Genomic DNA, 273,734 nt, shown 5'->3' with positions numbered 1-273,734 from the left:
TTAGATGATCCATATCTAAAGCCTTCTGTAGGGGTGCCTGGGTGGCGCATTTGGTTAAGCATTTGGCTTCAGCTCAGGTCATGATCTTGGGGTCCTGGGATTGAGCCCCACATCAGGCTCCACACTCAGCGGGGAGTCTGTGTCTCCCTCTGCCTCTGCCTCTCCCCCCCACTAGTGCTCTCTCTCTCTAATAAATAAATAAAAATCTTTAAAATCAATCAATCAATCCCTCTGTAGATGGGCACTATTTGAGGACCGAGCAAGAAGGCTATCATGCCGCACAGGCTGTTACAACCCTCTTAGATTTCCTTGGACCCAACCGTCTCTGAGAGGCCAGTTCTCCACAAGAGTTTGATAGTCCTTTGCTAAACAAATTTCTATATGCTGTGATACATGATTCACTTGAAATTACATGTTCTGATGTAAATGATACTTGTTTTCTTAACTACAAATTCATCAAATAGAATATAGAAAGTGAATTTTTGTTATTGAAGTCCCCAAGTTTCAAAATAAAAGAGCTGGGCTTCAAGTATCTGAATGGTATGGTATGTTTTTTCCTCTAAGTTTTCGGTTTCAGACCGAAGCAGGCAGGATTACAAACAAGACAAGGAATACAGTGACTTTGTACTGCCTCAGCTTACCTAAGTTCAAACTAACTTTCCCATAATTTCTTTCCCTGCATGATTCTGAGTCACAGTGGGCCACAGGAGAAACAGGAGTGTGTTTCAGAAGGCTTATGTGAAGCTGTTGTCATTTTTCTCATGCTGGAAGTCAGTAGAGGGTGCCAGGTACTGTGGTAGTGAGCACATGTTGTTGCTGATGTCCTAGCTTACCCAGTAGTAAATGGTAATACCCAGTTCCTAGTTCCTTATGCACATACCATATCCCTTCCTTCAGCTTTTCCTAATTCTGGGACAGGTGTGTGAGTAGTCCAACAATGAAGGGCACCACCTTCTACCGTAGGTCACCCAACATCATGGTTTGTCCTTGTGGTTTCTAGTTTCTCCTTATGGAATCCAGTTCTCTTCCCTCCTTCATACCCAGCTCCCCTGATTGCCAGCCTGCACGACATCAGGCTCTTTACAACAGCCTTCTCAAGCAGCTACCATAATCGTCTAAGTTCTAATGTCTACAATAAACTCCTTATTCTATTATTGATAGTGATTCTGCTTCTCAAATCTAATACTGCCTGATACAAGGATTCGGTGCCCTTATGAAATAAACATCTTCTAAACAGAAACATAAAATGATGTTTGTAGCATTTATTATTTACTATGTGGCAGACATTTTGCTAATTATGCCTTATCTTGCTTAATCTTTACCACAATAATATTCTACAGGTGAAGAAATTGAGCTCAAAGAGGTTAATAATTTTGCTGAAGGGCACACTGCTAGAATATGAAAAGCCAGGAAATCAAGAGTTTTTGCTCAGGGGTACCTGGCTGGCTCAGACAGAAGAGCATGTGACTCTTGATCTCTGGGTCATAAGTTTGAGCCCTATGTTGGGTGTAGAGATTACTTAAATAAATAAATAATTAATTAATAAACTTAAAAAAAAAGAGTTTTTGCTCATAACCATTGTGGCTTCCTGCCACCCCCAAAAGCATAAATTTGGCACAGCAATGAATTCAATACATAGAAAGGTAAATTTTTACCCTATACACATTTTGACTTTATTCCTTTTTGTTTGAAAGGGATCTCAATATGCCTCCCCAAAATATGCCACTTTGGCATAAGGATTATTTTTTTTTAAGATTTTATTTATTTATTTGAGAGAGAGAGAGAGAGAGAGCAAGCATGAGCTCGGGAAGGGACAGAGGGAGAAGGAGAAGCAGATTCCCAGCTGAGCAGGGAGCCCCACATAGGGCTCCATCCCAGGACCCTGGGACCATGACCTGAGCCAAAGGCAGATGCCTAACCAACTGAGCCACCTGGGTGCCCCAGGCATAAGGATTATTTTTGTGCTGAAGACATTAAGAATCACATCCCCACCCCAACCACCACCACCAGAGAAACAAGAGTGCCTCTTATTGTCCAAGCCAAGGAACCATCACCAGGATGAGTTTGCATAAACAAAACCTTATTAAAATAGCCTTATCTTCCATTAGGTTTACCTTCCCACTATATATTGTCCTTTGAAGCCCAAACTCCCCTTCTTTTGTTAAAGAGTATATAAGCTCTGCTTCTCTGAGTTTCACTTCTTTTCTGTGAACCCCTATACAAAAAAATGAGTGTCTTTTCTCCTGCTGTTATTTAATTTGCATATGCCCAGGTATTAAACCTAATAAGGTAGAGCTTTTTTCCTCCCCATGTCTATTAAAAAAATATTTTCCAAATAGATAAACCATCTGAAGAATTTCCTTTGATTAAAAACACAGTACAGAAACGTTGTCTTCTTAGTCAAAACTTGCAAGACTTCAGTTCAATCACAGTTTAAAGTGTTAACTTGTACTCTAAAAAAAATCACCTATCAAATATCTACTATGTGAGGTAAAATTCTTAGTTGTGGGAGGCAACACAAACTATAAGTTTTTGTAAAAGTCACAAAAGGTCAAACTGTTGCATCACACATCCTCAAAGAAAAGAGTCAGAGCATGCTGAAACATGCTATGTTCTGTTTATATCAACGTTTTCCTCCTTCTTAAAGTAATGTGCTCATTAGACAATGAGGAAAATACTGAAAAATAAAATAAAATATTAATAGCCTATTACCCAAAGATAACTATCATGAATACATTTTTTTTCCTCCCATGATTTCTTTTCTATGCATAGTGGGTTTTTTTTTAAATAATAGGTTTACATGTTAAAATGCAATCTTTGGGGTGCCTGTTGGCTCAGTAGGTAGAGTGTGTGATTTTGAGCCCCACATTGGGTATAGGGAATTACTTAAAAATAAAATCTTTAGGGCCACCTGGGCGACTCAGTTGGTTAAGCATCAGCCTTACGCTCAGTTCATGATCCCAGTGTCCTGGGATTGAGTCCCGCAATGGGCTCCCTACTCAGTGGGGATTCTGCTTCTTCCTCTTCCTCTGCTCTTCCTCCCCACTTGTGCTGTCTCTTACACACACTCTCTCTCTCAAATAAATAAAATCTTTAAAAAAGAGATTAAAAAAAATTAAAAAAAATAAAATCATCAAAATAAAATATAATCTTCACAAAATAATTTTAATGATTGAATATTTTTTGAAGGAAAAAATATCATAGTTTGCTAAATCATTTCTCTAGTGAACACAGAGTTCATGGAAACATTCTGTTTTCTTTGCTTATACTTCCTTTTTATTGACACGATAACATTTTTGTGTTTCTCAATTAAGGGATGTTTAAAATACAAAAGTAATAAAATACAAAAATAATAAAGAAATGCAAAAATTCAATTTCCTACTTGCATCCCCAGAAGTAAAACCACTGTCCAATTTTCTTTTGTATATTCCTTTCAGAGCCTTGTCTGTGAATATACAATTATATTGAAAGGCAAAATTCTTAGATAAATCTGTTAGTACATGCAAAGCTTTTTTTTTTCTTTCTTTCTTTCTTTCTTTCTTTCTTTCTTTCTTTCTTTCTTTCTTTTCTTTTTTTAAACTTATTTGAGAGAGAGCACAAGCGTGGAGGCAGAGGGGTGGAGGGAGAAGCAGACTCCCTGCTGAGCGGGAAGCCCAACACAGGGCTGGATCCCAGAACCCTGGGATCATGACCTAGCCTGAAGGCAGACGCTTAACCGACTGAGCCACCCAGGCGCCCCTGCACATGCCAAGCTTTTACTGAATTGTGAAGGAACCGGCAGGTAAGAAAAGAGCTGGTTTGAGAAGCTTTTGAAGAACAGAGTCTTATTTATATGGTCAGAGGAGAAAGCAATTCCAAATAAGATTGCAAAATTGGTCATAAAAGTGGTTAATTTTTCAGAGCAATAAAGGCCTATCACATTTGGGGTTAACATCTCTACCGGGTAGTAAGTATCCTAAGAACTTATAGGTTTACATGTTAACTTCTAAACTTGAGCAGTTGTCTTTCTGCACCTTCATCAAATGTTGATAATTGTCAAATATATAGTGTCATTTCCCAAGAGTATCACTTTAGTGTAGGCAGAGTTGGGGGGGATCTCCAGAAAAAAAAAGCTGAGACATAGCTTTCTTGCCATAAAAAAGGTCATTTTAGAGCCTGGCCATCTTGTGATCTCTGCTTGATCAGCACTGCTTGTCCACAGCACATTTCTTGCAGATCTTCCTGGGATATGTTGAAATGGCAGAAGAATAGACCTCAGTAGTTAATGATTTTAAGAGAACAAAAGAATGTAAGAACAAACAGCCACTATCAGGCCAGGAGATAGCCTAATCATATCAGAGACAATAAATCAGTAGTAAAACTCCCAGTGCTGGTTCAAAAGTAAAGATTGACCTTATGCACATTCTTGAGTTATCTTTGCAGGATTTAAACCCCTTTGAGCACTCAAATACCAGACCTGCGGGAGCCAGAGATTCTGACCCTTGCTGGCCCTCATAACTTCGATCAACTAAGATCTAAACTCTGTCACCTTAAGATGGCTTTTGCCCCAATTCCATGCTAAACTCCCCCCTTGCACAAGCCCTTTCATGAATATATATGCATCCTTAGTTTAAAACTTCCCTAGATTTGTTCATTTGGGAAATAGCCCCGGTGTTCTCCTTACTTGTTGGAAGTAAAACCCTTCCTTTTCCTATTCTTTGGCGTGGTTATATTTTTTTGGCTCAACACCCAGCAAGAGGTGAACCCAGTTTCAGGTAAGGTGGGGGCAAGCAGACTTAGCGTGTATTAAAAAAAACAACTAATTATCATATTACCTCTTTCCAAGTTTGAGATAAATTTCCTTTAAATATATATAAAATGCATATACAATGCATATTTAAGGTACACCCACACGCACGGGCACACACCACTCCCTGTCACTTCAGAATTATAAAGGTATTCTAAAAAATTTTTTCTGACAACCTTATATCTTTATCTTTAGATTTTTTAAGTCTCCCCCATCCCAAATATTTGTTATTATTATCATTATTATGACTATTATTTTAAGTTTCATTGATTTAAGTAATCTCCACACCCAACATGGGGCTCAAACTCTCCACCCTAAGATCAAGAGTCACATGCTCTTCCCACTGAGCCAGACAGGCGCCCCTCAAAATATTTATTATTTTTGATGTGATGTATGAATCTCTCTTCTTTTCATCAGAACAGACAACCGAATAGTTCATTTTCCCCACTGATTTGAGAAGAAACTTTAGGTAACCATACAATATAAATATATGTCCGTAATATAACTACATAGTATAAATATATGTCCTTAAGATAACTACACAATATAAACATATGTCCCTGACTGTTTCTGAACTTCCTTCCCTTTCAGTGGTCAATTTGTTTATAACTGCTTCAATATGACAATGTTTTAATAACTTTATATTTTGATATCTAGTAAAGAATGTCCCCTATGTTTATTCTTCTATTAAAAATATTTATGTGAACCTGCCCTCCAGACGTCCTTTTTTATTAATAAATTATATTCTTTTCAATTGATAGAAGTGGAATTTTGGAGTTGTTGGGTATGTTTAATGTCAAACTGTTTCTCAAAGAAGTTGTCCCAGTTTACATTCCCAACAAAGGGCACAAACGTTCCCATTGCTCACTTTCTCACCAAGATGTGGTTTTATCAACCTTCTTAAACTCACTCATTTTGGTGGGTATATAGACTAGACACAACTTATTATGCTTTTACTGATTATTATGGGGATTAGTACCTTACCTATTTGTCATTTGGAATTTCTGTTTTATGTCATGCCTATCTAAGACTTCAGTGTATTTGGGGAGGAGAGGTTTGACTTTTCTTTGTTTTCATTACAGTTTTAAGTTTACAATTTTGATCCACCTGTAATTAATTTTGGTGTATGGTAAGTTGTAGGAGTTCAACTATCGCTTTCCAGTTGGTTAGTTACTTGTCATAAATACTACTTACTGAATAATTCATTCCAGATTGTTGATAATTATAGAATCAGTGGAATGCATAGATAAATTAGAGGGGAACTTTCTTGTGCTTTTGTTTTTTGTTTTTTTTACATTGAGTCCTCTAATCCAGGAACACAGTATGTTTCTCCATTTATCCAAGTGTTCTTTTATGCCTTTTTATACAGTCTAATAATTTTCTTTCTAGATAGTCTAATTTCTCTTACTGTTATAAAGATCTTTGCATTATGTTTTCTAATTTTTTTTCTATACGCTTTAAAAATTGTGGTAAAATATATATAATATAAAATTTACCACTTTAACCTTTTTTGTTTTCTTCTAAAGACTTATGTATTTCAGACAGAGAGAGAGAGAGAGAGAGAGAGAGAGAGTGGGGGGAGGGGCAGAGGGAAAGAATCTTCAAGCAGACTCCCTGCTGAGTGGGGAGCTCAACTCCAGGCTCCATCTCACGATCCATGAGATCATGACCTGAGCCAAAACCAAGAGTTGGATGCCTAACCGAATGAGCCATCCAGGTGTCCCTCATTTTAACCATTTTTAAGTATATAATTCAGTGGCATTAAGTGCATTCACAAAGTTATACAGCCATCACACTATCCTCCAATTTATTCCTATGTTTATCTTACTTGTGGCTACTTACCGAAGTCTATCCATTCTGAGAGCTCCTGGTGGACAACCTTAATTGCAAAAACAATGGTAACTAAAAGTTTGAAAGCATTCATTATATTTTTCGTGAATTAATTTTTAGCAGAGATTCCCTAAGACTAGATGAAGGCAGTGGAAGATCTGGTTACTTTAGGAACCTACTAGTTTAATCAAAAAATAATGAGTGATTCAGGGACACCTGGGTGGCTCAGTTGGTTAAGTGTTCAACTCTTGGTTTTGGCTCAAGCCATGATCTCAGGGTTGTGAGACTGAGTCCCATGTCGGGCTCTGTGCTTGTAGTCGGCTGGAAATTCTCTCCTCCTCCTCCCTCTTCCTCTGCTTCCCACACCCACCACCACCAACCTCCCTCATCCCCTGCCACTTGCACTCTGTCTCTCTCTAAAATAAATAAATAAAATCTTAAAAAAAGAGAGAAAAGAAATTCCTAAGAAAGAAAGAAAGAAAGAAAGAAAGAAAGAAAGAAAGAAAGAAAGAAAGAAAAAGTGATTCAGTAATTATGATTGGGTAAAGGCTGTGACAAGGCCAGACACATACTCTTCCCCTTTGCCTGAACCTGCTTTCTACCTCACCAACTTCCCATTCTTTGTCTCCTGATTTTCAGCTAAGATTAGAACTATTTGTCTCCTTGAAACTAGCCAACTAGAGAGAAAAATATTTGCTCCAATAACTGGCTGAGACTTCCCCTGCTTACAAAACAACTTCCACTGTAAATCACCCGAACTGTAGCTTATTTACCCCTGCCTATAAAAGTCTAAGGCAATACCACCCTACTGAGATACTCTGATCTGAATAAAATCAATCTTCTTACTGTATGGCTTTTGTCTTTGACCACTGCAAATGAATAGCATGTATGTCCTACCAGGAAAAGTCACACTTAACCAAGATAAAGTCATTTTTTTCTTAAAAACTTTATTTTCCATACCCATTCATTATTTTGCAAGATGTAGGAAGCAAAGTATATATTTACCAGAGCCACTATAAATGATTTCTCTTCCTCATACGTCCTAACAAACCCAGATCATGTGAGGTGCATAAGGAATTGAAAAATTGACTTTAGTACTCCTGGGAAATATTAATTACATCCTTAGGAATTCATCCAGAGAGATCATCTTATCCAGAATCATTAAAAGGTAGCTAAACTCTTTGTTTAGCTGAGTTTGCTCTCTCACCTATTAGCTATTGAACTAAGAGACAGGGGTTGGGGTGTGTAATGAGGCATCTCATAAACTACACACCATTAGTTTATGAATCAGAAGATCTGAATTATAGTTCCAATCCTGGTACTTTCTAACTTTAGCAAGTAATTTAACCTTTAAGCATTTGATTTTTTTCTTTAAAAAGTCAAGGTGTTGAACTAGGTTGCTTCTAGATCTCTTTGCATCCTTAAACTATAGAATTATACAATTAGCCCGTAACTGGCAGAGCACTTTTTTCAAGGAAACCTAGACTCCAGGCTTTACTCTTTCACATCTGTTAGGTCACTGAGTATGACTTTTCATTTCTAGGCTACTTGCCTACTCCTTTTTTGTTCTCTTTTCTCTCCCCCCTCCTTCCTTTCTCACTCCTTCCTTCTTCTTTGCCTCTTTCTTTCCTCCCTCCATTCCTTAATTCCCTTTCTTTTCTTCTCTTTTCCTTTTTTCTCCTTTCTTTCACCATCATGAGAAAATTCATTATCTCACATAATGGGAAGACCAGATGTAGAATATTCTGTCTTTTAACCTAATACAACAAGTATAAAAATTTTTGAGACTCTTTTGGGAAAAGGAAAACTTGATCTTTATTACCCTCAGGATGGCTTCAGTATGGCTTGGGGATTTAGGCAACTTTGGGGACTACCCTAGGGTAAACACAGTAATAATGGTTACTTCTGTCCGCTAAGTTTAGAAGTAGCCATTTAAATAAAGCTGCCACCTGAGTCCTCAGTCTTCTAATCCTCTGGGATTTATTAAGTTCAGTTGTTAAGGACTCTTTTTACAAGACAAGTCTCTATGCTTAACCACCTTACTTTACTAAGATCCCACCAGAGAACTTCACTGTTTCCAATCCACTGAATTAATAACAAACAAACAAAAAGTGGAGTTATTAAAAAATATATGATAGAAATTTTTGCTACCCTAGAGAATTAGTTTTGTGAACAAGTTAAGTTCTATCAAATTTGGATCCTCATTTACCTCTTCTCAAATCTCTTCCCATATCCAACTTGTCCTTGGTTAACATCAAACCTTACTAACTCTTACCCCAATAGATAGCCTGCAGTCTTTAATCCTGTTCCAATCCAGGATTCACACTGCCAACTCACATACCTCACATACACTGTAATATGTGCTGTGGGAGAAAAAAAAAAATGATATAACCCTGACCTCATGGAGCTTGGAATTTTAGGGGAAGCAAAATATATAGATATGAGGCTATTATAAATCAGTATAAAGAGTTGTTTTGAAAATGAAAATTAATGATAAAAAATGGAAAATTCCCATCATATGCCATGAGTTCTGAAAGATTTTAAACTGAAAGGATAGGCACATAAAGACAGGGGAATTTGACAAACTATAGATTTTTACATTTGAAGAATCTCCAAATTAAAAGACAAACTAAAAAAAAAATTTAAATAACATGACAAAAGCTTAATATCCTTAATATAAAAAACTGAGTATTAGAAAGTTTTTAGGCTCCTCAAAGAAAGATTCACAGTTCTACAGCCATGATAACGAGCAACTCTTAATCAATTTGCTTTTGTGAAAATGCCTTTGAAAGCCAATCAGAGACAATGCAATATTGCTGAAAGCCAGCTGGTCAGCAAGGTGTTGGGGAGGAAAATTTTTTTCTCTATCCTTCAAGATTCATCTGGCTGGTCCAAGAATTAAATTAACATGAGACAGATTAACAGAATAATAATAATAATAATAATATTAATAATAATAAAAGCTTAATTAGGTACACATGGAGGCCCAATGATAAAAGTGAGACCCAAAGAAATGACCAAGACAGGCAGTTTTTTTATGCTTTGGACAAAGAAACAGAAATCTGTGAGGAATTGATAGGACAAAGAAAACTGTGACCTTTAATTAATAAGGAATTCTAAAGAGAATTTGGGCTGAAATAGTAAATTAGTAGAAGTAACAAGGTTCACCTATATAGGCTTCTTCAACCCTGAATTCTCATCTCTGGTGATAACAATACTTCTCTCAGTCTCTAGGTAAAGTTGCGGGTGCCCTTCACATGGCAGAATTATTTCCTGCATTCAGGAAGACAAAGGGTCAAGATGCCCTTTTTTGCACTGGCTGCTTTTCAAGTAATTCAAAATAATCATTATGCCATTGTGGCATATTTTGGGATAGTCTGCCCTGGGCCCCCACAAAGGCTTATCAGAATAACCCACTCTCTGCTTTGTAACTAGCAGAAATCACATTTCTAAGGCTGATGTAAACCCACTTTTGCCTCTATAATCAATACAACCACTAGAAAAATGCTTCCCAAGAACCTCATAAGACAAGGAGTTTGCTTTCTTCAAGGATACTGTGCCTGATCATACAATTTTCCCTTACTTAAGTAAGTAGCAAGATCCCGTTTCTCTTTAGTTACAGATATTGAGTGGTAATCCCCTCCTTTGATGGAGCTAGGTATAAACTATGCAAAAATGCCATTAAATGTGCAAAGGATATGAGACAATAATTCATAAAGGAGGAAATCCAAATCCCCCCCAATTCAACTTTACAGATAATCTATTATACTTCCCCCCCCAAAAGATTAATGCTGGTAAGGGTTTACTGAAATAAATAAACTTATTTATTTATTTTTTAAGTAATTTCTCAAACTCATGACTCCCAAGATCAAGAGTTGGATGCTCTACTGACTGAGTCAGCCAGGTGCCCCTGAAATAAATTTAATGCCTTGAAAATCTTTATTTTACCCTAACTCAGGAGTCTTATTTTTATCCCCCACTCTTCCAGAGAGAGAAAGAGAGAAAGGGAAAAAGAAAGGGAGAGGAAGAGGATAGGAGGAGACAAGGAAAAAGGTGGAAGAAGGGGGGAATGGGGGAACAGAAGGAGAGGAAGAAGAAGAAAGTGAAGAAGAGAAAAGAAGATGCTTTACGAACAAATCTTTGCTGTGATAATAGAAAATATAAGAGATACCCCCGTGTTTTGATGCTCAAATTATATAATCATAAGGAGGAGTGAGCCATGGATAGTCTTATATCCTTACCTTTTTAAAAAAGATTTATTTATTTATTTATTTATTTATTTATTTATTTATTTATTTGAAAGAGAGAGAGAGAGAAAGGGAGAGCGAGCAGAGGGGAGGGGAAGAGGGAGAGAGAGAATCCCAAGCACACTCCATGCTGAGCATGGAGCCTGACACAGGGCTCGATCCCTTGGCCCTGAGATCATGACCTGAGCTGAAATCAAGAGTCCAATGCTTAACTGACTGAACCACCCAGGTATCCCTTATATCCTTATCTTGATCACTGCTAGAACCAGGTCTTGTTTATTTCTAATAATGCTATTTGTATTGGACTTTATTGTTCTCATTTTGATATAGCTATGCTGGTTTTCTTTTTGCCTATACACCTTTTCCATCTATTCACTTCTATTCTTTTCTATTACCATTTACTTTCAACCTTTCAAAAGCCTTGCATGCAGCCTATAAATGAATTTTTACAATCGAATCTTCTTCTTTTAACTACTAAGGCATCAAGTTCATTTACCTTTACTTTATGAAATTAGTTTCATAAAAATCTACCATCTTAGTTTCTGCTTTTACTTCCTATTCTTTTTTGCCTCCTTTGGATTAATTTTATTATTTTTTCTACTAGTTTGGAAGTTATGCATCCTATTTGGTTTTGGTATGCGGTTTTTGTTTTTGTTTTTTGCTAGTGGTTACCCTATATGTTGCCATGTGATCATTTAAATTACAATGTCTGAAGTTAATAAATATCCTTATCACCTCCAGAAGATGAATGTGACATATAATATTATTATGGATTTTTTCTGAGTGGCTCAGTTGTTTAAGCATCTGCCTTTGGCTCAGGTCATGACCCTAGGGTCTTGGGATCGAGCCCCACATAGGGCTCCTTGCTCAGCAGGGAGCCTGCTTCTCCCTCTCCCTCTGCCCCCCATTCATGCTTTCTCTCTCTCTCTCAAATAAATAAATAAAATCTTTAAAAAAATATTACAGATGGCAAATGCAGGATGCAGGTAAGTAATAGAAATATATGAACTTAAAAAGCTTGTATTCAAAAAATAAAAGCAGAAAAATCAGTAAGTAAACATCTACAATAAATCAATGTAGGGGAGAAAAGTTTTCCTTGATCCTTGCAGGGTCCCCAGTTAGGTCTGAAAATTAAACAAAGACAGATTAGCAGAAGAAAAGCATATAAATTTATTTAATATATCTTTTTGTGTGACACTGAAAGCTCCATAAGGAATGAAGACCCAAAGAAACAGTTAGACCTGAGCATTTTAAGCTAGGTTTGATGAAAAGTGTGCAGTCCTTTAGAAATATGACAGTAAATCGGGAGAAACATAAGAAGGCTTGTTTGTTTAGATTCTTCTCCCTGTTCCTTTGTCCTTGGAGATAAGGACTCTCCTTTCCTTCAGCAGAGGGACGGCATCTCTCATATGATGGTTTTATGACTTGTTTCAGGGGAAGAAGACAGAGGAAAGGTCCAAGTGAACTTCCTGCTTCTGTTTACTCAAACCCCTTCATTTAAAAATTTTTAATATGCCAAGGTGTCATATTTAGGGGTAGCATGTCCTGAACCCCATAATCACAAAAAACAGCAAAAATAAATCCAACTTAAAAGCAACAGTTATTTTAAAAGAATACACAAATCTGGCAAGAATGATAAAAAGCAAGACAGAAGTGTGAAAACAGACTTTACCAGAGTCGTTATATGAATGGCAAATAAAAACATCATTTAGTCATTGGGGAAATTCAAATTAAAACCATGAAATACCACTTCACACCCACCTGAGTGACTCAAATTAAAAAGACTAACAATACCAGGTGTTGGGGAGAATGTGGAGCATTTGGAACTTTAATTCATTACTGGTAAAAATAATAAAAAATGGTACAAGTTTGTTAGTTTGTTAGTTTCTTTTTTTAATGTTGTATTTAAATTCCACTTACTTAACATACAGTGTAAGATGAGTTTCAGGTGTACAATATAGTGATTGTTTCCATGCAACACCTGGTACATAACAAGCACCCTCCTTAATCCCCATCACCAATATCACCCATCCTGCCACCCAGCTCCCTTGTGGTAACAATCAAATTGTTCTCTACCATTAAGAGATGTCTGTTTCTTGGTTTGCCCCCCTCCTTTTTTCCCCCTTTGCGCATTTGTTTTGTTTCTTAAATTTCAAAAATGAGTGAAATCATATGTTATTTGTCTTTCTCTGACTGACTTATTTACTTAGCATAATACTCTCTAGCTCTATCCATGTTATTGCAAATGACAAGATCTCATTCTTTTTTATGGTTGAGTAGTATTACATTATATATATATGTGTGTGTGTGTGTGTGTGTATATATATATAAAATATACACAATATACACACACACATATGTATACCACCTCTTCTTTATCTTCATCAGTCAGTGGACATTGGGCTGTTTCCTTAATTAGGCTGTTGTGATAATGCTGCTATAAACATCGGGGGACATATATCATTTTGAATTAGTGTTTTTGTATCTTTTGGGTAAATTCCTAGTAATGCAATTGCTAGGTCATAGAGTAGTTCTATTTTTAACTTTTTGAGGAACCTCCACACTGTTTTCCAGAGTGGCAGTACCAGTTTGCATTCCCACCAACAGTGCAAGAGGGTTCCCCTTTCTCAGTTTGGTTATTTCTTTCTTTCTCTCTCTCTTTTTCTTTTCTTCTTTTTGGTAGTTTTTTATTAAGTGAACATATACTTACCACATGATCCAACAATTTAACTCTCAGATATTTACCCAAAAGAAATGAAAACATCCAAACAAACATACATGTCTTTGTGAAAACACAGACTTGTATACAACTGTTCATTGTAGTTTTATTCATAATATCCAAAACCTGGAAACGACCAACTGATAAATGGATAAACTGGAGTACAATACTACTCACCAACAAAAATGAATGAACAATACATATCACGACATATATGAATCTCAAAAGTATTATGCTGCATACAGAGTCAGACAAAAAAGACTATACTATATGATTCCACTTACATAAAATTCCAGAAAAGGCAAGCTATACAGTGACAGAAAACAGATCCACAGTTGCTGGAGACCAGAGTCAGACAGACTGACTGCAGGGGCGCTTTGCTAGCTCAGTCAGTAGAGTATGTGACTCTTGATCTCGGGATTGTGAGTTTAAGCCCCATATTGTGTGTAGAGATTACTTAAAAATAAAATCTTAAAAAAAAAAAAAGACAGACTGATTGCAAAGGGACATGATGAATATTTTGGGGGTAATAAAAATGTCCTTTCCTATCCAACTGTAACCAAAGCAATGTGAGTTCACTTCTTGGTGAGTGACAGATAGAAACTACACAAGGTTGAGCTGTTGCACAAATTAACTTTATTTGCACCAAATAAGGAGAGCACAGGGAGTAACTTCCAAAGCTGTGACTCTTCTAGCAAGGGTGGATAACCCTTTTATTTAGGGTTAGGATAAAAATTTAAAAAGGGGATCATTGTCATCATATGTAGAGGTAGGCATAAAGTCATATGTGGGCCTTAAGGAAACATGCCTAGACATACATTGTATGTTATGCAAATAAGGCTTGTACTCTTGAGGGTAAACTTTAGTATTATAATGAGGTAAAGGTAATTGTGAGTCGTTCTAGAGGTCACTCCATGGTCCATCTATGCCGGTGCAGGTCAGAGGTTATGCTCAAACTGGTCTGGGTAGTCTGAGCCACTGGAGGTCTTGTCAGGGCAGTTGCTATTGCTTGAGAGGTGCTATTGCTTTCCATTGCCTGAATTAAGAGATAAGCTGGGGCACCTGGCTGACTCAGTCAGTAGAGCATGTGGCTCTTTATCTCGGGGTTGTGAGTTCGAGCCCCATGTTGGGTGTGGAGATTACTAAAAAGGGGGGGGGTAATTTAAGGAAAAATTTGGGACAAAGATTGGTGATTACAAGTAGGTGTGATGTGGGGAACAAAGGCAAAAGAAAAAAGTTAAATTTCCTTACAACTCACAGCCCATTGACAAGTCCTTGAGACAGGCAGAGTGACATTTAACTGCCTATACTTTGCTAAGGGTAAAAGAAAATCTCACCTTAATATTATCCTGACGTCCAGGATCCTGTAAGTCTCCTTTAATATATATAAATTCCTTTGGAGACTTCCTTATCTCTAAGCCCCCAAGATATATGTTAGCAATCATCCACCAAGCACGTGGCCCATGATATACATCTGAAGGGTCTGATGACTAGGGTTTTACTAGACTTTTTCCTAACAATAGCTAGCCCTTCAAAGTCCTGGAAATCTTGCTTCCAAATTCCTTAGAGACTTTCACTATCTCTGACCTCTTCCTAGCTTTAAAGTACATAATCAGCAAGTCCTCACGACCCCAGTGCAGCTCTTTCTGCCATTGGGTCCTCTCCCAGTGCTTTAATAAAACCACCTTTTTGCACTAAAGACATCTCAAGACTTCTTTCTTGACTGTTTGCTCCTGAACCCCAACATTTTCACATGAGGTGGGCAGTAAAGCTCAGGTCTTGGGGTCTAGCTGGTGACACAATGATAGGATAATCTACCGCACTGGTTCTCAATTTTCAAGTTACAACCCGTTGGTCAATTCATAAAACCACATGGTAGGTTTTCACCAGAACTATTAAAAAATGAAGTGGAATGAAATGGGCTAGAATATAACAGATAAGAGTAGAATATGTAATGTCAGAGTGTACTGCAAGATTACCTTGCAGTTATCTTGTGAAACTTTTGTTTCAATTACATTTAAGTCTATGTCTGTATTGTGTGGTAATAAAAAATTGAACTTTAATGTGGTTTCAAACAAAGTTAAAAAACATTGACTAAAAGACAAAACAAAACCCCCACACTGACTTAGGGGGTTAATGTGGGAAGGGGTCTTGGCAACACTGATCCTAGAAAGAACAAGAACATACTGAAGATATGATCCATCCATATTTCACAGAAGAAACAGTAACAGGGGTAAAGTCAAACAATGAGAGGAAAAGTTCAGATGAAGCATAAAACTGCAAAATCATTAGCAATCATTGGTGTCCTATGCTGGGGTTGCTTAAACCATAGGGAGACTTCATAAATGATGATCCAAACCAGGTTACCACTGAGAGTGAAAGCAGAAGCCAGGACAACAGGTATGAACTGGGATCTTGCCAGGCAATTGAGGATAAAACTGCATACTCAGCTATTTTAAACTATGAAGAATGAGTGTCAAAACTGATCCTCTAACTACAATGTTTCCTCATCACCAGTGAACTATGAAGGGCTTTCTGAGTATCTGCCTTCATTACCACAGCCTTGCCTGACTCTGTCTGCCTCCACTAAACCTATCCTTGTTACAATCGGGATGAATCATCTAGTTTAGGTTCTAAACTACAAATCTGATTGTGCCAGTGTGATATTGTGATTTATAAAAGAAATATATATATATATATATTCTCTGTCTACTGTTCTGGCAAAACCTTTATAATTTTCAATGTAAGAGTTTTAGGGGCATCTTTTCTTTACAATATTGATTTTTGTTCCCAGTTCCAGAAATAGCTCCAGGGCAATGATGGGTGTCTTTTGTTATTTATGTAATAAGCCCCTTTCAGCCACATTTGAGTTTATGTTAATAAGGAGACTTTTGGAATGCATCTAAGGATGGGGCTAGTTGCCAGGGGAATAAACCATGTGATTAGAGGGCTGGAACTTTCAGTCTCTCCTCACTACCCCCCATCTCGGGGGTGGGGAGAGGAGCTGAAGGTCATATCCATCACCAATGGCCAATGATTTAACCAGGCATGCCTGTGTAATGAATCCTGAACTGCTGGGATATGTAGAGGTGCTGAGAGAGGGGCACTCCTAGAGAAGACACAGGAGCTCTGCATACTTTCCCCCCTTTCCCACATACCTTGCCCTAAGTAGCTCTTCATCTGGCTGTTTCTCTGTATCCTTGAATGCCTTTGAAATAAACTGGTAATCTATAAACGTTAAAGAACAGAAATTCAACTGAGCAAATTTGAGTATCTGATTGGCTTTACTTGATTCATGAATTGGACAGCAGCCCTTCTAACAAATAGATAGGCTTTTTGAGGAATTGTACCAAACAAAAGGTTTTTATAGGCAAAAGGAGAGTGGGACAAGGAAGTTATTAGCAAAAGAAAAGACAGGTTGTTTCAGGCCAGGCCATCTCCTTTTGGGGGGAAGGGAATACAGGAGACTTATTATGGAGATTATCTCACAAGTGCTGATCAGGAAATTTCAGAGCCACCCTTTAAATGTCACATTTCTGGGAGCTAAACCTTGGTTTGCTGTGGTGGGGGCAAGTGATCCCATTTTGGTCCCACTGTTTCTTTACCAACATAAGTTACCTGTTTTCCTGAGTTCTGTGAGCTGCTCTAAGCAAATTAATTGGAGTATGGGGTGAACCTCCAATTTATAGCCTGTTATAAGCAGCACAGGTTGACAACCTGGGTTTGAGATTAGAGTATGGGACTTATGGGACTGAGTCCTTAACCTGTGGGACCTGATGCTATCTCCAGGTGGATATTGTCAGAATTGAGTCAGGGGAGCCTGGGTGGCTCAGTTGGTTAAGCATCCAACTCTTGATTCCAGCTCAGGTCATGATCTCAGGATGGTGAGATCAAGCCCATCGTAGGGCTCCCTTCTGGGAGCAGAGCAGCTTCACATCATCTCTCTCCTTCTGCCCCTCCCCACTGCCTGCACCAGCGCAGGTGCGCACCCGCTTTCTCTCTCTCTCACATAAATAAATCTATCCTTTTTTTAAAAAAAAGAATTGAGTTAAATTGTAGGACACCCAGCGGGTGTCCCAGAATTGTATGATGTGTGAAAAATGTCTGGTGTCTGGTGTCTCCAGTGTTGTGAAGTCGAGTGCTCTGAGTACTCAGATTAGTGTGGGTAATATAAATGAAGACAGTAGTTTTCCTTTACAACACGATGGAGCTTAAACCTTTTCATCACAAACAGGATTCAATTCATGTTTTGAAGATTTGAAGTTCCACAGCACCGTTTACAAAGGAAGGCTCTTCATAAACTTGTGAGCCTCTCAGGTAGCTGATACTCTTTTGGAACATTCTTCCAACTTTTTGGAACTCCAAAAATTCATTTTACCCATCCTCCAAAATTCATTTTAGCTTCTCTTCTCCTGGAAGCCTTCCTCAGAGTCCCATGATAGGCTAAGGGCAGAGGTGCCTGAAATTCTTCCTAGTGGAGCTTTAGCATGGCAGTCTGTCTGGATGGGTTGAATGCCTGGAGGATTTATTTTGAAATACCATTTGCAAAAGATGGATACCTTGGGAAGGGGGAAAATATCCCCTGTCCCCAACCAATTCCTTCTAGCCCACTTGGTTCCTGTGGCTGGTCTAATAATTAAATTAATACAAGACATATTAACAGGTGAGGATCCTGCTTTTCTTTTTCTCCAAATTTTTATTTAAATTCGAGTTAGTTAATATATAGTGTAATATTGGTTTCAGGAGTAGAATGTAGTGATTCCTCATTTACATATAACACCCAGTGCTCATCACAACAGTGTCTTCCTAAATACCCACCACCCATCTAGCCCATCCCCCACCCACCTCCTTGCACCAACCTGCAGTTTGTTCTGTATCCACAAAGAGTCTCTTATGGTTTGCTTCCCTCTTTTCTTTTCTCCTTCCCATATGTTCATCTGTTTTGTTTCCTAAATTCCACATATATGTAAAATCATATGGTATTTGTCCTTCTCTGATTTATTTCACTTAGTATAATACACTCTAGTTCCATCCTTGTTGCAAATGGCAAGATTCCATTCTTTTTGATGGCTGAGTACTATTCCACTCTGTGTATATGTGTGTGTGTGTGTGTGTGTGTACACTACACCTTCTTTATCCATTCATCAATGGGCATTTGGGCCCTTTCCACAGGTTTGCTATTGTTAATAATGCTGCTGTAAACAGTATGGTGCCCCCTCAATTCAGTATTTTTGTATCCTTTGGTTAAATACATAATAGAGCAATTGCTGAGTCATAGGGTAGCTTTTTTGTCATTTTTTGAGGAATCTCCATAGTGTTTTCAGAGTGGCTGCACCAGTTTGCATTCCCACCAAGAGCGTAAGAGGTTTCCCCTTTCTCTGCATCCTTGCCAACATCTCTTGTTTCCTGTGTTAATTTTAGCCATTCTGACAGGTGTGAAGTGATATCTCATCGAGGTTTTGATTTGTATTTCCCTGATGATGAGTGATACTGAGCATCTTTTTATGTGGCTTTTAGCCATCTGGATGTCTTCTTTGGAAAAATGTCTATTCATGTATTCTACCCATTTCTTAACTGAATTATTTGTTTTTTGGGTGTTGAGTTTGATAAGTTCTTTATAGATTTTGGATACTAAACTTTTATCAGATATGTCATTTGCAAATATCTTTTCCATTCTAAAGGTTGCCTTTTAGTTTTGTTGATTGTTTCCTTTGCTGTGCAGAAGTGCTTTATCTTTTTTTTTTTTTTTTAAGATTTATTTATTTGAGAGAGTGAGAGAATGTGAGCATGAGAGCAGGAGAACAGGAGAGCTCGAGAACACAAGCAGGGGAGGGCAGAGGGACAAGCAGACTCCTTACTGAGTGGGAAGCCCTGATGCACGGCTCCATCCCAGGACCCTGAGATCATGACCTGAGCTGAAGTCAGACACTTAACTGACTGAGTCACTCAGGTGCCCCAGAAGATTTTTTCTTGATGTAGTTCCAATAGTTCCTGTTTGCTTTTGTTTCCCTTGCCTCCAGGGATGTGCCTAGTAAGAAGTTGCTACAGATGAGGCCAAATGGATTGCTGCCTGTGTTCTCTAGGATTCTGCTGCTTTCCTGTCTCACATTTAGGTTTTTCATCCATTTTGAATTTGTTTTCGTTTGTGGTGTAAGAAACTGGTCCAGTTTCATTTTTCTGCATATTGCTGTCCAGTTTTCCCCACACCATTTCTTGAAGATACTGTCTTTTTTCCATCAGATATTTGTTCCTGCTTTGTAAAATATTAGTTGACCATAGAGTTGTAGGTCCATTCTGGGTTTTCTATTCTGTTCCATTGATCTATGTGTCTGTTTTTGTGCCAATACTGTACTTTGTATTACAGCTTTAAGTCTGGAATTGTGATGCTTCCAGCTTTGCTTTTCTTTTTCAATATTGCTTTGGCTACTCAGGGTCTTTTTGTGGTTCTATACAAATTTTAGAATTGTTTGTTTGACCTCTGTGAAAAGCGCTGGTGGTATTTTGATAAGGATTGCATTAAATGTGTAGATGGATTTGGGTAGTATAGACATTTTATAATATTTGTTCTTCTGATCCATGAGCATGAATGTTTTCCCATTTCTTTGTGTCCTCTTCAATTTCTTTCATAAGTGTTCTAGTTTTCAGAGTACAGATCTTTTACCTCTTGTTAGGTTTATCCTAGGTAGATTGTGGTTTTTGGTGCAACTGTAAATGGGATCGATTCCTTGATTTCTCTTTCTGTTGCTTTGTTATTTGTGTACAGAAATGCAACAGATTTCTGTACACTGATTTTCTATCCTGTGACTTTGCTGAATTTGTATATCAGTTCCAGGAATATTTTGGTGGAGTCTTTCAAGTTTTCTACCTACAGTATCATGTCATCTGGGAATAGTGAAAAGTTTGACTTCTACCTTGACGATTTGGATGCCTTTATTTCCTTTCATTGTCTGATTGCTGAGGCTAGGACTTCTGGTACTATCTTAAATAACAATGGTGAGAGTAAACATCCCTGTCTTGTTCCTGACCTTAGAGGAAAAGCTCTCAGCTTTTCCCCATTGAGGATGATCTTAGTTGTGGGTAATTCATTTATGACCTTTATGATGTTGAGGTGTGCTCCCTCTATCCCTGTTTTCTTGAGGATTTTTATCGAGAATGAAACTTCTTGAGGGTTTTTATAAAGAATGAAACTTCAAGTTTCATAGTGTTGTGGTCTGAAAATATGCATGGTATGATCTCAATCTTTTTGTACTTTTTGAGGGCTGATTTGTGACCCAGTATGTGATCTATTCTAGAGAATGTTCCATGTGCACTCAAAAAGAATGTGTATTCTGCTGCCTTAGGATGAAATGTTCTGAATATATCTATTAAGTCCATCTTGTCCAGTATGTCATTCAAAGCAGTTGTTTTCTTATTGATTTTCTGCTTAGATGATCTATCCATTGCTGTAAGTGGGATGTTAAAGTCCCCTTCTATTATCGTATTACTATCAGTGAGTTTCTTTATGTTTATTTTAATTGATTTAGATGTTGGCTGTACTTTGTCAAATGCTTTTTCTGCATCTATTGAGAGGACGACATGGTTATCTTTTATTTTATTAATGTGGTGTACCATCACATTGATTGATTTGCAAATATTTGAGCCATCTGTGCAGCGCAGGAATAAATCCCACTTGATTGTGGCAAATGATTCTTTAATATACTGTTGGATTTGATTTGCTAGTATCTTGTGAATTTCTTTGCATTCATGTTCATCAGGGATACTGGCCTGTTATTCTTCCTTCTAGTGGGGTCTTTGTCTGGTTTTGGAATCAAGGTAATGCTGGCCTGTAGAATGAGTTTGGAAGTTTTCCTTCCATTTCTATTTTTTTGGAACAGTTTGAGAAGAATAGGTATCAACTCTTCTTTAAATGTCTGGTAGAATTCCCCCTGGGAAGCCATCTGGCCTTGGACTTTTGTTTATTGGGAGATTTTTGATTATTGATTTAATTTCTTTGCTGGTTATCAGATTTTTGATTACTGATTAAATTTCTTTGCTGGTTATCTTTTTCTTCCTTTTCAGTTTTGGTAGTTTATGTTCCTAGGAATTTTTCCATTTCTTCCAGATTGCCCAGTTTGTTGGCATGTAATTTTTCATAATATTCTCTTATAATTGTATTTCCGTGGTGTTGGTTGTGATCTTTCCTTTTTTATTCATAATTTTATTTATTTGGGTCCTTTTTTTTTTCTTTTTGATAAGTCTGGCTAGGGGTTTATCAATTTTGTTAATTCTTTCAAAGAGCCAGCTCCTAGTTTCATTGATCTGTTCTGTTTTTTGTTTGTATGTTTCTATATTATTTATTTCTGCTCTAATCTTTATTTCCCTTCTTCTGCTGACTTTAGGTCTTATTTTCTGTCCCTTCAGGTGTAAGTTTAGGTTGTATATGTGAGACTTTTCTTCCTTCTTGAGGGAGGCCTGTATTGCTATATACTTCCCTCTTATGCCCACTTTTGCTGTATCCCAAAGGTTTTGGACCATCATGTCTATTTCATTTGCTTCCATGCCTTTTTTCATTCCTTCTTTAATTTTCTGGTAACCCATTCATTCTGTAGCAGGATGTTCTTTAACCTCTATGTATTTATGGTCTTTCCAAACTTTTTCTTGTGGTTGACTTCAAGTTTCATAGTGTCGTGGTCTGAAAATATGCATGGTATGATCTCAATCTTTTTGTACTTTTTGAGGGCTGATTTGTGACCCAGTATGTGATCTATTCTAGAGAATGTTCCATGTGCACTCAAAAAGAATGTGTATTCTGCTGCCTTAGGATGAAATGTTCTGACTATATCTATTAAGCCCATCTTGTCCAGTATGTCATTCAAAGCCGTTGTTTTCTTATTGATTTTCTGCTTAGATGATCTGTCCATTGCTGTAAGTGGGGTGTTAAAGTCCCCTTCTATTATTGTATTACTATCAGTGAGTTTCTTTATGTTTATTTTAATTGATTTAGATGTTGGGGTCCTCCCAGGTTGGGGGCATAAATATTTACAATTGTTAGATCTTCTTGATGGATAGATCACTTAATTATGATATAATATCCTTCTTCATCTCTTGTTACAGTTTTTGGTTTAAAATCTAGTTTGTCTGGGGCACCTGGCTGGCTCAGTCAGTTAAGTGTCTGCTTTCAGCTCAGGTCATGATCCCAGGGTCCTGGGATCAAGCCCCGCATCAGGCTCCCTGCTCTGTAGGGAGCCTGCTTCTCCCTTTCCCTGCTTCCTGCTCCCCCTGCTTGTGTTCTCTCTCTCTGTGTCATATAAATAAAATCTTTTAAAAAATTAAAAAATTAAAAAAAAATCTAGTTTGTCTGATTTAAGTATGGCTACTTCAGCTTTCTTTTGGCATTCCTTAACATGATACATGGTTCTCCAACCCCTCACTTTCAATCTGCAGATGTCTTTAGTTCTAAAATGAACCTCTTATAGGCAGCATATAGATGGGTCTTGTTTTTTTTTTTTTTATCCATTCAGATACCCTAGGTGTGTTTTTTGTTTTTGTTTTGTAAAAAAGAGTGAGAGTGTGAAGAGGGAGTAGAGGCAGAAGGAGAAGGAGAGAGAGAATATCAAGCTGGCTCTACACTCAGTGCAGAGTCCAATGTGGGGCTCGATCTCACGACTCCAAGATCATAGCCTGAGCCAAAATCAAGAGTCAGATGCTTAACTGACTACACTACCCAGGTGCCCCCCCATGTGTTTTGATTGGAGCATTTTCCATTTACATTCAGGTGATTATTGATAGATATGAATTTAGTGCCATTGTATTACCTGTAAAGTTGGTGTTTCTCATGATGTTCTCTGCTACTTTCTAGTCTTTATTGCTTTTGGTCTTTTTCCCCCTACTCAGAGTCCCCTTTAATATTTCTTGCACGCTGGTTTAGTGGTCATGAACTCCTTTAGTTTTTGTTTGTCCAGGAAACTCTTTTTCTCTCCTATTCTGAATGACAGCCTTGCTGGATAGAATATTCTTGGCTGCAGATTTTTCCCATTCAGCATGTTGAATATATCATGGCATTCTCTTCTGGCCTACAAAGTTTCTGTGGACAGACCTGCTGCAAACCTAATCTGCTTCCCTTGTAGATTTTTTTCCCTTGCTGCTTTCAGTATTCTTTCCTTGCCTGTGTATGTTGTGAATTTGATTATGTTATGTCTTAGTGTTGGCCTGCTTTTGTTGGATTTAATGGGAGTTCTCTGTCCTTGGATTTCAAAATCTGTTTCCTTCCCCCAATTAGGGAACTTTTCAGCTATAATTTGCTCAAATAAACCTTCTGCTCCTTTTTCTTTCTTTTTTTTTTTTAAAGATTTATTTATTTATTTGACAGAGATAGAGACAGTCAGCGAGAGAGGGAACACAAGCAGGGCGAGTGGGAGAGGAAGAAGCAGGCTCATAGCCGAGGAGCCTGATGTGGGGCTCGATCCCATAACACCGGGATCACGCCCTGAGCTGAAGGCAGACGCTTAACCGCTGTGCCACCCAGGCGCCCCTCTGCTCCTTTTTCTTTCTCTTCTTCTGGGACTTCTATAACTGTTATTACACTTTAAGGAGTCATCGAGTTTCCTAAGCCTACATTCATGAGAGGATCCCCTTTCTAAATATTCATCCTAACCCTAAATAAAAGGAAACCATCCACCCTTGCTTGTAGAGTTGCAGCTTTGGAAGTTATGTCTTGTGAGCTCCTTATTTGCTGCAAATAAAGTTTACTTTCTGCAACAACTCGACCTGGTGTAGTTTCTGTTAGTCATTAAGGTGTGAACTCATGTTGGTTCAGTCACACTATGATGATGCACACTCAAGTTGTGTTCTCCACAAAGTCAGCTTTATTCAATCATAAAGCAGGTTCAGAACTCCAAATTCACTGGCATTTCATTATGCATTTAACTTGGCTTCATACACATCACACTAAGGGAAACACAATCAAAATCACACAGCAGACAAGATACGACAAGGGGCAGGATGTTAAGGAACCAAACAGAATGAAGTCAGTCTGAGTACACAGTTGAGGTGAAGCCTCTGTCCAGTCCAGGTCAGCTTCAGGCATGTACTGCTTATTATGTTCTAGCAGTGGAGGGTTCTGTAATGTTTAGAGATCAACTGGGCATAGCCTTCAGCAGCAGTTGCCTTTCAAATTCGGTCAGAGATGGAGGAGTCAGTGTCTGGAGAGCCTGACAGTTTGATGCAGTAGTTCTCCCTTTTCAAAGGAGTTTAATCAGTGCTAGGCCTTTGCAGGCCCTTTCCGGTTCTAGTGATTATCAGCTCCTGGTTTTTCCAGGTTCAAGTGGCCTTACTGATTATCAGTCCTTTGTACTGGTGGTCTGTGCTGGTTTCGGTGATAGTTGGTCTTAGCTTCAACACCATCAGCTGTTTACATCACTACTTGACATGAGTGACTCCATCTTGCTCTCTTCATATTCCCCTTAGGAGGGCAACCTTGCCTAAACAATGCATTTCTTGCTAATAAATTCCTTTCTTCTTTTTTTATGCCTTCTCTCTGCCTTTAAAAACCTTCCTTTGCTTAGCTCAGTGGATTTCCCTTCTACTTGTTAGATTGGAGGCTGCCAGATTCATGAGTCATTTAATAAAGCCAATTGGATCTTCTAATTTACTTAGTTGAATTTTGTTTTTTTTATTTTTTAAAAGTTTTTATTTATTCGTTCAATTAAGTAATCTCTGCACACAATATGGGGCTCAAATTCATGACCCTCTTCCGACTGATCCAGCCAGGCACCCTGAATTTTGTTTTTTAATTGAAGGAACAGTGAGTGTGAGATTTCTGAAATGGAGCAATCTTGATATTAAGGAACAAATTTAAATTCTGTAAGAAAATGGAAGACATCCAAATGTCATTTTCCATTTGATACTGCTTTGGAATGCAGAATGAAATGAAACAGATGTAAAATGAAATCATAGAATGCTGATGTGTTTATCCTGCGTGAAGTTTTAACTCATCACCAGGCATCCTCTTCTCCACACACACACCCCAGCTGTACTACTTAGCTGAAAAGCACTGCTCTGATGTTCCCAATACAGACAGACCCACTCCCTCACCCACTACCCCACACATTGATTCACCCCCTCAACTTCAAAATCAATTTATTGAAATCTCACTCTAAAATAGTATTCAATAACAGTTGCTAAAAACAAAATAGAAATGACCCTAGTTACCCTACTGTAGAATCTTACAGTTAAGTCAGCTAAAATACAAAGTAATCCACCATGAAAGAAGAACATTGATGGAACCAACGAGGTAAGTATTCATGTAATGCACACATGGTGACTCAAGCATATAAGTACGAAAATATGAAATGACTGTCAGTTTAATATTCTAAAACCTGTCTATGTTAATATGTAATATTTTGTTAATCATCTAATTGAGTTATGTCCTAAAGAGTCACATAATGCAATGGCAATATAAATTGACAAAAGACAGTGTATATCAATAAAGATAGCTTCAAAGTTAGCTTCCATTAACATTAACATTAATTATTTATATCAAAGGTTATATTAGTTAAGGTGGCTCTTCGGAGAGGTTAGTAGAGATTAGGGCTCTGACAAATTACTCTTTTTTAAAGCTCATTGGCAATCACTGGTTATATGAAGAAAATCTGCTTTCTACTGAGACTGGGAATTCTTTAAGCACAGGAACGTTTTCTGTCTTACACTTCTTTGTTTCTCCAACAGATATCCAATAAATATTGACCTAAGTAACTCTTTGTGGGGGAATAGCAGTAGAGTAGCACAGCATCCAGGCAGAGGGAAAATGATCAGTGTTGTATTCTGAAGGATGTTTAGAGAACGAGTCAGCTGCTATAGAAATCCTGGGGAGAGAGGCTAACATGAGAGAGGTCCAAATCAGTGAGAGGTTTAGCAATCTGTCCTAAAAAACAACAGAATAACTAGGCATCCTAGATTTGTATAGGGTCTCTATAATGAGATTACCCAACCTTATAATTGGATTAAACTGTCACTTTCCTGGGACTACTTTAAGGAATAATTTAGGGAACTGCCTTTTGAAACGCCCTTATTTCTTTATTAATATTAGGCCATACCTCCTAGCCTGCTTCTTTTTTACTGACTAGATAATGGATTAACAAATTACCTGCAACCTATTTTTGTATAACCTGTGGGCTAAGAGTGGCTTTTTAAATGGTTGGAAAAAAATCAAAAGAATAATAATATTTAATGACCCATGAAAATTATATGAAAGTCACTTTTTAGTGTCCATAAATGGTTTTATTTGAACATAGCCATGCTCATTCATTTATGTATTATCTGTGGCTGCTTTTATGCTACAATGGCAGAGTTGAGTACTTGCAACAGACACTATATAGCCTACAGAGCTGCAAACATTTATTTTCTAGTTCTTTAAGAAAAAAAAATTTGCCAACCAGATTAACTCGTCCATAGAAAAGTCAGTGTGAGGGTGGTAGCTCAGCCAGGTAAACGGTGTAAAAACTAAATTTACAAGTTTTCTTTGGTGCTCTTGCAGTGAGGAGGCTTTAAGTAACACTATTGGTGTTTAGTTCCCTTTAACAAAACTTCTCTGTTTCAGCCTCATACCAGTAAACATATGATCATTTATCTTCTTTTATTCTAATTGTGATTTGGCTTCAAGGTAGGTCAGTCTTTAGAGACAACATTCACATCATAAGGTTCCTAACTATAGTATTTCCCCTCTCTGCCACAGTGATTTTTACCTTATAAGTTAATGATTGGGCCCTTGATTGTGATTGGCTTCCTGGATAACTTGAAGGCTAGAAGAAAATGTGCTCCTCATATCGAATTGAGCATTCTGAACTCAATGTAATTATAAATTAATATATTGACTTTCAAGCTTTTCAAGGCCATTTCAATAGCCTACTTAACACTGGTTCATTTTCTTCTTCTTCTATTTATTTATTTATTTATTTATTTATTTATTTATTTATTTATTTATTTTTGAGAGAGAGAGAATGAGTGGGGGGAGGGGCAGAGGGAGAAGCAGACTCCCCATTGAGCAGGGAGCCTGATGCAGGACTCGATCCCAGGATGCTGGGATCATAACCTGAGCTGAAGGCAGATATTTACCAACTGAGCCACCCAGGTGCCCAAAACTGGTTCATTTTCAAGATATGGACTCATTCTTGGTGAATTCAGGGCAGTACCTAGAGCATACCAGGCTCCTAAGAAATTATATTGATTATTACTAAAGACTTACTTCTGGAGGAGACAATGGATTGATAAGATTTTTCAAAAAATTTTTCAAAAAATTGCATTCTGGTTTATACACTACATTGAGAGTCTATTTAGTATGAATCAGTTCCCTTAAGCTTGCTTGTTCCTGAATGCTCAAAGAAACTTGAGGTCTTGGTCCTGCAAAGGAAAGGATTAGAATCTGGAAATAATTTGTCTGAGCATTATTATTCATTTATCCAATGCTCATTGAATATCTACCAAGTACAAATCACTGCACTGGCCTCTGGGGTTCAAAATATGGATAAGACATAATCTCTGCCCTCAGGGAGCTCATGACACTTAAACAAACTAAGTTATAAATACAAAGATATAGATAGGTATGAATAGGACTTATGACAAGGACATATGAGGAGCGCCTTAACCTAATCAATGGAGACTTCAGAGAAATAATGCCGGGGCTGAGCCTTAAGAAATGGATAATGAATCTGAGAAAATAAAGACTCCTAGGAGTAGAGGAGGTGAAGGCATGAACAAGATAGAGACCAAAGAACATTATAATTTGTGGAGGAATGTATATGTAGTGTGGTACACTGGGGTGATGAGCATGAGCCAGATTAAGGTTTCACCTTTAACATTTTTAGGATAATGCTGGGGAGTCACTGAAACTACACTAACATTTATTGAGCATGGCACTGTTTTATATTCCTTAAGTCACTTTAATGTCTTCAGTGACACAGTACATAGACACCATTATTATCCCCATTTGTCAGATGCAAAAACTAAATCTCAGAGTGGTTAATTGTTCCAAGACCAGGGAGCAACACATGGCAGAAAAAGGATTTGAACCAAAGTCTTTCTAACCCCTGAGGCCATGTTCAATAGAAGCACTGTGGAATAATGCCATATATTTTGAAGGAAAGTCATTCAGATAACTGTCACTAATTCTTTCTGCCTTGATTTTCAAGTTAGACCTTGAAGAGTCATTGTCAACCCTCTGTCCCCTTGAAAATAGCACACAAAACCCTTTTCATTTGAATCGAATCTACTTGAGGAAACATATATGGAAGTAACATGAATGCTAAATATGGGCAAATTATGTTTTACAAAATTTGTTTCCATCCTGCCCTTTATTTATTTTTATTTTTTTAAAGATTTTATTTATTTATTTGACAGAGATAGAGACAGCCAGCGAGAGAGGGAACACAAGCAGGGGGAGTGGGAGAGGAAGAAGCAGGCTCATAGTGGAGGAGCCTGATGTGGGGCTCGATCGTACAACGCCGGGATCACACCCTGAGCCAAAGGCAGACGCTTAACCGCTGTGCCACCCAGGTGCCCTGCATCCTGCCCTTTAAAGATAATTTCAAAGATGGTAAATATCCCATCTAGCTTTTGCATTTCACTTACTCTTTCATCAAGCCCTATCCAAAAGGATTCCACTCTTAAATAGTCAAGGTTTGAAGACTTCAAAATAGAAAGGAAATTAAACATTAGTGTTTTAAGTGACTTCAAGGCGTCAATCTTCAATGCAAAGGACTGGGTAACTCCAAGTTTACTGGCTCGTAAATTCCTCTTTTAGGATTCTGTCTAGGAGAATATTTATTTAAAGTACATTAGACACTCGAAATTTTTAGATTAACATTCCTGGTGTGACAAAATTCATCATAAATGTCATTTTAACAATTTGCAATTCTTCTGGGTCACAATTTGGGATTTTAAGAGAGCAGGCTGGTCTCAAAGTCCAGAGTTAACCCTGAGATCAAAAGCTGAACTTCAGGAAGTTAACGTCTACATCTTTTTCTAATATCATATCAGGATAAATAACGCAGGACTCTTGCATGTCCTAGGATATCCTAATGGACACTTAGAAGCTTGACTATCTGTGGAAGATCACCAAATGGCAAGAATATGGTCTCCCAGGACAAATAACAAAATATATATTTGTTACTATTCTTGCTGTTCTTTAACTTGTATAAAAATCTCTTATAGGGGCACCTGGGTGGCACAGCGGTTAAGCGTCTGCCTTCGGCTCAGGGCATGATCCCGGCGTTATGGGATCGAGTCCCACATCAGGCTCCTCCGCTATGAGCCTGCTTCTTCCTCTCCCACTCCCCTGCTGTGTTCCCTCTCTCGCTGGCTGTCTCTATCTCTGTCGAATAAATAAATAAAATCTTAAAAAAAAAATCTCTTATAGCTTTCAACATTGGGGTGCATATGTGGAAGGAGCTGAGATGTCCTTCAACAGATGAATGGATAAAGAAGACGTGGTCCATATATACAATGGAATATTACTCAGCCATCAGAAAGGATGAATACCCACCATTTGCATCAACATGGATGGAACTGGAGGAGATTATGCTAAGCGAAATAAGTCAAGCAAAGAAAGACAATTATCATATGGTTTCACTTATTTGTGGAACATAAGGAATAGCATGGAGGACATTAGGAGAAGGAAAGGAAAAATGAAGGGGGGAAATCAAAGGGGGAGACAAACCATAAGAGACTATGGACTCCAGGAAACAAACTGAGGGTTTTAGATGGGAGGGGAGTGGGGGGGATGGGCTACCCCGGTGATGGGTATTAATGGGGGTATGTATTGCATGGAGAACTGGGTGTTATATGCAAACAATGAATCATGGAACACTATATAAAAAACTTATGATGTACTGAATGGTGACTAAAATAACATAATAAAATTGAAAAAAAATCTCTTACAGCTTTCATATAACAGAATTGCAGGCCTCAGATGGAAGCACATTTTTCTAGGTAGAATGGAAACCAAAGAATAAAGAATGTATTCTCCCAGACTACCTTAAATTGTAGGTTCCTTGCTAAACTTGAACCTAATTAACTCTTAAGCCATCTACCTTGGATAACTAGAAACAGAACATTTGCTTTACCTCGCACATTATATTTTTGTTCCTTTATAACCCATTAACTTTCTGTTAACTACCAGAAAGTGGAAGGAGGTGAGCTGTCTCAATTTCTGACTGACCTTTGTAGGGGAGGAGAAATTTTTTCTCTATCCTTCTAGATTCTTTTGTCTGGTCTATTAATTAAATTAACATAACACTGATTAACAGGAGAAAAACAAATTTAATTGTGTATTATGGGGCCCCATAAGAATTTGAGACTCACAGATAGGCATTTGAGGTTTATATGTCATCTTGAGCTAAGAAGAAGGGGGTCAGGGTCTGAGACTTCAAAAGGGAGGAAGACAATTCACAGGAAGATGGGAAAACCAAATGTTTGGTAAACAAATGTTTGCCATGCCATGCAGACAATGGTCACAGAGAGGAATCTGATCTCTAGACCCTGACAAACTTCTCCTCAGTTTACCACACCTAGCCCATATTCTTTAGAGTTATCTCTGGTGATAGTTCTCTTCCTGGACCATGCTCTCTATCTAAATTCTTTAAGGCAGTTAAGGGGGAGATAAAAGCCCGAGTCTTTTGGGCCTTGATTGATTTCAGCTCAAAGTAATCAACATGCCAAAGTGGTACATTTTGAAGACCCCCTTACCTTCTAGTTGCCAGCAAATGCAGTGTTCTCTTTTCTCACCTATGTTCTGGGGGTCTTACTCTAAGATCCTGGACAAAGTGTTTATCATTGTATGTTGGCTATTAAGATCAAGGAGAGGTTTGCCTAAACTGGAATTGAGGGTATTGCAGAAGATAATGTAATATGTGCATAGACTCATCGAGAAAAATATTTGTAAATGTTTCCAAATCTGAGTCAGATTTGAGATTGGGTACAGTCCCCTCCCATGATGCCAGTGGGACTTATACTTTCAATAAAAATATTCCAATATTCTCCAGTTTCTATCTTATTCAGATCTTAGATAGTAGTTATGAAAACCAACATATTTCTCTGTCTCTGTGTTAAATAATTCTGGAAGAAATCATTTTTTCCCTGCTTTTGTGTTATGAATACTAGGATCAAGCAAAAATAACTCAGCTACTCTCTTCAAGAAATACTTATTCATAGAAAATAAAACCATGAACCAACTAACGTAGCTTATTCATCAAGCTTACTAGTCAGTACTTACTCAAGTACTCAAGGCTTCTCATCTGGTGCTTCTAAACAATTCAAAACTCTAATGGGGTACATTTTGTTTAATCCCCCTCAACTCCCTGCTTTGTCAGACCCACCATAAAATCACTCTGCCTTGGCCTAAAACCTTTTAAATGTTGTCTCCTGACTTTTCCCTTTCAAGATGCTATTAAGATTCTGTCAATGTGGGGCGCCTGGGTGGCACAGCAGTTAAGCGCCTGCCTTCGGCTCAGGGCATGATCCTGCCACTATGGGATCAAGCCCCACATCAGGTTCCTCTGCTATGAGCCTGCTTCTTCCTCTCCCACTCCCCCTGCTTGTGTTCTCTCTCTCGCTGGCTGTCTCTATCTCTGTCGAATACATAAATAAAATCTTTAAAAAAAAAGATTCTGTCAATGTGCTCTTTCCTTATTGCAATAAGCCTAATAAACTTAGTTTTGCTTGATCAATGGGGCTTTTAGCTGGTCTTTAAGGAAGTAGATTACAAATTAAGGAGGAAAGTCCTGATTTTATCAAGGTAATTTGCCTATACCTCCCTCATTCCCTCCCAAAGAAAACACTCTCCCGGTCCTTCTCTCCTGATTTTCATGTTAATCATGCCCCTGACTTTCTTTATAACTTTTACAACTTACTTTTTTTTTTTTTAAATCTCTCAACACATACAGAAGGAAAAAAACTTTTAATGGGAATTACGCCATAAAGTAATTGGAGTTGGTTCCCAGCTCCCCCGAGTTCCCAGCAAGCTAACTGCAGATTCACGTGGTCATTTCATTACTCTGGCAATAACAAGACCCCAAATCCTGTGCAATTCAATTTTGGGGTACCATTTGTCATACATTAAGAAAGAATGTACTGTGTAGTTTTTAGGTGTGAAATGATGAGTACAGCAAGAACAAAAACTATCCAGATAAGAAAAATGCTATATTACCCCTGTTCAGTGAAAGCTCACAAGGTAGAACTGAGCATCTTCTGACAGTTTCTAAGAGCCTCATCTGAAGACAGGGTCCCAAAAAACATACACAGGCTTGTAGTGTGTAAGCCAAGGAATGGATATCCATCAGGAATATGGTCACGGAGTGGGGAATGTTCTGTATTTTCTATTTCTGCTAACTGTGGCCTACATTTTAACTCTCAGGAGTAGATCAAAGCAGAACTCTTCTGTGAGGAAAAATGACGATTCTCAGATGATCCAGGTAGCAAGGGAGAAGGGCTAAGCTATACAAACAAACCAAGTGTGGACAAGATCATGAGCTCAGGTTTAACATGGCAGTAGGCATCTTGGGGATGACATTCTTAGCATGTCTGTGTCTACAGTTATATCTCCCCCAATCTGGATCAGTTGCCTTCTACACTTGGTGCCTGCTCTTTATTTGTGATTTCCTTTCACTGTCATGTCAGGTATTCCCTTTGCCTCTCTCCCATTTTCTATATTTCATACCTTATTCTTTCTTAGTTTTCTCATTTTGGTGGCACATATCCTCCAGTAGTTTCTTAAGGAAGGGTATATGGAGAGCATTTTTATAATCTTGGAAAGATTTTCCTTTTTTTAAAAGTCTTTGCAAGTTTTTATGTATTTATATGAAGCAATTGTTTCATAATTTGGTTGAATAGAGAGGGCTCTGTTTCAAATAAATTGTCCTTCAGAATTTTTAAGGCACTGCTGTACTGTCTTCTAGCATCTCAATGATGGGGCTCCAGACACACAACCTCAACATATGGTACCTTGGCATACTGCATATGTTAATTTGGAGCTTGAGAAAACAGCCGAAGCAGGAAGGTCACTCTGACCTTCCCACTGTACCCCCTTCTTCCCTCAAAGGAGGAGATAAATCTTCAATGTGAAAGATACCCTCCCTGTACCAGGAGGAAGGGATATGTTCTAATATCCAGAGACAGGGAATTTAAGGCCCAGAAACCTGTATAAACAAACCTTATTAGCTACTTACCCTTTACTACCCATAACCCAAATACTTTTGTCTTGTCAATTCCTCACAAATTTATTGTCCCATTGTCTAAAAGGTATAAAAGCTTTCTCCTCTGGTCACTTCTTCTGGCCTTCATTCTCTTGTGAAGGCTCTTACGTACATGTAAAAATTCTATAAATTTTGTATGCCTTTCTCCTGTTAATCTGTCTTTGTCAGTTTAATATTCAAACCCAGCCAGGAACCCTAACAGGGTTAAAAAAAGTTTTTTCTTTCCCTACACCACATTGCTGCTGAGAAGCCCAAAGCAATTATGATTCCTGTTTCTCCTTTTCCCCCCTATCTCCTCCTGTCCTTTTTTTTGGAAGACTAAGAATCTTATCTTTTGTTCTAAATGTTTAAAATTTCACAATTATATGCTTTGGTGTAGGGCAATTTTAATCTGTTAAAATGGGCTCTTTCAATTTGGAAATTCGTGTCCTTCAGGTCTGGAAATTTTCCTTGAATTATTTCATTTTGATTTCTTCCCCTCTGTTTTTTCTTTCCTGGAAATTCCATTATTTGGCTGCTGAAATTCATAGACTGCTTTAATTTTCTTACCTTTTTCCTCCTATTTCATATCCCCTTGTGTTTTTGCTGTTCTTTCTATGTGATTTTTTTCAATTTTATATGTCAATTCTTTATTAAGTTTTCACTTCTTATCATACTTTTAACTTCCAAAAGTGTCTCTTTGTTCTATGAATGTTCCTCTTTTTAAAAATACTGTCTTGTTCTTGTTTTAAGAATAAAATACCTTCTCTTACCTCTCTCAGGACTGAGAAATGGAAAACTACTGAAACCACAACTTGAAAAACAAAAGAAAAAAGCACAGAAACCACAATTTGCAAGACAGACAATTTCAGCAACAGCTCATGTGTTCAGGAAAGATAAAACCACAGACTCTTTCACAATCGCCTTGCCTAGCCTATCAAAGCAGTCAGAGACTCAAGTCTTTTGCAAATTCTAACCAATTCTTTCCTGTCATAGCCCTACCCTTCCTTCCTGCCCCTCCCCCATCTTTGCTAACTTCCGCCTAAAACCATCCTTTGACTAACTCCTCCCCAACAAAACTTTATAAAACTCAAGTGCCAAAGCTTCTCAGAGTCCATTTGACTGATTTCATTTGGCCAGTGTCTCCCCTGTCTGGCACATTTCTAATAAACTATGCTTGGTATTTATTGTTGTAATCATAATAGAATTCTTTGGTGATCTCTTCTGGGAAGCTTTGAACAGAAATAATTAACATTTTCTTTCTCCTACATATTCTGTTCCCTCAACAGGTGCGTTTTCTGTTTGCTTGGTTTTTATCTTTCATGATAGAGGTTTTCTTTAGAATTCTGGTAATCTTTAGCTTTCTGCTCATGACTGAGAGCAAAAGACTAAAGAGTTGATTGGAAGTTCTGAGTACATGGAGAGCTCTTGTATACTTTGAGTTTACTCTAGGGCCATTCTTTTTGTTGGGTAATCCCAAATGTCAGTTTCTCTTTCTTCTCTCTTGGGTTGCACATAGAAAAAGTGTGTCAATATCCTCCCTAGAGGGTAAAGATACAGCTGCCATAGTTTGGGCATTGAATAGTTAATAAGTACTGTGGAGCAGAAGATAGAGTCTTAGCATGCACAATGCATGTGATTATGTTGCCAGGGAGGAAGACCTCCTTCTGCCCTATGGTCCTTCTAGCTGGACTTAGAATCAAATTGACACGGGACCGATTAACAGGAGAAAATAAAATGTACATATAGGGAATCCACACAGACATCAAATTCCAAAGATAATGCGGCAAAACATGAAGCTTATATAAGCTACGGAGAGAAGTAGGTTCAGAGGATACAAAGGGGAGGGAGTCCATTAGCAGGAAGGTGAAAGGAGATGTTTGTGCAGATAAGTTCCTTAGGTAAAGGGAAATCTCTGTTAATAGCTCTCTTCCTTGTATAGGCTCTTCTTTCCAATGTAGATTTAAGCAGTTGAGAGCGAGGCAGAGAGCTTTTCCTGCATCTGCTGGGTTTGGATTACTTTTAACTTGAAATCATCTTTACGCCAAAGTGGCCCAGCTTGGGGACAGCCTGCCTTTGGCCCCTATAATGCAAACCTCCATTTTCGCATGGTACCAATCACCTCAATTTTAGCTACTATTCTCCAGTACAGAGACACAGTTTTATCCTCTCCAGAGATTCCCAGCCTCTACTGGAGTCATGGAGAAGTAGTCATCCAATACCATGGATTTAGGGAGAGAAAAGAGGGAGGGGATCTGAGTCTGTGGGTGTTTCTGCAATATAGTAATGTCTATTTTCATTTTTTCCCTCTGTTGCCAGAGATTCTCAGTTCTTCTAAGTTATTTTGAATCAGTTTGCTTCCCAGCTTCCAAAGGTTTATTGTTGTTCTTATCCCCTTATCTCAGTGCTTTCATGCCTTTTAAAATAATACCACTATTGTAGTTTTAGAGAAGAAATAAAGTCAGATTGGTATATGCTATGTACCACTTTAACCCAGAATGCATCAGCCATGTGGCCTTACACTGGCATTTCACCAGAAGCACATCTGTATGGTCAATAGTTCATAAAGGCTCATTCACTAATAGCCAAAATGTTTTGGGAACATTTAGACATATCATAAGATTAATCAGTGAAATGATTTGACTACTTAACATTGAAATATTTTCATATGCAAAATTAAATCAATGAATTGTTTAGGAAGTGGATGCAGCAGCCTCTCTTTCAAAATTTTCCCTTTTTGCATTTTGTGAATCACAAATCAAAGTGGTATAGTTTAAGAATGTACTGGATATGAGGTTGGGGAAGATAGGAAGAGAGAGGGAGGAGAAAGAGAAAAAGGAAAAAGAAGAGAGGGAGAGAGAAAGAATTCTGTCTGTAGAGGGTTTAGAAGAGAAAAGATATTCCCTCTATCATTCTAGGTTCAATAGTTGGATCTATGAAATAAACTGACATCAGGGAGATTACCAGGAGAAAAGATACACAACTTTATTAATTTTTAATGTTACATGCACAGGGGAATTACAGGGGGGAAAAAGAATGAATACTTTAAAAAGCAGTGAGATATAAGAGCTTACATACAGTCTTTTTCTTTTTTTTCAATATACATAGTCACTAGGTGAAGGGGAGGGAGGATTAGACTTCTGAGGGGAGAGTAAATGATATTTAGGAAAGAGAAATGGGCCCTTAGAAGAATAGATGGGAGATATGATAGTTTGTGATAGTTTTCTAGTTTCTCCTGTGATAAGAACCAATTTTCTCTGGTTGATGAAACTCCAGAGGAAGAGATCGGTGATAATTGAGTTCCTTTTGGAGGATCTGTCTATAGATAGATAAAGGGAATTCAAAGAAAATCTCATCCTACATTTGCTATTTTTCAAGTAACTTTAGCTCAAAATAATAATACTTAATAATATGCCAAAAAGGCATATGTTAGGGTGCTATACTCTGCTACCCTTCAAGGGCAAACTGGCCTGTCTGCAAGCTTCTCATGCTGTCCTGGAAGGTCATCCATTCTATGGTCTGTTCCTTAGTTTACAAATTAAAATGGTGGAGGAGGAGTTAAGATGGTGGAATAGTAGGGGGACCCTAAAGTTGCCTCATCCCTCAAACACAGCTAGATAAATATCAAATCATTCTGAACACCCAAGAAATTGATCTGAGGACTGAGAGAACAAACTGCACAACTACAGGGAGAAAAGAGGCCACATTGTGGAAGGTGGGAGGTGCAGAGACATGATTTGGAGGAGAAGAATATCGGGTGCTGAGGAGGGGAGGGAGCCCTGATCACAGAGAGAGGAAAGAGAGAGAGAAAGAGAAAGCAGTGCACAGGGGGTTGCACAAGAAAAACACTTCCCCCAAACCATTGACTAGGAAAACTAAAAAGGCTGTTTACTGTGAGTTTTTACAAGCAGTGGAGCTCAAAAATGGAAATTTTAGAAGCCCACCGACTGGCAGGTATGGAGGCTGGCGGGTATAGTGGTGCTCCTATGGAGAAGGAGGGCAGAGGCCTGGAAGTGGAAGTGTGGTCTGAAGATTCCCCGGGGTCACACTGTGAGAGATAGTTCCCCTTCTTGGAGTGCATCTGGTAGGTGACCCAACCTCTCAGGGGACAAAAGAGCCGGTGGGTGCCATCGTGCTACCCCATTCATTAGCATAGGGGCAGAGACACCTGCTGAGGGCAGCTAACCTAGACACTGGCTTTTTGCTGTACTTTACTCTAAACTCTAAGCCCCTGCATGCTTATGCAACTGCTCTTCTGGGACATACCAGCACCAGCCACAGCATGGGGAGTCCCTTCCCGAGAGGATCAGCACAGGTTCATGCTGTGCTTGGTCCTTAAAATTTTGGCATTTTGAAACTCAGCTGGTGTGCCTGAGAGAAAACCCAGGAGCACTACACCACTGGGTGGGCAGATGGCCTGGACACAGACAGGGAGAAGGAGGGATGTATGGGACACACAACAGGAGATTGTTTGCTCCTCTTTGAGGACTTGCTGGACATTGAGGGGTGAGAACTCCCCTATCCTGGGATGAGAGGTGGGTTGATGCCATTTTTAACCCCCACCTATCAGTACAGAGGGACTTCAGTGAGTAGCAGTGTCCACAGTGGAGGCTTGAGGTGCTTACACCAAGCCCCACCCCCTGCACTGTGCAGGGGCTTATTTACTAGAACAATTATGCCTGAGAGTCAGAGCAGCAACAGGCCCCTCCCCAGACCAGTACAATCTCCCCTCATACCAAGTCTACTAAACATACAATGCTGCAAATCTTCAGCTCTAGTGGAAATAGGATCAGGCTTATTTTATTTTTTATTTTTATTTTTTTTAAGATTTTATTTATTCATTTGACAGAGATAGAGACAGCCAGCGAGAGAGGGAACACAAGCAGGGGGAGTGGGAGAGGAAGAAGCAGGCTCATAGCAGAGGAGCCCGATGTGGGGCTTGATCCCATAACGCCGGGATCATGCCCTGAGCTGAAGGCAGATGCTTAACCGCTGTGCCACCCAGGCGCCCCGTGAATCAGGCTTATTTTAACAAGCAGACCAAAGAGAGACTAATTATAACTTGCCACACACTGGGCAAGGAAAAAACACTACCCACCACAGGTAAGGAGGAACTCTGCATAGGGCTTACTGAGGGAAAGAGCACAGTACACACAGCATACACCAGAAACACTTCCTGAAGTGATAGGCACTGGACAGTATATGACCTCTTCTTAATAAAGCCATTCATTTCAGGATCAGGAAACATAACAGGCTTTCCCAACATAGAGAAGAAGACGGAAATCTAAACAAAAATGCCAAGACGGAGGAATTCATACCAAAAGAAGGAATAAGAAAAGGTCATGGCCAGGGATCTAATTGAAACAGATATAAGTAATATGCCTGAACCAGAATTTAAAAGAACAATCATAAGGATACCAGCTGGGCTTGAGAAAAGCATAGAAGACACCAGGGAGTCCCTCACTGAAGACATAAAATACTAAAACTAGTTAGGCTGAAATAAAAAATTCTATAACTGAGATGTGAAACCAACTGGATGTAATGACCATAAGGATGGAAGAACCAGAAGAATGAATAAGTGATATAGAATATAAAATGATCGAAAATAATGAAGCTGAAAAGAAGAGAGAAAGAAAAATATTGGATCACGAGAGTAGACTTAGGGAACTCAGTGACTCCATAAAGCATAATAACATTCATATCATAGGAGTCCCAGAAGAAGAGAGAGAAAAGGGGGCAGAAGGTTTTTTGAGCAAATTACAGCTGAAAAATTTCCTAATCTGGAGAAGGAAACAGACATCCAAGTCCAGGAGACACAGAGAACTCCCATCAAATACAATAAAAGCAGGCCAACACCAAGACATATCTTGGTAAAATTTGTGAAATACAAAGATAAGGAAAATCCTGAGAGCAGCAAGGGAAAAGAAATCCAAATTTACAAGGGTAGACAGATAAGGGTTGGTAGCAGACTTATCCACAGACACTTGGCAGGCCAGAAGAGAGTGCCATGATATATTCAAAGTGCTGAATGGGGAAAATCTGCAGCTAAGAATACTTTATCCAGCAAGGCTGTCATTCAGAATAGAAGGAGAGAAAAAGAGTTTCCCAGACAAAAACTAAAGGAGTTCATGACCACTAAACCAGCCCTGCAAGAAATATTAAAGGCGACTCATTGAGTGGGAAAGAAAGACCCAAAGCATCAAAGACTAGAAAGAAATAGAGAAAATCTCCAGAAACAAGAACCTTACAGGTAATACAATGGCACTAAATTCATCTAACAATAATCATTCTGAATATAAATGGACTAAATGCTCTAATCAAAGACATGGGTTATCAGAATGGATAAAAAAACAAGAGACTCACATTAGACCTGCCTACAAGAGACTCACTTTAGACCTGAAGACACCTACAGACTGCAAGTGAGAGAATGGAGAACCATTTTTCATCCCAATGGACATCAAAAGAAAGCTACAGGAGACATATCAGTCATACTTATAGCCATAGTATCAGACAAACTAGATTTTAAACCAAAGACTGTAACAAGAGATGAAGGGTACTATGTCATAATAAAGGGGACTATCAACAAGAAGATCTAACAACTGCAAATATTTTGTAAAATATTTTATATATTTATGTATTTATTTATTATTTATTATTTTTTATTTATTTTAGAGAGAGAGCGCGAGCAAGCGGGGAAAGGGGCAGAGGGAGAGACTCTCAAGCAGACTCCCTGCTAAGCAAGAGAGTGAGATGCAGGGCTTTATTTCACAACCCTGAGACCATGACCTGAGCTGAAACTAAGAATCAGATGCTTAACCAACTAAGCCATCTAGGTGCCCCTTAACTGTAAATATTTATGCCCCCAACTTGGGAGCAGTTAAATATATAAATCAATTAATAACAACCATGAAGAAACTCACTGATAACAGTACAATAATAGTAGGGGACTTCAACACCCCACTTACAGCAATGGACAGATCATCTAAGGAGACAATCAACAAGGAAACAATGGGTTTGAATGACACACTGGACCAATGGACTTAAAAGATACATTCAGAACATTTCATACTAAAGCAACAGAATACACATCCTTTTCAAGTGCACGTGTGACACTCTCCAGAATAGATCACATGCTGGGCCACAAATCAGGCCTCAACAAGTACAAAAAGATTGAGGTCATACCATGCATATTTTCAGACCACAACTCTATGAAACTTGAAGTCAACCACAAGAAAATATTTGGAAAGACCACAAATACATGGAGGTTAAAGAACATCCTACTAAACAGTGAATGGGTTACCAGGAAATTAAGGAAGAAATTAAAAAATACATGGAAACAAAGAAAAATGAAAACATGACAGTCCAAAACCTTTGGGATGCAGCAAAAGTGGGCATAAGAGGGAAGTATATAGGAATACAGGCCTACTTCAAGAAACAAGAACAATTTCAAATAAATAACCAAATCTTACAACTAAAGAAGTTGTAACAAGAACAACAAATGAAGCCCAAAGGCAGCAGAAGAGGGAAAATAATAAAGCTTAGAGTAGAAATAAATGAGTACTTTTATGCTAGGTTTGATTGAAGAATGAATAATGGAGGAACATGATATGTTGTGGAGGAATATGATAGGTTAAGGAGTATGAGGTAACTGCAATAAACTGGGGGACACTTAGCAAGTCCTGCTTGTTAGCATTCTTCTTGGTGTCCTTTTGCCTTTGAAGATAGAATGCTCCTTTCCCCTGGGTGTAGGGAGGGCACTTCTCACATGAGGACTTTATGACCTGTTTCCGGGAAAAAGGGTAAGGGAAGAAGGAGGTCAGAGTGACTTTCTTCCTTCCGCTGTTTTTCAAACTCCTTAAGCTTAAAATATTCAATATGCCAAATTGCCATATTTTGGGATAGCATGTCCTAAACCTCATCAGTATAAACGTATGGTGACTAATATAACGAAATAAAAATTATTTTTTTAAAATGTGGTTATAGCATTCACTTTTAAAAATTGCCTTTTTCTTAATGATATTTTAGACATTTAAATATGATTTGAATACTAATCTTTTACAAGTTACCTGTGTAGCATATGTCTTCTTTCAATTTATGGCTTGTCTTTTCTATTTTTTTTTAAGTGACACAGTGCACAGAAGTTTTTCATTTTTTTTTTAAAGATTTTATTTATTTATTTGACAGAGAGAGAGACAGCCAGGGAGAGAGGAAACACAAGCAGAGGGAGTGGGAGAGGAAGAAGCAGGCTCTCAGCAGAGGAGCCTGACGTGGGGCTTGATCCCAGAGCTCTGGGATCACGCCCTGAGCCAAAGGCAGACTCTGCTTAACAACTGCACCACCCAGGTGCCCCAGAAGTTTTTCATATTAATACAGGTTTCCATTTAATATGTAAAAGTCGACGATGGATGTTCCAACTTGCCAGGTGGCTCTAGTCCTTATAGTCATTCAGGAATACAGGTTTCTTCCAATTTGAGTCTAAGCCATTTCCTAGGACTTTGTTTCATTTTTTGGTTGAAGTGAGATTGCAACTACAGTCATATTTCCACTAGGAGGGAAAGAAAGTGGAGTGGGCTCACATGCTCTGGTAAGGGAAGGACATGGCATTTCTACTTTCTGCTCTTCAGTTGGGGAGAACTTATTCAAATAACCACATCTAACTACAAAAGAGGGAAAACCATACTCTCTGGCTAGGTGGCCAGATGCCTTCTTCCTCTTGGAAAAAGGGGAGAAAGATTTTATTTATTTACTTGTTCACTTATTTATTTACTTACTTAGGTACGTGCTTATATATGTATTTTTAAATAGGCTCCCTTCCCAATGTAGGGCTCGAATTTATGACCCTGAGACCAAGAGCTTCATGCTCCACTGAGCCAGCCAAGCAACTCCTATTTTTTTTTAAGGGGGAAAAGATTTTAAATGTCCATTTGACGGATTTACCACAGGGAACTTTCCCTCTTTTTCTATTATTTGGAAGAATTTGTATGTTACAATGATCTCTTCCTTAAAGGTTTAATATAATTCACAACCAAAATCTTAAGGGTCTAATTTTTTTCATAGGAATATTTTTAAATTCACAACTGGAAGTACTTTACTGGTGATAGAACTATTTAGGCTTTTTATTTCTTCTTAAGTCTTGCTAAGTTACATTTTTCAAAAAAAAATGTGAACTTCTGATCTAAATTTTCAAATGTATTGCCATAAATTTATTTGTGTAATTACTATTTATGCATTATTTAAATATTTGCTGAATCTGCTATTACATTTCCCTTTTTCTGATCCTAATATTAATTATGTGTGGCCTTCCTCTCTCTCTCTCTCTCTTTTTTTTTTATCTCAACAGAAGTTTGTTTTATTAGTCTTTTCAATAACCAACTTTCAGCTCTGTAGCTCCTTCTTATTGTATCTTTGCTTTCCAGTTTCTCATTTTCTGCTCTTTCCTTTTAAACTTTCTTCTTTTGTTTATTCAATTTTTCTTTTGTCTATCTCTTAAGCTTATTAATTTCCACCCTTTCTTATTTCCTAATATAAACATTTGAAACTAAAAAATTTTCTGTATATGCTGCTTCAGATGCATTCCACAAGTATTGATATTTGGTATTGTGATTATCACTCAGTTTAGGATTTCTTAAATTTCTATAATGATTTCTGCTTGGTTGCATGGGTTATTTAACATTACATTTTTAAATTAACAAATAAAATGTATGTTACCTTTTTATTAATTTTTAATTTAATTGCATTATAGTCAGAGGGTGTGGCCAGTAGAATATTCTGAGTATCAAGCATTGTTACCCTCCCTTCTTATTCTATCACCTTTTCCTTGAAAGAAATCTGTCCTTCTTAACTTTCTTTTCCTTTAGGAGAAGTTCCAGGAGGTTCCTGTCTTCTCCTTAACACCTGGCCACTAGCTCAACTGCCATACAACATTTGCTTGAATCCTGGAGTGAGTGGAACATAGGCTCAAACACCAACTAATGCCACATATATAGTTTTTAGCCCACTATATGGTGAATTGCTTGTAATACTAGTAGATAGCATTTATTGAAGGGTCACCATGTGCTGGGCATAGTACTAAAAATCTTACAAAAATTATCTTATTTAATTATCCCAACAACACCATTATTAACCTCCATTTTGCAGACAAGAAAACTGAGACACCAAAAAATTGAATAACTTTTGTTGTCATGCAGTTTCAAGTGGTAACATCAAGAGAAGAATCCAGTGTTTGTTGGATCCTAGAGCCTATGCTATGTAAGCACTCAAATGACATTTGTTGAACAAAGAATTCCCTCTTTCAGTAGTTTCCGGCCAAAATGAAGTTTATTACCACTGGGTCATGCATTCACATAATATTCTTTAGTGTCATTTTACATAAAACACTTGTAGGGTGCCTGGGTGGCTCAGTCAGTTAAGCATCTGACTCCTGATTTTGGTTCAGGTCATTATCTCAGGTTCATGGGATTGAGCCCCAGGCTGGGCTCCATGCTCAGTCGGGAGTCTGCTCACGATTTTCTCTCTACCTCTCCCTTTGCCCCTCCACCCTGCTTTCTCTAAAATAAATTTAAAAATAAAAAATCTTAGAACAAAACACTCAACACTTGTCAAACACACTTAGAAAGTTGGAATTTCTTCCTTTTGAACTATTTCAAGTCATCTATGAGGCAACAATATGAAGAATTACAAGACAGCTGCTACCTATCGTTTAATATCAGCTGTTTTGGAGTTACATGTTTTTTTGACAAACCAGTAGACACCCTCTAACCACATCCTTCTTCAAAATGATCCCTGTTAGTGCTGTTAAAGCTCAGGAAATTGCAAATTTTCTAAATTGCTTAAGATAATTCGCAATCTTCCTCAAAAGTTACTTTTTGTCATTTCTTGTCCCATAACTTGTCTTTTTCCTTATTATATATGTCATTTCCATAATTACATATATATTTTACAATTTTTATTGCATATATATGTTCCTATGTATAAAATTCAAAAATAAGAAAAAACTAAATACATGTAATAGAGAATACTTTACTACTCATTTTTAAAAGTTTGTGGGTTTTTTCTTTTTTTGGTGATTTAATGACAACAAGCAATGTTTGAAATTATCTTTTGATTTTAATTATTTACTGTTTCTATCATAAAATGAAAAACTTATAATACGTGTTAGTTAAAATAATAGCACTATAATGATTAATCATCTACATTTTTTATTGTGATAAAAATACATAATACAAAATTTATCATTTTAGCCATTTTTAAGTGCAAAATTCGTGGCATTAAGTACATTCTCAGTGCTGTACAACCATTACCACTACCCATCTCCAGAACTTTTTCATCATCACAAACAGAAACTGTATTCATTAAACAATAGTTCCTCATTCTCCCCTGCCCTAGCCCTTGGTAACCTCTATTCTACTTTCTATCTCTATGAATTTGCCTATTGTAGGTGACTCATATAAGTGGAATCAGACAATATTTATCTTTCTGTGTCTGGTTTATTTCACTTTGCATAATATTTTCAAGGTTTATCTGCATTGTAGCATGGATTAGAATTACATACCTGTTTAAGACCAAATAATATTCCCTGGATATATATCACATTTTATCTGTTCATTTACTGATGGATATTTAGGTTATTTTCACCTCTTAGATAATGTGAATAATGCTTCCATGAACATTGGTGTACAAGTATCTGAGTAATTGCTTTCAATTCTCTTGGTTGTATACCTAGGAGTGGAATTGCTGGATCACATGGCAATTCTATGTTTAATTCTTTGAGAACCACTGAACTGTTCCCACAGCATTAAATCATTTTATATTCCCACCAGCAATGCACAAGTGTTTCAATTTCTCTTCATCTTTGCCAATACTTGTTATTTTCTGCTTTGTTTTGTGTGGTAATATCTATCCCAGTGGGTGTGATGTGGTATCTCATTGTGGTTTAATTGCCTATATTTAGAGTATCATCTGAGAGGCAAGGGAACTGAAATTAGGAGAAACAAATACAGTTAGTAGGTGGTGAAGGAGAAACTAGAGTCAGGGTCTCCTAACTTGAACCAGGGCTTTTTCTTCTTCATAATCTTGCTTTATTGTATCATTATGATATTTTCTATTTGGCTCTTTATATATTTTGTCCAAGTTACATTTGGAGATGAAACAGGGTAGTGTCCATGTAGTATTTGGTCTAATTGTAGGAGACTATTGTTCTTGCAGGCCAACACAATCAAATATCAGGAATTTTGTATGGTTCAACTTAATAGTGAAACATGCTTCTTTGGAGCCTGGGTGGCTCAGCTGCTTAAACATCCAACTCTTGATTTCAGCTCAGATGGTGGTCTCAAGATCACAAAAGCATGGAGCCTGTTAGAGATTCTCTCTCCCTTGCCCTCTTCCCCACCCCCTAACTTGCACATGGTCTCTCTTTCTCTCTCTAAAAAAAGAGAAAAAGAAAGAAAGAAAGAAACATGCTCCTTTTATCAAGAATATATTGGGGGGGGCGCCTGGGTGGCTCAGTCGTTAAGCATCTGCCTTTGGCTCAGGGCATTATCCCAGGGTCCTGGGATTGAGCCCCATATCAGGCTCCATGATCGCTGGGATCCCACTTCTTCCTCTCCCACTCCCCCTGCTTGTGTTCCCTCTCTTGCTGGCTGTCTCTCTCTCTCTCTCTCTCTGTTAAATAAATAAATAAATAAATAAATGAAATCTTTTTAAAAAATAGAGTGTATTGGGGGAAAAGTAACATTTCAGATGTCTACAAATAAACTGAAAGAAAAGTTGCTTGATGGACAGAATTTGGAGGGTGAAGGAACAGACTTTCTGTATATGTAGAATAGTTTATAGTTCTTTAAAATTTGGATTGCATTAGCATTCTATCCATGTATATTTAAAAATATGTTCAATGTATTTCCTTCTAATTTTAGAGACCCTTAAATTTGATTGTATCTTAAGGCATATAAATGTCTTTTAGGTTGAATTTTAAAGACCATTAAGCTTAATGTAAGACAGAATCACTTTTTTCTCAGAACCATCCAATTTTTATTCATATTTAAATGATATATGGGAAAAGATGGGTTGTCGTGTAGCAGGTTAGCAATTAATTCTTTTTTCTTACTGGAAAAAACTTCTGGGAAAGACAGAAGGGAGGAGATCCGATCTAATTTTCTTGTGAACATTCTAATGAATAGATCTCCTGGCAAAGAAGCTAATGGTACTTGCTAGTCGAAGAGTCCTTATGTATGGAATGCTTTTAGCAGAATGTATCTAGTTGTCCAGGACTGCTATGGTAACCAAGAAAAAAGCTTCCTGTAAAATGTCATGTAAACTATGCAACTATCTAGTATAAAATGGATGTTTTGTGACAAATTTTTCTTCATGTGACCCACACACATTGCTTAGAAACTTCACATGTTAATCTTGGCCAGAGCTGTATTGTTGGTCCCAGATCTGTGCCTACTTTACCTGTGCCTCATGATTACTTTTATCCTTGAAATTATAGTAAAGCTTGATATTAGGTAAGTTTATTGTTTGATGAATTTAATTTGACAGTCTAATCCTTTGTGTTATCCCAATATGTGAATTTTGGATATCTCCCATAGCTTTTCTGATTCATAGCCACATCATATATAAGATACATCCAAATGAATACATACAATGGATCTTGGCTCTTTTTAACAGCTGCATAGCATTCCATTGTGCATAGGTCATAATTTACATTAACTTATTTGCCCAGCCTCCTAGTGGAGAATATTTAGATTGTTTGCACTCTTTTTGCTTTTATAAATAACACTGCAATAAAGATCTTTGTTGACAGATCAACTTGCATAGTTGGGAACAGATGAGTAGGGTAAATTCTTAGAAGTAGAATTTCTGGGTCAAAGGTCAGGTGCATTTTCAATTTTACCAGCTATTGCCAATTTGTTCCCTATAGAAGTTATAAATTTATACTCCCATCAACTACATGGGATAGTGTCTATTTCTCTATACCCTCGCCTCATGTCTTCCAAACCAACAGGTAAAACTTTTTATATAATTTTAAGTTTGATTTACTTTTTTCATACAGGTACAATTAAGCATCACATAAATATATCTTTTCAGAAATTTAATATCTCGGGGCGCCTGGGTGGCACAGCGGTTGGGCGTCTGCCTTCGGCTCAGGGCGTGATCCCAGCGTTATGGGATCGAGCCCCACATCAGGTTCCTCCACTATGAGCCTGCTTCTTCCTCTCCCACTCCCCCTGCTTGTGTTCCCTCTCTCGCTGGCTATCTCTATCTCTGTCGAATAAATAAATAAAATCTTAAAAAAAATAGTTTAAAAAAAAAAAGAAATTTAATATCTCATTTTAGGCCTTGGACCCGGATTGGTAGTTTGGTCACAGGGTGAAACCCAGGTGTCACTACATTAAAGATGCCCTTCTTCACAGATGTGCTATGTCTGTAATTCTCCACAAAACCCCCAGTTTCGGTTCATGTATTAATCTCCTGTTAAAATAAACTCCCTATAAAGCACTGATAACTATCAGTCTTTGGATCTTAGTAGGAAAGAAGACTGCAGGGATGGGGTTAGCTAGAAGGGAACAGTACTGCTTATGGCAAATGAGGTACTGAGAAGGAAACTTACTCATTATAAATGCTTTCAACCAAGTGGCAGTAGGAAGGATATAGGGAATAATGAGAGGAAGTTTTAGAAGCAGTAGAGAATCATATATTACTGAAGAAGAAAGTGGCATCCCACACTTTTAAAAGAGACAGTAGAATGGTTGAAATATTTAAATACAAAATGACTTTTGAACAGTTAATAGAGTTGACTATAGAATGTAGTAGGAAGCCAAACTAGATATTTTATAGGAAGACATATAGAACCTAGACTGAAGATTATGTACAGGGAGATAAAGCTTTTTAAATCTAAATGTAGGTAATCAACATCATCATCATCACCATAATTTTCACATAGATAGTTGTTTCACCATTGCCCTGCTGTTCTCAGTCGAGGTCCTTCCAAAACAACAGGGTAATTGAGGAATCAAAAGCACTCTTCATAATGGTGTGGTAATAGTGAAGAGAAACCAAGAAAAGATGATGAATCTTCTCAGGACTAGAAAGAACATGGAATAGTCACCACTCTTGGGCCCAAAAAGCCAAGGAGGGGAGTGGTTTTTAGAACCTAAAGAAAGTACCTCAAGCTGGAAGATAGGAGCCATAGCCTTCAGATAGGGATGCAGCAACCAGCAGGGAGGGAGCCAGAGAAGAAATACTTCAAATTTACTTTCCTCATGCTTGCTAATCTCATTACCACCATCACCTCACCCCCAAGGGTTGAATCCAAATGGAAACTATGTTAGACAGAATTATGACTCTCCAAATCCACTTTCTAATCCCTGGAACCTATGAATATTTCACTTAACATGGCAAGAGACTTTACAGATGTGATAAAGAATCTTGAGATGGGAATACCTGAGCGGGCCCGATACAATTGTAAAGGTCCTGTGAGTGAAAGAGGAAGAAGTGAAAATGAAAGTAGAATCAGAGAGAGGGATTTGAAGATGCAGTTTTGCTGACTATGAAGATGGAGGAAGAGGCCATAAACTAAGGAATGCAGATGGGCTGCAGAAGCTGGAAAAGGCAAAGAAACAGATTCTCCTCTAGAGCCTCCAGAAGGAATGCAGCCAGTCTAATACCTTGATTTTAGCCCAGTGAAACTCATTTCAGACTTCTGATTTCCAAAAGTGTAAGATAACACATGTGTGCTGTTTTAATTCACTAAGTTTGTCATAATTTTTTATGGCAGCCATAGCAGACTAATACAGAAACAAGGGCAAGGAAGCCTGTTGATGCAGTCCATAATGATCCAATCCCATGGACACACAGCAGGGTGGAAAGGGAAAGGAACTTAACCCATGGGCAAATAGAAACCACACAGCACTACCCTTTTTACTCCTCACCATGCATTCTGTCCTTGGACAAAATGAGAAACTTGTTCCTCAAAACAAGAGACACATGGGTGGCTCAGTCGGTTAATGTCAAACTCTTGGTGTCAGCTCAGGTCATAATCTGAGGGTCATGAGATTGAGCCCCGTGATGGGCTCCACACTCAGTGGGGAGTCTGCTTGAGATTCTCTCTCTCTCCCTCTCCCTCTGTCCTTCCTCCCACTCTCTCTCTCTAAAATAAATAAATTAAAAAATCTTTTAGGTTGGGGCGCCTGGGTGGCACAGCGGTTAAGTGTCTGCCTTCGGCTCAGGGCGTGATCCTGGCATTATGGGATCGAGCCCCACATCAGGCTCCTCCGCTATGAGCCTGCTTCTTCCTCTCCCACTCCCCCTGCTTGTGTTCCCTCTCTCGCTGGCTGTCTCTATCTCTGTCGAATAAATAAATAAAATCTTTAAAAAAAAAATCTTTTAGGAATCCCCCCAAAACCAAGAGACACAAAATCCCATCAATCACCATATTATCATGAGATGATGTCACTTCACTCATACTTTCAACCTGAAACCAAAAACATTAGCAATTTCTAGAGCTCTTTATATAAGTTTGGGGAAAACAAAGAAGGAAGGAAAGTCATCAACAGAAAATGTGTTTACTAATTTCTCAACTGTTATATTTACTTATAAAGTTATGTTGATAATTATGTCTTCTTCTACCACCTATTCCATAATCGTTTTACCTCAGCTATTGGGTGTTTATGCATAGTAATGAAAAAGGTTACTTCCACTTTATCCCATTGGCTCCCAGATTTATATACAACAGTTGTAGAAGAGGTGGACCTGAATTGCCACAAATAATTAGATTGTCAAAAGAGACTCACATGAATCATAGACCTTACCAACACCAAACTTTGCCAATGATCCAATTGATACATATATAGAATATAGATACAAATGTAGCATTTATTCCTGGAGTGGTACATCTTCCTAATTTCCCCTTTCTCCCATCCTGGAATGCATTCTGTTTTGGAGTAATAGATGAGCACTTAAACAGTGTATTCTCAGAGAAAGTCATTTGGTAGATAGAAAGGTTTGCATGACTAATTCTCTTTACCTAGTCAGTCATGTACACCCATCTATATCAAGACAGACAGGTATAGCGTTAAAAAGCCATTTTTAGGTAATGAATTCACTATATATTTCCACTAGCAAATGTCATTAGCAGGTTTACAAGGAAGGATGGTTAATGTCAACCATTTCCTCCCATGTCCTTGGTAGGCATGAAATGAGTCACAGCCTTGGTGTTAACTCTTTTCTTCTCAGAAACATTTATTAGTTACTGGCTGAAGGCATAAACTGCATACTGTAGGATGGTGTGCTAACCTCACAAGGCATCCTGGGCCCCTGGATGGTTCAGTCAGTTAAACATCTGACTTTTGGTTTTTGCTCAGGTTGAGATCTCAGGGTCATCAGATTGAGCCCCACATCAGCCTTATGCTCAGCAGGGAGCTGCTTGAGATTTTCTCTCTCTCCCTCTGCCCCTCCCCCCTGCTTATGAGCTGTCTCTGTCAATATCAATAAATAAAACTATATATGGAGGGGGAAAAGAGAGACCATTAGTCCATTAGTAAATGGACCAAATAGTCCATTAGTAAAATGGTGAATGTTTATTCCTATCCCTGACAAATGAAGGCAAGTTACTTTTGATTATCTTTGCTAAAAGGAACTGGAAAGAGAGAGAGGAGGATTATGTACTAGGTATTAGCTCATACCAATTTCCAGAGGCTATGTTGATTCGCTCCGTAAATATACCACACCCAGGATCATAGCTGTAATTGCCATCACTCTCTGATTAAATTTCCAGTAAAATTAAATAGTCATTTTCTAAAATAGATGTGCATTTTACACCAGCAAAGAATTAAGTGGGGTTGTGGTAGAAATCACCACTTTGCATCTTTCAAGTGTCTGTTGGTAATACGAATCTTTAGAATTTTCCCAAGGAAGCAGAATAAGTTTTGGAACACTATCTTAGTCGCTTCTACTTGAACCTTTTTACTGTAATGGCCCTCACTCTATCAACCAAAGAACAGTTACTAAATATTCCTTTTCCAACATACATTCTGCGAGTAGGGAAGTAACTATAGAATGGCTCCATCATGGCATTGGACCCACTGTGAAACTGACTCTGGTCAAGATTCTGTCTGTCACCTGGCCTCATAAGGTCCAACTCTGATTGGTGGACTTGGTGGATTTTGTTTGTTTGCTTTTGTTTTGTTTTGCTTTATCTTACTTTGCTTATTTTGTGTCTCTGAGGATTAGCTTCAGTTCAAATCCAATATCAAATAACCCCAAAAGAGATTTACCTTTTTCCAGTTTATTCGCACTGGTAAGTGGCTCCACTTGTCCTTGGGTAAAGTTTTACTAAAGATTCACAAAACACAAACTGTGATCACATTGCAGAGTCCCGTAGGGCTCCAAGTCTGTGAACTAGTTTAGTTCTGCAAACTGGATGAGAGGTTGTGAATCCCCATTACAGTGACTTAAGTTAGGTTTTTGCTTACTAGACCTAGAATCACTGTCTGAATGTCCCAAGAAGCATGTTGGTAGGCTGCCCTTATATTTAATTCCTAAGGTCTTGTGACCAATTATACTTGTCACATATCCCTATAGTCATACACTCTTTATTGCTTTAGCTCTGTGTATTATTCTGGTAACTGTGCTCACTTTGTTATTGAAGCCTAAGCATTTCCATGCCTCCTCCACTTCTGGATCTTTTCATTCCATTTAAGATGAGGATACTCTATTCCTTGGCAATATCCTTCACTGACATCTCCAGCTGGCTAAGAACAGCCACAAAAGAGCTTTATGAGGATGTTCGCGTCACCCTTACTAAAGCATTCTGTAATGTATTGATATAGGGATTGTCCTCCAGGTTTGCCCAGGGAGGCATGTGGTTTACAGTGGCAAAGCAAATAAATCATATTAGATTCATGCCATCATTCTTGTTTCTCTGAGCCCTTAGACCTCTTTCTCTACACTATGCTAGGGAAGTTGATGGGCAATGAATTGGACCCAAGATTCAATTAGCCAACTTAGGAGAACATCTGTGCTTCTTCTAAGTGCTGAGTCAACATATTAAATTCTAATTGATAGGGGGGTGCACCTAACTGGTAACTTCAGCCCAATCAAATCTTGCATTCATCACCACCGGCCTCACATCTTTGGAATCTAATCCTATACTTGTTCCCCAGATTCTTGCCAATAAAATTGCTGAAATTATTCCCCCCACCTTTTTTTAAATATATAGGCTATTTCCTTCTGGGTAAGTCTTGTATTTCTTTCCCTGTCTGAATTATCATTATGGGTTGAACTGTGTCTTCACAAAATGTCATGTGTTAAGTTCCTAAGCCTTGCTGCCTCAGCATATGACCTTATTTGGAGATCAGGTCTTTATAGAGGTAATCAAGTCGCAAAAGGAGGTCATTAAGGTGGCCCCTAATCCAATATGACTGGTGTCCTTTTAAAAAGGGAACATGCAAACAGGGAGAACACTAAGTGAACATGAAGACAGGGATCGGGGTGATATTTCTATAAGGCAAGTGATGCCAAAGATTACCAGAAAACCCCCCAAAGCTAGGTGAGAGCCATAGAACTGATTCTCTCTCACAGTCCTCAGAAGGAACCAACTCTGGCAATACTTTGATTTTGAACTTCTAGCCTCTAGAACTGTGAGACAATAAACTTTATTATTTATGTACCCAGTTTGTGGTACTTTGTATAGTAACCCTAGCAAACTAAGACATTTGTATTGGATCTAATTCTCTTGGGGGACTAGGAAGAATGAAGGATGGTAGAGGGAATTCAGAGAATTGTTGTAATCTTGGGAGGCCACTGCCCAAGGTATAGTCATTAAAATAATTTCATACAGGGGAAGATTGGTTTCTTCAAACAGCTAAGAGGGATCTGCCCCATGTTAGGGAAAAAGGTTGGGTGTGAGTGGGGGTGGGTATTCAGGATTTTAAAGTTCTTGACCTCATTCACCTCTGCCAAAATGAGCCTATCTTCTGTCTTAAGGTCTACCTCTTATCCACAGGTGACTTTTCTTTTATGAAAGAGATCATGACAGAGTAGAATGTCAGTTTTATTGTAACTCTGCAACCATTAAGTTTGGCCCTTGTGCTTGATTTTTAGCAACACTGACTCTGCAATGGAGGCTTTCTAATCTTTCACTCAGTTTCTGAATCAAGTATCCAGAGCCTATAATTTGTCTTTTACCCTTTCTAGGGCCATCAGAAATCACCAAAAAGCCTAACACCTTTATACTTTCTATTGTCACAACAGCAATTAAATGCCACAGTGATTTGATCCCCTAATGCCTTCAACGTGTGCATCCTCCCATGCTACTATTGACAATTTGAGTAATTGTGATGCCACTACATTCTGTGGATTATCAATGTTTCACTTTCCTTCAGCAAGGGGTTTAGTCATTGCTCCTCAAAAATGTTAGCAATCGGATCCGAGAATCCCATTTGAAGGAATGTTTCCTGGAACCACTTTTGGTACCAGTTACTGTATCAATCAAATTCTGGTAGTAAACACTGCACATTCAAATAGAAACACTGTACAGAGTTTAAGAAAAATACAGGTCAATTGATTTTTGACAAGAGTGCTAAGACAATTCAATGGGGGAAAAATAGTGTTTTCAGCAAATGGTGCTAGAACAATTCAATCTACATGCAAAATAATTATGTTTGGACCCCTACTTCCTCTTTCCTCTTTCAGCACCCCATTTCCTTCATACAAAAATTGATGGAAAATGGATCAAAGACCTTAGGTCTTTGTAAGAGCTAAAACTCTTAGAAGTAAACTTAAGCATAAATTTTCCTAACTTTGAGTTAGGCAATGGATTTTTACATATACTACTAAAAGTGCAAGCAATAAAAGAAATTTTGCTTCATAAAAATTAAAAGTTGTGTGCTTTAGGAGCTCCCCTCGACTTGCTAGATGGGATGCTGCCCAATAGATGAATCACTTAATAAAACCAACTAGATCTCCCCTTCCCCCAAATTCTTTTTTCTTCAAAAGACTTATACAGAAAGTGAAAAGACAACCCACAGAATATAAGAAAACACTTGCAAACCATATCCAGGGACTAATATTCAGGGCGTATAAAAAACTCTTACAACTCAATAATAAAAAAATAAATGGCTCATTTAAGAATGGATAAAGAATCTGAATAGACATTTCTCCAAAGAAATACATAAAGGACAAATATGCATATGAATATCATTGATGATGAATGTCATTAACCATCAGGGGAATATAAATCAAAACCACAATGAGATGCCACTTCTTGCTCATTGTGACAGCTATAATGAAAAGGATAGATGAGTGTGGTGAAGATGCAGACAAAACTGACACTCAGATACATTGCTGTTGAGAATATAAAATGGTACATCTTCTTTGGATAATAGCCTGGCAGTTCCTCAAAATGTTAAACAAAGTTACCACAGGACCACACAATTGCATTGCTAGGATATATACTTTCATTCCTATAGATATATACCTAAAAGAAATGGAAGACAGATGGAAACATCCCCACAAAAACTTGTACCAAATGTTCATAGCAGTCTTATTCATTATAACCAAAAAGTAGAAACAATCCAACATGTGCACATGTACTCATTGGCAAAGTCCTAACTCTTGCTGTTCACTTGCCCTTTATTTGGTATTGATAAGGTTTCCCTTGCATATTCATTTATCCACCTAAGACATCCTAGTTCTTCACCATAAAATTAGAATGACTATAAACATCCACACCTGTTGAACACTGGATTGCCCTCAGATTATGTGTTTGTTTGGGCGGGATGGGATGGGGGTGGACTTTCCCTATCCTTTGTGGTTTTCATGATGGAGGGCCCTCTTCTGCATCTTTCCTTCTCCCAGCACTCCACTTCCTTTCACTTCTCCATGCAATCAACCTGCTCTTCTCTCTCCTTCTCCCTATTCCCGTCTACAATTCCATCTAGTCTGTATGAAGTAAAGAATTGGTTTTAAGAATTAAATGGCTTTGCACATATGCATCTTCATCTTTTCAACTCCTGCTTAAGTTAGCAAATTTTTGTATTCCTCTTCCTGTGACACTGTGGCCTTAAGAAGAGGTAAAAGTAGCTATTAAGATATCATTAAGATAGTAGGGTGATACACATTGAAAATAAACAAATTCATATGATATTTCACCATGCCACATCACAATAAAAAACACCTTTCCTAAGACCCTTGTAAGTCATCACTCTGTAGGGCCCAGATATGTTGGAGAAGCAGGAGACCCTTCTGACTTAAAGAATCTTCAAATCAGTAAGTATTTATTGAGGATTCTTGCTGTGCCATGTACCATGCCAAGTGCTAGGGGAAATTGGTTAAACACAAAACTCACACAGTTCCTGCTTTTGAGGAGCATATTTTTGTTAACTTCATGGGATGGGGTCAGTGTGGATACCATATCTAGCCTTTTGCTGAGAAAACTTTTACATATATTGGAGAAATGACCCTTTACTCCTATTCTAATACAATCTCCAACTCCCTTTTAATTCCAAGCCTTCTTCATTACAATCCACATCCCAGAAGCAAAATTTAGACTCAAGAGTAGATAAGGCACAGTACAGGCCTAGATATAAAATGGGAGGCCTATCAAAGATACCAATTTATTCACATTTCATACCTCAGACGGGAGGAAAAGGGTTTCTCTCATTAAGAAATTCCTTTGAAGATTAATGAGGAAAGAATGTAGAATATATAAGACAACATTCTCAATTCTAACAGTTCTTAACCTAGAAGAGTAACCTAGAAGAGACCCAAAGTATTAATCATCATGATGGTCTCTAGCTAGAGCAGCAAAAAAATAATAATAATAATTTTTTTAGGAAGAAAAAAATGTTAATGTTCTTCTATCCCGATATATTTATAATCTTGCAGGAAAAAAACTTCTTATACAAGAGACAACACCTCTAATCCAGAGGACATAGAAGAAGAAAAAGATTCATGTTTGACTACATAAAAATTAAAACAGCACAGTTAAACACACAATTAAAATGTTAAAAACACTTCTGTTATATATGTGTGGGGGGAGGGAGAGAAAGCTCTTACAAATAATAAAAAAGCAATTTAATAGAAAAATTGGTGGAGGATGTGAACGTATTATTAACAGAAAAATAAATATTAATGGTATATAAACAAATAAGATGATTCTCAACTGCATTCGTAATTAAGCAAATGCAAATTAATACAGCAAAATACCATTTTAACTTAGATGGACAAATTCATGGTGCTAGAGAATTTATTGGAAAATAGACATACTTAATGGAACTATAAATCTTTGAAGATTTTTTGGTGGGCAAATATTGGAAACATATTTCAAAATTGAAAGCTCAATATTCTTTGCATCGGCCATGACCTGTTTGCTCTATTTCCTACCCTTCTGCTCAGCTCTGTCTCACAGAGGCTGATCCCTGCAAACTACACTCCCCAGGCTCTTTTGCCCACTAGTTTCCAGATGGGTTCAGTTAATGGGAAGTACCAGCAGGAGATAGAAGAGCCAAAGAATAGAAGAAGCCAGTATATTTATTTTCCCCTTCTGCTTCCAGGGCATCTGAGTCATCTGACTCATGTATGACCCAGTTCCTACCAGGCAGGACATCCTTTCAGCTATGGTTCCAGTTCCTAAAAGTACTTTCAGCTCCAGCCTCTGGTCATATTACCATCTCCTTGTCTCTCCAGCCCCTAGTGGCTTTATGCTGTTACTGATCTTTGAGTGGCCTATTTGTCCCTTCAGGCTCCCTTCTACCTCTCTGAAACTGGCTTCTCAAATTGAATTCCCTCTATTAAATGTAACCTGGAGTGGGATTTTAAAATTTTGTTTGTTTTTGTTCTTTGTTTTTAAAGTATACTCTGATATACTCTTTGACTCAGTACTTGTAGTAATTTTCCCTACATTCTTAGATATGTGAGCACCTGTATGCAAAAACTTCAGTACAAGGATACTCAGTGAAGCATTGTTTTTAAAGGCAAGAGCACAAATATAAGCTAGATATTCACTGATGGGTAATTCATACAATGGAATACTGTACAGCTACTTAAAGGTATGACGTAGATTTATAAATGTGTTGATGTGGAAAGACAGCCAAGTTATTAAGAGAAAATAGCATGATGCAGAACAGTATGTGTAGTACAAGGTTAAAAAAAATACATATCCACGTATATACTCTTTAAAATCATGGCTGAAGGACAGTTCTCTAGAGACAGACTGCCTGGGATTACATCTCAGTTCCACAACTTGATAACTGTGTGAACTTGGGCAATTTCCTTGAGCTTTCTCGTCCTTACCCATCCCTGTTTCTTTATCTGTAAAATGGAGGTAATAATTCTCATATTTTTTGTGTTAAATGAACTAATGCAAGAATTGGAAAACTATAGTCCATAGGCCAAATCTGGCTGTTGCTTGTTTTTATAAATAAAGTTTTATTAGAACATAGTTACACTTGTTAGTTTATATACGCTCTATAACTGGTGTCCTTGGGGGTGGGGGGAGAGCTAAGATGGTGGCATAGTAGGAAGACCCTAGGCTTGCCTCCTCCCTTGAACACAGCTAGATAACTATACCATTCTGAATACCAAAGAAATCAATTTGAGGATTGACAGAAGAAACTGCACAGCTGAAAGGAGAGAAGAGGCCACACTGAGGAAGGTAGGAAGTACAGAGACATGGTTTGGGAGAGAAATGGATCATGGGTGCTCCTGAGGGGAGGAAACCCTGGTCACAGAGAGGGTAGAGTGCACAGGGATACACACAAGGAGATCACTTCCCCAAAGCCACTGGTTGAGAGAACAAAAGGGGCTTTTTGCAAACAGCAGGGCTCAAAAGACTTAGAGGTCCACGGACTTGGCTGGGATAGAGACCTGAGGGCGCTGCCCTACTCCTGGAGAGAAGACATGCAAGCAACCCCAGGGCAGGTGACATGATCTGAGGATCACGTAGGGCTCATGGGTGGGAGTGGGGGGAGACTGTTCCCTCTACATGCAGTGCAACCGTAAGAGGTGGCATTGACTCTCCAGGGACAAGGGAGCCGGTGGGCACCATTTCACTGCCCTGTCCCTCAGCATTGGCACAGAAACACCTCCTGAGGGCAGCTAACTCTGATACTGGCTGGTTAGCCTGCTTCGTTCCAAATCCCAAGCCCCTGTGCTCTCGTGTGACTGCATTTCTGGGTCAAACTTGCATTGGTTTGGCCCAGTAAGACCTTCACACGGAAGACCAGTGTGAGTGCCCACCACACCAGGTTCCTAGAGTTTGGAGTCAGCAGGCTTGGCTGTGATAGAGCCCAAAATGCACTGCACTACTACAGGCAGGCAAGCAACCTGGAGATGGACAGTGTGAAAACAGCAATCTGAAAAATGCTTAGTATGCACAAGGGGAAATTGTCTGCTCTTTGGGAGGGCTTGCCTGAGAGCATCAAGCATGGACTCCCATCTATGGAGACAAACGACTTGGCTGGTACCATTTCCCTCCCCCACCCTTCATCATAAACCAACTTCAGTAAACAGCATAGGGCCAACACTGGCTACCTAACCTGCTTATACCAGGTCCCGCCCCACCCCCCACTCCACCCCTGCACTCTGCTGGTACCGCTTTTCTCCAGCAAGTGTGTCTTAGAACCAGTGCAGACCTCTTAAACAGAAGACGAGCACAAACCCACCCACACACACACACACACACAATGTCTACTGACCACAGAGATCTGCAAAGCTTCATTTCTAGTGGAAATAGCATCAGGTCTCATTTAACAAATAGACCAGAGCACACCTAGTTAAACCTTGCCACCTCTGGACAAGGTCCAAACACTCCTCACTAAGGCAAGGAGAGCCTCTGCAGATGACTGACCTGAGGGATAGAGCAGTCAAAACATAGTAGCAGAGTATACATAGAACACACCAGAGACTCCTGAAGTACCAGATCCTGGACATTATACAACCACTTCTTCATAAAGCCATTACACTCAGGAACAGGAAACATAACAGGATTTTCCAACACAGAGAAGAAGACACAGACCTAGACAAAATGCCAAGACAGAGCAATTTATCCCAAAAGAAAGAGCAAGAAAAGATCACAGCCAGAGATCTAATTGAAACAGATATTAGCAATATGCCTGATGGAGAATTTAAAGCACAGTCACATGGATACTTCCTGGCCTCGAGAAAAGCATGGAAGACATCAGGAAGACCCTTACCATAGAGATCAAAGAGCTAAAAAAACAATCAGGCAGAAATGAAAAATGCAGTAACTGAGATTCAAAATTGTCTGGATGTAATGACCACAAGGACGGAAGAAGCAGAGAAATGAATAAATAATGATAAATAAATAATATAGAAGATAAAATAATGAAAAATAATGAAGCTGAACAAAAAGAGAGAAAGAAGAACTATGGATCATGAGAATAGGTTTAGGGAACTCAGTGACTCCATCAAACATAACATAGGATCCCAGAAGAAGAAGAGAGAGAAAAGGGGGAAGATGGTTTATTTGAGGAAAGACAGCTGAAAACTTCCCTAATCTGGGGAAGGAAACAGATATCCATATCCAGGAGGCACAGAGAACTCCATTCAAAACCAACAAAAACAGGCCAACATCAAGACATATTTTGGCTAATACAGTGTAGCAAAATACACTGCTAAAGAAAAAAAATCCTAAAAGCAGCAAGACAAAGGAAGTCCCTAACTTACAAGGGAAGTCCCTAACTTACAAGGAGACCCAGATCTCCCCACAGAAACTTGACAAGCCAGGAGGGAGTGGCATGATATATTAAACGTTCTGAATGGGAAAAATATGCAGCCAAGAATACTCTATCCAGCAAGGCTGTCATTCAGAATAGAAGGAGATAAAGCGTTTCCCAGACAAACAAAAACTAAAGAAGTCCATGACCACTAAATAAGCCCTATAAGAAATATTAAATATTAAAGGGACTCTCTGAGTGGGAAGGAAAGACCAAAAGCTATGAAGACTAAAAGGAACAGAGAAAATCTCCAGAAACAATGACAAAACAAGTAATAAAATGGTACTAAATAAATATCAATAATTATTCTGAATGCAAATGGACTAAATGCTCCAATCAAAAGACACAGTGTATCAAAATGGATAAAAAAATAATAAGACCCATCAATATACTGCCTACAACACATTCATTTTAGATCTAAAGCTACCTGCAGATTGAAAGTAAGGAGATGGAGAAACATTTATCATGCTAATGGACATCAAAAGAAAGCCAGACTAGCAATACTTATATCAGACAAACTAGATTTTAAACCAAAAACTGTAACAAGAGATGAGGAAGGGCACTATATTGAAATAAAGGGGTCTCTCTAACAAGAAGATCTAACAATTGTAAATATGTATGCATCCAAATTGGGAGCACCCAAATATATAAAACAATTAAAAACAAGCATAAAGGAACTCACTGATATTAATACAATAATAACAGGGGACTTTTAATACCCCACTTACAGCAATGAACAGATCATATGAGCAGAAAATAAACAAGGAAATAACGGCTTTGAATGACACATTGGACCAGACGGACTTAAGAGATATATTCAGAACATTTCATACTAAAGGAGCAGAATACACATTCTTTTCAAGTGCACATGGGACATTCTCCAGAATCATCACATACTAGGTCACAAATCAGGCCTCAACAAGTACAAAAAGACTGAGATCATACCATGCATAGTTTCTGACCACAATGTTATGAAACTTGAAGTCAACCGCAAGAAAAAATTTGGGAAGACAACAAATACATGGAGGGTAAAAGAACGTGCTACTGAAGGGGTGCCTGGGTGGCTCAGGCAGTTAAGCATCTGCCCTTGGCTCAGGTCATGATCTCCAGGTCCTAGGATTGAGCCCTGCAGAGAGCCTGCTTCTCCTTCTGCTCCTCTCCCCTGCTTGTACTTAATTTCTCTCTCTCTCTCAAAAAAATCAATAAAATCTTAAAAAAAAAAAGAACATGCTACTAAAGAATGAATATATCCACTGGAAAATTAAAGAAGAATAAAAAAATACATGGAAATAAATGAAAATGAAAACATGATGGTCCAAAACTTTTGGGATGCAGCAAAAGTGGTCATAAGAGGGAACTATATAGCAATACAGGCCTAACCTCAAGAGGCAAGAACAATCTCAAATACACAACTTAATCTTACACCTAAAGAAGCTAGAACAAGAGCAACAAATCATGCCTAAAGCCAGCAGAAGAGGAGAAATAGTAAAGATTAGAGCAGAAATAAATGATATAGAAACAAAAAAGCAGAACAGATCAAAAAAACCAGAAGTTGGTTCTTTGAAAAAAATTAATAATATTGATGAACCCCTACCTGGACTTATCAAAAAGAAAAGAGAAAGGAAATATTTGTACTCTGAAAACCATAAAACACTTATGAAAGAAATTGAAGAGGACACAAAGAAATGGAAAAACATACTATGCTCATGGATTGGAAGAACAAAAATTGTTAAAATATCTATACTACCCAAATCCATCTACACAATTAATATGATCCCTATCAAAATAACACCAGCATTTTTAACAGAACTCAAACAGTCCCAAAATTTGTATGGAACCACAAAAGACCCCAAGTAGGCAAAGCAATCTTGAAAAAGAAAGGCAAAGCTGGAGGTATCACAATTCCAGACTTCAAGTTATATTACAAAACTGTAGTGATCAAGACAGTATGGTACTAGTACAAAAGTGGGCACATAGATCAATAGAACAGAATAGAAAACCTAGAAGTGAACTCATAACTATATGGTCAACTAATCTTTGACAAAGCAGGAAAGAATACCCATGGAAAAAAATAGTCTCTTCAACAATGATATTGGGAAAATTGGGCTGCAATATGCAGAAGAATGAAACTGGACCACTTTCTTATACCATACACAAAAAGAAATTCAAAATGGATGAAAGACCTAAATATGAGACAGGAAACCATCAAAATCATAGAGGAGAACACAGGCAGTAACCTCTTTGACTTTGGCAATAGCAACTTCTTATTAGATATGACTCCTGAGGCAAGGGAAACAAAAGCAAAAATAAACTATTGGGAGTACATTAAGATAAAAAGCTTCTGCATAGTGTAGGAAACAATCAACAAATCTAAAGGCATCCTTTGGGATGGGAGAAGATATTTGCAAATGACATATCTGATAAAGGGTTAGTATCCAAAATCTATAAAGAGCTTATCAAACTCTACACCCAAAAAACAAATAATCCAGTTAAGAAATGGGCATAAGACATGAATAGACATTTTTCCAAAGAGGACATCCAGATGGCTAAGAGCCACATGAAATGATGCTCAACATCACTCATCATCTGGGACATACCAATCAAAACTACAATGAGATTCACCTCACACCAGTCAGAATAGCTAAAATTAACAACACAAGAAACAAAAGGTGCTGGTGAGGATGCAGAGAAAGAGGGATCCTTTTGCACTGTTGGTGGGAATGGAAACTGGTGCAGCCATTATAGACAACAGTATGGAGGTTCCTCAAAAAGTTAAAAATAGAACTACCCTATAATCCAGCATTGCACTACTAGGTATTTACCCAAAGGATACAAAAGTACTGATTCAAAGGAATACATGCACCCCAATGTTTATAGCAACATCATCAACAATAGTCAAATTATGTAAAGAGCCCAAGTGTCCATGGACTGATGAACTAGGATAGAAGATGTATAAATACAATGGAATTAGTAAGTCATTAGACAAAAGTCATTAGAAAGAATGCAATCTTGTAATTTACAATGACGGGGATGGAGCTAGAGAGTATTATCCTAAGCAAAATAAGTGAGTCAGAGAAAGACAAATACCATATGATTTCACTAATATGTAGAACTTAAGAAACAAAACAGATGAACAGGTGAAAAAAAAAAAAGGCAAACCAGAAAACAGATTTTTAACTATAAAGAACAAACTGAGGGTTACTGGAGGAGAGGTAGGTGGGGGGATGGGTTAAACGGGTGGTGGGGATAAAGGAGGCACTTGTGATGAACACTGGGTGTTGTATATAAGTGATGAATCACTAAATTGTACACTTGAATTACACTGTATGTTAAAAACTAGAATATAAATAAAAACTTGACAATGATAAACATCTATCTATAGATAGATATCCTCTATAACTGCTTTAGTTGTACAACAAAAGAGTGGAGGAGCTGCAATAGAGACCATATGGTCCAAAAAGCCTAAAACGCTTATTGTCCGGCCTTCACAGAAAAGTTTTCCTGAGCCCTGAATCAAATTATAGCTCAGCTGTAAAATGGGCATGATAATAACTGCCTTATATTAATATGAGAGTTGAATGAAATAATGTGTCTAGACAGCAACCAGCTAGTAGATATTGTCAGTGTTAAAGAATTTACAATTACAGTGGACTCTGACAAATGCATGGGTTAGGAGCACTGCCCCACATCTACACAGTCAAAAATCCACATATAACTTTTAACTCACCAAAAACTTAACTACTAATAGCCTACTGTTGACCAGAAACCTTACCAATAACATAAGTCAGTAAACACATATTTTGTATATTATATCTATTATATACTGTATTCTATTATATACTGTATTCTACTGTGTTATTCTGGGTCAACTGTAATGTTCTTTCATATCAAGATAGGGAGGACTGTTGGAGTCTCTGGGCTTCAGCATGCGATAAACACTAAAGTGTAGATGTTTTCATATAAGTAGTTGTGAAAGATACAAAGCTATTAGGGACACACAGCGGCCCCTTTGGGAGGGTCTGCCATATCCAGAGCTACATTTGACGGCTGGTTCATGGGAGGCACAGAAAACATGAATCAGCAGTTTTCCACAGCAACTCATCAAGAGTTTTCTCTTTTCCCCATTTTTTTGGACAGGATACTTACTTATAAGCTCTGTAGATGCTCCTTAGAAGAATGCTACAAATTATGGGAAAAGAGCCTTGCCTGGAAATCATGCTAAAATCTGTAGCTATTTTAGTTATGTATTGCTAGATAATAAACTATTCCAAACTACTCATGGTTCTGTAGTTTAAACTCCAGGCAGGGTTTGACTACATGGTTCCTCTGCTCCATGTGGCAACAGCCATGGTCACTCACTAGGCTGATTTCAGCTATGGGCTTGGCTAGGCTGGAAGGCCCAAGATGTCAGTCACATTTCTAATGCCTCAGTGCTCCTCCACCTGGCCTTTCTCTCTCCCTTCAGTAGTCTTGCCTGAACTTCTTTACACTGAGGCGATTTAGGGTAGGCCCCCCAAAATGTGCCACTTTGACATGTGGACTATTTTGAGCTGAAGGCAGTGCAGATGCTGTGGGCTCAAGATAAACTTTTGCCCCTCCCTTAACTACACAGAAGAACCTAAATTGGGGTCTTTCCCAGAATAAGGGTTATTGCCAGAGATAAATATTATCTGAGTGACCCACCTTTATAGCAGGGCAAACATCTAATTACCAAGCATCTGCTCTTCTTATTGCCCTGTGAATTGCATTCCTCCCCTTTGAAGTCCCAGACCCCTACTCCCTTCTGCTTAGTTCAGGATGACATATATAACTCCTTTTGCCTGTCTTTGGAATTTCCATGTCTGTGTGGATTCCCTGTATCAAGGAAGTTAAATCTGATTTTCTCCTGGCAATCTGTCTCATGTCAATTTGATTTACAGTCCAGCTAGAGAGACCTTGAAGGGGACAGGAAATTCTTCCTCTTCAACAACATCATGGAATCTAGCTTCTTGAAACAAAAATGGAAACTTCCAGACTCCTGAAAAGCTAAGCCTAGAACTGGCATAGCATCACTTTGTTGAAAGGAAAACTTTTCTTTTACCAACTTAGGTCTATTCATTGAGAACCTGGAAATTAATTGACAATGGACAGACTAACAGGGAGGAAAAAAAAACCCCACCAAATTTTATTCACATGCATGGACGAATGTCCAAAAGAAGAGACTCACTGAACAGTCAGGGATAAAGGTTTATATATTAACAGGAGAATGAGGAGGGGGTGTAGATATAGGACTTCTATGAGAAAGAAATAGGAGAGCAAATGGAAAGTATTACAACTTGTAATCACATTTCTTTATGCAATTTCTCATCCTGGAAGTCTCTGTATTAAGTCAGATAAGGGAAGCTCAGAGAAGTCTTTTTGCATCTGCTGTGTATCTCAAATATCTTCATTTTAAAACAATCTTTATACCATCTTGGTGGGTTGCAGGTCCCTTTAACTTGCACCTCATTCTACTAGTCAAGACAAGTTATAGGTCAGACCAGATGCACAAAAAGGAAATAATCTCAACCTCTTTTTTTTTTCTCTTAAGTAGGCTCCACGCCCAGCATGAAGCCCAACACAGGGTTTGAACTTGTGACCCTGATATGAAGATTTAGACATTTAACTGACTGAGCCACCCAGGCACCCCAATAATCACCTCTTAATGGCCGGAGCAGCACATGTATGGAAGGAAGGAAGAATTAATGATGGTCATGTTTAAGGACTATGTGCCACAGAGCTGAAGCTAAAGGACTTGAAAGGACAGTCCTGTCTAGGCTGTCCTAACTGTGGCTCCAGGGACCATTTTCTGCATTAGACAGAAAAAGGAAGCTCTCAAGAAAGTAAAATGACTGCTTCCTGAGTCCCTCAAGTGCCACTGAACCATCGCCCCACCAGCTACTCTAGATATATCATAAAGAAGCCAAGACTCTCAAAAACCCCAAATCAGAAGTCTCACCTCTTGCTCTTGTTAATGAATCAGGTTATTACTGAATGCGGACTGTTACGATGATGAAGGCAGGAAGAAACAGAACTGGAGAAGATCCAAGAATAATGGGCAGAGATTCATCAGAAAAATCTTTTTGAAAGTGTAATAGCTATGTGCCATCCTATTTAAACTGTATTATTCACTTCTACTATAAAAAACTTGAAAACACGTGAGGATACATTGAATTGTTTAGAGGCAAGTAGTTTGTGAGACAGGTTGAATTCACAAGATGTGTTCATGAACATTGTATTCATGAACATTGAATATACATGGGATATATGAAGCAATAAAAAACTGTGATACATTAAATACATACAAGAAAAACAAGTGCTCAGTGTTTATGAAGTCATAGCTGGACAGTCAGCAATCCCTCTTGCTCAACTATAGACCACAACAGTTAAAACCAGAAATAGACAAGACCACTTAACTCATGCTCAAACTAAAACCCATTGTTCTTATTTCTTATCGTACTTTCTTGAGGGATTGATGAAGATGTTTTACAGTGACCGGAACATTCCAACCACCAGGCCAGAAAAGCCCTGATAGCAAACACAATGCCTAGAAGACCACACCCCACACTTCCCCTTCCCTGCCCATGATCACATGCTGAGCACACACAAACCCCCACCCATGATCACGTGCTCCCTGCCTGCTCTCTTGCACGCACTACCCCACTCCTGCAACCTCTCCTCATAGAGCTTCAGGTGTTTATCTTGCAGACAGAGAAGTCAGCTGGTAAGCCTAGAGCTTGCCACCTCCCCAGGCTGCCACTCCCTGAAATAAATTTCTCCCTTTCTCTTTTCCAAACCCTGTTCTCTTAAGTTATTGGCTTCTCTTGTAAAGAGTTTATCCAAGTATGTTGGCAAACCCAGCTGGGAGCTTCACTTTCCATTTGTCCAGCCCCTCAGTATTCCCTGGAATGGAGCAGCAGGTTGTGGCAGCGTGCCAGTTTCCTAACTTAGCGGCTCTGGTAGATCGGTAACAGAGCCATCGCTATGCAGATAAAAAGCATGGTTGTTCAGCAGGCTAACTGGCAAGTTACAGCTGTGGCTAGGTATACTTACCTCTGGGTCTCTCTGATACGGAAAGTGTGTGTCATTGGACCCAGATACCTTTCCTGTAATTGAACCCTCTTGCCCAAACTTCAAGTCTGGTTCCTGAAACCATGTGAGTAGCAGGGAAGGCTGCTGCGGCAGAAAGAGAGGCAGAACATATGAACATCATGTATCTCAGGATTCAGGTGATAAGGCCATTGTATCCCACTTGCACCCTATCTTTTTCATTTTTATTTTTCACTCAAACCCTATCTTAATTGTGTTAATCTCACTCCACCTCTTTCCCCTTACCACTTGCTTGCTTCAGATTTATTCACTAAACCATGTGATTTGGGTACCTTAAATTGACTGTGAGCCTTTCTGTACCATAGGCTCGGAGTTACCTTGTTGGGTAGTATCCTTGGCAATTGTAACAGTTAATTTCTCACAGAAAAGAAAGTTTCTTAAGTTCAGATTGAGATGTTGAGTTTCTGTTTCTATGATATTAACATTACTAATAATTTTTTTAAAGATTATGGTAATCAGTCTGTTTTTTAATTTATCCTGGGACCCTAAGGGCCCAGGGTTTTATGAAGAAGAGTCCTTGTAAGTTCTACACTACGTGTAAACAAAGAGCAGTGAGTGTTCCCTTGAAGAATTTATTTCTGGGGACAACCCTTTTCATTTCTCTTCTACTATTTCCTTTTTTCTTTGTTAAACCTCTCAAGAGCAGTATAAAATATTGTTCTCTTTCTCCCCACCCACTTGCCCCATAACCTACTGCGGTCTAGCCTTCCCACTCACTTGCCACTGAAATTCATCAGTTGAATGTCCCAATGACATTATAATGAACAAATCCAAAAGTTTGTTCTCATTTCTTACTTTGTCCTCATGTGTCATTTGACACTATTAATCACTCCCTACTTGACACATTATCTCTTCCTGGCTTTCCTGGTACGCCAAACCCTGGTTTTCACACTTCAACCCCTTTTACTCCACTCTCTGGGATATATTTTCAAAATCCTTCTTCTGTATCTCCTTGGGTGGTATAGGGGATCAAAATATGTCACTCCCAAATATGCCACTTTGGCATCAGAATTATTGTAACCTGAAGAAAATTGAGAAACATCAGATACCAAAAAAGTTCTCTGCCCCTTCACTTGCCTAAAAACACATGGATTTTTTTCAAAAAATTTTTGAAAGTTTTATTTATTTATTTATTATTTATTTATTTTTTAAGTAAGCTCTATGCCCAGCATAGGGCTTGAACTCACAGCCCTGATATCAAGAGTCACATGTTCTACGGACTGAGCCAGGCAGGCACCCCTAAGTTTTTATTTAAATTCCAGTTAGTTAACATACAGTGTAGTATTAATTTCAGGTCTACAATACAGTGATTCAACACATCCATGCAACACTGGCTGCTCATCACAAGTGCACTCCTTAATCTTCATTACCTATTTTAACCCATCTCCCACCCCTCTCCTCTTTAGTGACCATCAGTTTGTTCTCTATGGGGTCTCTATGGGGTTTGTTCTCTAAGAGTCTGTTTTCTGGTTTGCCTCTCTCTCTCTTCTTTGCCCCCCCGCCCTTTGCTTATTTGTTCTGTTTCATAAATTCCACATATGAGTGAAATCATATGATATTTGTCTTTTTCTGACTGACTCATTTCACTTAGCACTGTATTCTCTAGCTCCATGTTGTTGCAAATGGCAAGATTTCATTCTTTTTTATGGCATAGTAATATTCCATTGTGTATATATACCACCTCTTTTTTACCCATTCATCAGTTGATTGACACTTGGGCTGTTTCTATAATTTGGCTATTGTAGATAATGCTGCTGTAAACATCAGGGTGCATGTATCCTTTTGAATTAGTATTTTTGTGTTCTTTGGGTAAACACATAGCAGTGCAATTGCTGGATCATAGGGTAGCTCTACTTTTAACTTTTTGAGGAACCTCGTTACAGTTTTCCAGAGTGGCTACACCTGTTTGCATTCCCACCAACAGTGCAAGAGGCTCCCCTTTCTCCACATCCTTGCCAACACCTATTGTTTCTTGTGTTGTTGGTTTTAGCCATTCTGACAGGTATGAGGTGATAACTCATTGCAGTTTTGCTTTGCATTTACCTGATGGTAAATGATGTTGAGCATCTTTTCATGTGTCTGTTGGCCATCTGTATGTCTTCTTTGGAAAAATTTCTATTCAAGTCTTCTGCCCATTTTTAATTGGATTATTCATTTTTGAGGTGTTGAATTTTATAAGGTCTTTATATATTTTGGACTAGCCCTTTATCAGATTGAAATATCTTCTCCCATTCCATAGGCTAGCTTTTGGTTTCATTGTCTCCTTTGCCCTGTAGAAGCTTTTTATTCTGATGTAGTCCCAATAGTTTATTTTTTATTTCATTTCCCTTGCCTCAGGAGACATATCTAGAAAGAAGTTGTTACAGCCGATGTCAAAGAAGTTACTGACTGTGTTCTCTTCTAGGATTTTTCCATTGGATATTTTTTCCTACTTTGCTGAAGATTGATTGACCATATAATTATGGGTTCATTTTTGGGTTTTCTATTCTGTTCTATTGACCTATGTGTCTATTTTTGTGCCAGTACCATACCACATCACTATATTACAGCTTTGTAATATAACTTGAAGTCCAGAATTGTGATCCCTCCAGCTTTGTTTTCTTTTTCAAGGTTGCTTTGACTGTTCAGGGTCTTTTGTGGTTCCATACAAATTTTAGGGTGGTTTGCTCCAGCTCTGAAAACACACTTAGACTCTTAATCACCAGAGAATCTTATTAGCCCAGAGATGGCACTGAGAGGAATCTACATATCAACTTTACTAAAATAACCCTTATCTTCCATTATTTTCCCTTACATATTTCCTTTCCCATAATTTGCCACACTTGGAAGCCTAAAACCCTTCTTGTTTTCTTGTCATTTCCCTGCAAATTTATTGTTCTTTGTTAAGATGTTACGTAAGTCCAAATTCTCTAACTACCCCTTTGAATTACTCACCGCCTCCAGTTTCTTTTGTGTGTATACACACTGCATGTGTTAAGAAACTCTCTTGTTTCTTTCTTGTTAATCTGTCTTTTATCAGTCGAATCTGTAGGGCACCAGGCAGAAAACTTTGGAGGGTAGAGGAAAAGTTTATTTTCCTCTCCTGTAATGCCTTTTCTTGTTCCTCCTTGGCATCCCTTCCAGCTCTATTCCATTGGTCCCAGAGAATAAGTGAACAGAAGTAGGCCTAGCAGCTTGGGCACTAGAGATCAGAGGGCTCTTGGTAAATGGTTTCTGTTTTCTGGCAGCAAATGCACCTCAGTGTATGTGGAGTGATATGAGACATTTTGCAAAAACGTAGTACCAAGTGCTCTTTGCAACAGACTTGGTACACTACCACCCTTTAAGCAAAATGCTCCCAGAGATTGGAGTATTTAAGAGAGGTCAGGGTTGTGGTAGCTTGGTTAATAAAGCACATTCTGTGTCTTGGAGGGGCTTGACAATCTTATATAAAGGAGAAGCTGACAATAGAATCAGAGATCGTTAAAAAAAAAAGACTCAGAGATCATAACCTGAGAGCAGAAATTTGAGTGCTGGAATACCACAAGGTTTTATTATTGCTACCAGCTGCTCCTGGTGAATGGCCAAAACAACATGCCAGGGACCTGTCTCTCACCGTGACCTTGAGAGTGTGTGTGTGTGTGTGTGTGTGGCCAATCTATGTGGGGTTCCAAGTCAGCTGCCTTAAAAAACACAAAATCAAAGAGAGCAAAACCGCAAATAATCTGTCATCCTGGTGGCTGGAGCGGACTAATGAGAAGTGATGCAAGAGTCATAAAGTCTAAATCACATCCCCACTACGTGTAGATCTATATTGTTAATGTTAAAGATTTTACTTATCTCATTAATTGCAAGAGAAAAACCAAGAAAGATGTTATAACCTATTCAAAGAAGTCAAAGAAGAACTAATTAATGTGGAATAAAGAAATGCTGAAATCAACGTGCAAATGAAAGCAAAACTGGCTTGGGGTGGGGCAAGTGGGTTGTCCTCCATTTGAACAGACATCATTTGCATATCCATGGGCAAGAATTATTTTGCGTTGTTTTCAATGCTTTGATGTATCAATCAATTATTTTGAATTGCTAACAAACTTACAGAGGTGTATAATAGCTCTCTTAGGCTCAGAATCAGATAACCAAAGAAAGTGTACTGTAGACAATAGGGTTTTCCACTGAAGCAAATTTTTCCCTAAATGCAAAGGCTTGGAAGGATACACGGCCAACATCTTTGCCCAGTCAAAGTTAGGGAAGTGCTCTGTGTTTTCTTTTAGACAGTTGTGTAAAATGGGGCTCTTAAAAAAATGTATTCATGTAATGTTTGTTCTAAAAAAAGGGAAACATTTAAAAGTTGATTTGAATTGAGTGCTGCACAATTACACACAGTTCTATAGTCAGTGACTGAGTTTGAATGCCAGATTCACCACTTAACAGCTGTTTAATCTTGAATAAGGTGCTTAGCCTCTGTAAGTCAGTTTCTTAGACTACAAAAAGGAATAATATTAATACCACTCTTTATAGAATTATTGTGAAAATTAAATGAGAAAATGTATGTAAGGCACTTAGCACTATGGCACATAGTAAACATTCATGATATTGCCTGTTATTATTATTATTAATTGCTGTGAAACTGAAGTAACATGGAAAGGCAAGACCTGAAGAAGGATATTGTGAGGCCAAAAACTATGAGTCACTCTCTGAGTAACATCTTCAGAAGGGCCTTATTTCAGACAATGTAAAGTTCAAATATATGTTAGTAACTTTGGGAAAAGTTATACCTGGAAGAGTTTGAAGTGTCTTGTGTTAGCCAGGTCATAGAATTATAGAAATTGAGAGCTGGAAGTAGTCTTAGTCCAGTTTTTTTCTTTGCAGCCTAGGAAACTATCATGGACATATTCGTTGCTTTGATGTCACAGAAAACTGTAAAGGACTGTAATGGGAGGCTCTGAGAAATGAATGAGAATAAGCTATTCCAAAATATGCCAAAATATGTAGTATTTCAAACTGAAGGCAATTAAGAATTAACAGATGGAGAAAGAAGTCTTCTTAGAGATTCCCTTATCTGATTAAAAGTAGAAACTTCTGAAAAATGACAGCCATAAATCTCCTTTCCAGGGGAGTTCTATGACCATGAAGATGGACAGTTGGCACTGAGACGAGTCTACACAAACAAATCTTACTAAAATAATCGTTATTTTCCATTAGTTTCCCCACATATTTACCTTCTCTAAAAGCCTCCCTTCCTTTATCTAGTACTTTCTACAATTTATTGCCCTTTGTTAAAATGGTGTATATGCTTTCAAGCCTAACTACCTTTTCAAGTTTCACTTCTTTTCTGTGAACTCCCATGCATGCAAAATTGAAAATATTACTATCAATAAGAATTTATATGCTTTTCTTTCTGTTCTCTGTCTTTTGCCAATTTAATTTGTAGACTGCGGGTACAGAACTTAAGAGGGTAGAGGAAAGTTCTTCTTCCTCCTCAGAAATAACTGTCAGGAAGATCAGGTGCCACAATAATCCCAAAGGCCTAGGAACGGGAAAGCTATCTGACTTGAAAAAACCTGAGCTGCCAAGGTCCCTGTTTACCTCTCAACTACCTCACCCAACACTTCACTCTGATAATCCATTTCCTATCTCTCTTCCCTTCTCCTTCCTCTTTGAACAAATTGAAAATCAACCAAATTTAATGAGTTTCTAACAGAGACACTATGTTTTTATGAACATTTACTTCTTTGTCTTCTGATATGCAGCACAAATAGAATCCCTCCTTCAAAACCAAGCCAGGAAATAAAAACAAACTGGATTTAACCAATTTTGAACATATTTGGGGAAAAATTTTTCCTCTACTGACTTAGGTCTTATAGCCAGGGACCTGCAAATTAATTGACAATAGACAGATTAACAGAAGAAAACACATTTTATTCACACACATGTAGGAGCATTCAGATGAAGAGTTTCCCTGAATAGCTAGAGATAAGTGCTTATATACCAATTTAATAGGGGAATGGGAGGAGGGAGAAAGGGCTTCCATGGGAAGAGCAAATGGGCTTTTAGGGAAACAAATGGAAGGTATGACAGTCTGTGATAATGTTTGTTTATGCAATTTCTCATCCCAGTGTGAGTATAGTCAGTCTTCTCCCTAGGAGTGAGGCTCTCTCAGAGAGGAATTTATGGCAGCTTCACTCTCTGCCTATTAGTCAGATAAGGGAACTCTGAAAAGGCTTCTTTCTGCATCTGCTATATCTCAAATGTCTTCAGCTTAATCTTCATACCAACTCTGGGAATCTGAGTAAGTCTCTAGAGAGAACTGTCCGATGCAAAGGTAAAGAAAGTCACTTCAAAGGAAATTCTAGAAATTTAATAACTATCCATATACATATAAAATTTTAGGTAATCACATTAAAGCTTATTTTTTAGAAAATAATATTGAAAAATATAGTGATAATTATACTGTAAGTTTCTATGAAAAAGGCTAATGAACTGTGAATATTAAAGTCAAGAGTTTAAGGAACACAGAGCACATGTAATAATGACTTCTGTACAATTGAATTTCCTATTTATCAGGGAACAAAACATTTACTATCATTCAATTTGTCACCTGTGATCCCTAGAATATGGAAACAATGAGCACCTTGATATGCTGGGGATATGTTAGAAGTACCAATGTTTTGTGAGATAGTTGAGTATTTCATTTTTCCTCCATTGTGGCCACCGTAATGTTTAGAGCTACACTTTCTACTCCTGTATTTTGTGAGTTTGTTCTGTATCTCGGTACCATAACATTTTTCAGTCTTAGCTACTGGGCAATCTGATTATTTGGTTGTGTATAGTAGAACACCACCAACCTATGCTCAAAATATGATATTTTTATTTGGCAATCAACTGTCCCAAAACTCAGTGATTTAGGTTAAGCTTGTGGCTTCATTGAGGCATATCTTCTGTCCTAACTTGCCCTAAACTCTCAAAGTCCCAGTGACTTTCCCAGGATTCTTTTTAGTAGATCCACATCTATGCATTCACTCAACAAATAGGAGTTAAGTATTTATTATTTGCTAAGCATGTTCCAGACTTCTGGAAATACAAAAAAGAATATAACTTATATGGGTTTTCATGAATCTCAGCTAAGTAAAGAAGAAAGACATGTAATTATTGAAATATAATGTCATACATGTTATAATATAAATGAGCACAACAGAAGCTTCCTTAAATGACCTCTTTTTAACCTACTCAATGGATTAACCAATGCTCATGGTTCCTTTAGCAAGACTAAAAGAAGACTTCAACTACCTTCATTTGCACCTCAGTCTGTACTTTCTAATTCATTAAGTTCTTCTTTCCAGTTCTCTCTTAACTCAGGCAAAAAAACAAAACTACTCCTCAAGCAGTAACAACTGCCCCAAGCCAGCAATGCCTCCTGTGGTTGACAGCAACAGGCAACAATCAACCTGACCTTTACTGCCCACCTGCATGTAACCCACCTACCTTTGTCTCACATTTTCCTTATATAAACCTAGAAGTATTTTCAGCATTTTGGAGACAGTTTTTGAGACATTAGTCCACTATCTTCCTGGTGTTGGCCTCACTGAAATAAATTTCTTCTTTTACCACCACCACTCTCCGCCTTTGGATTTTGTCAGTGGTGAGTAGCTGAACCTGGTCTGTTTGGGACCCCTGGAGCCAGGTGCTTTTGTACCCCTTCATCCCCGTTACAAGACATGGTTGATAGTCGTAGCAATTTGAACAGTTTCAACCAGTGGACTCATGTCTATAAATACAATCACTTCTGCTTTTATACAGTCATATTGCATTCTTACTAATAATCAGACACGCAAGAAGAATAAAAAAGGAAACTTGCTCAACTTCTACTTATTATAGAGGTATAGTAATTAAAGCAATATGTGCTATAGGAGTGGGAGAAGTTCGATGTATGAAAGTGAAGCATGGTGGATCGGTGGGGGGAAAGAGGGATTATTCAATAAATTCAGCTGGAAAAATAATTATCCATATAAAAAAAAAAGAAATTGGATCCCTAACTCACACCATGATAAAAATCAATCACAGAGAGATTAAGGACTTGAAAATCAAAAGTAAAAAATTTAAACTTTTAGTAGCAAATATGGATAAATATGTTTCTGGCTTTTGGCTAGTGAAGGAATTCTTAAGACACAGAAAGTACTAAACCTAGAGGATATGAAAAGTCTGCCCATATAAAATCAAGAATGTGTACTCACCAAAAACACCTTAAAGAAAATGAAAAGTCAAGACACAAACTTGAAGAAGATATATTCATTACATATAACTGATTAAAGGATTAATATCAAGATTATAAAAAGAACAACTATAAATGAATGGGAGAAGAACCAAGCCACTGGAAATAAAATGGACAAAGATCATGAACAGGTTTACACTTAAAGAAATACTAAGTTCAATAAAAATGAAGAGATATTCCATTTCAACAGTAATGAGGGCCACAATCAAGACCATAATGACATGCCATTTTCTACCCATCTGATTGGCGAACATAATGTCAAGTATTGGAGAAGATGTGGGTCAACATATGTCTCACACATCAGTGGAAAGCATATAAATCAATATAGGCATTTTTGTGAGAAGTAACTCTACTACCAGCTATATACCTAAGAGAAACTAGTTTATGTACACCACAACCCAAATATAGGAATGCTTGCTTTATGACTACTTGTAACAGTAAAAACAAAAACACAAAACACCTAAATGCTCTTCAACAAGAGAGTGAATGTGTATAAAATATTATGTAGTGGTGAAAATGAATAAGTGAACTTGCACACATCAATATGGAAGAATCCAAATAATGTTACACTTGAATGAAAAAGCTGAGACTGATAATACGACAGATAATGTGATATACATTTGATAAAATTCAGAAATTATTTAAGTTAACAGCATATCTTGGGCACACATGTATGTGTTGAAAAAACAACTTTAAACAATAAAGTAATACAATTAGATGAATGAACGGAATGTAGGATACTGTACAAGATAGTATCTTGTATACTCAAAGGATTAAACTAAATACTGCAGGGAGTAGGAAGTCATTAAAAGATAAGCAGAGGATAAACATTTTCAAATTTGCATTTAAAAATATGCCAATCTGGTGGCTGTATGAAAGATCATTTACAACTATACAGACAAAAACCTCACTGGTTAAAATATAGGCATACCTCAGAAATATTGCAGCTTTAGTTTCAGACCACCTCAATAAAGTGAATATCACAATAAAGTGATCCAAATGAATTTTTTGGTTTCCTAATGCATATAAAATTATGTTTACATTATGCTGTAGTCTATTAAGTGTACAATAGCATTATGTCTAAAAAAAATGTACATACCTTAGGTATGAGCCTGGGTGGCTTAGTCAGTTAAGTGTCTGTCTTCAGCTCAGGTCATGATCCTGGGGTCCTGGGATGGAGCTCTGCATCGGGCTCCTTGTTCAGTGGGGAGCCTGCTTCTCCCTCTCCCTCTAACGCTCCCTGGTTTGTGCTTTCTCTCACTCTCTCTCCAGCTCTCTATCAAATAAATAAATAAAATCTTTTTTAAAATGTACATATCTTAAATAAAAAAATACTTTATTGCTAAAAAAAATATGCTCAACTAATGCTACTTATTACTAAATTTAGCCTTAAGTATTTTACAGTTTTTGTCAACTATTGTGACTAGACTATTTTCCCATTTTAATTTATAGATGCTTATTTCTAGAATTGTGAAAACATTGACTTTATACCTTTTGTATATTTATCTTGAATGCAACTACCATATTAATACTCTCATTGATTCTAGTAGGCTTTTTGTTTGTTCGCTTTTTACCAGAGTCTTTGGTCTTTCCAGAAATAAATCTTATAATCAGCCAAAAGGGATCATTTTATCTTTTCTTTTCCAGCATATATGCCAGGTTTTTTTTTTTTTTTTTTTTTTACTTTTAAAAAATTTTACTGAATTTATTAGGAGATTTAAGATAATAATACAAATTATAGTGATAGATGGCATCCCTATTTAGTTCCAAATTTTGATATTTCACCATTTAAAATAGGAAAAAATGGACATAATTTAAAGGAAAAAGATCAGTCAACTGCATTATATTACAATTTAAAAACTCTGTTCATCAAAAGACCCCACAAAGAAAATGAAAATTCAAACGACAAACTGGAAGAAGATAATTGGTACACATATATAATCCTGACAAAGATCAGGAGGATTAGAACCAGAATATGTAAATAACTTTTACAAATAAATAAGAAATACAAAACAACTCATAAGAAAAATGGGGGAAAGGTATGAGGCAGGTTTTGACTTCAAGCGACAATTAATTGCGGAGATATATGGGGAAAGCCAGTGAAAGATAAGGGTTATCTTATTTTGGTAAGGTTTGTTTCTGTAACCTCATCTTGGTGCCGGCTCTCCATCTCCATTGAGAAGAGTTACTTTCTTCTTCCTGGCACCAGAGAAGGGGGACACTTTCACAAAGGGAAATTGATGCCATGCTTTTAGGCAGTAAAGGGGAGGGCAGAGAACTATTCCTACATCTGTTGATTTTCAATTGCCTTTAGCTCAAAATATCTCTTATGCCAAAGTGGCATATTTTGGGGTAGCATATCCTGAACATCTTTGAAGGCATATACAGACATGTCAGGAATTAACAGCCAATGAGAAAAGGAAAATAATCACAATTTCACTAGTAGTCTGAGCAGAGTAAATTAAAACCATAAAATGATATAATTTTGTACCCACCATATTGCCAAAAACAAAACAAAACAAAACAAATTAAGTATCGCCAAGGATGTGGAGCAATAGGCAATCTTACACACTGCTGATGGTAGTCTGAACTGGTGTGTTCCCTTTGGAAATCAATTAGCCATTATCTGGAAAAGCTGCAAGGAATGAGCCTTATGACTCAGCAATTCTATTTCCTGAGCATGTTCCCTGGAGAAACTCTTGCATGTGGGCACAAGAAGGCTGTAAGAATGTTCATAGTTGGATTGCTTATAATGGTAAAACACTGGAAACTGCCCAGATGTGTTCAAATAGAATGAAAAATGAAGTATGATATGATAATATAACATATTGATATTATTGAAAATAAACTATAGCTACATAAGTTAAAACAATCTATACATTTCATAGACATAATGTTAAGTGAAAAAAAAAGCTGCCAAAAAATACATATAGTATCGATTCCACTTAAGTTAAAATGCAAAAATAAAACTACATGTTTTAAGAATACATGCATATTTGGTTAACTATGAAGAAAATCAAGAGAATGAGGAAAACCAAAATCAGGATGGAAATACTTTTAGGCAAAATGTGATGTGATCAGGAAGGAGTTCACTTTGTATTTCTTAAAACTGAGTATTTTTAAAAGTGAGTGGTGAGTACATTGGTGTTCATTTGACTGTTAATTCTCTAGAATATTGCCTCTTAAATTCAGCTGCACATTGGGATCACCAACGGAGCTTTTAAAAAAACTCTAATACCAGGGTGCCTGGGTGGCTCAATTAAGTGTCCAACTTTTTTTTTTAGGATTATTTATTTATTTATTTATTTATTTTAGAGACAGAGAGCACGGTGTGGGAGAGGAGCAGAGGAAGAGAGAATCTCAAGCAGACTCCCCACTGAATGGGGACCCCACTGTGGGGCTTAATCTCACAATCCTGAGATCATGACCTGAAAATCAAGAATCAGATGCTCCACCAACTGAGCCACTTAGGAGCCCCACACATCTGACTCTTGATTTCGGCTCAGGTCATGATCTCAGGGTTGTAAGATCCACCCCATGCTGGGTGTGGAGTCTGCTTGGGATTCTCTCTCTCCCTCTGCCCCTCCCCCCTTCTAAAATAAGTAAGTAGATAGGTAAATAAATAAATAAAGATAGGTTAATAAATAAAAGATACCAATACCTAGTTCCCACCCCAGAGATTCTTATTTAAGTGGTATGGGATCTGGCAAATACTATCCTATGTTTTTCTTATGTTTATCTTATGTTTTTCTTAAAATGTGTCACTGAAGATAATTGGCCTCATTCCTGATTTTTTTTAAAATTTATTTTGAAGCAATTTTAGGTACCACGAAGCTAAAATAGCACAGAGCTCCCATATATTCTTTACTCTATTATTTTTACTTATTTCCCATATATATTTTCCTCTAATGTTAACACCTCATGTAACTATAGTACAATGATCAAATCCAGGAAATTAACATTGATAAAATACTTTCAATTGACATTATATATATATATATATCAGGTTGTCCAGATTATTGTATAACTTAACATTGATATGATTCAGCTGCTCTAAAGAATGTTAGTAAGTTACACACACCCTGAGGAATAATGTGACAAATAGGGTATAAAAAGTCAAGGAGCAGATAGCGGAATAGCTTCCCAAAACCAAGGTGGTCCACCCTACTTTACCTTCATCCAGTACAATTGAGTATGACCCATGAAGTGGGAGGTCTTGGAAGCTATGTCCGGGATATTATAATACCTTTTGCTAAAAGTGGTGCTTGCTTGCTGCTGAAATATCTGTCCTATTTCCTTTGAATAAGATAAATAAACTGGTATTGGAAGCACATTATGTTTTCTTAATCTTTCTATTAGCCCATATTTGTATCTGAAGAGAAAATTAAGGTGAAGATCCCTAATTCCACATGGCAAAACCTTTTTTAAAAAGTTTTTAAAAAGATTTTATTTATTTATTTGAGATAGAGAGTGAGTGAGGAAGAGAAAGAGTGAGAAAGCAGGGGCAGGGGGAGAGGGAGAAGCAGGGATCCTGATGCGGGACTCGATTCCAGGACCCTGGGATCAGGACCTGAGCTGAAGGCAGATGCTTAACCAACTGAGCCACCCAGGTGCCCCATATGGCAAAACTTTTATGCAGTAAGAAATTAGACAGGGAATGAGAAATTTTGGTTATGTCAAACTAAAATGCTTCTATACAGCAAAGGAAATAATCAACAAAATGTAAAGACAACCTACAAAATGGGAGAAAATATTTGCAAACCATATCTCTGATAAAGGGTAAATATCCAAAATATAAAGGAGTTCCTACAGCTCAATAGTAAAAATAACGCAATTTTTAAAAATAGGCAAAGGAATTGAATAGACATTTCTCCAAAGAAGACATACAAATAGCCAAGAGATATGAAAAGGTGCACACATCACTAATCAACAGAAAATGCAAATTAAAACCACAACGAGATATTATTCCACAACTCTTAGGATGGCTTTATTAAAAAAATAAAAATAAAAAGGTAATGTTGGAGAGGATATACAGAAGTAGGAATCCTAGTGCACTGTTGGTGGGAATGCAAATCGGTGCAGCCATTATGGGAAACAGTTGGGAGGGTCCTCCAAAAACTAAAAATAGAACTACCACATGATCCAGCAATCCCACTCCTGGGTATAACCAAATAACTGAAATCAGGATCTGAAAAGAAATATCTGCACTGGGTATAACCCTGGGTATAACCAAAGAACTGAAATCAGGATCTGAAAAGAAATATCTGCACTGCCATATTCACTGAAGCATTATTCACAGTGGCAAAGACATGGAAGCAACCTAAATGCTCATCCACTGATGAATGGATAAAGAAAGTGTGGTATATACATGCAATGGAATATTATTCAGCTTTTAAAAAAGAAGGAAATCCTGCCATTTGTGACAACACGGATGAACCTGGAAGACCTTAGGCTAAATGAAATAAGCCAGACACAGAAGAACAAATACTATATGATCTACTTACATGAGGAATCTAAAATAGTCAAACTCATGAAAGCGGAGAGTGGAAAGGCCACTGCCAGGGATAGGGGAAAGGGGAACAGGGAAGTATTAAAGGATAATAAAAAGAAAAACAGAGATTTCTGTTGGCTGAAAATTGCTGACCCATCATGTTGTTTGAGATGGATACCATTTTATAATCCTGTCCAAGAATTGATCAGTGGAGTTTAAAAACACTGACCTGAGTCACTAAGAACTGATGAAATGCCACCCGCTAGTGTTGACGAAGAGAAGCAGCTGAGTGGGAAAAGGCTAAAAATACCATCTCATGATTGCTGCTTACTGCATTGTTGGATATGAAACCACTAACAGTGAGAAGGAAAAGGAAGAGCCAAGAACTCAAAGACCACTACTTGAAACAAAGGCTGATTCCCATAGCTTCTCTAATGCCCTATTGGGGGGCATGGAAGGATACCGTAATCATTTGCTTTGCCACCCCACTGAGGTCCCTCACTAATCAAACTATCCAAGGTTCCAGTGGAGGTGTGCAATTCACTACAGAAGTCCAGAATTAACAATATAAAGAAATTGGGCTATTTTGTTGAAAAAAACCAACCAACCAACCAACCAACCAACCAGCAGCTGCTATCTTGGATCCTTAGATAAAACTATCAGGATGCCAACATTTTAATTGAGCATACTGCGGAATGGAGTAGTCTGCATGGAATAAGCATTTGTAACATGGAAACATGTATCTAGAAAGTCTTTCTATCAGTTCTGAACCTAACACTCACCAATAGCTGAGACAGTGGTCACTCCAACACGGAAGTAAAATTTTATTGGGAATATATATATATTAGTGAGATGGATGCTCTTTTGTTTTTTTAATTCATGTATCCATGGATGATTGTGACTAGGTAAGAAAATGGTTTAGGGTTCAGCATCAATTCTGTGTGAATCTTTGGCAATGTTGAACTTTACCTGAGTCTTGTCCTAGAAAACAGCTATCGTTAAAAAAAATCCCTGGACCCTTTTGGGTTTCAAGCAATGGCATACTGCCAAAAGCCATCCTTCCCCATGCGACTTAGTTAAGACTCAGTAATGAGCCTTGTTACCTATGACAAAGCCAGACAGACCTGCCAAATGCCCATTCTTTCTCTCATAAATGATTAGCTGAATTGTCTGTACTGACCAATCTGAACAAAATGCCACTAATCTGACTTGACCAAACTTTCCTTAGGCTTCTCTCCTTCCCCCAGGCCCCTGAACTTTGGCCTACCCTTGAGCTTAGACAAGCATTGCAGCATCGAACAATCTCTTTAATGGCCCTTGAAGAATTGTCTGACCACAAAGAAAAACTGTACAATCATGCCACCTGCTCAGTGTGCCCTCTGCCAATCCCATTCCTCTACACCCTGCTCCTTCTGAGCTTGTTTACTACAGTGACCTGTTCTCTCTTTGGCAATATCTTCCTCCCCCGTCACAATAGCCTTTATGAAAAAAAAAATCTCTCCTTTCCTGTCCAGATTTGTTTTTACTTGACAACTCACAGCATAAATAATTAGTTGGGAATGGAAGGGGTTTTATTATAGTGATATTATTCGATTATTTGAATTTTTTCTCAGATACATGCTCAAAATTACAGTTATCAATTATCAAATGCTTATTTTTAATGTAATTTTGGCCGCCTTCTTCTTTAGATCTTCCTTCAATTTTGTTGAAAGCAAAGAACTGAGAAACATTTGATTTGCAAAGGGTGTGTTACTCAATCATTTGAGTCATTCACTTTCTCAGTAGCGGACACTGTGTTTCAAAGTGTATTCATTCTGGTGTCCTGGAACTTTCCTCTCCTCCAAGCAACACACTATAGTAAGTTCATATAAGAGGAGAGGAGATGCAAAAGGGGATCTGGAAAGGTAGGACCTGCATAAAATCCAAAAACCAGCATGATGTCTTCACTATACAGCCAAGTTCATAGGCAAATCTGGTTTAAGAAAAAGTATATACAGAAGTTGAAGATTTGGAATCTTAAACCTAATTGCCTCCATTCTCTATCTTCACCAAAGCAGCCATTTTGTTATTGCCACCTGCTTGTGCTGACGGAGCCTCTTGCTTCAGATTGAACAATAACATGAATTAAGAGAGGTGGTGATCAAGATCCGATCTGGAATGGAGACAGGGGTACACCTTACCTTGCAGAAAGGTGATGTATAGAATAGTAACAGCTGAGGACAAAAAGCCTCAGAAGTTTCTTTTTAAAAATAGCTATAAATAGAAGGGCCTGGGTGGCTCAGTTGATTAAGCAACTGACTTTTTTTTTAAGATTTTATTAATTTATTTGAGAGAGAGAGAGACGGAGACAGAGATAGTGAAAGAGAGCATGAGCAGGAAGGAGAGGGAAAAGCATTCCCTGCTGAGCAGGGAGCCCAAAGTGGGGCTCAATCCCAGGACCCTGGAACACTTAACTGACCAAGCCACCGAGGCGCCCCAACAGCTGACTCTTGATTTCAGCTCAGGTCATCGTCTCAGGATCATGAGAGCCCTGTGCCAGGCTCTGCACTGGGCACAGAGCCTGCTTGAGATTCTCTCTCTCTCCCTCTCCCTCTGCCCCTACCCTACCCCCTGCTAATGCTCTCTTTCTCTCTCTTAAAAAAAAAAAAGAAAGAAAGAAAAGAAAAAAGGCTATAAATAATATTACTGGGGTGGAAAAGATAAACCTAATTAAAGATGAAGAGGAATCCCAGGACCCAGCCTTTCCTCTCTAAAATCTTTATATAATTACTCATAGTGCAAGGACCAAAGCAGTTTCAGAAATGCTCCCTAGAATGTGAAGGCAGCTGGGCACTGACAGTATTACATATTCTAGGATGTTAGCCAAACAGTCTTTCCCGGAGCAAGTGTTGAATAGCAAAGGATGAAAACTAGAAGAAATTTCTTTTTTTTTTTTTAAAGATTTTATTTATTTATTTGACAGAGATAGAGACAGCCAGCGAGAGAGGGAACACAAGCAGGGGGAGTGGGAGAGGAAGAAGCAGGCTCTTAGCGGAGCAGCCTGATGTGGGGCTCGATCCCAGAATGCCGGGATCACGCCCTGAGCCAAAGGCAGACGCTTAACGACTGAGCCACCCAGGCGCCCCTAGAAGATATTTCTGATGAAGATAATAATGGTCTTGCAAAAACAAATGAAAACTACCCAAATGAGAACAAGTTAAGGCTATTTATTCTGAGCCTGCTATAGCAAGAAAATCACCATCACTTGTGTTTGGCAGAAACTCAAAGGCAGGCAAAGGAGTTGGGAAGCTTCATAGTGGAAAAAAAGGGAAGACTTTGGGTGTGGATTGATTGGAGGGTGTAGGTGTGGGAAGCTATAGGTGGATTAACTAGAAGAGGAATATCCTATGTGGTTATGTGATTTGTCTTTCTCTATTCGGTCCTACATTGGAAATGGGTGGTGAGGAGGGGTAGGAGGGGCAAAAATTAGGAAAGCTATCAGGTATTATTCAAGTCTGAGACATTTGGGACTGGTTGTTACAGAGGTTATTGTGTTATTGTTTCGCTTCCTGCACTGTTTCTTAGATATGGTGATTTGACTTCCTACAAGTCTGACTTTACAGAAAGTAAGTTGACTTCTTGGGCTGGTTACTGTAGATAATGGGTTAATTTCCTACGCTAGTTGCTACAGATTGTGGGTCAGAGTTCTGTTTTTATGTATAGTCTGGCTATTGTCTGTATATTCAGCCTTTCCATCTAAATATTCTGGAAATTCTTGATGTGACATCAAAGGATGACAGTAAAGTCTTTCTGGTTCTTGACATTCACATGGAGTATATTTAACAATTCAATTCTATAGCTCCAGAGTTGTAGAGAAGCAGAGAACATCATCTACTAATACGTAATAGGAGAATTGTGTATATTAATAATGTTATTTGTTCATCATTTTTCTTTCAATTAACTTTGCATTTTGCATTTACTCCCAGGATCTCATTTATTTGTTTAAATACAAACTGTAAATGTGGTTTGCAGGATTATTTTGTGGTTTTAAAATTGTTTTTTTAATTTAATTCTATTTAAGTTCAATTAATTAACATACTGTGTATTAGTTTCAGAGGTAGAGTTCAGTGATTCATCAGTTGCACATAACACCCAGTGCTCATTATATCAAGTGCCCTCCTTGTCACCCAATTAACCCATCCCCCCACCCCCCTCCCCTCCAGCAACCCTCAGTTTGTTTCCTATGGTTAAGAGTTTCTTATGGCTTGTCTCCCTCTCTGATTTCAACTTATTTTATTTTTCCCTATCTTCCCCTATGATCCTCTGTTTTGTTTCTTAAATTAACATATGAGTGAGATCATCTGATAATTGTCTTTCTCTGATTGACTTATTTCTTTTAGCATAATACTTTCTAGTTCCATCCACATTGTTGCAAATCGCAAGATTTCATTTTTTTTTTTTTTTTGATGGCTGAGGAGTATTCCATTGTGTGTGTGTATATATGTATACACATACCACATCTTCTTTATCCATTCATCTGTCAATGGCCATCTGGGCTCTTCCCATAGTTTGACTACTGTGGACACTACTGCTATAAACATTGGGGTGCAGGTGCACCTTCAGATCACTGCTTTTATATCTTTGGGGTAAATACCTAGTTGTACAATTGCTGGGTCATAGGATATAGCTCTATTTTCAACTTTTTGAGGAACCTCCATATCTTTTTCCAGAGTGGCTGTAGCAGCTTGCAGTCCCACCAACAGTGTAACAGGATTCCCCTTTCTCCACATTCCTCACCAACATCTGTTGTTTCCTGACTTGTTAATTTTAGCCATTCTGAACACGTGAGGTGGTATCTAGTTGTGGTTTTGATTTGTATTTTCCTGATGCCAAGTGATGTGGAGCATTTTTTCATGTGTCTGTTGGCTATTTGCAGGTCTTTTATGGAGAAATGTCTGTTCATATATTCTGCCCATTTCTTGATTGGATTATTTATTCTTTGGGTGTTGAGTTTGATAAGTTCTTTTTAGATTTATCTGATAAGACATTTGCAAATATCTTCTCCCATTCTGTCTGTTGTCTTTTGGTTTTGTTGACTGTTTCCTTTACCGTGCAGAAGTTTTTTATCTACATGAAGTCCCAATAGTTCATTTTTGCTTTTGTTTCCTTTGCTCTTGGAGACGTGTCCAGCAAGAAGTTGCAGTGGCTGAGGTCACAGAAGTTGCTGCCTGTGTTCTCCTCTAGGATTTGGATGGATTCCTGTCTCACATTTAGGTCTTTCATCCATTTGAGTCTATTTTTGTGTGTGGTATAAGGAAATGGTCCAGTTTCATTCTTCTGCATGTGGTTGTTCAATTTTCCCACACCATTTGTTGAAGAGACTGTCTTTTTCCCATTGGATATTCTTTTTTGCTTTGTTGAAGATTAGTTGACCATAGAGTTGAGGGTCCATTTCTGGGTTCTCTATTCTATTCCATTAATCTATGTGTCTGTTTTTGTGCCAATACCATACTGTCTTGATGATTACTGCTTTGTAATAGAGCTTGAAGTCCAGAATTGTGATGCCACCAGCTTTGGTTTTCTTTTTCAACATTCCTTTGGCTATTTGGAGTCTTTTCTGGTTCCATACAAATTTTAGGATTATTTGTTCCAGCTCTGTGAAAAATGTTGATGGTATTTTGATAGGGATTGCATAGATTGCATCCATGTTCATCAGGGATATTGGCCTGTAATTCTTCTTTTTAGTCGTGTCTTTGATTTTGGGATCAAGATAATGCTGGCCTCATAGAATGAGTTTGGAAGTTTTCCTCCCATTTCTATTTATTGAAACAGCTTCAGAAGAATAGGTATTCATTCTTCTTTAATTGTTTGGTAGAATTCCCCTGGGAAGCCATCTGGCCCTTGACTCTTTGTTGGGAGATTTTTGATTACTGCTTCAGTTTCCTTGCTGATTACGGGTCTGTTCAGGTTTTCTATTTCTTCCTGGTTCAGTTTTGGTAGTTCATACATCTCTAGGAATGCATCCATTTCTTCCAGATTGCCTAATTTGTTGGCATATAGTTGCTCATAATATGTTCTTATAATTGTATTTCTGCAGTGTTAGTTGTGATCTCTCCTCTTTAATTCATGATTTTATTAATTTGGGTACTTTCTCTTTTCTTTTTGATAAGTCTGGCTAGGGCGTTATCAATCTTATTAATTCTTTCAAAGAACCAGCTCCTAGTTTTGTTGATCTGTTCTACTGTTCTTTTGGTTTCTATTTTATAGATTTCTGCTGTAGTCTTTATTAATTCTCTTCTCCTGCTTGGTTTAGGCTTTATTTGCTGTTTTTTTCTCCACCTCCTTTAGGTGTAAGGTTGAGTTGTGTATCTGAGACCTTTCTTGTTTCTTAAGGAAGGCTTATATTGCTAAATACTTCCCTCTTACAACTGCCTTTGCTGCATCCCAAGGGTTTTGAACAGTTGTGTTTTCATTTTCATTTGTTTCCATGAATTTTTTTAATTCTTTAATTTCCTGGTTGACCCACTCATTCTTTAGTAGGATGCTCTTTAACCTCCATGTATTTGAGTTCTTTCTACATTTTCTCTTCTGATTGAGTTCAAGTTTCAAAGCATTGTGGTCTGAAAATATGCAGGGAATAATCCCAATCTTTTGGTACTGATTGAGACCAGATTTGTGACCCAGTATGTGATCTATTCTGGAGAATGTCCCATGTGCACTTGAAAGAATGTGTATTCTGTAGCTTTAGGATGGAATGCTCTGAATATATTTGTATAGTCCATCTGGTCCAGTGTGTCACTCAAAGCCCTTGTTTCCTTGTTGATCTTCTGCTTAGATGATCTGTCCGTTGCCATGAGTGGGGTGTTGAAGTCCCCTACTATTATTGTATTATTATCAATGTGTTTCTTTAATTTTGTTATTAATTGGTTTATATAATTGGCTGCTCCCATGTGAGGGGCATAAATATTTACAATTGCTAGATCTTCTGTTGGTTAGACCCTTTAATTATGATATAGTGTCCTTCCTCATCTTTAATTACAATCTTTGGTTAATATCTAATTTGTCTGATACGAGGATTGCTACCCCAGCTCTCTTTTGATGTCGTTTGTTTTCTTTTTCTTTTTTTTTTCCATTTCCACATGGCCACCCTTGTTATTATTGTTTTAATTTTATTTGAGGAGTAAGCATACTTTTGGTTATTGTGAGATTGTGCAAGTGGGTATGCATGTGTATACAGTGAAAAATAGATTAGAAAATATTTCTATTGATTGTCCTCCTTCCCCAGCAGAAATACATGTTCACATTTGTTATGTTTTTGCCTAACACTGCAGACAATTACTGAAAAGTAAATGCCTTATTTATTTATTATTTCAAGATTTAGTTATAGTTTGCTCTGTAAACTTTTGTATATGAAAAAAAGTTTTCTTTCAGGTATCTTGCTATCAGTTTTGTGTCATATATGAATAGGATATCTTTGGTCCAATTCCCTTTGATTTAGTTACCCAGGCAGACATAGAAGACTTTCTCTCATTTTCTTTGTTTCAACCTATACATTGTCCTCTTCTTTTTGTTCTTAAATAGCTTGGTAACCTTTTGATAATATATTTTCCCATGCAAGGAAGAGGTCAGAAAGCTTTTTTTTATAAAGAGCGAGATAGTAAATATTTGGGCATGGCAGGCCATATAGTCTCTGTCGCAACTAATTAGCTCTATTCTTGTAGCATGAAAGTAGCCATAGACAATATGAATTAGTGTGGCAGTATCCCAATAAAACTATTTATGGACATCAAAATTTTTCTTTTCATTTTCATGTGTCACAAAGTAGTATTCTTTTAATTTTTTTCAAGTATTTAAAAAATGTAAAGACCATTATTAGCCTACGGATTGTACAAAAATAGGTAATGGGCCAGATTTGGCTCATAGGTTGTAGTTTGCCAATCACTGATCTAGTCTAAGAAAGAAACAGGGTAGAGTGAGTGCTTAGGCTTCTCTCTGTAAGGATTGTTCACTTTCCTGAGTGATAATTAAGACCACCTGCATCAACATAGCTTAACTACTGGGAAAGAGAACTAAAATATTTGCCCCAGGAAATCTTATCCAGAAAGATAGGATGATAAGTCAATAACTTCACTGTCCATTCGGAGAAATTTTTGCATATCTAATTTTATCTAGGTAAGCAATTGTTCATCTAGGCACACAGCTTTTCTATTAGGACAATAGATCAACCATTAGGACAAAAAACTTACTTATCAGTAATAGTTTACTTATCATGACTCACTTCAAGATTCTCATCTCACTCTATCCACCAATTCTAAACTCTTACATCACGAATTTTGTCCGATCCCAATCAATTTCCTTTCTTGAAAGACCCATCTATGCCACTTGAACTCAAGGCTCTAAAACCCTATAAATATCTTCCTCTGACTTCACTCTTCTGAAGCATTACTAAGACTATCAAGGTGGAATTCTTCCTTACTACAGTTGGTCTACAAAGTTTTGCCTGATTAAAAGGTTTTTCTAGTAGTGTTTCAGAAGAGTTGACAGTTGATCTGAGGAACAGCTCTATCCTCAATTACTGGTTTTGTATTTCCATTATTATTTTTTGGATTTCAAGATAGGCTAGCTTGTATGCATTTATTAAATAATTACACATCAACCTTATGTACAAACTGTTCTCACTAGCACATGCAGAGTTATCTCTTTTTCAGCAAGGTTGAAATTGTGAATGTCCTTTTTTAAAGCAGCTATGTTGAATATAATTCACATGCCAGACAATTCACCTGTTTACACAATTCAATGGCTTTTGGAATACTACATTATTATTTTTTTTAAAATTGTAGTTCATTATATATATAACATAAAATTTGCTGTTTTAACCATTTTTAAGTATACAATTCATGGCCTCAATCACATTCAGAACAATGTGCTTCTGATATTACTCTCTATTTCCATAACTTTCTAATCACTTCAAACAGATATTGTAACCATTAAGTAATAACGCCTCATCCCCTCCCTCCAGACTCTGGTAACTTCTAATTTACTTTCTGTCTCTAGGAATTTACCCATTCTAGATAATTCATGTAACTGGAATCATATAATATTTTTGTGTGTGTGGCTGGCTTATTTCATTTAGCATAATGTTTTCAAGGCTCATCCATGTTGTAGCATGTGTCAGAACACCATTCCTTTTTTACGGTTGAATAATATCCCATTGTATGTATATGCTATATTTTGTTTGTCCATTCATATTTTGGTGGACATTTGGATTATTTCCACCTTTTAGCTAATGTGAATAATGCTGCAGTGAAAATCAGCTTCCAAGTATCTGGTTAAGTCTCTACTTTCAGTTCCTTCGGGAATAGGCTTATTAGTGGAATTGCTGAGTCATATGGTAATTCTGTGTTTACCTTTTATAGAAACTGCCAGACTGTTTTTGTATTGGCTGCACTATTTTGTATGTATAGCAATTTCTCCACATTTTCACCAACACTTGTTATTTTCAGGGTTTTTTTTTTTTTTTAAATCATAGCCATCTTAGTAAGTGTGAAGTGGTGAAGATCATTTTGAATCCAAAAATAGTTTTAAACTCATCTGTAGCACTAACTGAAACAATTAATTAAAATGATTTTCTACCTTCACACTGAATTGATCATTCAGCTAGGTACAGAATTTTATGTTGGAAATGAAATTCCCTCAGAATTTTGAAGACATAGCCAGAATATTTCAAAAATATTCTTTTCACACTTGTTCCCTCACTACCATCATCCTGTGTCCAAGAAAAGGAAATGGAAGGACATGGATTCAAAGAAACCATTCAACAATATGTAGATTACCCTATCTCTATTCTGAATCATTTTAGCATATATGCATGACAGGATATATTTAAAAAATTTTAAATAGGGGCGCCTAGGTGGCTCAGCCATTAAGCATCTGCCTTTGGGTCAGGTCATGATCTCCAGCTCCTAGGATCGAGCCCCACATCGGGCTCCCTGCTTGGCGGGAAGCCTGCTTCTCCCTCTCACACTCCCCTTGCTTGTGTTCCCTCTCTCGCTGTCTCTCTCTGTCAAATAAATAAATAAAATCTTCAAAAAAAATGTTTTTAGGGGCGCCTGGGTAGCGCAGTCGTTAAAAGCGTCTGCCTTCGGCTCAGGGCGTGATCCTGGCGTTCCGGGATCGAGTCCCACATCAGGCTCCTCCGCTGTGAGCCTGCTTCTTCCTCTCCCACTCCCTCTGCTGTGTTCCCTCTCTCGCTGGCTGTCTCTCTGTCACATAAATAAATAAAATCTTTAAAAAAAAAATGTTTTTAAATAGTCTATTCACATGGTACCAAATGCAAAATTATATTGATATCTATACACAAGAAATTATACATGTATTCTTTCTTTACTCCCTTTTTTATACAAATGGTGATATTCAATACAATTCCTAATATCTAATATAATAGGCTCTTCCAATAAATTATGAGAGACGTGGAGCTTTCCTAACTCCTCACTTAGTTCTCAAGGTTATTGTCCCATACACCATCTATCATTGTGCTTTTTGCCAAAATATTGTGATTGAACACTTCAAGTTTGTCACCCACAGTGTTCTGATATTGAGGAAGTTAGCAGGACTTAGTTTGGGAGTCTTTACAAATGAAACAGTTGGAAAGAATGAGATTTCTTTTAAGGCAAGTATAGTAGAATGTTCAAAACCAGAACTTTGAAGGGGGCAGCTAAGAGATGTTAAAAGACAATTTTCCATAATCTGTAGCAATCCTACATATTTAGCTCATGTGCCCCAGGACTATCTTCCAGGAATGCTTGTACAGGCCGACAGCCCTGGAAAGATAGAGACAGGGACTCCCCCAAGAGCAAATGAATTTGCATTCCCAGATAAGTAAAGATCAAAATTGTGACTCCCTCTGTGAAATTTATGGATAACTTTCCCCAGGAACTTTTACTTACATTCCAGGATAATACAATAATGTCTTTTCCTAGACGGTAGGATAAGATAGATTTGCCAGCACCACTATAAAGATCAGAGTCTCTGAAACTTGGACTTCATCTTTATTGAACCCCAAAAGCATGTGTAGTTACCATCTGGCCCTCCCTGTGCTGCTCTGTGAGGACTGGGGCTCAAGAAACCAGAGCTATCTATGCTGTTACCTTGGTTGCTGCCTTCACTGTGAGTACACAGTTTTTGTCTCTGACCTAGAGGTTTCCTGTTTTCTTCCCGTGTGTGTGTATATAAAACCCTATGGCAATGTAATGTGTTAGCTTGCAAGCAGCTTAAAATCTCATACCCTTCATAGTTTCTGACTTAGCAAGAAGAGGTTAGGAAAAGTAGAGTTAGAAAAGAGTGACTATATGAGTGTCATTTAAATAAATGGGGTGTTGGTCCCCTCCTAGAGTGACAGGGCAATTCTTTTGATTTAAAAATAGTAAGATTCATGGTTATTGGTGCTGCTCACTAACATATGATTCTTCCCTTCTTTCTGACACATAGGATTAAATTGGGGTTGGATTGGACCAAGTTAATAGTTCTGGCCAGTGAGTTATGAACAAAAGTGACACATGTCCCCTTTTTGCAGATGTGGAAAAGCCAACCCTAAATTTTATATGGAATTGCAAGGGGCTGTGAAGAGTTAAAATAGTATTCAAAAGAAAAAAGTTGGGGACTTATGTTTCTGCATTTAAAAACTTACTACACAAAGCTACAGTAATCAAAAGGGTGTGATACTGTCATAAAGATAGACATAGTGACCATGGAATAGAACTGAGAATCCAGAAATAACCCATACATTTATGGCCAGTTGATTTTCAACAAGGGTGCCAAGACCATTCAATAGAGAAAGAATTGTCTCTTTAACAAATGATGCTGGGACAACTGGATATCCACTTGCAAAAGAATGAAGTTGTACACAAATAAGGAATCATGGAACACTACATCAAAAACTAAGGATGGGGGTGCCTGGGTGGCACAGCGGTTAAGTGTCTGCCTTCGGCTCAGGGCGTGATCCCGCTGTTATGGGATCGAGCCCCACATCAGGCTCCTCTGCTAGGAGCCTGCTTCTTCCTCTCCCACTCCCCGCTTGTGTTCCTTCTCTCGCTGGCTGTCTCTCTCTCTCTCTCTGTCAAATAAATAAATAAAATCTTTAAAAAAATCTAAAACTATAAAATTTAGAATAAAACAGGGATAAATCTTCATAACCTCAAATTTGTCAAGGAATTCTTAGATCTGACACAAAAAGCACAAGTAACAAAAGAAAAAATAGATTGGATTTCATCAAAAGTAAAAAGCTTTTGTGCAGCAAAGGACATTATCAAGAAAGTGAAAATACAACCCACAGAATGGGAGAAAATATTTGCAAATCATAAAGGTCTTATTCCTAGAATACATAAATAACTCTTACAACTCAACTACAAGAAGATAAACAACCAAATTTAAAAACGGGCAAAGGAATCAAATAGACATTTCTCCTAAAAAGATAGAGACACTCAACATCATTAGTCATTAGGGAAAAGCAAATCAAAATCACAAAGAAATACCATACCATACCCACTAGAATGGCTATAATTAAAAAGAGAGAGAGAGAGAAAAGAAAAATAACAAGTGTTGGTGAAGATGTGGGGAAATTGCAACCCTCATATATTGTTGGTAAGAATGTAAAATAGTTCAGCCATGTAAAAAACAGTTTAGCAGTTCCTAAAATAGTTGAACATAGGATTATCATTTGATTCATAAATTCTACTCCTACATATATACTCAACAGAATTGAAGACAGAGACTCAAACAAGTACTTGGACACTAATGTTCATAGCAGCACTACTTACAATAGTCAAAATGTCCAATCCAAATATCCATCAACAGATGAATGGATAAAAAAAATTGTGGTATACACATACAATGGGATATTACTCAGCCACAAAAAGAAATGAATTACAATTACATGCTACAATCTGAATGAATCTTGAAAACATCATGCTAAGTTTAAGAAGCCAGACACAAAATGTTGCATGATTCCATTCCTATGAAATATCCAGAATACATAAACCCATAGAGACAGGGGCGCCTGGGTGGCTCAGTCGTTAAGCGTCTGCCTTTGGCTCAGGGCGTGATCCCAGCGTTCTGGGATCGAGCCCCACAGCAGGGTCCTCCGCTAGGAGCCTGCTTCTTCCTCTCCCACTCCCCCTGCTGTGTTCCCTCTCTCGCTGGCTGTCTTTCTTTCTCTGTCAAATAAATAAATAAAATCTTAAAAAAAAAAAATAAATAAACCCATAGAGACAGAAAGCAGATTGGTGGTTGTCAGAGACTAGAAGGTAGGAATGCAGAGTAACTGCTTAATCAGTACAGGGTTTTATTTTGGGGTGATGAAATGTTTTGGATCTAGATAGAGTTTGTGGTTATACCACATTGTGAATGTGTTAAATGCCACTGAAGTGTTCACTTTAAGATGGTTAATTTCATTTATGTGAATTTCACGTCAATTTTTCAAAAAACTGACATATGTCATAGCCAGGATAAGCATTTTAGTGTCCAATGTGAGAAACTAAGCAGCTTTCCTCCTTAACTTGGCAAATGCCAATGTTCAAATGGCAAGTACTTTGTCAGCCTGGGTGACTGAATGACTAAGTGTCTAAGATGAACAATTTTTTGAAGAACCTTGGGGGACGTGTAATTAGCAAAAACCTTTGTTGTTTTAAGCTACAGAGTTGGGGATTATTTTTTCTGCAACACAATCTAGTCTATGATAACTGATAAAGTGCTACTAAGAAGTATTGTTATACTGTGGGGTTTATATAACAATGAAGCTGCTCTGAAAGGATTCCTTAGGAAGTTGTATTTGAGGCGAGTTGAAGAGCCCATGAAAAAGACAAGGAAAAACATTTCAAGAAGAGAGAACATTATGTGCCAAGGCTCTGAAATGGATGAAAATGTGGCACATTCATAAATGTGTTTCAAATTTTGAAAGCAAAGGGAAGAATGGTATGCAGTGAACATAATAAGATAGAAAGGCAGAGGTAAGGCAGGGTCTTACAGGCCTTATTAAAGATATTGGTTTTTATGATAAGAACAATAAGAAGTCTGAATGGTGTTAATGAAAATAAATGACAATAACACCTAACATTTCTTGTTTTTATTATGGTCCATTTACCATTCTGACAACTTTGCAAGTATCGTCATTCAATCCTCTGCAAAAGTTATATGAACTAAATATTATGATTATCTCCTACTTTACAGATTAAGATATTGAAACACAGAGAAGTTAATGGTTTTTTGTCTATTTCCACAAAAATCTGTAAGTAGTAGAGCCATAATTTAAAACCGGGAAATCTAGTCTCAAGGTCATAACAAGTTGTGTTATACTTACATTGTGTTTCACTGCCTCAGACTTGAAATCACCCATTTTTCAATTAAAAGCCAATGATTCCTTTTGGGTGGAATAATATTTAGAAACTATAATCCAGGCACCCAGTGTGCTCAATGCTACTGGAGTGTCATTGCTTCTGGGGCACTCTAGTGAACAAAATTAGGAAGTGAAACAGTTTTTAAATCATGAATTGATACTGATATTGCTAGTTCAAAATTTAACATTACTGTTTTCTCTCATTTTATTTTTGTATCTTATTTCTTATCCTTTTGTATCTTCTTTGTCTTATACTTTACTCTTGATATATTTTCTTATTTGCTTTATCCTATGATATATGTAAAATAGTTATGTATAGTTTTCAAAAGCCAATGTCATGAAGAACAAAGAAAGGAAGAAGGTGGGGCAAATGTTCTAAATTAAAAGTGACTCAAAAGACCAGACAACCAAATATAATGCATAAACCTTGAATGGATTCTGGGTAGAAGAGAGAAATAAACAAACAAAAAAACAAAAACTAACAATAAAAGGCCATGTTGACACTTGGGGAAATTTGAATATGGACTAGATATCAGATGGTATTATAGAATTATAGTTAACTTTCTTGGGTGAGGTAACAGATTGTGGTTATGGGGGAGACTCTCCTTACTCCTAAGAGATGCTCGCTGAGATATTTATAGGTGAAATGTCATGATATCTGCAACTTACTTTCAAATGGTTAGATTTTTAAAAAAGAGCCAAACACACACAAACAAAGACAATAAAAAAGTATACACTTCCTTTTAAATGGAAAAATGACTGATTCCAGGTCTGGGGCAGGGAAATATCAAAAACAAAACAAAACAAAACAAAAATACCCAGAGTTAGGTAGCAAGAGACTTTAATTAGAAAAGAAAGACTACTGCAGTAGGGAGAACACTCTTATCTCAGGAATCTGCAAGCATCTAAAAATCAAACAGAAAATGCTTTTCTTTTATAGGGTAAAAGAACAGAAGCAGAGATGTGCAGAATCTTTAATGGAGAAACTGGATAACCAAGAGGAAGGACCAGTGGGGTCTGACAGGAAAAGGGTCTTACTATGTCAGCCAACTTTCATGAGAAGCTAATAAGCAGGTGCATGTTTCACTTTTTTTTACATGTGTTCTTGCTGAGTCTTGGGACAAGCAGAGTTAGGGGCATATAGGGAAAATAGAAGCCTGACTACAGTTTGGTCAAGACAAAACAGAGGGAAAGAAATGGGCAGTTGTGAATATTTAGAAAATACAAAATTAGCTTAGAATGTCTTGATGTAACCATAAAATTAGATTTCCTAGTGTTTCGTTTCGTTTTTTTTTTTTTTCAAGAGATTTCCTAGTTTTAAATGATGGCTCCAAACACTTGCAAAGTGTGGAAATGGCACAACAAAAAATTATACACACAGACATTAAATATGACAAAATTAACAGAGACTGAATCTAAGTGAAAGACACACAGATATGCATTATATTATTTCTATTTTCTTATGTGTTTGAAAGTTTTTCATAATAAAAAGTTGGGGGAAATACACCCCCCAAAAAGATACATTTTATAAAAATTTCAAGTGCTTAGGGATAAATCGAACAGTGTACAAACTCTTTTGGGAGGAAATTATAAAACTTACTGAGATACAATAAAGAAAGCCTAAAAAGTAGTGATATACCATGCTTTTGTATAAGAAGGATCGATATCTCTAAAATCTTTAACGTTAATTTATAACTTGACAAACTGATTCTCGAGGTATTATTGAAGAACAAAGGACCAGCCACAGTCAAATACTGTTTTTTAAAATGTATATTAGCTATGAGATTTTTAAAAAATGGATCAATGGAATAAAAATGAGAGCCCAGAAAAAAAAACCCTTGCATATATAGAATCACGACTTATGAAAGAATAGCACTGCAGATTAGTGAAGAAAGCATGGCTCCTGAGTAAAGGGTACAAAAATGTTCTAGGCAAATTATAGTCTTAAATATGAAAGACAAAATTATAAAACTTTTGGAAGACAAAATAAGAAAATATTTTAAGACTTTAAAGCAGCCAAGTGTTTTAAGCAACACATAAAAAACACTGAACAAAAGAAAAGATTAATAAATTGAATCACATTAGAATTAAGAACATCTATTCATCAAAAGACATAAAGTAAGTGAAAGATAACCCATAAACAAAAGGAAAATACCTGCAAATCATTCAACTGAAAGGATTAATATCCAGAATACATAAAGAATTTCTACAAATAAAAAAGAAAAATAAATACATGGAAAAATGGGCAAAAAACATTTCATAGAATAGGAACCATAAACATATGAAAAAAATGTTCAACCTGATTAGGAATGAAGGAATACAATTTAAAAACATAATAAAATAGTATTTCTTCGACACTGAATTTGCAAAAATGTTTTAATATGATGATACCAAGTGTTGGTGAGCATGTGGAATAATAAGAACTTTCACACAGTGCTGGTGGGAATTGGTACTACCACTTTGTAAAGTAGTTTGGCATTGCAGAGTAAAGTTGAACATGCACATAACCTAAAGCCCTAGGTCATAACCCAAAGTTCTGCACATGAGCAAGAGGACACAACCCAAGAATATACTTAACAACACTGTTTAATAGCCTCAACTAAGAACTGTCTTATGTCAATCAACCATAGAATTGATAAGTTTTGGTATGTTCATCTATGGAATAAAGCAGAAAAATCTGAATGAACCACAGATACATCACATGGATAAATCTCAAAAACACTGTTGTATAAGAGAAACAAATATCAGAATAATTTATGTGGTATGATTTAACTTATATTATGCTTAAAAACAGGTAAAATGAAACAATATTGGGGTGCCTGGGTGACGTAGTTGGTTAAGCATCTGACTTGATCTCACCTCAGGTCTTGATCTCAGGGTCATGAGTTCAAGCCCCACATTGGGCTCCATGCCCAGCATGGAGCCTACTAAAAAGAAAAAAAGAAAAGAAAAAGGATAAAAGAAACAACATTGTTTAGAATACATATGGGGCTCCTGGGTGGCTCAGTCGTTAAGCGTCTGCCTTCGGCTCAGGGCCTGATCCCAGGGTCCTGGGATCAATCCCCACATCAGGCTCCTCGACTGGGAGCCTGCTTCTTCCTCTCCCACTCCCCCTGCTTGTGTTCCCTCTTTCACTGGCTGTCTCTCTGTCAAATAAATGAATAAAATAAAATTTAAAAAAAGGAATACATATATAGTATAAAGAAACAAAAAATAAGATAACATGAAATTCAGAGTAGAGGAGTATACAATCTGAGTGAGGCACACAGGAGGCCTTTAAATAGAGCAACCACCTCTCCTGATTTACCTGGGAAAGTCCTGGTTTATACCTCGTGTCATTGTATTCTGCCCATCTAGCACTCCCTTTCACTCTTAAAAGTGTCTCCATTTAAAGAAAAAAAAATTGTATAGTTATGCTTTCATTCATTCATTTATTTATTTATTTGAGAGAGAGAAAGTGTGAGCAGGAGGGAGAGGGAGAGAGAATCTGAAGCAGACTCCACACTGAGTGCAGAGCCTGATGCAGGGCTCAATTCCAAAACCATGAGATCATGAACTGAGCCGAAACCAAGAGTTGGAGGCTTAACCAACTGAGCCACCCAGGCGCCCCATATGGTCATGCTTTCTTAAAGATACTGGTAATATTCTATTTTTTAAACGGAATGGTGGATATATGGGTGCTTTTTATTATTAAACTTTATATATATGTTATATTTAAAGTTTTGTATGAAAGATATTTCACAATTAAACTTTTTTAAAAAAACCAATGGGACAGAAATTCTACATCAACATAAAGTAGAATTGCCAAGAAATATGAAGGCCGTTTGGGTTTGCCAAGCAGTCAGGTTTGGAGTTTATGAATTTAGAGTGGTACCAATATACCTGGTTTCATTTTCTCCACCAGGGCTTGGAAAAAGGCTACCCAGGTGTAAAAAAGGAGAAAGAAGTGCATTGGGTTTACTAGAGTTACAGCCAGTGAGATGCAGTAAGAGTACAGAGAGATGAGGAATTTGATACTTCCAAGAAAACCACTGCAGTAATTAATCATGGCTTCTAATCTGGACAGGGCTCAGAATAGTTAGGAGAGGACGGATGAATAAGGACAAAATATACAATACTAGTGTCAATAGAGTCTTAGGCCCTGTGACTTGGGAAATGATTGAGTGAGAATATTTATTCACTGAATATTTATCTTTTTGAATGCTTATTATGGTCTCAGTGCTGTGGTAGACACTGGGGAACTGCTGTTGAGTCAAAACAGATACAATTTTCCCCCTTAGGGATTCTACATTCTAGTAGAGGATGCAGACATTAATCAAATAATTGCACAAATAAACAGAAAATTGCAACTATAATAAGGAATAAGACAGAAAGGACTGAGTGTATGATATTTAAGGAACGCGATAATAGGGCCTGTGACCTAATCAAAGAAGTCAAAGAAGGCTTCTCTGAGGAAGTGATAACTGATTTGCCCCCAAAGGATGAATAGGAATTTATTAAGTGAACTGATGGACTGGGTGTCTCTGTGCATAAGTTGAAGAGCTAATTAAGACCATTTTAGGCAAAACGTAAGGAAAGAGATTGTATTTGGTGACTGAGATGTTTGAGATTTTGAAGGCAAGAAAATTTCAGATAATGATAAGGTTCTGAGCAGCACTGTCCAGCAGAAACAGAATGTGAGCCACACATGGAATTTTCAGTTTTCTAGTAACTATGTTAAAAAAACAAGATGAAACAGCTGAAACTAATTGAAATTAATTTTAATAATATATTTTACTGTCCTATATGTCAAAATATTGTCATTTCAACATGTAATTATGAGTATATCTCAGTGATTGACAGCATGGACTCTGGAATCTAATAAAGCTGGATTGAAATCCTTGTTCTATTTGTTTTGTTCTATCAAGTGTCAGCCAATATAATTTAGTCCTTATAGCAATCCTACAAGGAATATATTATTATCCGCATTTCACAAATGAAGAAACTGAGGCACAGAGAGGTTAGATAACTTGCCAAGGGTTATAGAGCTAGCAAAGTGGAGAGCCAGGAATGAACTCTGTCAGTCTGGCTCCTAATCCCCTCCTAACAAACTACTATATATGGTCTTTGTACAGAATCTGGTGCAGTGATGCCCAGTGGAGATGCCCAGGATGCCACTGAGAATATGGAAAGGGAGGTAGAGATGTGAATTTTAGAGTCATCAGCCAGTAACCAGCTTATATGACTCTCAATTCAATGAGGTACATATATGAAAAAAATTTCCCCTCAAATCAGTGTTTTCAATCATGGTCTGCTGAATTCCCTTTTCATGTCCTGTAACAACATCTATGGACAAAGTCCATGATCTCCACTTGGATTCCTCACTTTCAGTTATGAAGACTTAATCCAGTCCAGTTAAAAAATGCAATCACATGTCTAATTCAAAACTTCCCTACCCTCCGTTTCTTGCTAGAGTTTTGGCTTGAGAAACTGAAAGCAGTGGCTTGTCAGGGCTTGGGTCAGTAAGAGTCAGTTCCATTATTTCCTCCACCATACTAATATGAGATCTGGCTTGCCCAAGAAAACATGTATCCCTGCCATGCCAAACAGTGAGAGTTGTCACCACTCCAAGGCTGCCTCTCACTGTCATGCCAAGAACTCTAAGTTCATCTGGAGAAGAAATCTCAGTCTCCGCGTTGTAGGCATTCCAAGCTCTCTCAGTGTTTCTATTGGAGTCTTCTCCCTCACTTGGTTTTGTGAAGGAAGAACCACGTGGCTATGGGCAACTCTGACTCCATACCCCTTTCCCTACCACTCTCCAGCCCTCTTCTATAGATTGGAGCTGGGGTAGGGTGAAAGCTTGTTTGAATAAAGCTCATCCTGCTGTCTGTTGGTAAGCCTAGTGGTAGAATGTAGCCCTGATGTGGGTGACTCTCTTTAAAATGCCTTTCTTGATTCTTTGCCTCAGCTTTCAACACTGGCCCCTGATTCTGATTCAACAGGAAGAATCACTTTCAGAATCTTTCTTATAGATGCATAGATGGCAACTGAAGCCAAGAGAGTTGACCAAAACCTCAGGAACTGTAAAGATAATAGAGAAGGAGTTCTAATGTGTCCTTTCTTAAGAGTCGGCTCTCAATTGGATTGATAAGATTTTTTTAAATGGTATAATATATTTGAAAGTTGTGAGAAAATAAATCCTAAGAGTTCTCATCACAAGGAAAAAACAATTTTCCTTTTTCTCTTTTTTTTGTGTGTACCTATGAGATGATGTTAACATATTATAGTGCTATGTATCAATTATATCTCAATAAAACTAAAAAAAAGATGTTAACCTGTGATTATGTGTTGGCAATGATAGTAAAATATTAAATACCCATTGTAGAGTCACATCTTGAACTGTCTTAAGTTGGCTAAATATATCCAGAGTTTCCATTCAAAACATATCATGAAGGGCAAGAGGTCCTATGTTGCGTAAATGTGTATGAGGAAGAAAGAACAATTAGAAGATCTACATTAGGACGGAGGAGTTAAGATGGCAGAGGAGTAGGGGACCCCTTTTTCAGCTGGTCCCCTGAGTCGAGTTGAATAGGTACCAGACCAGCCTGAACATCCACGGAATCAGCATGAGACGCAGGAAGATACATCTGGATCTCTACAAATGAACATCTCCAGTGCTGAGTACTGAGGTACGAAGCGGGGAGCCGTGAAACCACGCACAGATATTGGAAGATAAATGGAAGGGGGAGGGAGCTGCCGTGTTCAGGCACCGAGAGAGGAGGATGGGGGGAGGGGGGAGGGAGCTGCCGTGTTCAGGCACCGGGAAGCGGTAGCCACCTGCACGGGGGAGCGGGCAGACTCGTGGACCTGCACCCGTGAGAGAGCAGACTGAGACCGTGAGCCGGGGAATGCACGCCACCAGACTGAAACGGAGCTCTGGTGCACTCACTGGAACCAGACTGAGACCAGGAGCTCCGGGAGCGCGCGGCCCTGGAAGTGAGGGCTGGGACGCCGGGTGTGGGGCGCACATCCCGTATGCTGCAGGGCTGAGCAGCACCAACAGAAACAGAGTTAAAGTGGCCAGAACATCAGTGGAGAACGGTCCGCGATCCCTCTGTTCTGAGACAGAGGCTGAGATTCGGCCACTGCTACTCTGACTCTCAGAAGAGGCACAGCAAACCGCCAGGGAAAGCCGCCAGAGAACAAAAGCCTGGAAACACCGGCTCACAGTGTGCCCACCCCCATTCCCCCTCACCGGGGAGACTCTACCCAAACAGGGTTGCCTGAGTATTGGCGTAGCAGGCCCCTCCCCCAGAAGGCAGGCTGAAAAATCAAGAAGCCCACATCCCTAAGATCCCTATAAAACAAGGGCATACGGCCTGGGTCCCGGTCAATAATTTGGGCTCTGGACAACCCCACAACCTCTCCTCATCAGAATGACGAGAAGGAGAAATCCCCCCCAGCAAAGAAAAGACAATGAGTCTGTGGCCTCAGCCAAGAACTCATGGATATGGATATAACCAGATTAACAGAAATGGAATTCAGAGTAACAATGGTCAAGATGATATAGACTTGAAAAAAGTATTAAAGAAAATGTTAGAATTGAGTGAAGATAGAACTCTACATGAAATGAGAGCAAATCTGGCAGAAATTTAAATTTATGGAGTCAAACAGTAATCAAAAACTAGGTGTTTCTGACTGCCAGGTGAATGAGCAGAGGGAAGTATCAATAAATGACTGGAGGACATTATAGAAGAGAAAACCAGAAAACAGAACTGACTTAAAAACCATCGCTTCATGAAATGTAGGTTACTGGAGACGATGATTTAATGAAACGCCCAAATGTCAGAAATCATCGTGATCCCCGCAGAGGTGCAGGAGAGAAAAACAGAAGTCTGTGAAGAGATATTTGAACAAATTAGCTGAAAACTTCCTCGAACGTGAGCAAGGAAACAAACATCCATGTCCAAGGAGGCAGAGAGGACTTCTCCCAAGCTCAACCACGACATGAACTCTTACGTCACATCACATATGCGTAATTCGCAAATATTAGATCCAAGGATACAGTGATTGAAAGTGTGGGCAAAGAAAAATTTCCTGAAACACACCAAGCGCAAAGTAGGTCAGAATTACGCCTTCAGACCTAAGCTCACACACAGACCTGAATAGATATAGGAAAGGCTTGGGGGTATTTTTAAAGCTCTTCAGAGAAAAACATGCAGCCAAGGATCTCTATCCAGCAAGGCTGTCATTCAGAAATTGATGGAGAACAAAGACCTTCCAGAATCGCCAGTCAGGCTGGGACCAATTTTGTAATCACGAAACCAGCCCTAAGTTATAGATATTAGGTTCTGAGAAAAGTAAAAGGTCCGAAGAGTGACAAGGAAAAAGTCACAATCTAGAACAAAGACTGAAACAACATGGGTACAGTTAAATCATATATCTCTCAATATTCATGAGTCTCAATGTAATGAAGCCGGAATGTTCATAGTTAAACGCCACAGGTTGCAGATTGGAGCCAAAAAGACACATGGACCCATCCATTTGCTGTCTACAAGAGACTATTTTAGAACTCCAAAGATATATTCGGACTGAAAGTGTAAGGGATGAATACCATCTTTCATACAATGGACCCTCAAAAGAAAGCTGGGTAAATAAATTTTATATCAGAGAGATTGATTTTTAAACTAAAGACCAAAGTTGAGGCAATGTTATGAAGCTATGAACTTCATATTATTCTTAAAGGATGTATCCAAACAAGTGATATGACAATTATAAATATATATGCTCCTAACAGGGAGTAAAAGAAAGCACAAACAACTCTTAGCTCAGAATAAAGAGTAACATATAGATAAAAAAATACATTAATAGAAACCCCAACACTCCACCTATCAGAAACAGACAGAACACCCATGCAAAAAAGTAACCCTACATTAAAGAAACAAGTAGTTTCTAAATGCCATACTGACGATTTACACCCACAGATATAGTTACAGAACACTACACCCAAAACCAAAGAGTACTCATCTTAATTTAATGCCCATGGAATATTTTTCGAAGAATAGACCATGTTCTGGGATTACTGTTGAAAAATGTCCTTTCCCCAACCATACTAAAAGACTGAATATTCCCTGTATATTCTCAGACCAATGCTTTGAAATTGAAACTCAACCACAAGGAAAATTTGGGAAGAACTACAAACACTTGAGACTAAGAACCAGATCCTGCTCAGGAGCCTGATCTGATAACCAGGAAATCAAAATCACTTTGAACAAATTTATGGAAACTGCACAAGAAATGAAAACACAATAGTCCAAAACCTATGGGATACTGCAAAGGCAGTCCCAGGAAACACATAGCTATCCAAGCCCACCAAAAGAATAGAAAAATCTAAATGCAGTTTTATATTCTACCCCGAGAAGTTGAACAGCAATAGAGAGGGACAGACCCAATCCATACACTGAGGTAGCTAGTTAATTCAAGATTAGAGCAGAACAATGAATTAGAAACCAGGAGTATGTAGAGCAAATTAACATAGGACTAGAAGCTGGTTCTTCTGAGAGAATCTCAAAATTGACACCAATGGCAAGACTATCCAAAAGAATAGGAGAAAGGACCCAAATTAATAAAAATTATGAATGAAAAGGAGAGGTCACAACCAACACCAAAGAAATTGGAAGATTATTAGAAACTTTAATGGCCTTCCAGCTTTATGCCAATAAAATTAAAGCAAATCTAAAAATGAGGATGGTGGAGGCCTCCTGAAACCCAGTAAACCCATAAAAAAAACTGATTTTAAATATAGTAATAATAATTATGAAGAGATTGAGTCAGTGATAAACAACCTTCCAAAAAACAAAACCTAGGCCCGATGGCTTCTCCTGGTAGGGAATTCTACCAAACATTCAAAGAAGAAAATAATACCTATTCTCCTAAAGCTGTCATAAAAATATATCATAGAAGGAAAAATACAAACTCTCATTCTATGTGAGTTAATATTACTTTTGATCCTCAAACCAGGCAACGAATTCTATCAATAAAAGGAGAATTACAGACCGATATCCCATCGAAAACATGGATGCCAAAATCCTCTGACAAGATCCGCTAGAATAGAACCAACAGACATTAAAAGGATTATCCATCATGACCATGATTCATCCTGGGATGCTAAGGTGGGTTCAACATTCGCGAAATCATCAGGTCTTAGATTTATCCAGAAAGAAAAATTCAAAATCATATGATTCTCTCTATAGATGCAGAAAAGCGATTTGGACAAAAATACAGCATCCTTTCCTGATTAAAACCCTTCAGAGTGTAGGGATAGAGGGTAATATTCCTCAATCTCATAAAACCATCTATGAAAAGCTTACAGCAAATATCATTTCAATGGGGAAAAGCTGGAAGCCTTCCTTAGCATCGGAACTCGGACTAAGGATGACCATTCGCCAATATTATCTTCAACACAGTACTCAGAAGTCTCTTGAACAAATGTTTCAATCAAGAAAGTATCGCAAATCAGGGTAACGCAAGAATGTCAAACTGTCTCTCTCTAGATTAGCTGATACTCTATATGGAAACCCAAAAGAAATCCACTTCCAACTATTTAGAATATATACAGACAATTTAGTAAATGTGGTGGATACGATAAAATCAATGCTCAGAAATCACTGCATTTCTATACCCTAATAAGAGACTGAAGAAAGTTATAAAAATTGAAATCCATCCCATTTCCAATAGCACCAAAAACCATACGTTACCTTGGAATTAACTTAACCAGAGACGTAAAGGACCTATATTCTAGAAACTATAAATCACTCTTGAAAGACATTGAGGAAGACATAAAAAGATGGAAAGATATTCCATTCTCATGGATCAGAAGAATCAATATAGTTAAAATGTCCATGCTACCCAGAGCAATCTACACTTTCAATGCTATCCCGATCAAAATACCGAGGATATTTTTCAAAGAACTGGAAGAAATAGTCCTTAAATTTGTATGGAAACAGAAAAGGCCCCGAATCGCCAAGGAACTGATGGAAAGGAAAAACAAAGCTGGGGGCATCACAGTGCTGGATTTTGAGCTGTACTACAAAGCTGTGATCACAAAGACAGCATGGTACTGGCACAAAAACAGACACATAGAACAATGGAACAGAATAGAGAACCCAGAAATGGACCCTCGGCTCTTTGGGCAACTAATCTTTGATAAAGCAGGAAAAAACATCCAGTGGAAAAAAGACAGTCTCTTCAATAAATGGTGCTGGGAAAATTGGACAGCTACATGCAAAAGAATGAAACCTGACCACTCTCTCACACCATGCACAAAGATAAACTCCAAATGGATGAAAGACCTTGATGTGAGACAGGAATCCATCAAAATCCTAGAGGAGACCATAGGCAGCAACCTCTACGACACCGGCCAAAGCAACCTATTTCATGATACATCTCCAAAGGCAAGAGAAACAAAAGATAAAATGAACTTGTGGGACCACATCAAGATAAAAAGCTTCTGCACAGCCAAGGAAACAGTCAAAAAAACTAAGAGGCAGCCCACGGAATGGGAGAATATATTTGCAAATGACACTACAGATAAAAGACTGGTATCCAAGATCTACAAAGAACTTCTCAAACTCAATACGCGAGAAACAAATAAACAAATCATAAAATGGGCAGAAGATATGAACAGACACTTTTCCAATGATGACATACAAATGGCTAACAGACACATGAAAAAATGTTCAAAATCATTAGCCATCAGGGAAATTCAAGTCAAAACCACACTAAGATACCACCTTACGCCAGTTAGAATGGCAAAATTTGACAAGGCAAGAAACAACAATTGCTGGAGAGGATGTGGAGAAAGGGGATCCCTCCTACATTGTTGGTGGGAATGCAAGTTGGTACAGCCACTCTGGAAAACAGTGTGGAGGTCCCTTAAAAAGCTAAAAATTGAGCTACCCTATGACCCAGCCATTGAACTACTGGGTATTTACCCCAAAGATACAGACGTAGTGAAGAGAAGGGCCATATGCACCCCAATGTTCATAGCAGCATTGTCCACAATAGCTAAATCGTGGAAGGAACTGAGATGCCCTTCAACAGATGAATGGATTAAGAAGTTGTGGTCCATATATACAATGGAATATTACTCAGCTATCAGAAAGAACGATTTCTCAACATTTGCTGCAACATGGACGGCACTGGAGGAGATAATGCTAAGTGAAATAAGTCAAGCAGAGAAAGACAATTATCATATGATTTCTCTCATCTATGGAACATAAGAACTAGGAAGATCGGTATGGGAAGAAAGGGATAAAGAAAGGAGGGTAATCAGAAGGGGGAATGAAGCATGAGAGACTATGGACTCTGAGAAACAAACTGAGGGCTTCAGAGGGGAGAGGGGTGGGGGAATGGGATAAACTGGTGATGGGTAGTAAGGAGGGCACGTATTGCATGGTGCACTGGGTGTTATACGCAACTAATGAATCATCGAACTTTACATCAGAAACCAGGGATGTACTGTATGGTGACTAACATAATATAATAAAAAAAAACATTAAAAAAAAGAAGATCTACATTAACAAGTATAATAAAACAAAAGAATTCCAGGGGAAAAAAAAGTTGTCAGAAACAACCAAGTAGGCTGACATACATCTTCCATTTCTCAGAGAAAAGAGCATCAAGGGCAAGGAGATGGAGCCCATGCATAGCTGTCTTCTATTATTCCAAGAGACCCAGCTGAGCCCAGACCCTGGTTTATGATGCCTTTCTAGGTTGACTATAGCTTGAGTGTCAACAACAGGGACCCACTGGAATTAGTCTCAAAAGTGTTTATTTCATCACATTCACTGTTTCCTGGTTCACAGTATTTCCCAACACAGCACAACTTCTCCTCTCCAGTGGTCTTCAAATTGGGGTGTGTTCCCTTGGAGGAACTTAAAGAATTCCATGATGTGCATGAGCATGTAAAACTTTAAAAAAACCAATTTCTGTCTCTCAGCTTCTATTTGTTCTTTCATGGAACCGACCTGCCTGGGAATGTGTCTGGGGTCTGCTGGTATTCTAATCACGCTTCTCCCAACCTACAAAATAAGGCATACCTCTGACCCATCCCAAAATATGTATAGCGTGTGGAATGTGGAGATAGGAAGCTGTAATTATGTTCACTGAAGCACAAAATAAAGGGACTATTCATCACATTCAGCTTTATTTCATCCAGATACCCAAATGATCAACTCATGCCTTGATCAATTAGCTATTTATCTATTACTACATAGAAATTACCTCAAAAATTTAGTAGTTTAAAACAATAAACACAAGCTCCCCTGGGTCCTTAAACTCATGGTGGGATAGGCTTTCTCACCAGTTTGAACCATCAAGATATATACAAGGAATCTTGGCTTCAGGAGAAGCTACAGCAGAAGTTTCTAGCAGGGTTTTTTCCCTCTGGTCATATCATCAAGTCAGGTGATCTAACTGGTTAGGCTGGTTGAAAACCATCAGTAAAGAAAGTGACCTTGAGGTTTGCCAAGGGAGATTCAGATTTTACACAGCACATCATAAATTCCACCACCCTTATGTTAACAAAGAGTCAAAATCCAAACATCCAGGCTTCCCCAAAGCTATAATTCGACCTATTGTCTATCCACGCTTTCCCAGTAAATGGCCTTTCCTTTAAGAGCCCTTAGTGTAAATTCAACAGACAGGATTAATGCACGTTAGGAAAACATCTAGACACGTGTGACTCAGGCTGATTTGGAAATCCCTTGTTCAGGACACACTGTCAGTGCTCTTAGTGCCTATTTTGTACATACTCTGCTAGTCGTTGTTAAGAGAAAAGAAGGAAGAAAAAGAAAGAGAAGTAAAAAGCAACACTTGCGGGCCCATTTCCCTTTCTGCTTCTACTTTTTTCCTCTCCTAAGTATTTTCACTTCCTCATCTATACTGCTGTTCCACTCTTAGCTGTTTAAACTTCCCTTTCCTAAAAGGGCCAGTGTGACCTTGCTATCTGGTCCACACTTAACCTTCTGATACCTATAGTTTCTCTTTCCCCCTTCTGACACTGATTATATGCTCTTTTTTCTTATTCCTGCATGCCTATGGGCTGGGCTCCTATTGGGTCACCTTTCAGCTCATCCCAAGATAGAAGTTAGACTTCCTGCTGTAGAAGATAGAATAGACTTGGTATGTCCTCCCAAATAAAAAATAAATACCCTATGTGCACCTGAAACTAATATAACACTGTATGTTAACTAACTGGAATAAAATAAAAACTTTTAAAAAATGAAAAATAAATACCACAATATTAATATCCAAGTTCTACTTAGCACTCTTTCCCTAAGCAAATAGGTTAAAACTGATGTGTAACCTTAAATATTTATGTGATTGATTCTAGTCACTTCCTTATTATTTTCTTTGCAATCTGTTTTCTCCTCAGTAAATTTGTTCCCCAGTCTTTGGGAATATTGAATTTTAGTGTGTGAATCTTATTAATAAGATTCCAGAATGATAAAAACTTTCTTTAAGAGACCACCCATGAGGTAAGCCAACACATCGGGTCTAGCCAATCAGTCCTCACATCTCTAAGGCAGCCTTGAACTCTGGTTGACCCTTGGCCAGCCCACAGCAATGTGGTCCTCAGAGTGTTCTTTACATGACTAATTGATGATTATATTGTGTACATCTAGGGCAATGCACAGTGCCATATCAGCTTGTCAATTTGCTTTGCACAAAATCCAGATTGATGATGTACACCTGGTTTCATTGTTGAGGTCCTGAGTTTTGGTTGCTACCACCAGTAACTCAGCAGGATATGCCTATGTCACCAGTCCTCCATAAAAGCCTCATACTCTGAATCCTGGACGAGCTTCTCTGAGCAAAGACATTCCACCTACATCCCTGTAGTTTGCTTCTAGAGATAAAACATACCGTGTGTGCCTTCAGATTAGGAAGGACTTGTAATAAGTGTTAGACCTCTCTAAACACCACCTGATGCCTGTGATTTTCCTATCGCTTTTGCTCTGTAGCCTATGCTGTACTAAACTTTAGCTGTGATTTTAACTTGCTATTAAGTCTTGTAAAAATCGCCAAACTTGGGGTGATCTTAGAGCCCCCAAAACACCATCTATTCCAACCCATCTATACATGTTGCCTTTGAAATGTCTCTGCTGACTAATCATTCCATTGCTGTTTAAATATGTCCAGTAATGGTGAATTCACCACTTCCTGGTGGTACCTAAATTTAGAAATCATTTGACTTTAACAATTATATAATGCAATATTCCTGACTAAAAACTGAACAGAAGAGTTGAGTGATAAGAAACTATTCTGTCAGGGGCACCTGGGTGGCTCAGATGGTTAAGCATCTGCCTTTGGCTCAGGTCATGAACTCCAGATCCTGGGATCGAGCCGCACATTGGGCTACCAGCTCAGCGGGAAGTCTGCTTCTCCCTCTCCCTCTGTCTCTCCCCCTGCTTGTGCTTTCTTGGTCTCTTTCAAATGAACAAATAAAATCTTTGATAAAAATTTAAAAAGAAACTATTCTGTCAGATAGAGCACTATCCTTTTTCAGAATTTAGGAGAGCCTCAAGATGGTAATTACTGATTTTTCACTAGAGATTATATGTGGAAGTACGAAAGAAAAAAATCCACCTTGTATAGCAATCATAAAAAGACAAATAATAACAAGTGTTGGGGAGGATGTGAAAAAATAGGAACTCTCATACAATGCTAGAAGGAAGAGTTTAGAAGTTCCTCAAAATGTTAAACATGGAGCTATCATCTGACCCAGCAAAACACTTGTAGCTATTTACCCAAGAGACATTAAAACATGTTCAAACAAAAACCTGTACATGAATGTTTAGAGCAGCACTATTCATCATAGCTAAAAAGTAGAAACAAATATACATCAACTGATAAATGGATAAATTAAATGTGATATAGTTATACAATGGAATATTATTCAGCAATAAAAGGGAATAAAGTACTGATGCATGTTATGATATGGATGAACCTTGAGAGCATGCTAAGTGAAAGACGCTAGTAACAAAGGACCGCTTTGTTCATATATGAATTATATGGAATGTCTGAAATAGGTAAACCCATGCAGACAGAAAGCAGATTGGTGGTTGCCTAGAGTTTATGATTTGAGCAGAAATGGGAGTGATGGGGTGATGAAAATGTTCTAAAATTAATTTCAGTGATGTTTGCACAATTTTATGAATACACCAAAACCATTGAATTGTATACTTTAAATGGGTAAGTTCTGTGGCAATTATTGGAATCTTCAATTCATCATTTCTAGACTAACAAAAACATGTTATTATTATACTGCACTATGTATTATAAAGAGTTTACAAGCATGTATTACTTTCATAATAAAATATTTTTAAATTATATGCTGCTAGAATCTCTTCCTAGTTGTTAATTTTAACTAGATAGACTCATAGACAGTTTGTTAAAATAAAAAGTCTAGCTAAGTCATAGGCTTTTTCCCCCCATCATGCATGAAAGAAAAGAGGAACAAATGATCTTCTGATTTGCAGAGCAATCTTATAAGAATTTATACTATTTATACATGCAGAGATGTCAATTGCAGCCTTACTAACAGGGCAACAAATTATCAAGGAAAGCAACAAGTCAGAATTATAAACTTCAAGGAGGAAGGGAGCTAAACCCTCGGAGTTAACATAGTCACTTGTCCTCTGAATGCATTAAGACAAGACATATCTGACTTTCAGTCTCGTTTAACAGGCATATCAAGATTTATCATGTGCATCTGCTTCCTTGTTTGAGGTCTGCACCATGAGAGGTCATGGAGGAGGAATGTGGCTACATGACCAAATTCCTATAAGAATTCTGGGCCCTAAGACCTAAGTGGGCTTACCTGGGCAGAGATATCTTATACATTCTTATAATTTGCTATGAGACTAAAAGCACTGCAGTGTGACTGACACATAGGGAAGACCTGGAAGTCTGTGCCTAATCACTCTGGTCTTTACCTAGGCAAATCTTTTCTTGGGCTGATCCTATATTGTATCTTATGCTGTAAAACTTAAGCCATGATTATAACCTACTATTTACTTAAATGAGTCCTGCTAACAAATCTTTAAACTAGTATGTTCTTGAGATTCTCAAGGCATAAGCATTTCTCTGAAGGTTATTTTTAAGGACATTTTAAGCAACTAAATATCTAAGTTTTAATAGTTGTACAAGACTTTTTTTAAAAAAATTATACTTCTGGGGCACCTGGGTGGTGCAGTCAGTGAAGTGTCCAACTCTTGGCTTTGGCTCAGGTTGTGATCTCAGGGTTGTGAGCTCTAGCCCTGCAACTAGCTCAGCGCACTGTCTGCTTGGGAGTTTCTCTCCCTCTGCCCCTCCCACTAATGCATGCTCTCTCTCTCTCCTGCTCTCTCTCTCTCTCTAAAATAAACAAATAAATCCTAAAAAAAAAAATTTACACTTCCAAGGAAGATATTTGCAGATATTTGCAAAGGATATATCTGATAAAGAGTTAAAATCCAAAGTATTGCTAGTTGTTAATTTTAACTATATAAGACTCTCACTTTGTTAAAATAAGAAATCTAGCAAAATCACAGGCTTTTTTTCCCCATCATGCATGAAAAAGAAGAGGAACAAGGGAGTTCACATAGCACATCTACGTACTTCTGGAAGTATCTGGAGATACAGTACCAACCCTTGGCCAAACTCTGGGACCAAACTTATACAATTCAGCACCAAAAAAACAAATAATCTGATTAAAAATGGGCAGAGCACCTGAATAGACATTTCTTCAAAGACATACAGATGGCCAACAGACACTTGAAAAGATGGTCAACATCACTCCTCATCAGGAAAGTGCAAATCAAAACCACCAGGAGATATCACCTTAACACCTATCAGAATGGTTAAATAAAAAACACAAGAAACAACGCGTGTTGGTGAGGATATAGAGAAAAAGGAATCCTTGTACACAGTTGAGAAGCAGGAATGAAAATTGGTGTACTAACTAGAAAATAGTATGGAGATTCCTCAAAACATCAAAAATAGAAATTATATGATCCAGTAATATCACTAATGGGCATTACCTGCTAAAAATGAAACCACTAATTTGAAAAGACATATGCACCCTCATGTTTACTGCAGCATTATTTACAATATGCTGCCAAGATATGGAAGCAACCCAAATGTCCATCCATAGATGAATGGATAAAGAAGATATGGTATATATACTCAATGAAATATTACTCAGCCATAAAAAAGGATGAAATATTGCCATCTGTGACAAGATGGATGGACCTAGAGAGTATTATGCTCAGTGAAATAAGGCAGACAGAGAAAGGCAAACACCATATGATTTCACTCACATGATCTACTTTATATGTGATCTAAAAAAACAAATCAAACGAGTAAACACATAAAGAGCAGAAACAGATTCATAAATACGGAAAACAAACTGATGGTTTCCAAAGGGAAGTGGGGTGGTGGAATAGGCAAAATGGGTGAAGGAGAGTGGGAGGCTTCCAGCTACAGAATGAATAAGCCACAGGGATAAAGGGTACAGCATAGGGAATATAGTCAGTGGTATAATAGCATTGTATGGTGACAGATGGTAGCTGTACTTGTGGTGAGCACAGGAGAATGTATAAACTTGAGTCACTATGTTGTGCACCTGAAACTAATGTAATATTATTGTATGTCAACTATACTTCAATAAAAATATAGTTTCAGTAAACAGAAAAAAAATTATACCTCCAAGGACAGATTTATAATAAGAAATAGAACACACTGAAAGTAGTTGTGAAGTTACACCATCTCCATTTTGCACAGAAAAAAAATCAATCTTTTTGTGAATATCCACCACTTAACATTTAAATTCAAATATTTCGAACAAATTTTATGTCACAGAAAGATATCTCTTCCTCTGTGCTCTGGGAATAGAAGCATATCATTTATCTCTTTCTGAGCTATCTTTTGTTCATTAGAAAGGCTTGCACTGATAAAGCCAAGCTCTGGATTTTCAATAGTTAATGTTATAAGCTAAAAGCAGACCTATGGAGACCGATTTTATTGGCATAAATACAGGTAAGAACGAATAAGATCTTATAATAACAATTAAATAAGGAGCACATAGCATTACTTTTCCACACTGTTTTGTCACATAATTATAAATGTGACAATAAAGGAAATATCACTAGAATGTTACTCTCTACAAATTTGTGGCAATAAGAGCAAATATACCCTAAATGATGCTTTATTCTTTTTTACACAATTGTATATTTACATATGCTTTTCTGTCGGGTCAGACAAAGTTTACTTTGATATGACAAGAGATAATGGATCATTAGATTAAAAGAAAATAGATTTGGGCCACAGCCAGGGAATATAAACTTAAGTTGATTTATGTATATTTATAACAGGACAAAAATTTGAGGTTGTTACCCAGAATGCATAGAGCTATATAAATTATCTCTGAATTAGAAGTTATTTATTTTTCAAAAAAAGCCCTTCTTTCTTGTTTAAACACAAATAAACAATAATATATTAAAATAAGTGGCAGATAAGTAAAATATGAAAATTCCTATGTTGTTCTCTTTTGCTTTGTGTGTAAAAATAAACCTTTCTGAAAATAATCTCTCTCGTAAGGTATACCAGGTATGTATCTGAAATCTTACCACACAGAACAGAGTAGCAACTCCCTGACTTCATGAAAATAAAACAAAACAAAAACTTGTGAAACAATCTTCTATTATGAACCAGAAAATTCTTTCCCAGATCAGGAATGAGGAAGATTGTTTTTCTTCAAGTTCAATTTCTTGCTTTTTATTGTCTTCAGAAGTTCTTCCTATTTATCTGTTTACCTATCTTTCCATCTATGTGTCTATCTATATTCCAGTTTTACTGAGATATAATTGACATGGTTTCTTACTATTTATATTGAAGTCATGTGTTTTGTTACCAGGTCAATTAGCCTACTCCTAAAGTGCTGATCCTGGAATGAAAGTTGTTTTTGTTTTTTTCTCCAACAGAGATGTATCTATCTCTGAGGACCCTGGTCTTCCAAGTATGACACAGAACCCAGAAGAGATCTTTTTAAATGACAAACTTGATTACTAAAAAAAATTACATATGGCCTAAGTCAAGAATTTATTAACAAAGTCAAAAGACAAATGAGAAATACCTAAGATATAATACCTGGAAACACACAAGATCCATTAATGCAATTGGGATGTAATATCGTTGAGAAAGGACTAGAATTTAATTGTACCCAACATTGCTATCAATTTTACACTGTCCAAAGAAATTTTGCAGTAAAAGCAAATGTTAGAGGAGATAATTAAATGATAGCCTGAGAGCAAGGTTTTGGCGCTAATTACCTAATTACTATTGTGAGTCCAGAGAAATTGACTATGGTGGACACATGTACTCTGATTGTGCCATAGTTATAACTCCTGAAGGATAATGTTGGTTTACTTTATTCATTATAATCTGGATCAAGAATTTCATAGTTTGGATAAATTATAGAATTCCTGTTGCTCTAATTCCATTCTCCCCTAAGTAAACTGATTGTTAAATGCTTCCTAGTCCCCTAAATAGAGGATGTGAAAAAAATATATAATTTCCACTATAAATTTTTCTGATACATGTCCTGGCTTATAAACAGTTTCTTCTGAGTTTAGTTATCAGGGTATTCATGGAGTCTGGTCAATTCTGGATTTATGAACAATTTCAAATTTTCACATCAGTGAGCTGAGAACCAGACTGTACATTGATGACTCTAATTATGAACCCTTACCCAAGCAGCCAATTGATCTCAGACACACCTGTTTCAGGTAGCCTTTACTGTATTACAAACCACCCCCAAAATTAATAACCTAAAACCTAAAATACATTGTTCATAATTTCTGTGGATTGCAGTTTGTCAGCTGGGGTTGGTTCTGCTGGTCTTTCCTGGAATCACTCATGTGGCTCTCCAAGTAATCTCTCCAAGTCTCCTATGATACTCTCCAGGTTTCATTCACACACCTGGCACTTGTGCTGGCTGTCAACTAGCGTTCCTCAGTTTATGGCCTTTTCCTCCAGTGGCCCAGACTGAGCTTATTTACGTAGTAATCTCAGGGCAGCATTCTAAGAGAGTAAGAGCAGGAACACAAGACCTTTGGAGGCTGAAATTCAAAAATCTATAATACTGCTTCTACATTTTATTGGACAAAGTAAGTCATTAGACCAGTCCTAGACTCAAGAGGTAGGCATGATAGTTAATTTTATGTGTCCACTTGACTGGGATAAGGGATGCCCAGATAGCTGGTAAAACATTATTTCTGAGTATGTCCATGAGGATGTCTCTGGAAGAGTTTAGCATTTGAATCTAGACTGAATAAAGAAGATCACCCTTACCAGTGTGAGTGGGGTGGGCATCTTCCAGTTCTTCAAGGGCCTGAGTAGAACAAAAACGAGGGACAATTTCATTCTGTCTGCTTGAGCTGAGACATCCATCTTCTCCTGCCCTCAGACGTTGGCACTCCTGGTTCCCAGGTGTTCAGTCTCAGACCAGAACTCATACCATAGGTCCCTTGATTCTCAGAAATTCAGAGTTAGACTAAATTATACCACTGGGTTTCTTAGTTCCTCAGCTTGCAGATGGCAAACCATGGGACTTCTTGGCCTCCATAATCACATGAGCCGATTCCTCTTATCTATCTATCTAGATCTATTTCCATATATGTCCTATTGGTTTTGTTTTTCTGGAGATCCCTGACTTACACAGTGGGGAAACAGTCTCCACCTCTTTTCAGGAGGAGCGACAAATGAATCTGTAGCTATATGTCAACTTCCACTGTTTCTAACATAAATTCATCAGTTGTCCCAATGATGTCCTTTAGAGAAAAAGAAAAGATTCTCTAGTCTAGGACCCAATTTGGGATCACATGTTGCATTTAGTTGTCATATCTCTTTAGTCTCCTTTAATCTGGAACAGTTCCTTAGCTTTTCTTTGTCTTTCATGACATTGCCATTTTTGAATTTTGGTTTTTAACTATTTGACATTTTGAATTTGTAGAATTCCCCTCAATTTGTCTGATATTTCCTTGTAATTAGATTCAGATCATGTGTTTTTGGCATTAACATTGTATAAGAGATGTTATGACCTTTTCGTTATATTGCATTGGGAGGAAATAATATCAGTTTACCCCATTACTGGTGATGTTAACATTGATCAATTGGTGTTTCCACTATAAAGTTACTATTTTTCTTTTGTAATTAATCAGTAATTTGTGTAATGATATACTGTCCCTTATTAAACTTTTGCTGACTAGTTTTAGTATCAATTATTTCTTTTTCTTTTTTTTAAAGATTTTATTTATTTATTCGACAGAGACAGAGACAGCCAGCGAGAGAGGGAACACAAGCAGGGGGAGTGGGAGAGGAAGAAGCAGGCTCATAGCAGAAGAGCCTGATGTGGGGCTCGATCCCATAACGCCGGGATCACGCCCTGAGCCGAAGGCAGACGCTTAACCGCTGTGCCACCCAGGCGCCCCTCAATTAATTATTTCTAAATAAAATTTATAGAAGAAAAAATTTTTTAAACTTGGGTTCAAATTTTGGTTTACCACATATCAGCTGTGTGATCTTAGGGCACTCATTAATGTCTCTGAGCCTTAGTTTCATCATCTATAAATTGTTGATAATACCAATTATATCATAAAGTTGTAAAGATTAAAATAAGATAATATATGTAAAGTACTTAGCAGAGTGATTACCATTTATTTATTTTAACTAGTTTTTACTGAAGTTCTCTAATTTTTAATAGTGTTCGAGGAAGATATAAGCCAAACAGTATCTTTGTCTTAAAAGAGATTATAGTCTAGTCTACAGCAGATGTCAGCAAACTTTTTCTGTAAAGGACCAGAATGTAAATATTTTAGGGGCCATACAAGCAAGACATAAATGCATGGGTGTTGCTGTGTTCCAATAAACTTTACTTACAGAATATGCTGGGGGCTAGACTTGGCCCCCATTGCTTACTGATCTCTATTCTATAGGAAACAGACCAACAAATAAATATAATTACAAATTTCCATAAGTACTATGAAGGAAAAGCACAGGTAGTAGATTATGTAACGCTGACCTCATCTTGTCTAGACTATCAGGGATGATAAAGCTGAGGAAATAATATGTACACTAAGACCTGAAAAATAGGTAGCTGGTAACTAAATATATGGTGGCAGGGAGCTTTCCAGGCCAAGCAAATATGCTAAGGTACTCAGGGAGAAAGTTGCACTGCATTTTTTAAGACCTCAGATAAAGCCAATGTGACCAAACGGCACAAACATAAGAAAAGTGATGTGAAATTATTTTCACAAATGGTTATTTTTTACTTCATGCCAGGCATTCTTATAGCTAAAAGGAACATATTGGTAAATAAGACTGACAAGGTCTCTGCCCTGATGGGATGGACATTTGGGATGGAGATGGGTATTAGAGATGGATAGTAAACTCATAAATAAATAGTTACGTATTTAATATGTAACTGCATGTATGTATGTATAAATGCATACATATGCATGTATAAATGTATATGCATGTATACATGAGTGTAATGACATATCGTGGTAAGTGCTAAGAAGAAAATAAATAATTTCTTCTATGAAAACAGGATGAGGGTACTTTAGATGCATGGTTGGAGAAGAAGACTTTTTGAGGAAGTGATACTTGATCTCAGACTTGAACACCGAGAAAAGGCCAAACACAGGAAAGCAGGACGAATAACATTAAAAATGTGAAACAACAAAAGGAGATGAGACAAGAAAGAGCCTGTATTGAGGACAGAACCCTAAGGGAGCCAAAGTGAGAATGCCTTGAAACAAGATTGAAGATGTAGGCATAGCTCAGATCATCGGAGCCATTGGTGAGAAATTTAGATTTTGTTTGAAATGCACCAAAAATCCATTGCAAAGTTTTATTGAAGGGAGTTACATAACATTTATATGTTGAAAACACTTTTCTGGGCAGTAGCATGGTGAATGCAATAGAAGAAATCAGGATCGAAAGCAGAAAGGGAAGTTAAGAGACCTTTTGTACTAAACCAGGTGAGAGCTTACAAAGCAGCTAGGAGAGGGTGGCAACAGTATAGACGGAGGGAAATGAACGATTAGAGAGGTATTTAAAAGTCAAAATTGATTGGATTTGGTGGTTGATTGGATATGAGCATTAAAGGAAAAAGATGATCTCCAGTCTCCTGAAAGGAGAAGTTGGGTGAATGGTGGTGCCATTCCCTGAGACATCCAAGTGGAAATGGTAAATACGCAGTTGAAAACGGGAGCTCAGAGGAGACTTTATAAAACTGGGCATGCATTCGTCCATGGATGGTCACCGAAGCCATAGATGTAGATAGTAACACCTGGGAAGAAAGCATGAAGTGAGAGGGGAGGCCAGCCTCAGTCTGAGTCTTGAGAAACTTGGACATTTAAAGATGGCAGAGGGGACAAACTGAAAAAGGAGACTGGGAGGAAATGAGTATACTGTAGGCAGAAAATCAGGAAGCATATGGCCACAGAATGCTGCTGAGAGACAACAAAAATGAGGAGTGAAAAACCACGACTGGATTTAAAGACTAGGGGATCATTGATAACCTTGGTAAGAGTTATTTTAGCAGAGAGCACAGAGCCAGATTACAGTGGTGACATTACAGGGGTGTAGAAGACTTTGAGAAATGTCTTTTATTATATATAGATGGATATAAAAGAAGTAGACATAGGCCGCAGAGTAATCTCTCAGTCAATAATAGTTTTTGTTACTACTATTTTATAATCATTTAATAAATGTTATAGATACTTAGAGGGAGTTTTCACTTAAGTATCAAATTTGCTTGCTTAGTCCACATGAATTTTTAATGTTAATTTTGCTTTTTAAAATATGCAATACATCCAAATGGTTCCAAATTCAAAAGGAACAAACAGTACAGTGAAATGTTTACTTCTCACCCTGTTCCTCAACCCCCAGTTTCTTTTCCAGAGGAACCAATGTTATGAGTTTAGCTGTCTCATTCTTTTTAACAACTGCATGGTAAATACTCAATTATATATGTTACCGTACTTTATTTAACCAGTATGCTTGTGATATATATTTAGCTCATTAAGAGTCTTTTCCTATTACAAATAATAAAGCAATGGACAGTCTTGTATGTGTCATTTCACATATGTGTGAGTATCGTAGTCCTGTCTCTCTAGAAGCAGAGATTGTGGTGGAGATTCTCATGCAAGTGTTTTATTAGAACACTCTCAGGAGTAAACCTAAAAGAGTGAGGGAAGCAGGACAAGGAAGGGGAAGAAGTAAAGCAAGAATGTGGTTGCAGATGAAGACTGGATTCAGTCTGTTCTTATAGGGAGCTCTAAAGCATAAACTGCAAGCTGCTTCTATCTGCCCTTAGGCTAGGGACCAGAACATTTGTACCCTCACTGTAGGAATGCTGACAACACTGACTCCATCTTTGGCCCTCCATCTTGTTCATGCCTTACAGTGACCTCCCTCAGGGCTATGCGTTCCAGGCCCCCTGGAGGTTAATGTATGATGAAAATACAGGAAGGTTTACTCTGATCTTCCCAAAATTGGCACACAGAAGATGCCACTTAAGATAACTAGTAGAGATGACTAGCCGACAGAAGGCGCCACTTTAGATAACTACCCCTTGACCTCACCAAAATGATCCCTTCACTCTAAAAAAGCCATGGGTTAAGGTCCAAACTGGGCAGAGAATGGCTGTGTAGTGCCCGGATCCTTGCCTGCCTGATCTCCTCCATCAGTAAGTTAGTCACCCTGAATAATACTCTGTGTATATAGTATGGAGTGGCTTGCTTCATTTTTCAGTCTCAAAGTGCATTCTCAGCCTGGAGAATACTTTAGTGTCCCTCCCTCCACCTTCTAACACCCAAACAGTCACTGGCTACTCCAGGGTGGGGGTGGGGGTGGGGAGGTATGGGAGATCAGCACATAACTGCAGGCACTTTAAAGTTCAGGTGGCTCTAATCACCCAGGGGCAATCCTCTGGGGTTGTAGGTGGGAGCCATTCCCAGCAGCTCCCACAGCTGCGGGGTGTGGGGGGAAGGTGGTGGGAATAGGTACACCAAAATGGTAGCAGGGATGCCTGGGGGCATCAACAGATTCTGCGAGTATAACTGTATGATAAATTCCTAGAAGTAATATTGCTGTATGGGGCTAACATTGCTAGTTGCCTACTCAGACAAGATGCATCCCACCCCTGCCCAACTTTTCTTCCTAATGGAGCACCTATTTCATTCGAAGTTGCTGTGTGCCCAATTAGAAAAATACTTTCCCATTCTCCCTAGCCTCTGGGCTGGTCATGACAATTTCTAAAATAAGACGAAGGTAGTAGTTTCTGGGGATAGTGTCCCTTTTCCGAATAAAAAAACATAGCTTATTTTGTTCTCTTCGCCCTTTACTTCACATCCTTCTTTCTGCCAGGAATGTACAGAAATGTGTCTGGAGGTGCAGCAACCGTCTTGTGACCATGAGACAGAAAGGAGGAAAATGAAGTCCTACACACAAAAGTGGGGGAAGTTAACACAAGCCATGAATTAAAATAGTGTCTTCCTGTACCCAGGCCTTAGTGTAGTGGCATTAGTAATAATTATTACACAAACTGACTTTCATTTATTTGGTATTTTCCAAGTCACAAGTGTGCTTTCACAAAATTTGCCTCACCCTCATTCTTTCAATGCCTCTGCCTCTGTGTGATAGGTATCAGTACCCTGGAAAAAATCTCCTGCAATATTAAGAGCACATAATTCACTGATGACTAATTTTGAGTTAGTTTGCTCTCCTTTTAGCAACTAGCTAAGATCCACCACCCTAAAAGGATAGAACTTTTTGATTTGGGAACATAAGACAAAAGTAATCTTGTGGCATAGGGTATTTTGAAAAGCATCCCATACCCCAAAATTGAAGGATAGGGTAGAGTCCCACGAGAGCACCAAAGGTCAAAGGAAGTGGGAGGGAGAGAGCACAGAAAGGATGTCCATACATTACAGAACACAAATTCTGCCCATTCTGAAATTCTGCACTATTGTCTGTGGGAAAATTAATTTTCCCTGTATTCTTGTGTTCCTATAGGACACTGAGCCATGCACACTGATACTATGAAGATGAGATTATTTCCCCTTTACCGCCTTGCTTGCAGAGATGTTTGCTGTCATTTAAAGGGTAATAAAACTTATCTTACCTGGAGTCAAAGCCTTACCTTCCAGGACCAGGAACTTTCCCTCCTCGGTACTGATGCCTACGAAGGACTTAGGGAACTATCTGCCTGTGTGTTTACACATCAAAAGAGCAGAAAACCCAGGGTGCAACTTCAAAGAGGCTGGTTTTATCTTCCCTCAGAGACAATTTAGATAATCGAGCTTCCAAAAGGATAACAATCCAAGATCCTTCTCCTTCTGTTCTAAGGAGAATTAGTTTACATTTGAGGCAAAGACTTTTCTCCCTCCTTCAAGAAAGGGAAAGAAGAATGGTTATTCCTCTCTATATAAACTCCCAGGGTGCCTCCCCTGTAGGATGATTCCTCCCTACATGTAGGCCCAGCCACCTCACTCTCATTGAGTCTCCAACAGTGTTAGTTCACCTGGTGTTATTGCTGTGAGTAAATAAAGCTCTGATCTCTCATCCAGAGACCAGGTGTTTTTGCTAGTACCCCCCGTCTCTCACTCTCTCTCTCCCTACCTACCTATATACCTATCTCTATGCAAGCAGGGTAACATCTAAGACCCATCTCAGTTTCAGACTTGACATAATCTTCCTTTAAGAAATTAGTGAATTGCTCTTTTTAATAATGATTCAACCAACGCTGAGTTTCTAATATGTATACAAAATCACTTACACATTTTCCTGCCTAAAATGGAGGAAATCTAAACATTGGAAAAAATCTTAATGGGCGAACATTCTAAAAACATACTTCAAAAATGTCAATGCCAAAGAAGACAAAGGCTGAGGAACTGTTCCAGATTAAAGGAGACTAAAGGGACATGGGAGCTGAATGAAAAGTGTAAATGAGAAGGACTGTTACAGAGGGCATTACTGGAACAATTGGCAGAATTTGCAAATGGACTGTATATTAATAATAACAGTGTATCGATGTTAAGATTCCTGAATTTGGTAATTATACTGTGGTTTTGTAAGACATTGCCTTTTTTTCTTAAGGATAGATGCTAAATTATTTAGGTGTGATAGGTCATGATATCTGTAACTTAGTTTTAAAGGGAGAAAGAGAAAAAAAAATCATATCTGGTAAAATATTTACTAAACATTGTTGATCTAGGTGAAGGGTGTTCCAGAACTCATGATATTATTCTTATAACTGTTCTCTAATTTAAAATTTTTTTCAAAATAAATAAGAGGGAAAGTATTCCTATCAAGAGAGTCTAATATGTGGCAGGCTCTGAGCTAACCATAGCCCCAGAGATAGAGTAATGGATGTGATATATTTCCAGGCCTCAAAAATCTGACATCTAGTGAAGGAGATAAACAAGGAAATTGATATAATGTGATAAAATTAAAAAGCATATTATTTATGTTTATGTTTATGAACATTTTCTTTTCACATGGCTTATGTGACACCCCTCTCCCTTGCTCCTCCTCCTATCTCCCTGGCTAATACTTCTCAGTATCTTTTGCTAATTCCTCTACATCTCCTCACGGAACTCACTCTTTGGACTTCTTCCCTTCTCTGGCTTCTCTTGCCCCTCAGGTGGACTTAATTAGTTATATGGCTTTAAAGATCATCTATAAGCTGATAACTCCCCAATTTATATATCCAGCCTAGTCGTCTCCTCCCAACTCTTGCCCATTCCACATCCCCACCTGGATGTCAGGGATCAAAAACTCAACTTCTCGGGGTGCCTGGGTGGCACAGCGGTTAAGCGTCTGCCTTCGGCTCAGGGCGTGATCCCGGCGTTACGGGATCGAGCCCCACATCAGGCTCTTCCGCTATGAGCCTGCTTCTTCCTCTCCCACTCCCCCTGCTTGTGTTCCCTCTCTGGCTGGCTGTCTCTATCTCTGTCAAATAAATAAATAAAATCTTAAAAAAAAAAAAACTCAACTTCTCTACAAACAAACTCTTGATTTCCTTTCAATCCTACCCTTCCTGGAAAATATGTGCAAATCATATATCTGACAAAGGACTTGACTCCAGAGTATGGAAAGAACTCTCAAAATGCAGAAATAAGCCTTATGTTTTAAATGGTAAAAGATTTAAACAATCACTTCACCAAAGAGGATGCATACATGGCCAATAAGCACATGAAGAGATGTTCAACATCACTAGTCACTAGGGAAATGCAAACTAAAACTACTGAAAATGAAATACTACATATTAGCACAATGACACACACACACACACACACACACACACACACACACACACCACAAAAAATTGACAATATGAAGTGCTTGTGAGGACTCAAAGTAATTGGAATTCTTATACGTTGCTGGTGAGAATGCAGCATAGGATAGCCAATCTGGAAAACTCTTTGGCAGTTTCTTTTAAAGTTGAACACACACTTAGCATATTTATCTAAAGGTAAAGAAAATCTATGTTCACACAAAAACCCTGTATGTGTTTAAAGCAGCTTTATTCATAATCATCAATACCTGGAAACAGCCCAAATAGCCCTCAACTGGGAAAAAAAAAATCCTACCCTTCCTATAGCATTACCCAGCTCAGTGAAGAAAAACTTCTCTTACATGTCTAGAGTAAAAATGATGGAATCACCTTTGATGTCTTCCTCTCAAACTCTACATGAATCTTTTAACAAATTATATTGGCTTTATTTTTATTTTTAAGATTTTATTTATTTGTTGAGAGACAGAGAGCATAAGCAGGGGGACCAGCAGGCAGAGGGAGAAGCAGGCTCCCCGCTGAGCAGGGAGCCCAACACGGGGTTCCATCCCAGGACCCTGGGATCATGACCTGAGCTGAGGGCAGACAATTAACCGACTGAGCTACCCAGGCATCCCTATATTGGCTTTAAATTCTAAATGTAATATACCCATAACTAACCATCTCATAGCATATCACTTCTACCACTGTGTTCCAAGCCATCATCACTTCTTACCCAGATTATTGCAATAACTTCCTAGTTAATCTGTATACTTCTCTGTATCTGTTCTTCATCCTATTAAAAATGCAAGCCAGATCATGTCACACTTTGGCTGAAAGCCTGCAATGACATCCTATGTCACTCATGATTTTACAGCAAACACCTAGCCCTAGCTACCCAGCCTCATCTCCTTTTATTCTTCCACTGGTCCCTCAGCTCCAGCTACACTGGCCTCCTTTTAGTTTGCTGAATGCAAGCATGCTTCTACCTCAGGACCTTTGTGCATATTTTCTTTTCTTTTCTTTCTAATTTTTATTTAAATTCTAGTTAGGGAATATACAGGGCAATATTGGTTTCAGGAGTGGAATTCAGTGATTCATCACTTACATACAACCCCCAGTGCTCATCATAACAATGCACTTGCTTTTCCTTCTGTTTGGAATATTCTTTCATCACATAGACATATTGCCATATCACTTCCTCCCTTATTTTCTTCAGTTCTCTATTTAGATGTCACATTCATGGCGAAGCTTTGCCTGACTACCCTATATACTATTTTGTATTTCTGCCCCCACCCCAGGACTGCCTAACCCCCCTTGCTCTTACTTTTCTCCATAGCACTTATTACTATTTGATATAATATCTATTTGTTTTTTGTGTTCCCCAATTAAATGTAAACTTCCTGAGAGCAAAAACTTAGTTTTCACCCTGTATTATCCCTACACCTAAACCAATGCCTGTCATATACTTGGTGCTCAATAAACATTCATTAAAAATGTGAATGAATGAATCATAATAGAATGCAAGAAATACACATAGAATTTACATAGAATTTAAATAACAATTATATTTGGTTAAAAGCCTTGGAAAATGGTGAACAAGGTCATATAGATATGGGTATCTGGAGGATTTTCAGTGCTATGGGAAAATTGCCCTGGTCAGCAATAAAGAAGAATGCAGTTGCATAGCTGACTCTCAGATAAGAGATAAGAGAATGAAGACCAAATTCGGCTTCAGACTTGAGACCGCCTGACCTAACTTACCAAGCAAGTAAGCCAAGAACACATTGGAAGCTGGCCAAGGGAATGGGTAAAAGGCTCCACAAAGCAGGACTCCCCAGGCAGGCACTGGTTACCAAGGAGATGAGCCTCCTCCAGAGAATAACATTATAATGAAAAATGAAGCAAATTGTCCATAAGAGTTGGGCAGCACCTTGGTCTAGTTAGTGCCACCTTGGAGGAAGATCTGGGAGAGATATAACAGTAGATTAAGAATAAGATAACCTGAGCACAGATTTTAGATTGTAAATAAAATATAAACCAACACTTGGGCTCAAGAACTTCATGGGTACTGGGGCGCCTGGGTGGCTCAGTCATTAAGTGTCTGCCTTCAGCTCAGGGCCTGATCCCAGGGTCCTGGGATTGAGCCCCACATCAGGCTCCTCCGCTGGGAGCCTGCTTCTTCCTCTCCCACTCCCCCTGCTTGTGTTCCCTCTCTCGCTGTCAAATAAGTAAATAAAATCTTTAAAGAAAAAAAAAAAAAGAACTTCGTGGGTCCTGATCATCCCTGAACCTTCCTCTGATTGGATTAGTGATTGGGGTTTGTGTTTAAAAATTTGAAGATCGGTAGGGGAAGAAAGGGATAAAGAAAGGGGGGGTAATCAGACGGGGGAATGAAGCATGAGAGACTATGGACTCTGAGAAACAAACTGAGGGTTTCAGAGGGCTTAGTAAGGAGGGCACGTATTGCATGGTGCACTGGGTGTTATATGCAACTAATGAATCATCGAACTTTACATCAGAAACCAGGATGTACTGTATGGTGACTAACATAATAAAAAAACATTAAAAAAATTTGATGTTTGACTCAACAACATTGATTCATTTTATACTTCAGTAAAAACAAAGTTGTTTTGTTTTTGTTTTTGTTTTCTGAAATGAAAGAGAACTTATTCTCTAAGTAGTTTGTGTGCCCTGGCAAGGGGATGGAATGCCTATGTGGCCTCCTCCTGCTTTGTTTGCTTTCTCAGCCTCTTACTATAGTTGCAAAGAAACTATCCTGACAGGGAGAGTACCAGAGAGAAGAGCAACATAAGTCAACATTTAATATATAGGGGAGGATGTGAACGAGGCTTCTTGCGATCATTCTACAATATATACAAATATCAAATCATTATGTTGTATACCTGAAACTAATATAATGTTATGTCAATTATACCTCAATAAAAATTACATATTCACATATATGTATTCACACACAGTGTGATGATGCAAGTCAGTAATATTAGTAATAATCATTATTAAAATGGTATATTTATATGGTACTTTACAAATTCAAGTGTGCACTATTTTCTCCTTTCATTCTCACTACTGCCCCCTTGAGTTAGGTGTCAACACTCCCATTTACAGTGAAGAAATTGAGGCTCAAGCAGTTTAAGACATTCATTCAGCTGTGACCTATACCTAGAATGAAGATATGTACTGCTGTGTCCAGAATAGTCCCCATTTATGCCTATTGTCCTAGAGTAATCATTAATAGCAACACTTCCACTCTCCGAAGTCTCCTAGTTGGACAATAAATTTAATGGTCACGCTACCAAAACCTACTTCTTTAATTCACTCAATTCCTGTCTCTTATTTCATTATTGCTTTGTTTCCTCCATTTACAGCAGTTTGGGGTGGTTATAACAGCCGAATGAGCTGGCTTCAGACCATAAGATCACTTCTCTGAGAAAGGGCATTTCAGTTTGCAAACAAACTCATCCAGTAATTTTTAAATTGGAAAATTATCAATATAGTATAGCAGTTAAATGATCAGGGTCTCAATCTCAGCTCTACTACTTCCTAGCTGTGCGACTTTGGGGAAATTAATGTGGAAAAAAATCAGCCAGAGCACCATTAGCATACGACTTTATTTTAAAATATTGGTCCTGACATGAACAGACACTTTTCTAAAGACGACATCCAGATGGCCAACAGACACATGAGAAGATGTTCAACATCACTCATTATCAGGTAAATACAAATCAAAACCACAATGAGATGCCACCTCACACCTGTCAGAATGGCTAAAATTAACAACACAAGAAATAACAGGTGTTGGTGAGGATGCAGAGAAAGGGGAACCCTCTTGCCCTGTTGGTGGAAATGCAAACTGGTACAGCGACTCTGGAGAACAGTTCCTCAGAAAGTTAAAAATAGAACTACCTTACGACCCAGCAATTGCACTACTAGGTATTTACCCAAAGGATACAAAAATACAGATTCAGAGGGGCACATATACCCCGATGTTTATAGCAGCATCATCAACAATAGCCAAACTATGGAGAGAGCCTAAATGCCCATTGACTGATGACTGATGAATGGATAAAGAAGATGTGATATGAATGGATAAAGAAGATGTGAGATATATATATATATATATATGATATATGTGTGAGAGATGAGATAGATAGATAGATATGTGTGTGTATATATATATATATATATATATATATATATATGAATATCACTCAGCCATTAAAACGAATGAAATCTCACCATTTGCAATGATGTGGATGGAGCTAGACTGTATCATGCTAAGTGAAATAAGTCAGTCAGAGAAATGATCATATTTGACATCATATATGAAAACCATATATGATCTCACTCATATGTAGAATTTAAGAAAGAAAACAGATGAATGTATGGGAAGGGGGGGGCAGGGAGAGAGGGAAATAAACCATAGAGACTCTTAATAGAGAACAAATTGAGGGTTGATGGAGGGAGGTGGGAGGGGAGATGGGAAAGATGGGTAAAGTTATTAAGGAGGGCACTTTTTGTGATGAGCACTGGGTGTTGTATGTAAGTGATGAATCACTGAATTCTACTCCAGAAACCAATATGCACTGTATATTAACAAAATTTTAAATTAAAAAAATGAATAAATAAAATAAAATAAAATAAAATAAAATGTTGGTCCTGAGAGGGCTTCTGAAGGAACTAGAGAAGAGTCCGTCTTCAGGAAGGAAGGGGCAAGAATTTTATAGAATTTTAGCTGGAGGCAGGGAGGGGACTGTCAGCCAAAATTCAGCTAGTTTGGGGAATAGCTGGTCAGAAAAGCACCTCAGAAGAAGAGGAAATTATTATTGTACATTAGCAGCCATTGTTTGGGCAATTTGAATTTATGAAAATGGATGGGAGAGACAGATCAGGATTAAAATCCTGTGGAAGAAGGAATGGGAAGAACAAATCAGGCAAAGTAGACATACAGGGGCCACATGGAAAACTCTTGGGAACCTCAGGGACTCTCACATAAATTAACCTCTCCAAAGCTCTATTTCCTCATTTGCAAAATAATAGGATATACAAGTTGTTGAAAAGAGTAAATATGTTATTAAATATAAAGCTGTTGTTGAAAAGAGTTAACATGTTATTAAATATAAAGCAGGCAAAACAGTGTCTGACACATATTGAGTGCTTAATAAATGTTATTATTATTATTTTCTTTCTTTACTTACCTCTGCCTTCTGAAGGAGGGTAGGATATGGAAATGAGGGTGAATATATATTTGCCAGAAAGGTTTAAGGCAGTGCCATCTCCAGAATTTTTATGAGGTTGGGCTTAAGGCTCACAATTCATTTGGAAGGAGGTCAGTAACAAAAGGAGGCTTGGCTTGGCATTAGTGCCTCGATAATTTTAATAAATTCCCACATACATCCTTAGATGGGGAAAATGACTTTTTCCTCAAAGAACTAGCCCAACACTAATCCCTGTGACACTGTACTATTTGTCATCCTTCTCAACCCAACCAAGTTGCCATCTCTAAAACCCAACGTTCTTGATCTGTAAGGAACAGCTAAGGGACTTTCTCAAGGCTTTCTTGTATTTGCATAATACGTTCACCATTCTCTACTTAGATTACATATTTTTGATAAATATGTAATCAATTACATAAATAAAACACAATTTAAATAATAAATAAATAAAACACAATTTATTAAAGAAGCTTTGATTTATACTTTCTATACAACTGAGAAAAAAAATCAACTGTTTGTAATAAAAGATGAAAACCCCAAAAGGCATCTGAGGTGACGGGTAGAGAGCACGCATAGAGATTATGGAGGCAGGGAACTTCCCAAGCTGTACTCAGACCTCACCCACTCAACAGACTGGAACACAGACTGGCAACTCCTGGTAGTGTAAAGGTGCTTTATTTGTTACTCATTACTTAGAGATTTTACCATATTTTCCTTGGGGGGAAAAAACCTCCTTCTGTTGGCTTTTTGAAAATAAGGTAGATTTCTTCAGGTGTCAACAGTATTAATGACTAGTCCAATAGTTTCTCTTTAGCTCTAAGACTAAAAGAATAGCAATTAACTCCCATCTACTGTTTAGTAGTTTTGTTCCCAGAAATCACTAATTTTCCATTATTTTCTTGCCAGAACTGTCCAAACTCTGTCTAGAACCAAAGGCTCTGGTGATACAGTTTCTATTGTAAGTGTCAACATTCTACACCTTTTTACTCTATCTGGACAACTGAGCTCGGGTGCTTTATAGAGATACATCCCGCTGTGAGTCAAGGTCTGAAGAGGCTGTCCATTTTTTCCTCTGTTTAAGGAGATCAGTCTCCCCTGAAATTGAAACTCACCTAACAAAAAAGAAACCTGATGTTTTACTCCATGGAATAAATATCATGGAGAAATGTAACACTTGTATAAAGGCAAATTATTATTTTCTAAATTCAAAGTTTGTATTTTTGACACCAGACTAGATGGTCCTTCCCCATCCCAAGATTATACAAATACTCAACTAGGGCTTTTTTTTTCTTTTGTAGTTATTGTTTTATGACAAGTGTTTCATTTCATTTTACTCCTTTATGTTTTCTATAACCTAAATTGAACAACTTTTATAAGAAAAAAGATGAAAATAATTTTTAAAAATGCACATTCAGAAGGATTCACATACTGTCAAATAAATGATAAGGCAGACAATAAGGGCAGAAAGAGTTCTGAGAAAAACAAATGGAAACTAAGGTAGCAAAAGAGGCTTTGCAAGGGCAGTGGGATTAAAATGGCCTTGAACAGAAGTGACGTCAGTTAAGAGATGAAAAGGAGAATGAAGGATCAGGGGTAGGAAAAAAGCAACAAAAGCATTGTGAAGTTTATGTTAAGGAGGAAATTAGTCAGTTTGTCAATTAGTCTGTTCAAAATTTTACGCAAAAGAGAAAACTTTGGGGATGTAGGATCCACACTGTAAAGAGTTTAGAATTAGGATTAAAGGAAATTTATTCGGCAAATCTCATACACAAATTCAAGAACTGAGTAGAGATTTAACTTGCATTTGCAAAGGAGACAAGTTAGTGCAGAACTGGCACACCTAATCAAGAAAATAGAAGCCTTTGAATAAAAAATCGCAAGGTCAGGTGATAACTCAGTTTGTTCTGTGGTAGTCAGTAATTCTGATTGGATAACTTTTGGGTCCATTTTGATAAAAAAGAAAAACAAAATGTTTCTGTCTTTGGAATAAAACACAACTTTATGGCTTATCTTAGAATTCAAGGCTTTTTAGAATATTCTTGTTTTTTAAGACTCATCTTAGAATGCAATGTTTTTAGAAACGTTAGCCTTTTCTAGGCTTTGGTACAGGACGGGCTTGATTGGTCAATATTGTGGACAGGGTTAGATAAGACATCAGTTTTCTTTGCCATATTGTATAGACTAGAGTGTAGAGCTTCAAACATCCAGAGGTTTCAGCCAGGCCACCGGGCAGAGCTGTGATTGTACCGGTTGTGCACTGCACAACTGTAGGGGGTGCTATGTACACAGTGCTCCCCGGAGTTATACAATGCAAAATCGGCTCAGCTTTCCTCGGAAACGTAGAAGCCAGGCAAGTAACATAAAGCAGTGAAGCATATGACCCACCTAAAGGATTCCATCTAATTAAAAAACAATGTTCAAACCACTGTGGAGCAATAAAACAAATTTGCAGACTATATCCAGCCTTGGAGCTCCACTTTGCAACCTCTGCTATAGACTGTCGAAACAGACAATATTTTTGAGCAGTGTAATGATGCATTAAAGAGGTTTGTAAAGGGGCGCCTGGGTGGCTCAGTCGTTAAGTGTCTGCCTTTTGCTCAGGGTGTGATCTCAGAGTCCTGGGATCGAGCCCCACATCAGGCTCCTCCGCTGGAAGCCTGCTTCTTCCTCTCCCATTCCCCCTGACTGTGTTCCCTCTCTTGCTGGCTGTCTCTCTCTCTGTCAAATAAATAAATAAAATCTTTTAAAAAACTAAATAAAGAGGTTTTTAAAATGATTTACAGAGAGAAAAGACTAGAAAGAAGGAGACCAGTAAGAAAACTATTTCAATAGTCTAGAGCAGAGGAAACAAAGGCCTGGCCTAGGCCGATGATAGTCAGATAGAAAGGAAAGAATTCTTAGGATTTAGTGATAGAATTCAGATTTGATTCAGAATCAAGTTGATTCAGATGACTTCCCACAAGGAAAAAAGTGAAGGAGGTCGGAGTAATGCAAGGTTTTGAACCTAGGTCCTCAGGAAAATACTTGGAGAAAAAAAGATTTACCTTTGAAACAAATTCAGATGTTTTTTTAAAAATAATTTTAGATTTTAGATCTAAAAAACAAATTTTACATGCAAAAAACCAATTTTAGACTACGATAATAAAAATCATGTTTTGAAAGATTATTTAATGCTATAGTACTGCTATAATATTTATACTGCTATAAATTAAAAATACATGGGGAAAAAAGCCAACAAAGAGGGAGAAGGGAATTGGAAAAACCACACAAAAATGTTAACAGTGACTATCTTTGAGTAATGTGGTTATGAGTTCTAAAAATTCTTTTCTTGGGGCGCCTGGGCGGCACAGTCATTAAGCGTCTGCCTTTGGCTCAGGGCATGATCCCAGCTTCTGGGATCGAGCCCCACATCAGGCTCCTCCGCTGGAAGCCTGCTTCTTCCTCTCCCACTCCCCCTGCTTGTGTTCCCTCTCTCACTGGCTGTTTCTCTCTGTCAAATAAATAAATAAAATCTTTAAATAAATTAAATATATAAATAAATAAAAATTCTCTTCTTTATATTTACATTTTTTCCAAATTTTCTACAATGAATGTTGTGTTTATAATTAGAAAAAACAATTGTTTTAATATCCTAGGGACTCACCTTTTACAAAATCAAGAAATTAAATCTCCATTGTTTTTTTTTTTTTTTTAAGATTTTATTTATTTATACGACAGAGAGAGAGATAGCCAGTGAGAGAGGGAACACAAGCAGGGGGAGTTGGAGAGGAAGAAGCAGGCTCACAGCAGAGGAGCCTGATGTGGGGCTCGATCCCATCACGCCGGGATCACGCCCTGAGTCGAAGGCAGATGCTTAACCGCTGTGCCACCCAGGCGCCCCTCCATTGTTTTGTTTTTGTGACAACTATTTGCAGTAGCAAATGCTAATAGGTTAGCTTTTTTTTTTTTTTTTTTTTTTTTTTTTTTTAAGTAGGCTCCAAACCCATTCTGGAGCCCAGTTGCAGGGCTTGAACTCAGGACCCTGAGCTCAAGACCTGAGCTGAGATCAAGAGTTGGACACTTAACTGACTGAGAAACCCAGGCACCACTAGGTTAGCTTTTTGGTGTTGGGAAAATAGATCTTTTTCCAGGGGGCTAAATACAAAGTCCTTGCAATCTCAAAGAAATATTCAATATTTTCCAGTAACATAGACTCGTAGACATTATTTTTTTGACTCAAAAATTAATTTCAAATGTGTTAATAATTTTGTTTAAAAGACAGTGGTTTTGTTTTCTGTTTTTCAGCATTCATTATTAGCCTTCCTCAAGTTGCACTCAAGACTTAAAAACCATCTGAGCTTTTGCCAAGAACATAAAAATTCAAGGTAAGAAGAAATGGTAACAGTATCAACAATAAAAATAATAATATGTTAATAGATTTAAAAATAGCTTCACATATATTTGATACACTATTTGACTTTTAAGAAAAAAAAATCGAATGTAATAGTGGCAGGGTTTTTTTTAGCTCTACCTTGTGGAGGAGACATTGAGACTCAGAGAGGTGAGTCTCTTGCTCAGTATCATATAGCTACTAAATAGTAAAATCAGAATTCAAATCAAGGTCTTCCATTTCCAAGTACTGTAATTTTTCCTACAGAGTATTAATGGGAAACCATGAAAACTATGTCCACCTCGTTAGACCCTTCTCTGTTCTGACATCAAGGCCTGTTAATCTTGCTACCTTTGCCTAGGCCCATGACCTGGTCAAGCTCCAGGCTCTCACTGTGGTGTAGTCTGCTCCAACCTAGTGAAACCCAAAATACAACAAAGGAGAAGAGATAGTGATTTTAAAAAACTCTTTCGTTAAGGAAAAAAAAATACTGTCTTTCATTTGTTTGAGGCATATTTGGCATTTTAAACATTGCACAATGGTTTGCATATAAGTACTTCCTAAATGAATACAAGAGTAAAGTTCTGAGATAAATAATGGAAATGACCGCAAATTCACAAGTTTATTATGCAATAAGTCACATCCACCAACAGAATAATTTTTTATGCATGAATCTTCTACTTATCATTATTGGGTAGAAGGGGGGGCACCACTCTCTTGGATGACCTGAGGCAGAACTTCAAGAATTAGTTTCGGTTCCACCTGGTTATATCCCCAAAATTAGTTTTCCCTTCGTCCTTCTTTTATATGATCCCATTTGGCAGTTACACCCACTTGCTGGAAGAATTTCTCATTGTTCCGTGATCAAGGGTACCATTTGTCTTAACTGATACTCCACTGTTCGTCATGCAAACATGATTTTTGCTTTGAACACGACGTTGATTTGATACATTCTCAGGTTGTTCTTCATGCATGCATGGGTTCTTTGTAGGTGTCATTTTTTTCTGCCTGGATTATTGACTTCTCACATACACTATTTGGACATTTGTTCATGCTTTTATGCTTAATACCCATACTGCTTTGTTCAGTATGAGTGGGTAATTTGGATATATTAGCAAATAGCTCATCTGTTACTCTACTAATCACTTTAAAAGCAACACTGCTTTCTCTACAGTTTATAACAATGTCACATAAATATTTATCAAATGAATCATTAAGTGGATATCAGCTAAGAGGTATTACAGACACCTTTGAGTGGGATGTTACAAAAAGTAGGAGATTCTGATGCAGGGTGTTTTTTGTTTTTTGTTTTGTTTTGTTTTGTTTTTGAGCAATAAAAATGATTAAAGTTTAGGTGTAAGTTAGGATTTGAAATATTTCAAGATACCAAGCATAAGCAATAAAAAATAAGCTTAAAGAACAAGAACTTGTAAAAATGACCTGACTTGGTAACGTCTCAGAGGAAGCAGAGAACATCCTCCTGCCCAAAGCCACTCCTTCCTGTATTATTTATGCTGATGGGGTTCAGAACACGCTATCCCAAAATATGAATATTGAATATTTTAACTGAAGGAGTTTGAGAAAACAAGCAGAAGCAGGAAGATCACTCTGACCTTCCTCCTACACTTCTGCCTTGAATCAGGTCATAAAACCCTCATGTGAGAGGTGCCCTCCCTATATGTGGTAGACAGAGCATCGTTATCTCCAGGACAAAAGGACACCAAGAAGAATCCAAACAAACAGGCCTTGCTAAGTGTGTTACTACAATTACCTCATACTCCTTAATCTATCATATTCCTCCACAACAATGCATTCTTCAAACCTAGCATAAAAGTACTCAAGTCTAACTGTTTCTTTGGGTCTTCATTTCCCTATGAAGTCTCCTTCGTCACATAAAACTTCTCCTCAATTTGTATGTTTTTCTCCTGCTAATCTGTCTTTGTCGGTTTAATTTTCAGACCCAGCCAGCGACCTTCACAGGGTTGAGGAACCCTTTTTCCTCCCTGACACTGCATAGCAAATTACTTGAGATTTAGCAACTTAAAACAATAAACATTTATTATCTCACACCATTTCAAATGGTGAGGAATCTGGGAGCAGCTAAGCTGAGTGTATCTGCCTCAGAATAGCTCAGGACATTACGGCCAAGATGTCAGCCAGAGCCGCAGTCATATGAAGGCTTACCTTAGCTGGAGGATCCCCTTCCCAGCTCGGCACTTGGGTGTCGGCAAGAAGCCTCAGTCCCTCATCAGGCTTGCCTCTCCATAAGATTGCTTATGAAGTGGCAGCCGGCCTCCCCCAGAGTGAATGATGAGAGAGACAGAGAGACAGAGAGAGAAAGAGAGAGAGAGGGAGAAGGCACCAAGATGAAAACTACAGTGTCTTTTATGACCTTATCTCAGAAGCAACATAGCATCACTTTTGTTGTATTTAATCAGTCATGAAGACCACCCCTGGTACAACCTGGGAGGAGATGTTCCCAGGGTGTGAATACTGGGAAGTGGGGCTCACTGGGGGACATTTTGGAGTCTGGCTACCATTCTTCCCTTGTATCCTTTACTATCTTCTCCCGCTCCCATCACCCTTTTGCTGTTTCAACTTAAACTACTTCCTCCTTACTAGGCCTTCCCCTATCTTGGTTCTAGACACTCTGAAACTAGACTCTGAAGCTCCACTTCTATACCTTCTTGGGTAAAAGAAAAAAACAAAACCTTTCCAAAATGCTCTTCCTAGTTCAGCTCTAGTTACCCACTCTGTCTCCATGGTTGAATTCCTGAAAGAGAAGTCCACACACACTTCCACTTCCTCACCTCCCATCTCCTCGGCCCACAGCAGTTTGACCTGCACCCCAACCTTTCCAGTGGAACTACGGTCCCCATGTCACTGGAATGTTGCAAGGAGTTCTCAGTTTGAAATTCCAATACATTTTCAGCCCTTACTTAATCTCTGCAACATTTGTTTTCCATGAATCTCTTTTCCCTGGGCCACAATGACACCATTCTTTCCTGGCTTTTGTCCTAACCCTTTCCTGACTATTTCTCAGCTTCCATTGCTGATCTTCTTCCTTTACCTCCCTGTAAGTATTGGCATCCTCCACAATTCGACCCTTACCTCTTTTTTTCTTATTATTCTAAACACTACCCCTGTATCTTCTCTAAGCCAGTGGCTTTTGCTACCATCTGTATGCTGCTAACTGCCAAATCTGTATCTCCAGATTCGTTCTCTTTCTTGAACTGCACACCATTATAACCAACTCCTGGCTTAAGAGTGTGAAAGCCCCACAGGTTTCTCAAGAGATAGATGTGTTGGTTCAGTTCAAGGAGATCAGTTACTCTACCTGGGAGGGGAAATTTTAAAAACTATATTCTAAAGGAAATCCTGTCTCCAAAAAGAGTTTTATCCAGTTGGTACAACCTCTAGTGCAAAGGCATGATGGAGTGTGATCCCAGCAGAGGGCTTCCCTCTCTTCCCAGAGGAAGCCACCAATATGACCACCAAGCCATTATTCATCATTTTAGTTCAACATAAAGAAGTGCAGACAGCTCGCCCTCATCATCAGTTTATGCAGAGATTGGTAAAAGTAACAGCTGCACCCAGCTTCATAAGCATCTCCTATCTGTCAGCACCTCCTTCAGATACTTCATGGTAGCTGTGCCAAGACTCCCAGAATCTTGCCACATTCTGTCCCCCTGGACAAATTGTTCAACTAAGACCAACCGCTCCCCGGAATGCTCAGGCTTTCAGACCTAAACCCCTCCTAATTCTGTCATGAGACCATGTTCTGAGTCATGTCCCACAGTGTGTTGTCAGCACAGACACAGATGTTACTACTGCGGCTACTCCTGCTGTCCTCACACTTTTACCACGTAAATGTGCTGTGAGCAGGAGCTTATCAGGCTCAATAATGTCATGATGCCCAGTCAAGTGTCCCAGGCAGCAGCCTGCTGTTCATATACCTACACGATTGGGAACTTTTCCCATTTCCCCGTTGGTATGTGCCCCTCCTCAGCAGCAAAGCTAGATGTCAGGTGGGTAGGTGTTTCCTTTTATTTGAGCCACAAACCTTATTTTTGCCAGGCATTGAGAAATCACTGGCATTGAGACAAAGCACCCAGAATTTCTCCACCTCTTGGAGTCTCCAGAGCCTCATTCAAAGGCTAATGAAACCATCTCTGTACTTCAAGCACATCTAATCAAAGAGACTGCCAGAAACCAGACAGCAGTGCTTCTGCTCTTCTAATGTATAAAACTGATCAGGAAAAAAATAAAATAAAGTAAAATAAAACTGATCAGGGATCACAAGCAAAACTCATCTTACATCCAGGGGAAAATACCTAAACATTGAAACACTCCAGTAGTGTAGGGGGAAATTGTAAAATAAAATGTAACGTTAAATAGAAAGAAAATTTGAAACATATATACTGAGAAAATGCCATTCCTAACAAATTTAGTGATAGTCCTAGATTACTTATAGAGAAAAGGCAGAGAAGAAGAAAAGAAGAAAGGAAGGAAAAGGAAGAGAAAGGAAAGGAAGGGCAAAGTGAGGGGGGAGGAAGCAAAAAGTACAAATATATAAGAGCCTCTTTACCTAGAAATCAATGAAAAAGGTCCATGGCTTGGTTCTAGATACCCTGAAACTACCTTTGCAAGTTAGTCAAGTTTCCTTCGTCTCGTTGTGCTACTTTTTATTCATTGGGATTGCATAAATTTATGGCTGGTGTTGTCTTATACTGATATGCTTGTATTTTTGTCATTTTGAGAATGCTTTATAGACTCTTGTAACTAAGACATAATTCACAGGTGAAATAGACAAAGGGGATTACCAGTACACTTATCTAGATGAGTGCTGAGAAATATATAGAATTGTTGAGTCATTATATTGTACACCTGAAACTAACATAACATTGCATGTCGATTATACTTCAACAAAAATAGACATCATTTGCATCCTTTACCACATTAAATATTTGTAGCTGCATGTAATCTTGATGTTCTGATGACTGACTGGGAAGAAGGCACAAAAAATTTCAAATAGCATCTCTAGTACTGGGGCAAACCAGAAGCATTCTGATCCTGACAGTTCTTCAAAGACTGAATAGTACTCACTTCACAGCATACCAAAAGCCCACCGTAAGAAGGGAAGCTACCAGGTATGACCTTCAAGTCAACATCGTCAAATTAGGAGGAAGAATTTTGGCAGCAGAGCAGAATACAACCTCACTCCATCAATCTGCCCAGTCTAACTCTGCATATTACACTGGTGCATATATGCAAAAGCAACCACTGAATGACTCCAAGTATTACAAACACTTAAAGGGTGTAGGTAATGGTTAAGGACACTCTCACCATTGTTGTAATCAATGTTGTAAATTTGGGATAGTTTTGATTATATACGTTTTTTCAAAAGTTTATTCTCATGCACTGGGTTTGAAACATCACGACACTGGCATCAATCACAAGATCAATAAAATCTTCCAAGGTTCTGCAAACCTGGTACCTCTGTCTCCTTGACATTCTCCTGTTATGCTTAAGACAAGCTGTTGAGCTTGAGGGGGAGGTTAAATGGGCAGCTTGAAGAAAATTGTAAATGTTTGTAAAATCTGTTGAGGGAATTTTGGAGAAACAGATGGCCCAGAACAAATAAAAAGATTGCCAAGCTCTGCTGGAGGTTCACCTGAGTTTAGAGGTCATGGATTTATTGTGGTTATCACATGCCAGAACCATTAGGTTTGTTTTCACATTTAATGCTCGTGACATCCATATACGTAAGTGTAATTTTTCTTGATTATACAGGATTTAAATCACTAATAGAAGCTTCAGCAGTGAGTTCGTCAGGGTTTTGTGGTTGCAAACAACAGAAAATTACTCTGGCTAATAGGAAATAAAAGGAATTTCATTGGAAGGATATGTGCAAGCTATCAAAACAAAGAAGAGGCTAATGAGCCAGTATGTAAAGCACAAAACATTTTCCCAGGTCTCCGTAGTAGAAACAGATAGATGCCTGTGTAAATCACCTAATGTCTTTGGATCACTCCATTCCAGAGTCCAGTTGGAGACAGAGAGAAACTGTTTGCCCTAGCATGGGTCATATGCTTAGTTAGGCGAGCTGCCTCCAAGCCTGGAGGGTTGGCAGATAATTCACTAAAGGAGAACTGAAGTGCTGTTGTCAAAAGAAAAGGGGTTGGATGATGGTGAGCAAAAATTAATAAATGTTCACTGCAGATAAAAGAGCAGAATTGAGATCAGAAATGTTAAACCCAATATGGTATGTTCTTTGCCAAGTTGCCTCCTAATAGCAATGGAGACGGTAGACTGTTGGTTGGGGGGTTACAGTACAGGTGGAACAGGAGAGTAAGAATGTGAGAGTTGAGAAGGCTGCAAATAACAATGGATGGTGGGGGGCACCTGGGTGGCTCAGTCGTTAAGCATCTGCCTTCGGCTCAGGGCGTGATCCCAGCATTCTGGGATCAAGCCCCACATCGGGCTTCTCCGCTGGGAGCCTGCTTCTTCCTCTCCCACTCCCCTGCTTGTGTTCCCTCTCTCGCTGGCTGTCTCTCTCTCCATCAAATAAATAAATAAATAATCTTTAAAAAAAAAAACCAAACAAACAAACAAAAAAACAATGGATGGTGGGCCTCCAAGCTAGGGATGAAAGTGTGGCCAAAAGGGGCCTTCAAAACCAGGAGAACTGGAGGGCCAGGGTGGTAAAACAGGTGAGTTGAAGGCATTTCTGGGAGTCTTCTGAGATGATGCCAGAAATTCTACGATGTAAACCAAGTGAGAGACATGTCCTGAGAAGTTGAGTTATGTCATGAAGGGTCACGAAAGAACACATAAAGTTCCAGTTGTGTTTTAGTTTCTGAGACAGTCAGAAGCATACTACGTTATTTGGTTCTTGAAAATGTAAGCAGGAGGGAGACACTTCATTGCCATAGCCATCTAAAAAACAAAATCTGCTCCAGAGATTTTATGGCTCTGTGTTGAACGAAGGAAAAATGAAAACTATATTGATCACGGTATTTACAAACTAAGCGAAGAATGTCTGAAGAATATTTTATGAATGAACTAATTTTTCTACCCATGCCTTTCCCCAAAGAATTGTTTTATGACTCCAGGTAATTCTCTCAAACAAAAAGAGTGTTAACACAAGCCTAGAGGCAATAGGTTTTTTGTTGCCTAAAGATAGTCCTACTGATAAAAAGAAATCGAAAGCAGGTGTCTTTACTTGCTTTGTATTAAAAGGAAGGAAAATAAAACAGAGGAAATCTGCAATTTACAAAAAGGGCAGAGCACATTAAAATGAACATTTCTGGAGTGTGTGGGGGGGGGTAAGAAATAAGCGTGGGTATAAAAGGGCAACCTGAAGTATCCTTGTATTGATGGAAATAATCTGTACCTTGAGCCTATTAGTGTCAATATGCTGGTTGTGATATTGTACGATAGTTTTGTAAAATGCTAACCACTGGAGAAAGCCAGATAAAGGCTATGTGGGATCCCTCTCTATTATTTCTTACAATTGTGTGGGTATCTATCATTATTTCAAAATAAAGTTTAATTAAAAAGAAAAGCAACACAAACACAAAATGAACTTTCCTAGCTATAGGGAAGAACAGTCATCTTCACCCCCTTGTGTTTCCATATGCAGTAACTTAAGGGAGACCAAAATGGTTCTCTGACCTGGCTGCTCATTTGTTCCCTGGGTGACCGCAAACTTCCCGGAAAGCTGAGAATCACTGAGATTCTCTCCACCCCTCATTTACTCCTCCACAGGGGAATAGGAGAGCCTAGATGAACACGTGAGTTGGGGAGAATAAACAGCTCAGCCCTTCCCCCACCATTTCTAGACCTGTGTTTGCAGAGAGTGTGTCAGCTCTCCTCTCATGGGCCTGTATTCTACTGGGAACCTGTGTTGTTCAGCTATACCAGTAACTACTGGATAAGTCTGGGAAAAGTAGGACAGCGCCCACTTGGCCATGTCTTCTAGTCAGCTTTATTAAGGTAACAGTCTGACCTTCGTTTGTCTGAATCTCTCTTTCAACCGATTCCAATTTCAAGAGGAAGAAAGGGACACTACTTTTTAGGTACCCGGTTCCTGCAAGAAAAGGGTTTTCAGCAGGGATGACCTCATACATCAGACCCAGGGACTCCGGGGATATGACCTTAGATTTGCCTTCTTGCCACTCTGCTCCCCAGAATGTAGCAAAGTAAGATAAATGTGGAATGTTAGCGGGTCAGATTGCACCTGGTTTACAGAAGCATTCGTTGTGAAATCTCTAATGAGTTGCAGCTGCGCTGGGAGGCATGTGACTTGGCATTTACTCCTGAAGAGACTGTATAACAAGCATGGGATTACACACAGGTAGGGAATAGAAAGGGGGGGTGCCCTAATGTGAAGCTGTCTGCCCCGGATTCAACCTCCTCTCTTGTGCCTGAGCCCTGCAGAAAGGAGGAGAGTGGAAGCTGCACCTAACCTGTCACCAGGTATCTGAGAACACGTGTACCAAGTAGTCCATTAAAATTCTAGCACCTGGCACCTGATCTTCAGTAACTGGGCAAAGTTCTTGGTTAAGTTCACTTAGTTGTTGCAGTCATTCTGGAGGTGAGCACAGCTCTCACTCATTCCAACATTGATTTCCATTCTCTTTCCCTTTTTAGAGATGCAAGAAAGTGAACGTACCTTCTCAGATCGCCCTGCAGGTAGAGGTGGCCCTCATGACTCAGTTCTGGCAAATGACGAGTAAGCTGCATTTTTCTGGTACTGCTCTTCCACTTCATTCTTCTTGCCTGAAACACATGCATGATGCTTGAGGCTTACAGTCATTGTGAAGTATGTATACAGCAAGAGGCTTACAGTCATTGTGAAGTATGTATACAGCAAGACAGAAGGGGTCAGTGGATGGTGTTGTGGAGCTACCATACCAGTCTTGGACCTCCTGTCACCAGATCGGCAGCGTGTCCTGGATTATCCATCTGGACCCAATGTGATCATAAAAGTCCTTATAAGGGAAAGAGGGAGGTAGAAAGAAGGATCGGAGAAAGATGTGACAACAGAAGCAGAGTCAGAGAAATGCTTTGTTGGCTTTGAAGGAGGAGGAAGGAGGCCATGAGGCAAGGAATGCGGGCAACTCCTAGAAGCTGGAAGAAGAAATAGATTCTTCTCCAGAGCCTCCAGAAGGAATGGAGTCCTTCCAACACCTTAATTTTAGCGTAGTGAGGCCTGTGTCAGACTTCTAACTTACCGAACTATAAAACAATACGTTTGTGTTGTTTAAACCACTAAATGTGCAGTAATCTGTTACAGTGGCAACAGAAAATGAATATGCTCTCTTAAGACCTTTTAATAACAAATTATGATTAGTCTAAGGAAATTGTTTCCTTTCAGTGCAAGACACCTCTAGTTTTCAAAGCAAGGGCAAGCAAAAAGAGACATAACTTATCTTTCAAGAAAAAAAAATCCCCAGGAACCTAGGAAAAGGAACCCAAAAAGGAAACTTCCCCAGGAACCTATGTTTTTATAGCCATGATAACAAATACCAAAGCTGGTTTTAAACCTATTTAACTGATCAGTGACAACTTACTCCGGTAAACACACCTCAGGAACAGAAAACACACTTTTATAACCCGTGTTTCTAAGGCTGATTTTCAACTACTCCTGCCTCAGTAACCAATATGTCCCAACAATACTTCCCATAAAACCTCTATTTGCTCTGCTCAATGAGACTGTGTCTGATCAGCATAGCTTTCCCTTACCTAAGTAAGCAATAAATTCGGTTTCTAGGTTTCACACTTCGGGTGATGATCTTATCCTTTGGTACATTGTACATTCTTCTTAATTTAACAAGGGCCACAGAAAACACAAAGTGCCAGGTTTTCATACTAACTGTTAAGTGAAGGAGTTGGGAAAGAGAGAAATAGAATTTGTTTCGATTCTGTGAAGAAATAACTTTAGGTGGTTGTTTAAAACTCTTGATTTGTTCCTATGTTTATATTTGAAAAACAAAAACCCTAAAACTAAATAAAATCACTCATGATTTCACCATCTTCATTTTTTAAGTATTTAAAGAAGTACAAGTCCTTGATCTCCCTCCTACCAATCCCACCTGCCAGGGGTAATTGCTACTAACAATTTTATGTATATTTTTTCAGGTGTAAACTTAGGCACAGAGGTGTTATAATAAGCCTATTTTAACCGGTTGCCATGGTGTTGCCGGGGTCTTTGAAACATATTTTATATGGTTAATTATAGTTTGGTATTTTAGCATGGTTGTGGGCTTTATGAGAATGGTAACCATGATACATTCATCTCTCCATAAGAAATTATGTTACATAATAGGTTTTCAACAAATATTTACTGAAGTTAACTAAGAACTAAATTTCTCTAAATAAGATCCCATTTAATTTCTGGTATGAGAATATAATACTTAGTCCTAAGATGATAGAGTTATAGATACTGAGTCTAACTGTGGTGGACTCTGGGATCTTAATGTGTATAAAGTTCTAGGGCAATATTGCTCAGAGAGTGGTCGACTCGTGATGGTCTATGAAGTATTCAAAAAAGTTTGGCCATTTCAGGGGAGAAAGTAAAGAAGTAATTTTGTTTATACACAGTTCATAAATGTGAAGTTAAGATTACTTCTTTTACAGAACTCCTCTTAAATTTTTAGTTTATTATTTTTAAAATAGATATGATTTTCATGATTCAAAGTTGAAAAAGTTAGAGTGCCTGGCCAGTCCAATCCGTGGAGCAGGCAACTCTTGATCTTGGGGTTGTGAGTTGGAGCCCCATGCTGGGTGGGGCAATTACTTAAAAAATTTAAAAATGAAAAAAAATTGAAAAAGGTCAAAGGATAAACAGTAAAAGGTCTCCCTCCAACCACATCCCTTAGCCAATAATGATCAGTTTGTTATGTATCCTTCCAGAAATATTTTACAATATATAGGAAAAAACACACATACAAACACACACGCCTCTGATCTTTTTATACAAGTAATTTAGGCTACACAGTCTTCTGTATCTTGTTACATGCAACAGTATGTCTAGGACAACCTTCCATACCAGTACACAAAGAGCAGCCTCATTTACTTTTACGGCTGCGGAGAATTCTTGAATGGACACAAAGATAGTTTTCTTTTTAGATTACAAAGAAGGTCTTAATAAATAACTTTGTACAAATGTTAGTTCATACCTGTCTGAATCAATCTGTAGGACAAATTCCTAGAAACAGACTTGTTGCTTCAAAAGGTACATGAATTTATAACTTTTAAAGTTAACTGCTAAAATCTCTTTTCATGGAGACAATTCATCCTCTCATGGAAATTAGAGTGCCTCGTTCCCCATAGTCTCAGCCACATGGTATATTATTATCAGACATATTTTCTCTGCTAATTGAATAGGTCAAAATGATCCCTTAGCAGGACATTAACATTCATCCTATTGTGCGTGAAATTAACATTTTTTTGTACGTTTGAGTAATTTGTATTACCTTTTCTCTGAAGTGTCTGGTTTTATGATTTGTCCATTTTTTTATTAGGTTGTATTTTTCTTTCTTTATTGCAGGTGCTCTTTTTTTATATTAGGAAAATTAACCCTTTGTGATACAAATATAAAATTATTTTCCTCAAGTAGCCATTGCCATTGCTTTATGATAACTCTTCCCATGAAGAATTTTTAAAAATATGACTTGCAGGGGCACCTGGGTGGCTCAGTCGTTGAGCGTCTGCCTTCGGCTCAGGTCATGATCCCAGCGTTCTGAGATCAAGCCCCACATCAGGCATCCTGCTCAGCAGGAAGCCTGCTTCTCCCTCTCCCACTCCCCCTGCTTGTGTTCCCTCTCTCACTGCCTCTCTCTCTGTCAAATAAATAAAATTAAAATCTTAATATATATATATATATATGGCTTGCAAATACTTTATCCCATTCTTTGGTTGTCTTTTCACTTTCTGGGTAATGTCCTTGAAGCACAAAATTTTTTAATTTTAATGAAGTCTGATGTATCTATTTTTTTCTTTTGTTGTTTGTGCTTTTGGTGTCATATCTAAGAAGCCACTGCCTAATGCAAGGCCACAGAGATTTTTATCTATGTTTTCTAAATAAGATTTAGCTCTTGTCTCTAAGTGTTGATCCATTTTCAGTTAATTTTTGTATACAGCATGTGATACTTGGGTTTTAAATTTGTTTGTAAATTCCAGTTGCCCCAGAACTGTTCATTAGAGACTATTACTTCCCCTCATTGAATTGTCTTGACAGCCTTATTGAAAATCATTTTACCATAAGTATATGGGTTTTTTCCTGGACTCTCAGTTCATTCCATCATCTATATGTCTATCCTTATGCCAGTACACATAGTCTTGAATACTCTAGTTTTGAAGTAACTTTGAAATGGGGAATGTGTGTTCAAACTTCAAACTTTTTTCTTTCTTTTTTTTTGTTATAAATCTAAAATAATCCTTATTAAAGAATAATTGGCATACAATACTGTGTTAGTTTCAGGTGTATAACATAGTGATTTGATATTTATATACATCATGAATTGGTCACCACAATAAGTCCATCATCACACAAAACTGTAACAGTATTATAGGCTATATTCCCTATGCTGTATATTATATCCCTGCATCTCATTTATTTTATATCTGGAATATTGTGCTTTATTTTCAAGATTGTTTTAGCTCTTCAGGGCCTCTCGTAATTCTCTATGAACTTGAGGACCAGCTTTTCCATTTCTGCAAAAAGGCAATTGGAATTTTGACAGGGATTGTGTTGAATCAGCAGATTAACTAGGAGGTGTATTGTCATCTTAACAATATTAGATATTCCAATCCATAAACATGAGTATCATTTCAATTCCAGTCTTCTGTAATTTCTTTCAATAGTGTTTTGTTTTTTTCACTATGAGTCATCCACTTTTTTGTTAAATTTATTTTAAGTATTTTATTCTTTTTAATACTATTGTAAATGGAATTGTCTTCTTTGGTTTTGGATTGTTATTACTAATGTATAGAAATGAGACTATTTTTGCATATTGATCTATATCTCTGCAACATTGTTAAACTCATTTATTAGCCCTAATGGATTTTCAATATATAAAATTATGTCATCTGCAAATGAAATAGTTTTACTTCTTCTTTTTTAATCTAGATTCCTTTTATTTCATTTTCTTGCCTAATTGCCTTGGCTGGAACCTCTAGTACAATGTTGAATAGAAATGATGGGAGCAAACATATTTATTTCCAATATTTTTTAACTTCTTATTTTTCCCCAAATTATGAAGATAACTGCATTAGCTACGAAAACGTTAGTGGAAATAGTAGTCATCATTTTTTTAACCATTTGTTAATGGAAGTGTTTCTAATATTTTCCTATGGAACATAAGCTGGCTTGGGGGTTAAAATAGATTTATGTTAATGTAGTGTATTCTGTTCTTATTGCTTTATAAACATCTTTGACTCAAAAGTAGACTTCAAATTTTTATCAAATTCTCTTTCAAAGTCTGTAGAGTTGATCTTCTTTATATCTATTCATAAAATATATGTCCTAATATTTAATCACCTTTGTATTCCTGAAATAAATCCCATTTTGTCGGTTATTCTTTTAAGATACTGCAGTTTTCCTTTTCCCAATATTTTATTTAGTATTATTTCATCAATATTTATAAGTGAAATTATTGGGCATTTCTTTTCCCTATCATCTCTGTCAGATTTAGTATCAAAATTATTCTTGCTTCATATAAAGAATTTGCGAGGTTTCTGTATGTGCTAGAGTAGCTTAAATTGGGGAATTATCTGCTCCTTAAAGTTGCAGCATGACAACGTATAAGAGGTGCTTTGATTGTGTGGGATAGCTCTTTATACTTTCTTTTACAGTAATTGATTTGTTTAGACTTTTGGTTTCTTTTGAGATCAGTTTTGGTATATTATAGCTTCTTAAAAACAAATCCATTTTATCTAGAATTTCTGAATTATTGCATCAAGTATATTTGTGCTTTTTTCCTTAATTAACTCAAAGTTTATCTTTTTTTTTTCCCCAAGCAACCAGCTCTTGGGTTATTTAATTCTATCCTTTTCTTGTTTTATAGATTTTATAAATTTATTTATTTTATATTTTAAGTAGTTTCTACTTTTTTTTTTTTTAAGATTTTATTTATTCATTCGAGAGAGAGAGACACAGCCAGTGAGAGAGGGAACACAAGCAGGGGGAGTGGGAGAGGAAGAAGCAGGCTCCCAGTGGAGGAGCCTGACCTGGGGCTCCATCCCAGAATGCCGGGATCACACCCTGAGCCGAAGGCAGACGCCTAACGACTGTGCCACCCAGGCGCCCCTTAAGTAGTTTCTACTTTTATCTTTTTAGTCTCCTCTCTGTTTTCTTAGATTTATTTTGCTGATCTTTGTTTAATTTCATTTGAATTTGCTTACTTCATCTGTTTTCAGTCTTTCTTATTAGTTAATATGGTGAAATTTTCTAGCTGCTTTGTAATTTATTCACCTGTGAATAAGACCTAGTTTGGAATATTTATAGAGCTGTATTCTAGGATATGTTTGTGTCAGCACGGCCTGAAATATATGCAGTTTACATCCACTTAAAAAACAAAATCATTTAAGCAGGCACTGACAGCCAATGACAAAACTGGTCAAACTTAATGCTTGACATAACTTTAGTTTGCTAAGGGATGGCTAGACCCTGAACTTTATGCAAATGTTCTGTGTTGTAACTTGTTTGCTCCATCTCGACCCAAACTCCACCCATGTGCCTAACCACCAACTAAAATTTCCTGCCTTGATCTTCCCGCTTTTACAATATTCGACAGGGTTTGGTAAGTTCAAGACCCACCCCTCCCTTGCAATTTTAGTATACCCCTTCCTCTTTCCATAGCCACCTGTCCCATGGTCTCTGCATATAAATGTTTTGCTTGTCCACTTCTCAGAGATGTTTCTGGCTTAGGTTTTGAGTATCTCTCTATTGCAGTAGGCCCCCTTAAAAAACTCTTGCCTTGCTAATGTCCAGACTCACATTTTTGTTTTGACACCAGAAGAGTTAGAAAGACACTTTGATTTCTAGAACTTCATTGATTTTGGGATTTTAATTTTGTTGCTAGTGACTTTTGCTTATTAAATAGGATATTTACATATGTAGTAGGTTTTTTGAAATCCCCTAGTACAATCTCTAGCTATTTTAAGCAATTTGTGACATATTACAAAAGTATTAAAATAGGTTTCCTCTGAACACTGCTTTAGCAATATGACATATATTCCAATATGTAATGTTTTTATTATTGTTTTATCTAAATAGCTGCAATTCCATTTTTCCCTTGGGCCCAAGGGCTGTTTAACACAAGGTATTTTATTTCCAAGTGGGGCTTTTGTTGCCTTCTAGTTTTATTGTATTGCTACTAGAGAAAGTTATCTGTACTGGGTTTTTTTTTTCTTTTTGGAATTTATTGAGGTTTCCTCCTTAATTAGGAACGTAAATAAGAAGTATATTCTCCAATTTCGGAATCACAGAATTTGACATACACCAATTTACTCTATCACATTATTGAAGTTCGTTATACCTTATTTGTTTCTTTGTATGCTTTATCTGTCATGGACTGGAGAGATGAACTGAAGTATCCTGCCACTAATGTGATTCTGTCTACTTCTCTGTATAGACCTTAACTTTTGCTTAAAGACTATGCTTATACTGATGTGTGTTATTTGTACATAGATATCCCTGTTATGTCTGTGAATTCCAACCTTTCACATATGAAGTGCCCTTATCTTATTTAATGCTTTTTCTTCTCTTAGTTTTAAGTTTCTCTTTCTTTACAGTGTAGAATTATTTTTGTTTTGTATCCAATCTGACTTTTCCCCCATTACTGCACGAGTTTAACTCATTTATAATTATTACAATTATTTACAATTATTGATATGAAAGGTATGTTTAGTCATCGTTATGTCTTGTTATATTGTGATATGATTCATGCTTTTAAGGTTAAAAAATGATTTCCTATGTGGGATTTTGCTTGGTTATATGTACAATTCTTCTTTCTTTCTTTCTTTCTTTTTTTTTTTAAAGATTTTATTTATTTATTTGACAGAGAGAGACAGCCAGTGAGAGAGGGAACAGAAGCAGGGGGAGTGGGAGAGGAAGAAGCACGCTCCCAGCAGAGCAGGGAGCCCGATGCGGGGCTCAATCCCAGGCCCCTGGGATCATGCCCTGAGCCGAAGGCAGACGCTTAACGACTGAGCCACCCAGGCACCCCTATAAATGCCCTATTCTAAGCAATAAATTAGTAACTTGCTTTATCCTTCCACCTCCCCTTTCTCTCCACAACTTCCCAATTTTAATTAATTATATTATCTTTCTTAATGTTTAGCTTTCTGTTTAGTAGAAATAATGCCCATATTTGTTTCCATTTTAATCCTATTTGTCAGCAGCCCTTTAATGCTATCTACCCTATGCTTTCTAGTCATCTATTATTCAATAAAATTTGTCCACTGGCAGAAGCTTCAAATGAGTTAATAGAAATACTATCCTTAGGGTCTTGTGTTTTCAGAACTCTTTGCCTTTTTACTTATACAACAGTTCGACTGGATATACAATTCCTGGGTCATACCTCTTTCCTTAATTTTGTATTGCTCTATCTACGATGTCTTCTAGGAACGAATATTATCTTCTAGGAATGAATTCAGCCTGTTTTTGTCATCATAAGTGACTTATTTTCTTTAACTTTCAAAGAATGCTAATTTTTGAAATCTAGTATTTTTATGAGGACATATATTGGTGTTGACCATATGGGACTATTTTATAAAATAATATTTGCCTTTTATATTGTTTTCAGACTCAAGTCTCTTTTTATTTCTATGATTTCTTTTTCTTGAATCATATTTTTAATATTTTTTCCTGTCCCATTGTTTTTTTTTTTTTCTTCTTTGTTTGTAATACCTATGGATTTATGCTTTTTTCATCAGTTCTGGAAAATTCACAGGCATTATCTCTATATATTGCCTCTCCTTTCTCATTATTCTTTCTATGTGGAACTCTAAGTGCTAGATCTTGTCATTCCATCTTCCATATCTTTTAACCTTTTTTTTGGGTACATTTTCCGTTTTCTTATTTATCTTTACTACATTCTGGATCAGTTCTTCGGATATATCTTCTGGTTTACAAATTCTCACTTGAGTTCTCTAATCTAGCTAAACCCTTCACAGTTGTTTGTTTGTTTGTTTTTGCTGCCAACAATGATAATTTTTTATTTCTGGTTTCTTTTGGATTGTCCCAAAATGTTTCTGAAAATTTCTGGATGTTTCTAATTGAATGATCACTTTTTAAATTGCATGCTTTATTTAAACAGCTCACACATAGCTGTTTTACATTGTATGTATGTAATTATAATTCCAATACTTGAAATTTTTAAGGAATCTAAATCTGGTGTTTGTTTCTTGCTGACTCTCACTCATGGTTATTGCCTTATTGTGTGTTTGGCAATCTTGTTTCTGAGTTCATCGCTTAATCATAATCTGTCAGAGTCCTCTGGACCAAATTTGGAGAGCTCTCCTCCAAACAATGTTTATTTCCATTTCTGTCAGTAACCAAGACCACTTCAGCCCTCTTTGGGGTTCTGGCTTAGAGTATCTCAGGTACAGCTTGTCTAGATAGCTGCCATTCCAAGGGCTGGTACCCACAACAATTGTGTTGCTATAGGAATATTTCCTCAGGCCAGCACTGCTCTTCCTGGTTTCCCACAGCCAGGCAGCTTCCTGTTACTCTGGCTATCTACACTGTTTTCCAAGCCAACAGGAATCTTCCTTGTGACTCAGTATTTTGTGTGGGAGTTTGTTTGACTTTTCCCCAGGTAATGAAGATAGGCCATTACAGGGATGTTCACAATGCAAGCTCTTCTCCCCCACTGTTACAGACGCAGACTGTTTTCTCCAACTACAACTCCTCTATGTGATACATATGTTGCTATACTTCTCTGCTTCTTGGAACCATGTGGATCCAGGGAAGGTCCTGCAACCAACCTGTGAATTGCATTCCTGCCTTTGAAATGAGATATTTAGGCTCTATACAAGAGATTTAAGCTATGTCCTTAATTTTTAAGCAGTATATTTTGCTACTTAACCTTTAACCTGACCCCAAGCCAATCTGATACCCTAAATCTAATGAGATCTTTCTAAAATCTACACTCTTAACATCCTCCCATACTCTCACTCCCATCCATTTACTTTGTAATTTAAGGATTTGTCTAATACTTTTTCTTATTCTACTCTACTTTTGGGTGATTTAGCCTCCAAAAGGAAAAATGCTAACTTTACACTATTGTCTTCAAATAATAAGTCCTGCTGTGTTCTCTGTGATAACATCATTTTTTAAAATATCACATGAACTATAAGAACCATGCTTGGCAATTTGTCTCCACTAATATTCAATTATCGGGTGCAGTTCATCTCAATTTATTTTTTATTTTTTATTTTTTTAAAGATTTTATTTATTTATTCGACAGAGATAGAGACAGCCAGCGAGAGAGGGAACACAGGCAGGGGGAGTGGGAGAGGAAGCAGCAGGCTCATAGTGGAGGAGCCTGATGTGGGGCTCGATCCCATAACACCAGAATCACGCCCTGAGCCGAAGGCAGACGCTTAACCGCTGTGCCACCCAGGCGCCCCAGTTCATCTCAATTTAAAATACTTTCACAACACTTCAATTTTTGTGTTGTTACTATCGTGTGGTCTTATATATCCAATATTTGAAAAAATGTTATCAAGAATTTTGGAAGCACTAAAGAAAAAATATAATAATGAAAATAGTAATGTAAATGTTAAAATTTAGAATGCCATAAATATAAAAAAATGAACAGAAGCCCCATTTTTAGATAAGAGGCAAATGTGATAATTTCACAGAAGTAAAAAATAAATGAAGAGAAGTGTGATGGTGAATATCTGAAAATTAGCAATGCAGTTATTTTTTTTCACACTGTGCTATCTTCTAAGAAACTTTGTCAAGTTTTGGCAAGAAATTAATGATGCTTTGATTTCAATTTCTAACATAACACTGTAACCTCCAGTAAGCCAATTAAATTTTTCATTACTAAAACAAAACAATATAGTACAGAATTAAATAATTATTTTTGCTAAAGTCAGAAAGAGACCAAAACTATCAATATTTTATTCAAAGTTGTGTTCCTGAGTTCAACAGTTCTCACTATTGTCAAAGGGTTTGTAAAAACTAGCTGGAAAGTTGTTGAAAATATGCTCAGAGAAAGCAAAACAAGCTACTGGCAAAATTCCATTGTCAACTTATTTGACATTGCATAACATCAAAGGCATTTAATGTGAAAGAGGAATTGCTGTTCTGTGCTCATGCTAGCAAATATTTTATTTAGAGTTGCATCAAGTCACTAATTGACAATGTCTAGAAAATGAATCAGTTCTTACATATATGTGGTATAAGGAGAAGTGCTAGAGGACTTTTTGTTCTGCTCATTAATAAAATCCAGTGCTTTGGGAGAACTTTTTTTTTTGGTAATCACTATTTTGTGAGCCACAACATGGACTGGAAAGGGTATGATGCATTCAGTTCTGATACCGGGTAGCTACACATAACAAGGAATACATGCTCTGCTTTATAAGGAAGAATTGGTGGTCAATGATATGCCTCCTGATATTTTTTGAAAGAAACTGTAAAAAAGAAGAAAGTGAAAAAACTGAATGGTGGTCACTGACTGTTCAATTCCCCAATGTGCTGTGTAAGGCCAATCAGGCTTTTTCCTGCTTCCTCCACAAAATATCTCTTATCAAACTTGCTGACCATCTTCACTTTGCCAAATCTAAAGATTAGTTCTCTGTCTAAATCATAGTTGATCTCTGAGCAGTATTTGACAATTTCTTTCTCTTTGAAACACTTTCCTCTCTAAGATTTCCTGAAACCACACTCCTCTGTTCCCCTCCTTCCTCACTGGCTGCTCCTTCTCAGTCTCCTTGGGAGGACCCACCATTTCCTCTGCCGGGCTTCTAATTATTAACACTCTACACGAGTCCTTGATGCTCTTCCCTACTGTGTCTACATTTTCTCCCTGTATAATCTCAACCAGTTCCATCGCTTTATGACAGCTGCATGCCACAGACTCACAAATGTATACCTGTAGACCCACTTCTCTCCCTAAACTCCAGATTCTACATATCAGATTGCCTTTTTGACTTCTCCACTAAGATGTTGGAAAGCTCCTCAAATTTAACATAAGGTTAAGATAATTTTGTTTCTTCCCCCGCAAAACCTTGTTCCTAATGCATTCATTGCTGTCTCAGTTAACAGCACCACCATCTATTCTATTACTACAGCCAAAAACTCATAAGACATTCCAACTGGTGTTCCTGATTTGTCTTTCATTTCTCTCTAACATACGCTCCACAGACAGGGTACTCCACACAGTATCCCAGCCATTATTTCCAATTGTATTTTTAAATCTATGAAACATATTTCACATAGAGAAGAGTATATACAATATATTATAAAGTAAATATCAATGTATCCACACACAGGTCTAGAAATGGAACATTATCTGCAAAAGAACGATGTTGGACTCTCTATCTCATATCAAATACAAAAAATTAACTCAGGATGGACTAAAGATCTGAATGTAAGAATTAAAACTATAAAACTCTTTGAAGAAAACATAGGGGTAAATACTTCTGTCTGTAGATTTGGGAAGGATTTCTTTTTTTTTAAGATTTTATTTTATTTTATTTTATTTTATTTTATTTTATTTTATTTTATTTTATTTTATTTTATTTTATTTTATTTATTGAGAGGGAGAGAGAGCGAGCATGCACGCACAAGCACAGGGGAGAGGCAGAGAGAAAATCCCAAGCAGACTCCCCACTGAGCAGAGCCTGATGTGGGGCTAGATCTTAGGACGTGAGATCATGACCTGAGCCAAAATCAAGGGTGGAACACTTAACCAACTGAGCCACCCAGATCCCCCAGGAAGGATTTTTTAAGTATAACACCAAAAGCACAAGCAACAAAGGAAATAAAATAGATAAACTGAGCTTCATCAAAATTAAAAACTTTTATGCTTCATAGAAATGGTACACTTTTAGTACCTCATAAGGCTGCCTCCTGCCCACATCTCCTCCCTTCCTGTTGAGATAAACACAGTCCTTTTTTAAAAATCATTCTCTTGCCTTACTTCCGTTTTACCACGTGTGTACATGCCTAAATAATATAGTTTCATTTTATTAATTTGAAATTATATAAATGGAATCCCACTATATGTATTCTTTTGTGACTTGCTTCTTTTTGCTCAATATTATGTTCATGAGCTGATGCTGATGGATATAGCTGGAGCTCTGTATAAAATTCATAATATAATACATCATAATTAGTATCATTAGATTATACTATTTATGGACTTCAGGATATTTTCAATTATTACTAGTGCTACAATTTACATTCTAATACATGTCTCCTGATACTAACATTCAAGACTTTCTCATATATATATGTATATATATATATATAGAGAGAGAGAGAGAGAGAGAGAGAGAGGATGAGATATAAGATATATATGAATATAGATATTGGACTGTCTTAATAAACATGGGGGTGCCTGGGTGGCTCAGTCAGTTAAGCGTCTAACTCTTGGTTTTGGCTCAGGTCATGATCTCTCAGTCGTGAGATGGAGCCCCATATCAGGATCCACACTCAGTGTGGAGCCTGCCTGAGATTCTCTCTCTCCTCTCCCTCTGCCCCCCCATGCCCCTCCCTTCCCCCTCCTCTCTCAAACAAATATAAAATAAAATAAAATATGTACACCTTCTGTTTTCCAAAATGGTTATACCAATTTAATACTAACCACAAGAAGATGAGCTTGCATTCTACTGTCAAAGTTCTTTGGTAATATCAGATTTTTTTTTCTACTTTTACCAATCTAGTGGCTTATATGAGTATGGTTTTAGTATATATTTCCCTGGTAGATTAATGAGATGAACATTTTTCACACGTTTATTGACCATCTGGATTTCCTCTTTGGGGAACTGCTGACTCAAGTATTTTGCTGATTTTCCAATTGTGTTTTTTGTCTTTTATCGTATTGATCTATAGGAGTACTTTTTATATTCTGAATACTAGTTTTCTTTAGTTATTTGTGTAGCAGATATTTCCCCAAAATTTATAGCTCCAAATTGATCCGTTTATAATACCTATCCTATTTTGTCATGTCGTTGTTTAAGACTTCCAGTGGCTCCCAATTACAGTTAGCTATAAAATTTAATCTCTCATGATTATCAAGGCCCTAATGATCTAGTCCCTGCCTACCTCTTTGTCCTATCTCCTTCCCTAAACTCAACAACACTGGCCTTCTTTTTGTTCCTCAATTACGTATATGAGATGGACTTGAGCTCCCTCCCTTGCACAGCTTTGGACAAGTGCCGGTTTTTGACAAATGCTCATTTGCACCTCTGCAGAATGTTAGAAAGGCCCAGCTACAAGGTGTATAGCACTAGTTCTAATAAAAATGCTTTCTTGTAATATATAGAATTGTTGAATCAGCATGTTTTACACCCGAAACTAATATAACATTGTATGTCAATTATAGTTCAATAATTTAAAAATGATTTTTAAAAATGCTTTATTGGGGCGCCTGGGTGGCACAGCGGTTAAGCGTCTGCCTTCGGCTCAGGGTGTGATCCCGGCGTTCTGGGATCGAGCCCCACATCAGGCTCCTCCGCTATGAGCCAGCTCCTTCCTCTCCCACTCCCCCTGCTTGTGTTCCCTCTCTCGCTGGCTGTCTCTGTCTCTGCCGAATAAATAAATAAAAAAAATAAAAATAAAAATAAAAATAAAATGCTTTCTTGTAATTGTGGTAAGACTAAAACAAACAAACCAATCCCAAAAGAGCAAATCTCCACCACAAAAGAGAAAGACAGAAACTAAATTGGGTTATATCTCTTGTTAAAGCTGTATCCAATGGAAAATTATCAGCTTAATTAGTAGACCAGATGTTACACATAAGGAGAATGCAACATCTCCCTATAAGTCACAGAAGAACCCCTTCAGATGAGACAAGATCCCACCTACCCGTGGCTTCAGGTCTGTTGGAGGCCACACATGTTGAGTGGTTTGAAGCCTAGGAAAACCACATTCCTGGGAAAGAAACACCAACAGGGAATATCACACCTGAAATATAGGGTATTTCTCTGCCTTTTATTAAAAATTCTGAAATTGAGTTTCATACCCTTTGTTAATGGATAAACTGTAACTAAAGTTGGCTATGAGAATTCTCCACTGAATCTGACCCAGTGAATCAAATAATTTTTGTGATTCATACCAAGTTTGTCTAGTCTCAAGGCATTGCCATTTACTGTACTTTTTAAAAAATACCATCTTTGAGATATCATTCATATGCTATATAATTCACTCACTTAAGGCATATAATTTAATAGGTTTTAGTATATTCAAAGATGGTGTGCAACCATCACCACAATCAATTTTAGAACATTTTCATCACCCCATAAAGAAACCCTGTACTCATATACATAAGCAGTGCATTTGCTTTTCTTTACACCTGGAGTGCTAGTCCCCAGACTTCCAAAGACTGACAGCTACATCTTGACAAGACTCAAGTAAGCATTTCCATCTCTACAGAGGTCATCTCACCCCTTTTTTAATTATTCCCTGCCTCTCTGTGGATGACAGTGTTCGTTGCTTATGGTTATTCCCTCTCTCCTCCTCACCCCTTTAACAGAATCATGATTTTGTTCATGTATCCAGTACCTACATGCTACAGGGGTGGTCAGGCCCATGCCCAACCCCAAGGGATAAATCATGACTGATCTAGGCCAAAGATGATGTCTCGTTCCCCTTGGCAAGCATGCTTTAGTAATGGTATGTGCTATAATACTAAGGGTACAGCAGAGGGTTCTTCTAGGCAAAGATTTCTGTGCTATTAAAAAAGAGATGTGAGGATGGAGGGAGGTAAGATGGTGGAAGAGTAGGGGAGCTCGTTTCATCTGGTCCCTTGAATTTAGCTAGATAACTATCAAATCATTCTGAACACCTATAAATTCAACCTGAGATATAAGAAAGGAATGCTGGAATTCTACAAATAGAAAAGCAACCACTTTTTGCAAGGTAGGAGGTGCAGAGAAGTGAATCTGAAGGGATATATTGGAAGATAAATGGCAGGGGGAGGGAGCCTCAGTAAGCCAGCTACTGGAAAGTGATATAGCCCTGGAGAGCCAAATCAGAACCTTTAGAAATCTGCTCCAGTGAGAGACATCCCTTCCTGAAAGGTGCTCAGGTGGTGAAGGAGGCCGGAATCCTAGGTGGGACAGGATCCCCAGGGTCACAGAAAGAATGGGGGTACCGGAGCCTGCAGAGTTCCCAAGCATTGGAGCTGGAAAACCAGTTAGAGTCAGTGAGCCCAGGAGGGGGCTTTCAGCTTTGTTTGCCATAAACTGCAAACTGCGGCATCATTGGGTGACAACTCTCCATGCAGGAGCCCTGCAAAGGACAGAAAAGTGGTGACCCTCCACCTTCCCCCAGGAGGATCAGTGTGGGTACAAACCGCAGGAGTCTACAGAGCTTGGCACACATAAAAGTGAAGACTGTTTATTCCTGTGGGTTTACTGAAGACAGGGGACCACAATTTTTCAGCTCTGGGGCTGCAGATCGGGGTAGGTCCATTTTCATTTTCATCCTCTAAAGAAGCACAGAAAGCCTTCAGGGAACAAAAGCCACATAGAGCAACCAGTAACAGCTTACATCGAGCCTGGCCCCCTGGTGAGGGGCAGTGTAACTCTGCCCAGGCAAAGACACCTGAGAATCAGAGCAGCAGGCCCCTCCCCCAGAAGACGAGCTGGAACAACAGGTGAATACCAAGTTGACAGAGCACACAGGATTGTAAAACTCCAGCACTAGGGGAAAATAGTATGTAGAATTCAAGTTTTTTTCTCATGATGCATTTATTTTTCAGTTTAAAATTTTCCTTTTCTTTTTTCTTTTTTTCCTTTTCAACTAGTGCCTTATTTTATAAACTCTGTTTTTAAGTCTTTGTTTAACTTTCATTTTTTACATTTATATTTTATAGACATAGTCTTCATTTTTTACTTCCTTTCACTGTATTCAATTTTATATATATATATATATATATATATATATAAATAAAGTTTTGCTTTCTTTATAATTTTGTGATTTAGTGTCTTCTAATAAACAGACCAAAATACACCCAGGACCAAGTGGATCACCCTGTTTTGTCCACCTAGGAGATTATACTCTCTCTTTACCCCCACCGTTTTTGTTTTTTTTTTTTTTCTTTTTCTCTTCTTTTTTAGTTTCTGACCTCTTTGGATTTGTCTAGTGTATATTTCACTTGGGTCATGGTTGATTTTTTTTTTTAAGATTTTATTTTTATTTGTGTGACAGAGAGACAGCCAGAGAGAGAGGGAACACAAGCAGGGGGAGTGGGAGAGGAAGAAGCAGGCTCCCAGCGGAGGAGCCCGATGTGGGACTTGATCCCGGAACACCAGGATCACGCCCTGAGCCGAAGGCAGACGCTTAACGACTGCACTACCCAGGCACCCCCATGGTTGATATTTTTTATTTTGCTCTCTTGTTCATCCATTCTTCTCTGGGCAAAATGACTAGAAGGAGGAATTCACAACAAAAGAAAGAACCAGAGGTAATACTCTGCCACAGATCTAATTGATATGGATATAAGTAAAATGTCAGAGCTAGAATTCAGGATGATGATTATAGTTACTAGCTGGGCTTGAAAAAAGCATAAAAGACACTAAGAATCTCTTAGTGCAGAAATAAAATCTAATCAGGCCAAAATTAAAAATGCTTTAACTGAGATGCAGTCTAAATTGGATGCTCTAACAGCTAAGGTAAATGAGGCAGAAGAAAGAGTGACATAGAAGATAAGTTGATGAAAAGGAAGGAAGCTGAGGAAAAGAGAGAAAAACAACTAATGGACCATGAGGGGAGGCTTTGAGAAATCTGCAGTACCATAAAGTGAAACTATATTAGAATTATTGGGGTCCCTGAGGCAGAAGAAAGAGAGAGAGGGGGACAGAAGGTATATTTGAGCAAATCATAGCTGAGAACTTCCCTAATCTGAGGAAGGAAACAGGCATTCAAATCCAGGAGGTAGAGAGGACCCCTCTCAAAAAAAAAAATAAATAAATCAACACCCCAATATATAATAGCGAAGCTTGCAAATTTCAGAGATAAAGAGAAAATCCTCATACCAGTTCGAGAAAAGAGGTTCTTAACCTACAGGAGTAGAAACATTAGGTTGGCAGCAGACCTACCACAGAAACCTGGCAGGCCAGAAAGGGCTGGCATGATATATTCAGGATACTAAATAAGAAAAACATGCAGCCAAGAATACTTTATCCAGCAAGGCTGTTATTCAGAATGGAAGGAGAGATAAAGAGCTTCCAGTACAAACAGAAACTAAAAGAATTTGTGACCACTAAACCAGCCCTGCAAGAAATACTAAAGTATCCTATAAGGAAAGAGAGAGCCCCAAAGTAACAGAAAGAAACAGAGACAATCTACAGAAACAGGGACTTTACAGGTAATACAATGGAACTAAATTCATATCTTTCAATAGTTGCTGTGAATGTAAATGGGGTAAATGCTCCAATCAAAAGACACAGGTATCAAATCAGATTTAAAAAAAAAAAAAAAAAAAAAACCAAGACCCTAAAGCACCTGGGTGGCTCAGTCAGTTAAGTGTCTGCCTTTGGCTCAGGTCATGATCCCAGGGTCCCGGGATCAAGTCCTGCATTGGGCTCCTTGCTCAGTGGGGAGCCTGCTTCTCTGATTTTACAGGTAATACAATGGCACTAAATTCATATCTTTCAATAGTTAGTCTGAATGTAAATGGACTAAATGCTCCAATCAAAGGACGCAGGGTATCAGACTGGATAAAAAAGCAAGACCCATCCATAGGCTGTCTATAAGAGACTCATTTTAGACCCAAAGACATCTCCAGATTGAAAGTGAGGGGGTGGAGAACCATTTATCATGCTAATGGACCTCAAAAGAAAGCTGGGGTAGCAATCCTCATATCAGACAAATTAGATATTAAACCAAACACTGTAGTAAGGGATGAAGAGGGACACTATATCATACTTAAAGGATCTATCCAACAAGAAGATCTAACAATTATAAATATTTATGCTCCTAACATGGGAGCAGCCAATTATATAAACCAATTAATAACAAAATTAAAGAAACACATTGATAATAACACAATAATAGTAGGGGACTTTAACACCACACTCATGGCAATAGATACATCATCTAAGCAGAAGATCAACAAGGAAACAAGGGCTTTGAATGAGACACTGGACCAGATGGACTTTACAAATATATTCAGAGCATTCCATACTAAAGCAACAGAATACACATTCTTTTGAGTGCACATGGAACATTCTCCAGAATAGATCACATACTAGGTCACAAATCAAGTCTCAACTGATATCAGAAGATTAGGATTATTGCCTGCATATTTTCAGACCACAATGCTTTGAAACTGGAACTCAATCACAAGAGAAATTTGGAAGGAACTCAAACACTTGAAGGTTAAAGAGCATCCTACTAAAGAATGAATGGGTCAACCAGGAAATTAAAGAAGAATTTAAAATATTCATGGAAACAAATGAAAATGAAAACACAGCTGTTCAAAACCTTTGGGTACAGCAAAGGTGGTCCTAAGAGGGAAGTACAGAGCAACACAAACCTTCTTCAAAAAATTAGAAGTCTCAATACACAAGCTAACCTTACACCTAATGGAGGTGGAGAAAGAACAGCAAATAAAGCCTAAACCCAGCTGGAGAAGAGAAATAATAAAGATTAGAGCAGAAATCAATGGAATAGAAACCAGAAGAACAGTAGAACAGATCCAAAAAATAGGAGCTGGTTCTCCAAAAGATTTAATAATATTGACAAACTCCTGGCCAGACTTATCAAAAAGAAAAGAGAAATGACCCAAATAAATAAACTCATAAATGAAAGAGGAGAGATCACGACCAACACTGAAGATAAACACAAACACTTATAAGTTATGAGCAACTATATGCCAACAAATTAGGCAATCTGGAAGAAATGGATACATTCCTGGCAACTTATAAATTACCAAAACTGAAACAGGAAGAAATAGAAAACCTGAACAGACCCATAACTAGCAAGGAAATTGAAGCAGCAATCAAAAATCTTCCAACAAAGAAGAGTCCAGGGCCAGATGGCTTCCCAGGGGAATTCTACCAAACATTTAAAGAAGAACTAATACCTATTCTTCTGAAGCTGTCTCAAAAAATCGAAATGGAAGGAAAACTTCCAAACTCATTTGAGGCCAGCATTATCTTTGATCCCAAAACCAGACAAAGACCCCATGAAAAAGGAGAATTACAGTCCAATATCCCTGATGAACATACCTCAATATCATAAAAGCCATCTACAAAAAGCCCACAGTGAATACCATTCTTAAATGGGATAAACTGAGAGCTTTTTCCCTAAGGTCAGGAACATGGCAGGGATGCCCACTCTCACCACTATTGTTGAACATGGTACTAGAAGTCCTAGCCTCAGCAATCAGACAATAAAAAGAAATAAAAGGCATTTGTTGGCAAAGAAGAAGTCAAACTCTCATCCTTTACAGATGACATGACCTTTTATGTGGAAAACCCAAAAGACTCCACCAAAAAATTGCTAGAACTCATATAGGAATTCAGCAAAGTGGCAGGATATAAAATCAATGGCCATAAATCTATTACATTTCTATACACTAACAATGAGACAGAGGAAAGTGAAATTAAGGAGTTGATCCCATTTACAATTGCACCCAAAACCATAAGATACCTAGGAATAAAACTAACCAAAGAGGTAAAGGATCTGTACTCTAAAAACTATAGAACACTTATGAAAGAAATTGAGGAAGACACAAAGAAATGGAAAAACATTCCATGCTCATGGATTGGAAGAATAAATACTGTTAAAATGTCTACGTTACCCAGAGCAATCTACATTCTATGCAATCCTTATCAAAATACAATTGACATTTTTCACAGAGCTGGAACAAATAATCCTAAAATTTGTATGGAACCTGAATAGACAGAGGAATGTTGAGAAAGAAAACCAAAGCTGGTGGCACCACAATTCCAGACTGCGAGCTATATTACAAAGCTGTAATCATCAAGACAGCATGGTACTGGCACAAAAACAGACATATAGATCAATGGAACAGAATACAGGACCCAGAAATGGACCCTCGATGCTATGATCAACTAACCTTCGACAAAATAAGAAAGTATCCAATGGAAAAAGGGACCGTCCCTTCAATAAAAGGATGAATACTTACCATTTACATGGACGTGGATGGAACTGGAGGGTATTATGGTAAGCAAAGTAAGTCAATCAGAGAAAGACAGTTATCATATGGTTTCACTCATATGTGGAATATAAGAAACAGCACAGAGGATCATAGGGGAAAGGAGGGAAAACTGAATGGGAAGTCATCAGAGAGGGGAAAAAAACCATGAGAGACTCTTAACTATAGGAAACAAACTGAAGGTTGCCGGAGGGGAGGTGGGTGGGAGCATGGAGTAATTGGGTGATGGGTATTAAGGAGGGCACGTGATGTGATGAGCACTGGGTGTTATACACAACTGATAATTTATTGAACACTACATCAAAAACTAATGATGTACTATATGTTGGCTAATTGAATTTAAACTTAAAAAGAGAAATGTGAGAAAAAAGATTTTCCCTGCCTATACATTAGTGGGAGGATATCTTACAAGCATAAGAAGAAAACTTGAGAATCACAGAGATGCTGAGCTGGAGTCATGATGTCATTGAGTCACTGAGTAACCAACCATGGAACAATCCTACTCTAACTTTTCCTATGAAATGAAAATCTTAATGTTAAAGCCATTTGGAGTTGGGTTTTCAGTCAAATATATCCTACCTAATAACTTGTTACATTGCCCTCCTTTATTTTCTTCTTAGCACATAACATTCTTTATAACGTCTTGGTTGTTATTGCTTATCTCCATCAATTAGAACATAAGCTCTTTGACATCAGGGACCTTCTCTTATTTGTTACTATACCTAAAGCATCTTAAACAGTACCTAGTATTTAGTCAATAGCCAATAATTATTAGTTAAACATGAATGAATGAACAATGCCTTGATTTCTCTCTTTCCCTCACTTCCAATCCTTCAGCAAGTCTATTGGTTCAACCTTCAAAATTTATCCAAATTTGGCTACTCTGACCATCTCTAGGGCTATCACCAGTGAGTGTCCTGGTTGGAAGTGGCTCACCTTCCTGTTTACCTGGTAATCTCTTTACTTCTCTTCCTGTTTTCATTGATTCCATGTTTATTGAGGTGCATGCAGGGCACTGGGCTGGCCTCATGGACCCATAGTCTAGTGGGGAAGCTGGGAGAGGGATGATGACACAGGTCATTACTGCATAAAAATTGGAGATGCAGAGGTGGGTATGGTGGTCTGGGCAGGTGGAAACCTGCCGTCCTCAATACAATTGCACAGAAGACTAGGCAAAAGACAAGGAGCCACTCCTCTGTGTTCTGTGCAGGGGTGGAGATGGGGTTTAGTATTATGGCTGGGAGCATTTCCTTCGTGTATATAAGGAAAGGTCAGGCAGATCCTTGCATATGTTCTTCCCCTCAAATGACATTAAAAACAAAAATAACCCTTCAGTCTAGAGTGAGTACACTTGTCATACCTCTCCTCTCACATATTTAGGTGGGAGGGATCAGCCAGCCCCGTTTGACAGACCAAGAAATTAAGACTCAGTAAGAAGCCATTTCCCCAGGGTTGTGCACCTCGTCAGCAGTAAGGCCACAAGCAGACCATATGCCTTTTCACTTGGAAGCAATCCACATCACAGCTCGCTGAGCACCCAATCCAAGCCTCCCCAGAACAGGGGCTCAATAAACAGGAGTTATTCCCCCAACTCTAGGGTCCTCTGAGAGGCCCTCCTTTTAGAGATACGGAAGCTGAGAAGTAACTTGCAAGGAATAGCAGCAGAGATGTTGGCCCGGCCCCAGGAGCTCTGATTCGAATCAGAATTATAGCCAATATTTATGGAGTACTTCCTCTGTGCTAAATCCTGTGCTAAATCCTGTTCTAAACCCCTTAACACGTAGTATTTTTTCCCATCCCCCAGCAACCTTATAAGGTTATATGATACAAGTGTACAATCCTCTATCTTAATTTGGAAGCTCAAAATACTGAAAACCAACAGACTCTTCCTGTATTTGCTGCCCAAACCCTTCTGATGGCAAAATTTGTCTTGAACACATGTGAGGCTATTTTGATTACTTATAATGTTTTTTATTTATAAATTTTTAAAAATCAGGAAAAAAATGTATGAATATCCATACATTTATTAGTTTACTATTGCTGTGTAACAATATTACTACAAACTTAGTGACTTAAACCAACACACAGTTACTATCTTTAAGTTTCTATGGGTCAGGAGTCCAAACCAGGTCCTCTGCTTAGGGTCTCACAGGCTTCAATCAAGGTGTTAGCTGGGGCTGCAGTCTCCCCTGGGTTCAAATGGGGAAAGATCCACTTCCAAGCTCACTCATGTTATTGGCAGAATTCAGTTCCTTGAGGTGGTAGGACTGATGGCTTCAGTTTGGTTTTTGTTTGTGTGTGTGTTTTGTTGTGTTCGCTGCCTATCCACCAGGGGCTGCCCTCAGCTTTTAGAGGCTGCCCATCCATACTCATTGCTGTGTGGCATCCCCTACCCTGGTCATTTGCTTCCTCAAAGCCAGCAAGGATGAGGGGTAGGGGGAAGAAAGACTGAGACTCCAGCAAGATAGATACTACTTATGTAAAGTAGCCATGGAATCATATGCATAGAATCACTGACACCCTATTACCTTTATCAAATTCTTTCACTTAGAAGTAAGCACAGGTCTTACCCACACTTGAAGGGACAGGATCACATAGGGAGTGAACACCAGGAAGTGGGAACTGTGGGACCACTTTAAGAGTCTGTCCACCATAATACCTTTCAATGCAGAAATAGTAATGTTTAGTTTGCCCTAGAGCTCCATGGGGGTGTCTCATGATATCTGGTATACGTACCACGATAGTATTCTAAAATCCTGAAATTTAGAAATTCTCGGACACATGGTCCTCGTGGATTTTGGATAAGATACTATATTACTAGCCTTATTTGACAAGTGAAGAAATTGACTTACCAAGGAGTTAAGTGACTCAATCTAAGGAAAACACTTCCATGTGTTTCCCCTCTACTCTCAACATTCCACTACTATATATCTTCCTCAAATTACGATGGGGTTACATCCTGACAAAGCTATGGTCAGCTGAAAATGTCATAAGTTGAAAATGCATTTAATATACCTAACTTACCGAACATCACAGCTTAGCCTAGCCTGCCTTAAACATGCTCAGAGCCCTTACGTCAGCTTACAGTTGGGCAAAATCATATAACACAAAGCCTATTCTATAATAAACTGTTGAGTATCTATGTAATTTATTGAATACCGTGCTGAAAGTGAAAAACAGAATGGTTGTAAGCATGTCAGTTGTTTACCTTTGTAATCGTGGCTGACTGGGAGCTGTGGCCCGCTGCCACTGCCCAGCATCACAAAAGAGAATGGTGCCACATACCGCTAGCCCAGGAAAAGAACAAAATTCAAAACTTGAAGTACAGTTTCCACTGAATGCATATTGCTTTCACGCCACCATAAAGTCGAAAAATCATAAATGGAATCATTACAAGTTGGGGACCATCTGTATACCACTTCATTTCTGACACCAGATGTCTGGGTTACCTACACATCAGGCAATTCTGCAGCACCAGCCGGGTGTCCTACAATTTAACTCAATTCTGATGCTATCTACTGGAGATAGCAACAGCTCCCACAGATTAAAGGCTCACAAATCCCCTCCCACACTCACATCTGATGCTAATACCAAGTCCAGGTTGTCACCTATGCTTCTGACCTACCGGCTGTAAATCGGAAATTCCCATGAACCTTTTCTTGGGTTCAGTTACTTTGGTAGAGCAGCTCACAGAACTCAGGAAAACATTTTACTTAATAGATTACCCATGTACCATAAAAGAATATAACTCAGAACAGCCAGATGTAAGAAACACAAAGGGCAAGTTTTGGGAGAAGGAGCACGGAGCTTCCATGTTCTCTCTGGGTGCACTACCCTCCCCAAATCTCCATGTGTTCACCAATCCAGAAGCTCTCCAAACCTGTTCTTTCAAGTTTTTATGGAGGCTTCATACACAGGCATGACTGACTAAATCACTGGCCATTGACGATTGATTTAACCTCCAGCCCCTCTACCCTCCCCAGAGATGGAGGGTGGCACTGAAAGTTCCAAACTTCTAATCAGGTTAGTTCCCCTGGCAACTAGCCCCCATCCTTAGGGGCTTTCCAAAAGTCGCTGCATTAACATAAATTCAGGGGTGGTTGAAAGGGGCTTGTTATGAATAACATGACATATTCCTTTCACCTTTAAGGCTCTGGAGCTATTTCAGGAACCAAGGACAAAAGACCAAATACTGTAACAAAAGATGCTCCTATTGCTCTTAGGAAATTCCAAAAGTTTTAAGAGCTCTGCACCAGAAAGAGATCGAAGACAAAATATATATATATGTACATATGTATATGTGTATATGTATTTTATTATAAATCACAAACATATATATCAAATATATATATATTTTTTATTATTACAAATCACAATATTACACTCACCTTAGGCAAAAATAGGGGTTCAGACTCTGAGGTTAGAGCCCAAGCTCTTAGCCACATGCAGGCTCCATGGTTCTGAGATTTCTGAGACTCGTCACCACCATGACAGCAACCCAGGACTGAAATCTTCGGCGTCCCAGGCATGAAGGTGCTATGGAAGCACATGCTGCTTACTACCACCGCAATTCTTCTCTTTCACGGGGGGCTCCTTCCAGCTGCTCCTTCCATCCTCCCAACTTTACCACGCACATCTTTTGCTTCACAGCCTTTCTCTTCCATCTCCAGATCTCTGCGGGGTTAGCTCCTTTTATCCCTCAAGTCTGTTAAATTGATTAGACAAGGAGGCCGTTAGATCAAGGTGGCTCTAATGCCACAGTGGCCAATGTGTGCAAACCAAAATCTAAGCCTGTAAATGCCTCAAGGTTCCAATATCAAAACGCTAAGGATAACCAATCACAAAAAGCCAACTAGACTTTAATATATAGCCAATCAAATAATTTCCTTTCCCTGCTTCTGCACTGTCTATATAAGCCTTTCCCCTGAATTCTGTTGGCTCAGTGCTCCTAACTACATTTGGTTTGGCAGCGCCTAATTCCAATCAATTTTTGCTCGAATAAACTCAAAATTTTTAACATCCCTTAGTTTATCTTTTTAACAGCAAAAATGTTACAGCCTTAAAGATGTCTTCCTTGACCACCAAAGCAAAACTAAACCCTCTCTGCCTTTCCCCCTCCTTCCTTTCTCCCCAGCACCCCTTTGCCCCCCATCCTATCTTGTTCTTTATAGTCGTTATCTCCGTGTATTGTTTTGTTTGTGTGCTTGCTTTCTGGCTCTCATGCTTAAATGTAAACTCCAAGAGGACATGTTTGTTTACTGATATATCCTGCCTGGCACGTAATAGGCATTAAATATTTATTTGAATAACTATTATTAATGGATTTTTAAAGTCTATCTGACGGAAATGCCAGGCATTTGATTCCATTGCAAATGACCAGTAAGTGTGGGTTAGGAATTGCATAACTTTATAAAAATAAAAATAACCAATGAAGCTAACTAGAAAAAGACAGGGCTTAAGCTGTCATTACCCAGACTCTCAGAATCTTGATGAAAGACCACAATTGCCATCCCTCTCAGTTATAAAACTATAATAATTATTACTTTGGCGCAGACTGAGCTATTACTCTTATTAGTTTTCAAAATGTGATATTTAATTATTTTATTAAAAACCAGTGGCTTATGAAATGGGTTATTTTCCACTCTAAACTTCTTTACTTTGGGCTTTAAGAGGCTGACTTTTACAGACTGCACAAACTGGGATTTCTTGACCTCTAACTTCTGGGTGGGTTGAAACTACAAGCAGAAGCACCAGGAGATCAAAAGTGGGTTGGAGTATTTATTCTTCTAGGATCCCTCCCCGCTGGGTTGGCACAGGCTATGTCCTTTACTAACCCAAAGCCATAACTCCTTTTAGGTAGCTTCACCTATAGCCACTCTCTCCTGGTTTTGGTAACTGTTCCCTCCCTGGCTTTCAGGACTGAGAGAGGTAAGGGCTTCCTGCTTTTGCTAGTCTAAGGGTATTAAACCACCCTTATCCCTGCTTTCCCTTAATTCTGCCCACACCTTTATGAACAGCCTCTTTATTAATACCTCCTTGCCTAACCTGTTTGAACTTGCCCAGCTGTTTCCTCCAAGGATCCTGAGTCATACATTTTATGCCTCAAATAAAATCAAGGGTTTAGTCAATGGAAAATTTTAACAATGCACAAGAATTCATGAGCATGGGCACTGTTGTTTCCAATTTGGAGTAAGACAGATATGAGATATAAAAAGAAATTAAATAAAAAGAACGCGTTATTTTCACATTGGTATGAATTAAGGACATTCCCACTTGGAAATAACCCGCACATGGTAGGATAATAAAGTAGTCACTCATTTGGCTTCTCTTTGTTCTGTTTGTTCAGCCCCCTTCAGAGTTATAACCTAAAGATCAGGTTTAGAAAATGTACTGGACATGGGATTGGCAAATATATTCTAGCACCATCTTTGCTCAGAAATCTTGAGGAATCAGTCAACTTTTCTGAAACAAGTTGCCTAACCTGCAAAATTAAGATGTTGGAATAAATTATAGCTAAGATATCCTTTAGTTTTAAATCTCTGATAACTGTATTTTATGATTATCAAGAACTATCAAGAGTTTTTATTTTAAAGGTTGTAGGGCAACCATATAGTATTGTTTAAGAACCCAGCTCTGCCACCTAATTGTTTGGCTTCAAATCCCAGCTCTACCACTGATTAGCCACATGAACTTGGGCATGGTCCTTAATCTCTTTGGGCCTCAGTTTCCTTGTTTGGAAAATGGGTATGATAACAGTAAAAATATCTATCAATGAGGGTTTCTTTGAGTGAAATGAGTACAACCTGTAAAATACTATGTGCAAGGCATTATTCTAACCATTCAGTAAGTGTTTATTTACAATTATCCTTGATACTGTTAACAGAAAATTTTCCACAATTTACTGATCTAGGAGGTTTTATTAAGCAATTCATAAATGGGGCAACGTCCAGTCTAGCAGACAGAAAAGAGCTCTAAGGAGCCATAAAAGGCAAGAAATGTTTATAGACCAAAATGAGAAGGAACAAAGAAGTTATACTCGGCGTTTGCTGATTGATTAAAGCAGGATTACTTCCCTTATATGGAGCAAAGGAGAGTCTTAGAGCCAGGTCAGATGATTTGTGCTGGGTAGGCAAGCACTGATTGGTTGGCCGAGGCCCGCTTTTTCTGGGAGAGCCAAGCACGGAAACTTAAATTCCAGTTTGCTGATGTGGGCGTAGCATAAGTGGTTCCATCTTGCACCTAGTCTAGACACTAACAATACCCAACTGAAATGATTTGGGGTCAGTAGTAGATGATAATGTATACGTTATACTGAGCTAAAAATTAACATTAGAAGAGCAATTGCTGGGGTGACTGGGTGGGTCAGTTGGTCAAGCATCTGACTCTTGGTTTTGGCTCAGGTCATGATCTTGGGGTCCTGGGATCGAGCCCTGTGTCAGGCTCCATGCTCAGCAGAGAGTCTGCTTGGGATTCATTCTCTCTCTCTCTCTCTCTCTCTCCCTCTGCCCCCCAAACCCCTGCTCACTCACGCAGACTCTCTCTCTCAAACAAATTAATTAATTAAAAAAAAAAAGAGCCATTGCTATTTTGAATCTAAATTTAAGCAGTATGGTTTAAAAGTGAAGAACCTAACTCATAGCCTATTCTTATATTTTGAGATATGACATGTAAAGATGATTTGACCAACAACTTATTGCTATCTACTTGCATGCATGCACATTCTTAATAAATGACCCAAGATTCATTATATACATACACACACACACACACATATAGTTGACCTAGGGGCCCCGACCCCCCCTACACGGTCAAAAATCCACATATAACTTTTGACTCCTCCAAAACTTAATTATTAATAGTCTACTGTTAAGGAAGCCTTACCAAAACATAAAGTCAACACATATTTTATATGTTACATATATTATATACTGTTTTCTTACAATAAACTAGAGAGAAGAAAATATTAAGAAAATCATAAGAGAAAATACATTTGCAGTACTGTACTTAAAAAAATCCATATAAATAGACCTGTGCAGTTCAAACCCATGTTGTCCAAGGGTCAACTGTGTGTCTCTATATATATATATGCACACATATATAGCGTAAGATATACTTCATCATTTTTTCTGTAGACATTTATTATGTATTTTTCTACACAAACACAAACACACTAGGAATAAATAGCATGATTTAAGGTATGTTGCTTATTATTCTTACATAACCTGCCCAGAAAAACAAACTATAACTTTTCTTTATATCGTAGCTAAGGAAGGAAATGGAGGAAGTTCCAAGCCAGAGGAAACTACAATAAAGTGGGCACAGCAAGCAAAGAGGGGAGAATGGGAACATGACATCTTGCCCTCAGCCTAGCACTATCCAGAAATCACTTACCATGCACCAGAAGAGACTTTTATTCCTAATAACCTTGCATTCCAAGATAAACCATGAATAACAGGAACCTCCTAAAAGCATCGACTAACAGGAAATCCTGAAAGCTGTGCCTCTTGAGATAAGCCACAAAAATAAGAACATCCTGTTTTCCTTACAGAAAGACAGGAACATCTTGTTCTTATCCAATCTGAACTGTCAGCTGCCATATCTGAGCTATAAATATCTGCCATATCATCAGAGCTATAAATTCCTCTTCTTCTATGAGATGAGCCACTACTGAACTGCTAGTGAAAATGTTTTCCTAAAAGGCAAAATAGGTAAAGAGGAGGAAGAGGTACAAACCTGCAGTTATGAAAGAAATAAGCCACATGGATGAAAAGTACTGCATAGAGAATATAGTTGATAATATTATAATAACTTGGTATGGTGACAGATGGTAACTATACTTTATCATGATGAGCATTTCATAATGTATATAACTGTTGAATCACCATGTTGTACACCTAAAACTAATATATTGTATGTCAACTGTACTTCAATTTTTGAAAAAAATTTCCCTGTGTTCACATTTGTCTCTGAATCTTATTTTGACAAAGAGTTACTGAACAGTCAGTGGCTGAAACTGATTTTCTTAGGAAGTCCTGCATACACCAAGGCCAGCTTCATGGGTGGACCATTGGTGCAGTTGTACAGGGTCCTGCCTTGGTTTAATGCTCTGCTATCACCATCTTGAAAAACCTAACAACTTTTTGAAAAGGGGCTCTGCAGGTTATATTGATGACCTTAGATGTACCATACACCTCTCTCCTGAGCCCCCAAATAAGTAGAAACAGCACGGTCTTTGGAGTCTGACAGACCCATTTATTTAGGTAAACCTCACCTTCATCTATAAGATAGCATATCTCAGACTCAATTGATGACTACATGAGATCATGTAAGTATTTACCATGTTTGACACCTAGAAGGTCCATAAATAACAGTTCTGAGTTATCCCATTTTACCTTCCATAAAGTAGAGCTATACCCTTTTACAATCTCCTTTTCTTCTCAGCATGAGTCTTAATAGAAGCACCAATTCATTTGAACAAGCATACATTGCAAGTGAGAGTTGGGCTACTTGTGTGTTCATTTCCTGACTTCCCATTCATTCCTCCCATTACAATCAGACTGCATCCTCCACTACCACCTCAAAGACCCTCGATGACCTTCTTCTGGCTAAACCACCTTCAAGTGTTATCTTACTGGATTTCTCTTTAGCATGTGACAAGTTTGGTCATGTTTATGTTCTGTAGCACCCCACTGTTTCTTTCNCTACCTCTTTGGCTGTTCCTTCTCAGTGTCAATTGCTGTTCTCAACTACCTCTCCAAGGACTTGTTCTCATTCTAGGTACATCTGACCCACTCACTCTCCCTAAAATAAAAAAATCTTTGAAGAATAAAAAATAGTTCTATGAATTGTGATATCATGCACGTATCTTTGACTTTTAAAATAATTGGCTAGAGGGGCACTGGGTGGCTCAGCTGGTTAAGCATCTGCCTTCCGCTCAGGTCATGATCCCAGGACCCTGGGATCTAGCCCCTTGTCGGGCTTTCTGCTCAGCGGGGAGCCTACTTCTCCCTCCTGCTCTGTCTACTTGTGCCCTCTCTCCCTGTCAAATAAATGAATAAAATGTTTAAAAATAAATAAATAAAAATTCAAAAAATAATTGGCTAGAAATAACTAGGACTTTGTCATCTTACCTCATTTTATAACTATTTTCTTAAAAGAAAAAAAAAACAGCTGTGATGACTTCCTTTGACTACTGAGAAGAATTCTGGCACCCAAAGCTGAAGCATCTCATAATAATGGGACAATGGCCTGTATTTTCCTTGAAAAATCAAGTAATCAGTGGGAAGACCCAGATGGACAGCTGTGCAGCACTCAATAGATAGGAAGGATCATTAAGTCCTACCCTTATCTACTCTGTCAAGCTCTCCCATGGTCTTCCAATGTCTAAGTGGCTCCCAGAAGAGCAGAGGATTCTTCAAAAAAATTACTGTGTTAATAAGTAAATGCAGGTATTATCACTGCTATTCAATCTCTCCTTTAAAAGCAAACCAGCACAATTTGCAGATCTATAGCTCCATGCCTATACTTTCCATAGATATCTCAAAAACCACACGTCTGACATTTAAGTACTCTCCTCCTCTCTTCAAAAAACTCCTGCAATCCTCTCAGCTCAATAAATGGCACCGCCATATGCCACCCAATTCTCCAAACCCAAAGCCTAGAAATTCCTCTTGCCTCTTCACTTTCCTTCCCCCCAACCAATTTCTTTTTTTTTTTTTTTTTTTAAGATTTTATTTATTTGACAAAGAGAGACAGCCAGCGAGAGAGGGAACACAAGTGCTTAACGACTGAGCCACCCAGGGGCCCCCAGCCCAACCAATTTCTAAATCCTATCAGTTCAACTTCCATTACCTCTTGAATCGGTCTGTCCATTCCATTGTTACTACTTTAGCTCAGGCTATCATCAAAGGAATCCCATCTGGTCTCTACCTTTGACCTCCACAACACTTCACAGTTAGAGTTCTTTCCAAAACTAATTCTTCCTATGCATGCCCTGTCCTTGCTTAAAAACTACCTATGACTCCACCCGAAGTCCTCCACACAAAGCCTAAATTGTTTAAGGTAACAGATCATTTTAGCTTTCTGATCAGAATACATACCACCAGCCAGCCAAATCCAGCCCACTGCCCATTTTTGTAGTTTGCAACGTAAAGCTTTTACAGTTTTAAATGGTTGAAAAAACAAAATATGAATAGTATTTCATAACAGTGAAAACTGCATGAAATTCAAACTTCAGGGTCCATAAAAAAACTTTATTGGATCACAGCTCCACTCATTCATACTGTCTATGGCTTCTTTTGAGCTAGAGGTTGAGTAGCCGTGACCAAGACAGTATGGCCCACGGAAATCTATATCTTTATTATCGGGCCCTTCATAGAAAAAGTTTGCCAACCCCTACTCTACATTCATCTGTCTCCACTCCCCTAATGTAGCCGCCACCCTGAACTGTCTGCAGTCCCTGACCACAGTTTTCTCTCTGAACTTCGCCCCCAACTCCTTCATGGGTGCTCGCATAGAACTAACTTCATCTTAGCATTTAACAGTTACTCTGACCGTCCTTCTACTGGTTTGGTGCATGTGTTCACCACCGAATCCTCAGCACCAGCTCTATCTCTACCCTCCTTCAGTGTTTGATAAATGCGTATTGCCTGAATGAGCAGCATCCTGAAAAGATGAGCAAAACCGGGTTCCAACTTTCAGGAGCTTACAAAGGAAAGGCAGACACATAAACAACAAGCTAATCCCCAAGTAAAAATGAAAAACACTAAAAAGTAGCCGGTACTCTGCAGCATAACCAAAGAGAAATAATTCCACCTGGGGAAGGGTGCCGGTTCTTTAGAATCCTTTCTGATTTGAACAGATGCCCCTCCCCCCATGATAAAATTCTTACTGAGATTTTTTGTTGGCATGTAGTGTCCTCATCTGTAAAATAAGGCTAAACAATCCCGACTTCACAGGATTAAATGAATGTAGTTAACTGAGAGCACGTAGCTCAGTGCGTGCTTCAGAGAAAGTGCTCGGTAAACAGCGGTCATTCCTGGTTGCTCTAAAACGCTCCGTTTCACGTTAATGGAGTCCATTTCCAAGGGATTCTCCAGTGTGTGTCGCCAAATGCATGGACCAGCATTAAACATACCCCCGCAAGAACAGCAGCGGCCTCTAAGCTGAGCGCCGCTGAAGGTGTACCCGGTTAGGCTGCGCGCGGGGCTTGAACTCCTGGAAAACCGCCCGTAAACGGAGCCCGCGAGGCGGGAGAACTACAACTCCCGTCGTGCCTCACAAAGTTTAGGGCTACTCTACATTTTATCACCTCCCTTCTCTTCTTTCCCTCTGTAGTCCCGAGCGTGGCGGCGTCCCGGTCACCGGAAGAAGCCGTGTGACGTCACGAGGGCCTACGCGTCGCGCGGGGGCAGGAGTTGACGGACGGTCTCTGGCTGCGTTTGGGCGGCCCTGGGACCACGGAAGAGGCTCTCCCGGGCGGCCGCGATGCCTAGCTCGCGGCGGGTCAGTCAGCTTCTGGATCTGTGAGTCCACCCGGTCCCCGCCTCCCCTTCGCCCCGCCCCAGCCGAGCCCCATGCTTGCTCTCCCTCCCCGCCCCCTTCCCACCTCGGGACCTCTGAATAGGCCCAGCTGGTGTTTTCTGTTTCTGAGTTCCTGATTGTTGTCTCCTCGTAGAGAACAGTTGTACCAAGTGGGCTGCTGGGCAGGTTTGCCCCCCTCTCCGCCCTGGGCGCCCCCAGACGGGTTTCCGAATTCTCCGTCAGCCTTGACAGCTCGATGCCCAGGCAATTTCTGGCAGTGACCTGTTTCTGACAAGAGCTGAAAGCCTTGGTAGAACAAAACAAAACACTAGATGCGGCTCTCAGAAGCCTTCAGCAAAAGTTCCACCAGTTTCTGTAACTGGGATAGGTATTGAATCTTGGAGGCAGCATGGCTCCTTGATTGCTTGATGGCGATTACAGGGTTCAGCTCCCAGCCCCATTCACCAGCTGTGTGATCATGGAGAGTAACTTAACCTCTGTGCCTGAGTTCTTGACCTATCAAATTAATGTTAACAGTACCTATCTAATAGAGTTATAGCGAGGAATAAATTTAACATATGTAAAGTCCTTAGAAGGATGCCTAGTGTCAAAAGAAATTTCAAGGAGCTTTACTTGATAAAATATATTTTAGTGAGGGAGAAACGAGATTCTCAGAGGCGTGTCGTTGCAAGATGGCTTATAAACTGAGAATGACTAGGTTTGTTTAACCTTTACAGTGATTGGTTATTACAACGATTGGTTACTACAATTTAAAGAGCTGCAAGAGATTGGTTAAAAGTGATATATCTTACACTGTTTTACAGAGATGATTTTTGTTTATGATTATCAGAGGGATTTATAAGAAATAACCTGTTAAATTTCACTTATATTCATGAAATAAACCAGATTATGTTTCACTTACGTGATCTAACTGGTTTGGTCTGCTTAGGGGATTTTCAAGCATGGTCTCCATTTTATTTTATCTAAAAAATTATCCCCTTTTGGTCATTCCCTTAGCAAGCTGAAAGTGTGAGCCAATATACTGTTACTCTCACTACCACTGTTGATGCAGTCATTGGGTTGTATGGTCATGTAATTACCATTACAAACAGTTGCATAGTCATTGTAGACATGGCAGTGGGATTATTGAGTTCTTTGAATTGTGTAATCCTGATGGATATCATTTGGTGTATGAGTGGCTGCTGAAAGGCATTTAAAACTCTTGAGAGGACACAGTGCACTCGTGTTAGAAGGTGGGGGGGGTACAGTAAAGTATCCTCCAGACCGAGTAGGCACTTTGAAGCCGAAAAATGAAGCAAGCCATACTCCATACTGTTTACACAGACTTTTATTCAAGGTAACCTACTGACAAGGGGGAGCCAGTGGATAGATGATCCAGGTGCTCTGCCGCTATTCTCCATTCAGTACAAACCTTAAGCTACAGCTTTTAACAGAGCAAGGGGCATTGTGGTGCCGTCAAAGGGTGGTTATCTAAAGTGGCGCCATCTGTGCACCAGTCATCTGTCCTAGTTATCTGAAGTGGTGCCTTTTGTGCATCAGTCATCTCTCTTGGTTATCTGAAGTGTGCCTTCTGTGCACCACTTGAGGGAAGATCAGAGCAAGCCTTCCTGAATTCTGGTCAGGGCATACGTTACTGTCCAAGAGGCCTGGAACGTGTTGCCCAAGGAAGGTCATTGCATGAGCATAAACAAAATGGAGGGCCAAAGATGGAGTCAGTGTTGTCGGCACTCCAACAACTAGCGAGGTTAATATGATGACTGTAAGGGAAGTAATACACAAGGATTGAAAAACTCCTGGGAGCGGAGATCTCCAGGAGCCAAGATTTAACCAACTAAATAAAGCAATGGAAGAAGCATCACCTATTTGATGAAAGAGTGACATCTGATCTTTAAGATCTTTTAAATTGGGGATAATAATTCCTAATTTATTAACATGGAAACTTTTTTTTTTTTTTTTTTTTTACCAGTTAGAGCATATGTATCTCCTTGTTAAATGGTTAAGGTGTCTAATGCTATGTAGTTGTCTAAAATAACTCTGGCTAGAGAGTTTATAGATTTTTGCCATAATTGTAGAGATTTTTCAGAAGAGAGGATCTCTCCTGAGGAGCTTTAAAAGCAGTCTTTTGTTGGTGTCTTTTCCAATAAACTAAGTCTCTAAGTTCTAATGTCTTCTTTTGAAATGGATCACAGAAAGCTTCTTAGACCTGGTGGAAAATAAGTTTTTTAATATTGCATTAGTGCCTTACACTATTGAATTGTGTTATGATTACTTAGATAAACAGAGGCTGTCTTATTTCAGGAGTGTTATAGGTGAGCTTCCATCCGAGTTGGGCCTCTATATGGTGTGAGCAATCAGGCATTTCTATGGAAACAAAAGAAAGATAAAAATTAATTGTTGGAGCAAATTACAAACTCAGTTTCTGAGTCTGGGAAGCAGCCAGTCAAGAACATTTCTAGATTTGAGCTCAAAACATCTTTAGATAGTAGAGTGAGGATGGCAGTTTCAATCTGTTAGATTTTCCTGGTTTGCAGTTTGAATGACTTTGATGATGTCATTGGGTGTTCTGGTGAACTCTCTGAGTGGCCTGTATAGAAATGAGCACGAAGGTTGTCTGTACATGATCTATTGTGGTGATAACTCTAAAGTTTATGTCACGTTGTTTGGCTTTAGGTTGTAGGGATTGGGTTGAAGGGCAATTTTAGTTTTTATCCCAAGTCAGAGTGGTAAGAGAACATTGGAAATGTTACTTTGGAAAATTGTAGGCAGGTGTTGGAGGAAACTAGAAGAATTCAGGAGCAGTCCAGTTTACAGATAGATAACAAAACCTCAAAGATAATGAACAGTTCTAGAATCTGATAATAGGTATGCTATAGTTTTCTATTGAAACATAATTTTTCTCTCTTTAGTCACTTCATTTTGACCAAAGATAATCACAATGAAATTGTAAAATTGTAAAATAAGTCTAGTCTCATTAAATTCAGCTTGTTCATATAAGTGCAGCAGAATAGTGATTTTATGCACATTTTCAAATATAATATTCTAGTCCAAGCTTTGGTAACCCAAAGGGGTTTATTGGCTCCACAAATCAAACCTTAGCTTCTTAAAAACTCTGGTAATAAGAAATCTCAGATTAGATGTTTAAATACTTCTTCAGGCCAAGAAGCCAAGCCAAGGGCTTGTCCAATTGTGTCCTGTTACAAAGAGAATAAATTCTTGTTGAATTTATGCAAATACCTACACTGCCCTGAAAATAAGTATACTCAATAAGGGTTTTTTGTTGTTGTTTTGCTTTGTTTTGTTTTGAATTCTGAAGGGATCAGGTAGGGAGAAAAAGGTAAATGTTTTATTTTTGTTTACAAAAGTTTACCTAATTGTTATAAGTTATATAGTGGCTTGAAAGGAGAAAAGGGGCTCTTTAAATTTGGAGAGCAAAACATTAAAGAACCAAAAATGTTGCAAACAGTGTCATAAAAATTATAATCATCTCCATTAGTTGACTTAGTCCTATGTAATCAATTCTTGTTTTCTTGCTCCTGGGTTAATAGTTTTATAAATCAGTTTCTCCATAGCATGCTAGAAATTCTTACCTAGTTAAGTGGTATGATCTTAAAGTTATCAGAAACTTGTATTCTAGAGTACTTGTCAGTGTCATTTCTGTGAATCTCCTTAAAAACAAAGCATTTTGGCCTGTAGTTGATTATAAATGCTTTCATAAAAGAATTCAGTGTAAAACAGTAACTGTCTGTGAATGACAAAAGACTTAAAAATAGCCTTGGTTAAAAAGTTCCCTATTAAAAAAAAAATGATGTGATTGACAGGTAAGTTGGCTATTCCTGTGGCATACATTTAAAAATAACTGATAATGTTATCAGGACATATCAGATTCCTAGGAGTTCTATGCAATTTCTGGAACACTTATATTAATAACATATATCCATACAAATACAATCTAAGAAGATTAAGCATCCCCTTTACTTGATAATGTTTCCCATGCAATTTAATATTTGAAAAATTTATAGTTAATATCTCCATTTTTATAAGAAGAGGAAAAAAAACTTTGAGATCTGCCAGGGAGCCTTGGGAATATCCCAAAGTTAGTTCAAGATCAAAAAGACTTCATTTAGAATTTGATTTTGGGAAGTTTGTAAAAAATGTCACAAGATTTCAATCACTTGATTAGGAGTGCCTGAGTGGCACAGTCAGTTAAGTGCACAACTCTTGGTTTCAGCTCAGGTCAGGATTTCAGTTCAGGTCAGGATCTCAGGGTCATGCAATCAAGCCCCATATCAGCCTCTGTGCTGGGCATGGAGCCTGCTTTAAGATTCTCTCTCTCCCTCTCCCCCTCCTCCACCTCTCTCTCTCTCAAAAAACAAAACAAAACAAAACAAAAAACCACTTGATTAAATAAGATCACAGGTCATTGTGAAATAATACTTAGTTATCTATTCAACCAAAGTGATCAAATCATTTCAAAAGCAAATATAGAAAGTACATAGTTGTTAAAAAAAAAAAAAACCTTACCTCTTTTAATATTGAAAAGATTGTTTTCCTAAGCAATCCAAAACCTGATAAAGACAAAGTGAAACACAGGAAATTATTTTCATAAGACATAGAATCTTTGTTTCCTAGACAAAATAAACAAAAGGTAAAGGAAAACCTTTCATAATCTCTTATTAAGAGCAGACTAACAGCCTAAGAAACTTTGTCCTTTTAACAGAGAGAAAATTAAACTGTGGATTTGTATTAGTGTATTATTCAACTCAGTTTTGGAAAAATTTATAAATAAATTCATTTAATTTTAGCTAACTTTGACCATACAGCATGAAATTTCTTCACAAGCCTTCTGCAACTTTCTGTATCCATTTAGATTTTTGTTTTATTCCTTTTTTCCTTCTCTTTCTGGGATAACCAGTCATTTTACTTTAGGACAAAATTCCTCTTTTTTTTTCCTTAATAAGAACACATTCTGTATTCTTTCATACTCTTCATATGAAAAAACACATACCATTCTCCTCTCATACTTTGTATATGAAGTTATTTTCTTTTATTCTTGTTTTAGTAGGCTTATTTTTATATATGGATTATAAATTTTAACTGTTAGTAACCTTTATTTTCTAATGAAAACTAGGAAGCAGGCAATTGTGAACTGTCTGGCATAGATCAGCATCTTGTAGTAGATTACCAAAATTATGAACACGTAATTATAAAAAATTATATTTTTTAGAGACATGTGCTTCTTCATAGTACATTTTTTTAATGTGGCAAAAGACATGTATACAAATAGATCCAAGTATCTTTTGTCTCTATAAAACTTAAGCAGCCAAAAGTAAATAAATGTAAATGTATGTTTAGCAATTAATGTTTCAGTGTATTATCTTATTTGGAAATGATCTACATTTCATTTTATTCATCTACATTAGATGAATATCTACCATTTAATCTACTTATTTGTTTTCAATAATTATGCTTGGATTAATTATTAAATACTTAACTAACATCTTAAGTTCTTCTTGCTTACAAATTTTGTAACAGAGATAGCAACAGCTTATTTGACCAGTAAACCCAGGTCGGAAAGATTGTATATTTCCTTATATTTAATGTTGCCTACTGAGACCACATGCCTGTTTTTATTAAATTAACACATTTAAACTATTTGCAAAGCTTTTATGCATCGAAGATTATCCCAGATCTTATGAACTTGAAAAGCATTTAGGTTAGTTTCTATATTTATGAGAGTTTTAAGAATATTTAACTGACTTAAGTACTTATTTTTCTTTAAGCCAATTAAATAGAGCTCTTTTTGAAAATCACGCAGGTATAACATACATTCATAGACACATATACATTAATATATAGACAGTTGTAAACAGAGATTTTATAGCTTTTGTTGAAAAATGTTAGCTGTGTGTCAGGTACAATAATAAAAAACTCAAAAGAATAGCTGGACCCAAATTGTGTTTCTGGCAGATAGAATAATTTAAGATTATCTGCTCAGATGGCTTAAGCTTTTTACCACAAGTTTTTTATTTGTGTGCTATAAGAATTCTTTAGAGAAGCAATTTTTGGAGTCATTTTGTCTTTTAGACACTTTGGCATACCAACCAGTAATTCATTTATCGCCTTTAAGAAGTTTGTAATCCTCTTTTTTAAAAGATGTCCCTAAGGTGGGCTATTTTATCTAAGTTAAGGATTTTCCCAAAGTGGTCACTGCAGTTCCAATTATTCTTTGTAAAATTCACCCATTTTTCCAAAAAGGCATAAGATCCTGGTCTGAGTTTTGGACCAGGTAGAACCCATCTTTGCCTTAGATTCCCTAGGAAAGCTTAATTATCAGGGGTACTGTTTTTCAACAGCTGTTCCAAAACAGCGGGAATCACACATTTCCCTCTCTTTTGAACAAAATAGTGTGAATTACAGAAAAGCTTCAACAAAGGTTGCTCAGCAAAACCAAAGAGGTCAACCAAAGGGAGTAGAGTTTGAATCTGAGAAAGATTTACCCTGGAATTCCATGGTTGGTAAGAAAGCAATGTACAATGGGTTTCATGGGTATTGGCACCTGGTTACTCACTGGCCTTGGGGCTGAGCGGGGGTCATCTTTGGATCCCACTTCTGACACCAAAAACTGTCAAAAGAAAATTCAGAGCGTTTTACTTGATATGAATATTTTACTGAGTGAGAAACAAATTGTTAACAAACAGGGAGACTTCAAACCACAAGTGGTTAGAATCTCAGAGGCATGTCATTACAGAATGACTTACAAAGTGAGAATGAGGAAGTTGTTTAACCTTTACAATGATTGGTTATTTATAAGAGGAATTTACACAGTATGAAGTTTCCTCAAAAAGTTAAAAATAAGACTACTGTATGATCCAATAATTTCATTACTGGGTATTTACCCAAAGAATACAAAAACACTAATTCAAAAAGATATATATACCCCTATGTTTATTGCAGCATTATTTTCTTTTTTTTTTTTTTAAAGATTTTATTTATTTATTACACAGAGATAGAGACAGCCAGCGAGAGAGGGAACACAAGCAGGGGGAGTGGGAGAGGAAGAAGCAGGCTTATAGCGGAGGAGCCTGATGTGGGGCTCGATCCCACAACGCAGGGATCACGCCCTGAGCCAAAGGCAGACGCTTAACCGCTGTGCCACCCAGGCGCCCCGCAGCATTATTTTCAATAGCCAAATTATGGAAGCAACCCAAGTGTCCACTGATAGATGAATGGATAAAGAAGACGTAAAACATACACACACACCACACTGGAATGTTATTCAGCCATAAAAAAGAATGAAATCTTGCCATTTGCAACAACATGGATGGAGCCAGAGAATATAATACTAAGTGAAATAAGTCAGTCAGAGAAAGAGAAATACCATATGATTTCACTCATATGTGGAATTTAAGAGACAAAACAAATGAGCAAAGGAAAAAGAGACCAACAAAGCAACAGATTCTTAAATATAGAGAACAAACTGATGGTTACCAGAGGGGTGGGGCTGTGGGGGGAGATGGGTGAAATAAGTGAAGGGGATTAAAGAGTGCACTTATCACAATGAGCACTGAGTAATGTATAGAATTGTTGAATCACTACATCGTACACCTGAAACTAATATAAGGATCCTGGAATTTAAAAAAAAAATTTTAATGGGAGTTTATAGATGGCAGGGGATTGGTTAAAAGTGATTCTCTTATACTATTTTAAGAAGATGATTTAAGTGTTATTTATAATTATCAGAGACATTTACAAGAAATAACCTAGGTTAAGTTTCTCTTATATTCATGATATAAGCTAGGTTAAGTTTCACTTATGTGACCTAATTGGTTTTGTCTGCTTAAGGGATTTTGAAGCATGGTCTCCATGTTATTTTAATGCTAGCAAGTAATAAACACTGCTAAATGTTATTGTTATTAATTATCTCACATGAGATATTGTGCTGGAATTGCAGTTACAATGGCAATTGCTTCTATCCAGGAGGTTTCAGTTCGTTCATATTACATTTAAAATATTGCCATGTAAAAATTAAAGCCAAGGAGGACAATTATCTTAATCTGCTGACTCCTTTTGAAATCACTGAGATGTAACCTTTACATTATATCTTATAAACTTCTGGCCCTCAGTCCACAGTCATGATTTTTTTTGTTGTTTGGGGCTTTTTTTTTAGATTTTATTTTATTTATTTGAGAGAGAGAAAGCGCACGCTCAAGACAGTATGAGCCGGGGATGGGGAGGTAGGCAGAGGGAGAGGGAGAAGCAGACTTCCCTCTGAGCAGGGAGCCCGATGCAGGGCTCCATCCCAGGACCCTGAGATCATGACCTGAGCCAAAGGCAGGTGCTAAACCAACTGAGCCACCCAGGTGCCCCCACAGTCACTTTTTGTAAGAGAAAGCTGTTGATTCTCCTATTTGAAACATCTCCTGTGATTCTCCAGGCTTGCACAGAGTCCTGAGAAAAGTATCTTGCTTTCATTCTTGGCTTGAATTTTATGCCTAACCCAAAAAGATTTTCTTTCTGTCTTTAAAAACAGTTGGAGAAATAGTTAAGAGTGCAAGTTAGGAAGACAGATTAAAGCCTAGCTGAATTCCTGTCTTTTAATTCCTGTCTTTATCCTCATACTTCCCTGATGCATCCATACAAATGGTCCTCTGAATTTCTGAGGCCAGAATCAAGTCTTTTATCTCATCATAGCCACAGTTCCTTATTTTTAGGAGTTGCTCAATATTAAGGTAAGCATATATTTAAAGCGCACATTTGGCATATGAAGCACTATGCTGATGATTGTGGGAAATAACTAGCATAAAGAAGGTACAGTCTTATGGGACTAGCATAAGGACATCTATAAATAGCTATAATATAGGTAATAATAGCACAAAAGAGGTATTGACAAAGTGTTGAAATTTCTGATGAGGAAACAAATTACAAGACTAGGAGAAGGCTTTGTGAAGGGGGTTATATTTGAGGATTGGTAGCATCTGACAGTTGGAAACGGGAGGAAATGCATCCTAGAAGAAGTGGAAGAATAAGGGCAAAGGCTTGACAAGCAGGAAAGTTAGAAATATGGGAGAAGACCAGAAAGCAGTATTTCACCAGAAAGTAGCATTTCAATTTGGCCGGACAATACAATATGAATAGCAGAGTCGTATGACAGAAAGCCATATAATTAGGCGTAGAACTTTGGGGACCAGAATGACATAACAGAATTTAATTCTGTAGCGATGGGAGCTATAAAAGGTTTTGGAACTGTGCTGGGAGTAGAGAGAGATTTGAATTAGGGAGAAGTTGGGAATAAAGAGACACTTAGGAAACTGTTACCAAATCTTGGAAGGTGGTAAGGAGAGCCCAAACTAAGAGACATGTATGAAGATATTCATTGCAGAATTCCATTGTGGTGACAGAGAATTGGAATGTCCATCACTGGGAGAGGTGCCATCGAGTTTTATGCAGCTGTTAGGGAGGTGAAGAGAGTAGATGTATATGGATAGAACTTTAAAACAGTGCTGGGGTGCCTGGGTGGTTCAGTCCGTTAGGCATCGGACTCTTGGTTTGGGCTCAGGTCATGATCTCATAGGTTGTGGGATCCAGCCCCACATCCCACCCCGTGTCTGCCCCCCAAACACACACCTCCCACACCCGTCATCAGGTCCAGAGGCCAGCCCCACACTTGATGGCATGGAGTCTGCTTGAGATTTTCTGTCTCTGCTCCTCTTCCTGCCCACACACATGCACGCCCACTCTCTCTCTCAAATATTTTTAAAAAATAAAACATAGTGCTTAGTGAGTTAGGAAGGAGGTTAGGTCTGAGGTTGGTATTGAGGAGAATAACTACCATGACTTCCAGTGCTTTGACAAAACCTCAGATGAGAGGCCTTCTGGCCAAGCATCTGTGATTTCGTATTGTTGGAGCATTCATTGTACCCCTGGGGGTTGCATCTTTCTGTTAAGTTTGGCTGTGGCAAAATAAAGATAAATAAAACAACTTGATAGGGGCCCCTGGATGGCTCAGTCGTTGGGCGTCTGCCTTCGGCTCAGGGCATGATCCCAGGGTTCTGGGATCGAGCCCCAGATCAGGCTCCTCCACTGGGAGCCTGGTTCTTCCTCTCCCACTACCCCTGCTTGTGTTCCCTCTCTCGCTGGCTCTCTCTCTGTCAAACAAATAAATAAAATCTTTAAATAAATAAATAAATAAACAACTTGATAAACAACTAACATAAAATAAATAAAACACAATGCTTAGTGAAAAAAAGAGGAAACAGAATAACATGTTAAGAAAAATTATCTAGAACTTGGAAGTAAAGCAAAAAGATTGGGGTGCCTGGGTGACTCAGTTGGTTGAACATCTGCCTTCGGCTCAGGTCATGATCCCAGGGTCCTGGGATTGAGCCCCATGTTGGACTCTGCTCATTGGGGAGCCTGCTTCTCCCTCTCCCCGTGCCTGCCATTCTACCTGCTTGTGCTCTCTCTCTGTGTCAAATAAATAAAGTCTTTTTTAAAAAAAATAAGTAAAAAGATGACCACATGATTGTTATACTAGGCTGTTGTCCCCCGTATAAGGGTCCATATTTGCCTTGAGAATCATATTTCCTAATCTTTTTGGGAAAAGGTATGTTCAGGCTAGCAGCTGGTCAGCAAGCTATTTCTGGGATGTAACAAGGTAAGGAGCTTGATCCAGAATAATAATCAACTTTTTTACTGGGTGCACTGTTTAGTCCAGAGGATGGCACTTCTCCATGCAGGAAACTCCTTGGTTTACATCCTTGCATGAGGTCCTAATCTCCTCACTGACTAGCACTTTGAATATAACTGCCTTAGAGAATCCTTTGGATCTGGGATATGGTGAATAGTTTTAAATAGAAGGACCAAGGAAAGGGAAAAAGCAAAAATTAAAGTTTTCAGCTTTGTTGACCAGGAGAATGGTGATTAACATTAGATTATCATGGAGAAGTAAGTGTCTTATGAGAAAAATGAATCAGAACATCCATTAGAAATATCAAACAGGCAGATAGAAATCTTAAAGAGAGATCAAGGATTGAGTCTAAGATTAGGAGTAAATTCCTAATAGATGATGGATGAAGCCATTGTTAAGTTTAAGGGAGAGAATATGGAGAGAAGAAAAGGAGACCAAGGACAAAATTTTATGTAACATTCATATTAGAAGTAGGCCATTTTGCCAAAAATAATTTCTTTGTTACATTAATTCGCCATATAACTGATGGGTTAAATATAAATAAGTTGTTTCTTCTAACTATAAAATTTGAAGCAGATGTTGGTGGTGGGAGTCAGAAAAAAATAAAATAAAATAAAATTTGAAGCAATTCATATCAGATGAGATGTCTACCTCATCCCCCACCCCCACCTTTTTTTTTTTTTTACAGTTTTTAAAGATTTTGTTAAGTGTTAGCTGGCCAGTTTTCATTTTTGTCTTGATAACTTAATCCACCTGTGTCAACCGATGGGCCTGAAAACTGAGATCACTTAGATCAATATAACTTGCTCCAGGAAATTTTTGCAATCTGTTTATCTAAACAGATGTTTGATTATTAGGACAAACATTTTGATTGTTAAAGCAAACATTATGCTTATCAGGATAGATTGTTCACCAAGGCCTGCTTTGAGATCCTGTATCCATCAGTCTTATACTATTAAGTCACAAATTTTGCCTAATATTAACCCATTCCCCATCTTGGAGGGAGAATCCTAAATGTACTCTTATGTAACTTTCCCCTATTGAGACACTGCCAAAACTCTGTTAAATCCTTGCTGTGGTAAATTTAATAAACTTTCTTTATTTGACCAACAGATTTTTGGATAGTCTTCATAAGCCATTTACTAGTTCTCATAGTAGTATTTTTCAAAATACTGAATTTGTTTCTGTCCCAGCTCCCTGATATTGCTGCTGGAGGGAACCGGAGCAGAAAGAGGAAAGCGTTTACTGTGGAGAATACATAGCACGGCTTAGGCAGCTGAGCTCAGAGAAGAGGACCCTTAAGGGCCCAGATGAAAAAGACTAGGAAGAGAGATGGGGCAGTAAAAAGGATGCCTTTGTGGGGAAAAAGGAAACATTTAAAATATAGCTGAAATCTGCATAAAGGAAAATATAAGGGGAATGACTATCAGTGTAGAATTTGATTTTACCCTTCTTATAAGCTAGTACATTTTTTTAGCCTGGTCTTGTTTCATGGATACTGGTAGAACAAAGGCTTTTGGGTCAAAGGCTCAATGGACTTTATTATTCATTGCACAGCAAGCAGTATGAGCATTAGCATGTTTATGCCACTTCCTCTTGATCTCCAAGACACACAGCAGCAACACAAAGGGCTCAGATGGATGCCAACACAAGCAGTGGGCTGCATTCCATGAGAGAAACACAGAGGGCCCAAACGAATGTCTAATCAAGCTGTGAGGTGCATTACAGGAAAGAAACACTGAATTTGGGGAGTCTGCCATTGCATAGTAAGCAGTAAGTGATGTAGGAAAGACATTAGGATTCAAAACGGACAGCCAAGAAAGAATTCTTGAGATGTCTTTGGTGCAAAATGTGGTTTTATTAAAGCACGGGGACAGGACCTGTGGGCAGAAAAAAGCTGCACTGGGGTCATGAGGAGTGGCCCATTATATACTTTCAAGTTGAGAGGGGGTTAGGGATAGCATAAGTCTCTAAGGAATTTTGGAAGCAAGGTTTCCAGGACCTTGAGGGGGACAGCTATTGTTGGGAAAAGGTCATTTATTACCATGGAATAAAACCTTAGTCATGAGACCCTTTAGATGTATATTGGTGGGCCATATGCTTGGGGGATGATTGCCAACACGTATCTTGGGGGGTTTAGAGATAAAGGAAGTTTCCAAAAGAATTTTTATATGTTGAAGTAGGCTTACAGGATCCTGGGGTGGGGCAGGTTGGGCTAGCATTGCCTTTTGCCCTTAGCAAAGTGTTAACATCAACACAGTTGCGTCCCCAGAGGAATGTCACTCTGCCTGTTTGAAGGTCTTGTCAATGGGCTTTAGGTAGTAAGGAAATTTAATGATTTTTCTTCTGCCTTTGTTTCCCACATCATATTGACTAGAGATGGAGAAAGTTCCATTTTTTAAAAATATCATTTTGGGGGATGCCTGAGTGGCTCAGTCAGTTAAGTGTCTGCCTTCAGCTCAGGTCGTGATCTCTGGGGTAGAGCCCCGCATCGGGCTCCCTGCTCAGCGGGGAGCCTGCTTCTTCCTCTCCCCTTGCTCCTCCCCCCTGCTCATGCTCTGTCTCTCTCTCTGTCAAATAAATAAATAAAATCTTTAAAAAATAAAATAAAATATCATTTTGGGTTAGAGCACAAATTGCTGTAAATGGGAAGAGCATTTGCTACTATATCTCAGGGAGTCTCCTCATATCCCCAGACGTGGCCTACAGAACTTATCTCCTCCCTCTTCCATAAAGTTATGTTTCCATCAGCATCCCATTCTCATCACAGAATTGTTAGATCTAGGATTTGATTTTACTTGATGAGACTGTTACTGTTCATACTGTTTGATACTGGCAGAAGACACAAGATTTCTGGGCTAGAGACAAAGGACTTTGCTACAGCACAGCAAGCCACATGAGCAGTTTGCCTCAGTTGCCCTTCTCTCCCACATCCCATGAGGGTGATGCAGAGGGTTCATGGATGCCTGCACAGTGGATATATTACAGGAAAAAGACACTGAGCTTGAGGAATACAGTTTTAGAACAAGCAATAAGCAGACTTGCCCTTTGTCTTGAAGGGAGACAATACCTCACCTCTCAGAACTGTTTGCTACAAACACAACCCACCTGAGAAATGGCCCAAATAAAGTGCAGTCGGGACCTAACCTTCTGAGCATACCTATGGAAGCGTGAAAGGCTTGACTGTGACCACCAGCCAGAAGTTGGGAGACTATCTCACCTCAATTTTTAAAACAATTTAGCAATTTTATGGATTTTTAAAAATACATGAGTATGTCTGTCTCTCTCTCTCTCTAACCATTTCTTTCCAAGAATGGTTGTAGAATCAATTGGGATAGAAAGACCTTGTACTGAAAAGTAAGCAAACTTAAAATGACCAACTTATTTGAAAAGGAGCCCAAGTACATATTTGAGAGAAGAGGAGTCACCATATTTCTTATTAATGAGATACAGGTGTTATATGGATGAGAAGACTGATGATATTTGGAAGACTTATTGAAAAGGAAGTATGAGGAGCTCCACAGACCTGCTCCCCAGTAAAATAAGCATAAAAGTTGAAAATTATAAAACAAAACCTATTGCTTAAACTCTCTGGAAATCCTCCTAAGGGCATACAGCAAATGAAAAAAACATGCATTCAAGATAATCTTTTAAAACTCAGTAAGAACAACAAGAGTCTATGGCATTTGAACTATACCTCTACTCCAGGTGGATATGGCTAAGGTGATGGAGCTACCTCTCCCCCCAGTTCCTAGTCAAGAGCTTCAGTATTTTCCTGGGAAAAGCAGGATGCCAGCATTTCTTGTCACACTCCTCCCTAGATACTTGTTCACAGGCTAGATTACGGGTGAGTATGGTCGACAGTTGGGGGATTGCTACCTCCACCTGGCCCCCACTTATGGGGCAGAGGTTCTATTTCAGCATGGCATGCTGAGAATACTGGGATGCTGATCTCCCTTATCCTAGCTCATTCATGGGTGAAGGTTCCATGTTAGAATAGGCAAGCTAAGAAGACCAGAGTCTACTACCCGGCACTCTGCTCCTAAAGAAGGGTTTCACTCAGAAGCATATCATCGTCCTTGTTCCCAGCTCTGAAATTGTAGTTTAGAGATTTTTCCCAGGAAGAAAGACAGGCTGCAAAACAAAGAATTCAGAAGCTTTCAAGAAAATGATTTTACTTGAAACAGAGGGTGGAGGAAGTTCAAATCTAAGTAAGTATTAACAAGGAGTCTGATAGCTTCATGTGAGTGGCAAGCTAAACCATAGGCCAGGAAGTTTACCAGAGAGAACCAGGGATAGGGACCTCTAACAAGAGCCTGCTCTGGGTGAGAACAGATCTTAAACACTGATCTCAGAAACGAATCCCACAAAGAAGTCCAAAATGAATTGGATGACATTGTGGGGCAATTTATACCCCATACATTGTTGAAAAGTTTAGAGCAATTAATCTATAGTGAGTGAAGGTTGACAGCTGGGTGTGATACCAATACAGACTTAACAGAATAATCAGAGAAAGAAATAGTCACAGGAACCCTACTAAAACCACTGACATCCTAGGGGAACAATGCTTATGTCCAAGCTGTGCCCACTAAGAAGCAAATCAGAGATTGCATATAGTAAGGGAAATAGACCACTGAAATAGTCCAGCCATGCCACTAAACAAACAATCAATCACAAATGTGTGGGATCAAAATCGAGAGTTACTAAATTATATTATCTAAACTGTCCCATTTTCAAGAAAAAAATTTCAAGACAAAGAAACAAAGTTTGACCTATACACGGAGAAAAAGAGGCAACAGAAACTTCTTAGAGGACCCAGATGTTGTACTTAACAAGACTTCAGAGAAACTATTATAAATATATTCAAAAAATTAAAGGAAGCCATATATTAAGAAGTAAAGGAGAAAATGCTTGGCAGTTCCCGAGAAGTTAAACATAGAGGGGTGCCTCGGTGACTCATATGGTTAAGCATCTGCCTTCAGCTCAGGTCATTATCCTGGGGTCCTGGAATCAAGCCCCACGTCAGGCTCCCTGCTCAGCAGGGACACTGCTTCTCCTTCTCCCTCTGCCTGCTACTCCCCCTACTTGTACTCTCTATCTCTCTGTCAAATAAATAGATAAAATCTTAAAAAAAAAAAAAGTTAAGCATAAAATATTCATATTATCCAGCAATTCCACTTCTAGGTATATACCCAAAAGAACTGAAACTAGATACTCTAATAAGTACTCGTACATATGTGTTCATAGCAGCAGTATTCACAATAGCCAAAAAGTGGAAACTATCAAAATGTCCATCACCAGTGATTAATAAACAAAATGTGGGGGCACCTGGCTGGCTCAGTCAGTAGAGCATGTGACTCTTGATCTCGGGTTTTTGAGTTCAAGCCCCACATTGGGTGTAGAGATTACTTAAAACTAAAAATCTTTTAAAAAGTGCGGTATATCCATATAATGAAATACCATTCAGCCATTGAAAAGGAATGAAGTACTGATACATGCGACAACATGGATGAACCTTGGAAACATTATGCTAAGTAGATGAAGCCAGACACAAAAGGCCACATATTGTATGAATTCATTTATATGAAATAACTGACATGGAATGAATCCATAGCAACAGAAAGCAAGTTAGTAGTTGCTAGATACCACTGGAGAGAGGAATGGGGACTGACTCCTTAATAAGTACACATTTTCTTTTGAGCTAATGCAAATGTTTTATAACTAAATAGAGGTGGTAGTTGCACAACATTGTGAATGTACAAAATGCCACTGAATTGTACACTTTAATTACATTTTATGAATTTCACCTTGATTTCAAAAAAGAAAAAGAAGGTATCATGACAGTGTTTCGTCAAATAGACAATATCAGTAAATATAAAAAAGAACCTAATGGTAATTCTGGAATTGAAAAAGTACAGTAATTGGGGCGCCTGGGTGGCGCAGTTGTTAAGCATCTGCCTTCGGTTCAGGGCATGATCCCGGCGTTCTGGGATCGAACTCCACATCAGGTTCCTCCGCTATGAGCCTGCTTCTTCCTCTCCCACTCCCCCTGCTTGTGTTCCCTCTCTCGCTGGCTGTCTCTATCTCTGTCAAATAAATAAATAAAATCTTTAAAAAAAAAAAAAAGGAAAAGTACAGTAATTGAAATGGAAGAACTTAAAAATGTTATGCTAAATAAATGAAGCCAGTAACAAAAGTCCATATATTATATGATTCCATTTATGTGGATGTGCACTACAGGCTAATCTAGAAAGAGAAAGTAGATTGGTGGGAGATGGGAGAGATTGGCAACTGACTGCTAATGGGTACAAGATTTATTTTTAGAGTAATGAAAATATTCTGGAATTAGATAGTGATGACAAATGCACCACTCTGTGGATATACCAAAAAACACTGATGTTATGTCAATTATATCTTAATAAAGCCATTGCCAAAAAATTGGGAGTTTTTTTTCATTAAGCTTTTAACTTTTAGAATAAATGATATAAATGTCTGTTGATAATGGAGTACCTGATTTCAATATCATAACAGAGTAAAGGAGAATGAGAGCTGGGAGAGTCTGAACTTACTGCCCTTTATTATGCCATGTAGTCCATTCAGTATGAATTACTTAAAATGTATAAACACCTAAATGAAAGATAGTTTTGGAAAATAAGAGTGATAGCCATGGACATGTGCCACTCAGGTCACTCTTCAGGGAAGGACTTGCTTCCCACTTGTGGGGACAATGGTCAACAGATAGCTTGCATTACTTATCTCCTTCAGAATCTACCCCTGCTGCAGAGCCACCTAGCTGAGGTCACAAACACTGCCCCCCCCCCCAAGCAACCCACATCCACTGACAAGGATATAAAGTCCCAGTCAAAAGTAGATTCCTGTTGAAAAACTGGTCTTTCATGCCGTTATTATGCACAGGTGTATGGTTTGAATTTTCACTGTGAATATGTTGCAGAATCCTCAAGATGAATAAATAACATTAATTTTGCTTTGGAACTTGTGAATACTCATGGGATCTGCTACAGGCTGAATGTTTTTGTAAGCCCCAAATTCATATGTTAAAATACTAACCCCCAAAGGTGATAGTATTAGTAGGTGGGGACTTTTGGAGATGTTTAAATCATGAGGGTGAAGCCCTCATGATTGGGATTAGTGCCTTTAAAATTTCCAGAGAAATCTCTGGCCCCTTCCAAAATGTGAGGACACGTAGAGAGGGCATTGAATATGAACCAGGAAGAGGACCCTTATTCAACCATGCTAGCACTCTGATTTCAGACTTACAGCATCCAGAACTGTGAGGATTAAATTTCTCTTGTTTTTGAGCCTGCCAGTCCGTGGGACTTTGTTATTGAAGCCCAACCAAACACAGGGTCCTTCAGCAGAGAAAACCCAAACCTTCACTATGGGGGTGGCTTCACACAAAGAACACAGAACTCACATGAAAAACTACTTGTGTGAAAGAGTTAACAGTAAAAAATTTAAAAGGCAGGGGGGTGGTGTGGCCTGAGTGGCTAAGTTGGTTAAGGGACCCATGCTTGATTTCAGCTCAGGTCATGACCTCAGAGGTTGAGCCCTGACTGGAATCCTGCATCCAGCCCCACATCAGGCTCCAGGCTCAGCGGGGAGTCTGCTGGAGATTAAGGAATTAAAAAAAAAATGGCATGAAAGAGACTCAGCAGAAAATAGAAGAGGATTGACACTTTAAGAACTATAAATAATAGAACAGTTTGAAAGGTATTTTAAAACAAATGTATTGGACATATTCAAAGACAAAGGAACAGTTATCCTTAAGAGAATACAGATAATAGTGTTTTTTTTAAAGGTTTTATTTATTTATTTGGGAGAGAGAATGAGAGAGAGAGCACAAGGAGGGAGGAGGGGCAGAGGGAGAAGGATAAGCAGACTCCCCACTGAGCAGGGAGTCCAACATGGGGCTTGATGCCAAGGACCCTGGGATCACAACCTGAGCCAAAGGTAGATGCTTAACTGACTGAGCCACCTAGGCACCCCAGATTTTTTTAATTAGAAGCCGTACAAAAGAAAAATGTAGTCATTGAAATAACAATCTAAATTCCTTTGCATGTATTGCAGTGGATGATAGATTGAACTACATCCTGTCTAAAATGAGACTTATGGGTCCTCCCCACCCTTCCATACTTATTCACAGTTAGCTGAGTCTGGGACCCTGGGGGCACTGTCGAGGTCATTACTGCAGATTGGCCTTATCTGGCTATTTAGAATATTATTGATAGTAGCTTTAATTAAATGCTTTAAGAGACAGATTGAACAAATTTGGTGTCTGCCTTTGTTGGTCAAATTAATTAGAGTAGCTGACAGAGTGGTATACTTATATAAATATTTGAGTTCAGCCAAGAATGTGTTGGATGGATGTTGGGAGAGGCATGCCTTATGGGTATGCCAAGAATGTAAGGCCTTGACTACTCTTTACCTAGGGCACTTCTCAAGGTTGTTTGTGCAGCAAATATTGTCTCCTTCCAAAAAAGAGCAGACTTGCTTCAGTTTACCATAAAAGTTGTGGATCACCCAAGCTCGGTGTTTTCTCCCGCAATACAACCCACCATGTGAGCAAGCATTCATCTGGGCCCTACCTACATTACACTATAGGAGTTAGAGGGCATGGGGAACCAGCATAAATGTGAAGCCCTGGCTACTGCTCTTGTCATGAGTAATAAAGCCCTTTTTCTTTGACCCAGGAATCGCTGGGTCTTCTGCCAGCATTCATGAATTGGTAATAGGCTCACTTGTAAGCTTGTAAGTGGGGTAAACTCAGATTCTGCAAGTTCTTTACAATTGCAACAGTCAGTTCCAGGTAGTTTTTAAATCAAAAAGTGAAAAGTAGGGGCGCCTGGGTGGCTCAGCCATTAAGCATCTGCCTTCAGCTCAGGTCATGATCCCAGAGTCCTGGGATCAAGCCCCTCATCAGGCTCCCTGCTCAGCGGGAAGCCTGCTTCTCCCTCTCACACTCCCCTTGCTTGTGTCCCCTCTCTCGCTGTCTCTCGCTGTCTCTCCCTGTCAAATAAATAAATGAAATCTTAAAAAGAAAAAGTGAAAAGTAGGGGCACCTGGCTGGCTCATTCAGTAGAGCATGCAAATCTTGATCTCAGGGTTGTGAGTTTGAGCCCCACATTGGGCATAGAGATTACTTAATTTAAAAAATTTGTTAAATTTTAAGTGAAAGGTAAATCAATCCCTTTAGTGAATTTTTTCTAGAAGAAAGCGTAGCAGGATATCTTCATGAACATAGGACAGTGAAAGAGTTCATAAACAGAACCCAAAAGAAACTTGCCGTAAAGAAAACATTAATATATTAGGCCGCATTCGATTATACTTCTCTTCAACATAAGATATAATTAAGAGATTGAAAACACAATCCACAGAATGGGGAATATATTTAACATACATAAGCAACAGAAAGCTCATATCCAGAATAGAAGGGGAACTCCTACATATCAGTAAGTAAAACGTAGACCCAAAAGAAAACTGGGCAGTATACTTGAACAGATAACTCCTCAAGAGACCATCCAAGTGAACAATAAAGAAATGAAAACATGATCAAATTAATTAATAATAAGGGACTGCATCTTAAAGTCACATTACATTGCTACCATATATTCATAAATTGCTAAAATTAAAGACTGACAATGCCAAGTGTTGACAAGGAGATGGATTCCAGGAACTCTCATTGAATGAAGGTAGGAATCAGTACAATCACTTCAGAAAACTCTTTGGCATTAAGCTAAACATATGCATCCCGTAGAAGCCAGCAATTCTACTCCTAGACATATACTTGATTAAAACACAAGCACACATGCACCAAAAGACCTGTGCAATAGTATTCATATGAACATTATTCATAATAGTAAATTATAAACCACCCAACTGTACATCAACAGTAGAAAAGATAAATTGTTCAAACAGTGGAATATTATGCAGCATTGAAAATGCACATGAACAAATGGAAAATTAAAATGAACAAATTATAGCTATCTGCAATAATGCAGATGAGTCTCGTAAACATGTTAGCAAAAGAAGGATGCCTGGGTGGCTCAGTTGGTTAAGCGTCTGCCTTCAGCTAAGGTCATGATCCCAGGGTTTTGGGATTGAGCCGTGCATCAGGCTCCCTGCTCAGCAGGGTGTCTGCTTCTCGCTCTCCGTCCCCCTTCTCATGCCTCTCTCTTTCAAATAAATAAATAAAATCTTTTTTTTAAAAAATGTTAGCAAAAGAAGCCAAAAAAAGATAGTAGAACAATATTAAAACTGGACTGAATACAATACAAATTGAAAAATAATATGGATAAAGAGACAGACATTACTTAATGATAAAAGGAATTCCACAAGAAGATGTAATGATCATGAATTTGCAACTAACACCAAAGTCTTATGAAAAGAAAAGTTGTCACATACAAGGACAATTGACAAGTTCAGCCATGGTAAGAAACTTAATGCACTACATTTTGCAAATACAGAAAACAATACTCTGTTATTTATGCATATCACATATACTTTAGTAGTAAAAATAAAATCGTGGACACAAACTATTTTTAAAAACTTCATGCTTGTGGTTGCCTCTGCAAAGGGAGATAAAAAGTAAACCTAGGTAGGTGTATGAAGGAGGCTTTATTTTTATCTGAAATGTCTTATGTCTTAAGAAAGATATCTGGGGGGTGCCTGGGGGGCTCAGTCGTTAAGTGTCTGCCTTCGGCTCAGGGCGTGATCCTGGAGTCCTGGGATCGAGCCCCACATCAGGCTCCTCCACTGAGAGCCTGCTTCTTCCTCTCCCACTCCCCCTGCTTGTGTTCCCTCTCTCACTGGCTGTCTCTATCTCTGTCAAATAAATAAATAAAATCTTTAAAAAAAATTTTTTTTAATTCTAGATTTATGGTGCATGGGTTTTCTATCATCCTATTTTATTTTTATGTATTTTTGAATTTTTCATTATAAAACAGTAATGTACAAAAAGCAAAAACTAGTAGAAATGAATGTAAAACTTGATTTCAAAATACAAGTATTGTAAATTAAGAATTCTACAAATTTAGGGGTGCCTGGGTGGCTCAGTCAGTTAAGCATCCGACTCTTGGTTCAGCTCAGGTCATGATCTCAGGGTTGTGAGATTGAGCCCTGTGTTGGGCTCCATGTTCTATGTAGAGTCTGCTGGAGATTCTCTCCCTCTTCCTCCCCCTCTGCTCCTCCCCTCAGTTTGTGCTCTCTTTCTAAAATAAATAAATAAAATATTAAAAAAAAAAGAATTCTATAAATTTAGTAGAAAAATAACAGAAGAATTAAATAGTACTATCAAACAATCATATATATTCACATAGTATGTTTGTGTGCATATACATATACGGAGAGATATATTTGGACATACATGTATAATAGAACATTATATCTCTTAGAGAATATATATCCTCTGAATACTTATGGAACAAATACAAATTCAGTGATATATTTGGCCACAAAAACAACTCTTACAAATGTAAGTCAAAAAATAGCAAAATAGGCAAAGGATATGAATAGCCAATTTAGAGAAAAGCATATCCAAAGAGCCAGCAAGTTCATGAAAAGATGTGAAATTTACTAGCAGTTAGAGGAATACAAATTGAAGTAATAATAAGATACCACTTTTCACACATTAGATCTTACAACATTCAAGAGTAGGTAGATCTTAAAAACACTGGTGAGTGAAAAACTGAACAAATCTATGACAAATTCCAGATATATAAATTAGAAATACATACAGCAAGCATGTTAAAAGGACACATACAATGAAAGGGTACACATTAGACATTAGAATGGATTCCTGGAGTGGTGGGGGATGGAATTGGAAAATGGAGACAATGGAAATAAATGAAAAAATAAATAAAATGACTCTGTTGCTTGAGGGAGGTAGAGGAATACGATACTCCTGTACTGCTGATAGAAATACGAAGTGTCACAGACTTCCTAGAAAACAATCTGACAACGTATGTTAACATGTCCTAGAGACAGACTAAATAAATGCTCCACGCTGTGAAATATTATATAGCCATTAGGGGAGCATTAAAACTGTACTTGATGCTTTGAAGAATTTTGTAAGATATTATTGAATGAAAGAGGGTATAGAAAAGTGAGTATATGGTGAGGCCATTTTAGGAAACAGTGATTCCCCTCCCCCCAACCCTTTAAATATGTAAGTGCATGTGTGTATAAAAGCACAGAAAAAAATAAGAACATACACTAGATATTAGTGGGAGGAACTAATCTAATGGAAGGGGGAAGAATAGGACAGAGAAATTCATGAGTGTAAAATCATATATATGTGGAGGTATTTGTAGTTAGAGATTTAAGTAAGATTTATGTTTGTTTGTTTAAAGTATGAGTTTCTCGGATAGTTGGAATTTCAGGCTACATAGGAGATATGTTGGTCATAGGGGCCTTGATTATTGCCTGCTCTGATAACTCTTCTTTATACATATACAGCCCTGGCACTAAGTTTGTCATCTCTAGGATTTGTACTATTTATGCAATCTCTGTGGTTGTAGTTCTTTCACAATTTCATTATACACATGATTTTTAAGAAAAACAGTGAAACGTTTGCTGCCTTAATAAATAAAACTTGTCAATCAGTAGGCCCTCTTTCAATATTTAGGAATATGTAACTGAAATCTTGGTAGTAACTGTGTCTTAGGAATTAGAGAGACTGACTTAGGAAAAACTTTTTTGTCATTTAGAATGCATTTTAGTAAATGAGGTATGCTGAGAAAAAAATATTAAGAGCCTCAGAGCCTAACCGAGTGCATGCTAGGCTTTTGAATCTTAGCAAGCTTTCCTTGCAAATATTGATACAAATGTACACCCTGTTTATGAAAGGATTAAGTGGGAACAAACATCTTAAATATTAGTAATCGGTACCAGTACCATGTAATTTACTATATCGTATTTGTATTTCAGATGCCTGTGGTGCTGCATGAAGAATATTTCCAGATATATCACAGACATTAAGCCTTTGCCTCCCAACATAAAAGATAGACTGATTAAAATAATGAGTACCCAGGGGCAGATAACAGATTCAAATATAAGTGAGGTAAGAGTATATACAATTGCAAAGCAAGCATATTATATTTTACTGTTTAGATATGGTTTCAGATTTTTGGAGCAATGGCATATAGTAGGATTAGTAATAATTTTAAAATATAACAAAACATTGGGGTTCTTTTTTTTTCTCCAGATAACCAAAATGTTCATGTGTAATAGTTACTAAAAAAACTCTCACTGTTCTATCAGCTGCTCCCCTTGTCTTCATCATACCAGCACCCTTGATCTCTACATTTTCAGATTATTCTTAAAGGGTGTATCCAACAAGAGGATCTAACAATTATAAATGTCTATGCCCCCAACAGGGGAGCAGCCAGCTACATAAGCCAACTCTTAATCAGAATAAAGAGACATATAAATAATAATACATTAATAGTAGGGGACCTCAACACTCCACTCTCAGCAATAGACAGATCATCTAAGCAGAAAATCAACAAAGAAACAAGAGCTTTGAATGACACACTGGACCAGATGGACCTCATAGATACATACAGAACACTACACCCTAGAGCAACAGAATACGTAAGTGAGATAAGTCAAGCAGAGAAAAACAATTATCATATGGTTTCATTCATTTGTGGAACATAAGGAATAACAAGGAGATCAGTAGGAGAGGGAAGGGAAAAATGAAGGGGGGGTAAACAGGGGGAAGTGAACCATAAGAGACTATAGACTCTGGAAAATAATCTGGGGGTTTTAGAGGGGAGGGGAGTGGGGGGATAGGCCTGGTGATGGGTATTAAGGAGGGCATGTATTGCATGGAGCGCTGGGTGTTATATGCGAACAATGAATCATGGAACACTACATCAAAAGCTAATGATGTACTGTATGGTCACTAACATATCATAAAAAAAAAAAAGACTGAGATTATTCCCTGCATATTCTAAGACCTGGTTTTCAATCCTAGCTCTGCCCTTTTTTTTTTTTTTTTTGACTATGACTTCGTGTTACTACTTAAGCTCCAGGTGCCTCAATTCCCTGATTTAGAAAATGGCAGTGACCAATCTTTCAGGGATGTGTGTGTGTTTGAGAGAGAATATTAAATGACATAATGTATATAACACACTTAGTACCCATCCTGGTAAGTGCTAAATAAATAAAAATGGTTATTCTTATCATTTTTATAACTTTTCTATATTGTCTGAATCTTTTACAACAATAGTACATTATTTTTATTCAGAAAAGTAAAGCTATTTCTACTTCGGAAAAAAGTAGAAAGCAGCCTGCGTAAGATTCTCTCTCCCTCTCCCTCTGCCCCTCCCCACCCCCTCATTCTAAAAGAAATAAAGGAAGGGAGGGAGGGAGTGGTGGAGGGAGCCAAGGAAGAGAGCTCAGAACAGTTTGAAATCGATTTGCTGTTTGTTGCCCTTAAGTAAACATTCAATAATATTGGGTTTGTTTGTACTCGCTCCCAGTAAGAATGAAGGAGGTAAGTGTTCTAGAAAAGCAATACTCACATCCTATAACCATTCAGTATATAGCAACTAAATACTCATACCCGCTGAGCAGAGGCACATAGATCTCTAATAACCGTCAGGAACTACTGGAAAAAGATAAGCACATGCCACCGCCATGGTTCTGCTTCTCAGGTCTAGTGGGTCCTTACTCTGTACCAACCATCGCAACAATGCCATGTGTCCCAGTAAAGACTTTGGGGGCACTAGAAGCTGTACCTCCAGTTGGAAGTGGGCTTGTTTTTTCCTGATTTACATATGTGTCTGCACTCAGATGGGTTTTTGTATTCTTTGCTATATTTTCTGTCCACCATTTGTCTCTCATGATCACCATGTCAAAACACTGCCAGGGGCGCCTGGGTGGCACAGTGGTTAAGCGTCTGCCTTCGGCTCAGGGCGTGATCCCGGCGTTATGGGATCGAGCCCCACATCAGGCTCCTCCGCTATGAGCCTGCTTCTTCCTCTCCCACTCTTCCTGCTTGTGTTCCCTCTCTCGCTGGCTGTCTCTACCTCTGTCGAATAAATAAATAAAAATCTTTAAAAAAAAAAAAAACACTGCCAAAACACTGAATATGGAATAAACATTTACATTTAGAAGAAAAATTAATTTTTCAAAATCATGTATTTTTTACAGATTTTACATCCTGAAGTCCAAACTCTAGATCTGCGAAGCTGTGACATTTCAGATACTGCCCTCCTGCACCTGTGCAACTGCAGAAAACTAAAGAAATTAAATATAAGTTCCTCAAAAGAAAACAGAATTTCCATCACTTCAAAAGGTATGTTTATTAACACTGAATACATTGATATATTACTATTCACCATCTAGCATAATTTCGGAACAAAGAAGGGGTAGTAAATACGTCAAAAGTGAGTTTGAAGATGTCAAAGAAACAGAACTATATTTACCAATAAAAATATTCAAGCTAAGATGAAGAATCCAAATTAGAATTCCTGCTTATAACCATTGCTGAAAGTTAAGAGATACACAGGGTAAGTCACTACTTATAATTTAAACATATTTGAAGTAGGAGCGACTGGGTGGTGCAGTCAGTTAAGCATCCAACTCTTGGTTTTGTCTCAGGATCATGATCTCAGGGTCCTGGGATTGAGCCCCACATCCAGCTCTATCCTCAGTGAGGCGTCTGCTTAGAGTTTCTCTCTCCCTCTCCCTGTCCCTCTAACACTCCCCCATCTCGCAAACCCTGTGCTCTCTTGCTCTCTCTCTCTCTCAAATAAGTAAATCTTTGAAAAAGAGAGAGAGAGATAAACATATTTAAAGTAAACCTGGATGGACATCCATGTAAGAAAGCTCAGAACACTTTGAAATTGATTTGCTCTTGACCAGTTCATACTTTGTTAAGGCTTTCTTGATACAAAATCACCACAGAAAGTTAAATCATCAGATTAAATTTACTAGGCACTCTCCTATCAGTCTGTACAATGATAGCTTGTTTTTTGTTTTTATGGTTTTTAAAAAAGATTTTATTTATTTATTTATTTGACAGAGAGAGAGAGCACAAGCAGGGGGAGTGGCAGGCAGAGAGAGAGCAGAGGGAGAAGCAGGCTCCCCATCGAGCAGGGAGCCTGACTGAGGATTCAATCCCAGGACTCTGAGATCATGACCTGAGCCGAAGGCAGGTGCCCAACTAACTGAGCCACCATATGTTTTTTTTATTTAAAAAAATTTTTATTGGGGGGCGCCTGGGTGGCACAGCGGTTAAGCGTCTGCCTTTGGCTCAGGGCGTGATCCCGGCGTTATGGGATCGAGCCCCACATCAGGCTCTTCCACTATGAGCCTGCTTCTTCCTCTCCCACTCCCCCTGCTTGTGTTCCCTCTCTCACTGGCTTTTTCTATCTCTGTTGAATAAATAAATAAAATCTTTTAAAAAAAATTTTTTATTGGAGTAGAGTTGACATACAATGTTATATTAGTTTCAAGTGTACAACTTCATGATTAGACAACTATATTCATTTTGCTGTGCTCATCACAAGTAGCACTACCGTCTGTCATCATACAATGCATCATACAATACATCATACAATGTATCCTCTACAATGCATAGTTTTTTTATAGTCAGTCAGACTGCTTTTTTCAGTATCATTATTACATGAATTAGAGGATTTTTTACCCTTTTTTTAAATCAATAAAGAATTGTGTGTGTGTGTGTGATTTTTTTTTAAAAAAGATTTTATTTATTTATTTATTTATTTATTTGTGAGGAATAGAGAGCACAAGCAGGGGGAGCAGCAGGCAGAGCAGTGAGAGGGAAAAGCAGGCTTCCTGTCGAGCAAGGAGCCCTATGCTGGCCTTGATCCCAGGACCCTGGGATCATGACCTGAGCCCAAGACAGACGCTTAACTGACTGAGCCATCCAGGCATCCCTCAATAAAGGATTTTAACCTTTTCCTTCAATATAAGAAAGAGGGACTTGGGCACCTGGGTGGTTCAGTCAAACATCTGCCTTGGGCTCAGGTCATGATCCCAGGGTGCTGGGATCAAGCCCCACATTGGGCTCCCTGCTCCACGGGGAGTCTACTTCTCCCTCTGCCCCTCCTCCCACCGGGTCTCTCAATCTCTCCCTCTCTCTCTCAAATAAACAAATACTCTTAAAAAAAAGAGAGAGAGAGAGATTTACTTGGCTAGCTAGGTTTCTGGAAAGTTTTATGAGTAGTTTGCTGTATTTTGCAATCATCTTGATTAGCAAGTTAGACTATTCATAAAATATTACAAAGAAGCATAAGTTTTTAAATGTTTACATAAATAATGCCTCACTAAAAAGAATTTTCATGCCAGACACCGATGAATAAAAACAAAAGTTCTTTCAAGGGGGTAAAAATAAATAAATAAATAAAAAAATAAATAAATAAATAAATAAATAAATATCCTTTCTCAAGTTATGCAAAACAGTAAAAAATGACCTACACATGAATTCACCATCTTCCCTTTTGTGTATTTTGCTCATAAAGGTTATCTTTTCACACTGTTATAATGTTTATCCATGACTGAAGGGCTGAGGATCCCCAAAGTACTCTTATTTTTGTGGCACATTATCATGTACCAGTCTCCAAGGTGCATTTACATCAGTTTAATTAGATTTAAAAGTCAAAAGGGGAAGAGAGAACCGAGAGACAAAAGTATGATTCCTCCACACTAAGATACCACCTTACGCCAGTTAGAATGGCAAAAATTGACAAGACAAGCCATATGCACCCCAATGTTCATAGCAGCAATGTCCACAATAGCTAAATCGTGGAAGGAGCCAAGATGCCCTTCAACAGATGACTGGATTAAGAAGTTGTGGTCCATATATACAATGGAATATTACTCAGCTATCAGAAAGAACGAGTTCTCAACATTTGCTACAACATGGACGGCACTGGAGGAGATAATGCTAAGTGAAATAAGTCAAGCAGAGAAAGACAACTATCATATGATTTCTCTCATCTATGGAACATAAGAACTAGGATGATCGGTAGGGGAAGAAAGGGATAAAGAAAGGGGGGGTAATCAGAAGGGGGAATGAAACATGAGAGACTATGGACTATGAGAAACAAACTGAGGGCCTCAGAGGGGAGGGGGGTGGGGGAATGGGATAGGCTGGTGATGGATATTAAGGAGGGCACGTATTGCATGGTGCACTGGGTGTTATACACAACTAATGAATCATCGAGCTTTACATCGGAAACCGGGGATGTACTGTATGGTGACTAACATAATATAATAAAAAATCATTAAAAAAAAAAAAGTATGATTCCTAAGGATAAGCGTGAAAACTATCACCTAAGACATTTGGGCAATTTAACTTTTGATTTCCCTTCAGAGTCCACAAGAAAATTAATTTTATTACTTTAAGACTTTTTATTTTAACAAAAAGGAGATTTATCTACTATTTAATGACCTAATTTGATTCCGAATGACTTTTGTCAATTTACTTGTCGACAGTAAAGGCTTGCCATTCACTGCAGATATTCTGAATGATATGCTACAGACTATATAGAAAATTCCTGAAATATTCCAATAGAGTTTTAATAATGACAACATCACTGGGAAATAAATATATCCTCAGAGATGGACTACTTTGCAAAAGGCTAACATACAGTTGGGTATATCAATACTGGTGATTGCTAAAATGAAAATCAGTCACATTTCTCATATATATATACACATATAGCTCATTGATATGTAATTATGTTTTCCCTCAGGAATAAAAGCTGTGGCTTCCTCTTGTTCATACCTGCATGAAGCTTCTTTGAAACGATGCTGCAATCTCACTGATGAAGGAGTCCTTGCTCTTGCAGTCAACTGCCGGCTGCTAAAGATCATTGACTTAGGGGGCTGTTTAGGTATTACCGATGTGTCCCTCCATGCATTAGGAGAAAACTGCCCGTTTTTGCAGTGTGTTGATTTTTCAGCTACTCAGGTAAATGCAATATAGACTTGAAATATAAAGACTGTATGTGTCTGCCCAGTGAATTTCCATGACTCATCAAAAGAACATAAATAATTTTTTTGGTTTCTTTTGGAATTGTTGACCAGCTCATGCCTCAGTGGTTCTAGAACTGTAGTATAACTTGGCACAGTCCCCTCAATTACTTTAAGTAAGGGTGAAAGAGATCAGTGTGGCTCAAACACATGTGTGCTGAATGGGAGGCAATAAAGCCATACATAAATGATTAATAATATTCAAAATATTTTCCCTTCATCTTTTCCATTTATGTGCCATCTTGCTTGTTCTCTTTGCTTAGGTATCTGACGATGGCGTGGTTGCGCTTGTTAACGGATCTTGTGCCAAGAAATTAGAGGTAATTTTAAGATATCTATAAAGTTGATGCTAACTAAATTTTTATGTTATCCTCAGAAGTTGCTTTTTGAATGTAGCAAACAGCCAGTGCCTTATTATCAATTAGGTGTTTCCATGACATTTTTTTGGTTTGGTTTGGTTTGGTTTTTGCCTCCACCTCTTTATTTCCAGAGTGAGGAAAAACTGGTAAAGTTAGGAGGTAAAGCATGCTTTAAATAAAAACCCATTTTACTTCCAATGAACGTCCTCGTTTTCCAGAAGTTTTAGCTTCTAACACATTGAAGGATAATCTTATTATAGTGAAGATCATGAAAGTTCATCAATGTAAAATGATATTCTTTAGGATTTTCATTACCAGGACTACTTAGTGGCTTGCCATCCTATTTTCTTAATATACATGAAGGATTCCAGAATATACCTGTCACATAAAAATTATTCTGAGCTAAAGATGTTTAAGAATCAACAGATGCAAAAAAGAGGCTTTGTCTTAAACACTCTCCCTCCATCTGCCTAAAAACAGAGCCTTCCAAAAGAATTCAGCTGCCATCAAACCCCCTTCAGGGAAGACTACCCAATCCCAGGAAGATCACTCCTACCCCTGGAGGAGTGAGCTGAGAAATGACATAAAGGAAAATTGTCACAAGACTATCATACGTCCCATCTACTCTCTAAAGGCCCACTTTGTTTTCCCTAAAAGTCATCTGTTTTTCTCTAAGTATCCTTTCTCTCCCTCCTTTTCTCCTATTAAGATGATCTATAAACTCTGTATTGTAGCCATGTCTTTGAGCCACTTTCTTTGTGACTAGTGTGTGACCAAACTTGCCTTTTTCCTTGCTTGTGTGTCTTTGTCATTTTACTTCACAGGCTCCCGGAGATAGAACCTAAGAGAACTTAAGAGGAAAAAGGTTTTCCTCCTCAACACATTGTACAGCTTTTGAGAAGATCCTAAATTAGTGTTCAGACCTTCCATTCAGTGACTGATGTGGCACCTATAACCTGGTTCTAAATACATTAAGAAGCCTTTTATCCCAGGATTTTGGTTTCCTCCTTTGCCGGTTTATAGTGAGGTTTTTAGTCTTATTTAATATAGATGTGCTTTTCAATGATAAACCGTATCTGGGATGCCTGGGTGGTCAGTTAAGCGGTTAAGCATCTGCCTTCAGCTCAGGTCACGATCTCAGGGTCCTGGGTTTGAGTCCCATGTGGGCTCCCTGCTCAGTGGGGAGTCTGCTTCTCCCTCTCCCTCTGCCCCTCCCTCCTTCTCATGCTCTCTCTCTCTCTCTCAAATAAATAAATAAAATCTTTTTTTAAAAAATTAGCCACATCAAATTCTTTTTGAAAGTAAAGAGGCTATAAATGAATTAAAAATGTTAGCAATAACTATAATAAAAGAATAGCAGTGTCGTGTTTTTGCCAAAATATTTCTCCTTGAGTTATTGCCCAGAGACAATTTTTTTCTTTTTGTATCTAGATCCTGCTTGTATGTATGTGTGTGCATATGTATGTCTATACAGCATATATATTTTTACAAATCTTTTGATTAAGAAATCACTGTGTTTTCTTATACTGAGTTCCAAATTCCAAATTGCATCCTAACTGTAAGGTCAATAAATTCTGCCATAATGTTTACTGTTTGAAATACTAACATTTGTTGAGCACTAACTATATTCCAGCCTCCATACTTAACTATTGCTTTATATTCATTAGGTTATTTAATTCTTATGATAACATTATCTTATAATCATCATTTTTAATAAAGTTCCCAAACAACTATCATAGTTTATCATTCCCTAATGAAACCAACCAGGAAATTAGTTGTCATGCAGTGATAGGACACATACCTACATATTTACTTCAGCACTATAAAATTAGGAGCACCAACCTAAGCAGACAGAAAAAGTTTCAGTTACCAATAAGTGCTGGCGATTATAGTACCATATCATTGAATTTTTTATTTTTTCAATTTTCCAAATCTTATTTCTATAAGTGCCAAAACATTTCAATGGAAATCTTTCTAAACTTTATTAGAACTTAATTCCTTCCTTAAACAGAGTAAATATACTTTAACCTTTGTCTCATGGCATCTAGTATTTTTGTGACCACAATTTCTGACTCAAATTGAAATACAAACTTTTTCGTCTTTTTTACTGACTTTTCTCTTGTGGACAGTATGTGTTCCTACCTTTTGTCACATGCTCTGTTTTAATCTCTTGCTTTTCATATGTTCTGTTCCTGGAAATTATATTATCAGTGTTGCTTAATTGTTTATAACTTGAAAATAAATTCGATTCAAAGCCTAAGGACCTCGGGACACCCAGCTGGCTTAGTCAGTAGAGTATGTGACTCTTGATCTCAGGGTTATAAGTTCAAGGTCCACGTTGGGGGTAGAATTTACTTAATAATAATTTTTAAAAGTCTGAGGACCTCTCCTAAAGATTGACAAACACACAAACATGTTATAACATTTATTGAATGTCATGATTATTTCTGAAATTCCTGTTGATCTGTGTTCCCAGTGGGCAGAGACCATTTTGTTCATCATTTTATCATCATTTTATCCCCATGTTTTACTGCAGTTCCAGGCACATGATAGTCCCTCAATAAATGTTATCATATTAACTTTATATTATAGTCATTTTATAAGTTTCTACAATCTTCATGGTTAAAAGTTTATTTGCTGTAGAATTTCATTTGTTCAACAAATACTAAGTACCTGCTATGTTCTAGAACGTAGATGTACAATTGGTACATCAGAGAACAGAATCTGTTCACACGACGTATCATTCTTTATTTTTTGTTGTTGATAATTCAGATTATTTTCAGTTTTTAGCTATTAGGAATAATCATATGTTGGGGTTTATACTTTTTTCTCATTGCTGTAATGAACTCCAGAAAACAGAACAAGTGGATCAATAGGTTTATACTTTAATGGTCCTAAATTCATAGTGTAAAATTGGTTCCTGTGAAGGTTATGTTGTGAATTCACAATTTTGCCAAGACCCCAGTTCGTAGCATTGAACCTCTTTTTTTTTATTCCTTAAGATATTTTAAATGTTGAACACTATTCCTTCCATCTGTTCTCAAATTGTATTTGTCTGTAGCCTTCAACAATTTATAAAATAGAATATGTTTGCCCATTTATAACGATGCTTTTTTCCTCAATTTTTATGAGTTTTCAATATACTCAGGTTTCCTTTATCTGTAAGATATGATTGATTATAATATGTATACCAACTTAATATCAACTTTTCAGGAGGAAAAATATTAATACCATCAATATACATGTCAACTATTAGCTAAATCTTAGAATTCTTAAAAAGTCTTTTATTGTGGTCAAATATACACAACACAAAACTTACCACTTTAACTATTTTTTGTGTACAATTCAGTCGAATTAAGTACATTCACATTGTTGTGCAGCCATCACCACAATCCATCTCCAGAACTTTTTCTTCATCCTACACTGAAACTCATTACCCATGAAACAATATCTCCCCATTACCCCCCCCCAGCCTCTAGCTACCTCTGTTCTACTTTCTGTCTCTATGAATTTGCCTATTCTAGATAACTCATGTAAGTGGATCATACAATATTTGTCCTTTGCTGTCTGACTTATGTCACTTAGCCGAATGTTTTCAAGGTTTATCTGTGTCCCTGCATGTATCAAAATTTCATTCCTGGGGCGCCTGGGTGGTTCTGTCGGTTAAGTGTCTGTCTTATGGCTCAGGTCATGATACCAGGGTCCTGGGATGGAGCCCCACATCAGGCTACCTGCTCAGCAGGGAGTCCTCTTCTCCCCCTGCCCCTCACTGGCTTCTGCTCTTTCTCTCTTTCCCAAATAAGTAAAGTCTTAAAAAAGAAAAAAATTCATTCCTTTTAAGACTGCATAATATTTCATTGTATATATATTGTATATTCATATATAAATATGCACACATGTGTATATGTTTTTATATATATGCTTATGTGTGTATGTATATATGTAAACATTTTGTTTATTCATTCATCTTTCAATATTTGTTTTCACCTTTTCACTATTGTGAATACTGCTGCTATGAGCATAGGTATACAAATATCTGTTCTCGTCCCTGCTTTCAGTTCTTTGGGTATATACCTGGAAGTGAAATAGCTGGATTATATGGTAATGCTATGTTTAATTTTTTAAAGAACCATCATACTATTATCACACTGGCTGTACCATTTTACATTCCCACCACCAGTGCAGAAGGATGGATTCCAAATTAGAACATCAAACGAGGGATATATAATATTTCTAACATATGAAAAAACATAGAAAGTAATATACCACAAACCTGTGGACCAGCCACTGAAATTTTAACATTTTCTGTACTTATTTCAGTTCCTTGTTAAAAATTATGTTACATGTAAAGCTCCCTGCACATTTATTCTCTTTCTTCCTTCAAAGTAACCACTATTCTAAAGCCACCTGTGTATTTTTCCTTGCATGTTTGCATCATTTACCTATATGTGGATAGACACATAGAGATATAGATCCATAAACAAGATGAAGTATTGTCTTATGTTTTAAACTTCTTTTACTTAGCACAATGTTTTTGAGATTCATCCATGTTGTTGCATGTGTTACTATTTCATTCCTTTTATTTATTTGTTTATTTTGCTGAGTAGTATTCCATAGTGTGGATATGACACAGTTTGTTCAGAATTGGTGAATGTACAGGGCGCCTGGGTGGCTCAGCCGTTAAGCATCTGCCTTCGGCTCAGGTCATGATCCCAGGATCTTGGGATCGAGCCCTGCATTGGGCTCCCTGCTCAGCGGGAAGCCTGCTTCTCCCTCTCCCACTCCCCTTGCTTGTGTTCCCTCTCTCGCTATCTCTCTGTCAAATAAATAAATAAAATCTTAAAAAAAAAAAAAAAGAATTGGTGAATGTACCATTTGATGGATATTTGGGTGGTTCTAATTTTGGACTGTTATAAATACTACTATAGAAATCTGTGTACAAGTCTTTTTGTAGACATACATTTTCATTTTTCTTGGATAAACACCTAGGAATGAGATTGCTGGGTCATATAATAAATACACATTAAGCTTTAAAAGATATGACAATACTGTTTTCCGAAGTGCCTGAACTAACATTATGTTTGAGATTTATGTCTATTAATACAAGTAGTTATTTTTCATTTTAACTGTTTCATCTGTTCCATTAATAAACCACCATTTGTTTACCCATTATCCACTTTTTTACTATTACAAATAATATTAAAATGAGCACATTTATAAATTGTTTCCTTGGGCACATATGCAAGAGTTACTCCGTGTATAGTGGACATTTTCAGTTGGAACTGCTGGGTTCTGGGGTATACTTATCTTCAGCTTTAATAGATTTTGCAATATGTCTATATAAAATGATTGGGCACTTAACTTTTAAATCATCTGTACTTCCAAATTACTGCATACTTACTTACATTAGTCCTTTCTATTGAATGTTTCTTGCAAGTAGATATTTGGTTCTGTTTGTTTGTTGTTTTTAAGTTGTTGTTGTTTTTAATTTATTTGAGAGAGAGAGCACGCATAGAGGAAGAGAGGGAGGGGAGAAGCAGGCTCCTCACTGAGCAGAAAGCCTGACAATGTAGGACTTGATCCCAGGACCCGAGATCATGACCTGAGCTGAAGGCAGATGCTTAACCGACTGAGCCACCCAGGCACCCTGTTTGTTGTTTTTTAAGTTTTATTTATTTGCGTAATCTCTATGCCCAACATGGGGCTTGAACCCATGACCCTGAGATCAAGAGTCTCATGTTCCTCCGACTGAGCCAGCTAGATGCCCCTGGTTCTTTTTGTATCAGAGTATTTCCCAGGCTTTTTCATGCTGTCATCATACCTGTTTTTTCTTTTGACTATGCTTTCTTTCTTTTTAAATAGGAGATTCACATGGGACATTGTGTGAATCTGACTGATGAGGCTGTAGAAGCTGTCCTCACTTGCTGTCCTCAGATACGTATATTACTCTTCCATGGATGCCCCCTAATAACAGGTTAGTATGATAGACTGGCTGGGTTCAAATCCTGGCTTCATCTTTTAATAACTGTGTGACCTTAACTACTCAACCCATTCCATTATTCAGTTTCCTCATCTGTAAGATGGATATAATAGCAGTACCTACCTCATAAGCTTAGTCATGATAATTATCTGACAGCACTTTATACGGTGGCTAGCACATAGTGAAAGCTCAATAAATGTCAGTCATGATGATGATGGTAGTGGTCCTGATAATAAACATGATGTTTTGTGTAGACAAAAAAAAATCAAGCTTATAATATTACATCTATTAAATATGCTAAATGACCTGTTGACTAATCTCATCAAACTGTAGCCATTGAGATTCAGACCAATGTGGACTCTTAGGCTAATGTGATAGATACTTCACTGAAGGAGAACAAAGTAGTCACACCCCATTTGGTCTGTGTAAGAGCCATGATACTGGAAATAAAAGGTGCAGCATAGGGAATATAACCAGGGATATTGTTGTGTGGTGACAGATGGTAGCTACATTTGTGGTGAGGAAAGCATAACATAGAGAGAGATGTTGAATCACTATGTTGTACACCTGAAACTAATGTAATATTATGTGTCAGCTGCACTCCAATTAAAAAAAATTTAAAGAAAAAAGAGAGCACCTGGGTGGCTCATTTGGTTAAGTGTCTGACTCTCAATGTCAGCTCAGGCCTTGACCTCATGGCTGTGAGTTCAAGCCCTGTGCTGGGCTCCATGCTGGGTGTGGAACCTATTTAAAAAAAAAAAAAAAAAAAAGGACTACTAAAGATAGTAAAATAAAAAGATTTTACCTTTAAAAATATTTTATTACTTAGGGACACCTCTGTGGCTCAGTTGGTTAAGTGTCTGCCTTCAGCTTGGGTCGTGATCCTGGGATCCTAGGATCAAACCCCACGTCGGGCTCCCTGCTCATTAGAGGGTCTGCTTCTCCCCCTCTCCCTGGCCCTCCCCCCATTTGTGCTGTCTCTCTCTCTCACTCTCTCTCAAATAAATAAAAATATAATCTTTAAAAAATATTTTGTTACTTATAAAATCTAATAGAGCTAATAGTGATATATAAGAACATAAAATTTAAAATTGCAAAAATATTATTTTGGTGTCATAATTTATATAAAATAATGGATAAAATACTATATTATTATGGGAAAAAAAGAGCCACAATACTATATATCACCGTGTCCTGAAACCACAGCACCTCAGCCCTTTTGCTGCAGTGGGCCACATAACACAGTATAACCTGTACCTGACTTGTAAGTCAGCACGGATGCCCAGTCCTTCCAACTCATGTCTCTAATTACAGTCTAAACAGTTACTCTCTAGGTTGAGTTATGATCTTAGAAGTCCTCTTAACAACCTCTGTTCTTTCTTATGTTTGGACTGTCAATGTAAACCAAGCCTACAACAGGTTGTGTTTGGTATCAGTGACATCTATAATGAAGACTAAATCTTTTGGGCCAAGACATTTCTCAAAAAACTAAAGCCAAAAAGGACATTACAAACTGTGAACAGTGCTCTCCAGGGAGAGTTATGGAGGGACCAGAGTAGGAAAAAGCCTGCACTATACGCCCTTTGTCCCTTTTGAATTGTGTATCATGTGGATGATTTTATCTATTAAAATTAGTAATAATAATTTAAAGAAAATTACTTAGAACAAGAAAAACTTATGGAACTGAGTGCAAGGGATTGATACCTGCGTACATTATCCTGGGGGTTGTGAGAAAGCAAACAGAGGTTCTCTGGTCATCAAACAAGGCAGAAAATTGTATTCTAATCAGTAGGCTCTTATTTTAAGATGAAGGCGATCACAGTATATGGAATGTAATTACAGCAATCTTTCATAATCTTTCCAGAATATGAGTCAAGGTGTGTATATCTATCCACTGAGCTATGTGTGCATTTGATCAATATATTGAACAAGCAAGAGGTACTCGTAAAGCGACTCTATTTTCCTCACACTACTTTATTACAAATCTGCTCTAAAGAGGCTAATTTTTCCCTACTGCCAGATGAAATCTCAGGTGCCATTGACTTATCATTCTCAGATAGTTAAAATGTCTTGCCATTTCATATCACTGAAACCTCTCATTTCAGTAATTAAAATGTCTTAGGTCCATGCAGTACTCCAAACAAGTCCAAGTTAAAGCTTTTGCTCCTCCAGTCAGCTCATATTTGGCTGCAGTGGGTAAGGGGATGTTGTTGGTTTCTGTATTTTACCATCCCTCACTTCCCTTCTTCCTTCCCCAGCTTGCCCACCGTGGTTTCTGACCCCACCAACGTTAGTGCAGTGTGGGACTGGGATAAGCAGGAACAGAGGTAAGGGAAGGAAAAGTCTTACTTGACTTCTGTGATCAAGTGCCAGCACTCTGGGCCCTGTGGGTGAGCTGATCCGTACTCTCTCAAAAGTGGGGCACTTTGGGGTTCTTCAGGGCCAACTTCCTACCAGCCCCTCATCATTTCATGTATGTCCTATCTGCAGTTCTCTTGATTCAAGCCAGCATGTCTCTTCTGGTTAGTAGCTACTATTTTCTTCCTCTGTCCCCAGGCATCCAGTAATACACCGTCAGTCTCTTTCTGCTCAGGTTTCCTAACTTAGCTGGGTTCCTTTCATGAGCAAAGTATAAGGCAACCCCATGGCAGCCCTCATCTGTCCACAGGAAACACATACTTTAGGCAATGAGAGTGCAGGTACATCCCAACGCCAGTCTTCTCTTTAGCTGCAGAGACTCTTGCCATAGCCTTTTGCCCTTTAGTTTTCTCAGATGTGGGTCTGCTTTAGTGTCCTGTGTCCCCCAAGCTCCAAGGGACATATCAGACTCTCCAACCAATCTCCTTAGACTGCCCTTTCACTAGGCTTGAACAGAAAAGGAAGCACCTCCAGCCCTCTTTCCAGAACTCCAATCACAGCTATCTTGAAAGGGATCCTTTCTTCAATTTCCAGCTATCCATCCCTTCTCACTTTAACACTTTCGTATCTTTAAATGGATGAAGTGCCATGGATTCCAAAATCAGATTTCAGCCAAGCATTTCCAAGTCAAATATAGGTAGTCTGGAATCTCACTGGAATGAGAAAGTAGCTGGTACCTCTAGTCCTGGAACCTTAGCTGAAATAGTTCTCTTTTAATGTTCTGTTATATTTGTCTCAGGATAACTTGGCTAGGCATATTATAAATTCAGCCTTTGCTAATTTTACCTTCATTATCTTTCTGGTTACCCTGTGGACACTCTTCTTTGATATTACCCCCAAACTCAGTAAGTGGTCATTTCTTAAAGGTTAGTTGCAGTATGGAAGTTGAAAATATATCAATGAAATTTTTGTATACTCATATTACAGTCCATTGGTCTGTCTTGTATTTTGATTGGATCTTTTACCCATACGTGATTTTGTAATATCATGCATTGGCAGTTTGGAAAATATTGGTTCTCTTAGTAATATGGGTCTTCCAATGTCAACACATTTTATTATAGCAAAAAAATCTCATTTGTTAACAGCACCATCAGGTAGTTGTCAAGATCATAATGGCAGCTACATTTTTCCAAAATTCATCTGAAAGCTAAAATTTCATCATTCACAACAAACTCTGACATTTGTTTTCTCTGAAGCAACAGGCTCATTTTGCTCCTTTTCAAGAAATGATCTGTGCTGGAGGGGAGGTGGGTGGCGGTTGGGGTAACTGGGTGATAGGCATTACTTGATGTAATGAGCCACGGGTGTTACATGCAACTGATGAATCACTAAACTCTACCTCTGAAACTAACAATACACTATATTATGTTATTAACTATATATGTTAATTTAATTTAATTTAATTTAATTAATTTAATTAATTTTAAATTTTAAAAAATGGGGGCACCTGGGTGGCTCAGTCAGTTAAGCATCTGCCTTCAGCTCAGGTCATGATCCTGGGGTCCTGGGATTGAGCCCCACATGGGCTCCCTGCTCAGTGGGGAGCCTGCTTCTCCTTCTTCCTCTGCCTGCCACTCCCCCTGCTTGTGTTCTCTTGCTCTCTCTCTCTCTGTCAAATGAATAAATAAATAATCTTAAAAAAAAAAAAGAAAGAAAGAAAGAAAGAGTCTGACAAGTACCCAAGTCTGAATAACCTTAGGTTGTCAGCTGTTCTTTCAAGTAAAAATGATATTCCATGAATAAAGTGACTGTCTTAGCTCACAACCCTAAAAGGGTCTCAGACTGTAGGACCTACAGACCACACTTTGAGAACCATTGCTTTACAGTAAAGAACGATTATCAGTTAACTTTAGCACTTGGAGCAGGAACACAATATCCCTTTCAAATCATTTCTTATATTTTCATGTAACTTTAGTAGAAATGAAAGTAGACATTAAAATGACAGGAGTTCAAAATACTTGGAATAGAATAATAGTAGTTTTGACCTATAAGATTATCTAGGCCAGCATTTAACCAACTGTTACTGCTATGTAAATGAACCAAAGATGGCCTCTTTCTTTTCTTTCTTTTTTTTTTTTTTTAAGATTTTATATATTTGAGAGAGAGAGAGTCCAAGCAGGGTGAACAGCAGAGGGAAAGGGAGAGGCAGGCTCCCTGCTGAGCAGGGAGCTCTGATGCAGGGCTTGAACCCAGGACCCTGGGATCATGACCTGAGCCAAAGGCAGATGCTTAACTGACTGAGCAACCCAGGATTTCTTCACAGCAGATTGGGACTATTAGTTCAAAAGCCCACTGACGTCAAATATTTTTTCATTCAATGATTTTAAAAACAGCCTAAAGAAGCAGATTTTTAGCCATCTAGAGCCTGCCTGTTCTGCATACCCTGAAAAACTGCGCTCAAGCCACTCTTGCCCTTTGGAGCTCCCTGACCCAGAGACTCCTTCTCTTGATGCGGAGCACCATCATGACACAGAAACCTCCTCTTCAGTCCTCTGGGAATTCCTTTACCCTCCTTCCCTTCTCAGTAGTGCTGCACCCGCCCCCCCCCCCCCCCCCCCCCCCCACACACACACATTGTTGTCTTTGGAAGGTCTCAAGCTGTGAGGGACTTCTGAAAGCAAATCTGTCAAAGCGCTGCCCAAATAAAGCTTCTTGGGTCCTACTGCCACCTTGTGGTCATGTCTTTTTCCTTGCTCTGCCCTGAAATCCCTTAACTACAGTGACATGGTATGATGTTCTAGAAAATACCATAAGTATAGTGTTGGAGCTTAGGGCAGGCCACCCCAAAATAAGCCATGGAGTATATTTATTATTTTGAATTAAAGCTACTTAAGAAACAGTCAGTGCAAGAAAAACACTCTGACCTTCTTTTGTCTCCCAAAAGGAGGAAACAAATCTCCCATGTGAAAGGTACCCTCCCGGCACCAGGAGCTAGAAAAACATCTTTATCATCAGAGATGGGGAATTCAGGGCCTAAGAAGTCTATATAAACAAACCTTGTTACTTTTACTAATTTACAACCCCAGCTTTATTCTGTTAGAATTCCTTATTAATTGAAGCTCCCAAACATAAGTTTTCTTTGTCCTGTCAGTTCATCAAAAATTTGTTTCTCTGTATAAAACTATCTGTCTTGGTCACTTCTTAGGTCCCATATCTTTGAGACCTCCATACATGCAAATTAAATTTGATGTTTTTCCTGTTAATCTATATCCTGTTTAATTCAGACTGCAGCCAGAAGAATCTTAAATAGAGGAAAATTTTTCTCCCCCAATAATAGCATAGAACTAAAAGTGGCTTTTTTTTTTTTTTTTAGATTTTATTTATTTATTTATTTTAGAGAGAGAGCATGCATGAGCAGGGGAAGGGGTGGAGGGAGAGGGAGGTGGAGAGAATATCAAGCTGACTCCATGCTGAGCTCAGAGCCCATTGCAGGGCTCGATCTCATGACCCTGAGATCATGACCTGAGCTGAGACCAAGAATCAGATACTTAACTGAGCCACCCAGATACCCCAGAACTAAAAGTGTTTGTGTGTCCAAAAAGTTTAGGAAATGCAACATACTACTATAATGAATGTTAATTTGTCAAAGAGTCTGAGAAATACTATAGCTAAGAAACTTGTTTAACTGTCTTTATCCAAGCATTTCCCAAAATTTTTTTTAGCACAGAACACTTTTATGGACCTCAACTTGCCCTTGTGTGTAATTGTTAGTCATGAAGTTGGGAGATCTGATAATAATGCAAAAGAGTTCATATTACCATTGCTTTATTAATAAAGGTTCGTGAAGAGAAGAAGCTGAAGTTTTTCAGCTACCCAGATCATCTCTACTCTTCCCCCTTTCCTGTCAGCACTACTACCATTGTATATTTTTGCTACCATCATTAAATGAAAATAAAATGGGGTAATATATTCACCTTATATTTAATTTGCATTAATTTTTTTCTCCAAAGAAGATAAATGGTTTTTGGGGAGAGGGGGTTTGGCCTGGTAAATGAAAGATTTTTCTTCTTTTATGATACCTTATATAACATTTATCTTCATGCTTATATATTTATGTGGTTGCTTATACATGACTATATAAGACAATATGATTTATTTTTCATAAAAATATATGTATATAAGGATGTTCAATTGTAATGTTATCCTCAAAGCAATCTGACCCCCAAATTGACAGTGGCACTATAGTTTCCCCTCAAATCCCCTAAATTAATAGGATTATCTTCTCCACTATAATTCTAAGTATTTTATAAATTTCTTAAAGTCAGACTATAAACAGGACTTCACATTATAACTCAGGTCTTGAAACTGTTAGAAACACCCTGATTTTATTTCTGCAGAAAATAAAACAAAAACTAAGCTGCTATTTAAAATATTGTAAATTATAATTTTTAGAAAGAAAACCACAGACCCAAGGTAGGTTCACTTCACTTACCCCAGTACAAATTTAGACTTAACTGCAGTTTCGGTTTCTCCAAGGAGTGAAATTTAAGACAATCAATGTAAAATTTTCGGGTCAGCACCAATGAGGTAATCTGTCACATGGGCCCTCTTCATCCCCTCAAAGAAAGGTTAGGTAATCCTCCTAATAGGACACTTTGTCTTTCCCCCATGAGAAGATGACCTTGCCTGAACCAATCCCTACTTTTCTTTTGCTAATAACTTCTTGCCCTACTCTCCTTCCTATAAAAATCTTCCATTTTGTACAACTCCTTAGAGCTCCTCTCTACTTGCTAGATGGGATGCTGCCTGATTCATGAATCAATTAATAAAGCGTATAATTTACTTGGTTGAATTTTGTTCTTTGACACAATGTACTTTTTATAGATGTTTTGGAAGCAGGAAAATAATTTTACAACTTATTAAATTCTTTTTAATTCAGTTATGTCTATAGATGTTCCGGAAGCAGGAAAATAATTTTACAATTTATTAAATCCTTTTTAATTCAATTATGTCTGCAGTGATTATCAGTAAGTTCAGCTCACACACCTTTACTAATCTCCTACAGTAGACATGCATTTCGGTTTCTCATAATTATCTAAACATGTTTCACAGCATTTGCAGGCGTGGGAGTTTAGATTTTAGAAGCACAATACAGCAATAAGACAGTACTAGATTAATTTATGTTTTACACTGAAAGGCAGGAAAAACCAACATAAACTTCTTCTTAGCCATAACTTTAGTTATGGAGTCTGCCACCTTTGATTGAATTGACCCAAATTTTAAGTCATATGTGAGGATTTGTTTCAGCCTGATTACTATACAAGGAATTTCTTTACTTAGATTCCTAGATTGTAAATGTATCGATATTTACCACATAGAGCCCAAAACAAAAGTATTTTAAGACCCAAGTGGTTTGCTTCAGAATTTCCTTTAGTTAAAATTGATTCCTTGCTTAAAGGACAACTCTTTTATTATTTTGTTTCACTTTCTCTAAATCCTATATTATTGTTACCTCATCATTATTTATTCATTCATTACTGATTCCATGCCACAGAATTTCTTTATTCCAGACACTGTAATGAAGCTTTAGAATTTTGACCATTGTTTGTAAAAATCTGCCAGCCTTCCTTTTTTCACTGTGTATTCCACAAAAAAATCTAAATTACATTTTCCTTAATCATTTTTAAAATTAAGTTAATTTCTATTTCCCACAGTTTCTTCTTTTTCTTGGTGCTCTAAAAGGCCCTGCCATGTATCTCTTTGAAAAAGTAGTCTCCATCTCTGTTAATCATAGATTTTGAGAGATGGTAAAATCTTTCTTAGACTTAATCTACACAACACCCTTGTTTTAAGGATAAGAGAACCAAGAATGAACTTAAGTGGAAATACTTGATAGTAGAACTAGAAGTAAAAACTAGAAGTAAGTCACCTGATCCACAATCTTTAATTCTTTCCCCAGCGGGAGGAATTTCCTGAGTCGTTGGTGTCAGGTGGCTTAACCATTACTAGAAAAGGGAGGGAAATAGGAGAGTGACATCAAGCAACAGCGGTGTGATTGGTACTAATGACTTTGAGTCTTTTTCAATCTTGAGAGTCTGTGTTTGGAAGGGTGGCAGAATATGCCACACCAGTATGCTTCTTCAGGACAAGGACATTTTGAGCTGATTATTTTTGAGAAACAGCAGACACTAGAGAAGCTCCAAATATGGAGAAGTTACCCTTTTGTAAGAGAAATTTGCATTTATAAAGAAAAACCTCCATTTGTAAGTATCCCTCTCTCTATACTAGGAAGAAAAGGGTGACTCTAAATCACAAGAGAATCTTATCAGTGGAGAAGACACTAACATAAATCTGTATAGCAAACTTTACCTTTACTTTTTTGCTGTGCTTTTTCTAATAACCTCCTATGATTGGCCTTCCCACCCTGCCCCACCCCAATATCTTTCTTATGTCTTTAGCTGAAGATGGTATTTAAGGTGGTGGCTAGGGCTGTCTCAGGGAATTTACTCATTTTCCCTGGGTATCTCTCATGCATACACGAAGTATACATATTGCTAAGCTGTTTGTTTTTCTCTGGCTAATCTTTTATGGGGGGGGGGGGGCTGTCTCAGCCAAGAACTCAGAAGAGTAGAAGGAAAATGATTTTTTCTCCCCTGCAGTTTCTACAGTGCTCTGGCAAGGGATCACTAAATACTTAGAGAACCCACAGTTTCTCTTTATAGCATAATAAACTCACAGGCATTGATTATTCCTACTATTCAAAGTCTCAATCCTAAATACTCTGTATTTTCTCCAGAAAAAGTTGCCTGAGGAGACTTTGAGTAATGTAATACTGCCATCTAGCATCCAAATTTTAAAATTACCTAAAAATATACTGTATGGTTTACTGGAGGGAAAAATGTCATCCTACTTATGTGTAATAATAAATTTCTACAGAAGGATGACACAAATATAGTCAGAAAACAAATATGTATGTTTGATAACATCTTCATAATTAGTAAAAATGCCAAAATGATCCTAAAAACACCAACTAGAATGAAATTGGGAAGTATACATTTCCAATTTTATTCTTTTTAAAATTGTATTGGTTATTCTGGGTCCCTTAAGTTCCCAGATACATATTAGGATCATGTTGTCAATTTCTAAAAAAAAAGAGAGAGAGAGAGACAACTGGGATTCTGGAAGAGATTGCATTGAATCTGCAATCAATTTAGGGAGTATTGTCATGTTAATATTGTCTTCTGATCTATGAACACAGATGTCTTTCCATTTATTTAGATCTTGAATTTCTTTCAACGGTGTTTTATAGTTTTCAGACTGTTTTTCACTTCTTTTGTTAAATTTATCCCTAAGTGTTTTATTCTTTTTGATGGTAATGTAAATGGAATTCTTTTCTTAATTTCATTTTTGGATTGTTCATTGATAGTGTATACAAATACATTTGACTTTGTATATTGATCCTGTACTGCGCAACTTTGCTGAACTCATTTATTAGTTCTAATTTTTTAGTGGATCCCTTAGGACATTCTGTAATTAGACAGGACATTCTGTATATATTACATAATGTACAAAGATAGTTTTACTTCTTTCTTTCCAGCATGAGTACCTTTTATTTCTTTTCCTTCTCAAATTTCCTTGGCTGGAACCTCCAATGCAATGCTGAATAGAAGGGGGTAAGAACAGGGGTGCCTGCGTGGTTTAGCCGGTTAAGCAGCTGCGTTCAGCTCAGATCATGATCCCGGGGTTCTGGGATCTGGCTCCCTGCTCAGTGGGGAGTCTGCTTCTCCCTCTCCCTCTGTCCCTACCCACCCCCTCCTTGCCCCCACTTGTGTGCACGTGCACACATGCTCTCTTTCTAATAAATAAATAATCTTAAAAAAAAAAAAAGAAGTGGGAAGAGCAGACATCCTTGCCTTGTTTCTCATCTTAGGGGGAAAACATTAGTCTTTCATCATAAAGTATGATGTTAAATAAAACTTTAGTTCTTTCATAGACACAATTAGGTTGAAGAAGTTCCCTTCTGTTCCTAATTTGTTGAATGTTTTTACCATGAGTGTTGTCAAATGCTTTTTCTGTGTCGATTAAGATGATCATGGGGTTTTTGTCCTTTATTCTATCGATATGGTATAAGTTGTAGGCAGAATAATACCCCCAACCAAAGATGTCTACGTTTTAATGCCCAGAACCTAAACATGTTAGATTCTATAATGCTGCAAATGGAACTAAAGTTGCTAATCAGTTGAATTTAAAATAGGGAGATTATCCTGGATTATCCAGGTGGGCCCAGAGTAATCATAAGGGTCTTTATAAGGGGAGGAAGCAGGCATAAGGAGAATCATAGAGTTGACAGCATGAGAAGGACTCTGTCCACTGTTGTTCATTTTGAATGTGGAGGAATGCAAAGAACATGGTGGCCTCTAGAAGCTGGAAAAGTCAAGGAGGTGAATTCTCTTCCTTGAGCCTCCAAAAAGGAGTGCTGATCCAAGTTAGCCCAATGAGGCCTAATTTGGAATTCTGACCTCCAAACTATACAATAATAAATTTGTTTTACTTTAAGCCAATAAGGTTGTAGTAATTTATTACAGTAGCAATAGCCCACCAATAAAGTGTATTACGTTAACTGATTTTCAGATGTTAAACCAACCTTTCATTCCTGGGATAAATCCCAGTTGATCATGGCATACAAGCTTTTTTATATGTTGCTAGATTTGATTTGCTAGTGTATTGTTGAGGATTTTTAAATACATATTCATAAGAAATATTAGTCTATAGCTTTGTATGTGTGTGATGACTTTATTTGGCTTTAGTATCAGGGTAATACTGGTTCTCTTGCTTGCACTGAGTCTTGGTAGTTGGGCTTATTTTTGTTTTGTTTAAAATAAAATTTAGAAACCATATGTTGGGCCCACTTTTTTTTCTATAGGTTTGTGAAGTCTATAATTCTAACAACTGACGAGGGAGCAGAAGGCTAGCTGAAGACAAAGCCCAAGCTGACACTCTGCAACCCCTACCCCCACCCCCCACTCCTGGGTGGGACATGTGTGACATTCTTCCAGGGATCTCCCAGCTATCTTACTGTTTATAACTTGCTAGAGGGGAAAACAACCTTAACTTGACAATGGCAAGGCCTCTGGCCTCTTGTAGGTATTTTGTAGGTGGGTCGTCTTTAGCAGATGAAAGTTCTTTTGAAACCTCCCTTTTCCTTACTTCCCCAACTCCCGAGTATATAATCAGCCACTCCTCAAGCCCCCAGCGTAGCAGCTCTTTCTGCCCACAGATCCTGTCACCATGCTTTAATAAACCACCATTCTGCACCAAAGCTGTCTCAAGAATTCTTTTTTTTTTTAAGATTTTATTTATTTATTAGAGAGAGAGTGAGAGAGAGAGCATGAGCAGGGGGAGGAGCAGAGGGAGAAGCAGACTCCCCGCTAAGTAGGGAGCCCGATGCGGGCCTTGATCCCAAGATCCTGAGATCATGACCTGAACCAAAGGCAGACGCTTAACCCACTGAGCCACCCAGGCATCGCTTAAGAATTTGTTTTTGGTCATCAGCTCTGGACCTGCCCTACAGAACCTCACCTATATTCCAAAACCACATCACACCCACTAAACTAGAAAATTTCCAAGAGTAGTTTGGAGAGCTGTTGTATGTACAACATGGGCTGTATCTATTAAACAAGTTTGGTAAACGTATGAATAATTTTTAAAGTAGTAGCATTTTATCAGTATTTTTGCTTTAGCTCATTTTTAAAAGACATTATAAAATTGACTTTGCAAAAGAAATGTAAACCATATTAAAATCACTACTATACATTGTGAATAATTGAGAACCATCTAAATGTCCAATAATATAGATTGGTTAAATTATAATGAATTCATATGATAGTTATCTATTAAAAATCATGCTTCATAATAGTATTGAGTGACATGGAAAATGTTTACCTACAGGTCAAGTTGTCCTATTCTAGTTATTGCTCCCTCCCCTAACCATTTTGGGCATGTTGCAGCTTCCCAAAGTATCCTACCACACCTATTGGCTTTCCTTAATCCTGCTCACTCCTTTGTAAATAGTTGCTGTGTTAAACCCTGTTCAAGCACACCACATTAGTGTGTCTCTTGCCTGCCAGGACCCTGAGAAAGTTTATACACAGGTTAATGGTGAAATTATACCTTTACTCTCTGGCTGGTGAAATTAAGATGAAATTACAGAGAAAACAATGAATGCCTGTTTTTTACAAGTATTACTATGATATGTGCACTGCAGCCAATAATGAGAGTTACCACTAATTAAATGTTTTTAGTTGCAGTTCTTGATGTCTCATCCCCTTTAATCTTTTCAATGACCCTATGAGATATCCTAGTTATCATCCCTAGTTTATACATGAGGACATACTAAATATCTTTGATTATTGTGAATTAACACATAGTCATTGTTTTCTTTTGTAGATCATTCACGAGAAGTCCTGGAGCAATTAGTAGGCCCAAACAAACTAAAGCAAGTGACGTGGACTGTTTACTGATGCTCATTGAAGCTTATCAAAGCAATGATCTTCATACTACATTTCCGGGAAACAATGGTCTTCGCAATTGGCTTTCCAATACTGTGGTTTGTGCTTTGAAGTTAACAGGCCCTTAAACATTTTTAATAGTGCTATTATCCTGTTTGTTTGTGGAGTCATTATTTTTGACTGTGATAAGCCTAGCATGCCCTCTGATGTATTGGGGTGGGGGGCGGGAGGGGAGTCTTGTGTTTGCTTCTTAAATAGCAAAGTTTTAAATTACCAGTTTTTCCTGGATATTTCCTTCTCCTACCTACCTGTTTGTGCAGTCATAAGAGAAATTTACCAGTATGAATAACCATTAGGAGAATTCTAGTATCTCTAAAAGCCTAATTACCTTCCTAGCAATTTTCTGGCCCCTGCCTTCTTTAAGTATTTAAATGCTCATTGGTCAAAAGCAGAGCTGAACATCAGGCCTGTAAATCCTCACAGAATTCAATATTCAATAAAACAAAAAAATAGACTAATGTCATAAACCTATGACATCATATACCTTAGCCGTTCAGCGTATGAATGTTAGTGAGGCCCTTGCCCAGCCACTTATTTGGTTTTCATGGCTACTTTTCCCCAATACATGCTATTCACCTATGAAATTTCCTCCTTAACAACTAACTGCATTCGGGAACGTCTTAAGAATGAGTAAAAATACAAAATATCATTGTAGAGGCTGTTTCCTAAAGTTCTGTTGATTTCATATTGTGAACTAAACAACACAGATCTTAGTTTTCAAATGAACTGCATTACTCTTTTATAATTACAAAATTCTCCAAAGTATATATACTGTGCTTAAACCACCCCAAATTCAGTATACTCCCTGTGCCATGGGCCTGTCTCAGTGGGACTTTTTAAAAGATTTCCTATTTTAACTCTGATATAGTACAAAAGAAGGGAAGTATGGTATGGTAAATTTCTTCTACATGTTTAGAAGGAGGGTTTATACATTCAACTCTATTTCTCGACCTTACTACTAATTACTTTATAAATGTGGTGTATATATAAATGTAGTGTAGATATATAGCTATATATCTATATAGAGAGAGATATATAGCCCCTCAAAGGTAGGACATATGTATATATGTGTTCAATGGGTAAGGCTTGTTCCACCTATGAAATTTTTCTAAAGACAAATTCAGTAAAATTTAATAGTAAACATCAAACAAAGTCAGTAGCTTTTCCCCGTTTTGGGGAAACAAGTTTTTTCAAGATCTAAAGTGTCAGCTTTTTAGGGTCTGTAAAGAATTATCTTCCTAAAAGCACTTTGCAGTTTAATATTCTTGCCTTTTTATATTGCTGGTTATATTAGCTATTTCTGTTTAAAATTTCAGTACCCCATTCCTACCTATCTCTATCATCCTCACCTTGCACTTTGACCTATTTTTCTCCTTACCATTTATCACCATCTGGCATCTTGTCTGTTTTTATTATCTATCTCCCTAGAATATAAGCTTCATAAAAACAGGAATTTTTGTCTTTTCTTCCCCAGTGCCTAAAACAGTATCTGGTACATAATAAGCACCCAGTATTTGTTGAACAAACACACAAAAAAAATAAATAAATAAAGGAGAAAAATGAATAAATAAAAATAATACCCATACTTCCAGTTTCCAGTCTGATGTTCTAAAGTGATTAGAAGTCATCTCTCCTGTTCTCATTAGATAAAAGCTGAACAAACTGAAAATCATGAAATGGTACAGTATTACTTTAAAGTGGACTAGTTGTAAATGTAAACTAGGGCAACCACCAAACGCAATTTTTTAAATATGTATAATTGATATTCTAAGGAAGGAGAGAAAATGGAATCATATAAAATGCTCAATTAAAACCAGAGAAGGCAGGAAAAGAGTGGAACACCAAAAAAGAAACAAGGAACTAGGGCAACAAATAGAAAACACTTATAAATATGGTAGAAATTAATGCAGCTATATCAATAACCCCTTTAAACGTGAATGGTTTTAATACAAACCTGCTCGTTAAACTATGAAGTTATTCAAGGCTCACCATTTTATACATGGGAGATTTTTAAATATCTTAAGTAACATTTGGTTATCTCAAAGACCTTCTTGTGCCCTCCTAATAAATCATCAAGAGAGGATAACAGAAACAGGGATTGTAGATATTTAAACTTAAACTTAAATCTTCTCGTTGTCTCATCAAGTTGATTTCCACAGTGCTCCAGAGTGTAATTTACTCCTTCTTATCTTGCTGGGAAGGGCAATAACCAGCAGAGTACTCTCAATTTTCAAAGGATATTGTCAACAAAACTCTTTCCTCTCAAATGTCATCCAATGCCGTTGTAACCTATAATTTCTATTAATTTTAACAAAGGCTGAATCAAAATTTAGAGTTGATAATGTTTAAGACCCAGAAGACCAATGGGAATTAGATGCACAAGAGTTTTCACTGGGCTGAAATAAACTCTGATTTCCAAGTTCAAGAATCACAAGATCTTCTGCAGCCCCAGCTTCCAAACTCCCATTGAATTATCCTCTTTTCCTGTCTAAGCAACAACTTGCCCTTAACTGCTTTCTCCACCCTTCTGCTGTATGACTATAGCTCTGATCACATTTCCCTGGCACCATAATCCCAGTGGCTTGCGTGTATTATTAGAAAGTTTATATATAATGCACATGTTATAAACAATTCCTAAGCAGTGTATAAGAACATAAGAGTACATTATTAGAAAGGCTGCATTTTATATTTCACTTGTAACACATATAATGCTGGTGTTTAGTTTTGAATTAGAGAATAGAAAATCTATGGTACAGAATTATAAGACCCAAAACTAAAACCTAAGTCTCTCTCCCACCCCAGTCTACCAGCTATCTAGTACCCTCCCAGAAGGCAACCACTGTTAGCAGTTACTAATTTATCTTTTCAGGGATATGCTCTGTATGTTGCAAGCAAATATGTATTCCATATGTATATACATATGTAGGTACATATGTACATCTTTTCTACATAGATAGTGATATACTGTACATATTCTTCTTCACATTCTCATTTATGTCATTGGATTTTTATTGATATATGAGACCTTAACAACCTGGGTCATGTAGTGGTAGCATAACCAATTTCTTTTTTTTTTTTTTTTTAAGATTTTATTTATTTATATGACAGAGAAAGAGACCGCAAAAGAGGGAACACAAGCAGGGGGGGTGGGAGATGAAGAAGCAGGCTCTGCCCCAAGCACAGAGCCCGATGCGGGGCTCCATCCCAGGACTCTAGGATCATGACCTGAGCCGAAGGCAGATGCTTAACGACTGAGCCACCAAGGCGCCCCACATAACCAATTTCTAGCTAACCTTAGTGAACCATAAAGAGACATCAAAAGGTGTCACAGTATATATGAAATTCTAAAAATCTTTATTTTTACCCACGACTGTCAGTTGAGGTCCTATTATGTACTAAATACTGTATGAGGCACTTTATACTTTCATTTAATATAATAGCCTTGAGGTGAGGTTTATTAAGTTTGCTACAGTTTTATAGATGAAGAAGTTAAAGCTCAGAGAGCTTAACTAGCTTAAAGTTCCAACTGGAAAGTGACAGAGTTGCCTGACTCCAAAGCTCACGTACTCTGTACCATACTAAGTGCAGCTCTGATCTTTACAGGTCATTTTTTTAAAAATACAGTACTCTTCTATATTTTGCATTGTGTCTCATTCGAAGACCCATCATATAGTTGTCCTCAACTACAGAAACAGACTTCGCCTACACTTTCTCATTCCTCTCTACTACTTAAATTATATGTTGCTACCATTTTGGTATTGCCTTCTAGAATTCTAAGCAGTATAACCAGAAAATTGCAGGTAGACATTTGTATATTTGGCATAATGCAGAATGAGTTACAGGACAACAGCTGACAAAACTTTAAGACTTGATATTTTGGAAACGAGATGCTACATGCTTTAAACTGGAGGGTCTTTTAGGGTTAAACCCAAACATAGCCATATTCATACTGGAAGCACTTGGACAACTCAAGGCTGAAAATCCCATACTGTGCTTGTCGTCAATCCATTGTTGTCCCTCCTCGTAGGCTCTGGAAGTGAATATTCTACCACTTTGTGCAGTTGATGGTGAATGCTATGTCCACTGAACAGGGGTCGCCCAGGGTCACCAATCAGTACTCGAGTTCTGTGGGTCCAAAAGCAATTCTTCAGCCATTGATGAAGATGGTCTGCAAGGTCTTCATCATAAAACATATCTCCAAGCACAACAAGGTCCCACTTATCTTGTTCCAAGTCCAAAATGTTTTTGGTTAAAATGGGAAAAGGATTCAGTTGGTTCAACTCACAATTCAGTGTGATAGCCATTCCTGCAACTTTAAAAAGCACAAAATGAATTGGTTTATGCTAGGCAGTTTTAATCCCCTATTTATTAATCAAGTAATTTAGAAAATCTCCTAACGATATTTTTTCCCTTTTGTTGAAAGTTGTTTTTTAGGTAAAGAAGTTTCTACCAATATAAACTATTTACAGCAATTTTCAAATATATGAATGGATATCCTGAAAACAAAACAAACCATACAAAACACCTAGAAATGTGGAGGTTTTAAGGAACATTTGCTGATCTAATAACCAAGAGGTTTGGTTTGTTACAGCTGTCCAGGAGACAGGGAAACAAACCTTGGGCTTGAGCAACCTGGCAAGTTAGAACTAAGACCCCTGCATAAAATAAGGATCCTGGGGCGCCTGGGTGGCTCAGTCCATTAAGTGTCTGATTCTTGATTTCGGCTCAGGTCATGATCTCAGACTTGTGAGATCAAGCCCTGCATTGGGCTCATGCGCTGGGCGTGGAGCCTGCTTAAGATTCTCTCTCTCCCTCTTCTTCTACCCCTCTCTACCACACCTCTCAAACTAAACTAAACTAAACTAAACTAAAATAAAATAAGGATCTTCAAGAGCTGGATCCTCATTAAAATTGAAAACTAAAAGAAAATCAGATAAAATTTAAGTCTCAGTTGAGACCCAAGTCTCAACTTGGGTTTTAATGGAATCAAATCTCCCTCAAAACACAAGGCCTCTCCTCACTTGGGTTTTGGATCAAATACACACAACCTACATATTTCAGGAAATCCCTCACCCAGAAATTAACAGTAAGTGCTCCCAGCTTGGTACACTTTGGGATATCCGACAGGCATAAATACAAATCCTCTTGAGAAAAATGCACTTCAATTCAGGCCTCACAGGATCCTCACACATAACGTCCCACTGAACATAAGTTCACAATACCAGATTACAAAATACACATGGAAATAAGCTATCATATGTTGGGGCATTTACAGATATTTATCCTGGAAGAAAATAAACATGAGCTTTAGATATTTTTAACTATGAAATCCTTACCAGGGTCTATGTCGTTAGCCAAGATCCTCGATGCCCCACTCATCTTGGCAGCAATAGCTGTAGCTCCACAGCCACTCCCAAGATCTAACACAGACTTTCCTCTAACAACATCAGGATTATCCAAAAGATACCTAATTTGGAAAGAAAGCAAAAAGACCTATCTGAGATGGGAGAAGGTCGGTAAGAGGTATTTAAAAAAAAAAAAAAATTTTTTTTTCAAGCTCTATGCCCAACATGGGGGTTGAACTCACAACCCCAATATCAAAAGTCTCGAGCTCTAATAACTGAGCCAGCCAGGCATACACCCTACCCCCTCCCCGCAAAATGTCTTTTTTAAACATGAGCACTTCCTATGATCCAGAAACAGTCAAGCACCAAGAATATAGACTGACAAAATATTGCTATAATAAGGATCACTAGATCCAAAATTTGGTCTCCTTTTGATTGATTGTTCATCATAGAGTGGTTTTACCTACTGCGTATGGTATTATAATGACCTCTCTGGTAAGATAAAGTCCAGGTCAACCAAACAATGTGGACCACGGCTAAATAGTTATCAAACACTGAAGATGGATGAGAAACCCTGAAATAAAAAATATCAACTGACACTTGACCTTACTACTAGAAAGTGAAGAATATCAGGGATTATGGCAAAGTACAGGGGTACACGGCCTGTCTAAAGGGAAAGCTGCTACCCATCTTCAGCTCACTGTTGTCATGCAGAAATCCTGTGTTATCAGATATTTCTGTTTTTCAAAACAGACATTTTTATATGAAATTTCCCAAGTTTTATTTTTATTTATTTATTTTTTTTTGGAATTTCCCAAGTTTTAAATGTTAGCAACTGATTTTTTAAGTTTACAAGTAAAGGCCAAACAAAATACATCTGTGGGTGCATGAACTTGTGACCTCTGATTCTGTTAAGGAATTTGATTGTATTTATATTTGAAGTCGATAAACTATCACTTTAATAGACATCACTGAAAATGTCAATATTTTTAAGGTATGATGTAAGTGAATAAAGCTTGAAAATTTGGCAGCAACAACCAGAACATCAGAATTGTTTGATAACACCTAGAAAGCTTTCCAATCTTCAGGATTCTCTGAAAAGCTCTACATATGCATTTATTTATTTTGCATTTAAAACTATGTACAACATTAATTCTGTTAGGCCATACCATTCCTGCAAATGAGAAGTCCTTATTCTTTTCATTTCGGAGGTCTATACGCTTAAGATATAAGCAGGTTTAATTATTTACCAATCTAAGAGCAAAAACCAGATTGAAATACTAAAAGCTCTTGCCTTTGTCTCAGCAGCTGTGTTTTAATAAAAAGTATAGTGTGAATATGTGAGAGAATGTCCTAAACAACACTTTTGCAGTATGGGGGCTGAGGGGGCGGTGGAAGAGGAGACCTTAAAAACGCAGATTCAGGGCACCTGGCTGGCTCAGACTTTTGGTCTAAGGGTTGTGCGTTCAAGCCCCACACTGGGCGTAGAGCTTACTTTAAAGAAACAAAAAAATGCAGATTCAAGTCCAGAGTTCACCTGAGATGTCAGTAAGCCACTAGAGAAGAAGGAATCCTGACGGGTCCCACTCACTCACATCTCTTATTCTTTGGGAGACTGAGACAAGTGAGGCTCCAGGGAGGGAGCAAGTGTGAGGCTCGAGGAGCAACATTCACAAGATTAAACTAGAAGAGCTGAAGAACTAGGGCTTTAGGTACCATCTAACAATTCTGCATTGGCCATACCTTATGAACCATGAACCAGAGAATAGTGTGAAATTTCCAGATCATTCATAGCTATCTAGGGTCTTGACAGCTGATCCTAGGGTTTCTCTTAGAGAACTGTATTTGGGGAAATACCCTGATAAGCCTGGTCTTATCAGTAGGTCTCCAACCCAAGCCCTGGAGTATGTTTAAACTGCTTAAACTGCTCCAAATTAAGAAAACAAGAATTTGGGGGTTTCACTCTGTTTTTTTGCGAAGACCAGGGAGAATGCAGAGTTGGAAGGGGCTGAAAAAAAGAATCTGCAGAAAACAGAAAGGATCTCTATGGGCCTTAAAGCTTCCCATTTCAGCTAGGGCAATACCTAGACAGGGCCTGGCCTCCTGGCCAGTAGACTGCCCAGTAAGGTTCGCTGTAGGGCCACAGGTCAGCTTTTTGCCACCAGAACTTGCATCTGGGCGTCAAAAGCCGCAACTGGATTTCAGGGGTGAGGCTGCCACTGCTGGTGACTTCTGTGTTCTCCTCCAGGAAAGCTTTCATCTCAGGGTCCAAAAAGCTTCCAGTTCCTCTCCAAGAGGACTGGCCCCAGGGAAACAAGGAAAGACCACTGCTTCTCACAGCTTTCAGAAAGACACCACAGTGGTTCATGGGAAATGGTGCAAATGCTCTCCAACCCAAGCCCAAAGCCATCGGTCCTTTTCCAAAACACAGGTCCTGTCAATGTTGCTGTTGATAAGAAGGGCTGCTCCTCGTGAGGAAGGAAGGGTCTGGCTGCCACGGTGATCTCAACTGGAATCTGTGGGTCTCTAAAAATAGAAATAAAACTGAAAATTCCAAGGTTCACTGACATTTCCAAATCCCATTAGGTAGGGAGAAAGTATTACAGGGTAAGCTCCATAGCAGATGATTCACAAGTGCAAGTCCATTTCAGATGGAAGTGTTGCTGCAACAACTTAGGAAAATCCAACCTTTTAAAAGGAAGCTTTTAAAAAAACCTTCCTTTTAAAAGGAAGCCTTTCACAACAAAAGCCTTTTAATAATTTAGAACAACAAATATACAAGCATATGATTCTGAGAGAAAACCTCGGGCACATGCTTGTTACATAAAATAAGGTTTACCTTTAAAGTTCTTTCACACACACACAAATAAAGTTCTTTCACACATTTAATAAGCCACTTAGCCACTTAGTTCACATAAGGCACTGTGAACAAAGTAAGTCTCCATCTTGCAGAAGCTTAGACTCTAGCGCTGAGGTAAAGCAATTACCAGGGCCAACACAGTTCCTGCCTTTATGAAGTCTTGCCAAGAGTTGCGATGGTTACCAAACCATAATTGTGGACAAAGGTATACAAATTATACCGAGTACACTCTATTTCAGTAACGGTTGTTGTGGCATAAAACATCAATGTAACCAAGATTCAGATTTTTTTCTTAAAACTTTATGGATTTGTCATAAAAGAATATCAACTCGAAAATATCTTCCTGTAAATATGTCTGATGATTCATCTTTACCAAGCCTGGGCCGAAAAGGCTTGTTCCAGTAGAAAAACACCTTGATAAGAGTAAGAAACAGCACTTTAAACACAAACTATATGCTCAGTTATTTGGGACCTCTGACCTGTTCTGCATAAATGTTTGAAATAGTCCTATATCCATTCACCCAAATTATTTAGAATAGGCGCCCCAAACTCAAACACCTACCAGCGGCCAGTCTAGTTATCCGTAAGTGATGCCACTGGTTATAACAGGGGGACTGTGTCGACCTGGAGACTGTTTCTGAGCAGTGCAGAGGGGCCAGCAAACTGCTTTCAGGTAAGAACACGCTGCAAGATCTTCCAATTTCTCACGATAATCCAGATACACAAAAACTCCCACTTCTAAACGCGTCATCAATTAAAATATCAAAACACAGGGCAGCTAAAATGCCTGTCAGGCCACTTGGGTGTGAACTCAGGATAGACTTGCAGTGGGTGTCATCTCCCCATCATGCCCTCGGGATCCCAGGGTCTCTAACAGCCTAACTTCTTCCTGGACTAATTCTATTAGAAAGTATTGGGTCAGCCCTTGAATCGCAGGAGCCTAAGTTTATAAATAAAGCAAAGCAAATATGAGATGATTTTGGTCTGGAACACCATGTCGCCTACACGGCGCCCCCCCCCTCCCACCCCAGCACCAATGAAGCATCGTTTATGAATACGTGACTATGCGGTGGGCACTTGGTACCTGTTATTAAGGAAAGAAGAGGGATTAAAAAGGGTCAATTCAAAAGTGTTCGTGACATTATTTCCCTCCGAGGAGAACGGGACTCAGTCTTAAAGGGGCAGGCACAGTCCTCCTTTTGTCCTTACCAGGCTCGGCAACAGCGCCGAAGGAAGCTAAGCACTCGCCTTTTTGCGTCTTTCCCGGCATTCTTTAGAACCGCACCTGGCGCCCCGAGCCCCCGCGGGCAGGCAGGCGCACGGCTCCGGGCGGCGAGCGTGACCGCGCGCCCCGCCCCCCTTCCCAGCAGCCTCCCTCTGCCTTTTCCTACCTTTCTTAAAGGGGCAGGGCCTAGGGAGGAGCCGGCGCCCGACGTCGCGCGGGAAGCAAACTTCTGCTAGATGCAGTCAGAAGGTGGAGCGTCTGCTCTGTGCCAATCACTTGTTGGAGAAGAAAAGTTTCTCTTCCATTCCTCCACCATTCAAAGCTTCTTCCAGCTGATCTTAGAATTAAATTGACATGAAACACATCAACAGAAGAAAACCAAATTGAATTTTGTACCTATGGGAATGCCAGGTGTAGGAGAGATGCAAACACAGAAAGGTAAAAGGAGGTTTATATGTCATCCTGAACTATGGAGAAGGGAGTTTGGGACTTCAAAGGGGAGGAACGTAATTCACAGAAGATGAAAAGGAGTAAATGTTTGCTGGGTCACCCAGAAACAATGGGACAGAGAGAGGAATTTTAACCGACTTTGCTAAATTCCTCCCTATCACACCTAGTTCATATTAATGCTGTAGTTATCTATGGTGATGGATTTCTTCTGGAGCACGTCCTCTATTTAAATTCTTTTAGGCAGTTAGGGGGAGGTCAGTTTCTTCCTGAGTCTTTTATGCCTCGATTGTTTTCAGCTCAGAAAGAACCCGCAGGCCAAAGTGGCACATCTTGGGGCAATTCCTTCAGAGCCCCTGCACACACTTCTAGGCACCGGGCAGAGAGTGGTGAACGAAACAGACACAGTATAAGCCCTTGATGACTTCAACTGAGCTTAAATCATAATGTTTGTCCTCTTTTATAATTTTCATAAATGTACAATATAAATCTATTTGCTACTTCTGTCACTCAGGTTCTGGACCCATGTGTCCATCTTCCAACCCTTGACATATTCCAAAAATCAACTCGTCAGCCCACCTGACAACAATTAAAACCCGCTCTGGTGTGCCAAAGGGAAAGGAAAATTGACCCAAATGAAGAAACAGGCAAGTCATGTTTCTGCATCTTAGTCCGCAGTTTGGGGAATGATCTGGCAGCCACCTGTTCAAAATTAGAGCTTGTTGCTTCTGTTCTCCATTTCTGCCCTCGGTTTATGGGGTTTTTCATTTTCCCTCTAGGAACTATTAGAAGGGAATGAAACTTGTTACTCCAGTTAACAACCCCAGATACATCCTGCTCATTTGCTCCTTGCATGAATGGCTGTACTTACTGTGGATGGGTAGGATTCACACCTAGTCACTCTGCCCTAGATTTCCTTTATAAAAACTAATATGTCTGTGAATAAAACTGTATTTATTTTTTTAAAGATTTTATTTATTTTTGAGAGAGAGAGAGAAAGAGAGAGAAAATGTGCAGGGGGGAAGGAGTGGAGGGAGAAGCAGACTCCCCACCGAGCAGGGAGCCCAATGCAGGGCTCTCAGGACCCTAGGATCATGACCTGAGCCGAAGGCAGATGCTTAACCGACTGAGCCACCCAGGGGCCCCTAAAACTGTATTTATTAACTAGCTACTTTTTTAAAAAATTAGCTGCTGGTGTAAACCTTTTTTTCTCAACTATAACTTCTCATTTCCACACACTCTCCAATTCTCTTACTAGCAATAAACCTTAATACATGTTCAAGATCAATTTGTCAAACACTTGTTTTTAACTGGCTTCTGTGTTCTATCCCTGTGAATAGCAAGAACATCCCAATTATTGCCCAAGACACCAGGGAGAGGAGGCAAGCCTAACATTTCTACGAAAAGAGGGTTTCCAGTAAAAATCTAAGTGCTCTTCATTGAAGATGCACTTAATAATGTGAAGACAAAAAAAAAAGTGAAGACACCATAACCAAAATTGGAACTAGGCTAAAGGGACTGCTGAATGTCCTTTCCCCACTTTAATAATTTTAAAATTGGTGCACTTTTTATTCCTTCTGCTGTTGCCTTAGTTCAGCCTTATGATCCTTTGCCTGAATTCCTATAACTAGTCTCTCTCCAATCCCACCTTCCTCTCTCTCTCATTTTCTACAGTACAACTTAAATGTTTTGGGTTTGTTTTTTGTTCTTTTTCCTGGATTATTTTATATTCTATAGTCCAGAAAAGGCCTTACATTCCTTTAAGATAAACCAGATAAGCCATGAAAAGTAGACCTGGATTTTCTTTTCTGTTGTTGCTTGGTGTTGGTGTACTGTTGTTTCTTAATTAAAAGAAAGAATGGTCTTGCTTTATTAAAATTGACCCACTTGCTATAAAGCCGACTTGTCAACTGTCTGATAACAATTGAGCTATCATGTGTCTTTATGATTTTTGCCTCAGGGCCTTGTTCTCTCTCTCTAGGCCTTGGTTAAGAAGGCAAGCTGCAGCCACAGCCATGTAAACAACCCATCCTCGCTGTCCCTAACACCTCCTCAACCTTCAAAGCTCAGCTCAGGGGTAAGGCCCTCTGAAAAGCCTTCCCCAACACACACACACACACACACACACACACACACACACACACATCTTGACATTTTCTTAGCTTCCTGTGGGCACATCCAACGAGAATATCATGCAGAGTGGCCATTGCCTAGCTCCTCTACTAGACTGAGAAGCAGACCATCTCTTTCCTCTTTTATCTTCTGGCGCAGTTAAGACACTCAACAAATTATATTAAATGAAAGAAAAAGCAAGTAATGAGTACCTTAACAAACATTACGTATCAGTGTCTCATTTTTAAAATTTCATTTTTAACAGTTTTATCGAGGTGTAATTAACATGCAATAAATTTCACATATTTAGAGTTTACAATCTCATGTTTTGGTCTATATATACTCATGAAACCATCACCAAAATCAAGATGGTGAGCATATTCAGTGCCCCGTATTATCCCTCCCTCCCGTCCTTGCCCACATCCCCCTCTCCATCCCCAGGCGGGCTCTGATCTGCTTTCTGTCACGATAGATTAGTTTGCATTTTCTAGATTTTTATATAAATGCAGTCATACAGTATGTACTCTTTTCTGTCTTTATTTGCACTCACCATGTTTATTTTGAGATTCATCCATGTTGTTTGAGCATCTTTTCCTGTGCTGCTTTGCCATCGAGTCACCTTCTCTTCCAATTGTGTCTCATTTTAAATCCAAATTGTTACATTGTTTTTCTGTTCTTACACAATTCGGGTACATTAAAAATAGGGGCTTTGCATCCTTTGTGTTTCCTCAGTACTGGAAGAACAGTTGGACAAGGGTAATGGAATTATCTGGAATGATGAGAAAAACATAACTTCTTTGGCCACTTTGGGAGGCTACTGTTGATAAGTATAACATGATTTTTAAGTGTTTATAAATATAAATTACAAATAAGTTTGTAAATACATTTCTAATAAAATATTGACACCAGTTTTGTTTTAAAATCAGTCTTGAGATGCAAACAACATATAAATTGCCCCCAAGGAGGGATGCCTGGCTGGCTCAGTCTGTAGAGCATGAGACTCTCGATATCAGGGTCTTGAGTTCAAGTCCCACATTGGGTATGAAAATGCACCCAAGGAAGTGTGATTTGCCTCTGCCGTCTCAGAATGTGTTTCTCCCCACACTTTCGAATGAAGCGTGAAGTGTGGGGTTTCCTAGAGCTTAACCTTCCTTCTAGCTTCTCTCCACCAAGCTATCCTTGCAGCCAGTCCATAGCACCGTGTCTGTGTGAACGTGTAGGTTTCCTCCTCTCAGTTCCTCCTGTGAGGTTTGCAGTTGCTGCTCAGGAGGCAAACTTGTAAATCCAGGTCACTAAATCACACCTAACAATGCTGACAGCAGGCCCTTTAGGACCAGTTTACCGTGAAGGGGTTTGAACTGTTAGTAGCTGGGCATTCTTCAGCCAGCTAAAGCTGCGCTGCCATCTAGTGATAGTTGAGCTTAATATCGGCCAGGTGTGTCCATTAAAATGGTGAAAGCAAAAAACTGAAACCAAACCAAACCCTGAAACTGTGAACTAGACTTAATTCTGTGTAAGAGCAGATTCTCGCCCACAGTGTTACCACACACTGGCACACTTGTTAGTTGTAAAATACAGTGCAAATACTCATCCCCAGTAATAGTTAAAGTCTAAAGTTTAAGAAAGACTCCGTGTTGGGGCTCCTGGATGACTCCGTTGGTTAAGCATCCAACTCTTGCTCTCAGCTCAGGTCTTGATCTCAGGGTCCTGAGTTCAAGCCTTGCGTTGGGCTCCATGCTGGGCATGGAGCCTATTGGTGTCATGCATGACATGTTCTCTGCCTTTCTCTCTTTCTCTCACACACACACACAAGCCACAGCTAATCCCCCAGAGAATCCTGTGATACCTTCAGAATATACACAGAATCCAGCACTCCTCACCACATGCACTGCCGCTCTAATCCAGCCACCATCGGCTGTCCCCTGGGTTACTGCACCAGCCTCCTAACGAACCCCTCCAGTTCCACCCTTGCTCCTTGTGCTCTGTTCCTGACAGAAAAGCCAGAGCCACCCTTTGAAAAGGAAGTCAGGTCCTGTCCCTGCCCCACTGAATAGCCTCAGGGAGCACCCCCACCCGCACATAAGCCTGGCCCCCTCTTTGGCTTCCACTGCTACTACGGTCCCCTTCAACACCTTTTCCAGTGTGCCGGACCCACCATCTGCTGCCATCTTGCTGTTTTCAAACACATTTGCTGTTTTCTGCTTCACAGTCTTTACACTTGCTGCACCACCAGCCTGCAGTGGTCTTCCCTCAGACAAGGAGCACCACTAACCCCTCATTTCCCTTAATTTTGTCAAATGCTTTTTCTGCATCAATTAAGATGATCGAGTGGTTCTCCCCCTTCATTCTGTTAATGTGGCATATTACAGCGATCAATTTTTGTACGTTGACTCCTCCTTGCATTCCAGGGGTAAATCCCACTCAGTCATGGTGTAGAATCCTTTTACCCTGCTGCTCAATTCAGGTCTCTGGTATTTTGTGGCAAATTTTTAACCCCTCCTCTCTTTTAACCCCTTCTCCATCTGAGTCTGCTCGGATGCTACCCTCTGCACCAGGTCTGACCACCGTACTTAAAACTGCAACCCTTCCTTTCCCTGCTTGGCTTTGCTCCATAGACATTCATCACTTATTTTGTTTATTGAACTAAAATGAGGAGAGGAACTTGCCGTAAGGACGGGGATTTGTTTCCTTTTTCTTTTTCCTTCTAATTGAGGCCCAATCCACATATGCTAAAATGCACAAATCTCAAGCAAACAGTCTGATGAGAGGTGTTGGTTGTTTTTTTTTTTTTTAAGATTTTATTTTTAAGGAATCTCCACATCCAACATGGGGCTCAAATTTACAATCCCAAGATTAAGACTCAAATTCTCTACCAGCTGAGCCAGGCAGGCGCCCCTGATGAGAGTTCTGATAAATGGATGCACACATGTAACCCACACCTGTCAAGATACAGACATTTCCCGTTGCCCCAGAAAGTTCCTTCTGCCCCTTCTCAGTCAGTCTCATCCGTCCACCCACCCACCTCTAGGCACCACTGTTTTGACGTCTGTTCACCACAGGTTCCTATTACTTGTTCTAGAGTTTCCCACAAGTGGAATTACACAGAGTGTACTCTTTTGTATCTGGCTTCTTTTGCTTCGCATAAGGTTGTTGAGATTCGCCATGCTGTTGCTGTTAGTGGCACTTCACTCTTTCTGTCATTCCGTAGCGTTCCATTGTGTGAACAGACTTGATATCTCTTTTTCTGCTTACTGACATTTGTGTTGTTTCCAGTGTGGGGTCATTACAGATAAAGCTGTGAAGCTGCTTGAACATTCTTGTAGGACTCTTCTTGTGGGTATGTTTTCATTTCTCAGGTAGATACCTATGAGTGGAATTGCTAAACTATACAGTAGGTGATGGGGTTCAGGGCAGGCCACCCCAGACCGTGCCAGTTTGCCATGTAGATTATTTCCAGCTGAAGACAACCAAGACCCAACAGACTCAAAAAGAGCTTTTGGCGTCCCCCTTAACTGCCTAAAAGAATTTAGATAGGGGGCCTGTACTGGGAAGAGAGCTATTCCCAGAGAGAACTTTTTACCTGAGAAACACTTCTCTGCTAGGCGTGGCGAACATTTATTTACCAAACATTTGGTCTTCCCGACTCCCTGTGAATTGTCTTCCTTCCCCTGAAACCCCTGAAATCGTACAGAAAAGTTTTAGGACAGCAAACAAGAGTGTTGAATTCTGAGGCCAGTCATTTTTTTTTTTAAACAAATGAAACATTAAAAATGAACTTGCTTTTAAGGTTCAGTTCAGGAAAAGAATGTCTCTTCTTCCCAGTTTCCCAATCATAAAACTGAAAGGAACTGGTTCCTTGCCAAAGCCCTCATTGCTTACCAGGGTTAAAATTCGGATCTTAGGGATCTAAAGGGGTCTTCCTAAGAGCAGTGGGAACCCTAAGGCTAACCTGAGTGTCTTCAGCCAGGAACCCCTTCCGGCAGCCCCGCATTCACATACGCCCTCAGGAGAAACAGTTTGCAAATATGATTTTGAGACAGTCCCCCAACGTTCCTTCTAGCCATATCATTGTAGTCCCTACACTCTGAACCCCAAACCTCACTTACTCCCACTTCAGTTCTCCTTCTGCAATACATTAAGCCTTGGCCTGTTTCCAATGGGCTCATCAGCAAAAACAGTTTTCAAAGGAAATATTCCCCAGAACCTAGAGAGGCATGGTGGGCTCCTTCTCTCAGGTGGCCTGGTGCCTCCCCTCCCGAAGGAGACTTGTGCTGGTCCCACAGGAAGTTGGGAGTGAAAACAGCCGCATCTCAGAATACACCAAGGCAGTGCTTCTCAAACCTTGATGTGCATACCAACCACCTAGGAATCTTGTTAAAGGTCAGATTCTCCTTTGGGTCATGGAGGTACCTGAAGGTCTGCATTCCTAACAGGGGCCCCAGGAAGGCAGTGCCATCAGCTGGGATTACTGAAAAGGAGTTTTAAATTACACATGCGCTCTCCTCACTACACATTTAGATGCAGAATCCTCAGAATGGAATCAGGGAGCTGTCATTTTTAAAGCTCCCAGAGCCAGTTCTATTTACAAATACAGTTCCAGAACAATGTATCCCAAACTCCCCTGACGATAAGATTAAACTCCTCTGAGCCACTTGATTAAATTCCAATTCCCAGACGCTGGCCTGGAGATGCCGACTTAGCTGGTTTGGAGTGGAACCCCGGAATCTGTCTATTTTACAAGAGACACATGACCGGAAGCCCAACAGTTTGGCAGACAACGGACCTCCACCATAATTCTAAAACCATTCTTCTGTGCTCCAGCTCTCAGATTTCTTCATTCTTTCATTCATGTGACATCACTGTTAACTTCTGAATTATCTCCTCCAGATCTTGATAAGCTGCTCTGTTTCTTTTATCTGTCCCTTAATCTGACTTTCCAGGCATTCCCCCAGAGGGCAGTTTAGAAAGTTTAATTATTGTTTATGTAGGAAAAAAATTAACCCAAGAATTTTAGCGTGAGCTTTTATTAGAGAATGCCTGGCGTGAGAAATCTCAAGAGGAACAGTCACTCCAGAGGACAAGAGTGGAATGTTTTATAGGACTTCAGCAAGAGGAGTCTGTCAAAGCTCAGACTATCTTGGGGAGAGAAAGGAATTGTTCTAGCAGACATACCTTGAGCAATCTGGATTTTACCTAGAGTGGTGGAGAGGAGCGATGGGGCTAAAGGCCTGTGCAAGAGGAGTGAGGCAGGAGAGCCACAGGACAGACACCTGCCAGGTCCTCAAGGGAAAATGTCCAGTCTTTCAGAGTCTTGAAATCTCTCATCTTGGTCAACAGGGATCCTCAGTTTCGTGTGTTGGTTTGTTTAGTTCACTAGATCTATATTACTCCTGAAGATTGCTATCTCAGACTCTGGTAAGAATAAGCATCAAGGGGCCGCCTGGGTGGCTCAGTCGTTAAGCGTCTGCCTTCAGCTCAGGGCGTGATCCCAGGATCCTGGGATCGAGCCCCGCATCGGGCTCCCTGCTCTGCTGGGAGCCTGCTTCTTCCTCTCCCACTCCCTCTGCTTTTGTTCCCTCTCTTGCTGGCTGCCGCTTTCTCTGTCAAATAAATAAATAAATAAATAAATAAATAAATAAATAAATAAATAAATAAAATCTTAAAAGAAAAATAAGCATCAAGGCTTTCCATGATTTTTACCTTTGTGGTTAAATTCCAATCATTTCTCAAGTGAGTGGTAGCACAAAGGAGAATATAGAGAATGATTGTGGAGACAAGGATTAGCATGAGATTTATCTGACGGTCTTGAACAGTGCCTCTAAGTCCTGTTAATACTGGCTATTATGGTCTGCATTTCATATCGCCCCCCCAGATTCGTATGTTGAAACCCTAATTCCCCATGTTGATGGTGTTTGGAGATGGGCCTGTGGGAGGTAATTATGGCATCCAGGTGGAGCCCTCATTGTGGAATTGGTGCCCTTGTAAAAAGAGAAGAGAGTTTGCTTCTCTTTCTGCTCACCACCCTGTGAAGGTGGCCATGGGTAAAGCAGGAAGGGGGACTTCACCAAGAGCCCAACCATGTGGCACCCCAGTCTTAGACTTCCAGTGTCTAGAACTGTGAGGAACACATGTTTGTTGTCTAAGCCACCCACCCAGTCTATGATATTCTGTTAATTCTGAGCTGGCCCACCTGGGGTTAAGAGGGAAAACAAATCTCATCCCCATCGTAAGCCTGTAGAGAAATGAAAGTGTTGTGTAACACTTGCTCATCCTCATTTACCCAAAGTATCAAATATTAGGGAAGGAAACTTTAAGTATTTAATTTTGGCAATAAAAGCTTTAAACTAGGGGCGCCTGAGTGGCTCAGTCAATTGAGTGCCTGACTCTGGACCTCAGCTCAGGTCTTGATCTCAGGGTTGTGAGTTCAAGCCCTACATTGGGTTCCACGCTGGACATGGAGCTTATTAAAAAAAAAAAAAAGGCCAAAAAAAGGAGGAAAAAGAGACAAAGAAGGGTGTGCCAGTCAATGTCTCCGGTATGCCTTAGGCCCTGTTTCTATGGTCTTGGGTAGAAGCTGTTCCTGTCTAGCCACATACCGTGTAGTCTGAGGCTCTTGGAAAAATGACCTCCTTCATGATGTCTTCTGTTTCTGATACAGTTCCTCCTCGTGCTGAGAACAGTCTTACATTGATATGCTTTTCAATATGCCAGGTCTCTGGGATGAAGGTTATGAAGGGATTCTTGTGGCTTATGTTTTTTGTTTTTTTTTTTAAGATTTTATTTATTGGGGCACCTGGGTGGCTCAGTCAGTTAAGCATCTGCCTTTAGCTCAGGTCATGATCCCAGAATCCTGGGATCAAGACCCCCATTGGGCTCCTTGCTCAGTGGGGAGTCTGCTTTCTCCCTCTGCCCCCTGCCCCGCTCCAGCTCTCTCTCTCTCTCAAATAAATGAATACAACCTTAAACCAAAAAAAAATATTTATTTATTTATTTTTAGCTCCCGAGAGCAAATGGGGGGAGGGGCAGAAGGGGAGGGAAAAAAGAGAATCTCCAGCAGACTCCATGACAGGTGCAGAGCCTGACATGGGGCTCAATCTCACAATCCTGAGATCATGACCTGAGCCAAAATCAACGGAGCCACCCAGTGCCCGGCTTATCTTTTGGACTTAATTAGAGAACATACTTTGTCTGATTTTAATACTTCTAAACCTGTTGAGACTTGTTTTTTCACTTAGCCTGCTGTGTGTCCTGGAGAATGTTCCATGTGTACTAAAGAAGAACATGTCTTCTGCTATCGTGGGATGTAGTGTTCTGTCACTAGCTGTCAGATCTAGCTGGTTTATAGTGTCGTTTAAGTCTTCTGTTTCCTTGTTGATCTTCCATCAGTTGTTCTATTATTGAAAGTGGGGTAATAAAATCTCCACTTATTAAATTTTCTACACCTCCTTTCAATTTGTCAGTTTTTGCTTTATGTATTTTGTGGCTTCATTGTTAAGTGTGTATATAATTGTAGTACATTCTTGATGGATTGGCCCTTTTGTCCTCATAGAATGTCCTTTGTTTCTCACAACTCTTTTTGTCTTAATTGCCTGTTTTGTCTCATACTGTTTTAGCTGCTCCAGCTCTCTTCTGTTTACTCTTTCCATGGAATATAATTTTCCATTCTTTACTTTCAACCGATTTATGTCTTTAAATCTAAAGTGAGTTTCTTATAGACAGGATATACTTAGATCGTGGGTTTTTTAAAAATCCATTCTGCTCATCTCTGCCTTCTAATTGGAGTTTTAAATCCATTCACATTGCACATATACTGATAAGGAAGGACTTCTTCCATTTTGTGCCTTGTTTTCTGTCTCATGTCCCTTTTGTTCTTTCATTCTTCCAATACCGCCTTCCTTTGTGTAAAGTAGGTATTTTCTGGTGTACCATTTTAATTCCCTCATCATTTGTTGCGGTATATATTTTTTGAATAACAGTAGTCCCCCCTTATCCAGGATTTCATTTTCCATGGTTTCAGTTACCTGTGGTCAATCTTAGCACCTGTTTTGAGAACAAAATCCTTGTCCTAATGGAGTCTTCCTTCTTATGGTGGAGACAGATGATAAAGACAGATAATACAGACATAAAGCTATTGATAATTTCTAAGAAAAAAAGCAGAATAAAAAGATTAGAGAAAAATGAGTTGAGGTACAATAGTGTTTTATAGGAAGGGTCAAGGAAGGCCTCACTGGTAAAATGTCACTGAGGAAATATATCGTAAGTGACACAGGATGGAAAAGGAAGGAGAAAAAGGTGAAAAGAAAATCAGAAAGAGTCATGTCCTCGAAACTAAGGAGAAGGGGAGTAGCAGTTAGGCCAAAGAAGAGAAATGTTCTAAAGTGTCTGATGATGACCTTGACCAGGGCAGTGTCAGCAGAGCTGTGTGGGAGCCATCCTGCTGCAGGAAGACCCAGGAGGCATTTTACCTTAAGTTTTCAAGACCCTTACTGTGGAAATGGAAGGCGCAAACTAGTGTGAACGCTGGATGAGGGATACAAACCAGGGGACAAAATTCTTAAATTTGTAACTGCACTTGAATTTGTTTTAAATTGAGGAAAAGTGAAGAACAGTGCAGACGGAAAAGCTGACGTTACAGGGGTTACCTGAGGGAAATAGTTAACCAGGGAAAAAAGACATTTATGTACAAATTGCTTTTCTCCTCAGAAAAAAGCCAAAGTCCTTACAGTGGGTTTTAAGGCCCTCACTCTGAGGTCACCCCCCAACTCTCTTTCTCTTGCCCTTTTGACAATGTAGTCATCCTGGCCTTCCTCCTACTCCTCCCGCGAGTTAAGCAGGCATTCCCATTGTCCCTTCGCTGCCCACCGCCGACAGCCAAGATTCCGCCTTGCTTCCATCAGAGCTCTGTTCACGGGTCACCTTGTCATGGGGTCTCCTCGACCACCCTACATAAAGCAACACCGCCGTGCCTACCCAGCATTCCCAGTCCCTCCCCTAATTTACTCCCATCATATTCATTACCATCTGACAAACCGTATGTCTTCCTTATTTAATTGCCCGCTTGCGTCCCCCACTAGAATATAAGCTTCACAAAGACAGGGAATTTGTTTTGTTTACAACACTGAGAACGTTGTGTGGCCCATAACAGGCACCCAACAAATATTTGTGGAATGAGTGAATTTGTGGCAAAGAAGGAGAAGAGACAATATATGAATTTAGGAAAAAGGAGTCGTTCTTATGAAAAGGTTCAGGTCAGAGAAGGCAACATGAACAATACCAGCTGAGCGGACGTGCTTTGGTCACGCTACCCACCAGATAATGCTCTAAGTACTTTACTTAAATCATTTCTTTTAAGCATCAGAATAAGTCTAGAATGTAGGAACTCTTGTGACTTCTGTTTTAGAGGTAGTGAAATGGAGGCACAGGGAAGTTAAATAGCATGCTCGAGGGCTCATCGATAATTCACAGGGGAGCGGGGAGGACAAACCCAGGCAGTCTGGTTCTGGAGCTTTGCCCATAGAAAGCTGCACAGCAGGCTTTATTCCCTTAGCCTTCCAGGATTTAGACTTGGTAATGAGAAAGGAGAAAGATATTTCAAGCCCAAAGTGAAAGGCAAGAATTTACTTTTTTTTTTTTTTTCTGGAGAGAATAGAGAGCATTCGCAGGCTCCAGAGAATGGAAGATGAAATCAGGATATGGGGGCGCCTGGGTGGCTCAGTCGTTAAGCGTCTGCCTTCGGCTCAGGGCGTGATCCCGGGATCCTGGGATCGAGTCCCACATCAGGCTCCTCCGCTGGGAGCCTGCTTCTTCCTCTCCCACTCCCCCTGCCTGTGTTCCCTCTCTCGCTGGCTGTCTCTCTTTCTGTCAAATGAATAAATAAAATTTAAAAAAAAAAAAAAAAAAAAAAAAAGGAAATCAGGGTATGGTGGGGGCCGGCTGGTGGAGAGTCTCAATGGCCGGCCTTAGAAGCTTGGATTCCATTAGGAATTTTAACTGGGAATCATGGTAGGTTTGTGATCAGAGGAGTAACAAAATGAGGACGGCAGTTTAGTACCTGTCAACATGTTAACAGCCTCTGAAAATAAAGTACACAAAATAAGGACCATTGGGAAGGTGAAGGAAAAGCTTCCTCACCACCAAGCTCAATGACTCTGTGTTTTAATTATGCGTTATAAAAAGATGGGAAGTCAGCCAGATATCCTCGCCAACTTTCCCTGTCTGCAAAAGACAGACTGAGATGTACAAGTCACTGATTGGCCATCGTCAGCAGTGATGAGACCATCATAACCTAGTATCACCGTGCTGCTTCATTTCATGTCCTTTACATCAAGTATTTCATTCAATGTGTGCAGCTGCCTGCTCCAAAGAGGAACGTAACGCTCCGTTCTGGAATCTTAGGCTGTTGGAACAGAAAAGGAACTTTCATGTCACCACACTAATGCTCAATTTTTTTCTGCAGCATCTGAGGATAATGAGAGTCTCTGGATTCTAGCGTCCTGCCCGTGGAGCCACGTCTGCTTCTGATGCAGCATTTCACAGAGTCTGTCCCCAGCCCTCAGCCCACAGTGACCCTCAGAAGCTGAGGGCTGGGGACAGTGCCAGTGCTCCTTTGATTAAATCAGCACGTATGGCACTGATGTTTTTCACGTTTGCTTGGGCGTGTCCCTCGGGGGCATACCGCGAACAGAGACACCTTGTATATGATGGTGAATGATAACCATTAGCGAGATCCCCCCAACTAGCTCAGTTGTCAACGACACTCTACCAAGAATCTGCTAGGGGTAGACGCTATAGGAGAAACAAAAATGGGTACGACTTGATCCCTGCCTTCAAGGACTGTTAATAGGAATCTCAGAAGTAAAGTGAGATTTCGAAATATGCCCATGTTCCAAAATCAATTCTGTAAAAGAGCAGAGCACAGTGGCTCTAACGTCCAACTATTCCACCACTTAATAGCTCTAGGAGCTTGATGAAGTAACAGCCTCTCTCTGCTTCAACGTTCTTGTCCATAAAGCAAGACAGTGAGAGGCACCTGTGTATAGCGTCGTGGTGAGGATTAAATGAGTCAGTGCAGGGGCACCGGGGTGGCTCAGCTGGTTAATTGTCTGACTTTGGCTCAGCTCATGATCTCAGGGTCCTGGGACCCAACCCTGCACCCAGCTCCCCAATCAGTGGAGAGTCTGCTTCTCCCTCTTCCTCCCCCCACCCCAGCTTGTGCTCTCTCTCTCTCAACGAAATAAAAAATCTTAAAAAAAAAAATGAGTCAATGCGTACAAGCTTCTTCAAGCAGGGCCTGACCATAGGAAACATTCAATAAATGTTTATAATAAAAATTACTATTATTATTATTTAAACTACTGATAAGTATGATACCCACATGAATCAATCAGCTAGAATTTTTATAAACTCAGCACAGGAAGTCCTCGTCTGTTTGTTATTTCAGGAGTTGGAGTATATCTTTACACAGACACGTTGGAATAGATGATGCTTAGTTCCCAGGCCTCAAACAAAAGGCTCATTATGCCATGCTATCACTTAAGATTTGCATGTTTGTACTTTGAAAACAAATTTAAGACTATTCTATCGTAATAACAGAAAATAAATGGAACGGTGATTAAAAATATAATCGGTAGCTTTTTCTTTTTCTTGCAAGTTGGCACTTGAAGAAAAACAGTAGAGTTTTAAAAGGATGAAAAGGAATATGGAAAGTTGTGACAAGAGGAAGAGAAGCATCTGACTACTTGCAAGGTTTTAGAGGTTGATACTCTAGCTTTTTAGAAAGTCTTATTCACTACTTATATGGCTTTTGTTTTCAGCCACTATTAGAAGCAGTTTTGCAGGGTGCCTGGGTGGTGCAGCGAGCGGGTTAAGCATCCGACTCTTGGTTTTAGCTCAGGTCATGATCTCCAGGTCGTGAGATTGAGTCCCCCTACCCCCTCTGATTCCACGCTCAGCAGGGAGTCTGCCTGGGATTCTCTCTCTCCCTTGGTGCCCCCCCCCAAATAAATAAATCTTAAAAAAAAAAAAAAAGTGGTTTTGCACCTGTACATGGAATTAAAGGTGACAGAAGAGGATCAAAAGAAGTTCTACTTTCCTTAAAACTGTGTGTATACATGTGGGAGGAAAAAACTGTCTGGAATGGAATTAAGTCTGCATTAAGAAATAAGGGCAGGCCAGAGTCTCCAAAAAGAAAAAAAAACATATTGCAGCAATTCTTGACTTCCATAATTTCAACCACTGCGCGTTGCAAACCCCACCATTACATGGTAAATACTGGAGCCCAGCAAATGATGAAGTTGAGGCCCTCCACGGAGGTTTCTGCCGGCCAACAGTACAGCATCTTTGGTACTGTTTGCCACGTGATTTAATACCCTGTTTTGTTTTCCCTTATTTTAATTTGAAAATGTGAAAAAAACTCTGAAAAACATGGGAACATTTAAAAACAAAATACTAAACCACGTAAGTAGAACACAATTGAGATGAGAAGACACTCAAAGGAACAAATCCTAAGTCTCGGTGGAATGTCCACTGATCCACCTGTGAAGGAATAGAAGAAAATTAAAGAATATGTGCCAACTATTAGAAATATATATTGGAAGACTGTGAAATAAAATTAAGAATTCAACTACCCATTTTGGTTCTCTCTCTCTCTCAAATAGATAGATAGATAGATAGATAGATAGATAGATAGATAGATAGATAGATAGATAGACAGATAGATAAGATATTTTTTAAAAAAGAAATGCTGTACATAGGTACAAGTGGAAAGAGATGGCAAGCCCAAAGCGAGAAGCGCGCTGTGCTTGCCGGTGGTTCCCCGTCATGGCCACCAGGGGGCTCCATCAGCTCATAACTGCCTGGCAATAAGTGCTAAGAGTGGGCAAGGGCTGTTTCCAGGGCGGTTGTAGAAGGGAAACACCAACCTGCTGCTCAAAGCATTCATTCAGCTGAGACTTTTACAACCTAGCTTTTGTAACCTAGAGACTGCCAGAAATTCAGGATGTAATTGGGTTTTTACTGTGTCGCTAAGATACCTAGTATACGCGTTTTTAAACGTAGTCTTGGGGGTAACTGACTTCTCCGTTCCCTCAAGAGCCTGTAGGATGATTCCAGTTCTGGCGTGGTCTTCTAGCTTTTATCTGCGGGAAGAGATAATCTTATCTCTTTAAACTCTGAAACACCAAATCTAAGTAAGAATCTGACCCTAGATTTTTATGTGTTTAAATTAGATAAAGGGTAAAGGGAGTGGGGGTGCCTGGGTGGCTCAGTCAGTTAAGCGTCTGCCTTCCGGTCAGGTCATGATGCTGGAATCTTGGGATCGAGCCCCATTTGGGGCTCCCTGCTCAGCGGGGAGTCCGCTTCTCCCTCTCCCTCCGACCCTTCCCCTGCTCCTGCACAGGATCTCTCAAATAAATAAATTAATCTTTAAAATAAATAAGTAGATAAATAAATTGGATAAACGGTTGCACTTATATTCATCTGAGTAAGTGCTATTCACGTCAAGACAGGAGTCAGATTCTAGACCAAACCAAACCCCTCAGCCAAGGAAATGCCAACCATCCAGCCCCACTCAGTTTCCATGGCTCTGCTGGTCGTGAAGATATGTACTGTTGCTGCATGATGGGTATGGGGCCCCTTTTCTTGCATGAATGCTGTTCGGTTAGTTTGCTTTTCTCTTTTAGCTATTTCCTGCTGCTGACAATCTGCTTTTTTAAGGCCTAAGTTACTTTAACCCACTTCAGGGACAACTGGGCTGCATGAGAAATTGTGGCTGGAAAGCCTAGCTGGCTGCGAAAGGAGGGCTTCCTCCTAGCAGAGAGCTGGCGGGACCTCACATTCTAGGGTCTGGTCCTTTTTGCCACACAGTCCAAAAACCAACTTTCGCAGGGCATGATGATTGAGTCTTATACTACCACATTCCCAAGAGATTGTTGCACAACAAACAAGCTGCAATTTATTAAATCATAATGAACAACGAGGGCATAGGAATAATGATGGAGGCACACAGTTTAATGGAAAGAGCTCTTGGGTCATTAAAGTCGGGTTATTGAAGTTATTTTAATAGATGGCAGTCTAATCTATTAAACGTGAGTTTTGTTGGTTGATTTCCCAGTGGGTACATTATTTCCAAGTATGAGGAATACATTTTCCTATAATATCCCATATATACTACCATATGAATGTGCCTCGTTTTACAGTCACTTACCATCCTGTATATCCCTGAACTCTCAGAGTCTTAACACTGTAAAAGTTTGTTTCTCGTGCATGGTGGTGTTCCTGGTCAGAGGGTTCACCAGGCAGTTGTTCTCTGAGCAGCATATTAGGGATTGGTTCTCCTTCTATCGTGTGCCTTCCTGGAACCTTCACTTACAAGCCATGCAATGCACATGGAAAGAAAGCCAGCCTGAAAGATTGAGAGGTATTTTATGCAAGTGGTGCTGGGAAATGTAGTCTTTCCCAGAGCTCAAAAGGAACATAAAATGGTTCGGTGAACACATGGAACTGTCTTTGCCTCAATTATTGATCATTATTTCTCAACAAAGAAACTTTCAATAAATATCCATTTCATCTTTCTGTTTCAATTCCACCTTTTTGGATTCTGTAAAATTTCTAGTGACTTTTTTTTTTAAGTTTATTTATTTTTTTATTCATCTCTACATCCAATGTGGGGCTTGAACTCATGACCCCAATATCAAGAGTCACTTGCTCTTTAGACTGAGCCGGCTAGGTGGCCCCTCAGATTCTGTAAAATTGCTAATAACAGAGAGAAGTTAAATAAAAGTTTTATCTCCTTGTGACATTATCAAAAACATTTTAACCTACATAAGCATTTTATTTATTTTCTTTTTAAGATTTTTATTTATTTATTCGACAGAGATAGAGACAGCCAGCAAGAGAGGGAACACAAGCAGGGGGAGTGGGAGAGGAAGAAGCAGGCTCATAGCAGAGGAGCCTGATGTGGGGCTCGATCCCATAACGCTGGGATCACGCCCTGAGCCGAAGGCAGACGCTTAACCGCTGTGCCACCCAGGCGCCCCTACATAAGCATTTTAATCTATGTAAGATTACTTAACCTGGAAGAGTATTTTAATTATAAGCCACTCTCCATAGACGAAGAACACTGACCCTACTTCCCCTCACTCCACCATTCTCACCTTTAGTCCTCAGACCATGTTACAGTTAGAACCCAGAAATCACTTGTAGGTTCTTGCTTCTCCACAGTTGCAACACCTTAACCCTCCTTTACGTAACAAAGAACATTAAACTAGAGTAATATTTCCAAATTCCTGACAGCTATTGTCTTTGTGATTCAGAAATTAGAAATCAGAGTTCCCAGGAATTCAGAAACCTTAAGTTCTTAAAATACTGCCAACATTCTTCCTACTCTTTATTCATTGTTATGGATGTCTGACACACTTTTTTTTTTTTAAGGTTTATTTATTTGAGAGAAGGGGAAGGGGAAGGGGCAGGGGGAGAGAGAATCCTAAAGCAGACTCCATGCTGAGCATGGAGCCCTGCCACTCAGGCTTGATCCCAGGACCCTGAGGTCATAACCAAAGAGTTGGCCGCTTAGCTGACTGAGCCACCCATGCACCCTTATATCTGACATAAATTTAATAATTAATAGATGTTAAGTTTAGTAGTATTACAAAGAACTGTAGCTGACAGGGAATAGTCAAACACTGAAGAACCATGAGTGAACATTAGTATTTGAGTAATGTAACATGGAGATCTCTAGTAGCACTACCCAAATCACATGTGGAAATTGCCAACTTAAGCATTTATTTTGCTTCCCAAATTTATTATTTCTATGACACCACTCACAGGATTTGCATAAGGTATACCATGTACATAAACATGTTAATATTTACTTTATTTGCAAGGATGACTTCCTGTTAGCAGCAGAATATTTACTTTATTTGCAAGGATGACTTCCTGTTAGCAGCAGAATATTTACTTTATTTGCAAGGATGACTTCCTGTTAGCAGCAGAATATTTACTTTATTTGCAAGGATGACTTCCTGTTAGCAGCAGATAGGGCCATGAATGCACACAACAACATGGCAACAGCTACAAGCAACACTGATTAGATCACGACCACCTCTAAGTGCTGGCATTAACCCTCAGCTCCCTGTGTCAGCAAAACCATTCCAAGAACAGCTGGAGAGGAATTCTGACTCAGACCCAGTAAATCAGGACAAGTGCAGCTAACTCCTGCACCAGGACTAGCAGTAGTAACCTGTTTGCCAGCTGCTCCCGTTGATTGCCAGGCTCCTGCCCTAAGGCTGACCTTTTGAAGAGTACTTTGCATCTGATCCTTTTCCCAGTATTTATTAACTAGTTCCCATTCGCTTTCTGAGTCCTCCCAGCTCTGAATGCTCTTCTCCATCAGAGTTATTCCTTCTCACACTTCTCACAAATATTTCCCTTCCCTCCATACTGCTTTGGAGCCTTGGTTGCCCCTGCTTAACCATTAGACCTGAGGACTGCCAGCTCCCATTATGTCCAGGTCAGTGCACTTATGCTCATAACTCACCTTACCTGTGTGGGCCTTAATGGGAAATACAAACATATATCTTAAATCTATACATTGAGTTAAAATACTTTATTTTTATTTTTTTAAAGATTTTATTTATTTGTTTGTTTATTTATTTATTTATTTATTTGATGGAGAGAGAGAGAGCCAGTGAGAGAGGGAACACAAGCAGGGGGAGTGGGAGAGGAAGAAGCAGGCTCCCAGCAGAGGAGCCCGATGCGGGGCTGGGATCACGCCCTGAGCCAAAGGCAGATGCTTAACAACTGAGCCACCCAGGTGCCCCAAGAAAAAATACTTGAAATATAATCTCGGTCTCATGATGTCTCTGAGAGGCTAAGATGATGGCAGACGTTATTTTTTCCCTCTTAAGATGGCAAAAACTGATGCATATGGAAACTGTGATAAATTTAAATGTCTCAACATTTACTAGAGCTATTCTGGAACTAGTGTTTCCTTTTTATTCTTTGAATGGATATTTGAATGCCTACTGTGTGCCAGGCACCTAATGCAGCTTTTTTTCCCCTTTGCTCTGTACTCCCCAGGAGGGAATGCACTTACAGTAGCAGAGAAGAATAGCATTCTACCATTATGGTTTTTCAGGCAGATATTCATAACAAGAAGTTACAGAGGTAGTCTGTGTTGTTTGAATGTTTGTGGAAAGCACTAATCATGTCTGACCGCTTTCATTCATTGTTTCTTAATATTTGAAGCACAGAGCTAATTCATCCATCTTCACAACCCCGAGAGGAATTCATGGGGTACAAGTCAGATGTAGTCACTTGGAGATCTTTCCAGTTGGTAAAGTGCCTTCAATTAAATGTCCTCTAATATCATCCTCACAATTTTCAGAATTATCCTCGTTACATAGATGAAACTGAGATGGGGGTGTAAACTGGGATTCAAGGATATATCTACTCTTTCCACTCTTGATAAATTGGAACAGTATCTGAAAAACCCAGCTGGGAGTCAGGAATGTGGCAAGAAAGTGGTTGTAATGAAATATTTCCAAGTTTAATTTTACCCAACCAACAAACTATGACAGCTAAAGAAATCTTGCAGTTTCATTGAGAAGTTCACCCCTGTTTTTGACAACACATAAGGCTTAGACTGGCTGCGTTTGTAACTTCAAGGGGGCAGCACATTAGTGGTAGTAGTAATATTTTAATTCCAATATAGTTAACATAAGGTCCTACTTTAGTTTCAGGTGTACTCAATAGCAATTCAATAATTCCATATATTACGCAGTGCTCATCGAGACAAGTATACTCTCAGGGCGCTTGGGTGGCTCAGTCAGTTAAACGTCTGCCTTCAGCTCAGGTCATGATCCCAGGATTCTGGGATCGAGCCCTGGGTTGGGCTCGCTGCTCAGCGAGGAGTCTGCTTCTTCCTCTGCCCCTCCTCCTGCTCATGCTCTCTTTCTCAAATAAATAAATAAAATCTTAAAAAAATAAAAAAAGACAAGTATACTCCCAATTTCTATCACCTATTTCACCCATCCCCCACCCACTTCCCCTCCAGTAACCCTCTGTTTGTTCTCTATAGTTGAAGTTTGTTTTTTGGTTTGTTTCTTTTTTTCCCCCCTCCTTTGTCCATTTGTTTTTTTTCTTAAATTCCATGTATGAGTGAAATCGTATGGTATTTGTCTTTCTCCAACTAACTTATATCTCTTGCCATAATTCTCTCTAGCTACATCCACATCATTGCAAATGGCAAGATTTCATTCTTTTTCATGGTTGAATAATATTCACCTTCTTTATCTGTTTAACTGTCAATAGGCATTTGGGTTGTTTCCATAATTGGCTATTGTAAATAATGCTGCTATAAATATAGGAGTAAATCTATCCCATTGAGTTAACCTTTTGTATTCTTTAGGTAAATATCCAATAGTGTGATTACTGGATCATAAGGTAGTTCTATTTCTAATTTTTTGAGGAACCTCCCTACTGCCTTCTACAGTGGCTGCACCAGTTTGCATTCCCACCAACAGTGCGTGAGGGTTCCTTTTTCTCCACATCCTCACAACACTTGTTTCTTTTTTATTTTAGACATTCTGACAGGTGTGAAGTGGTATCTCCTTGTGGTTTTGATTTGCAGTTCCCTGATGAGTAGTGATATTGAGCGTCTTTTCATGTGTCTGTTGGCCATCTGGATGTCTTTTTTTGAGAAATGTCTGTTCATGTCTTCTGCCCGTTTTAAATTGGCTCATTTGGTTTTTGGTGTTGAGTTGTATAAGTTTGTTATAAATTTTGGATACTAACCCTTTATCAGATATGTCATTTGCAAATATCTTCTCCCATTCCATAGGTTGCCTTTTAGTTTTACTGGTTGTTCTTTGATGTGCAGAAGCTTCTTATTTTGATGTAGTCCCAATAGTTTACTTTTGCTTTTGTTTCCCTTGTCTCTGGAGACAGATCTAGAAAAATATTGCTATGACCAATGTCCGAGAAATTACTGTAGGAGAAATCCTACTTCTAGGATTTTTATGGTTTTAGGTCTCACATGTAAGTCCTTAATCCATTCTGAGTTTATTTTAGTGTATGATATAAGAAAGTGGTCAGTTTCATTCTTTTGCATGTAGCTGTCCAGTTTGCCCAACACCGTTTCTTGAAGAGATTCTTTTTCCCATTGCATATTCTTGCCTCCTTTGTTACAGATTAATTGACCACATAATTGTGGATTTATTTCTGGACTTTCTATTATGTTCCACTGATCTATGTATGTGTCTATTTTTGTGCCAGTACCATATTGTTTTGATTGCTACAGTTTTGTAATATAGCTTGAAGTCTGGGATTGTGATGCCTCCAGTTTTGTTTTTCTTTTTTCAGGATTGCTTTGGCTTTTTGGGGTCTTTTCTGGTTCTGTAAGAATTTTGGGATTGTTTGTTGTAGCTCTGTGAAAATGGTATTTTGATAGGAATTGCATTAAATGTGTGGAATGCTTGGGGTAGTATAGACATTTCAACAATATTTGTCCTTCCAATCCATGAGCATGGCATGTCTTTCCATTTGTTTGTGTCTCCTCCAATTTCTTTCATCAAAGTTTTATCGTTTTCAGAGTACAGATCTTTCACCTCTTAGAGTAAGGTTATTCCTAGGAATGTTATTATTTTTGGTTTAATTATAGCTAACAGCACTTTTAACTGTGTTCCTCTTGTGTTTATTACTACAGGGAAGCATCCCAGTAGCTCTGGTTCAGCTGCACAAAGTTGCCTAGTTATCATCTGTGCACTGAATGTCGACACAGAACGTGCCTGTGGTCAACTCAATTCCTGTGGCTAGCAAACTAAAAAGCAGCTGGGGTGATACAGAACTTGCCATTGGGACGCAGCACAGTGTAGTGGTTGAGAGTTTGTGACACTGAACAGACAGATTGCGTTCAAATCTGGTTTCATTATTTACAGTTGTATGACTTGAACAATGTAGGTACCTCCTCTGTGATTCCAGCTCCTCATCTGTAAATGGGTAAATCATGCCACCAGCCTCAAAGTTGTTGTGAAGATGGAGGGTGTTAAATAGGCCACTTTGGCATAAGGGTTATTTTAAGTTAAAGGCACTTAAAAACAAGGCAGATGCAAGAAGAGCACTCTCTCTCCTCTTTCTTCCTAATGGCAGGAGATAAAACCCCCATATAGAAGATGTTCTCCCTATACCAAAATGAAAGTGACCTTCTTATCATCAAGGGCAGGAAGTTGAAGGCAAAATAATTCTGTACAAACAGACCTCATTCAAATAATTCTTATCTTCATTTAGCCTCCCCATATATTTAGTTGCTTTTCCACAATTGCTTCTTTTTGTTCAACTTGGTATAAAGGCATTTAGGTTTTGCCACTTCTTTGGGTCTTCATTTCCTTTTTTTTTTTTTTTTAAGATTTTATTTATTTATTTGACAGAGATAGAAACAGCCAGTGAGAGAGGGAACACAAACAGGGGGAGTGGGAGAGGAAGAAGCAGGCTCATAGCAAAGGAGCCTGATGTGGGGCTCGATCCCATAACGCCGGGATCACGCCCTGAGCCGAAGGCAGACGCTTAACCGCTGTGCCACCCAGGCGCCCCTGGGTCTTCATTTCCTTATAAGGGCTCTCATGTCACATAAATCTTATGTTAACTAAACGTGCGCTTTTCTCTTTTATAGAGAAGAGTGAAGGAGGTGAGGAAGAACCCATGCGGAAAGGGGATGAAGTGGCAAGATTGGATCTAGTTCAGAGAATGTTTGACCCTGAGGTCAATCTGTCTTTGTCAAGTTAATTCTTAGGCCCAGATGAAAACTCTAAGAGGTGAGAGGTAAATTTTTGCCTCCCCTGCATGGATTAAATAAGATAACAATGTATCTGAAACCTATTAGTGCAGAAGAAATGTTTGCTATTATCTACCAAACATGGGCATATACATGGATATACATGCAAAACAAATGATCTGGAAGGAAGCACACAAAACTAGAAATACTGGGTATTCTAGGGAAGTGAGATTTTGTGGGGAGGGGTCCAGAATGATGGGTGACTTTCACCATTTCCTCTGTATATTCCTTAATTTTAATTTTTTATGATGAGAATGTACTTACCAATGAATTATTTGTGGAACTTTAGAAGTGATGTGCAGATATGAATGGTCATTGAAGCACTGTTAGAAAACATCACATCATATACTAAAAATACCCATCATTTCATCACATAATACAGGTTTTGTATTTTCTAAAATAACCTGAAAATATCTAGAAAAATTATAAATGTGATTAAAAATCAGATTGATTTTATCATAAGAGATTATTGCTTTAGGAAATGCCTAAAGCAGTGTCATAGAGACCTGCATTAATGTGCTCAATCACATCACTTCAGAAGTCTCATGTAGTGTAATTATAACAGAAGTCAAGTACATGATGTTATCCATTTTCATTACCATGCTGCAGAATAAAGTGGTTATGGTCTTTATTCTGCTACAGTCACACCGTGTATATTTGAGTTTCCGCATCATAAACTTATATTTGTGTGACACAAAATGTTCTAGATATGTCATTATTTCATTGGGGCCACAGCTGTGAGTTGTTATGTAGGACATTTTTTTTTTTTAAGATTTAATTTATTTATTTGAGAGAGAGAGTGAGCACAAGCAGAGCCTGTGTGATGCAGGACCCAATCCCAGGATACGGGGATCATGACCTGAGCCAAAGGCAGATACTTAACCGACTGAGCCAAACCAGGCACCCCTCTAAAACATTATCTATAGATAATAAAAGAAAGTTTCAACAAAAGTGAAACTTTTTAATTTAGAGCCAATGTTCTGCCCATAAAAATTTTTCTGTGACTCTTGTGATTAGTGTTTGGGAATATTAGTAAAAGCAATAATTTAACTCCTTCATCTCAAGGGTCCAAATGAAATAAACTGGGAAGAGATGCTTCTGGAGTCTCCTATTCAACAGATGGAATCTGAATGTACCAACAAAGGTCTCTAGCATGTCAAGAAACTGCAGGGAGACTTTGGGTGCCCCAGCTGGCAAAATTGAGTTGAAGATAACCATGTTAGATCTCTTCAGTATGGTAAACCATTTACAGTATCCTGAGGGAAATAAAGCCCTTTCCAGAGGAATTTGAAGGGGGAGAAGGTGGGCTTGGGGGTGGAGGGATGGTTAAGAAGAAGAGAAAGAGGAGAGGGGGAGTGCTATGCAGAAAGAAGCAAGCAACCCAAGGGCAGTAGCCTTTCTAGAACCAGACCAGGTAGAAGCTCCTGCCATTACAAGATATGACCACCAGGTAGAGCCTAAGGAAGCAGCAAACCTGTGCCCTTAGGGAACTACAGGCTTGTGCTAAAGCCCATCAGCCCACCAGGTTCACACTGTAATCACACAAAGTAGAGCTTATTACTTGCTGTAGCAAAGATAACTATAAACCTTGGGAACTGAGCAGTATCTAGATAAGAGGGAATTAGGAGGGGCTCATGTTAGGATTCGGGCTTCTGTTAGATGATTTGGGGGATGGTTCAATAGAGTGAAGATTGCTCTGGATTGGGTGCTGTCAGAAAGTGGGGGTACTTTGGTGATAGAGTATCTTGATTTTTATCAAGGAGGTGGCAGGAGTGGGATCAGGCTAACACTGTCCTTGATAAAGGAGTTGCAGTTGCACACGGTAGCCAGGAGAGAGAGATGTTTGGTCATTTCTGCGGTTCACACCAGGATCTTGTTTTAGTTCTAAAGGCACCATAGTGGAGCAGGCTCTTTTTTTCCCACTCCATGGCAGTCATAGAGGAACCTTAGTAAACGCTGCTGTGTGAAATGGTTTGTGTTTGCTAAGTGTTAAACCGGTTCCCAGATGCCAGGCCAGTTCCCAGCTTACACTTGTCAGGACACCTTTTTTCTTTTCACATGCTTCCTATCCACAGATAGGAAGGTGCAACCACCAGGAGAATCCCTATGAAGCCATTCCTGAGGAAAGCCCAAGGATGGTGGTTAAATACCAAGCCGTGGCCCTCGACCAACCTGACTCTGTGTCCCAGCTCTGCTACTCATTGGCTGTGTGACCTTGAGTAAGTTATTTAACTGCTCTCTGCCTCAGTTTCCACTTTTATAAAGCAGAACTAAAAATAGTACCTCTTATGGAATTTGGGGCAATTAAATGAGATAATACATATAAGCACTTAAAGCAGTGCCCAGCACATGATAAGCATTTAACTTAGATTATTTGCCCTTTCCATCATTTGTCAGAGGTCACCTTCTCTTGGTAAGGTGCAATGATGCTGGAAATCCATTCAGGGGGAGAAAGAATCAAAGAATATTTGGTTTCTATACACTTCTATAGATAGAAGGAGCTCAGAAAAGGAGTTGATGGGTTGTCTTCCATTTCTGGTTTGACAAAAAAAAAAATAATAATGTCTAGACTTCGAGACTTGTATTCAAAAGGATTATTGCAAGAGGGGAGTGGGGAAGGGACTATCACAATAGGAGAACACTGTGACCATAAGGTCTGCAAGCAGCTTAAGGGTCAGGTACAAAAGAGTTTTTCTGTTATAGAGAAGAGTGAAGGAGGGGAGGAAGAACCCATGGGGAAAGGGGATGAAGTGGCAAGATTGGATCTAGTTCAGAGAATGTTTGACCCTGAGGCCTGCCCACTCTCACAAGGGCCCATATGTGGGCCTCAAGGGTGGGCCAAAGTTCAAAGGCCTGGAGGTAGAGAAGCTTAAGCAAAATTTAGTCTAACAGCGTTTTGTTGCAACTGGTCCATGGGGACAAGCAGTTCAGCTAATCATTTACGAGGCAAACAAAGGGTATTTTGAGTTTGTGTCCAGGCTCGTCGCAGGTAAACAAGGGGACATCAGTGAGTCTTATCTAAACCATATGGGGAAGGGTGTTTCTTTGCAGTAAGCCCTTTTCCAGAACACAAAGGGTTGGGGATTTCTTAATCCCGGTTACTCATTTCCAGGAACCCAGGGCTCAGGTCAAGTTCGACGTTTCCTATTTCTCAAATTGTTTATTTCAGATAAAGGACAGAATTGGGGCTTTAGTATGACCTGAGAGAATCTACATCCTTACACAGAGGCACAGGTCTGTAAGGGAGAGGGGTTGGGAAGAGGCCTCGATTATTTGTAATGCCCTTGGCAAACCAAACTGTTTGGAACATTCTCCACTTGGGGCACACTTCATGTGCCTCTCTCATTTCTTCTGATCCACAGGAGAATCAATGAGAAATAAAACTTAAAATGAGGCAACATCAGCCCAAATGCTGAAACTGCACTTTAGTCCAATCCATATTGAGGGAATAGCTCTCTCTTGGGGCGCTTTGGCCCTGTCTCTGCCTTTAGCTCAGCACGGACATGCTGCTCACCAGCCCGGGGGCCCACTTCCCCTGCAAAGGTCCCCCTGCCTCTCCTCAATGGCTGAACGGGTGCCTGTGCTGCTCACTTCACTTCCCGAGGAATGGGAATGTTCCACTTTGCGAGTCAGGGCCTTCTCCACCCATGTGCCCCTGTAACATCTCCCCTCTCGTCCTTCCCTTTTCATGGGCTTGTGTTTTCAGTGACATGGCTTGAGGGCTGAGCATTCATTCTGCATTAGGGCAGGGCCATCTTGCAATTTCTACAACTTGCTGTGTTTTTCTGGAAGCCAGCCTGAATGGGAAGGAGACCCTGAGAGATGACTGTGGACCCCCCACCAACATCTTTATGAGGTGTTCTGCCAGGCTCAGAGCAGTCAGTCAAGCTCTGATTTACTTTTCCTTTCAAGAGCCAAGGGAGTAAAGCTGTCAAGCACCAGCCGATGATTTGAACGAATTCTGAGGATTTGTGGAAATGCTCACAGTCCACGGAGGAGTGAGGAGGAAAGGCAGCAGCCTGACGGCAACTGGAACAGGGCTGAAGTGTGTCTCTCCGTCTCCACTCACCCCTCCCTTCCTTCCCCTTCCCTCTTTGCTGGAGAGACTCCCTCCTCCTCACGGCCACTTCCGGAGCCAGTGCCCTCTCCCCTTCTTAAAAACAGCGCCCAAACTGCCGGTTCTGGAGAAAGGCTGTGAATCAGAGACTCCTATACTGAGGAGGAACTAACTCCAGTGAGCTGTCTAACCCAGCTCAGTCCTGTGTAAAATACTCGTCACTCCACGTTCGGAAATCTAGCTCCACCCTTTTTCTTCACATCTTGGAAAATTCTGATTAAGCGTTTTCCTAGGAGCAGAAGGAAAGACGTAGCTTTTCATCTGCTGGCTTCCTTCCTTCCCCTGGAGGCTGCTTCTCCTAAGACAGAGGGTATTTTGTGGCACCTCAAAAGAGACGTGACTAAACGTTTAGAAATATCCTCGCATCCAGTGCACTAAAACAAAGCTGGGGCGGTGTGAACGGTGGTGTGGAGATAACTCTCTTACACGGGGCACTGATTAAATAGGGAGGAGGGGTGGGCCCAGCATTTAGTCAAACGGGGTTGTGAACTACAACTCTCCATGACACCCTACTGGCTGCAGAAAATTCCTGCATGGGAGTGAGACAGCCAGATGTGGTGTTTGCAGTTGCATCTGCAACAACGTCCTCCTACGCCCCTTCCCCAGCTCTCAGTGCCTAGGTTCTGGAAGAGGCTGACTCGGCCCAGGATGGAACACGTGGCCCAGCCTCAGCCAATCCGCGCATCCTCCCCTCCTCCCTCCACCCCAGGCCATAGTGACTGGTTCAGAAATGGGCGTAAGATCCGAGATGTCACAATTCTTGAATGCCAGGGCTTGTGCCCAGCTCCGTGGAAGAATCTCTCGCTCTCATTGAGCTGGAACTCAGGAGGCTGTGAGGCTGAAGCTGCTGCTTCAGCCAACTACTCAGAGCCTGAGCAAAGAACCAGCAAGCCGAGGGGATCAGGAGAACTCTGTGCCTCCTTCTTACTGTTTGAGCCTTGGGTCAGGCTTCACCTGAAACCCATCCTCAATTCCATGGGCCAGTAAATTCCCTTTCCCCTTAATCTGATTTGAATTAGTTTCTACCACTAGATACTCAGAGCCCTACTCGAGAGAATCAATATGCTTAACACATAGTAGGTGCTCCAGAAGGTTTTGGAATGAATTTATGAATCAAGCATATGTTTATCTTTAATGTACCAGGCAGGTAGCCATACACACTTCAGCCCTTCTTGGTTCCTTTTTTGAAGGGATTTCAAATTGCTTCATATGTTTTAGTTCACAGTAGGTGAATGGCAGGTATTTTTGTTTGAGGATGAGCAGAACTTAAAATTGTGGGGGAGGGGGGGGAGGGTAGGGAGAAGAAGGAAGAAGGACATAAACCAGAGATGGTGAGGGTAAGAAAATCAGAGGACTTCCAAAGTGAGAACAGAATAGAAGCACAATTAAAATCCCCTCCAAAGAGTTGGATGCTATTGCTCTCCCTTAAATGAAGTAATTCAGAACCAGTACAGACAACAAAATCCTTCTAAGGCTTGCACCTTGAAAGTATAGACTTTTTAAGGCACTGCAGATTGTACAAACTGGTTCAGTCCTGTTAGAAATGCTTTTGCTAGCATTTGGGAAAATTTTTTTTAATCTTTTGACCCATGTCAGAGAGGAAGAATTTCCTCTGCCCTTCAAGGTCCTTCTAGCTAGACTAAGAATTAAGTCGATGTGAGACAGGGGTGCCTGGGTGGCTCAGTCGGTTAAGTGTCTGCCTTCAACTCGAGTCGTGATCCCGGGGTCCTTGGATCCAGCCCTGCATTGGGCTCCCTGCTCCACCGGGAGCCTTCTTCTCCACCTCGCTCTGCAGCTCCGCCTGCTTGCACACACGTGTTCTCTCTCTCTCAAATAAATAAAATCTATTTAAAAATTGACATGAGACAGATTAATAGGAAAAAATCAAATCTAATTTCATGTGTAGGAGGAATCCACCCAGAAGATAGGCAAAATTAGGTCTGCATGTCATTCTGAACTAAGGAAAAGTAGGTAGTGGTCTGGGACTTCAAAGGGAAGGAATACAATTCACAGGAAGATGAAACAGAGTAAACGTTTGGTAAACCAGTATTTGCTGGGCCCCTCAGACACAATGGTATACAGGGGACTTTGATCAAACAGGCCTTGCTAGGCTTGTCCCTGTCTACCATACCTAGCTCCTCTCAAAATGTAGTTATCTATGGTGATAGCTCTCTTCACCAGCAGGTGGCCTATCGAAATTCTTTCTAGGCAGTTGAAGGGGAGGTAAAGAGCTTTTTCCAAAATTGCTGGGTTTTGATGCTTTTTAACTCAAAATAATCACACCAAAGTGGTCCATCTTAGGACAGCGTGCCCTGGGCCCCTACACTCATGTTTCAAATACCTATACTAGGTAACCATCACAAAACTTAGTGGCTTAATACAACCATTTATTTTGCATGCAGTTCTGTAGGAAGGGTCCTGCTGGGCAGTTTGTCTGCCTGGCTTCATGGGGGGCTGCAAGGACTAGATGATGCATTTCCAAGGCAGTGTCTTTGTTCACGTCTGATGTCTCACTGCTGCTATGCCTTTCTTGTTGTCCACCTGGCATCTCAGACCCCAGGGCTTCTCCACGTGGCTTTGGCCTCTCACATCATGGTAATTTCAGGATAGTTGTACTTTCTAGAAGCAGGAAACATGTTATCAGGCCAATTAAGGGCAATACTTGAAACAGGTGTAATGTCACTACTGCCACATTCTATATGGCAAAACAGTCACAGAGCTTACCCCTGTTCAAGGGGGAGTGTCAAGGTCACCTTGCAGAAGAGCAATGGGATTGGGAGATATTGTTGTGGCCATCTTTATTTATTTTTTTAATAAAGATTTTTATTTATTTATTTGACAGAGAGAGAGGCAGTAAGAGGGAACACAAGCAGGGGGAGTGGGAGAGGGAGAAGCAGGCTCCCAGCGGAGGAGCCTGATGTGGGGCTCAATCCCAGAACGCCGGGATCACGCCCTGAGCTGAAGGCAGACGCTTAACGACTGAGCCACCCTGGCGCCCCTGTTGTGGCCATCTTTAGAACATACAATCTGCCATAACTCCTAATCTTAGGAATTTATCACATAAAAATAATGCCAAAGAAGATAAAAAAACAGAGATGTTCATTACAACTTCTGTAGCCAAAAAAAAAAAAAAGGAAACAACCTACATGTCTACTAATAGACAAATGACTAGTTATCACACACCAACTGATAGGAATATGAAGCCATAATAATTAAGAAGATTATGAAACAACATGAACAAATGTTGTTTGTTTGTTTAAGATTTTATTTATTTATTTGAGACAGAGAAAGAGTGGGGGGAGAGGCAGAGGAAGAGGGAGAAGCAGGCTCCCCACTAAGCAGAGAGCCTGACATCGGGCTCAAACCCAGGACCCTGGGATCATGACCTGAGCTGAATGAGCCAAAGGTAGATGCTTAACTGACTGAGACACCCAGGCGTCCCTAAACAACATGAACAAAATGTTGCTGTAAAAGGAGAAAAGGTAAAATTGAAAAGCATGTGTACTGTGACGCTAATTATATTAAAACCTGCGTGCATCTGGACAAAGTCTGGAAGGAAATATGTAGAAATGAAGATAATTGCATTGAGGTGTAAGATTACGCATACCTTCCATTTTCCTCTTTATTGTTATAGCTTCACAAAAAAATGAAATTAGAAGAAAAGAGAATGAAAGCTTTAATTGTCAATGCTTGATACTTGGCAGGTACATGTATTGAAGAGGTGCAGAGAAGACAAAGGGAACCCACTGACTCCCTGTAATTTATTCAGAGTCAGACAAACTGCCAGGCCAGAGGATCCACACATAATCTTATTTATAATTAATCTTCTGCACTGACCCCTCATCTTTGGAATGCTGATTATCATGGAAGCAATAATTATTATACTAATCTTGCTAAGTTCCTGAAGCTGTTCATGATATAAGACTGAAAACACCTTAGGGGCACCTGGGTGGCTCGGTCAGTTGAGTGTCTGACTCCTGATTTCGGCTCAGGTGGTGATCTCAGAGTAGTGAGATCCAGCCTGGGGAGGGCAGTGGAGTCTGCTTGAGATTCTCCCTCTCCCTCTGCCCCTCCCCTTGCTCTCTCTCTCTCTCAAATAAATAAATAAATCTTAAAAAAAGAAAAAAGACAAAACACTTAAAAAGCTACTATGACACATAAACATAAGGTGATATCTTCATTTTTTTCCATAAGTAATCCATCTTACTCAGGCTTTCTAAAATTGTCAGTGGCCATTTGGCTTACAAATTTACCCTGGAATGCTCTAGTGAGAACTAGATTAACTCTAGTCCCCCTTTTTTGCCTGGGGACTCCATGTTTTGTAGAGGAAGAGGCTGTGGAGTCTGGAATAGTCTATGCTAATGAATCTGTGAGCAAACTTCCTGGAGTGGCCCTTAATTAAGCTGGGTGTCAGAGACCAGGGACCAGCCCTCCTGGAACTATGACACTCATGGCTGTGCGTGACCTCCAACCCTGCACAATCCAACCCAACCTTTGAACAAGCATTGCTTTCTAATGACTTTTACTTGCCAGGTCATTATTTTTTTGAAGGCTCTTAAAGGGTGTTATTAAAGAAGGTGAAAGAAAATGCAATAAAGGTCAAAGTCTTCAAGTCCGATTAAGTAATTTCAAAAACAAATTTAAAAAAACCCTATCTGATTAGTTGGCATGACCACTAGTTGTGTTTATATAGTTAATGATTGGAGAAAACTTGGAGGAGAGAAGGTTTTAGATTACATCCTGGCAAATTATTTTGATTTAGTTCAATTGACTTTTGGCAAATTTTTTTTTAAAAAGGGTTTGATAAATGTAACTACTGATGTTAGAATTAACATTTCGGTATTTTTTTTTCTGAAATTTGTGTTTCATTTAATAAATGTTTACATGGCAGTCACTGCGTGGCATTATCCTGTGCTTTACAGGTACTAACCATCTTAATTCTCAATAACCCATAATGTAGTTACCATTATTGCCCTTTTCATTTTACAGATGAGGAGACTGAAGTATGAAGAGGTGAAGCGACTCATACAAGATCATCAGCTGGTAAGCTGACTAGCCAGGACTCAAACCCAGGCTGTCAGGCTCCATAGTCCTGTACTTTACTATTAGGCTATGCTGCCTGGGTAAGGTTTCCATTAGAATTCCATTTTAACAAATCTAGCTACAGAGAGTCTATAATTAAACATGTCCATCTCCAGGTGTATGCTTCCTGCTCAAGTTGCAGCAAATACTCCTGTACTCAAAATAATTAATAAGCTTTCTCTTATTCTTGTCCATTCAGCTCTGCCTTAGGAAAGAGGCTCCAATGTGAAATACAGCCAACTCTTTAAGGGATTTCCTTCTCCAGCTACCAGGTAGTTTTAATAACAATGAGTAAAATATACCAAGCGTTTGCATGGCGTGCTTGCCAATTTCATTGGTTACCCCTCCTACCTAGCCATCCCCAGGAGACACTCTGGTGTTCATGTCCCCGTGTAGTCCCTTGAATCTGGGCTGGCCTTGTTGACTCCATTAACCAACAGACTATGGCAGAAGGAATGCTGTGCTAGTTTCAGGTTTGAAATGACAGCAGCGTCCACCTTTTCTCTCTCGGGAACCCTGAACTGCTGTGTAAGAAATCCAACTCCCTTGCTGTAGCCATCATATATAGAGGCCATGTGGGGAGCGAGGAGGGTCCCGCTGAGCCCAGCCCTCAGTCAGTCTGTAGCAGGTACACAAGGGACAACTGGCAAGACCAACAGAAAAATCCCCCAGCTGAGCTTAGCCTAAATAAACAGTTGTTTTAAATCACTACATTTGGGGATAGTTTGTAATGCAGCGGATCGCCTGGGCCTTTGCATTTTATTGCACTCATACCAAATCATGTATTGAGTCTCTAGGAACTGGATATAATGGCAGAAATTAACAGTTAGGCAGATAAGTAAACAAGGCAAGTACTCAATAAAAGAGAGTCAGATATTAAAAAAAAATCAGATAAAGGGATAGAAGGGTGATTGGTGGGAGTTGTTATATTAGATGGGGAGGCTAAGGAAGGCTCTTCTGAGGACGTTATTTTGAGGTAGAGATCTGAATGTAAATTAGAAGGACCAAGGACACAAAGATTAGTAGGAAGCAAGTTCCAGATGAAGGGGATACATTAAAAGGCACTGCGGTGGGAGTGGCTTGGTGTGTTGGAAAAGCAGAAGTCCCGGGCTGGCCCAAAGTGAGTGAGGGTGGAATGGTGAGGAGATGTAGTCGAAGAGGTAAGGAGGGACTAGATATGTTCGAACCCTGGTGGAGTTTGGATTTTATTCTACGTGTGATGGAAGGCCATTGGAGGCTTTCCACAGTAAGGTGATGTGCTTGAGTGTGAGTTCTTAGAGAAATGGCAATGTTAGTTGTGTGGAATAAAATCTTCAACTGCACCAGGGTGGGACCAGGGAACTCAGTTAGGCAAGTCTTGCAATAGTCCAGACGGCAAGTGAGTGTGGCTTAGATGAGAGAAGTGGTTCTCAAAATGTGCTCTCTCCATTTTGGTAGTTCCTCAAAAAGTCAAGTGTCGAGTTGCCAGATGACCTCGCAGCTCTGTGCCTTGGTACGTACCCAAGAGAATTGAAAACCTGTCCATGCAAACAATTGTACACGATGTTCATAGCAACATTACCGATGATAGCCAAGAAGCAGAAGCAAACCAAATGTCCATCGACTGATGAATAATTAAAATGTGATCTATCCATAGAATGGAATATTATTCAGCCTCAAGAAGAAATGAAATATGATACATGCTACAACATGAATGAGCTTTGAAAAGATTATGCTAAGTAAAAGAAGCCATAAAGAAAAGATCACATATTGTATGGATGCAACTTTTATGAAGTGTCTAGAATTAGCAAATTCATAGAAAAAGAAAGAAGATTAGTGGTCACCGGGTGATGCCAGAGGATGGGTAATGCCTGCTAATGGAATGATTAGCAGAAATGATGAAATGTTCTGGAATTAGCTAATAGTGATTGTTGCACAACTTTGTGACTATCCTGAAAACCATTAAGCTGTATTGCTTATGAGGGTAAAGTTTATGGTCGGTAACTTTTTTTTTTTTTTTTTTTTTTTTTTTTAGATTTTATTTATTTATTCGACAGAGAGAGAGACAGCCAGAGAGAGAGGGAACACAAGCAGGGGGAATGGGAGACGAAGAAGCAGGCTCATAGCGGAAGAGCCTGATGTGGGGCTCGATCCCAGATCGCTGGGATCACGCCCTGAGCCGAAGGCAGACGCTCAACCGCTATGCCACCCAGGCGCCCCTATGGTCGGTAACTTCTATCTCAAGTTAAAAAGAACATTAAAAATTGTAGCCTGAGGACCTCTAGGAATCTCTAAGACATACTAGTCAAAAGTCAAGGTCAAAACTATTTTCATAATAACACTAAGACATTTTCTGCCTTTCCTATTCTCATTCTTTCATGAGTGTAGAGTTTTCCAGAGGCTACATGACATGTGATACATTGAAGCAGAAGTTATTGAATGCAGAATGATGTGAACAGATATGAAAATCCGCACTTTTTTTTTAAGCCAGACATTAAAGAGATTGGCAAAAACCTAAAGTAATGCCATTCTTCTTACTAAATTTTTTGGAAAGTATGGATACTTTAAATACATATATATATATATTATATATATACATATATATGGTATGATATGTCCATAATATGTTATGGACTTAATATTTTTTAATTTTTTAATAATTTTTAATGAATATGTATTTTACATTGGTTGAAGCCCTGAGTTCTCTGACAAATATTAATATAACCCACATAAACCAAGGCTCTTGGAGTCCACAGTAGTTTCCAAGAGCAGAAAGGGATTCTGAAACGGAAAAGTTTGAGGATTACTAAAGTTAGGATGATAGCAATGTAGGTCATACAAAATGGTCGGATTTAAGATATATTTGAAGTACACCCCATTACTGGGAGGATGTTAGTGGTGAGGGAAAGAAGAGAATCGAGAACGACTTCCGGTTTGCCTAAGCAAATGTGGATGGTGGTGCCATGAGCTGAAATGGGACCAACCATCTGAGGAGGAGGTTTGGTAGAGAAAGTCGTGTATTGGAAATTTAGATGTTTGGACATTGAAGGGTGATCTTCCTTAATCCTACCACCAACCTGATGAGTTAGATACTATTATTATCTCCATTTTATAGATGCAAACATTGTGACTCAGAGTTTGCCTAGAACACAGGTGATGGATTCTGATCTGAACCAGGTCTGACTCCAAAATCCACACCCATCTCAGTTGCCCTAATTAAATTCATCTAAACTCCCAAACAAGAGAAAATAACGAAGGGATTTAGATAAAAGTGATACTTAAGATATGTGATAACCAGTTTGATACCCTGAAGGTTGAAACAGAGGTTCATCTGAGATGGAAGGCTGGCAAACCAGGGTTGAGGGGACCAAATGGGCACCAAAGATGGCCTGCTGGAGTCGCTCACCAGAGCCCAGGCCTGCTCTAGCTCTAAGCCAGAGAAGCCAGGGGTTGAATGGGAGAGAGAGAAGGAGGGTGAAAGAGCTAGGGTAGTGTACCCATTTTTTAAGAAGAATTTTAGTGTCCTAAAACTGAGTGCAACATAATGTAAACAAGCTGAAAGTCAGCCATGGCATTTGGAAAGAGGATGTCTGGGTGGCTCAGTCGGTTAATCATCTGCCTTTGGCTCAGGTGATGATCCCAGGGTCCTGGGGAGTCCTGGGATTGAGTTCTGCATCAAGCTCCTTGCTCAGTGGGAGTCTGCTTCTCCCTCTTCCTCTGCTTCTCCCCCCACCCTTTCTCTGTCTCAAATAAATAAATAAAATCTTAAATACATAGATACGTAAAAAATTAATAATAATCAACTTGCTCCATTTCTAGTCCTTGAATAAAATAAATCAACCAACCAACCTATCAAACCATGGGAATGTGATTTGTAACATACATTCATTTTAACATAATTTCAACACAACAAAACAATGCAAATATTGCCTGGGAATACTTAAACTCAAAAATTCAGATTCCTATAAAGTTCAATCTGAAAAAATATTGTACTACTACTAAATATTATCTAAATTGGATGGCTATAAGTAAGACTTTTAATATTACTGACTGTATATGATTTATATTAATGTATTCATTTTTTTAAGTTTGAAAATGGCATTATGATTATGCTTTTAAAGTGTTAATCTCTGGGGCGCCTGGGTAGCGCAGTCGTTGGGCGTCTGCCTTCGGCTCAGGGCGTGATCCCGGCCTTCCGGGATCGAGTCCCACATCGGGCTCCTCCGCTGGGAGCCTGCTTCTTCCTCTCCCACTCCCCCTGCTGTGTTCCCTCTCTCGCTGGCTGTCTCTCTGTCACATAAATAAAATCTTTAAAAAAATAAATAAATAAAGTGTTAATCTCTTAGATATACATACTACAGTATTTTCTGGTGAAATAATATGATAGCTGATAGTTTATTTCATTTTATCGTGGAGGGTTTTTTAAATTTATTTTTATTTAAATTCAATTAATTAACATGTAGTGTATTATTAGTTTCAGAGGTAGAGTTCAGTGGCTCATCAGTCTTATATAACACCCAGTGCTCATTACATCATGTGCCCTCCTTAATACCATCACCCCATTATCCCCTCCTCCCTCCCCCAGAGGGCTTTGTTTTATTTTTTTAAATTGAAATATAGTTGGCACACAATGTTACATTACCTTCAAGTCTGACAGTTGATTTTAAATAATCTAGTGTGGTTGGGGTCAGGGGACAGCAGGGTTATAAACAAGATTGGTCATTTGTTCAGAAATGTTGAATACAGGTAATAGATGTATGAGGACTCATTATTCTTTTCTTTCTACTTTGTGTATGTTTGGAAATTTCCATAACAAAAAGTTTAAGAAAAGAGTTCAATATTTATCCAATGTTTGGAGACTGTGGCTGCTGTTCAAAAAAGAACACACAGGATCCAAGACTATAAATTGTTCTATATTTTACTCACTTTAGGTTTTTTTTCTTGAAAGGATTTTGTGCAATTGTACATTTCAAGATGAATATAAAAAGTAGTGTGTATTTATCCATAACCCCCTTTATAGTAGCTTCTGGGTACCTCCTATACGCTTCCAATCATAGCAATGAGAGTAAATAATTCCCCCTAATTTGGTCTTAACATTCAACTGCTGTCACATTAATTGCTACTTTTGTGTAGCTGCTGCCTGCCTGTAGCCAGTGATAACATTTTAAAATACATCACTAGACAAGACAGACATTTTAGTGTCTAAATTCAGATGTTAACTTAGCAAGCTTTCCATTTTTCAGTAATTTTTTTTAGGTTTGAATTTTTAATTTGTCATTGACTTAGTTCTTTATTATAATCCAACCATATTTTTGCCTTAGAGGAGTCTCCAAGACTCAGTTTTTACCCAACAATGCTGAAAAGGTCACTCCACGATATTTTAACATTTCTAGCTATAAACTGTGTAATATACATATTTATCAATCATGAAATAAGATATTCTGAACCCTTTTCACTGCTTCTCCACCCACTTTTGAGCCTGGAAACCAGGAAGAGGGCTCTTTCTAGACACCCAGTCTGTTGGCACCTTAATCTTAGGCTTCACAGACTTCAGAACAATGAGAAATAAATTTCTATTGTGTAAGCCAACCAGTCTATGATAATGTGTTGTAGCAGCCTGAACTAAGACAAAGAGTTTGTGTTCTGATAGTCTTTTTTTTTTTTTAAGATTTTATTTATTTGACAGAGAGAGACAGCCAGCGAGAGAGGGAACACAAGCAGGGGAAGTGGGAGAGGAAGAAGCAGGCTTCCAGCAGAACATGGAGCCCAATGCGGGGCTCGATCCCAGGGACCTGGGATCACTCCCTGAGCCGAAGGCAGACGCCTAACGACTGAGCCACCCAGGTGCCCCATGTTCTGATAGTCTTGATGGTCAGAATTTTGTGTTGTGATAATGGGGTACGTGAACTTCGCCTAATTTAAGGATAGAGCAGCTATGTACCAGGAGTTGAAGTTATTTAATCTGACTCAAACCTTGAAGAAATGAGAGTATACATTTTAAAAGGTTGTTTCAAGCTCCTGGCTCTTCACTACTAGATAATGCTCTTTTCTGCTCTTAGTTAATAACATGCATGTCTAAAATTAAGCCTCTTGTGTTGCCTTGGATTCTGTTAC

At 38.6% G+C, this 273,734-nt stretch overlaps 2 protein-coding genes and 1 long non-coding RNA gene across 9 annotated transcripts; 1 reads left to right on the top strand and 2 right to left on the bottom strand.

Moving 5' to 3' along the window:
- Nucleotides 1–123,441: 123,441 nt before the first annotated feature.
- Nucleotides 123,442–176,537, bottom strand: LOC103656144. Of its 2 annotated transcripts, none has more exons than XR_005837894.1 (6): nt 176,413–176,537; nt 168,491–168,807; nt 143,402–143,508; nt 135,438–135,440; nt 126,017–126,021; nt 123,442–123,456 (listed from the first exon to the last, which is right to left on the bottom strand). It is a non-coding gene; the product is annotated as an uncharacterized LOC103656144 (long non-coding RNA). The 2 variants fall into 2 exon arrangements; XR_566554.2 differs by lacking the exon at nt 176,413–176,537 and adding an exon at nt 175,993–176,348.
- On the top strand, nt 176,479–225,715 carry AMN1 (antagonist of mitotic exit network 1 homolog). 6 transcript variants are annotated; one of them, XM_008683459.2, is made up of 8 exons: nt 176,479–176,626; nt 200,278–200,410; nt 202,510–202,654; nt 206,082–206,299; nt 206,625–206,681; nt 212,583–212,694; nt 214,959–215,027; nt 225,505–225,715. In XM_008683459.2, exons 1-8 carry the CDS (start codon nt 176,589–176,591, stop codon nt 225,576–225,578), a joined length of 846 nt encoding a protein of 281 aa, XP_008681681.1. In that variant the 5' UTR covers nt 176,479–176,588; the 3' UTR covers nt 225,579–225,715. The 6 variants fall into 6 exon arrangements, with proteins under 6 accessions (XP_008681681.1, XP_008681683.1, XP_008681682.1 ...); XM_008683461.2 differs by lacking the exon at nt 225,505–225,715 and adding an exon at nt 217,452–217,786; XM_040642309.1 differs by having other exon boundaries at nt 176,490–176,606.
- A 1,716-nt stretch (nt 225,716–227,431) lies between these two features.
- On the bottom strand, nt 227,432–235,190 carry ETFBKMT (electron transfer flavoprotein subunit beta lysine methyltransferase). Its single transcript, XM_008683458.2, has 4 exons — nt 235,041–235,190; nt 233,056–233,497; nt 230,963–231,093; nt 227,432–229,938 (listed from the first exon to the last, which is right to left on the bottom strand). Exons 2-4 carry the CDS (start codon nt 233,379–233,381, stop codon nt 229,595–229,597), a joined length of 801 nt encoding a protein of 266 aa, XP_008681680.1. The 5' UTR covers nt 233,382–233,497; nt 235,041–235,190; the 3' UTR covers nt 227,432–229,594.
- Nucleotides 235,191–273,734: the final 38,544 nt, after the last annotated feature.

Source organism: Ursus maritimus, unplaced genomic scaffold (genome assembly GCF_017311325.1).
Source record: "Ursus maritimus isolate PB19 unplaced genomic scaffold, ASM1731132v1 scaffold_26, whole genome shotgun sequence".
Taxonomy (NCBI): Eukaryota; Metazoa; Chordata; class Mammalia; order Carnivora; family Ursidae; genus Ursus; species Ursus maritimus.
Note: the sequence above shows the minus strand (reverse complement) of the source record. Positions and strands in the feature narration are given on the sequence as shown.

Bases quoted from the DNA above. Each gene is read 5' to 3' on its own strand.
- ETFBKMT (XM_008683458.2), bottom strand. From the start codon at position 233,381: ATGGCTTTGGGCTTGGGTTGGAGAGCATTTGCACCATTTCCCATGAAC. The intron at 231,094-233,055 runs GTATTGCCCTAG...TTTCCAAATTAG, and splicing joins GGAGGCCAGGCCCTGTCTAG to GTATCTTTTGGATAATCCTG. The intron at 229,939-230,962 runs GTAAGGATTTCA...TGCTTTTTAAAG, and splicing joins GGCTAACGACATAGACCCTG to TTGCAGGAATGGCTATCACA.
- AMN1 (XM_008683459.2), top strand. From the start codon at position 176,589: ATGCCTAGCTCGCGGCGGGTCAGTCAGCTTCTGGATCT. The intron at 206,682-212,582 runs GTAATTTTAAGA...CTTTTTAAATAG, and splicing joins CTTGTGCCAAGAAATTAGAG to GAGATTCACATGGGACATTG. The intron at 215,028-225,504 runs GTAAGGGAAGGA...TTTCTTTTGTAG, and splicing joins TGGGATAAGCAGGAACAGAG to ATCATTCACGAGAAGTCCTG.